At 47.7% G+C, this 287,189-nt stretch overlaps 2 protein-coding genes, 1 long non-coding RNA gene and 1 other non-coding gene across 8 annotated transcripts; 3 read left to right on the top strand and 1 right to left on the bottom strand.

Moving 5' to 3' along the window:
- Nucleotides 1-8,493: 8,493 nt before the first annotated feature.
- On the top strand, nt 8,494-18,541 carry PMVK (phosphomevalonate kinase). 2 transcript variants are annotated; one of them, XM_005898655.3, is made up of 5 exons: nt 8,496-8,859; nt 11,314-11,377; nt 13,942-14,094; nt 16,736-16,865; nt 18,016-18,541. In XM_005898655.3, the coding sequence occupies exons 1-5, from the start codon at nt 8,765-8,767 to the stop codon at nt 18,150-18,152; spliced, it is 579 nt and encodes a 192-aa protein (XP_005898717.1). In that variant the 5' UTR covers nt 8,496-8,764; the 3' UTR covers nt 18,153-18,541. The 2 variants fall into 2 exon arrangements, with proteins under 2 accessions (XP_070223373.1, XP_005898717.1); XM_070367272.1 differs by lacking the exon at nt 11,314-11,377 and having other exon boundaries at nt 8,494-8,859.
- A 31,846-nt stretch (nt 18,542-50,387) lies between these two features.
- Nucleotides 50,388-50,490, bottom strand: LOC138987313 (U6 spliceosomal RNA). Its single transcript, XR_011463803.1, has one exon. It is a non-coding gene; the product is annotated as a U6 spliceosomal RNA (small nuclear RNA).
- A 12,822-nt stretch (nt 50,491-63,312) lies between these two features.
- On the top strand, nt 63,313-71,942 carry LOC138985816 (uncharacterized). The gene is made up of 3 exons (XR_011462776.1): nt 63,313-63,652; nt 64,418-64,894; nt 71,451-71,942. It is a non-coding gene; the product is annotated as an uncharacterized lncRNA (long non-coding RNA).
- Nucleotides 71,943-73,703: 1,761 nt separating this feature from the next.
- On the top strand, nt 73,704-248,451 carry KCNN3 (potassium calcium-activated channel subfamily N member 3). 4 transcript variants are annotated; one of them, XM_070367269.1, is made up of 10 exons: nt 73,704-74,945; nt 119,333-119,428; nt 175,076-175,494; nt 215,215-215,356; nt 222,915-223,025; nt 232,247-232,374; nt 233,076-233,145; nt 239,814-240,059; nt 240,307-240,411; nt 244,387-248,451. In XM_070367269.1, exons 1-9 carry the CDS (start codon nt 74,040-74,042, stop codon nt 240,337-240,339), a joined length of 2,151 nt encoding a protein of 716 aa, XP_070223370.1. In that variant the 5' UTR covers nt 73,704-74,039; the 3' UTR covers nt 240,340-240,411; nt 244,387-248,451. The 4 variants fall into 4 exon arrangements, with proteins under 4 accessions (XP_070223370.1, XP_005898716.2, XP_070223371.1 ...); XM_005898654.3 differs by lacking the exon at nt 244,387-248,451 and having other exon boundaries at nt 239,814-240,410; XM_070367270.1 differs by lacking the exons at nt 73,704-74,945; nt 244,387-248,451 and adding an exon at nt 75,897-76,106 and having other exon boundaries at nt 239,814-240,410.
- The last annotated feature ends 38,738 nt before the right edge of the window (nt 248,452-287,189 follow it).

Below are 287,189 nucleotides of genomic sequence, written 5' to 3'. Positions count from 1 at the left end.
CAGCTAGAGAGTAGGCCCTGCTCGTAACCAGAGGAGGCCTGAGCGCTGCAACGAAGCCCCAGCGCAACAACAAAAAAGACCCCAAACAAACTACCCCCACAGAAACCAAAACAAAACTCTGTTCTCTTACTGTGTTCAATATTTAGATGTAGCCACCATCCTTGAGAACATTAGTTAAATTTTTGGAGAGTGTTTCTTTTGAAGATGGGAGGATCCTTGCTTTGCCTACATTATTATTATTTTAAATTTTAACATGTATCAGAATTTTATTCTTTTTTCCCTAAGCCAACTGTCTGTTTCATAGATTCTATGATTTTTTAAAAGCTTAAAAAAACTGGAGTATAATTGCTTCACACAATATTGCGTTAGTTTCTGCTGCACAACGAAGTGAATCAGCTACATGTATTCGTGTATCCCCTCCCTCCTGAACCTCACATGCCACCCCCATCCCACCCCTCTAGGTCATCACAGAGCAGCAACGTGAGCTCCCTGTATCACACAGCAGCTCCCCCCTAGCTATCTGTGCTGCATTCTGTAGTGTATACATTGGAAAAGGCAATGGCAACCCACTCCAGTGTTCTTGCCTGGAGAATCCCAGGGACGGGGGAGCCTGGTGGGCTGCCGTCTATGGGGTCCGCACAGACTCGGACACGACTGAAGCGACTTAGCAGCAGCAGCAGCAGTGTATACATGTCAGTTCTACTCCTGAGATTCGTCTCACCCTCCTCTCCCCTCCTTAGAATTTTATCCTTTTTAAAGGCTGAATAATATTCCACTGTAAGTATATATCACATATTCATTCATCTGTTTGGGGTTTTCTTTGGTTGTTGTTTGTTTGTTTTTTGGCTTCACCAAGCGGGGTATAGGATTTTAATTCCTTGACCGGGGATTGAACCTGGGCCCCAGCTGTGAGAGTGCCAATCCCTAACCACTGGACCACCAGGGAATTCCCTCGTTTACTCATTCATTTGTTGGTGAACATTTGAATTGTTTTCAGCTTTTGATGACTGCGACTAGTGCTGATAGGGATGTGAATTTTATATCTGTTTGAGACCTATGCTCAAATCTGTTGGATACATACCCAAAAGTGGAATTGCTCATCATATGGTCATTCTTTTACTTTTTACATAGTGCTTTGCCTATATTACGGATATGGTAAGAATATGAAGTTAAAAGTATTTACAGTCTATAGCAGATGCTCTTTGAATGCTAGAAGCATGTCTTTTTATATATTAATATACAGATTGCTCAGATTTTATCTTGGCTGTACAATATTCATTGAATTGTGCCTCAGTTTTCTCAGCCATAAAACTGAAGGCAAAATCTCTACCTTATAGTGATGGAAATAATTTGTGGACCAGCAACTGAACAGGAGACTCCAACTCTCCATTGGTCTGCTGGAGGGGATGAACTGTTCAGTGGAGGGCTGGATGACCCTCTGGGAATTCCTTAGGCGAGCAACCTCTCACCTCCAGGGACAACTTTGGCTTGCGGCATTTCTTAAAGCTAGAGAACCTACAAAGTCAGAGCTGGGTTCATCCTCACCGGGTTCTTAAAAATTTGGGGGGAGGGGGTTCACGAGAGGAGTGGGACCCTAAGTGTCAGATTCTTCAGTTGTTTGTTTTTTACTTTTTTTAGACTTTCCCTTTTTAAAATTGTATTTATTTGTTTGTTTTGGCTGTACTGGGTCTTTGTCATGGTGCTCTGGCTTTCTCTAGGTGCAGTGCCCAGGGGCTTCTCTTGTGGCACATGGGCTCAGTAGGGCATGCTTAGTTGCCCCATGGCATGGGAGATCTTAATTTCCCTGACCAGCGATCAACCCTGAGTTGCTTGCATTGCAAAGCAGATTCTTAACCCCTGGACCAACAGGGAAGGCCCTCCAGTTGTTTTTAAGTTGTTTTGCCCCTTCTCTCTGGTGTGGGATCCCAGGGTGGGGGGCAATGTCTGATAATCTTTTTGGTAAATGAGCAAATGGGCAAATCTCTTAGTTATAATGAGCCTCATTAAGTCAGGATAGTGTTGTTTACGTCACATGATTGAGGCCTGACACGTAGTAGACACTCAATTGCTGTTGTTCAGTCACTCAGTCGTGTCCATCGCTTTGTGACCCCATGGACTGCGGCATGTCAGGTTGCCCTGTCCCTCACAATTTCCTGGAGTTTGCTCAAAGCCATGTCTGTTGAGTTTATGATGGCATCCAACCATCTCATCCTCTGTTCCCTCCTTCTCCTGCTCTCAATCTTTCCCAGCATCAGGGTCTTTTCCAATGAGTCAGGTGTTTGCATCAGATGCTCACTAGATATTAATCATTAGCTGTCTGAGGGGAGAGAAGTGAGTGAATTGACAGTTATGGTGTAGCATAAGGTGCTATGCAGGGGAGCTGTGCTGTGCTTAGTTGCTCGGTCATGTCTGACTCTTTGTGACCCCATGGACTGTGGCCCACCAGGCTCCTCTGTCCATAGAGATTCTCCAGGCAAGAATACTCGAGTGGGTTGCCATGTCCTCCTCCACAGGATCTTCCCAACCCAGGGAGCGAACCCAGGTCTCCTGAGTTACAGGTGGATTCTTTACTGTCTGAGCCACAGAGCACAGGGTATATCAGGAGCATAGAAAACAGATACGTGTAAATCAGATGGGATAGGGGGTCAGGGACGGCTTATTGGAAGCGGCAAGACAAGCTAAGTGTTGAAGTACAAGTCGGAGTCTATTTCATGACAAAAAGATGGGAAGACTGTTTCAGGCAGAGGGAATAACATTTATTAATATAAGGATGCATAGGGACGTTTCCAGCTTATATCAGAGCATCCTGCAAGTGCTAATTTATATAAATTTTCTCTCTCCGATTCTGGAATGAAGGCTCTCATGCTCCATTTTTAAGCTGTCTTGAAATTGCCTGTCTCCCATGAGAATAAATGCTGTTTGAGAAAAGGCTCTGTTTGGTTTACTGTTGTGTCTCTAGCAGTTCCTGGCATGTTTTAGAACTTTAATACACGTTGAATGAATGCATAGACGTCTCTCCCAACAGCTTCACATAAACTGAGACTTCCCCTCCTTTCTTCCCCTGTTGTACTATTTTCTTACAACCCCAGGGGACTCCCCTAGTGGTCCAGTAGCTAAGACTCCATGCTCCGAACACAGTGGGTGCGAGTTCGATCTCTGCTCAGGGAACTAGATCCCACGTGCTGTAACTAAGACCGGGTGGAGCAAAATAAATAAATGAATAAGGATTAAAAAAAAAAAAATCCAAACAAAACAAAGAAGCCCACTCCATTCTGTCCTGCATCTGCTAGGCTCCATTGCCCCTGAGATTGTGGCCTCAAACACACGAGGACTGATTCACAAGTCACATCTACACTGACCACACCAGCAGAGGGGAAGGCTTGGGTCAGCTGGACAATGACCATGGGAGAACAAACTGGAACCAGAGCACGGAGCTGAAGTAAGGGTAACTCGTGGTGTTGCTGAGCCAGGACGGTATCTGGTTCCACTGTGGGACAGCCTTGCCCTGGAGGAGTAGACCTTGGTAGCCCCTGCTCAGGGCCCCCTCTGCCTGGGCAAGGTTGGAGGGGTACTGACAAGCCCAGCTCTTCCCTCTTCTAGGCTCTGCAGAGCTGTAAGAGCCACTCCCCTGCAGGAGAGTTATCCTGTTTCTGAGTGTGTTAAAACAGTGAGCAGGTGACCTTCAAACAGGCCTTCCTTCCAAGCTTTGGGTCAGTGAGGCAAACTTCTCTGTTTATTATTATTAAAAATTTTTATTTTAATTTGGCTGCAAAAGGCAATGCCAAAGAATGCTCAAACTACCGCACAATTGCACTCATCTCACATGCTAGTAAAGTAATGCTCAAAATTCTCCAAGCCAGGCTTCAGCAATACGTGAACCATGAACTTCCAGATGTTCACGCTGGTTTTAGAAAAGGCAGAGGAACCAGAGATCAAATTGCCAACATCTGCTGGATCATGGAAAAAGCAAGAGAGTTCCAGAAAAACATCTATTTCTGCTTTCTTGACTATGCCAAAGCCTTTGACTGTGTGGATCACAATCAACTGTGGAAAATTCTGAAAGAGATGGGAATACCAGACCACCTGACCTGCCTCTTCAGAAATCTGTATGCAGGTCAGGAAGCAACAGTTAGAACTGGACATGGAACAACAGACTGGTTCCAAATACGAAAAGGAGTACGTCAAGGCTATATATTGTCACCCTGCTTATTTAACTTCTGTGCAGAGTACATCATGAGAAATGCTGGGCTGGAAGAAGCACAAGCTGGAATCAAGATTGCTGGGAGAAACATCAATAACCCCAGATACGCAGATGACACCACCCTTATGACAGAAAGTGAAGAGGAACTAAAAAGCCTCTTGATGAAAGTGAAAGAGGAGAGTGAAAAAGTTGGCTTAAAGCTCAACATTCAGAAAACAAAGATCATGGCATCTGGTCCCATCACTTTATGGGAAATAGATGGGGAAACAGTGGAAACAGTGTCAGACTTTATTTTTTAGTCCCATCATTTCATGGGAAATAGATGAGGAAACAGTGGAAACAGTGTAAGACTTTATTTTTGGGGGCTCTAAAATCACTGTAGATGGTGACTGTAGCCATGAAATTAAAAGACGCTTACTCCTTGGAAGAAAACTTATGACCAACCTAGATAGCATATTTAAAAGCAGAGACATTACTTTGCCAACAAAGGTCCGTCTAGTCAAGGCTATGGTTTTTCCAGGGGTCATGTATGGATGTGAGAGTTGGACTTCGAAGAAAGCTGAGTGCCGAAGAATTGATGCTTTTGAACTGTGGTGTTGGAGAAGACTCTTGAAGAGTCCCTTGGACTGCAAGGAGATCCAACCAGTCCATTCTGAAGGAGATCAGCCCTGGGATTTCTTTGCTAAAACTGAAACTCCAGTACTTTGGCCACCTCATGCGAAGACTTTGATGCTGGGAGGGATTGGGGGCAGGAGGAGAAGGGGACGACAGAGGAGGAGATGGCTGGATGGCAACACTGACTCAATGGACATGAGTCTGAGTGAACTCCGGGAGTTGGTGATGGACAGGGAGGCCTGGCATGCTGCGATTCATGGGATCGCAAAGAGTTGGACACGACTGAGAGACTGAACTGAACTGAACTGAGGTTTTAGCTGTTGTTGTGGAGTCGCTCAGTCATGTCTGACTCTTTGCAACCCCATAGACTAATAGCCCACCAGGCTCCTCTGGGTTGGGAAGATCCCCTGGAGAAGGGAATGGCAACCCACTCCAGTCTTCTAGCCTGGAGAATTCCATGGACAGAGGGAAGTCCCAAACCTCTCTTTAAAGTGTCCACTCCTTTAGTGAGAGGTGACTCTCAGAGGTTCCTGTGTTCCTGGGTTCTGGGAGTACTCTTCTGTTTCTGAAGCACTGGCTTCCTCAGGCATCACCTTCAGAACCCTCATCAGGAGGCAGTGTCACCTAGAGTCTCTGGCTTCCAATCTCAGTCCCCAGGAACTCTGGCCACTCCCTTCTGATCTCTGCTCCTGTCAGACACTCCTACTCCTTTGCTCTTTCCTGCCTCACCCTTGGCAGCAGCCTGGCCTTTAGCCCAGCTTGTTCTACCCTAAAAATAGTGCAGTCCTGTACAGATTAGGAAAGCTTTCTACACGTATTCATGTATTCCACGTTCCCTTTGGTTGTTGAAGGAAGGAGGAGCAGATGTTACATAATGTGAAGAGTTTCATGGGCTCTGGGAGGCTAAGCACTCCTTTGGGGAGCACATGGGCAAGTGACCTTGGAGGGTAGGGTGGATGGGTGTGGGGATTTGCAGGTTGAATGGTTTCTGGTGATGACAAGGCCCAGGATGTGCCCATGAGAGCTGGTATCCTGAGGAGGAGAGGAAGAAAAAGCCTTTGGATGTCTGAGGCCAAGGCTTTGAGCTGTTGGGGTGTTGGTTGGGCTGACCAACAGTGAGGTCACCAAGAATGATGATGGGAAGCCAGTGGAAAAGAAGACAGGGAGCCAATGGCTGAGACTCAGGATGTGAGAATGATCACCAGCATTGGTGGTTGTCAACAATGAGGAGGGGAAGAGGGCAGTTCAGGCAGGTAGTATGAATCTTAGAGGAGCCACAGTTTTCTAAGAAGCAGGGGAGGAATGGCCTGGAAGCTGAAATGGAGTGGGAGGAAGGCCACAGACACCGAGTTTACGGAAGCTTAGCTCTGAGGCTGCCCCTGGGAGGGTAGTAGGGGACAGCGAGGTTCCGCCAAGGCAGGGAGCAGGAGGGAGCTACTGAGAAGAGACTGGGGCATGGGGGATATTTTCTATTCACTGGGCCTTCCAGGGAGCTTCATTCTAGGGAGGGTTGGGGAGAAGGGGCAGGGGTGTGGTTGGGTCAGGTGAGGGAAGAGACTATGGGAGAAGATCTGGTTTCTCATTGGTGACTCAGGACCGCAGGAGTATGAGTGCAGTTAATCCTTTTTAGTCTCTGCTGGCAGAGGTGGGCTTGGTGCTTTCGGTGAACTCCCAAAGAAACTTGTTGAAGGTGACCTGAGAAATCTGATCCTGCATTGGATTGTAAACTCTGAAACTGAGACTTCCCTGGTGGTCCAGAGACTAAGACTCAGCTCCCAATGCAGGGGCCCAGGTTCGATCCCTGGTCAGGGAACTATACCCCACAGGCCACAACAAAGACCCAGTGCAGCCAAATAAGTAAATAAATATTAAAAAGAAAAATGAACTCTTGGAATCACACATGGCTCAGAATAAATAACAACTCCATATTTGAAATCTTTCTTATTTACTTATTTATTTTTGGCTGCTCTGGGTCATTGCTGTGCCAAGGCTTTCAGTAGCTGCAGCAGCAAGCAGGGTGGGCTACTCTGTTGCCATGCACAGGCTCCTCACTGTGGTGGTTTCTCTGGTTGCAGAGCACAGGCTCTAGGTGTGAGTGCTTGTAGTTGCAGCACTCTGCCTCAGCAGTTGTGGAGTGCAGGCTCTAGGGCTTTTAACGGTTGTGGCACACAAGCTCAGGAGTTGTGGCTTGCAGGCACAAGAGCCTGGTTGCTGTGTGGCATGTGGAATCTTCCTGGTCCAGGGATTGAACCTATGTCCCCAGAATTGGCAGGCAGACTCTTATGCACTGCACCACCAGGGAAGTCCAACAATTCCATATTTAGATTGTTGTTCAGTCGCTCAGTTGTGTCCGACTCTTTGCGAACCCATGGACTGCAGCATACCAGGTTTCCCTGTCCTTCACCATCTCCTGGAGCTTGCTCAAACTCACGTCCATCCAACCATCTCTTCCTCTGTCGTCCTCTTCTCCTCCTGACTTCAGTCTTTCCCAGCATCAGGGTCTTTTCCAACGAGTCGGCTCTTCGCATCTGGCACTTAATAATAAATGAAGCGTATTTTGTCATATATTTTCCTCATTTCCTTCTGAATACAACCCTGTGAGATGGGAACTCAGAGTGACTTGCTGAAGGTCACATTCCTGCCAAGTGCTGGGATGCCAAAGCTGGGATTACAATTCCACTGTAGGCTTCCTTCGAAGTGCATGCAAATGTGCAGTGCTTTCAGAGTTGCTTACAAGAAAAAAAACCCTTCCCAAAGTCCATTCTTTTTGTATCTGACCACTCATCATTCTATTTTCCTTAGCTGCTTCTGTGCCATCTTTTCCATGTTCAGAGAATTAACGGTTTCTCCCAAAGGAGATTTGCACACCTCACTTCTCTTTACATGACAGCATGTAAAACAGAAGCAGTAATGGGTTGCAGGCTGTTTTGACAAATTCAGAGAGATACAGGGCAGCGAGCCATAGCTAAAGACAACTCCACTTCCTTAACTGGGGCTGGCTGGAAGCGGCTGTGGGCAGAGTCAGAGCTGGGAATTCAGGGTAGAGACAGATCACTGCCCCTTATTTTGCCCCTTGAACTCCTAGTTGAGAGCTATACTCCAGATAAAACTAGATAATCTAGTCCAGGAGTGGCTTCAAAGAGTCTTTTAAACTTATTTTATTCTAAGCTCTCTGGCTTCAGAAAACTTTTGGAGAGGAAGCCGCGGCTAGAAAACCAACGTGAGTTTTCTTTCCTAGCTTAAAGGTTCGAACTGCAGTAGCCTCACTGACTATAAAACCGATTTAACAATAAAATACAGCATGTTTGACTAAGCCCTGCCCACCATGACGTCACAAAGACACGCCCCTCGAGTCCTCGCCTTATTTCGCATCCAGAAACACCTATTTTCACTGTGGGGGGCATATATGGATTTGCTTTAGCACATGCATTAAAATGAACAGATAAACAGGGAGTACTGAAAGCTTTCGCAATATGAACAAGTTTATTCTTTTTTGGGTGTGTTTGTAGGATTATGTGGCAGGCAGTGTGAGGTTCAGTTAGGAAATTTTAAGACGTCACCACCCCGGGAAGAGAATAGTTGCGTTCAACTCCCTCCTCCCCACGTGTCACGCGTGTCAGCTAAGAAGGCGGGGCCGTGACGTCAGGTTGTGGGCGGGTTGGACGATTCCAAATGAGTTCTGGTAGGGGAGCTTCTTTAAGGGAGAAGGCTGCCCTAGGAATTAACATTCTTTCTCTCCATATTCCACTTGCGCAGGCTTTAATTTAAAACCACGGAAGCACGTGTGCTGGCTGACTGTCGTCTCCACGGCTATGAAGAAGACGGCGGCGGGGGCGGAACCCCTCCTTGTTGCCGCTCCACCGAGTGGCCGCGTCCATTCTGGGCCGGTGGTCGGATTTAAGGGGTAGGGAAAAGTTAGCTTTAGGGATCGCAAAGCGTGGTGACCCCATGGCCCCGCTGGGAGGCGTACCGGGGCTGGTGCTGCTGTTCAGCGGGAAGAGGAAATCCGGGAAGGACTTCGTGACCGAGGCGCTTCAGAGCAGGTGTCCGTGGGGTGGGGAAGGAGGAGGACCGGGAGACCCCGAATCATGTGACACGAAGGGTGTGTTGGGGTGTGATGGAGTGAGCTTTGGAGTTGGGGTCCTCAGGTTGCAGGGCAGAAGGAGCACTGGGTGGCCAGAAGTGGAGGATTGTCACCGTCAGGAAAAACAGCAGTCTACACACACCCACCTCAAAGAAGCAGGCGGGCTATAGATCTTTCAAGAAGTATTAGTAACAGTTGCTACCAAGGCGCTTTTTATACACCATTCCTAATCCTCCAGAGAGTATTTTGAGGTAATGTACAGAAGAAGAAACTGAGTCACAAAGGATTTGCCTCAGACCACACCCCAGGTGTACCTGACTCCACAGACAAATCCTTAGCTAGCACTCCACCTAGTTGATGGGATTTATTGAGCCTTTATTGTCTGCCAGATACTGTTGTTAGGTACTGTGTGGTATTTTCAGTCAGTATCTTCATTTTGCACATGCAGAAAAGGAGACTCTGAAAAGTTCAAATGACAAACCACCCAAATCTGCCAGGAACACAAAGTAATTGGTAGATCCAGGACTCAAATTCAGCTTTCATCTAGCTTGAAGGAATGAGTTCTTTTTGCTTTTCCCCATTGCTTCTTTAATACTTTTTTGTTTAAGTGTCTTTTTTTTTTTTTGGCCTCTGCTTGCATGCTTTTGAGACTTAGTTCCCCAATCAGGGATGGAATCCCAGCCCTTAGCAGTGAAAGCGTGGAGTCTTAACCCCTGGGCCACCAGGGAATTTTAGCAGGTTTTCTCCCAAAGGAAGATGTTCTGTGTAGGAGCATTTTTTTCTGGGTAAGGAGAGCACAGAAGCCAGAGAAGGTGGAGTGGGGCTTCTCTCCTGTTGAAGGCCAGTGTGTTGAGGGTGCTAGGAGGCTGCTTTTGGGAACCATGGGGAGTCTAAGAGGTTGTGGAAAATCCAAGGCAGAGTTTGCCACCTGAATCTTTCACCACTAAGTATCTGCCACCTTTTTCCAAGTTACATTTCTCCACCCAGCACATCAATCAATTTGTGGTCAGAAGCACAGACTCGGGAAATAGACTGCTGGGATTCAAATCCTGACTCACGACTTTATTCAAGTATGATCTTGTCCAAGTTTCTTATGCATTCTGTTCCTCAGTTTTGTCATCCGTGAGTTGGAGATAATAGGGTGATTGTAAGGATTAAATGAGATAATGTGCACAACTCTTAGCACCTAGTTACAGGTATGGCTTCCCAGGTGGCTCAATGATAAAGAATCCGTCTGCCAATTCAGGAGACACAGGACATGTTGGGCTTTGATCCCTGGGTCTGGAAGATCCCTGGAGTAGAAAATGGCAACCCACTCCAGTATTCTTGCTTGGAAAATGCCAAACACAGAGGAGCCTGTTGGGCTACAGTATTTGGGGTCACAAAGAATTAGACATGACTTAGCAACTGAACACACCTGCACAGGCACTGGGACTAAACATTGGCTTGTATTTTTATTTTACCAATGTGTGCGTGTGTGTGCTCAGTCGTGTCCGACTCTCCAGCACTCTGAACTGTAGCCTGACAGGCTCCTCTGTCCGTGGAATTTTCCAGACAAGAATACTGGAGTGGGTGCCATTTCCTACTCTAGGGGATCTTCCTGATCCAGTGATTGAACCCGTGTCTCCTGCTTTGACAGGCGGATTCTTTACCACTGCGCCACCTAGGGTGCATTTTACAATACTGGCTTTGTTACTAGTACTTGACTTGCAGTGGCCCTTGGGGTGAGTCTGTTTTCCTCCCTCAACCTCAGTTTCCTCACCTGAAACATGGAAATAAGAACACCCACCTCACCATGTCAGTGTTTAAGTGAATCTGTGAGCTTCTCACAGTCAGGGCAGAAGTCATGTATCTTTTTTTTTGGCCATGTGCAGGCAGGATCTTAGTTCCCTGGCCAGGAATTGAACCCCTACCCCCTGCAGTGGAAGAATGGAGTCTTAACCACTGGACCAATAATGAAGTCCCCAAAATCACATAGCTTATTCACATTTGTATCACCTGGATCCAAATATAATATCCAACAGATGGCTGGTTGAGTAAATTGAGCAAGTGAATGAATGAGTTGTTATGTGTGCAGACCAAGTCCTTTAAGACTGAGATACCCCTGGCTATGAGAGAACAAGTTCGGGAGCCCAGCAGTAACCAAATCCACCCTGAATATTCCTGGGATCTTCCCACTGTAATTATACGTTTATTTGTCTTACTTGTTAGTTTCAGGGCTTTTTCACATTTGAGTTTCATGTTAATCCTGTGGGAGACAGAACAGACATTGTTACCCCATTTTACAGATGAGGAGATCAGGGAAGTTGAGACCTGACAAGGTTATATGGGTACTGACATCTGACATGGGGCTTCACTCCTCTGGGGCCTGGAAGCCTTAGGTTAATGGGGTCCGGCTCTCCCTGTCTCACAGGCTAGGGGCTGATGTGTGTGCTATCCTCCGGCTCTCCGGTCCACTCAAGGAGCAGTACGCTCAGGTAGGTGGCAGCTCTGTGGCACCTGGTGGGTTGGAAGGAGCCAGCTCCCAAGCTTTGGTTACTGTGCTGTTGCTTGAGTCACTAGCAGGGTCCCTATGACCCTGTGCTGCAGGGTGACACACAGCTCTCTGCTTTCTATAGGTGGACCTATAGGGCGATGTTTTCCATTTAAGTTTCTTTCCCATTGGCCTTACTCACTTCAGGCCACCTTCCCTAGAGGATGTTCAGGAAAATGTGTCCAGAAAAGGCTGTAGATGTGAGTTGGCAGCTCTGATGCAGTGTTATTGGTAACAGTCTGTACCCTTGTTCAAAAAATATGACACAGATCACCTCCCTCGCCCCCTCTAAAGTTGGCCCGCCACAACCCATGGAATTCTCCCCTTAGAAATTTAATCACATGACTTGTCAAGTTATATTGTTAAGTGAAAAAAAGCAAGATGTAGAACAGTGTATAGCGAACACTGCTGTTGCTAAGTCGCTTCAGTCGTGTCCAACTCTTTGTGACCCAATGGACTGTAGCCTGCGAGGCTCCCCTGTCTATGGGATTTTCCAGGCAAGGATGCTGGAGTGGATTGCCATGCCCTCCTTCAGGGGATCTTCTAGACCTAGGAATGGAATCCACGTCTCTTATATCTCCTGCATTGGCAGACAGGTTCTTGACCACTAGTGCCACCTGGGAATACCGTAGAGAATGCTGCATTTATATAAAAATGGGGAAAATTGTAAACATATTTGCTCATATATTCAGCCATTCAACAGATACATACGGAGCGCATTCAGCACCATTCTGGACGCTTGGGTTGTGTAAGAGCCTGGGCAGGATACATAAGAGACTGGACTACTGGCTGCCTCCAGGAGGGGAGCTGTGTGGCTGGGGAACAGAGAACGGAGATGCTTCACTGTAAACAATATTTATTTTTTGAGTTTTGAACCATGTAGATTAAAAAAAAAATAGGACTGTAAAAAATAAACAGGAATCTCAGAACCTTAGATTTTAAAAAGGGAGCCTGGAAGTTGGGATCAGCTACCCACACCACGGAGAGCCTGCGCTTGGCTTTCGCTTGCATTTCTGCCCTTGACCTCTAGGTGTGTCCTTGTACTTACGGTTCCTTGGTCAGCTGGCCTGTGTCTGGGCGGCTGAGTCCACACAAAATGAATCTGTTCCCTCTGCCATTGGTCTTCTCCCACCAGCACAACAGACGCATTTGTAGGGTGGCAGCCTGGGGGGTCCTGGGGTAACAGAGTCAGTGGTTTTCAAAATCTTTTCCTCATTGGAACCTTTCCCAAATGAAATTGGATGCAGAGATTCTTTGTATCCAGTAGACAGACTGGGAGCAATTTTGAGTGAGGGGGAGGTACTCAGCCTTCCCCAGTGGGGCTTGACACTTCCAAATCCCAGGGCTCAGAGGAACAGTTTAAATACCACTGGTCTGCTTCCAGACTTCCCGAATGAGGCCCCAGTCCAGACTAACGAGCCAGGCTGGAGGGTGGGGTAGGGCCAGTGGGCAGGAATTGGCGTTTCTAAAGCCTCAGTGGGAGACTCTGATAGGCCAGCCTGCCCCTGCTGTTTTTAAGTCCAGCGCCACTTCGTGCCTTACACCCATTACAAAACAGATTCAAAATGAAACGTTAACGCATTGATGTCTTCAGTTGCAGTGGGGACTGTAAGTGACAGGCCGACCATAATGCCCCTGGCAGCTAACCTTCTCCCATGGTAGAGTTCGTGGGAAACTAGTTTATAAATGGGAGATGGCTGTTGGCCTCACCTTGGGACTAGGTGGTAGTAGTGATTTGACTGGCTGGGCCACGGCCCCCGCAGTTTGCCCATGAAGAGACTGAGTGGGGAGAGGGTCTTGCTGCATTGAATGCCAGGGGAGCTGAAACCTGAACCCTCCCATTCTGGGGCCCTCTGATGGACCCCGTTGCTTGCAGTGTCCCTGGAGAAAGGGAGGCCCGCCTGGAAGCAGCTGCCCAGGGCGTCAGAGCTGCCCCTCCTGCCTCAGGGTTCCAGGAGTGCCCGGAGCCAAACATAGGCTGACTCAGCAAAGGTGCCCGGAATTGGGAGTGAGGAAGGGGATGGGGAGAGGGGAGAGAGACAGGGAAGCCGGGTCTCCTGGGCTTTGGGATGGGGACAGACAGTGCCAGAAGGCGTAGTGGAAGGACACGGAGTGCAGTGTTTTAAGACTTCCCACTTCTGGGTGAAGGCTGAGCCTGTGTGCCCAAGGGAGGCAGACTAATTCCAGGACTAGTTTAAGCCAGAAATAATTGGGAAGGTAAAACCGTTGCAGAAGAGAAAACCACATCACACATTTAAAGGCAAGCCAAGACAGTTTCTGGATGACCTCAAGACTTTTCTTCCGTCTATCTGCCAGTGCTCGGGATTTCTCAGTTTCTAGGCTGCTTTCCCTTGCAGGCCTCTGTCCTGGCGGCAACCTCATGAGTCCTTGCAGCAGCCCTCAGGGAGGGCGGGTCAAGGTGGGGGTGGCGGGGCACCCTCTTTCTGTTTTAGGGGAGACCAGCGAGGTTGAGAGGCTGGTGGCATAAACAGAATGTGCATTGGGCAGGAGCACGGCTTGGACTTCCAGAGACTTATGGATGCCAGCACCTACAAAGAGGCCTATCGGAGCGACATGATCCGCTGGGGCGAGGAGAAGCGCCAGGCTGACCCAGGCTTCTTCTGCAGGAAGATTGTGGAGGGTGTCTGCCAGCCTGTCTGGGTGAGTGGGCTCTATGGTGGCACTGAGAAAATCTGTTTCCCCAGCCCTCCGTCCCTCCCCAGGTATGTCCGTTTCTCTCTCTCCACGGCCACCTCCCTGGCCCAAGGCCCCGCTCTCTCTCACCCAGACAACTGGAGTAGCCCCCACACTGGTCGCTGCTTTGGCTCTTGTCCCTTGTGATCCATTCATCACACAGCAGCCAGAGTGACCTTTTAAAAACACAAACCAAGTCATGTTTGGAACCCTTTGTCCTGCCGTTCTGATGGAGAATTGAAATCCTTAACATGAACTTCTGGGCCTTGATTGATCGGCTCCTGCTGCCCTTCGAGCCTCCTTGTTCCTTCAGCTGCAGCAACATGGGCTTTCTCTCTGTTCCTGAAATAAATCAACCTCCTTCTGGAATCAGGGCCTCCACCCGTGTCCTTCTACCTGCCTGGAGCGCTCTTCCTTTCTCTCTTCACCTGGTTCGGTCCAGCTCAGCGTCCGTGGCGCCTCCATCGGGAAGCCTTCCGTGATGCCCAGGTCCTAACTGGTGCTCCCTCTCAGGTGCTCCTGTAGCTCCTTACCCTTTCCCTTCCTCATTCTTTCAAGCAGCCAGTGGCACCTTCTTGTACCAGGACTGGTTCCAGGTGATGTGGGGATACATCATGTGAAAATCTGAAGTCCATACTCTCAGGATACATACATTGTGGCTGGGGGTAGAGGGAGTTAGGCCCTAAATAAATATAGAATATGTGGAGATAGCTACTAAGGGGCAAAAGAAAGCAGGCCACAGCTATGAGGAGGCCCTGGTTGCTGCTTTGTTAAGGGTATTAGGGAATGCCTCACTGACATGATAACATTTGAGCAGGACCTGCAGGAAGTAAGGGGTGACCTAGATGGAGTTTTGCAGGTGAGAGTTGAGTGGCAGGAGGTGAGGTCAAGTCATGCAGGTTCTCTGGAAGAGCCTGGAGTTTGCTCTGAGTGAGATGGGGACTCACAGGAGGGTTTTGAGCAGCGGAGAGGCATAATCTGATCATAAGTTATTTTAAAGATGATCTAAGATTTAAGAGGTACTTCCTGGCTGTTGGGAGGAGGGCAAGAGTGGAAGCAGAGAGGCCAGGCCAAGGATCTTTCCACAGGACAGCAAAGTGGCCATGGCTTGACTCGGAGTGGCAGGGGAGTGGAGAGAGGGGTAAATTCTGTACAGGTTTTGAACATAGAACCAGTAGGATTTCCTGATATGATGGCTCTAGGGTGGAAGGACAGGCGACAACTCCAGGGATTTTGTTCTGAGCAGTTGGACAGCTGGAGTTGTCATTTTCTGAGACAGGGATGATGTGGCAGAACAAGTTTGGGGAGAAAACCAGGAGTTTGGTTTCACAGTGTTAAGGTCCAGATGCAAGCTGATATGTGCTGTGATTGCCCGGTAACTAGTGAGGCTGCTGGCTTAGAGTGTCTCTCCCACTGGACTGTGAGCTCCCTGAGGGCAAGTACCAGGTCTGCCTACAACTCTACTCCAAGAGTCTAACACAGTGCCAGGCACACAGCAGGCGTTTGACAGGTGTGTGTTAGTCGCTCAGTCGTGTCTGACTCTTTGCGACCCCAAGTACTGTTGCCTGCTAGGCTCTTCTGTCTATGCGTTTCTTCAGGCAAGAATGCTGGAGTGAGTATTCTTCCCTTCGTAGTATTTGTTTAATAATTGGCTGAGTGACCATGCCCGCAGCTTGGACAAGAACATCTGGTCTCTTTATTCACTGATCATTCATTCATTGACTGTGTGCTCCTGAATGCTCCCTGTGGGTCAGGCGGTGCTATGGGCCAGGGACAGAGTAGTGAGCGAGACACAGTCCTTCCCCTCATGGAGCTACTCTACAGAGCAGAGATCAGACAATCAACCCACAGAGAGATAATGATGGTTTAATGAATACTTAGTGGTCAGAGAATAAACAGCGTATCAGAATTGAGAGGGACAGGAAGGGAGCCAGGATGGTAGGGTCAGCTTGTCCCAGAAGGTGACATTTGAGCAGAAACCTCTCTGAAGTGAGGGAGCCAGGCAGAAGGAGCAGGAAGGGCAAAGGCCCTGAGGAGGAGACCTGGTTGGGATGTTTAAGAAAGGGCAAGGTTGTCAGCTGGACGCAGCAGAATGAATGAAGGGAAGGTGACAGGAAATAGGTGTCAGATCTTAAAGGGCCTTGTGAGCTGGGGTGAGAGTTTTGGATTTTATTAAAATGATGGGAAGTCTTAGAGGGACTTAGGGCAGGGGACTGACAAGGTCATATTTCCATTTTGAAAGGTGTTGGGGGCAGGGACTGATTAAGGTATCTTTGTTTCTGGCCTGGGTTTGTTCATCTGTAAAATGACTGGCTGATCTGATTTCAGAGCCTGAGGCCTCTTCACCTCACAGCACACAGGGTGGGAAGAGCAGGGCTCAGGCTGCATTGATCAGGGAGGGATGCCTCAAGGGAGGAGTGGCTGTCCCTTCCAGCTGGTTGGGTGATCACAGGGAATGGGGCTACACTTGTCTGGGCTCTGAGGTCTGGGCTCCTGCTTACTGGGAGTGGGGCCTGGTCTCCCTCGCTCCCCTTTGGCTCCAGCGTCCGGTCCTGCTGCTTCCTGCACCGCGTCCTGTTGGTCACTGGTTTATGTTCTTTTCCTGTAGCTGGTGAGTGATACACGGAGGGTGTCTGACATCCAGTGGTTTCAGGAGGCCTATGGGGCTGTGACACAGACGGTCCGTGTGGTGGCCACGGAGGAGAGCCGGCAGCAGCGGGGCTGGGTGTTCACGCCAGGTGAGCTGCTCACAGCCTCTGCCCCAGGGCTTAGCATGCGGGCTGGCTGGCCCCCTTTGACCGGGCTACCCACCCCTACATTCCCGGTCTTCCGCTATCTCCCTGGCAGGCTGGGGAGTGTGAGCAGGGGGTTATAAAAAGGAGTCTGAGGTCTGGGCTCAGGAGTGCCTCCAGATTAATAAGTGGAGTTGAGTAGAGGATGGTGTCCTTGGGGTAAGGGTTTCCCTGTGACCTTGGCCTGGTTCCCTTACCTGGGTTGTCTTCTCTAGGCCAGTGGGCTTCTGGAGGTCTGGCTGGGACCCTCTGCTGCCCCTGGTCCTTCACCTTTGTGTTCCAGCCTGGAGGGGGCACTGACAGTGGGTCAGAGGGCAGGCCTGACAAACCTCACTCCTGTTTGATTAACACAGTGGGGGATGGGGAGAGGAAGCTCTCTAGATGGCCCTAGTGGTGCCAGCCCAGGACCTGCTCTGTGGCAGTTGAGGGACATAGCTCAGGTGTCTTCCCTGCCCCGGGTCACTGTGATGCAAGGGATCAGTGGGTCTGACTCTTCCTAAACGAGGTGAATAGCTTCCTAATGGCAACCCGCTCCAATATTCTTGCCTGGAGAATCCCATGGACAGAGAAGCCTGGTGGGCTACAGTCCATGGGGTTGCATAGAGTCACGACTGAGTGTCTAAGCACACTCATATCCTGGGCACTCACTCTGTCCTGGGCTAAGCGTTTTGAACACATTATCTCACTTTATAGTCACAGCGGACCCACCAGGTGGATGCCCTTGTTACCAGCCTCACTGAGAATGGCACATGCTGCCTCCCGAGGGGCCTGAATTGGAGATGTCGGGATAGAAACTGACACGACTGGCTTTACATAAAATGAAAACAAAATTGCCATTTGGATTGTCTGTGGTTTGAGATGGCAGTGACAAGTGAAGACGTCAGTGGGCCCCTCTGCGGGGCTCAGGTGCTGTGGGCCACTGAATCTGATGTCCTGGTGTTTCAGGGGTGTGGGAGTGCCCTCTGGGGTGAGTGGTGCTTAGCTCTGAGGGGCTGAAGAGCATTCAAGAGAGGGTGGCTCCTTGTGGGGCCCGCAGGCCTCGATGCCCTGTGTTTGTTGGGAGGGACGGGCCTGACCTTGCCATACCTCTCTGCAGGGGTGGACGACGCTGAGTCAGAGTGTGGCCTGGACAACCTCAGGACCTTCGATTGGGTCATTGAGAACCACGGGGATGAACAGCGCCTGGAGGAGCAGTTGGAGCACCTAATAGAATTTGTCCGCTCCAGACTTTAGCCGGCAGCTTCTAGGAGCAGGCCAGGGGCCGCTGGGCTGAGGGTGGGCTGACTGTGTTGGACGTGCGGTTGCTGATGCTGGCCAAGGTTGGGGAGCAGACAGAGGGCCTGGGTCAAGCTTTCTGGGGGCTGATAGGTGTCAGACAGGAAACCGCCAGGGACCTCATTTTGTCATGAAAAGGACAGCCCTGCCTCTTTACGAGGAGACTTAAAGGGCAGAGGGAAGGAGTTGGCTGTGTTTGAAGCAGAAGTATCACCATCTCCACAGGCGCCAGGCCTGTCAGCCTGGGGTGGCCGTGATTCCCTGACTGGATATTCTCAGCCCCTTGTTCTGAGCAGGAGTCTGGGGCTCCCCAGTGTGGATATAATAAACCTCTTTGGAGCACCTGCTCAGAACTGGACATCTCTCTTCCCAGATGACAGCTCAGCTTGCGTGGGGCTCCATAGTGTCTGGGTTGACCTGGTGGCTCTGGGTTCCTGCTCTGTCTCCCCCCTGGGCTGCAGCATATCCTGCAGAGGCCGACCTTGATCTGGGCCACTCGGGTAACAGGCCTGTGTATGTCTGAGGCAGGATTGGAGTCTAAGGGTCTCATCTGCTGGGATGGCCCCAAGAGAGGCTCAGTGTTCCACAGAAAGTGCCACCAGCAGGTACCCAGAAGGGCTGGGGTGTCATAGAAAGCCAGAGGCACCAGATGGCCAATGGATGGCCCTTGGTAACCATTGAGAGGCCCTGGGCAAGTCATGTAACCTCAGCTTTCCCATAGAAGTCCTTGGACTTGACCCCGCTTATTTATAGAACCTTATGTGTGTGTGTGTGTGTGTGTGTGTGTGTACCAAGTCACTTCAGGCATGTCCAACTCCTTGCGACCCCTTGGACTGTCACCTGCCAGGCTTCTCTGTCCATGGGATTCTCTAGGCAAGAATACTAGAGTGGGTTGCCGTGCCCTCCTCTAGGGGATCTTCCCACCCAGGGATCAGACCCGCATGTCTTATGTCTCCTGCATTGGCAGGCAGGTTCTTTACCACTGGTGCCACCTGGGAAGCCCATAGAGCCTTATGCTGCTGCTGCTGCTGCTAAGTCGCTTCAGTTGTGTCGGACTCTGTGCGACCCCATAGACGGCAGCCCACCAGGCTCCCCAGTCCCTGGGATTCTCCAGGCAAGAACACTGGAGTGGGTTGCCATTGCCTTCTCCAATAGAGCCTTATACAATATCTAAATTTCTTCCAGATTCTTCACAGCCACTCTGTGAAATAGTCAAGGAGGACATTTTTATTTGCATTTAGCAGATGCCAAGGACTCAAGAGAAGTAAACAACCTGTCCAGGGTAGAGGATTAGTAAATGTTGGCACTCTGGCCAGGACACAGGCCACCTGACCCCTGACCGGGGCCCTCGGCCATGTACCTTTGGGGTATGGTGCAAAACCGCAGGGCCATCCTGGCCATCCTACTGCGTAGCCTGGGCCCGCCACCTCTCTGGCACTGACTTTGTTCTCCTATAAATTCTGATGGTTCACACTGATAAGGGGACAACCAAGGAAATTCCATCGATTTCACTGTGACCCACAGTGAACTCTACACATTCCTGCCCACATCTCCTTGCTAGATCACCTCTTCCTGAGACTAGTCCCCTGGCTCCCCCACAGGCCTGAAAGCCGTGGACTCCTCTGTGTCCCCTAACCCCCGGCTGATTGGTCTCCAGGTTATGTTAATCTGCCTTGCCTGTGTCCGTTACTGAATGCCAGTCTGTGCCTGACACACAGTGAGGCCAGACAAGACTGAAATGTCAGAGTTTGGAGCAGAGAGAGGTTCACTGCAGGGCCACGCAAGGAGTCGGGTGGCTTCTGCCTTAAAAGACCCCCAACTCCCGGAAAGCTTTCAGCAAAGCTCTTTTATAGGAAAGGAGGGTGGCGTGGTTAGTTGTTGCAAGCTTCTTGGCATCAGATCCTTTGTTCTTAAGGTCAGGTCAAGGTCCGGTCACAAGGTTGCTGGAAGCCTCCACCAAAACAAATGTTATTTTCTGTTCTGACAAAGAAGGGCAAAGTCCCAAGGCTCAACTTTTGCCCTCTGAGGCCCAGGCTAAGAGGAGGAGTCCCTGGGCTGGCTGGTTACTCTGCCCCAGAGCGTTGGTCGAGTTCCCAGTCTGTGTCCTTCCACCAGTGTCCAGGCCCTGCTGAAGAGGCAGATCTCAGCGGGTGGCGCACTCAGGGGCAGGTCCCCAGAGCCTGCCCAGCCCTCATCACTGAGGGAGCCAGGCGCCCAGCACACAGCCAGCCCTTGGGCTTTTCATTTAAACTGGAGCGAATCATTTGGGTGGGATCAGTAGGGATACATGTTGTAGCAAATGCCCATCGGGTTAGTTCCCAGCTCACAGCAGCTGCCGTTCTATGAGAACAGCTCCACCCATAAAGATAGACCTGAAGTCATGATGAGCAGTGACCTTGCAACCTAAACTTGACCTCTGGCCACCTCCTAGGGGGTAGACAGCTGATCTCAGCTATATCAATTTTTGAAATGTGAATGGAGACACTGAAGCTGGTTGAAGCCGTGACCTTAATGGCAGTGTCCATGCACTCCAGTGCTGAGAGAGGCCTCTGTGGCTGGTGACCCGTGGAGACCAGCACCACCATTAGGCCGCAGAGGGGGAATGGAGGAGAGGACGCAGCTGCTGCAAGGCCTGGGCCTGGCCAGCAAGTGGCCGTGGCGAGGGCTTTGGAGCTCTGTGAGAGACAGCTCTCCGCCTGTCCCCGGGCCCCCCAGCTCACCCACCAGCTCTGAGGCTAGAGAGCCTGGATAGCCCCAGGGAGAAGGCCGAGATAGCCTCTCACCTACTCTGCCGTGAGGACCACTGCCCGGCTGACTGTTGGTGAAGTGGCACCTCTAACCACAGCACTAAGGGTCTGGAACTCATCACTGAGCACCTGCCCCGCCCCATCACATGTCTTCCCTCTGGGATTCTCACTGGAAGGTAAACTCCCTGATGGTCGGGCCGTGTAGTCCTGTCTCCTAGAGCTGTGGGTCCACAGTGGGCATCAGACAGTGGATGTGATTGGAGGCAGGGTGAGGCAGGACTGAGGGAGTCACGCTGGGTGGAATCCTGGGGGTGGTCATTTCATGCATTGGATGTTTCTTCACCTCCCAGCAGAGGCTCTGATCCCGCCCCCTACCACTCCCCCTGGGCCTGGAACCTCTGCTTCCTGCTGGTATTGAGGCTGCTGGGGTCCTTTCCAACAGAGACTCTGGCTCCTTGGGCCTCCCCTTAGCTCTGCTCTTTGTGAGGGCTTCCCTGATAGCTAACTTAGTAAAGAATCTGCCTGCAATGCAGGAGACCCTGGTTCGATTCCTGGGTAGGGAAGATCTGCTGTAGAAGGGATAGGCTACCCACTTCAGTATTCTTGGGCTTCCCTTGTGCCCCAGCTGGTAAAGAATCTGCTTGTAATACGGGAGACCTGGGTTCGATCCCTGGGTTGGGAACGTTCTCTGGAAAAGGGAAGGGCTACCCACTTCAGTATTCCATGGAGAATTCCACGGACTATACAGTTGCAAAGAGTCAGACATGACTGAGCAACTTTCATATCACTTGTGAGGTCACTTCCGCCTCAGCATTGTACCGGACTCAGAGATGACTGATTTGTTTTTCTTTCTTCCTAGCTTTAGTGAGCTGTAATTGACATATAATATTTATAAGTTTAAGGTGTACACATGATATTTTGATACATATTCTCTATTATGAAATAATTACCACAAAATTGGTGAAGAGCCGACTCACTGGGAAAGATCCCGCTGCTGGGAAAGATTGCAGGCAGGAAGAGAATGGGGCAGGGGATGAGATGGTTGGATGTCATCACTGGCTCAGTGGACATGAGTTTGAGCAAACTCCAGGAGATGGTGAAGGACAGGGAAGCCTGGCGTGCTGTAGTTCACGGGGTCACAAAGAGTCAGACATGACTGAACAACACCACCTCTGTCACCTCACATAACAGTCATTTGTTTTGGGTGATGGTGAGGACATGTAGCAACTTCCAAGTATATAATACAGTATTGCTAAGTACAGTGACTATGTGGTACGTTAGATCTCCAGAACTTGCTCATCTCGTAACTGAAAGTTTGTAACCTCTCACCAACATCTCTCCATTTCTCTAACTCCCAGCCCCTGGCAGCCAACATTTTACTCTTGTTTCTGAGTTCAGTTTTTTTTAGATCCTACATGTAAGTGAGATCATGCAGTATTTATCTTTCTTTGTCTGACTCTTTCACTTAGCATAATGCCCTCAAAGTTCATCCATGTTGCTGCCAAAGGTGGGTTTCCCTCTTTTTGTTGTTGAAAATATTCCATTCTGTGTAAACCTAGCACATTTTCTTAATGCATTCACTCATTGATGGACAGTTAGGCTGTTTCCAGGTCTTGGCTAGTGTGATTGATGCTAAACATGGGGGTGCGGATATCTCTGAAATAGTTGTTTTCTTTCCTTCAGATGTCTGCCCAGCAGTGGAATTGCCCTATGATCACTGATTGTTGTTAATTAAGTTTAAATACCAGGAAGGCAGGGATGAAGCAGAGAAGGGAACGTGGGGTTGGTGGTTCTCATACGTCCCTTGTAGGGGTGCTGACCTGGTTCCTGGCTCGGAGTGTTTGGAAGAGTCACAGGATGTGACTTGGGAAGCCAGTGAGTCTACTCCCCATCCTTCGACAGGTTGGCACTGATGCCTCTTAATGTGGGAGGACCCAGTGGCTAACTAGAGTCACTTCTACTGGACTTGAAGATTCTCTGCACTTTAAAAGAAACCCTGAAATTTCTCTAAATATCAAAATCAGTAATAACCCTGAATTTTGATGCCCTATGTTAGGATGAGAGTTTTAACTCCTTTTGTGTCAAGACATTCTCCCCACCCTCCTGTTAATTTTGTATATGGTTATGATCTCAGAATATTGCTCTTAGGTTATTTTTAATATTATATATATGTTCTTAATAATAATGATTTGTATCACTAACATTCTCTTAGAATTTTACTATTCTGCTTTTAAACTGCTAAATGGAGGTATAATTGGTATTAATTGCACATATTTAAAGTACACAGTTTGCAAGCTTTGATATTTGTATACGCCCATGATCACAACTATGATGATCATACCCAGGACTTCCCTGGTGGTCCAGTGGCTAAGACTCCGAGCTCCCAGCGCAGGGGGCTTGGGTTTGATCCCTGGTCAGGGAAGTAGATCCCATATACCACAGCTGAGAGTTCTCATGCTGCAGCTAAAGATCCCAGATGCTGTAACGAAGATCTGGGATCCTGTGTGCAACTGAAGACTGGTGCAGCCAAATAAATAAATATTAAAAAAAAAATGGACATATCCATCATCCTCAAAAACTTCACCATGTCTACCCTTCCTCTCCCAACCCTTGTTCCCAGGCAACTACTGCTTTGCTCTCTGTCTCTATAGATTAGTTGTCATTTTCAATAACTTTGTATAAATGAGCTATACACTGATAATCTTTCTTGGTCTGATGTCTTTCACTCAGCGTAAGTTTTGAGATCCATCTACATCACTGCAGGTTCATGTGGGTAGTTGGCTTCTTTTTATGCTGTTGTGTGGTATGAATATACCACCGTCGTCTGTTCATTCACCTGTTGAACATTTGGGTTCTTTCCAGTGTTTGGATATAACAAATAAAGAAGCTATGAACACTCAGGTAACATTTTTGTGTGTGGATATGTATTTTCATTTCTCTTGGATAGATACATTCTTAACTTTTTAGGAAGCCATCACATTGTTTTCCAAAGTGGTGGTAGAACATGCTCCCCAGTACTGAATGAGAATTCCAGTTGCTTCATATCCTCACCAATGCTTGGTATGGTCAGTCTTTTTAATTTTATCTATTCTAGTAGGTATATAGTAGAATCTCATTAAGATTTTATTTGCATGTCTCTAAGATTAATTTGATACAAATCCTATGTTCAATTTTGATAAAAATCTCTCAGCAAACTGGGAATAAAATGGAGCATCCTCTACCTGAAAAAGAACATCTACAAAAGCCCTATAACTAACAGCATACTTCATAGTGAAATACTAAATGCTTTCACTCTAAGACTGGGAAATGAGGCAGGGTTGTCCACTCTTATTACCTATTCAACATCATATTGAAGAGTCTAGTCTGTAATAATAAGAAGAAATAAAAGGCATCTGGATTGGGGCGGGGGAAGTGTAAAAATGTCTTTATTCACATATGACATGATCATTTATATAGAAAATTTGATGGAGTCTCCAAAAAACTACTAGAATTGATAAGTGAGTTCAAGATTTCAATATATAAGATCAATGGATAAAAATAAATTGTATTTCTATTTATAAGCAAGAATTAAAATAGGGCTTCACTGGTCCAGTGGTTAAGAATCTGTCTGCCAATTCAGGAGACAGAGATTCGATCCCTGGTTCAGGAACATTCTACACGCCTCGGGGCAGCTAAACGTATGTGCCACAGCTACTGAGCCTGAGCTCTGGAGCCTGTCTGTGCCCTCCGACAAGAGAAGCTACTGCAATGTGAAGCCCTCACGGCACAGTGAGGAGGAGCACCACATCTCTGCAACTGGAGAAAGCCCACAAAGCAGCGAAGACCCAGCGCAGCCAAAAAACAAATAAAAATAAAAAACTAAATCTTAAAAAGTTTAAATGATGCAGATTAACTATAGCATAAAAAACATGGAATAGAGGTAAATCTGATAAAAGGTAGCAAAATCTGTATACTGAAATCATTAAAGATGACCTAAAAAGCAGAGATTATACCATATTCATAGATTGTAAGAATCAAGATATTCATTTTTATTGAGACATCATTACATACAGTGAAATGTACTGGCTTTAAGTGTACAATTTGAGTTATGACAAATGTGCATATCTGTTTAATAAAAGTCATTTATAAAATAGAGATGTTTTCTTCACTCTAGGTTTCTTTTTCATCCTTCCTAGGAAGTCAACCCCTGTCCCCCCAGAAACAACTGTTGTTTTAATTTCTTTCATATTAATTAATATGGATGAATGATTTAATTCATATTAATTTCTTTCATATATTAATTTTGCCTGTTGTGGAATTTCATATAAATGGCTAACATCCAGTGTGAAAACACATTTACAACAATTATTTTCTATTTTTAAAATTAATTTTTATTGGAGTATATTTGCTTTACAATGTTGTGTTAGTTTCTGCTGTACAGCAAAGTGAGTCAGCTACATATATATCCATGTGTCCTCTCTTTTTTGGATTTCTTTCCCATTTAGTTCCTGAGCTATACGGTGGGTTCTCATTAGTTATCTATGTTGTACATGATATCAATAGTATATAAATGTTGATCCTAGTATTTATTATTTAGTGGCCATGCCATGCAGCGTGTGGGATCTTAGTTCCCTCGCCAGGGACTGAACCTGGGCTCTGGCAGTGCAAGTGGAGTCCTAACCACTGGACTGCCAGGGGAATTCCCCAACAATTTATTTTTTAGACTTAACTGGTTTACTGCACACTTTTGAGTTTTTCCATGTTACCTCAACTTCCTCATTTTTGACTTGTGTATTTTACTTCCTCTTCAGATGCCTTCAAATACTTTTTTCAAAAAGGGCACGTGGGTGGTATGATTTTCTGAGCCCCTGTGAATGTGAGAGTGACATTCTGTTGCCTCTACACGTGGACAGTGCCTTGGTTGGCTCAGGATTCATGACCTGGTTCCACTGTTAGTGTTCAATGTTGAGGAGTCTGAGGTCACCTTGAGTTTTGTTCCTTTGAAGGTAACCTCCTTTTGCTGTCTGGATGCTTTTTTTTTTTTTTTTTTTTTCCTTGGCCTTCACTTTTGAAATTCAAATTCTGGCATTCTCCAAGGCAGAACGTGGACATGTTTCAAGAGAAAAAAGTTGGTGCTCATTGTTCCCTGTAAAGCATTATGGAGAAATGAGATGGAAATTTAAACTGTCTCATATATCCAAGAGCCAGCCTGAAGGATCCCCCTCAACAGAGAAGTTGTCTCTATCAGTGTCTTTACTCTGAGTGGCTGGACTCCACAGTGGCAAATTCTTGTCCCCTGAAAGTGGATTTTGGTTTTGGAAACAGCCAAAGGAAATTTGGTGCTAAATTCTGCTGAGAGAAGTGAGGTAAGAGATATACTTTTTGGCTAGAATAAATAATGCCTATAGTTCAGTTCAGTCAGTCATATCTGACTCTTTGTGACCCCATGGACTACAGCACGCCAGGCCTCCCTGTCCATCACCAACTCCCGGAGTATACTCAAACTCATGTCCATTGAGTCGGTGATGCCATCCAACCATCTCATCCTCTGTTATCCCCTTCTCTTCCCGCCTTCAATCTTTCCCGGCATCAGGATCTTTTCAAATGAGTCAGTTCTTCACATCAGGTGGCCAAAGTATTGGAGTTTCCACTTCAGCATCAGTCCTTCCAGTGAATATTCAGGACTAATTTCCTTTAGGATGAACTGGTTGGATCTCCTTGCAGTCCAAGGGACTCTCAAGAGTCTTCTCCAACACTACAGTTCAAAAGCATCAATTCTTCAGCTCTCAGCTTTCTGTATAGTTCAACTCTTGCACCATACATGACTACTAGAAAAACCATAGCTTTGACTAGACAGACCTTTGTTGGCTCTGCTTTTTAATAAGTAAATAAATAAATAAAATATCTCTGCTTTTTACTGTGCTGTCTGGGTTGATCATAACTTTTCTTCCAAGCAGTAAACGTCTTTTAATTTCATGGCTGCAGTCAGCATCTGCAGTGATTTTGAAGCCCCCCAAAATAAAGTCTGTCACTGTTTCCACTGTTTCCCCATCTATTTGCCATGAAGTGATGGTACTAGCAGAGAAGGCAATGGCACCCCACTCCAGTACTCTTGCCTGGAAAATCCCATGGACGGAGGACCCTGGTGGGCCGCAGTCCATGGGGTCGCTAAGAGTCGGACACGACTGAGCGACTTCAATTTCACTTTTCACTTTCATGCACTGGAGAAGGAAATGGCAACCCACTCCAGTATTCTTGCCTGGAGAATCCCAGGGACGGGGAGCCTGGTGGGCTGCCGTCTATGGGGTCGCACAGAGTCGGACACGACTGAAGCGACTTAGCAGCAGCAGCAGCAGCAGATGGTACTAGATGCCATGATCTTAGTTTTTTGAATGTTGAGTTTTAAGCCAACTTTTTCACTCTTCTCTTTCACTTTCATCAAGAGGCTCTTTAGTTCTTCTTAGCTTTCTGTCATAAGGGTGGTATCATCTGCATATCTGAGGTTATTGATATTTCTCCCGGCAATCTTGATTCCAGCTTGTGCTTCCTCCAGCCCAGAGTTTCTCATGATGTACTCTGCATATAAGTTAAATAAGCAGGGTGACAGTATACAGCCTTGATGTACTCCTTTCCCTATTTGGAACCAGTCTGTTGTTCCATGTCCAGTTCCAGCTGTTGCTTCCTGATCTGCATACAGATTTCTGAAGAGGCAGGTCAGGTGGTCTGGTATTCCCATCTCTTTAAGAATTTTCCACAGTTTGTTGTGATCCACACAATTAAAGGCTTTGGCCTAGTCAATAAAGCAGAAATAGATGTTTTTCTGGAACTCTCTTGCTTTTTCAATGATCCAATGGATGTTGGCAATTTGATCTCTGGTTCCTCTGCCTTTTCTAAATCTAGTCTGAACATCTGGAAGTTTACAGTTCATGTACTGCTGAAGCCTAGCTTGGAGAATTTTGAGCATTACTTTACTAGCGTGTGAGATGAGTGTAATTGTGCGGTAGTTTGAGCATTCTTTGGCATTGCCTTTCTTTGGGATTGGAATGAAAACTGACCTTTTCTGGTCCTGTGGCCACTGCTGAGTTTTCCAAATTTGCTGGCATATTGAGTGCAGCACTTTCACAGCATCATCTTTTAGGATTTGAAATAGCTCAACTGGAATTCCATCACTTCCACTAGCTTTGTTCGTAGTAATGCTTCCTAAGGCCCACTTGACTTCACATTCCAGGATGTCTGGCTCTAGGTGAGTGATCACACCATCGTCATTATCTGGGTCATGAAGATCTTTTTTGTTCAGTTCTGTGTATTCTTGCCACCTCTTCTTAATATCTACTGCTTCTGTCAGGTCCATACCATTTGTGTCCTTTACTGTGCCCATCTTTGCATGAAATGTTCCCATGGTATCTCTAATTTTCCTGAAGAGATCTCTGCTGCTGCTGCTGTCAAGTTGCTTCAGTCGTGTCTGACTCTGTGCGACCCCATAGACGGCAGCTCACCAGGCTCCCCGGTCCCTGGGATTCTCCAGGCAAGAACACTGGAATGGGTTGCCATTTCCTTCTCCAATGCATGAAAATGAAAAGTGCAAGTGAAGTCGCTCAGTCATGTCTGACTCTTAGCGACCCCATGGGCTGCAGCCTACCAGGCTCCTCCATCCATGGGATTTTCCAGGCAAGAATACTGGAGTGGGGTGCCATTGCCTTCTCCAGAAAAGATCTCTAGTCTTTCATCTATTTCTTTGCATTGATCACTGAAGAAGGCTTTCTTATCTCTTCTTGCTATTCTTTGGAACTCTGCATTCAAATGGGTATATCTTTCCTTTTCTCCTTTGCTTTTCGCTTCTCTTCTTTTCACAGCTATTTGTAAGGCCTCTTCAGACAACCATTTTGCTTTTTTGCATTTCTTTTCCATGGGGATGGTCTTGATCCCTGTCTCCTGTACAGTGTCACAAACCTCCATCCATAGTTCTTCAGGCATTCTGTCTATCAGATCTAATCCCTTGAATCTATTTCTTACTTCCACTGTATAATCGTAAGGGATTTGATTTAGGTCATACCTGAATGGTCTAGTGGTTTTCCCTACTTTCTTCAATTTCAGTCTGAATTTGCCAATAAGGAGTTCATGATCTGAGCCACAGTCAGCTCCTGGTCTTGTTTTTGCTGACTGTATAGAGCTTCTCCATCTTTGGTTGCGAAGAATATAATCAATCTGATTTCGGTGTTGACCATCTGGTGATGTCTATGTATAGAGTCTTCTCTTGTGATGTTGGAAGAGGGTGTTTGCTATGACCAGTGCATTCTCTTGGCAAAACTCTATTGGCCTTTGCCCTGCCAATAGTAGATCAACTTTAAAACTTCCTCAAAGCCAATCCTAGAGACAAACTTAAAACAATTGTCTTATCACCCATCCCTCTGTGCCTTTGCATATGCCATTCCCTCTGCCTACAGTGCCCTTCCCTGTGGCTTGCAACTAGCATTCAGGCTCCACTCCCGGAGTGTCCTGTGGCATATGCTGTCTCACTCCTCTACACCTTGTGAGCAATTCAGGAAGTTTTTGTTTGATTTTGTTTTCTTTTGTTTTTGAATTTTTGGTGCCTGACATGTAGTAGATCTCAGTACATGTTTGTGGAAATGGAAAAGTTTTTTTTTTTTTGCCATACCATATGACATGCAGGATCTTCCTTGACCAGGGACTTGAACTTGTGCCCTCCTACATTGGAAGCGCAGAGTCTTAACCACTAGACTGCCTTAGTCCTGAAAATGTTTCATAAGTGTTAGGAAAGAATATAACCTCCCAAGCTTACTGTCTTGAATTAGCCAGCGGTCATTTGGATGGATAGAGTTATGGTGAGTGTGTTTGAAGCAACAGCACGCTGACTCCTGTTGCACTGCTTTTATTTATAAACAGTGGTGTGCTGGTAAATATTGAAAACTTGGCTCTCTGGGGGGAAAAGAAGCCCTCTTTGATGGGCTTTTACATTTCTGAGATGTAAATACTCCTGCTATAGCTGATTTCAAGCTGCTGCTGCTAAGTCGCGTCAGTCGTGTCCAGCTCTGTGCTACCCCACAGATGGTAGCCCACCAGGCTCCACTGTCCCTGGGATTCTCCAGGCAAGAATACTGGAGTGGGTTGCCATTTCCTTCTCCAATGATTTCAAGCTACTAAACACAATATTAACTGGCTACCAAAATTCCCGAATATTTAAAAATGAGCTCTTGCAAGCTCACTCCAGTACACGGTACATCATGAAAATTCTACACCGCTTTTGTTTTTTCACCATTACCCAGTTTGTTTGGGTGACTTTTTTGCTGTTTATACAGCACGTGTCTCTGTATTGTATACTTTATCTCTTGCATCAATCCAATTATTACTCTTATCCTCAGAGACTAAGAGACTTCTCCAAGGTGGCAAAGCTTTCCTGTCTATTCCTGGGTTTGGGCTTTCTGTCTGGAGCTTGCTGCCAGCACCACGAGGGGCCAGAGAGATGTGTGCTTTGCCCAGTGTTCTGTTTGCTGGTGTTGCGGTGAGCTGCTGGAAGGACCCAGGGATCTGTTCTTGGCCCAGAATATACCTGTCAGTAACCAGACTGTGATGAAAGCTGGTCTTTGTTATGTTCCCTTGTGATCTGATGAACAGGTGACATGGAGGCAAATTTATTATATTTTGGATGAACAGCCGTCACTTTCATGACCTCATTCAGGATCTGGACGGTGCCTCATTGTCTGACAGGCGAATGAAGTGATGAGCTTCCCTTTACAGTTTAGAGTGTTAGCCTGTTTCTTTTAGGTGGGTTCAGGGAGAGTCCCGCCGGAAGCTGTGTTCCTCGGGAGCCTCAGCTGAGGGCGGTGAGGGATCCCCCAGGAGGTGAGAGGCGGACCTGCTGCCTATTCCTGCTTGGCTTCCCTGGTGGCTCAGATGGTAAAGAATCTACCTGCAATGCAGGAGACCTGCGTTCGATCCCTGAGTTGGGAAGATCCCCTGGAGGAGGGCATGGCAACCCACTCCAGTATTCTTGCCTGGAGAATTCTGTGGACAGAGGAGCCCAGCGGGCTGCAGTCCATGGGGTTGCAAAGAGACAGACATGACTGAGTGAGTAACAATTTCTGACTCAAATGACGTCCAGTTTCAGGGTCTGTGAAGCGTCTGTGTTGGGGACTGTATGAGGCTTTATGAGGGTGACCATGATATGTGATGTCATAGAAAGCAAGTGTTATAATGGGTCTCAGTGATCTAGTTTCAGACCCTTGGCTTACAGATGAGGAGACAGGACCAGCAAGAGGAAGTGCTTTGCTCAAGGTCATACAGCAATCCTGGCAATGCCAGGCCCAGGCCCCGGGGCTCCTGACTCCCCACCCAGGGCTCATCCCCTACCCTTTGTGTCCCTGAGGGTGTGTGAGCCTTGTGCCCTTTATCAGAGGCTGGCAGAGAAAGCCCAGCTTGAGCTCTTGGGAGCTCGGCCTGCTTCCTGGGTTTTTCCAGACTTCCCCGAGGAGGCTGGGCCACCTGTCTACACCACCTGGCATGTTCTGTTTAGATGAATCAAGCTGTACCAGGACGAGGAGGCCACAGAGGCCGCTTCCCAGGAGGGAACACTCGTGGCGTGCGAGGGACAAGGAGGGGAGAGATGGGTGTAGGCCCGGACCTGCCTTCCTCAGAGGCTGGGGCTGGGGTTCTGAAGGCAGAGGGCCCTGCCCAGCACCATGGCTGCTTTCCACCTGGGCGTAGACAGTGTCTCCCAGGTGGAGACATTCCCAGCAATGTCCCCATGTCGTGACAACTCTGGTGAATTTCCAGGCACACCCAGTCCTGAGCCAGCAAGTACTGTTGGCACATCAGGTCTCCAGCTGCCGTGGCTGGCTGGTCCTACAAGACGGTTTGGAGGCTCCAGGACAGCTGGCCAGGGTTGGACATCCTTGTTCTAGCAGATCTGCAATGTTCCAGGAACTATGATAAATCCTGTTGAGTATTGGCCAAGCAAGCCAGGAAGGGCAGGGAGTCCAGACCCTGGCTCGGTTTGGCAGAGTCTTTCTCAACACCTGCCCTCTGAGAGGTGGGGAGGGGGAAGCAGCAGGGAGGGGAATGGCTCAGATTGTGCCCCAGGGCGGGGAGGGGCACGGGGAGGACAGTAACAGGGGCATCAGGCTTTACAGTTTACCATGTGTGTTTCTGCGTATTATTTCATTCCATTCTCGCAGTCGCTTTATTACTGTTCCCATTTTAAAATTGAAAAAATAGGGACACAGAAAGGTGAGTGACTTTGCTCAGCATGGTCTGTCATCGGGTTTGAACCCCACCTGTCATTATCCAGCTGTGGAACCTTGGGCTGGTTGGGTCACTTTCTGAGCTTTGATTCCCAGCTTTGCTACTCACTGCAGAGGTTGTGCAGGTAGCACTGTGCTTGGCTTAGCCCTTGGGAGCTCAGTTCCTGAGACTGTTTCCTTTCCCCACTCCCCGCAAACCACACAGCCCGCAGCCAGTGAGTTGGGCCTGGAATTGAGCTTCTATTCCATTTTTTAGGTAGTTTTTTTTTTTTCTCCCCTCTACCTTCCCCTTTGGTATGTGTAAGCCAAACTTTCCTTTTTTGGAAAGGGAATTCCTACTAAGAAATAAAGGAAAACACAGGACTTGCCCAGGTGGTCCAGTGGTTGAGACTCCACACTCCCAATGCAGGGGCCCAGGTTCAGCCCCTGGTTGGGGAACTAGATCCTGCATGCTGGAACTAAGAGCCTGCATGTGGCCACAAGGATGTGGCACAGACCAAAAAAAAGAAAAGAGAGAAAGAGAAAACTATCAGGCTGGCTTGCCTGGGGCTCACCACACCTACCTCTGGCCCTTTGTTCCTCTCTCCCTTCCCTCCCTCCCTCCCTTTGTTTCCTCGGCGAGTGCAGACACTGACTTGCAAGGGCCCCTGGCAGGTTCTCCAGGGCCCTTAGACCTTCCCAGAAGCTCCTCCCCCGTGCACTGGGACTGGGCCCTCAGGGTGGGCTCACTAGTGCGTGGTCTGAGCCCACCTTGAACCTGGAGGGAGTGCTCAACTTGAATCAGCCCTGGAGAAGACTCAGCTGTGCTCTTTGGTGTCTCTGGGGCCCTGAGCAGCTTCTCAGCACACCCCAGGATGCCGACCCCTTCCCACTCTGGCTCGGAAACTGTGGACGTTTTTCAATTGATAACCCACACATCTGGGAGGACCACTCTCAAGATGGTACTGGACATACAAGCAGAAGTCAGGTGCAGTTCAGGGCTTGTTCAGACCAGATTTCCCTCTGTCAATCCTTCTTCAGAGGCCTTGCTCCCATGACATCGATGGGACTAAAGCTGATCAGCTAAAAAAAAATGTCGGTTATTTTCAGCTTCCATTAAGCCAAGCTGGTACAGGCTCTCTCCTTCCTTCTTCCCTTCCTCTCTCCGTCCCTCTCTCCCTCCCTTTCTTTCACGTTTCTGATAGTCACTGATTTAATCACTGCAGCAATTCCCTCCCTCCCCACCACCCGCTGGCAAGGGTTATGGATTTTATTCAGTACACAATGTACACAGTTGTTTTGGTCCAAGGATATAGTGACCTGTGGAGGCTGTACTTGTAATTAGGTAATTATTTTATTCTGGTTTTTTTTTTTTTTTTTTGCTAAATATCTCAGGCAAGCCCTGTTCCTATGGCTTCAACCCCATCCCTTGAATGACTGTTCTATGCTCTGCTCTCCAGCCACCCTGACCTTTCCGATCCCGGTTCTTGGAATCACCAGGTCTTGCTCATTTCTGTGTCTTTGAGTGATCTATACCCTCTGCCTGGAACACCACCGCCCTTGCTGTTCTCTTGGCTCCTTCCTCCTCCGGCCTTGGTTCTTAGCTTATGTGTTGCTTTCTCCCCTCATGCTTCCTCCCTAAGGTGAGATGTCCTTGCTCTGGAATTCCATATCCCCTTCTGTCTAGCCTTACCACACTCTGTGAAGGTCTGCTTCATCTTGCTCCCTGCTGCTCTCTGAGCTCTGTGAGGGCAAATCCGGGTCCCTCTGACTTTTGTAACTCCCAGCATTCAGTGAGGTACCCATCACAGAGTAGGGGGTGGTGAAGAAAGTGAGTGTTGGTTGCTTGTGTCTGACTCTGTGTGACCCTATAGACTGTAGCCCGCCAGGCTCCTCTGTCCATGGAGATCACCAGGCAAGAATACTGGTGTGGGTAGCCATTCCCTTCTCCAGGGGATCTTTCCGATCCAGGGATCGAACCTGGGTCCCCTGCATTTCAGGGCAGATTCTTTACAGTCTGAGCTGCCAGGGAAGCCCAATATTGTCAAATAAGTGAATGAGAGAGTGAATCATGGTTGGTCAGGAGGTATTTATTATGACCATGGAAGTGACTGGACTCTTGGGCATACGGGTCCTTTAGCTCAGATGCCAGACACACAGTGGTGGTTCGGCCATGCTGACCTTTGTTTCCAGGCTGGGGAGGTGACAGCAGCCGCAGTGGCTGAGCCCCAACCTGTGTCGTCTCCCCCCTCAACTCCATCCTCCTCCTGTCCCTCCTGCCTTGGGGGTGGGGGGCCTGCCCGGTTCTCGGCAGGGTTGTATTCCCACTAGTGATCCATCCCGCCATCGAGGACTTGGCTGCCTCAGTTAACTCCCTTCTGTTGGATTTCCCAGTTTCTCCACCTTCGCTTGTCCTAAAACAGCTTCCCTTCCGTCTACTGACCCCTCAATTACCATCTCAGTTTTCTCTTCCTTTTACTCCTTCACACCCTGCAATCGGATCTCCGCTCCCGTCTCTTCTGAAACGGCTTCTATAGGTCACCCACCGTGGACACATGTCTTCAGTGCTCACTCCTGGCCTGCCTGCATCCGTGGAGATGACCACCCACTCCCTCTCTCTTGAATTCACTTTTCTTGGTTCTCCTGCCTCTCTGCTCCTGCCTTTTCTATTTCTGACTCCTCCTCTCCTCTTGTCCTAGAAATACAGGTGTTCTTCAGGCCCTCGCCTTCTGTTCTCTCTCTTCCCCCCTCCCCTTGGTGAGCTCATCTTCATGTGGATGACTCCCAAATTTTATTGCTTCGCTACACATGCCACTAGTTATACTCAAACCAGCCTTGTCATATCCAAGTCTGCTCCTTCCCTTCCGTGTTCCGTTGCTCAAACTGTAGCAGGGTGCTCTGGCTGAGACCGATCTCTCAGACTTTTGAAACCTTGATGAAAAACTCTCTGGAAAGGTCACAAGAAGTTTTGGTCTTTAGAAGCGATGACTTCAATTCTTTTTGGAGCAGGCAGTTCCTTTGTTTCAGAAAAATTGCTCAAAGCAGTCCCTTCATTATATGCGTGTAAAGTAAGCATTTACCCATTGTTCTCAGGGAGAAGTGAAGTCATGGGGTCTTTGAGTGCATTCCCAGCTGTCCAGTCATTCTGTTTGGTAATAGCAACTCTTGCATATAGTTGAGTCAGAGCTCTGCCTCTGAGACTTTCTTACTTTCAGGGGTGGTGGTTGGGGTGGGTGGTGGTTGGGGTGGGTGGTGGGGAGTTGCGGGAAGTGTTTCTTGAATCTTTGTGAATATGGGGGACCCTGAGCAGCACACTGCTGTTTGTTCTTCAGCGTTGGGTGTTCTTGTTGGGCCAGTAGTCCGTGGGCATCCAGAGCCGAGTGAAGACCAGCTGGCAGGATCCATGGTCCCCACAGCTCACCGGGAGGGGAGACTGAAGCCAGAGCAGTCTGGCCCTGGTGCATCCCACCTGGATTGGATGGGCTGCAGGGCCTCTATGTGTGTAACTGTGGTGTCACTCCCTCACAAGGCTGAAGGCAGCATGAGGGCGGGGACTCTGCATCCTTCAGGTGAGGTAATGAATGGATAAATAGTGTGTTCTGCTGTCTCTGGGGTCATAGAGCAGGAGCACCCTCTCTTGGTAGGCTGGGGTTTCTCCCAAGGGCCCATTGTCCCAGGAAGCGGATGCTCCTGGCTAAGGAAGGCAGATATCTGCCCAGCTACGGGAGAGTTATCTTTTTTCCCTCTGCAGGTGGGCCGGGAGTGCGTTATGGAGGGACTGTAGGCCCTGGGAGTGGCCCCTTCTCTGGTAGCTGGGGTTGTTTATCCTCTGTATGCTTGTCTTCCATCACCCTCAGAAAGAGTCTGAAGGCACAGCCAGTGGACCTGCCCATCAGGTTTGTGTTTGGCTGAGGGGAGAGGCCTACATAATATCACATGGCCAAATGTTTAAAAGTTATAAGGAAAACAAACTGTTTTCTTTATAAATAATAAAATACCTTCTAACCTTCTACTTTGGCAAATATAACTTTATAACAACAAAACTAGGAAATATGTAACTCAAAGTTGGCAACATAATCAAAACTGATTGAATTTAATTTTGTGCATGTCCGGGTGTTCTGTTAATGGGCCAGAGATGACTGGATAAGTAATAAAGACAAATATCATTCAGAAACTATTATATAATTTCCATAGAATTGATTTTTCTTGTCTTTATTTTAATAAAATCACTAATGATATTGATTTGGTTAAGATTTCCCGTAGTTTGTGTGCTTGTTGATAGCAATGAACTAAAGAATAAAAGTACAAAGAACACCTTCCAAAAAGTACAGACCTTGAATTGTTTCGTTAATTCAATGTAAATTGAAGCAATGTAAAAACTATAAAGTGAAAATTAATTACCATATATTTTCAAAGAAATCCCTTTTCTTCCAAAAATCATTAAAGTGCACACTACTAATTTAAATAGAAAAATAAAAAAATGTAGAGCAAATATTTTGAATAAAGCTGATGACTTAAATTTTTATTTTATAAAAATTCAGTAAAATCTTTTTTTTTCTTTGGCTACACCTTGACTTGTGGGATCTTAGTGCCCTGACCTGGAATTGAACCCAGGCCACACAGTGAAAGCTTGGAATCCTAACCACTAGGCCATCAATTGAATCTTATTACATGCTTTTATAAGCATAAAACTATTTCCAGCTCTAGTAGTCAGCATTCTTCTGGTGGCCAATGTAAAGAATCAGTACCAAGCTGTATGCATTTCCATCTAGACCTCCACATTTACAAATCGAGGAGTAATACGAATGATTTATTACTGAAAATATTTCACAAAAATCACATGCAAGAGTTGAGAATACTCTGCTCATTCCTGAATACTTTATGATTGGAACGGGAAGAGAAGCAAGAACATCAACACCCCCTTCCTGGGAAGGATGTGTTGTCACATGATCTAAAAGGAAGGATCTGGCAAGTGGATTGCTTTTTCTTTTCATCTGCTGAAGACTTCCTCAGGACTGTCTTCCTTGCCCTCTAAAGCAGGCCCATCTCCAGCACTGGCTGCGCCACGGCCACCCCTTGTCCTGACCCTTGGCTTAGGTGTCTTTGACAGGAAGCCATGGGGCCAGAGACATGAAGAACATGGGTCACAGCAGACGAGGCTGACGGTTGCACGCTGCACTGCGTGTGCCCTGAGCTATGCTTCTGAGAGAGGGAGGTGTCTGTGTGTGTGTTTATTATTAACAGCTGTATTCTAACAGTATTTACACACCATACTACTCGCCCATTTCAAATGAATAGGTCAGTGGTTTTTAGTGTGTTCACACAGTTGTGCAACCATTAGCACCAATTTCAGAGTGTCTTTTTTTTTTTCTCTATCAACTAGAAAAGAAATGCTGCACCCATGAGCTGTCGCCTCTCCTTCTCCCCTCTCCCAAGTCCCTGGCAACTACTAGTCTACTTCCTTCTGTATGAATTTGCCTATTTTGGACATTAAATATAAACAAAATCATAACATGTGCCTTTTTGTGGCTTTTTTTACTTAGCATGTTTTCAAGGCTTGTCCAAATTGAAGCATGTATCGGCACATCATTCCTTTCTGTGACTGAATGAGATTCCAGTGTTTGGAGAGACCACATTCTGTTTACCCAGTTTCCTGTTGATGGACATTTGGACTGTTTCCACTTTTTGTGGCTATTGTGAATAATGCTGCAGTGAACATCCATGTGCAAGCTTTTGTGTGGATATATGTTTCTATTCTCTTGGAGATGTACTTAAGAGGGAATGGAATTGCTGAGTCACTCGTGTTCTTTAACAATATTCTGTGTATGCGTGTGTGTTTGGGTATATGCATGTGTGTGTGTGTGTGTATGTATGCGCACGTGTGTGTGTGTGTGTGTGTGTGTGTGCACGCGCATGCAGGAGGTCCCAGGACAGGGCTCCTTGGCCTAGGTCTAAGAATGGCGCTGGCAGCCTAGTTTCTGCAGCTCAGTGGGGAATGAAAGCAAAGGCTTTTGTCACATTGGTGCTGGGCGGCTAGAAAGGCATATAGGACCAGAATCCTGGCAGTCAGTCAGTTGCAATTTGGGTAATTTACATGAAATGTGGTCGACCTTATTCTGCGGTCCTAGTGTGGTGAGGTGTTACCCCCCTGGTTTAGGGCCATTGCTCTCCTCATCACCTAGGTTAAAATCTGCAGCACAGCTTCTGTGACTCTTGTCTCATCAATAGCTCTCATGCCTGCCCTCTTCTCTGTACTCCCTCTGCCAGTGTCCTAGTTCAACTGCCTGCCATTTATTACATCTTGTTTGCCTTCAGTATTTTCTGGTCACTGGCTTCCCTAGTGGCTCAGTGGTAAAGAATCTGGCTGCCAATGCAGGCAGATGTAAACACGCGGGTTCAATCCCTGGGTCAGGAAGATCCCCTGGAGGCGGGCACAGCATTTTTGCTGGGAGAATCCCCATGGACAGAGGAGCCTGGAGGCTTGCAGTCCATAGGGTTGCACGGAGTGGGACACGACTGAAGTGGCTTAGCACGCATACATGTATGCCAGTGCAGGAGACATGGGTTTGATCCCTGGTCTGGGAAGATCCCACATGCTGCGGAGCAACTAAGCCTGTGCACGACAACTATTGAGCCTGTGCTCTAGAGTCTATGAGCTGCAGCTACTGAGCCCAGGTGCCCTAGAGCCATATAGTGAAACGACTGAGCCCGAGTGTGGCAACCACTGAAGTCTGCGTTATCTAGAGGCTGTGCTCAGCAACGAGAGACGCCACAGCAATGAGAAGCCTGTGTGCCACAACTAGAGTATCCTGAGCAGCAGTGAAGATCCAGCACAGCCAAAAATAAAAAATAAATACATTAGAAAATTTCTGGTCACAGAAATAATGTTGAATATACAAACCCAACACATTGCAGAAATATAAAATCTAAAAAGTTGCACCTCCCTGCATACAGAATCCCCTCAAAATAACTGTCACAAACAGTTTAGTATATTCTCTTCCAACATTTTTATACACATATTAACATATTTTATTTCTTTTTAAAAACAAAAATAGGATAGTATTGTGTATATAGCTCATTCTGCAACTTGTTTTTCTCCCCATTGGACTATATTAGATGTCTTTTCTAGAAAATACAGATAAATCTGCCTCATTCTTTTAAGTCTATTGTGCAGTTATACAATAGTTTATGTAACCAGTCCCCTATTTATGGACATTTGAGTTATAGCCAAGTTTCTGCCGTGACAAATAGTGCTGCAGTGCTTTTGTATACATTTCTCTTTATGCATTTGTGGGAGTTTGTCTGCAGGATAAACACCCAGAAGTGAAAATATTGGGTCAGAGAACACAGACATTTAATATTTTAAATAGATACCACCAAAGTTGCCTCCAGAAGCATTTGTTGATCAGTCACTCAGTCGTGTCCGACTCTTTGCGACCCCATGGACTGCAGCACACCAGGCTTCCCTGTCGTTCATGATCTCCCAGAGTTTGCTCAGCCTCATGTCTGTTGAGTTGGTGATGCCATCCAACCATCTCATCGTGTTGCTCCCTTCTCCACCTGCCCTCAATCTTTTCCAAATCAGGGTCTTTTCTAATGAATTGGCTTTTTCGCATCAGGTGGCCAAAGTACTGGGGCTTCAGCTTCAGCATCAGTCCTCCCAGTGAATATTCAGGGTTGATTTCCTTTAGGATTGACAGGTTTGACCTCCTTGCAGCCCAAGGGACTCTCAAAAGTCTTTTCCAGCACCACAAGTCAAAGGCATCAATTCTTTGGTGCTCAGCCTTTTTTTATTGTCCAACTCTAACATCCGTACATGACTGCTGGGAAAACCATAGCTTTCACTATATGGACCTTTGTAGGGAAAGTAATGTCTCTGCTTTTTAATACACTGTCTAGGTTTGTCATAGCTTTCTTTCCAAAGAGCTAGCGTCTTTTAATTTCATGGCTCCGGTCACCATCCACAGTGATTTTGAAGTCCAAGAAAATAAAGTCTGTCACTGTTTCCATTCTTTCCCCATCTATTTGCCATGAAGTGATGGGACCGGATGCCATGATCTTTGTTTTTTGAAGCATTGCATAGTTTACAGTGTCATTATCAGTTCATGAGAATGCTGGTCTCCCTGCCCCTGCCAGCCCTGGATATCTTTGACTGTTGCCTTTGATCAGTCTCGGCAGCATGTCTTCTTGCCTCCCCTGTGGCATCAGTTTCCTAAAGCCCCCTCTATTCCCAGCTTCCCTCCTTTTGCATGTCTATCTTCCATTACCTAGTTTTAATAATGACCTTGACAACTTAAAAAACCCCTCTAAAAAATAGAAATAGGCTGGTCCAGGACACCTTTATTCAGCCAATCAACACGTAGTCATTGCCTATTAATCAGGTGCCAGGCACTGTCTAAGCGCAGTACTGAATGAGAATGATAAGGCCTCTGCCGTTGTGGAGTTTAATTCTTGCAGTGGGGGATGGATCACAAAGGAAGAAGCAGAAAATGATCGAGCAGTTAGTCTGCATGTGAGGTCACTTCAATCTTATGGACTGTAGCCCCACCAGGCTCCCCTGTCCATGCAATTCTCCAGGCAAGAATACTGGAGTGGATAGACATTCCCTTCTTCAAGGGATCTTCCCGACCCAGGGATCGAACTCGTGTCTCTTATGTCTCTTGCATTGGCAGGTGGATTCTTTACCACTAGCACCGCCTGGGAAGCCCAACAGTCAGTTTACTTACTAGACAGTTAAGTGTTATCCTGAGAATTAATACAGGGAGACGTGATGGTTACTGGGAGGTTGGTTGAGGCTGAATGGTCAAGAAAAGAACTTCTGAGGGAAAAAACACATAACCCGAGCTCTGAAGGACAAGAGAAGATTGGGGAGGAGCATGCTAGGCAGTGGGAGCAGCATGTGCAAAGGCTGGAAAGTAGGAAGGAGCTTGGCTTCTTGGTGGGGGGCGTTGAGAGAGAACGATGGATGAGTGGGTGGAGTGTGGGTTGCTGCCACTGCCTGACAGTTTTGCTGTGGATGGGGAGGAAAGCTTGGGGCGAGCCCCTGGAAGGGGACATGAGACTGTGGGAAGATGTTTATGGACACGAGATGCTGAAGCATGCTTACGTGCTGATGGGTGGCTTTGGGAGAAGAGAAGCTCGTGATGCAGGTATGAGGCCTGGGCAGGAGCCATGTCCTTGGGGAGCGGGGGAGTGTGGGATCAAAGCACCTGGATGGACCTAGGATGTTATCCCTCCTCACAGGAGGGAAGCGGACAGGCAGTCTTGATGTGAGTAGGCCAGTGGTTTGTGGTAAGGAGAGGAGCGGGTTCCTGTCAGATCGCCCTAGGTTTTTCCCCAGGAAGTAGAAAGCAAGGTCATTGGCGTGGTGGTGGTATGAAGTGGCAGGGGTGGGAGGAGAAAGTGGGAGGTGTGAAGAGTGAGAGGAGGAGCGTGTATATCACTTTGGAGTCTGGGGAAATGTCATTCTGAGGAGGCAGACGGGGCTCACTGAGCATGCGGGTGCCCATTTGAAATGAAAACAAAATTATTTGGCTGCGCTGGGTCTTTTGTTGCAGCACGGGGAATCTTCCCGTCGCAGCACGCGAACTCTTAGTTGCCACACGGGGATGTGGAGCCTAGTTCCCTGATCGGGGATCGAACCCGGGGCCCCTGTCTTGGGAGTGTGGAGTCTTAGCCATTGGGCCACCAGGCAAGCCCCCCATCTGAGCTTGACTTACAGCTGTGCCCAGCTGTTGACTTGGAGGGAAGCCTCTGTTCTTCCAGGCCCAGCAGTCCCACTCCTAGCTTCGCTCACTCACCACCTTAGTCGGGAGCATGAGGTAGGAACCCGGGTGAATTCTGCACCTGAGAGCTGGCAGGAGGAGGCAGCGAGGAGGGAGGGCGAGCACTGGAAGAAAATGAGACAGGCCCATGTCCCCAGCTCAGGAAGTCAGTGGCCCTGGGCAGCGGCAGGAGCCCTGGCATGCCCGGAGGCTAATTTTAGAAGGCCTCCAGGTTCCATTGTTCCGGGTGAAGCTGGGCAACAGAGGCGGTGGCTTGGGGCGGTGATACCAGTGTGGGAAAGGAAGCGAGGCTTCGTGTGAGAAGGATGGAAACTCTGAGGGTGGTGTGCAGGTTTCGGCCCTTGGGGACGTTCTGCCCCGGTTCCCACGGGCCAGGTAGGAAGCCACCCCTCCCCTGACTCCTTTCTAACGTGGGTAGCTTTTCCATCGTCCTGCTGAGCACGTGGTTGGCTAGAACCCTTGGCTCCCACGCCCACTCCAGCACTGTTGACCCCGGCCAGCTCTCAGGCCGGGGGAGGGTAAATGCCAGTCCATCAGAGGAGCCCAGTGACCCTGTGCAATTGTCCCCACTGCTGATGAGGCAGCTAGGTCCACTTTATGTGGAGGGATTTGAGGCCCACATGCAACGAGTGACTGCCCAAGGTCTCACTTGGGTGGCTGCGCCCTGTCAAGATCCACCGGCTGGTGGTTTAGTCGCTGTTCTGTCCAACTCTTGCAACCCCATGGACTGTAGCCCGCCAGGCTCCTCTGTCCATGGGATTCTCCAGGCAAGAATACTGGAGTGGGTTGCCATTTCTTTCTCCAGGGGATCTTCCCGACCCAGGAATTGAACCTGGGTCTCCTGCACTGCAGGCAGGTTCTTTACTGACTGAGCTATGAGGGAAGACATGATCTACCGGGGGATTCCTAGATTTCTGGAAGGATATAACACTTGTTGCCCTGGTAAGGTTGGCTGCTGTTCGCATAGCAGACTGTAGGCACAGTGGAGATGCTTTTCTGAGAATTCGTGTAAGAAGAGAGGCAGTGCAGGGGTCCAGGAATGGGCCCCCACCAGGTGCTAGCTGCGTGACCTTGAGCAAGCTATTTAATCTCTGGGTTTTAATCCCAGGTCCTCATCTGCTATGTGGGCCCCAGAATCCCTGGCTGGTTCTCAGCTTGGATGAGATAACGTGCTGGAAAGCACTGCGCAAGAAGGAACTCTTATCAACATGAAGCTCTAAGGCCACATCAAAGGCTGGATTTTTATCTCAGCCCAAGGGGAAAAAGTTTGCTTCTCAAAAGGAGAAAGGATTCTTTGTAAGTAGGTGAGGGTTTCATGGCTAGGTGGATCTTGTTGTTAAAGTCTCATGACTGAAGGGCACACAGGGGAGAGGGATGAGGCGTGCCCAGGCTAGGAAAATTCCAGACCCCGTTGGTCTCCAAGGTCCTCTCAAGGTGGAGAGCCCTTACAGGCAGGGAAAGCCATTCAAGAAGGCCACTTGCATGATTTAGAATTCTGAAGATGACTTCATAGCTGGGTATGTTCTTTGTTGCTTAATGGGTTTTTTCCAGTTAATCCTCCTGGGTTCTTTCCATTTCCTGGGCAGAAGGAGTCAGCTTTAATATATTCCCACTGGCAATAAGCTGCGGCCTGGTGAACGGAGGTGAGAAGGTGCAGATTCGAGGGGGAGAGAGGACTTAGGGAAAGGATCTCATCTCCAGGCCTGGAGGGAAGTCAGGCTGTCCTCAAAGTGACAGATTCAGCTGATCATTCTTACTTCTCTTGTTAGCTGGCAAAAGCCTACTTAGCCTATCAATCAAAGGTTGAATGATGTCCCCTCTGGGAAGACTTCCCCAGTATTATCAGACAAAATTAATGAGCTCTCTTCTATGCTCCTTATCAATAAGGAGGCTTTTAGGTGCAAGTAAGAGGAAATTCCATTCAAATGGACTTAAATAATAAAGAGAATTTATTATCTCAGATGCCTAAGAATTTTTCATACTGTTCATACTGTTCATGGGGTTCTCAAGGCAAGAATACTGAAGTGGCTTGCCATTCCCTTCTCCAGTGGACCACATTCTGTCAAATCTCTCTACCATGACCCGCCCATCTTGGGTTGCCCCACGGGCATGGCTTAGTTTCATTGAGTTAGACAAGGCTGTGGTCCTAGTGTGATTAGATTGACTAGTTTTCTGTGAGTATGGTTTCAGTGTGTTCGCTCTCTGATGCCCTCTTGCAACACCTACTTTACAGCATTGGACCTTGCTTCTATCACCAGTCACATCCACAGCTGGGTATTCTTTTTGCTTTGGCTCCATCCAAAAGAATCCGAAATGCAGTACTTGGATGCAGTCTCAAAAACGACAGAATGATCTCTGTTCGTTTCCAAGGCAAACCATTCAATATCACAGTAATCCAAGTCTATGCCCCAACCAGTAATGCTGAAGAAGCTGAAGTTGAACGGTTCTATGAAGACCTACAAGACCTTTTAGAACTAACACCCAAAAAACATGTCCTTTTCATTATAGGGGACTGGAATGCAAAAGTAGAAAGTCAAGAAACACCTGGAGTAACAGGCAAATTTGGCCTTGGAATACGGAATGAAGCAGGGCAAAGACTAATAGAGTTTTGCCAAGAAAATGCACTGGTCATAGCAAACACCCTCTTCCAACAACACAAGAGAAGACTCTATACATGGACATCACCAGATGGTCAACACCAAAATCAGATTGATTATATTCTTTGCAGCCAAAGATGGAGAAGTTCTATACAGTCAGCAAAAACAAGACTAGGAGCTGACTGTGGCTCAGACCATGAACTCCTTATTGCCAAATTCAGACTTAAATTGAAGAAAGTAGGGAAAACCACTAGATCATTCAGGTATGACCTAAATCAAATCCCTTATGATTATACCGTGGAAATGAGAAATAGATTTAAGGGCCTAGATCTGATAAATAGAATGCCTGATGAGCTATGGAATGAGGTTTGTGACATTGTACAGGAGACAGGGATCAAGACCATTCCCATGGAAAAGAAATGCAGAAAAGCAAAATGGCTGTCTGGGGAGGCCTTACTCCCCAGCTGTGAAAAGAAGAGAAGCGAAAAGCAAAGGAGAAAAGGAAAGATATAAACATCTGAATGCAGAGTTCCAAAGAATAGCAAGAAGAGATAAGAAAGCCTTCTTCAGCAATCAATGCAAAGAAATAGAGGAAAACAACAGAATGGGAAAGACTAGGGATCTCTTCAAGAAAATCAGAGATACCAAAGGAACATTTCATGGAAAGATGAGCTCAATAAAGGACAGAAATGGTATGGACCTAACAGAAGCAGAAGATATTAAGAAGAGATGGCAAGAATACACAGAAGAACTGTACAAAAAAGATCTTCATGACCCAGATAATCACGATGGTGTGATCACTGACCTAGAGCCAGACATCCTGGAATGTGAAGTCAAGTGGGCCTCAGAAAGCATCACTACGAACAAAGCTAGTGGAGGTGATGGAATTCCAGTTGAGCTATTCCAAATCCTGAAAGATGATGCTGTGAAAGTGCTGCACTCAATATGCCAGCAAATTTGGAAAACTCAGCAGTGGCCACAGGACCAGAAAAGGTCAGTTTTCATTCCAATCCCAAAGAAAGGCAATGCCAAAGAATGCTCAAACTACCGCACAATTGCACTCATCTCACACGCTAGTAAAGTAATGCTCAAAATTCTCCAAGCCAGGCTTCAGCAATATGTGAACCGTGAACTTCCTGATGTTCAAGCTGGTTTTAGAAAAGGCAGAGGAACTAGAGATCAAATTGCCAACAACTGCTGGATCATGGAAAAAGCAAGAGAGTTCCAGAAAAACATCTATTTCTGCTTTCTTGACTATGCCAAAGCCTTTGACTGTGTGGATCACAATAAACTGTGGAAAATTCTGAAAGAGATGAGAATACCAGAACACCTGACCTGCCTCTTGAGAAATTTGTATGCAGGTCAGGAAGCAACAGTTAGAACTGGACACGGCACAACAGACTGGTTCCAAATAGGAAAAGGAGTACATCAAGGCTGTACATTGTCACCCTGTTTATTTAACTTATATGCAGAGTACATCATGAGAAACGCTGGACTGGAAGAAACACAAGCTGGAATCAAGATTGCTGGGAGAAATATCAATAACCTCAGATATGCAGATGATACCACTCTTATGGCAGAAATGAAGAGGAGCTCAAAAGCCTCTGGATGAAAGTGAAAGAAGAGAGTGAAAAAGTTGGCTTAAAGCTCAACATTCAGAAAACGAAGATCATGGCATCCGGTCCCACCACTTCATGGGAAATAGATGGGGAAACAGTGGAAACAGTGTCAGACTTTATTTTTCTGGGCTCCAAAATCACTACAGATGGTGACTGCAGCCATGAAATTAAAAGACGCTTACTCCTTGGAAGGAAAGTTATGACCAACCTAGATAGCATATTCAAAAGCAGAGACATTACTTTGCCAACAAAGGTTCGTCTAGTCAAGGCTATGGTTTTTCTTGTGGTCATGTATGGATGTGAGAGTTGGACTGTGAAGAAGGCTGAGCGCCGAAGAATTGATGCTTTTGAACTGTGGTGTTGGAGAAGCCTCTTGAGAGTCCCTTGGACTGCAAGGAGATCCAACCAGTCCATTCTGAAGGAGATTAACCCTGGGATTTCTTTGGAAGGAATGATGCTAAAGCTGAAACTCCAGTACTTTGGCCACCTCATGCAAAGAGTTGACTCATTGGAAAAGACTCTGATGCTGGGAGGGATTGGGGGCAGGAGGAGAAGGGAAAACAGAGGATGAGATGGCTGGATGGCATCACTGACTCGATGGACGTGAGTCTGAGTGAACTCCGGGAGTTGGTGATGGACAGGGAGTCCTGGTGTGCTGAGATTCATGGGGTCGCAAAGAGTCGGACACGACTGAGCGACTGATCTGATCTGATCTAAGAATTTCAGAAGTAACAGCTTCAGGCATGGTTTGATCTCCGGCTCTTTTCGTCATTCGTTCTCTAGATTCTAGCCTCTTCAGACGTGTTGGCTTTGTTTTCAGATTGACTTCTCTCAAGGAGTCCAGGTGGCTGCCACCAGCGATAAAGACTACATTCATCCTTCTTGACTTAAGGGCAGAAAGACAGAATGTGTTCTTCCCCAGCCATAGGGCAAAAGCCTTAAACCCCACTGTGGTTAGACTGACATAAAGTGGACAAGAGAATCCATGCACCGGTTAATATTATAGCTTCTCTTCCTGAGTCAGTCAGTGTGTGGTACAAACAATGAAATTATGCCACGCAGATCACCTTGGAACTGGAGTGCGAGCAATCTCATGCAAGCACGTGCCTCCTACAAAGTAGGAGTGGGGTGGTTCCCAGAGGGAGAGTTTTTAGGACAGAGATGAGGGCAATTATTGCCGGGAATGTAACCAACTAATGCCCACTATACTCCCACGGCAGTTGGCATACTGTACTAAAATCGGGTGCATTTTGTTAGGCTCTCCAATTCCCCTTAATTGTGTTGAAGTTCAGTTTATCTTTTTTTTCTTTTATAGACTGTGCTTTTACTATTGTATCTGTTGATCTATAGATTCAGTACAATCCCAATCAAAACCTCAGTCTGACCCAAGGTCACAAAGATTTTCTCCTGTGTTCTCTTCTAGAAGTTTTATAAATTTAGGTTTTATAAATTTAAGTTTTATAAATTTAAGCCTATGATCCATTTTAAGTTGATTTCTGTATGTAGTGTGAGGTATAGATTGTTAGATTTTTTTTTTTTTTTTGCCTATAGATATCCAGTCGTTCTGGCATAATTTATTGAAAAGACTATCTTTTCTCTACGGAATTGCCTTTCCACACTTGTTGAAAACCAGTAGTATGCATATGAGTGTGTGCATATGAGTGTGTCCGACTCTGTGTGACCATATGGATTGCAGCCCACTGGGCTCCTCTGTCCATAGGATTCTCCAAGCAAGAATACTGGAGTGGGTTGCGATGCCCTTCTCAAGGGGATCTTCCCCACCCAGGGATGGAACCTGAGTCTCTTAAGTCTCCTGCATTGGCAGGCAGGTTCTTTAACCACTAGCACCACTGGGGAAGCCCTGTGTACACATATGTCTAGGCCTGTGTCTGGAGTCTCTATTCTTTTCTGTTGATCTAGTTGTCTACCTTTTAAAGCAAACTCCACACTGTCTTAATTATTTTAGCTAGATAATTAGTCTTCAAACCAGGTAGTGTAAATTCTCCAACTTTGTTTTTCAAGGTTTTTTTCCAGCTCCTCAACGTCCTTTGCGTTTCCAAATACATAAACTTTAGAACAAGTTCATAAATATCTATAAAAAAGCTGCCTGGGGTTTTGATTGGGATTGCATTGAATCCCATAGACACTTTGGGAGAATTGGCATTTTAACATCCTTGAGTCTCTGATCCATGACTATGGTATATATCTCTCTACTTGTTTAGTTCTTCTCAGCCGTGTTTTGTAATTTTTAGTGCACAGATGTTGCATGTCTTTGATCAGATCTACCCCTACGTCATAGTTATAAAACTATTATTTTCTTGTCATTACTTATTTATTGCTAATAAGTAGAAATACAATTGAGTTTTGTATATTGATCTTGTATCCTGCAACTTCATTGAATTCACTTATCATTTCCAGTAGCTCTTTTAGAGAACTTCATCAAATTTTCTCCATTGATGATTATGTCATCTCTGAATAGAGACAGTGTTTTTGTTTTTTGTTTGCTTTGTTTTGTTTAGTCACTAAGTCATGTCTGACTGTTTTGAGACCCTCTGGACTGTGGCCTCAGACTCTTTTGTCCATGGGATTTTTCCCAGGAAAGAATGGTGGACTGTGTTGCCATTTCCTTCTCCAGGGGATCTGCCTGACCCAGGAATAGAACCCATATCTCCTGTGTCTCCTGCATTGCAGGTGGATTCTTTATCGCTGAGCCACCAGGGAAGCCTACAGGCAGTTTCACTTCTTTCTAATATGGATGTCTTTTATTTCTTATCTTGTTGTGCTGACTAGAAACTTCAGTACCATCATCAGAATAGGTGATGAATTTGGATGTCACTCATTCCCAGTCTTGGGCAGAAAGCCCTTAGACTTTAACCATTATGTATGCTGGTAACCATAGTTATTTTTGTAGATGCCTTTTATCAGACTGGGTAGCTTTGTTCTATTACTGGTTTGCTGAAGGTTTTTAATCAGGAATGTATGTTGGATTTCATCAAATACCTTTGCCACATCTAAAAATATCTCTTTTTCTTTTTACGTTTGTTATTAATAACATAGGGAATTATATTGATTGATTTTCAAGTGTTAGACCAACTTTGCCTTTGTTGGCTAAATCTCACTTGATTGTAGTATTCTATCCTTTATATACATATATATATATATATATATATATACATACACATATATATATATTCTTTTCATATATAGCAAAATTCAATTTGCTAAATTTTGGTGTAGAATTTTTGTATCCATGTTTGTGAGGAATTTTGGCCTTGTTTTCTTTTCTTATAATGCCTTTGTCTTATTTTGGTATCAGAGTAATTCTAGCCTCATAGAATAAGTTAGGGGTACTTCCGCCTCTTCAATTATCTGGAAGAGTTTGCGTAAAATTGGTATTATTTCTTCCTTGAATACTCGGCAGAATTCATCAGTCAAGACAAGCAGGGCTGGAGTTTTGTTGTGGGAAGATTTTAAACAAGGAAATTCCCTTAATAAATATAGGATTATTCACATTATCTATTTCTTTCTGTATGAACTTTGGTAGTTTGCGTCTTTCAAGCCATTTGTCCATTTCATTTAAGTTGTCATATTTATTGGCATAGAGTTGTTTTCAATATTTCTTCATTATCTTCTTAATACCTAAGACTATGGAGGTTTTTTACTTTCTCAGTCCTGATGTTGATGAATTTTTGTCTTTCCTCTTTTTCCTGATTGATTTGGCTAGAGATTCATCAATTTTTAAAAAAATATGTTACCAGATTATTTAAGGATATACAGAGATACACGGGGCAAAGTCTGGGAGGGTCCCGAGCACAGGAGTCTCTGTCCCTGAGGAGCTGGGGACCATTGTTTTACCACAATATGGTGTGTTCACCAACCTGCAAGGTCCCCGAACCCCGTGTGATTGGGATTTTATGGAGGCTTCCTCGTGTAGGCATGATCAATTTTAATTAACTCCATTTCCAGCCTCTCTCCCCTCTCTGGAGGATGAGGAGTAGGGCTCAAAACTTCAGGCTTCTAATCACAGCTTGGTATTTCTTGTGACCAGCTGTTATCCTGGAGTCAGAGATTCATCAATTTCATTAATGTTCTCAAAGATGCAGCTTTTGGTTTGATAGATTTTTTTCCCCTAATTTTTTAGGTTTTCTATTTCATTGATTTCCACTGATACTCCTTTCTTTCATTTGCTTAGGTTTTTAATTTTCTCTTTTTTCCTTAACTTTTTCTTTTAAAATATGGAATGCGTTCACCAGTTTGCCTGTCATCCTCACCCAGGGGCCATGCTAATCTTCCCTGTATTGTTCCTGCATTGGCAGGCGGATTCTTTTCCACTAGCGCCGCCTGGGAAGCCCTGTATGGTTCCAATTTTAGTATATGTGCTGCTAAAGCGAGCACCCCAACTTCTTAACATTAAAGCTAAAGTCATTTGTTTGTGATTCTTATTCTTAAAAAAATTTTTTTTTGGCTGTACCTTGCGGGACCTTAGTTCTCTGACCAGGGATTGAATCCGCACACCCTGCAGCGGAAGTGCAAAATCTTAACCGCTGAACGATTCTTTATTCTTTTCTAATACACTATTTGGTGCTATAACTTTTAAGTATTGTTTCATGGCAAATTATAATTTGTGTGTTTTCTTTTCATCCAAAATACTTTCTGTTGTCCCCTTTGATTTCTTCTTTGACCCATGGATTATTTGGAGGTGTGTTATTTGGTTTCCAAATGGTTGCGGATATTGCTGAGATCTTTCTGTAATTTTTTTTGCACTTTGTACTGGGGTACAGCTGATTAACAATGTTGCGATAGTTTCAGATGAACAGCCAAGGGACTCAGCCATACATATACATGTATCCATTCTCCGCCAAACCCTGCTCCCATCGAGGCTGCCACATAACATTGAGCAGAGTTCCATGTGCTATACAGTAAGTCCTTGTTGGTTATCCATTCAGCGGTGTGTACATGACCATCCCAAGCTCTCTTACTATCCCTGCTGCTGCTGCTGCTGCTGCTGCTGCTGCTAAGTCGCTTCAGTCGTGTCCGACTCTGTGCGACCCCATAGACGGCAGCCAACCAGGCTCTCCTATCCCTGGGATTCTCCAGGCAAGAACACTGGAGTGGGTTGCCATTTCCTTCTCCAATGCATGAAAGTGAAAAGTGAAAGTCAAGTTGCTCAGTCGTGTCCGACTCCTTGCGACCCCATGGACTGCAGCCTACCAGGCTCCTCCACCCATGGGATTTTCCAGGCAAGAGTACTGGAGTGGAGTGTCATTGCCTTCTCCACTTACTATCCCTACCAGCCCCCATCTCTTGCAACCAAGTTCATTTTCTAAGTCTGTGAGGGTTTTGTTTGTTTGTTTGTTTTGTAAGTAAGTTCATTTGTATCATTTCTTTTTAGATTCCACATATAAGGTATATCATATGATATTCCCCCTTCTCTGTCTGACTTCTGTTATTGATTTCTAAGTTAGTTTCATTATAGCCAGAGAATATTTTTATGTGACTTAAATTCTTTGAGACTTGCTTTAGGGCTCTGGATATAGTTTGTCTTGGTAAATGTCCTACGTGCACGTGAAAATAATGTGTTCTACTATTGTTGCCTGGAGGGTTCTGTAAATGTCAATCAGGTCAACTTGGTTGATTGTACTGTTTAAGGCATTTACATCCTAACTGATTTTTGTTTGTCCTCTTTATTTTTGTCTCTTTCCCCCTTTTTTTGTCTAGTTTTGGATTAATCAGTATTTTAAATAATTCCATTTTCTCTAATTTTTTTGCTTATTCACATAGTTACCAGTTTTGATGTTCTTCATTCCTTTGTGTGTGTGTATATATATATATATATATATATACATATATATATCTATACATGTTATCATTTTCCTTCTGTTTGATGGACTTCCTTTAACATATATAACTATAGTTCAGATCTCCTTTTGATGAAACATTTTAGGTTTTGTATGACTGAAAACGTCTTTATCTTCATTTTGAAGATTTTTCACTGGGTATAGAGTTCATAGTCTACGGTGCTTTTCTTCTTTTAAAAATATTTATCTATTCATTTTTATTCCCTTCGGCTGTGTAGGGCCTTAGCCGTGGCATGTGGGATCTGCGCTGCGTCACGTGGGGTCTCTTGTACACGGATTCTCTAGCCGTGGCACGCGGGATCTGCGCTGCGTCATGTGGGGTCTCTTGTACACGGATTCTCTAGCAGTGGCACGCAGGATCTGCGCTGCGTCACGTGGCGTCTCTTGTACACGGATTCTCTAGCTTGGCGCTCAGCCTCAGTGGTTGCAGCCCGTGGGCTCAGTTGCTCCCCGGCATGTGGGATCTTAGTTTCCCCACCAGGGACTGGACTTGCGTCCCCACTAGGGAAGTCCGATAGTGCTTTTCTTTTAATACTTTAAAGATGTTGTTTAATAGTTCTCTGGCTTGAATTACTTATGACAGGAAGTCTGCTATTACACTATCCTCTTTCTTCTGGATATAACGTCTCTGGTTGCTTTTAAGGTTTTCTGTTTAGTCCTCTCTGATATTGACATCTCTGAGCATCAACCTTTCTTTTTTTTTTTTTTTAACAAATTATTTATTTATTTTGGCTCTGCTAGGTCTTCCTTGCTGTGCCCAGGCTTTCTTTAGTGGCATTCTTTAGTGGCAGTGGGCGGGGCTGTTCTTTGCTGCAGGGCTCAGGCTTCTCATCGCGGTGGCTTCTCCTGTTGGGGAGCACAGGCTCTAGGTGCATGGGTTTCAGTAGTAGCAGCACACAAGCTCGGTGGTTGTGGTGCACTGGCTTTTCATTGCTCCGTGGCATGCGGATTTGTTCCAGACCAGGGATTGAACCCGTGTCTCCTGCACTGGCAGGCGGATTCCTATCCACTGTACCACCAGGGAAGTCTTCTGAGCATCAACCTTTCATTCCAAGTACTTGACAAATTGCTTTTGAACTGCATACCTGCTGGCCTCTCTCGAGCTCCGGGCCCATTTAACATGTGCATTTGGTTTGGCTCATAGACACCTGAATTTCAACATATCAAATAAGTGGTGTATCATCACCTTGCCCTGATCTCTTCTTCATCCTGCATTCCTTATCTTAGATAATTTGCCTTCACTGAGCTCCTCAAGACAGGAATTTGGGAATGACCCTCTTCTCCATCTTAATCTATTTTGTCACCAAAATAGATTACCAAAATTGTCACCTTGTCAATCCTATCTTCAACACCTCTCTAATTTTCCTCTTTCCCTCCTTTCTCTTCTTACTGCCTTAGCCCAGGCCCTTATCAGCTTCTTGGATTACTGCAGCAGCCTCCAAATTGATCTTCTTGCCTCCAACCTTGATACCATGCCATCCTGTCTCCATACTGGAGCCAAAGTGTACTTTTTTTTTTTTTTTTAATAAGGTCACTCTCCTGTTTAAATCCTTTGATGCTCTCCATTTCCTTATCAAACTACCTCTCTTGGTTATAAAAATCCTTCAATCTATCTCCTGCTTAATTCTTTTTTTTTTTTTTTGTCTCCTGCCATCTCTCAAAGTGTTCTTGCACTCAGGTGAATCCAAGCCATCTGGGATTATTTTCAGTTTCTACAAAACCATCCTCCAAAGCTTTATCTCTGCCTAAAGTGAGAATCTCTTCACTCTAGCCCCTGGTTGGCTCACCTCAGCCCCACCCATTTTTTAGGGATTGATCCAGGGGCCTCATCGGTGTCTACTGTCACAGCTCCTAGCTCTATACTATAATTGTCACTTAACAATTTAAAAAAGTAATTAATTAATTTGGCCACACTGGGTCTTCGTTGTGGCATGTGAGATTTTTCTTTGTGGCGCGTGGGCTTCTCTAGTTGTGGCACACAGGCTCATTAGTTGTGGTGCCTGGGGCTTAATTGTTCCACGGGACATGGGATCTTATTTCCCTGACCAGGAAATGAACTCATGTCCCCTGCACTGGAAGGCAGATTCTTAACCCTTGGACCAGCAGGAAAGTGTCTTACTGAATTTTTGTAGAATTTCTGTGCTCCAGGCCCTAGGTTACCCGGCACCCACTCTTTGGAGTTTCTGTTTTAGTGAGAGTTGGGGCAGAAGGCTCCAGCACTAAGTACATAGCCTCTGGTTGGAACTGAGCTAGTGCCAGGGAAGCTGCTGCTGCTGCTAAGTCACTTCTGTCGTGTCTGACTCTGTGCGACCCCATAGACGGCAGCCCACCAGGCTCCGCCGTCCCTGGGATTCTCCAGGCAAGAACACTGGAGTGGGTTGCCATTTCCTTCTCCAATACAAGAAAGTGAAAAGTGAAAGTGAAGTCGCTCAGTCATGTCTGACTCTTCACGACCCCATGGACTGCAGCCCACCAGGCTCCTCCGCCCATGGGATTTTCCAGGCAAGAGTACTGGAGTGGGGTGCCATTGCCTTCTCCGGCCAGGGAAGCTAGGACAGGGTATTAATGGAATGAATAACAGAGAACCAGCCTTAGCCTAGGGATCAGGGATGGCTTCCTTAAGGAAGCGATGGCTGCATGGGAACTCTAGGGATGGGGAGGGGTTGGTGGTCAGGGAAGGAAGATGGTGGGAAGGGGTGTTGGTGGTATTCTAGGCAGAGGAACATCATGGGCACCCTGAGTGGTGAGGTCACCTGGCTCTCTGTAGAGCTGGAGGAAGCCAGTGAGGTGGGTGTGTGGGAGCAGGCGGGGAGAGATGAAGGGTGATGTAAGGGAGGAGAGTGAGGTCAGCCCCTGGGCCATGCTGCTGCACTGAAGAGGACTTTGGCTTTCATCCCAAGGGCCCTGGGAAGCCATTATGGGCTTTTAAGCAGAGGAGCAGGGCTTCCCTGGTGGTTTAGCAGTAAAGAATGCATCTGTAATGCAGGAGCCGCAAGAGATGTGGGTTCGATCCCTGGGTCGAGAAGGTCCCCTGGAGGAGGGCATGGCAACCTACTCCAGTATCCTTGCCTGGAGAATTCCAGGGACAGAGGAGCCTGGTGGGCTATAGTCCATGGGGTCTCAAAGAGTCAGACACGACTGAAGCGAATCAGCGTGCATGCAAGCAGTGGAGCAATATGATCAGATTCACATTTTCAAAGGATTTCTCTGCTGCCCTGTGCAGGTTGGGTGTGAAGGTGGGGGAGGTGACAGTCGGACCAATCAGGAGGTGTTGGGGTCATGGCTTGGACTAGAGAGGTGGAGAGGAAAAGAGGAAGATGTTGTAAGGCGTTTATGAGCCTGGGTTGGCAGGATCAGAAGCAGGAACTGAGGACAGCTCCCAGCATCTGGAGGGGCGTGTGGGTGGTGGTGACGGGGCTGTCTCTGCCTGAGATGAGGAATACGGGACAAGGGGATGGTTTTGGGATTGCAAAACAGGAGCCAGTTTGGGACAAAAGGGTGAGTTCCTTAAGGATGGACTCATCTATTGTTCACCTTGAATTCTCGGTATTAGGCTTAGCAGGGGCCCGAAGACTGTACGTGGAGTGAACAGCAGAACAGCCGCTCTCAGGCCTGCTGACCTGCTTTGTCGGTTGAACGGCCAGCAGACAAGTGCTGCTCCTTGGATGACGGGGAAAGCCCTGTTATGTTCTTTCCCACCCAGCAGGTTATCTGCCCAAACAGACTGCTCCGGTGGTTACCCCAGATGAGAGCGGAGAGGCTCACGTGGGTGGGAGCGGGTGGGTGTGTGGGTGTGAGAACACGTGAGGGACACCGGGCGCCGGGGGAGCTTTGTACTCAGCATCTCATCACCATTCGTTCCCTTTGCTGCTCAGCTGGGGGTAGGGTCCGGCTGCCGCAGGGCGGCACTGCGGACCACGGACTTGGAACACTTCCCTGCTGCTAACACGTACCAGTCCCAGATTTCCCCAGAGGCTTGGGGCTCTGTTTTGCAGTCAGGGAGTATAACACACAGGAGGCTGAGATGCTGCCAAGGCATCTAAGCACAGTTCATCCACCCCCACCCCCATCTATGCACCATTCATGCATTCATTCATTTGCCCACTGTGTGCCAGGATCTGGGCTCCAGGTACATCATGGCAACCTGGCCCCAGCCCCCTGAGCTCATACACTTCACCTGCAAGCACACACCAGTGGTGCCACCATCACCACAGCCACCTTTAGGGTCAGTTAGCAGCTTCCAGAGCACATTGTCCTTGCTTCCATCTAAGCTGGCTGACATACAGCACTTCCGGAATCCATCGATGATGCTGTTATTAGAAGCTTTACCTCTAACCACACATACGTGCTTGCTGGAGGTTCAGAGCAGTGATGCTGATAATGGTCAGAAACTGACAAGCACCCCAAAATAGTGAATGACTGAGCAAACTATAGACATAAGATGGGAGAGGAAGACTAACAAAAACACCGAGTAGGTAGGATTACGGAGAAGGCAATGGCAAGCCACTCCAGTACTCTTGCCTAGAAAATCCCATGGACGGAGGAGCCTGGTAGGCTGCATTCCATGGGGTCAGTTGTGACTGAGCGACTTCACTTTCACTTTTCACTTTCATGCATTGGAGAAGGAAATGGCAACCCACTCCAGTGTTCTTGCCTGGAGAATCCCAGGGATGGGGGAGCCTGGTGGGCTGCCGTCTATGGGGTCGCACAGAGTTGGACACGACTGAAGTGACTTAGCAGCAGCAGCAGCAGGTAGGATTATACTTATTTGTAGTACGATGGAATTTAATGTGTTGGTGAGATTTCCTTTTATGAAATAAACAGAACAGAAAGTCAGATACATACTAATTACAACTACTCTAAAACCTATGTACATACACCACGATCTCAATTTTATAAGGAAAACAGTCCATCGCAGAAGACTGGGATATGCCAAACATCAACAATGCCTGATTCAGATAGAGAGTATATACATGATTTTTTTGGCTTCTTTATTGTCTTCTATTCTTTCTAAACCTTTCATGATGAGGAAGCCTTTCCTATGAAAATTCAGAAAAGAAAATAAATGAAAACACTGGAACCTTCCTGTGTCTACACATTTACATAGATTAGTGATCTACTCCCAGGGATGTAAGAAGAGCTTGAATCTTAGGTGATTCCTAGATTCTATTGTTCATGTTTGTGATAAAACTGATATTTGAGAGCTGGACTCGGTGGGTGCTAAGTGCTCTTTGGCTCCAGTGTTCTGGGATTCAGTTTGATTCCACACAAGTTGAGCAGCTCACCATCTAGTCAGGGAAGCAGACTTATTTATTTATTCATTCATTAAGTCAACAAATATTTATGGCATTTCTGCTATGTTTGTGGCATTGCCCAGTTACTGGGGAACATAAATACATAATTACAATGCCATGTGAGAAGTGCCTCAAGAGAATTCCTTTTCAGAGTGTTGGGGGGCACATAGCAGGGGATGCAGCTGACCCTTTGGGGGGTGTGAAGGGTCATGGAAGGAGGCTCATCTGAATAGGGTCTTGAGGGGTGAATAAGAGTTCTTTAGGCAGCAACTAGAGGGAAACAGAGCTTTTGCTAAGTTGACAGTTATTCCTGGAGAGGGTATGTGGGAAGATGGAATACACAGATTGTTTATAGACGCTTGTCCTCATCCCATCCACGGAAACCAGGATAAGAAGTGAGTTCAGATGTCGGAGCTCACAAAGTGAGAGTAACTCTTGTGAGTCCCGGCTGTGTCCTCTTCCACCTTTGAACTAGGAGTCAGGCGCATTCAAGGCCTCTTTGAGTAATGACCCCTTGACCCTTCAGTACAGCCTCGTTCAGGAACTGGAAACATCTGGATCCTGCTGGCTGGAAAAACACTGTGTGACCCCCGGATTTCTGTCCTCGTGCAGAAAGCAAAGCCAGCTATAAGAAGATTACCTAGGGCTGGAAATTCCAACCAGTAAACAAGAATCCTTGAAAAAGTGATCATTGGACATCTCCTGTCTGCCTAGTTCTGTGGCTTGTCTTTCTTCCCTTCTTTTCCCGGTTTCTCATCTCCTTTTCCTCCTTTCTCTCCCCTTTGTCACATCTACTTTCCTCCCTTTCTCTTTTCCATCTCTCTTTAGTCTCTTGTTCTCACTCTCTGCTTCCTGTTTCTCCGAGTGTTTTTGTCTCTCTTGCTTTGCATATTTTCTCTTTCTCTTTTCCCTTATCTCTTGCCTGTCTTCAGGTCAGGGTTTTCTGACCTGAAAGGGGTTTTCTCCATTGAAAGGGGCCCTGGCCTGCCTTTGAGGGGCTTTGGAGAGGGCAGAGTTGATGGGCTACTCTGAGTTTGTTTGGCCTTCTTAGACAAGCATCTCTCTTTAAGGAGTCTGAATTTAGAGCATGACCACATAAAGAGCCCTTTAATTCTGGCTCTCATATATCCCTACTTGAGCTGAGACATTTCCAGACAGATAATCATCAGGCTTCCTACAGGAAATTAAAGACCTTGATGCTGCGTAGCTGCTTGCCTCACCTGTGTGGCCTGTTAAGTTTCACAAAAGGCTTTGCTTCCCTGTTATGTGACAGAACACATCTCTGATAAGATTTCTTTTCCAAATCTCTCTAATGAAGGCGGTTGTGTGTGTCTTCTAGATAAGCAAGCTCACAATAAGGCCAGTGGTTTTCATTTTGGTGCAAGCTGGTGCCTCAACCCTTTTTATCGGCGTTACAGGGATGCTGAGTTGGTGCATGTCCTCAGGTCCACACTCAAGGCAAGCATCCTTTTAATGACGTACATTTGGATCTTTGGCTGGCTTGCAGATACAGTACTTGACTCACGTCTTTCATGAATTCCCACTTTGTCCACACCCTCTGGTCAGCACCTTCCTTACAGGACAACAGGTCCCAATCTAGACAGCATGGTAATCCCACTCCCATGGGATTTCTCAGTGATTGGCTTAGGTCTGAGCATGCAACCCATTTTTAACCAGTGAGAAGTGAAGGAAGACCTAGGGACTGCTGGGACAGTTTTTCTCATGATTAAAAAGAGGTCCAAGGGGCTTCCCTGCTGTTCCCCTTTCCTAGTGGTCTCTGCTAAAACTCCTGGCTCCTAATGCAGGGGGCTCAGGTTCGATCCCTGGTCAGGAAACTAGATCCTACATGCTGCAACTGAGAATTCACACGCTGCAACAAAAGTCGAAGATACTGCATGCTGCAACTGAGCCCTGAAGCAGCCAAGGAAATAAATAAATATTAAAAAAAAAAAGAGAGAGAGATCCAAGACAAGAGTGCTTCCTTTACTTGTCTTTGCGCTTTGAAGTGTAATGGTGGGACGCCTGGAGGGGCTGCAGCCATCGTGTGACCATGAGGGAGTGGCCAACATGCAGAAGACAGAGCAGAAAGTCAGAAAGAACATGTTCATGGTGACACGCACCATCAAATTAATGGCCCTTGAAACTGTCCTACCTTTGGAATTAGTGTGTGGGATACTAAATGTCCTTTTTTTTTTTTTTTGCCATGTGGCTTGTAGGACCTTAGTTCCCCAAGGAGGGACTGAATCTGGGCCATAGCAGTGAAACTGCCGAGTCCTAACCCCTCGGACAACCAGGGAACTCCCTAAATGTCTTTGTAAACTCTCTTGAGTTAGGGTTTCTTTACTGGCAACTGAAAGTATCTTAGCAAATACAGACAGGGAGGTCCAAGACGGGCCCACTGTGTCTTGTGAGGGAAGCGTGAGTTCGCTGAGAGAGGGATGGGGTGGGGAAATGAGCCTTGGGGTGAGCCTTGAGGCCCGCTGGCTCTGCGCTAGAGCACCAGCTTTGTTGCTCCTGCTTCTGACAAGTCACGGGCAAATCACTTAACCTCTCTGAGTTGTAGTTTCCTTGGCTCAGAATGAGTATTGAGTCCCACGTGGATGCTCAGTAATTGTCACTTCTCTTCCCACTAGGTATGTTTCTCTTCCAGTTATTTTTAAAGGGACCAGGAGGGGCCAGGCGCAGAGAGTTATTTCATGGCATTTCAGTGCTAGGGGGAGTTCATACAGAGACCATTCTGAGTCCTTTCCCGCAGTTGCTCCAAGTACAAATCACATCTCTAATGCCAGCAAGAACGCTGAGGGGGAGGCAAATACACCCAATTCTCAATTCTCCATGGTGATGAGGGACGTGGATAATTGAAAACAGCAGATAATCCCCGAACCTGCTTTGAGTCACTGACTTCCACCACCTCCCCCACCATCACTTTTTCGGTACAGCTGACAAACTGCCGCAAGGATGCCCGTCTCTGCTCTCCTCTGGTGCATCACTCGGCAAAGCCGCTTCAGTACAGTCAAGGCCAGGGCGATGGGAGAAGCAAGGGGACTGACACCTCCCCCGCCCTCCGCCCCAGCCAAGAACAACTCAGAAGCTGCGTGACTAAGCTCGCCTTGGAGTTGGGCTCTGTCTACACTTGGGCTAGTTTCTCCAAGCTCCTCCAGGTGGAAATGAGCCCCATAGATGCAGGTTCTTCACCTCTGATGGGCCCTGTTCAGGCCAGACAGGGCAAAACTACACGTATGCTCAGAGATCCTCCCCTTACGTCATCATTTCTTAGGGCCAAGGGTGACTTTCCCCCTCCCGAACAATGGCATGAACTAAAATGAATTAGATGCATTGAATTTAGAGCTTTTGGATTTTTCAAGAAAAATTTTGGCTGTGTTGGGTCTTAGCTGTGGCACGTGGGATCTTTCAGTGCAGCACGAGGGCTCTCTAGTTGTGGAGCACAGGCTTAACTGCCCCGAGGTCTTCCCTGGTGGCTCAGATGGTAAAGAATCCGCCTGCAATGCAGAAGACCCCGGGGTCCATCCCTGGGTCGGGAAGATCCCCTGGAGAAGGGAATACTCCCTAGAGAGGAGCCTACAGTTGCAAGGAGTTGGACACAACTGAGCGATAAAGCACACAGATGGGATATGAAACATTAAGTGTAATTGCAAAGTCACTCATTTCCCGTCTTCCACTACATGTAAGATATTCATTCCCTGACTAGGGATCGAACCCACATCTCCGGCATTGGAAGGTGGATTCCTAACCACTGGACCGCCAGGGAAGTTCCCTAGAGCTTTTGGATTCTTTAGCCAGGTGACAGAACCCTTTTATTTACCAAAGCCTCCTTTCTGTCAGTGAAACACCTTCATATGAAAAGGATGAAAAGTGAGGCAAGAAAGATGAACATTTGAGTACCTATCACATGCTATCTCTGTGCTAAGCACTTTGCATCTTTTACTTCATGGGGAGACCAGATCTTTCCAGTGAAAACTTGTCTAGCCTGAAGTAGGAGATACTGGCTGCTTGCTTGTCTCTGGTAACCTATTCTGGAAAATTCCTGCTTTGGTACCAATAACACAAAAATAAATCTTCTCCAGTCCTAGACCTGGGGTTCAGGTCTCTCAGGCTCTCTTGCAATCTTGTTCTTCTTCTCTATTCTAAAAATTTGATCGGACGAGATCTGTGGGTCTAAAAGAACTGGGCAAACTGAAATTTCTTGGTTGGGGGGCGGGTGCTAGCCTTCTTGGCTTTTATTGGGAGATGCAGAAGTGCCCCATTGGCCAGAATCAAGGTTCAGAGCACAGGAAGCAGCTATGATAAGATCTAGGGGGCCTTCAGGGCAGGCTCTCATCCCTCTTTCTCATCTTTCCCTTCTATGGCCCTTCTGGGTGGTTTAGAAGCTCTCTAATGGAAGTAACAAGAAGTAAGTAGGAAGCCACTGGCCTTTCTCACCCTCTGCGGCTCACATCTGCCAGTTCCTGGAGCCACCAGGAGGCTTAATCACTAGGTTTGCAGGAGGAAAAAGCTATTATGCTAAGAAAGACGATTAGTGCTCACCAGGCCTCCCCGGGGCTCCCACCATGGGCAACAGGGATTGCCAGAGATGGTGTTTGTCATAAAATCAGTGCTGGGAACATAGTTTCAGAGCAATCAGAGGAGGCAAGGTTTCCTAAATTGTGGGAAAAACTCCCCAGTTAGAATAATGGATTATTTTTGGCACATACTCTTTCTGAGAGGGCTTCCCCAGAGGCTCAGCAGTAAAGAATCCACCTGCAGTACAGGAGACATAGGAGACAATGGGTTTGATTCCTGGGTCAGGAAGATCCCCTGGAGGAGGAAATGGCAACCTGCTGCAGTATACTTGCCTAGAGAATCCTGTGGACAGAGGAGCCTGGTGGGCTGCAGTCCCTAGGGTCACAAAGAGTCGAACACAACGGAGGGACTGAGCAGCAGCAGCAGCAGCTTTCTGAGACGCACAGCCTCGTCTCATTTCCTTTCTGTGTGTGCCTTTCAAACACCAGATGGGAAAACAGCCAGGATGAGCGTGCCGGGCCTTTAGAGTCTGCAACTCAGTTATTTGATCTTGGGCAGGTCCCCTAGGCCTCTTGTTTCTCTTTGTTTTACAAGTTTTATTTATTTTTGGCTGCACTGGGTCTTCGTTGCTGCTCGTGGACTTTCCCTGGTTGCGGCGAGCAGGGGCCGCTCTCTAGTTGCTGTGCTCGGACCCCTCACGGCGGAGGCTTCTCTTGCAGAGCACAGGCTCTAGATCTGTGGGCTCAGTAGATGTGGTGCACGGGCTTTGTTGCCCCAAGGCATGTGGGATCTTAGTTCCTGGAGGGATCAAAACGGTGTCCCCTGCATTGCCAGGCAGATTCTTAACCACGGGGGCACCGTCTTGTTATCTGTATGATGGGGATGACAGGAACTGCCTAACAGAGGATCACCAGCTCAGTGAGAAGTGGGTTGCACAATGCCTGGGGCTTGGTGAAAGTGAAAGTATTAGTTGCTCAGTCACGTAGGACTCTTTGTGACCCCATGGATTGTAGCCCACCAGGCTCCTCTGCTCATGGAATTCTCCAGGCAAGAATACTGTAGTGGGTAGCCATTTCTTCTCTAGGGGATCTTCCTCATCCAGGTCTCCCGCATTGCAGGCAGAATCTTTACCACCTGAGCTACCAGGCTTGGTAGGTGCCCCCAAACTGTTGTTAGAATTGGTTTCTGAACTATGGCTCAGGCCTGGTATTGTGGCAATGGAAGGAGTATCCTTGTGCAGCCCACATGCCCTTTCTCCCCATCCAAACGATGGGCGGCCTGGAAATTCAGAAATAAATTGTTCTCTCTTCTCTTGACCCTCCTGAGAGTCAACCGAGCCCATTATCAGGAAGAGAAGATTTCCAAGGTGGAGGGCAGAGGCCAGGACTGAAATGACTAGGCTGGCAGCCCACCTGATCTCATGGGGGTGTCCTATATGAGGTCTCCCCCCTTCTTTGGTGTCTTTCCTTTTATTAGAAAAACCTACCAGAGGCTCTGGAGCAGAAAGCGGAGTCCAGGCTGGGTTGTGGTTCCCAGCAGTGGAGACTTTGTCACAGTACCAAGTGTCCAGCCAGCGGTGCTTGGGCCTCCGCCTGTCTGGCACTGTAGACCCTCAGCATTCTAGCTCCAGCGTCTGTGAGAAGGGTTATCTTTGAGTGACCCTTGCTCCAGGATGGGGGGTTATTTGTGGTTCTCCCGAGGTGTCGGATGGAGTTCCACTTGTCATGAAGTCAGCATTGGAGAGAGTCACTGCTGGTATGTGAGCCCAGCTGGTTGTCCTGCATCCATTTTCTGGGGTGACCTCGTGCTCTTGTTTTCAAGGTAAGTCTTGGAATTTCCATTACAGGTCTGGAGGATAAACAGCTTTTCTGTTCTGCTTCATTGTATTTAATGGCTGAAATTGAAAATGAGAGAAATAGTGTAAATGTGGGGATTTGGAAAAGTTTTTGATCCTTCCCTTAATCAATCTTTTTCAACCTTTAAAAAAATATATATGTATAGACACATATGTATGTGTATGTATGTGTGTAGATCTCTATCTGTATCGTCTTTATCTATCTCAAGGATCTTTGGGGGTAGAGATGGGGCTTCCCTGGTTCATTCACAGGCTTCTTCCAGGATATGGGAAGGGTTTTTTTTTAGTGGTGTTCAGGGCACAGCTTCTTCACTCTCCTCTTTCTCCCATTAGAGTGGTATTATTTGCATATCTGAGGTTGCTGATATTTCTCCTGGCAATCTTGATACCACTCTAATGGCAGAAAGCCAAGAGGAACTAAAGAACCTCTTGATGAGGGTGAAAGAGGAGAGTGAAAAAGCTGGCTTAAAACTCAACATTCAGAAACTAAGATCATGGCATCCAGTTCCATCACTTCATGGCAAATAGAAGGGGAAAAAGTGGAAGCAGTGACAGATTTTATTTTCTTGGGTTCCCAAATCACTGTGGACGGTGACTGCAGCCATGACATTAAAAGACACTTGCTCTTTGGGAGGAAAGCTATGACAAATATAGACAATGTATTAAAAAAAGCAGAGGCATCACTTTGCTGAAAAAGGTCCTTATAGTAAAACTATGTTTTTTTTTCCCAGTGGTCAAGTATGGATGTGAGATTTGGATCATAAAGAAGGCTAAGCACCGAAGAATTGATACTTTCAAATTGTGGTGCTGGAGAAGATTCTTGAGAATCCCTTGGAGAGCAACACCAAACCAGTCAACCCTAAAGGAAATCAGTACTGATATTCATCTAAAGGACTGAGGCTGAAGCTGAAGCTCCAATACTTTGGCCACTCAATGAGAAGAAATGACAGATTGGGAAAGACCCTAATACTGGAAAAGCTTGAAGGCAGGAGGAAAAGGGGACGACAGAGGATGATGGCTGGATAGCATCACTGACTCAGTGGACATGAATTTGAGCAAACTCTGGAAAAAAGTGAAGGACAGGGAAGCCTGGTGTGCTGCAGTCCATGGGCTCACAAAGAGTCAGACACAACTTATTGACTGAACAACAATCTTGATTCCAGCTTGTGATTCATTCACCCCAGCATTTTGCATGATGTACTCTGCATGTAAGTTAAATAAGCAAGGTGACAATATACAGCCTTGTCGTACTCCTTTCCCAATCTGGAACCAGTCAGTTGTTCCCTGTCCCCTTCTTTAAAGGTTCCTTGTGGCCACTGGGGGCGCTGGAGGATGAAACTGGCTGTCCTTCCAACCAAAAGCATGTGGCTTTTGGTTGAAAACAGAAAGGATGTTCCACTTTGAACTCTGCTGTTCAGTTGGACCTGAGTCCATAGCTGTATGTAATCTCGCTCATGGTCTTGGTGACCTGGTCTGATGTGTAGATGGGCAGCCGTGGGATGGACACGGGTAGCGGAGACAATGTTCTGATGTCATGGTGGAGAGCCCAACGCCGGAAAAGAGCACTAGTCTCAGGATGGGGACAGTAATAGCAGCGGTGGTATCCTGATCTCTCAGAGGGCATGTTCACAGAGGTGATATGCTCTGGTTCTCACGGCAGGGACAGGATTTGAGGTGACAGTGCTCCTGTCACCTGGTGGGATCCTAATGGGTGGGTGGCAGTGCAAGCTCTGTTCCCATGGTGGGGAAACTAGTATGGTGATGATGCTTTGATCTCTTGGGGAGGATAAATGAAGGGGGTTATGTGGCAGGAGGGAGTTGGGATGCCTCTGCCTACAGGGCAGCAGGGGGCCCAGGAGTTGAGCTCAGAGAAGCTCCTGGACTCATGTTTGTTCTTATGTAAGAGCAAGAAGCCTGTCAAGGTCTTTCCTGCAGACACTGCTCACGCACACAGCTGTGGAGCCTCGCCTCTCCCCCTCTTCCTTTCAGAATCCTGCTTGAGAGACGCTGGCCACAGTGATTAAGTGTCTGATTTGATGGGGATCCTGTTAAGACACTAATGCTTTTCTAATTCTGGCTAAATCGACATTGGTTTTGTCGATCTACCTACAAAGGTTGAGCTTATTGCTTCCAATTTCAAGTGATTTCCATCTTGTCACTGCGTCCTTCCCCCTTAGCCTGTCTAATCCCTGGGTTCTTCCAGCTGCCTGGTACCTCCTGCGAGGCTTCCTCCTGCCTCTGAGGCTTGGCAATTAGAAACAGACTCCAGCAGGGAGGGCGGCTACGGGATTATTATTGAGGAGGGAGAGCCTGAGCGCAGTGTCCATAGCAACCCTCCCGTTTTCACCTTTACGGGGAGAGGAGGAAGGCAAGGGAAGGCAGGGAGGCAGCGAGATGCCTGCCCTTTTGCATTATTCATATCAAAGTGCTGGGTGCAGAAGGCCTTGGCTGTTGACTTTGCCCTGCACAGGTGGTGCGGGGAGAGGGGACTTTTCCCCATCTAGTCACAGCGACTTGGAGTGGAGCTTGGGTATGGGGTGGAGTCAGTAAGAAAGCCGGCTTCCCAGGTGGCGCTAGTGGTAAAGAACCTGCTTTAACAACGCAAAAGATGCAGGTTCAAGCTCTGTGGTTCCTTCCAGCCCTCTCAGTCAGCGATTTTATGCTGGCTTCCTTAGGAAGATAATAGTGGTAATATATTCTTTTCCGATGATGAAACAGCTTGAGGAACCTGCCAAATAGGAGCTACTTCTTCAAAACGTTCACAGAGGTGAATCTTGGCACTGAATGTAGTTCCTGGGTCTCCAAGGAAGGAGGCAGAAGGTTAAGGGCGTGGTTCTGTTTGGGGATCTCCCTCCAGGCTTCCCAAGGGGCCTGGAGTGCAGTGCTATGTGTACATGCCACCAGCAGAGGTCTCCACACTCCTCACAAACCCGCCACTGGTTTCCGTGCCCCAGGTGGGTGACGGGTGAGCATAGGCTGTGGCCTCAATCTCAAAGCCAGAGCTGGGCTGGGAGCCACCACGACCTTCCTGCTTGAGCCACCACTGGTCAACTGGAGTCTGGGGAAGGGCTGATGTCATCGGTTGGCTCAGAAGCCTGGGGTCCAAGTCACTAGCCAGCCTCTGGGGACCTGTTCTCCACTCTCGACCCGAACTGTAGGAGGGCCATTCATCCAAGGCTACAGAGTGCCTGGGGCCCTGGGCTGCTCTGGTTCTTGGCCTTCTCTTTGGCAGCTCAGGTGCCAGTTCTGGGTTTGGGAAACTGTTAGAGGTAATTTTTTTTCTCCTCTGACCTTTTGGGACTGAGACCAGGAAATGGACTTAATCAGTAAATCTTAATTGAGAGCATGCGCTGTGCTAGGTACGGGGGATTCAGCAGTGGATAAAATAGACAGAAATTCCACCCGCAGGAAGCTGAATGTCTAGTCGGGGACAGCGGGGAGGATGCCATCACCTACACTGCAGTGTGGGGCTGGGAGTGGACACACCTACCCCTCCACTGACTTAGCCCTCAGTAGACTGGCCTTTGGACCTGCCCTGACTCTAGGGATGAGGCTCAGATGCTGAACCTTGGCCAAATGGGTCTCCATGGGCTCCACCCCAGCCACCAAAGTCAACCAAGGCCCTTGCACTTTCCCAGTCGACCTATGTATCACTTTACAGTTTGCAAAGTGTGTGCCCTTATCCTAGCTCCCTGTGAGCCTGGCCAGGCAGCATGGTGATGAGACGCTGGTGCCCTGTACCCTTATCTCATGCATTCTTTCCAGAGATCATATCAGCACGTTTTGTTTGACCTCTGTGCATGCCAAGTTGCTTCAGTTGTGTCTGACTCTGACTGTAGCCCGCCAGGTTCCTCTGTCCATGGGATTCTCCAGGCAAGAAGACTGGAGGGGGTTGCCATGCCCTCCTCCAGGGAATCTTCCCAACCCAGGGATCAACCCGTGTCTCTTATGTCTCCTGCATTGGCAGGCGGGTCCTTCACCACTAGCACCTCCTGGGAAGCCCCAGAGACCTTTAACTCCTCTAAAAAATGGACCCATCCAGACTGACTCATCTGGCTGGAACAGCGAGTTCTCACACCAAAGCCATGGAGAAAGGGTCAGGAGAGCATTTAAAAATGCGTCTTGATTTTCACAAGACGACTGTGGAGGGAGGCATGACTGGGTCCAGCTTTATGGGCTCAGAGTGGTGCCGTGTGGTCACCGGCAGGAAGACGGTGGCTCTAAAGCAGACAGATTGGAGTCCCAGCCTGAGGCTCCTCCGGCTCCGCCGCCTGCCTGCTCACTCTGTCTTCTCTTCCCATCCAGAACCAGCCCCGCCGGCCACACGGTTTTTGGAGCAGAATCGTCACCCTTCCTTCACCCTTCTCTGTGAAGCTGCTTTTATGAAACTTCCCCAGGTCCTTTTGGCAGAGGGGGTTTCACGGAGAACCTGGTTAGAAGTGGAGGGCGGGAGGAATTGTCCTCTGGAAGGGGACGAAGCCCGGTGGCGGTGACTGAGTGGAGAGGTGACTTGCAAGTGGATGGTCTAGTTTGGCTCAAGGCATGACCTCTTGCCTTCTTTGACAACAAGCGCAAGCCAGTTGACTTCCCTGGAACTTAACTCAGTTTCCCCATCTGTAGAACGGGGCTACTAATTGAACCCCACTGACTTATGGGGACCACACAAGCACAGAGCAGGCTTTCAGTGAACGCACCAGGGCATGAGATGTTAAGCCGTACATCTCTTTTGTAGCGAGATCCATGCAAAGCACGGAAGTTTCAATTTTTCTTCAGCAAAGCAGGATCCTGGAGGAGATGGTATATGCTGTCGTAGATGGCTAAGAGCGGCTGGTGGGTGCCCTGGAAGCAGGTAGGGTGTGCTGTGGTCTTGCCTCACTCTTTCTGCCATGGCTTGGGGGAGGCTGAGCAGGCTTGAGTTAGGAGAGCCCTTGTCCTGGGTCTGGATGTTCAGGGACTCAGAGAAAAGCACGGATGAGGGATCTACACCTACAGATGGGACCTCACAGTGGCCAGGGGTGCAGGTAAGAGGTAAGCACTGTTTCCAGGGTCACAGTGCCCTGGACTCTCACTCAGGCATCAGTTCACTCACTCACCTCCCAGTTCAACACACAGTCTGGGTGCGAGGTGCAGTGCGGTGTGGTGTTGTGTGTGTGTTTTACAATTCACACTACAGGCTCCTGTCACCGAGCTGCTTGTGGGTGTAAATTAAAAACAGGGGAGGAAAGACATGCATACAGAGGACTCCAATACAAGGCAAGGGGTGAAAAATATCCCCAGAGAGATACAAATAAAGTGCTAAGGGAATTCAGGAGAGGGAGATGGTGTCAAACTGGGGGGGAGAAGCTGAGGAGGGGGTGTCTGGGAAGGCTTTGGGTGGAGGCAGCACTGTGCTTTCCTTAAATTCCAGTGGGATTGGACACTGAGTGGGCTGGAGCGGCCTTCCAGGAAGCACGAATGGGGAGCGTGAAAGAGCATGAGTCTGGGGTCAGAAGGATCCAGGTTCAAATCCATGACTAACTTACGAACTTGAGCGAGTCACTTCAGCCTTTCTGCATTTTAGTTTATGGGGGTGAGAGTGTAAAGGCTGGAGCGATAAACCCTTCCTGGCTTACTTTCCAGGGCTGCCAGGAAGTGCAAATGGAGTACTTTATGTGAAAGCAGTTGGAAAACTATAAAGTGCTATGAAAACGCAGGGGCTGTTTTTATTTTTAAAGCATTAATTGATTCAGCAACAAAACTCCTAGGTAAGAACACAGTAATGACTGAACCTGGATGGGCTAGACAGCAGTTCAGCTCAAAGCTGTCTCTAACCCAATCATCCAGGGTCTGAGGAAGTGTGGTTGATCTTTGTACTTTCATCCCTGGAAGGTTACGGTTAGCCCTTAACCACCACAAACTTTCTCAAAAATCCCACCATTGTCTGTTGTTGTAGATCATCTGAACTCCATCCATCCACCTATTTGTCTGTTCAGCCAGCCAGCCAATTTGCCAATCTATCCATTCACCCATTCACCTATCCATCCATCCATCCATACAACAAACCTATAATGAGGACATCCATGGCCAGATACCCTGCTCAGTGTTGGGGATACAGAAAAAAATTAGACCCCTTCTCTGGGCTCAAGAACTCTACAGCTTAGTGGGAAAGACAGCCATATAAATCGTATATCATTACTCTTTCTAAACCCATTTTCAGTCAGTTCTACATTTTTTGGGGTAACAAATTCCAGAGACCACGGATTATAGGATTTTAAGGCTGAGTGATCTTTGAACTCTCTTTTATCACACTCATTTTACTGATGGGGAAATTGTGATTATTGTTTGTTGTAGAAAGCAATATGACTTCCTCTTATTTGCCTCCAAATGACTTCTCCAAGCTTTCAAGTTCAGTTCAGTTCAGTGAATCTTTATTAAACATCTATTGTGTGCCAGGCTCTGGGCAAGAGCTGCAGGTGTGGCAGTGAAGAAGATGCTGTTCCTGCCCTCAGGGATGCACAGTCTAGGGACAAAGGGACATGCAGAGAGATAATAGCTCTAGGGCTTGACAAAGACAGGGATAGAGGTGGGCACAGGCACTGAACACACAGGAGAAGGGTCCCTGCTCTGAATATGAGGAGCTTGGGAGAGGCTTCTCAGAAAGATGTCCTGTGAGCCATGTCTTGAAGGGCAAAAAGCAATGTGTTAGATGAAGATGTCCTGGAAAGGCATGCTGGGCAGAAGGCACAGCGTGGGCAAAGGCATGGAGGCTTATTGGAGGAGCTCCCCTGGAGTAGGAAATGGCATTCCACTCCGATTTTCTTGCCTACAAAATCCCGTGGACAGAGGAGCCTAGCAGACTAGAGTGCATAGGGGTGCAGAGAGTTGTACACGACTGAGTGACTGACTATAGACTGGAGGAACCATATATGGTGTTGGGACTTAAGGAGGGAAGTGGTGCAGGATGAATGTGGAGAGGAGGGCAGGGGGAAATGGCAGCACACCCGAGGTGGAGCTGCTATGGCCAAAGGCCACCTCTGCCTTACTGGGTTTGGTGAGCATGCCCTTGTTTACTTTCTCTGTCCTCTCTGGGCTAAGAAACTCCAACACATTCCCTTGGCCTTCCTCTTTACAGTCTTGGTCACTCAGTTGTGCCCAGCTCTTTGTGACCCATTGGACTGTAGACCACCAGGTTCCTCTGTCCATGGGATTTCTCAGGCAAGAATACCAGAGTGGGTTGTCATTTCCTTCTCCAGGGGATCTTCCTGACCCAGGAATGGAACCAGTGTCTCCTGCATTGCAGGTGGATTCTTTACCTGCTAAGCTGTCGGGGAAGCCCCTTTCAGTCTTAAGAGGCCTAATTCGTGTGAAGGACGAGCCTGTCCTTCAAGGTGTGGGTTTGGATGTTCAGGAAAAGTCAGCCTTGATTTGCAAGATTTGCCAATTACTATGGTGTAAACACTTCCAACAGCAAGGATTTCAAGCTATCAATGCAACATCACTGGTCATGGAGTTGGGAAGAGAAATACACTGTTGGGTTTTATAAGCCAGTACCAGCCAGCTGCAGCACAGCTTCTGGGCTGCATGTGTGGTCTGAAGAGGTAGCCTACTCCTACTGACTTGCATGATATAGGGACCCTATCACTCCCATTTTATAGACAGGGATCAGAAGGTGGTTGTCCTGCCTGTGATCACACAGCCACTGGCTGACAGAGAGGGGCAGCCTGGGCAGCCTGACTCCAGAGCCTGAGCTCTAACCATGATATTGTTCTCTTCCCATTCCAACAGGGTGGCTGTATCGAAGTGCGTGAGCTGCATCAGTGGCATTAGCCTTCAAGTTCCGGCCCATTTCCAGATGAATCTCCAGTTGACATTTGGCTCTGTATAGTCAGTTCTCCCATCTGCCAGGTGTTTCTCACCCCCATCCATGCTAGAAGGACATACTCTAACAGTCCCCATTCGATCCACATGGCACAGCCAGGGGACCTGGAAGCAGGAGGGGATCCAGAAAGGTCAACTGAGACAGAAGACAGATCATGGTGGTGGAGTGGGCACAGACATGCCTAGGCCTGGAGTCTGTCCCTAAAAACTGGTTTTTCACAGCCCAGATGCTGTGTCTAGCACTGAGAAGCAATAGTAACAGCACATCTCTGCTACTCACAACTCAGTAATGGTAATTTGTTATGAAATCATTAAGCCTAAGTATATGATCTGGAGCCTTGAACAAAACAGGTGGCTCTGTTTGGGGATGGAAGGAGGGAAACCAAGAAGACAGAGGGAAAGGAGAGGGCAGGCTGGGCATGCTGGAGGGAGGGAGGTGTGGGAGGGGTACTGGTGGGCTGGCATGGTTGTGGGAAAACACATGAGACCCCAGGCTTGTGTCTGAGCCTGTGTTACGACTTGCAGTGGCAGGGGCGGGGCAGTGTTACCATGTCATCAATAATAATAACACTTACCAAGGTATTGTCTGTAGTTGTAATTATTGAGGTTTCAGGGGTTGTGGCTTACAAGTAACGCTTGTCAATTGTTAGGGCTGATAGGGGATTGGAGAGGTGAGAACTGGCATAGGAAGGGTACTCCGGGCTCTTTTGATGGGAGCTCTGCCCCTTCCTGACCTGGCTACTTGCCGCTCACCATTCAGAACTGCTTTAAAACCTCACTGTGTGTGTGCACGTTTATGGACCACTGAGTGCACACCTATGTATATATGTGCACCTGCATATGTGTATCTGTGTGTGTGTATGTGTGCATGGCTCTCCTACTCTTCCCCCTTCCTACCAGGAAAGCAGCTAGACAGAGGCCAAGGGGTGATGGGGAACCAAGAGCCAGGTAGGACGACATCGCCTTCCTAAAACCCCAGGTGTGCCTGGGGAATCCCAGGCCTCCTCTTCACTGATCTCTAAGTCAGTTGCAGTTAGAAATGGAAATGAATTCAGCAGGGTCCCATTTCTTTGGAACTCCCTTTGCACACAGTGGGAGCTTAATAAATACTTGATGATGGTTCTGAACCTGGGAAGCCAGCAGCTGTTCCCAGCTCTGACTCTCAGAGCTCCATGGAACAGATCAGGTGGGGAGCAACCACGGGGGTCTTCAGTCTTCCTGCCAGACCCTCCCGTGACTCCAGGTCCAGCGGCAGCCATCGTCCATTTCACACATCCTGCTTTGGGGAGGCCAGTTCTTCCTCCACAACTTCTATCTGGCTCTTTCCCACTCGTTATTTGAGCCACATTTATGGAGCCACCACTTTGCACTGAGCATCACAGTAGAAAGGCATCCTGGGAGATGGTATAGGGGCTGTGGGTTCAGACTGACCTGGGTTCAGATTCTACTACTCTTAATTACAAACGGGGTAACATCTGGCAAGTTACTTATCTGTGCTTGAGTGGTTTTTTTAAACAACGATTTTCATCTGCAGAAGGAGAATAATGACATCATTTTCATAGGGTTGTTGTGAGGCTTAGAAATAACAGATGCTCCTGCACACATATTGCAGGCAGTTCAGTGTCTACCTGGGGTCAGGAGGATGTGACCTTTGCTTCTGTGACCTTGAAGTTGTTACTCAATGTCTCTGAACATCAGTTTGTGAAATGGAAACTTCCCGCCTCCTTGGTATTTGGAGGCTGTAGCTGGATAATAGGTGTGAAATAAGCTATCGTAGACCCCGACCATTAATAACTTCCTGTTTCTTGCCGCCGCATCAGGGTGCACAGTTGCCCTCCGTACGAGGACCTCTGCTCCTCTTCGCCACCACCCCGCGTGCGCATACATCCCGTATCGCCATGGGCTGACGGGTTTCTGCCATACCTGTCAGAGGAAAAGAGGGCAGCCGCTCAGCTCCCGGGTGGGGAGCCGAAACTACAGTTCCCAGCCCTCGCTGCGCCACCGCCGGGGCTGGGAACGCAGCGCGGCAGGCCCCTCCTCTGGGGAGGAGCCTATGCGGGGGGCGGAGTTAGGAGGTGGTTGGAGAGTTAAGCCAAGCCAATGAGACCAGCTGCTAATAAGTGGGCTTGGCTTACCCTATAACAGTGGCAGGAGGAGGAGAGCAAAGCTATTGAGCCAGCGAGGAGTGAAGCTGAGCCTGGCCTCACACGCTCCTAGAGGACCACCTCCTGAGACAGAGTTCTTTTTCCCCCTTCTTCTTCTTTCTCCAAGCTCCCCTCCTGCCCTCCCTCCCTGCCCAGTACCATGCATTCTTGAGTGGCAGCGTCTGGACTCCAGGCAGCCCCAGAGAACCGGAGCAAGCCAAAGAGAGAGGACTGGAGCCAAGACACTCTGGTGGGGGAGCTTGGATGCCTGGCTTTCTTTGAGGACATCTTTGGAACGAGGGTGGCTTTGGGGTGGGGGGTTGTGCTGCAGGCAATCCAGCCCGGCCCCAAGATGGACACTTCTGGGCACTTCCATGACTCTGGGGTGGGGGACCTGGATGAAGACCCCAAGTGCCCCTGTCCATCCTCCGGGGATGAGCAGCAGCAGCAGCAGCAGCAGCCGCCGCCACCACCGCCAGCACCACCAGCAGCCCCCCAGCAGCCCCCAGGACCCCCGTTGCAGCCTCAGCCTCCGCAGCTTCAGCAGCAGCAGCAGCAGCAGCAGCCACAGCATCCCCTATCTCAGCTCACCCAACTCCAGAGCCAGCCTGTCCATCCCGGCCTGCTACACTCCTCTCCCACTGCTTTCAGGGGCCCCCCTTCATCCAACTCCACCGCCATCCTCCACCCTTCCTCCAGGCAAGGCAGCCAGCTCAATCTCAATGACCACTTGCTTGGCCACTCTCCAAGTTCCACAGCCACAAGTGGGCCTGGTGGAGGCGGCAGGCACCGGCAGGCCAGCCCCCTGGTGCACCGGCGGGACAGCAACCCCTTCACGGAGATCGCCATGAGTTCCTGCAAGTACAGCGGGGGGGTCATGAAGCCCCTTAGCCGCCTCAGCGCCTCCCGGAGGAACCTCATTGAGGCTGAGCCCGAGGGCCAACCCCTCCAGCTCTTCAGCCCCAGCAACCCCCCGGAGATCATCATCTCCTCCCGGGAGGACAACCATGCCCACCAGACCTTGCTCCATCACCCCAATGCCACCCACAACCACCAGCATGCCGGTACCACCGCCAGCAGCGCCACCTTCCCCAAAGCCAACAAGCGGAAAAACCAAAACATTGGCTATAAGCTGGGACACAGGAGGGCCCTGTTTGAAAAGAGGAAGCGACTGAGTGACTATGCTCTGATTTTTGGGATGTTTGGAATTGTTGTTATGGTGATAGAGACCGAGCTCTCTTGGGGTTTGTACTCAAAGGTAGGGGCTGCAGTTTCTCTTTATACCTTTGAACAAAAGGAATATGTAGGTAGCAAAAGAGAGAGAGAGTGGGGGAGAGAGAGAGAGATTGGGGAGAGAGAGAGAGATGGTGGTGGTGGGGAGAGGCGTTTGCTCAATTATATCGAACACTTAACTTCCCATGGTTTTCCTGCTTAATCCCGGGAGAATTCATTCCTTGCTTCCCTTGGAGGGGGGACATCCCCACACACTGTGTCTAATTTGCAGACTCTGTGTTAGGGAGGATTAAAGAATCCCTTCTGAGAAATCATCTTTCCTCCTGGCTCACTCGTACTAAAGCATAACCCAGCAGCTTAACGCACCAATTAATTACACTCTGCCTTGATGTGCTTGCCAGTTCCTGTGACTTCCCTCCTCTCCTCCCCTCCCTGCTCCACTCCATTTTCCTGAGGATAAAAAAGAAATAAATGTCTGGGTGGGGGGTGGGGATTCCATGCCAGTCCCTTCTCTGTCTTCTCCCTCTCTTCCTAAGTTTCCATTTCCCTCCTCCTCCCTGAGAGACTTAGGGCAAAATAGAAAAGCACCGGTGATTTGGCGTCTCCTGTGTGTGTGTTGGGGAGGGGGGGCATGGGGTAAAAATATAGGGGGAGGAAATCAGCGGTCCTTTCCCTCAGGAAAGAGGACTCAGAATAAACCTGCTGCTGCCTCGTAAACACCCCCTGATAAAAATGGCTACAGGTGTTACCCGGGCAGAGCAGATGGGCGCCGCCTTGGCATCAGCGGCGGCGTTGGGGGGTGCCTCTCCTTGGGATGGAATGACAGGGTTTCCCGGGCGTCCCCGAGAGCCCGCGCCCCCGGCTCAGCCCCAGTTCTCCCCTCCCACCCCAACTCCTTCTTCTCGGGGATAAATAAGGATGAGTGTGTGCGCGTGTGTGAGTGCGCGCCCCGATGGAGAACGGCGGCGGCGGCGGCGGCACGGGCTTTATCGAGGGAGCTGGCCCCGCTGCTCCAGCCTCTGTCCAGTCCCCATGAGGAGGAGGGGGCTTCCCTCCCCTAGCGGGCTTGGAAATCGCGTCCTCCAAGGGAGTGGGGCTTGAGGAAGGTGGATTTCTGTCAAAGCTCTGCTTGCTGGGAGCCCTCCTGCTGCGAGCTTGAAGGCTTGGAGACCTGGGGAGTCATTGGGCAAGTGGATTTTTTTCCCCCACTCTACCTTCACCCGCAGTTTACTTGTTGGTGTGTGTGTGTGTGTGTGTGCGCGCGTGCATGCTTGCTTGTTGCTTGGATTTCTCTACTTATTTGTCATTTTGGGCAGGGGGTGGCTAGGCTGGCCAGCGGGTAGCTGGGAGGGGCTCAGCTGTTGGGGGTTTCAAATAGAGCTTGTTTCAGGCTGGGCACAGCTGCTGCGAGACTGTCACATTCCTTGTTGAAATCCAGCCACAAAAACCTGGGAGGTGCTGATCGGATTTCCCCCATTCCCAGCCTCTCGCTGTCTGAGCAGGGGATGGGCAGATCGGCCTGCTCTAGAAAGGGGTGGGGCAGACCTGTCAGATGGCCTGAAGAGCCAGAATGAAGACTTCCAGGTGGAAGGTCCTGGCTGCTCAGAGGGCATTGCCCCAGCTCTGGGCAGCTCCCGGAAGTCGCCTTCATCTCTGGAGGTCTAGGATTTGAGCCCCTCAGTGAGCTGGAGCGAGCGGGGTTTCCCCTGGAATCGCAGCTTACTTAGTCATTCCCTGTAATGAGCCTCTGAGTCTGCAGGTCTTTCTGCTTGCTGCTTTCTCCCTCTGGGCGCTCCAGGAGAGGGGGCCACTGGCCTCGGCAGGCCTGACAGCCACTCTGGGCACAACCCCGGCCCCCTCCAGGCTCCCCCTGGGGACCAGGAGCCCTTGCTGGGGGAAACTGATGCAGGCCCAAGTGCTGAGGGGTGGGGAGAAGGGGCAAGACCAGTACCCTCTCTTTTAGTGAACCCTTGAGCTCTTAGGGGAATGGCTCTTCCTTGAGACAGCTCCCAGTGTGGGATCTGTCTGTGCACATTTGTCTTGATGGGGTGGGAGGGTTGCTGCTGGAGCAGGTGGCTCCCTGCTGGAGTATTCAGGGAATGGGGCTTTCCCAGAGCCCGAGAAAGCAGACTCTGGAGCAAAGGAAAGTTGAGGGGATCCAAGGGGCTGGGCTTTGCCTAATTTGAAGTTGATGACCCTCTGGCTGATGGATGCATGGAGGGCAGCAGCAACCCAGAAAGTCTTGCTTGCCTCAGCTAATGAAGTGGCCACTTCCTGTGCACCTTGGGGTTGGTCTTGGTGTGCTGAGCAGGGCTCACTTTCACCTGCTTACCAGCCCTCCCATCCTCTATCCACCAGGCACTGAGTCATTATGGAACAAGTATTTTCTGGGTGTCTGTGTCAGGCCTTATGGGCCTAGGACGGGGTTAGGGCAGCTATTGTCTCTCCTCTCCTGGAGGCAAATAGGGTTGTTTCAAAGAAGCAGAGCAGAGTCTGAGTCCCAGCTCTGCCATCTCCAGTGTGTGATCCTGGACAATCCATGTAGCTTCTTGAGCCTGTCTCCCCAGCTGTCAAGTGGGGAGAGTGGGGTGGTCCAGGTAGGACCTATTGTTATTGTTATTGATGATAGGAGGAAAAAAGATGTCTTTTTCCTCTGTTATCTAGCTCTGGCTTTGGAATTAGTTGGGGCCTTGATAGGCTTGGAACCAAGACTTGTCAGTGGAGTGAGAAGTTGTCTTGAAGGCGAGAACTTCAGAGAATGGGCTGGATCTTCTGATTCACATACATGCATGTTAAGTCGCTTCGGTCGTGTCTGACTCTTGTGGCACTATGAACTGTAGCCCACCTACATCCTCTGTCCATGGGATTCTCCAGGCAAGAATACTGGAGTGGGTTGCAAGAATACTTGTTCTCTTCCAGGGGATCTTCCTGACTGAGGGATCAAACCCTTGTGTCTTATGTCTCCTGCATTGGCAGACAGGTTCTTTACCACTAGTGCAACCGGGGAAGCCTGGAAACCACCTATAACATGGGTCTGTTGCAGGGGAGGTGAACCTTTGTTCCCCAGCCTTGCAGAGAAAACAGATTCTGTTGTGATGAGAGGGTTTAGGTCAGAATGAAGAATCACCAGCTGGGGGAATTCAGAGACAGTCAGTGACCCTAGGGATGGATGGCTGACAGCCTCTTTTGCTGGAGAACTCTGGGTCTGGTTGGTTTGCTGACTGGTGTGGAAGCAGGAGGATGGACAGATTGGATTATTCTGTCCTGATGGTTACAGTTCCCACTCAAAGGCCCTAGGGAGAGGGACACACTTTCTTTTCCCTAAGTGATGAAGATTACTAACCTTGTGTTTGAGCTGCCGCTTTCTGTAGTTTTCTGCTCTTTTTCATGGGGCTGTGGCCTTCCTGTTTGCCTGTCTCTGTCTGCTGTTACTGGGGGAGGAATTCACCACAGAGGCCTGGCTCTCTTAGAAGAAACAGCGTGACCCCGAGCATAGTCAGTTCATGCTAAAGGGTGACAGCCCAAGGAAGTAAAAGAAGTCAGGATGGAATGGTCCTTGGCCTCCTTCTCACAAGCCACAGGTGATGATGGGAAAGGAAGATGGGCTGAGGTAACAGGAGAGCTGTTTGTGATCACACCCAGGCCATGGCTCCTGATGGTTATTCCCGAGCCAAATGAGGGTGAGGTGTTTTCTTTACACGTGGATTCACCCTTGAGGACTTAGCCCACGGCAGGGCCAGGTCTAGATATCCTGTTGAGGAAGGAGTCTTAGTATACTGCATTAGTGCTGGTCAGGGTTAAGGAATGAGGATGTGGGGATCCTTCTTGGCATGCGTTATTTTCCTCCAGAGCCAGTCTGAGCCACACCTGCTCCGGCATCATACACTGACTGCTGTGCTCTTTCAGGGAGAGCTGGGGGCTTGGTGGCTGCCCCCTCCCCACCTTGCCATCCTGCTGGTGCCTGAGCTGGTGCTTCCGTCCAGCGGGGGAGTCATCATTGGCCTTGTGTCTCAGGGACCTCCAGTGTTGGGCGGTGGGGTCAGCCCCGGGGAGGCTGGAAAATGCTGGGGCAGCAGAGTGGCTGTTTTGCACAACCTCAAACCACTTCCCCACCCCCGGCCTCACAATCCAAATTTCACCTCACAGGCAGAGCCCATCCCCTATCCTCTCGTGCCCTGCTCCCACCCTCCCCACCAGCTTCCTGCCTCTCTGCTCTTCCTCTCCCCTGGGGGCCTTGTTGCTGGGGTCACCCAGGCCACGGGTGGAGGCGTGGGTATGCTGGGCTTCCCCGGGCTGCCCTATCTACTCTCATGCGTGGCTTCCTTTCTTCAGGCCGCCTTGTGGGAGGCCAGCCTGAGAAAGGCAGGCTTCTCTGCACATCCTGGGGAGCTTGGTCCTTCCAAGAGAGTGGGGTCCTTTAGGGCCCACTGGTAGCTCTTTGGTGACCTCACAGAGGTCTGCCCCCAGCCTCCAGCTGGAATAATTGAGTGGGTTCACTGGTCCCAGCTCTTCTGTTCTCCTGCCCTCCCTGTCATGGAGGGCTTGTTTGCAGACCAGCAGCTGATGCTGGGTTCTGGGTGAATGAATGGTCTACACCTCCTGCCAGACCCAGGAGCCGCTCTGGGATAGGAGGGTGACTGTGGGGCGATGTCCAGTGTTTGGGAGCAGATGCCGCAGGGTACTCATGTCTGTGGTTTCCAGCATGTTGGGAAGGTAGGAAAAGGTCAGATTCCTCTCCCTGGAGCCTCCCTATGGGACAGGGAGCAGAAGGCAGGAGACTTTTTTTTTTTTAATTATTTATTTGGCTGCGCCGGGTCTTAGTTGCAGCATGTGGGATCCAGTTCCCCGACCAGGGATTGAACCTGTGCCCTCTCCATTGGTAGCACAGAGTCTTAGCCACTGGACCACCAGGGAAGTCCCAGGAGACTCTATAAGCGATTGGCTGGAAGCAGGCACCGGGGAGCCAGCCACCGAGGCCCGAGGCATATGTTTTACGATCACAGGTCACACCCAGTGTCTTGGCCCAAGGAGGTCAAGAGAGACTCTGGGAGTGTGAAAGCCAGCCTGTTCTCCCACCCAGGGTGGTGGTGACGCTATTTATAACCTTGGTGGACAGTCTGCAGACGAGTCAAACGTTTGCAACCCACAGAAGGGACAGCTAACTTTTATATATGCTTCTCCTTTGCATGTCATGACACTATTTATAACTGTCCCGGGGGAAAGACTTCATAACACATCCGGACTTCCTTTCCCCACAGGCAGCGCTCCCTGCTGCTCTGGCCCTGGCATCATCGCTGGGGCATTTATCGGCTGCATGGGCTCATTATAAGCCTGGTGCGTGGCCTTGTATTTCCCTTACTGAGCTTGCAGGAAGGGGGATTTGTGGGGCCAGGGTCCACAAAGATCTGCTCTAAAGCATAGAAGGTAAAGAAAAACAAAATGAAAAGAAATTGGAGTAACCTCTGTTGAAGCTGAGGCCCGGATGGAGATGTAAAATCAGAACTGAGAGCTTTGGCTTTGTTGCAGTTATTTGTAAAGCACATTTGGGGGAGAAAATGAGTATGTGAGAGGGAGAGAGAGGGAGCGAGAAGGAGAGAGAGAGAAGGGGTGGTGAGGGGCGGCTGTGTACTGATTAAATACTGCCTTCCTCAGCTCAGTGGCAGGCGGACCAGCACGTTCATTCATTCGTAGCTGTTTTTCTTCTCATTCTTTCAAAACCCCAAAGGGAGAGAGAGAAAGAAGAAAGCCTCCTAGTCTTCTTTAAATAATGAGGGTGGGGAATTCTAAGACTGCACTGTTCTTAGGAGCTTTGGGGAGGAAAATTCTCATGCCTTTTTTTCTGGTGAGGAAAGTCCGGAGGAGGCTGTTGGGTTTTGGGGTGCCCCTCCTCCCTGTCATTCTACCCCCAGGAGCTCAGCTGGGATCCGAGAGAGCAAGGATGGAAGGGGGAGCTGGGGGCAGGGACCACCCTGCTTCATCTCTGGGGCTGGCCCTGCAGGGGCCATGAGTGCTGGGTGACAGGAGCAGGGAGGCAGGGAGCATCCGTGCCACACTGGGTCACCTTCCACCGGAGAGTCCTGGAGGTAGGGGGTGGTCGCAGCCCCCTTCGTAGGTGACGTCACGGGGCCAAGCTGACGCTGCTGGTGGGTAGCAGCACTGGATTAAGAACCCAGGGCTGTTAGAGTCCCAAGTTGAGGTCTTTCTGCTTGCCTGCCTGCTGCTGGAGAAATTGCTTATCATTCTTAAGAGACAAACCAAGGTTTATGGGCCTGAGAGCTGTGATGCAAAATGTGGGAATGGGAGGTTTTACCAAGGGGCGAGAAGGGGCTTGGTAGAAGGCGGGTACCAGTGCAGGTACCCAGAGGACACAGTGTGGGCAAGGGGGCAGGGACCCACAGGGCAAGGGGGCGGGGCCCTGGAGGCAGCCTCAGTCCAGGGTGACATGTGGACAGGTCCATGGTCTTTCCTCTGCTGCCTCCTCACTCGGAGGCCTGGTAATACTGCTCTGGGGAGATGCTGGCAAAGCTGAGAGGGCAGAGGGTGTGGGGATTACAGGAAGAATAGGAGTGTATCCTGCTGAGGCCTGGACCGGGTGGGCTCCTGCTGCGGCCCTGCAGAGCTCGCCCTCCACCCTCTGAGAGTCAGCAGGACGCTGCCGAGCAGGGCTCCCTGGCCTCCGGGCCCTCCTCTGTGCCCCCCGTCGCCTTCCTTCGCTCTTCTCCAGCTCTGACTTCAGGGCTCCTCGTTGGGGTGACCCGTGCGGGCTCAGCATCTTGCGTCTCACGAGGGATTTCCATGTTCGTTCCTCAGGATCCCCTCCTCAGCCCTGGGAGTCATTACAGTCTGCAGTAGCTCACAGATGAGCAAACTGAGCTGTGGGGGGTTAAGCGGCTAACTCCTGCTGCCCGTTGAGGAGAGAGGGGTCTAGAATGAAAGCTCAGGTCCCCAGTATCCTACTCACCTCTCTGTTCCAAACCCCACCACAGACCTCTTCTGGGGATTTGAGTGAGGGAAACTTCAAGGGCTTCCCCATCCCTGCTTCTAGAACTTTCTTCTGCCTCTGTGAGTCCCAGTTTCCTACTTCTTATTTAGCTCTCGTCAGCAGCAGTTAGTGTTCAAGGAAGGCCTGTCTCTGCTTTAAAGGAGCCCTGTAGAGGTCCCTCTACCTCTTGCTTCTGGTGTGGCCTTTGTCCAGTCCTGTCACCTCTCTGGGTCTCTGATTTTCCAGCTTAAAAATGAGGGCTGAACTCGGATGCTGAGCTCCTTTCCTGCTCCAAAACTTTCCGATTCCACTGAACATACATTTGTCCCGGCATTATCACCAAGATGCCAAGCCATAGTCTTCCAGCTCCTGTCCTCAAGGGGTGCTGGGCCTGCACCCAGCTGTGATCCACCCAGGCTGGGCTGTGGTTTCTGCCAGTGGTGTTGGGAGTGCTGAGGAAAGAGGCAGTCATTCAAGATGTTGGGGGGCTCCCTGTAGGAGGTGGGATGTCCCCTGAAGGGTTAGACAGACCAAGATGGCAGGGTCGCAGACAGCGGGCCTTTCTGAGAGTGAGAACGTTGGCAGCCAGGGTAGAGGGTGCAGAGTGGGGAGGGGGAAGAGCAGGGGCAGCATGGAGTTATCCCCCATGTGCTGTCCACAGGGGCAGGTAGAGAGGAAAGGAAAATCTGGGATTTAGTATCTAGTTGATAACTATAATTGCCAGGGGCTCGAGTGCAGAATACCCGCAGCTCTTCGTAGAGGTGATACTGATTGGCAGAGGCGGCCTGGCATGGCAGTTGTGGCTGTGGGCTCTGGGCTCGCATCTAGACTCAGCAACCCCCTAGTGGTGGGTCCTCAGGGAGTTTCCTGAACCTGGGGCTGGTTTCGCAGACGTTCAGAGAGAACCATGCCTGCCTATAGCATACATGGAACCCAGGTCAGAGCTGGGCATACACTAAGCCCCGACGTCCATCAGTGGTTGCTTTTGTGAGAGCGGTGTTTAGAAGATGCTCCTGTTATCCCAGAGTCCCCACCACCCCGAGAGCCATGGGGGAGATGGGGACGTGGGGGCACATGTCACCCTCCACACAGGTGGCTGTAGAAAGGGGCTCTGGAAGGGGTGAACACATGTGGAAATGCTGCCTTCTCCTGAAGTCAAACGGCTTCACCTTGCGTCCTGTTTCTGACTGGATCCCTGTGGGTAAGTCTGTAGAAGAGGGAAGCAGGCTGTCCCCTGGAAGGTGGGGCTGCGGCTGTGGCCCGGCTTGGGCTTTTGGAGCCTTCTACCCTCATGGGACCTAGTTACTCTACACTCAGCGTCAGCAGTCTGTGGCCTGGGCACAACTCGATGGGTGTGGACCTGCAAACCGGACAGGTGGAGAGAGATCAAAAATAAGCCCAGGGAGCCAGGCCAGAGGCTGAGAGGCCTGGAGGAAGGTCAGGGGGACACACGATGACCAGGCAGAATGAGGCTGAGAGCATGGGGTGACAGGGAGAGGGCCAGCCAGGAAGCCTTCCTGGGATAGAGCTGGGCAAGAAAAGAAAGGCTTGCCTGATGTGTCTTCAAGGGAACATAGCTTTTTTTTCCTTCAACACTTGCAATGGGGTACCTTCTTGAATTCAAAAGGTCATAGGGGCTTGTGAATCAATCTCCCTAAAAAAAGTTCTCTCTACCCTTTCTGCTCTGCATGTGTGCTAAATCACTTCAGTCATGTCTGACTCTTTACGACTATGGACTGTAGCCCGCTAGGGTTCTCTGTCCATGGGATTCTCTAGGCAAGAATACTGGAGTGGGTTGCCATGCCTTCCTCCAGAGGATCTTCCCGAACCAGGGATCAAACCTGCGTCTCTTACGTCTCCTGCATTGGGAGGTGGGTTCTTTACCACTAGCGCCACCTGGGAAGCCCCCTTTCTGCTTTGGCAGGTGGTAACTCTCCCACCCAGGCGTCAAGGAGCAGAAAGAGCAGCTGGGTCGGGGAGGGATGTACCAGGGGATTGGGGCTCGCCCCACATGGAAGCCATTTTTTTTTCAATAGGCCTGGTCGCAAGGTAACCAGAGTTGTATTCTGAGCAGAGCCGTGTTAACACTAAATGAACAACATGCAAATGATGTGTGAAATAATATGCAAATTGGCATCTGTTATTTTTGAGGCAGTGTGTTGGGCATTTTTCTTAAAGGACAGGCATTGTGCTCAGTGTCAAGTGAACAGGAAACTGTCTTATGGGACGCTCCCCAAGTAGCTGAATGGGCTGGTACCTGCCCCTCAGGGTTCATGAGCACCAGACCGGTCAGCCAGCATCTTCAGGAATCATTGGTGTTTAGCTTGAGCTGATACATGGAAAAGCCCAGGAAGCTGGCGGTCTTGGCCAGGGCCCCCTGGCAGACAAGGAAGGGGAGGAGGCAGGTGATCTGGCTGATCGTGGGCAGCTGGGGAGAGACTGAACTGGGGGCTAATGCTGGCCCAGTTCCTTGCTGCTCCCAGTTCCTTGTTGGCCATAAGGTCAGTGACTCAAAGTCTCTGAGCCTCAGTTTCCCCATCTGTAAATGGAGAGAGTGGCGTTCGCCAGCCCAGTGAGAACTAAATGTGATAATGGTTGGGTCAGTGGCCAGCCCAGTGGCTGGCACACCCCGAGCTGCCAACAAATGGCAGTTCTTCCTAGCGCCTCTGCCTGAGTTGGCACCTGCCTGCATCCTCGCAAGGTTCCACCAGCAGGGATTTTTGCACAGCCTTTTCTCCCTTTTAAGAAGATTTCCGATTTTAACAAATTGGGGCTTAGCCATTTTCTTTCTCTTCTGGCTTCCATCGGGGAGGATGTTGGCTTGCTCAGCCGGTCCCCAAATAGCTCCCACAAGTGGGGATGCCCAGAGCCATGGACAGAGGTGATGTCACCTTCCTCCAGGACGAGGGCTTCAGCTGGGCCCGTTGCTGTAGGTTGAGTTACTGCCTGTGGAGGGGCTCAGAGCTGGATGGCATTGACGGGTTGACCCGGAGAGGCCTCCTCTGAGGACAGCCGCTGGCGTATCTGAGCTGGTGTGGTACCATAGCTCCCTCAAGGGCCAAGCTCCACGGACCCACCAGGTGTGCCAGCCTGCGTGCCATGGCCCCTGTACAGGCCTCCCACCTCTGTGAGGAAAGGGCAGAGACCATCTTCCTCTTTACAGGACCCCAAGGCCCAGAGAAGTCATGTAACTTGTCCGAGGCCACTCAGCATTGTGAGTGGAATCCAGGAGTTCTGCGGTTTAGTCCCACTGAACTCCTGCTGTATGGCAGGTCCTGTTCTAGTTTCCAGGAGAGCAAAGGTCTATGCCCTTAAGGATGCAAATCAGTTACAGGGGTGACTCCTCAATGAAACGTGTTGCTGTCTGCATTCTCTTTCTAGAAGGGTTCAGACTTTCAACACAGACCTGGATTCAAATCCTGGTCATGTGCTATTGAACTGTGTGACCTTGAGCAGTGGTCTCTTTATCTGGAAAGAGGGGTTATAATTCCTTTTGCTGAGGGTGGAGGTGGAGGATTCAACTTGGCACAGACCTGGCTACCGGGGGCTCTTTTGTCCACACTGCTCCATGGCCAGCTTTGCCATGTTGTTTCTTTTGAGAGTTCAGGGGCCATGGGATTGTAGAAACCCTTTAGAGTTGGGCCCATGACTCCCTACCCTTCCTGCTCTGGGCTGGACTGAGCATTCAGCTCTGTCAAGACGCTCTCCCCTGCTCCTGAGGGGCTAATGATGCTGAGCTGGGTGGGAGGACATTTTGGTACAAGACTGTGTGCCAGCGATGGAGAGATCCCTCAAGAGTGAAATGAAATTGATGTGAGTGGAGAGCAAGTCCAGGATGGAGTTTGAGTCATGAGGGTTTCCTCGAGGGTGGAGGGGACCATCTATAATGCATCTGTTCTCAGCAGCTCAGCAGAATGCCCCGCTCTTACAAAATGGAAACTTCTTTCCCCTTTCATAAAAAAGACTCCAAAGCAGCGCTCTTAGTCAGGAGTGTAAAAAGGAGCAGATGGAGGAGGAGAGGACGATGAACATACATCAGGGCCTACTCATCTGATCCTCACAACAATCCCTGTTTTACAGATGACTGACCCAAGGCCCAGAGAGGTTGGTGACTTGCTCAGGATCTTACAGCCAGGAAGTGGTGGTCTTGGAGCTCGAACCCCAAAGCAGCAAAATGCATGCCTTGTGTGGCAGACATGTTTTTGCAGATCACCTCCTGGCCTGGGGCTCCTTCAAGCCAAAAAGCCGTTCTTGTTCTGTCCTCCCTTGCCCACTGTCACTGTCTCTCCAGCCTCCTCGGAGCCTCAGTGGATGATTTGGGCTCTGGAGGAAGGGGTGGAGGGGAGGAGAGAGAAGGGGAGGATGTCAGCTTGGACACAGGGGTCTATTGAACCTTCAAGAGGCCTAGGCACATTGACAGGGAAGACTGGGCTCTGGGGCTGAGGACAGCCTCTGCGGGCTCTGGAGGGGTCAGCCGAGCAGTCAATAGTCGTGCCTTGGTGTTCTTGTAGCAGCTCTGCAGCTTCCTGGCTGTGCGACCTAGGTGACAAAGTTGACCTCTGTGAACCTCAGTCTTCAGATCTGTGAATAGGGATGATGATGTGGGCCATGAGGAGCCAATGAAATGAGACCCAGTGCCGAACTCATGGTAAAGGGCTGAGGCAATGCCAGCTGGTTTTTATCATTAATTTTCTCATTGTACAACCTGAAAACTCCAAACACAGCCTTAGTCTCCAAAACCCAGAGGACTAGATAGAGTCCCCAGCCTTGTGACCCTTCCTGGCTGGACCTTCTGGCCTGGCCTGGCCAGCAGGCATCTCCCTGGGCCCATTCCATGAACAGTCCAGTGACCCCTGCCCCCCACCCCATCTCCCCCACCGTTGGTCCCGCTCCCAGTTTATCCCAGGACCACCCCAGCCCCAGCGTCACAGGCCCTTGGTCTTTTGTGAGTAACTTGACTCATGAGGGTTGACAGGTGCCAGGCTGGCTCTGGGAGTTCAGCACTTAAGACATGGAGCTCCAGGCTAGTGGGGGAAGCAGATGGTGAGCAAGCCATGACAGGTATGGCGGGAGTTTTGTAGGAGACAAGGCCACACACATTTGAGTCCTCGATTTGACCCATAAAGCTGAGACTGAGTCTCCCATTCCTTCTGCCTGTTCCCCTTCCCTCTCTTCCCGCAGGTCCATCTCACCTCACTTCTCCCATCTTCGCTTGTATCTGGCTCCCAGTCACCCCCTGCCTTCTCTCTGTGGCAGCATAGCCTGGTGTTAGGAGAGCAGGCTTTCACATGACAGATCTGCGTTTGAACTTCCTACTGCCTGTGTGGCTTTGGGCAAGTTGATCCAGTGCTTTGATTCTCTCTCCTTGGAGGTTCAGCTTAACCCTATTTCTGGGGGCAGTTGTGAGGATTCAATGAGGCACCACTGTATGTAAAGCATGTGACATGGATTTTGGCCCTTGCTGAGCATCAGTGAAGACTGTGGGTGAAGAGAAAGGTCCTGGACTAGGAGGGAAAAAACTTAAAACTTGGTTTCTGGGCCTCTGTTTTGTCATCTGGAAAATGGGAGAAGTGAGGTTGATGATAATTTTTCATTTGGCCACTTAAGGGAGGAGGATCATGAGGACCAGATGGAATTAAGGAGTGAAGGGGAAGAAAGCTGTGATGCCCTGAGTGGAGTGGTGCTTGGCTGCTCACGGGTGTGTTTTAGGGGTGGGGGAGGTGTGCTGGGGAGGTTTTATCTGCCTACCGAGGAGTGAAAACCTGCGAAGGCATTGTGGCTAAGTGGATTTTCTCACTATCAGGAGACAGCTGAGAGACAGACCCTTCTGGCTAGCCTCCCTGCCTGCTGCCTCCTCCCTGCAGGCCAGCCCTTGGCATGAGGCCTGTTCGGCTCCTGAACCCTCCTAGCAGCAGGGATTTAATTACTATAATGTAAGTAGCCGTGGCTCAAGGCCTTCTGGCGGTGGGGAAACAGATTTGTCTTCTCACTGGGAGAATAAAAATCGATAGGAAGGAAAGGCAGTGTACCTTTCTCTGGAGTGTGGGGCTGATGGGCGGCTTTCTTGGAGGTGTGGGGAGAGCGGCCTGCACAGCAGTGGGCAGGAGACACAAGGTCCAGTTCAAGGATCTTTGCTTCTGGCTTTTGTCTTCAGTGTGTGACTCATCTGAGCTGCCTCTGTTTCCCCAGTCACATGTCAAGCACCTCCTACGTGCCTTGCACCGCCCTTTAGAAATTTCTAGCCGAGTAGGGAGCCCAGGGAGAAAAATAAATAACTTTATTCATTCAGTAAATAGTTATTGAACACTTTAATAATTGTGCCAGGGTTGTTCTAGGTACCACAGCTATAGTAGAAAGAGGCCAAGGAGATAAAAACCCTGGCCTCTGGAACTGACAATACACTATATGTTAATTATACTTTATGTTAGATGGCAATAAATGATGTGAAGAAAAAGAAAGCTGAGATGGTAGGGCTGGGCGTTCTGAACGACTTGTAATCTTAAATACATTGGACGGTCTCACTGAGAAGGTGACAATTGATGGGAGATCTTTAGAAGGTGAGGGAGAGAGCCCTGGGGGAATAGGAAAGAGCAGTTTGAAGGCACTGGGTCAGCAGTCTGCCTGACATGGTCTGAGCAGCTCTGACCAGTACTAATATAGTACAAGCCACATCTGGAGTTTCAGATTGTCCAGTCGCTATATTAGAGCATGGAAAAAGAGAAAGGTGAAATTAATGCTAATGGTATTTTCTGTTTATCCCAATGTAGTAAGAAGTGTTACCATTTCAATGTGTCATCAATGCAAAAGATGACTGAGATAGTTTAGATTCTGTTCTTCCTGCTAAGTCTCTGAAATCTGGAGTGTGGTGTATCTTACAGCACATTTCAACTGGACATGAAATTTTCACTGGAAATACCTGATCTGTATTCAGAGTTCATAAAATTTACAGTTAGAAAAGTAGACTCACAGACTCAGATTGCAGCGAATATATTTAAAAGTTTTCCAATAAATGAATAGAGTGTCATTTTTAAAATATGTTATTGAAAATGAAATACAGTAAATTCTTCTGCACTCACCACACTGCAGGCTTGCAGTGGACACGTGCCCAGTTGCTGCTGTGTTAGACAGTGTGGGTCTTGTGCAGCGAGGCTGAGCTGGGGAGTGATGGGGACGTGGAAGAAGCTTGAAGGGAGTGAGGCCAGAGAGGAGGCGGGTCTGACTGCAGGGCTTTGCAGGCCATGGTGAGGAGTTTGACTTCCACCCTGGGTTAAATGGGGGCAGATGGAGGGCTTTGAGTGGAGAAGTAACGGACTCTGACTTACATTTAATAGGGTGGCTCTGACTGCAGTGATGGGAACAGATGGCGGGGGGCAAAGGTACCCAGTTAAGCTGCAGTCACAGTCCAGATGAGGGGTGGTGGTGCTTCAGAACCAGGCGGTAGCAGTGAGATGGTGAGAAGTGGTTAACTCCTTGGCATTTTTGGAAGGAAGCCTTTCCTGATGAACTGGATGCAGGGGTATGATAGAGGGGGAGGTGGTGGAGAAAGGGAAGGTCAAGGATGAGGCCAAGATTTTGGCCCAAGACTCAACAGACACAAATTTGAGCCAACTCCAGGAGATGGTGGAGGACAGAGCAGACTTTCATGCTGCAGTCCATGGGGTCGCAAAGAGTCGGACATGACTTTTAGCAACTGAACAGCAATACATAAGGATGGAATTTCCATTAATCAGAATGGAGAAGACTGTGAGAGAAGCAGTTTGGGGGAGAAGATGGGAGGTGGGGATTGGACTTGTTAGATTTGAGATGTATCAGTTTCAATATACTGTGGCTAGCATGGGCCCTGAGGTTGTGGGAGGTCGGAGGCCTGGAGCAGGAAAGTCTTCTGCTGCACCATGACAGATGACTCCCCTCCCATTCCCAGGGGCAGTTTGTGGCACAGCTGCATTTTAAAAACATTCAAATAAATTCTCCATGCCTCCAGCACCATCAATGCTAACTTCCTGAAGGTCACTGGAAGTTGCTAGGGTCTTCTGAGTCAGAGTCGTATTTCAAGGTCACATCTCCCTGCTCCTGGCTGATCCCAGAACAGTGTGATGAATAAAAAAGAGTCATACACGGTCAAGAGCTCTCCCAGCATGCTGGGAAGGCCAATTTTATGGGAAGTTACTAAAACAATACAAGACTCTGAAGCCACGCATTCCTAATTTCCCAGCACTTTAACTCTGCAGGAATGTGGGGGAAGGGATCAACCAGGGGTGGAGAGGAATGACACTCCAGGTCTCTCAGCCAGGGAGGAGGAGGAGGGGCCTGGCCTCTGGGGACCCCCAGCCTCGCGTTCACCAGCCGTGCCGCTGAGTGCCAAGGGCTCTTAGGGACCATGCCAGTGCGGTCACACCTGTTGCGTTTCCAGCTGGGAGGAGAGTTGGGAAAGGGGGCGAGAGTGACTTGCAGGGGCTTCTCCCAATCCTTCTGGTGTCCAGCCCTGCACCTGGGCCTGGAGAGTGAGGGTCCTGGGACCTGTGGACAGAGGCCACTCCATTCTGGCAGCCTAGGCCTGCGGGGCCTGGGTCTTATGACTTGGGTCCAAATCCAGAGACTGACCGTTATTCGGTGAAACTTCAGTGACTCGATCTTTGAGTCCATTAGTGCATCTGTTGAATGGGGATGATGATGCCTGCCTGGGCAGTTTTGTGAAGTGGTGTTAATGAATGACTTTAGTGCTGAGATGTGACACTTAGTAAATATTGACACTTAGTAAATGTTGATTCTCCTCTTCCTTCCAGGGATGTAAGAATTGCCTGTGGAGGGGCCAGCTCTGTGCTTGGAATGGAGGGAGGTGGTGCAGAGGGTCGTGGTGCTGGACTGAGGATGCCCAGTTAGCACTGAGAGTGAGTGAAAGAGAAGGAAGCGCCTGTCTGAATGGGAGAGAGTGAGGACGAGGAGCGGGGCGCCTCCTCCCTCCATGAGGTTGGGACCTCACTCTGTGCCTTTGGCTCGAAGCTGCTGAGTGGGGTGGCTTTGCTCCCCAGAGGAATATTTGGCCACGTCTGCAGACGTTTTTGGTCATCATGACAAGGGGAAGGCTGTTACAGACGTCTCATGGGTAGAGGCCAGGGATGCTGGTAAACATCCTACAACACCCAGGGCAGTCCCCGCAAGAATTACCCGGCCCCAGTGTCAGGAGCAACGGGGCGGGGAACCCCTGCTGCAGATGACTCATTCGCACAGGCTTCTTGTGAGGAGGCATGAGCAAATGGATGAGACTGCTTTATCAGCTGGAGCCTGCCACTCCAGCCCCTCCCTCCCCACACCCTTTTCTCAGGGGCAGCCCTGTGTCGTGCAGGACTCTGGACTGGGACTCGGAAGACCTGAGTTCAAGGCCTGACTCGGTGGCGTGTGTCCTTCTGTTTGGTCTCTGTGTCCTTCGCCCTTGCAAGCCTCACGTATAATCAGGACGGCGGGGGGTGGAGGCGGGTGTCTCCACAACGGGGGGCTGTGGGGTGGACCCCGTGGGAGCCTGTATGGGGAAGGCGCTCCATCAGCTGGGCTGTGCTGGCAAACGAGGGCACCGGGATTGGAACCTTTCCCCATTTGCCTTTCCGTGAGTGGGCCTTGAGGAGAGGGGAGTCCAGGAGCGCCTCTCTGCCCCTACAGGGCCACGTGGCTGTTCCCGCAAGGCCCGCTCCATCTTGCTTCTTGATTTGTGTGTTCCCGAACAGGTGGAGGAATTGGGAAGATGGAATCTGCAGGGAGATGCAGGGTTATTGTCTCTGTGCCGTGTGAGTGGGAGACAGAGCCGCTTGAGTGGCAGATTCCCTGGCAGGGGAGAGTCAGCTGAGTGTGCCAGCCTGGGCATGGCTAGAATCCCTTTGGGGTGAGTGGGCCAGGATCCCCTGGTAGCCCCCTTGGAAGACTGTTCTGAGCTCAAGACTGACCGCAGGGGAAGACAGGCCCTGCTGACCGGGAGGGTCCACATTGATGAGTGGACTCTCTGAGGGTGTTCTGACAGACTTTCCCCGAGGCCCGTTCTGTGCCAAGCATAGGCCCCAGAAATGCTGGGGGACAAAGAGATGGACAGAACGTGCTTGCGGCGGGTGGCTGGATGGCCAGGCTGCCACTACTCTGAGGAGCGGCAGACTGTGACAAGGGCTCTGATGAGCTGGGGCTTTACATTGAGGGCACACCAGGAGCCCCTCACATCTGGGGGTGTCTTAGAGGAAGTGGGGGTGCACGCTTCATACGTAGGGAGGGCTTCATGAGGCAAAAGGGAAAGAGCGTTCCGAGCTGGTGTGGGCAGAGGCCCAAAGTGGGAGAGTGCCCGGTGTTCTCAGCGAGGGACAAAGGAGGTTGGTTTTCCTGGAAGTGCTGGGAAGAGAGCACTGGAGAGGGGCGTGGAAGCTGCCGATGGGGCTCACACACCAGGCCGAGCACCAGGCCGAAGAGGCTGCACTTCTCTCTGAAGACACGGGGAGCCATGGAAGGGGTCTGAGCAGAGAGGGGGCATGATCAAGCCCCAGGAGAGGATGGGTTGTTTCTAAAAGGAGGAAGCTTGAAACTGGGAGGCTGGTTAGAAGGTTATTGCAGTAGTTCTACAGAAGAGGAGGTGAGGGCTTGAACCAGGCTGAAGGCAAAGATGGGGAGGAGGCAGGGCTTTATAGAGGCCGAGGGTGTTCACAGAGTATCCTTAATGTCAGTCGCTCAGTCGTGTCCAACTCTCTGGAACCCCCCAGACTGTAGCCCCCCAGGCTCCTCTGTCCATGGGATTCTCCAGGCAAGAATGCTGGAGTGGGTTGCCATTTCTTCTCCAAGGGATCTTCCCAACCCAGGGATTGAACCCAGGTTGCCCTCCTTGCAGGCAGATTCTTACCGTCTGAGCCACCAGGGCAGCTTCGCATTTCTCCACCCTGGATGTTGTGTGTGAGGGTCACGGTACCGCTCTGCTCAAAACCAGTGCCTTCTTGGAGGATGGGAAGCCGTGAGCCTTGAAGCAGAGTGCCAGTCCCAGGGGGCAGGGTGGCACAATGCCCACACCAGCCACCCTGGCTGGGGGGGCTTTCCTTCTGGAACCCGCAGGGCTCAGCCCTGGCCTCCTGCCAAGCCCAAGGGAGATGGAACACACCCTCTTCCTGCTCGTTTTCAAAGACGGGAGGAATCACGGCAGCGGGCTGCGGCCAGCTCTGCTTGGGCTCACATCACAGCGCGGGTGCTGACAGGCTGTGCTCGTGGGCAAGCTGCCCGGTCTCCCTGAACCTCAGCCCGTGCAAGTGTGAAATGGGGGTCACGGTTCTCAGCCCCCGGGGTGTTGTGAGAGAGGATTAATAACGACGCAGGTGTAAAGTTCTTAGTACATGGCCACGATTTCAATTTACAAGACACGATGACAGACTGTGACGGGGCGGGGAGAGCAGGGCCCTGTGGCCTGTGATGGAGATGGAGTCCTGGGAAGTGGTTGACATGGTGAGTTCTGTCTTGAGGGTGTCGCCTTTGGAGGGTTGGTCCGGGGGCATCCCAAGAGGGTATCCTGCAGGAATTGTGTGATGCTGGGGGTCTTCCAACAGGAACCACCCTTACTAGTTGGCTTGGAATCAGCTTTTCAGAACCTCAGTGTCATTGTAGGTGGTCCCAGTAGGAGGCTCAGGAGCTGGGTCAGCCTGGCCTCAGTCCTCAGCGCCTCCCTCCCAGAGACTGGCTCCACCTCTGCCCAGGGTCCTGCTGGGTCTTGGCCCAGCGCAGGCTCCAGAGAGGAGGAGCCCTGCGTTTGGGATCAGTGATCTGATACCTGCCCCGGCTTTGCCCCTTCCCTGTCAGGGTGATCTGGGCAGGAGTGTGGGCTCTCAGCGTGGGGGGTCAGCATCCTCATCCATGATGTGGGGGTGATTGTGGGAGGATCCATGAACTGAGGTCTGGGGAAACCTTCCGAGGTGCCTGGCTCATTGGAGCTCTCAGCAAACATTTGGTGAACGAATGAAGGCAAGCCTGTGCAGGAGGCAGGAAGGGATGTTGAGGGGTGGCCCTGAGGAGAGGCCAGGGAGTAGGGTGGATATCGAGGGGGTGGGCTCGATCCCAGCTCAACTCCTGGCTTTGCCACTTGCTTCCGGGATGTCTTTCTCATTACTGCCATGTGTGGGTGGTAGGGACAGGAGGTTGGGCTTGGGGGCCACCCTCTGCCCACCTCACCACGTGGCGATGGATCTATAGGGATAAATGGCACCAAGGAAGCATGTAGATTACCCAGGAGCGTGCATTCCTCCTTCAGGAAGCATGGTAGGCAGTTAGGGCAAAGTTGCCCCCAAAGCGTGCTCCCCAAATGCCTTTATTTCCCCAGCTGCGGCAGTGCAGAGAGCAGGCGGCCTTCTGAAGGTGAGTGTTCTTGCTGCCCCGGCTGCAGGTCATGGATTCCTCTTCTGAAATGTGAGCCAGCTCTGTAGACACTGGCTGCAGCCACCTTAGGACAGTGGCGGACCACGGCCTGGGAGGGACTGTGGGAGAGCCATCTGCTCCTGTGCCCACGATGAGGGGGTATGCTGTGTGGAGAATGTAAAAAAATAAGAATAAATAAAACCAACTAGAAGTCATTTTATTACCACCGCGCGTGTGCTCTTAATAAGGTTGGTGATCAGCTCCTCCCCGCTAGGGCCAGAGGCTGTTCCCCGCTTCCCCCCGCCACCCCTGGGACGCCCTGCCTAGTGGTCCTCCAGAAAAGAGCCTCAGAGCTGTGAGTGGCAGGAGAGGAGCTCACGGAGCCCTGGCGAGGAAGCAGAGGTGATCTGGGGAGTAAGGCGTTTATGGTGGCAGTGGCAGCGTGGATTTGGGGCCCAGGAGACCTCGCCAGGAAGTGAGAGGAGAAGCGGGTGGGGAGATGTGGGCAGTGGAGGTGCCCACTGTGAGCTCAGGCTGGGGAGGCATTGTCCAGGCCCTTTGGTTGTGGGCACGGAGAGGATGTGTTCCATCTCCCTCGGGCCCAGCAGGAGGCCAGCGCTGAGCCCCGTGGGCTCCAGAAGGAAAGGCTCCCAGCCAGGGCGGCTGGTGCTAGCTGGTGTGGGTGCTGTGCCATCCCGCTCTGTGGGACTGGCGAGCTGCTGCCCGTCCTCCAAGGAGGGACTGGTCCTTTAACTGGGGAGGGGAGGAGTCGGAGCTGCCCTGGGGGCTGGGGGAGCTGGAGGGGTTTGGAGAAGGCAGGAGACACACTGGGATTCATGGTTCTCCACCTGGCAGAACAAGGATGTGCATGAGAGTCAAAAATGAGCACTTCTAGGGTTTAATGACCATGACTGAACAGGTTTCCTTGCAGGGTTGAGGGAGGGGCCCATGGGGAAGGATGGTGGGAGCATCTCTCCAGACTGCGGAGGCTCAGTGGATGTTCAAGGGGGGAAAGCTTGTTCCTGGGGCTGGCTGAGGCACAGGGTGTATGAGATTGAGGTCTGGCAGGGCTTGGCTGCCTTTCTCCCTGAACCCCTTCTGAGAGATCGGCAAGGCCCTGGTCTGTTTTGGAACCAGATACTTCCGGCCCCTGCTGCATCTGAAGCAGATGTGTGTTCCTCCAGATGGGCCTCTGTGGTCCTGAGTTGGTGGGGCCCCTGCAGTGAGGAGAGCAGAGACCTTTGGGACTTGGGGGTCATGAGGGTCCCTCTTTTGGATCTGCTTCCCAAAGCAGGTGCCTCTGGTTCCAGCTGGAGCCTGTTTGGAAGCCGTGAGTGGACTGACGTGTGGCTCTCTGGGGCTTGTGGGGCTGAGCAACCAAGCTAAGCCTAGCCCACAGGCATTTCCCAGAAACTCACGGCACCATCACAGTGTTGCCTGGGTGTTGAGGAGTTGGCAGGAGGTAGTGTAGGCACAGCAAACAGGTGTAATCTGGGTGTTGCCTCTGAACAGTTGGTCCCGGATGCCAGAAGGGCTGTGTTGAGGAGGATCCTGAGGTGCAGTCTGAGCTTGGTGGGAAGAGTCCGGTGATTGATTCATGATGTCTATACCGGGCAAGGAAGGATGACAAGGTGGCAAATGGTAAGGTATTTGCCCTCCCTGGTATGGTGGAAAGACAGCCTATGTTTGATTTTAGGTGAGTAACTTTTACCTCTCTGGGTCCTTCGTCTCTGAAATGGGAGTGAAATGTGGCACTTCCAACCTGACACACGTATTGTGGGGACTGAGTGAGAGAGTGGAGTGCGGGTACTGCATGAAATATAAGACAGCGACGCAGGTGCAGAGTGGGGGTTTTGTTGTTATTGAGTCACCCGGGACTCCCAAATGACCTAATAACAGTAGTGTCTGCAGTCACTGGACCAGAGCACGTCATGGTCTGTGCAAGAGCCGTGGCTGATAGGACAGGTGATCTGTACAGCACCTGGCACCCACGCCTTTCATCCCCTCTGGGTCAAAGTGTCAACAACGTGTTTGCTCATGTGTCCAGTTGGGGGTCACTCATTTCTCTCACTGATCCTCTCCCCAGCTTAAGGTTTAGAGACTGTTTTCATGTTTAGTAAGAAAAGGAGAGAAAAATATCTCTCCCCTTGACTCTCACACTCCATTAAAGATGGCAAAATTGCTTTATAAAGTCTGAAAGCCTGACAAGAGCACATACTAATAACGCAGGAATTATGCAAATCTGTGTAGTCACTTGATTTGCATAATGGAGGGGCTGGAGGAGGGGTGGGGAGGCGAGAGGGTGGGGTGAAGGCACCAGCGAGATCTGTGTGTAGCGGGGGACACCATTCTCTCCTCCTTCCCCAGAGGGTGACTGTTCCTCAGCCTTCCCCTGCTGGCCCTGCGTCTGTCGCTCTCCCGCCTGGCTGCACAGCCGTCCCTCCCCTTCGCAGGGGTGTCACCGAGGCAGGGGCACACCGCCCTGTGCTCCCCTCTCATGTGGAACTGGCTTCATTAAATCTCACAGCAGCCCCTCCGTGTACAGACAGCTTTCCCCGGGAAGTCCCCGGGTCATTATTTCTCCAAACTGTTCTGTCTCTCAGAGGTCATGGACTTCGTTAAGTGCCGTCTGGAATTGTAACCGCTGCCAAGTGCCTTTTTTTCCGGCTCTCTGGGAAGTGAGGGTGAGGAGGCGTCTGGAGAGGAGAGCTCACCTGGCCTCCTTGTTTTCTGATCATTGCTTGGAAGGGTTTGGTCCCCTGGCTGTCAAGCGGGCTCCATCTTCTGCTTTTCCCTCCGCCCGCCCCGAGCCCTTGCTAATCTTTGACTTCAGCTTTGATGAGGGCTGAGGTTGGGGCTGGGGGAACTGGAGGCCTGGCTCCTGTGGGTGCTGCCTTGGGAAGCCTGGGCAGCTGGGGCTGCCCAGACTGAAAGGGTGTAGGCACCAGCTGCGGAGGTGGAAAGGTGGGAGGGGCCGGGCTGTTGGCTTTTCCAGAAAGCACAGACACTTCCTGTTCTGGGTAAGGGGGATGTTCTGCGTGGTGGCTGCAGGGACCAGCCCTGGTTGAGGAAGGGGCAGGTGTATCTAGCTTTTGAAAAGGCTGAGCAGCCTGTGAAGGCTCCCAAAAAGGCTGGTGTTCAGCTCAGTTCAGCATACTTATTAGGTGTCTAGCTCTGTAGGCCAGGACTTGTGTTAAGTACTAGAACCATGGAGATAAAACAAGTACTTGCAGTTCTTACTGAGCAGATGAAGAAGCAGATCAACCCCTTGTTTTCGGGTCTGAGGACTTCCCAGGTCTCCCCTCACCTACTGGCTCCACGGGGCTCCCACCCTTTCCTGGCTGCGCGTGCCCTGCTCAGCATCCGCCGTCCTGTGTGATACACACACACATGTACACCCTTGCCATTTTCCCCTCTCACCTGGCCATCCTCTTGGGATGCTCTTAGGCCAGGGCTTTGTTCTGGAGAGAGTCTAAGTGGAATTGTCAGCTGAAGAAGAAGCAGAACGTGCTAATCACATTACTCCCTGAGAGGTCCCTCACACACACTCAGCCCGCTCTCTCCAGCCCCGCCTGCCCCTGGTATCTTTGCCGAGGGCTGGGGGATACTCTTGAGCAGGAGAGCAGGACATGGTAGGTAGATCTGAAAGACTTGCTGCAGGAAGTCTGGACTCCGTGTTGGATCACAGGGGTGTGAGCTGGAATCCTGACTCCGTCACCTATAAGCTATATGATAAATTTTTTTGAGTGTCAATTTACCTCATTAAGAAGATGGGGGTTTCTGAACCATTTGGTTCAGAAAGGGAATTGATATTTTTGAGTGTCAATTTCCCTTGTTAAGAAATTAGGGGCTTCTGAACCAACAACATTCTGTTCAGCAATTATTCTTCAATTAAAACATTAATTTAAAATTAAAAAAAAGAAAATGGAGGTAATAGTACCTTCATGGTTCCTAAACTTTGCTGCATTTTGGAGTCACCTGGGGATCTTTGTCGTCGTTTAGTGACTACGTCATATCTAACTCTTGCGACCCCATGGATTGTAGCCCGCCAGGCTCCTCTGTCCATGGGATTTCCCAGGCGAGAATACTGTTTCCTTCTCTAGAGGGTCTTCCTGACCCAGGGATCAAACCTGTGTCTCTGGCATCTCAGGTGGATTTTTGCCACTGACCACCAGGGAAACCCTTGGGGATCTTTAAATAATGCTATATGCTTTGCCGCTCAGTCGTGTCTGACTCTTAGTGACCCCATGGACTGTAGCTCACCATATCTGATTTCCAGCTTTTGACCTTCTGATTTTGTTGGTTTGGGGTGTCACCAACTACTGCTTTTGAAAATCAGTAGTTTCAAAAACTCCCCAGTTGATACTGGGCTGCAAAGTTGGAAACCACTCCTCGTAGAGAGGAGGATTAAAAGAGGTGATGAAAACACATGGGAAAGACTTGATAAATGGAGGTGATTATTTTTTAATTCCATCTCCTGCCTCTTACTCCATTTACCGTGGGATCTAAGGGAGAAGGAGGGTTCTCATTTCTACTCCATACTGAGTCTGCCCTGAGCGCTGGCCCTGCATGGCTGGCAGTGGCCCTTGGTTACTAGAAAAGCCCGTCCCTTCCCCCCGTCACTGTCTCTGCAGCCCTGGGGCAGACCCCTGTCTCCCCCACAGTCTCCAGGCAGTTCGTGATCAGACTAGGATGCCTGAGAGGGGATCCAGAAGGAGCTGGGGGTTGATAGTACCTGACCCGGCCTCCATGAACCTCCCTGGTGACTTAGGGGATGGAAAGGCTGGTCCCCACACAGGCCTCTGGGAGACAGAGGCCCAGGAAGCTGGCACGTGGGACACTTAAATCTGAATGTGGTGGTCTGCTGTGGGTGGGGGTGGGCTCAGGGGAGGGTGTCGGTGGGGACAGGGTCGGGGAGAGGCCTCTTCCTCGATCCCCTGACTCTGCCCCTGGGCACATTTGGAGGCTCAGCAGACCTGAGGTGGAGGCTGTGAAGGAAGACACATTTCCCTGGATTCCTCAGCTATTCTGACAGGAAGTTGTGCATCACCGGGGCTGACAGGAAGGAAATGGCTCTGCTATTTGGAGAGAAATAGAGAATTCTGACTGGGGCTGAGGAAAAAGGTGTTTGCTTGTAGAAGCCGTTTTTGTTCCAATATAGGAACTATTTTCTCCCCTCAGGCAATGGCTCCCTGTTTATTTTCCTCTAAATGACAAAGATTGAGTTTAGCTAATGAGAAGCTGAGACAGGGAAGTGAGAAGGGGTCCTGTGAAATTTCAGGAGGTGGCGAGCCTTCGCAGGACGTGCGCCCTTCTGCTTTTAATCAGCGTTTCTTACCCGGCTTCCTGCTTCGGAGCTGCAAGGCAACGAAGCATTTTGTGATCACACACACACCACTCTCTCCTCCATCCACAAACCGTACCTTGGCACACGGCTTTGATTTCTATTTCTTTTTACCACCCACAAAAAACACAGTGAGTCTTTTAATAGCACACGGCCTTTTGGATCGCTAACCAATCGGTCGCCAAATCTGTCCAAAGTGCGCTCAGAATAGACGCTTTTAATAAAAGAGATTCTCTTTAAGCCAGGGTAAACCTGTGAAATTTGTACATTTCTTTGAGAGCATCTCTACAAATTTTACAATATTGAAATTGCCACCCTGCGACCTTTTGGAAAGTACTAGATAAATTACAAGAGACAAATAGACCAGAAGAAGAAGTACAATTTCCAGCGCCTTGCCTACCAGGTTCCCAGGTGGAGTCTTAGAAATCCCTGGCTCCCTGGGCACCCTTCCCTCTGGCTTGTGGTGGCCTCTGCCTGCCCGCCTCTCTCCCTGCCCACCTGGATGTCCTTGGAGACATTTGCAGCTATTAAGGCAGCTCTGGTATGTGGCTCCCGGCACCTTGTCCCATCTGTGTTTGCCTTTGCGCTCCACCATTCAAAATGCTTCCACTGGCGACCAGAGCCCCCTGAGATGCTCTTTGGGGAGACTAGGGGCTGCTTTGAAAGGCTCAGATGTTCTCCTGGCTGGGTGTGCCCCAGCCACGTGGGAGGTGAGAACCGGGCTGCTGTTCAAGCCTGGCCACCCTCCCTGTGGAGCAGTCTCTGTGTCCGGCTCAGCCCTGGGGTCACCTGAGTGTGGACTGTCCACTCTGTGGATTTCCCTGCCCCTGGTCCCAGGTCAGGTCCCCACTGTCATCTCTCCACATTGGGCACCTTCCTTCCCTACCAGTTGGTGGTGCTCAGGAGATGTAAACCAGGTGTAGTATGCCGTTCATGCTCTGGGTAGGGACAATAGAATTTGGGAGGCAAATGGTTTATCAAGCCACATCACTTAGAGCCCCTGAGGGGTCTTCTGGGGACTCACTGCTCCTTTGGGCTCTGGGATCCATTCCACCTGCAGGGCAGGTACCCAGAGATTTGCAGCCAGGATGGGGGCGGTGCCACACAGCTGGGTCCTGCTGCCAGGGGCTGCTAATTGCATAGTCCTTGACGGCAGTGGCCGTGTGTTGACGTGCTCAGTTCATGGATAAGTGAACTCAGCAACCGGGCAGTTGCTTTGCCATTGCTCTTCAGTGACTTTTGTTCGCATCAGCTGGAAGCATCACTTGGGGCCCCTGGATCTCAGCGGCTGTGTTCCCCACAGAGATACAATCTCACATGACTTTTGGTTGTGGTGAGACCCCACCACCCTCCCACATGGGGAGAAAGGGAGATCAGAGAGAAAGCTGGGGGTTAATGAGTATTCTGAGTGCGGCTGGCCCTTCTGGAAGTTAAGTAGCTTCACAAGGAGCATAAACAAGGCGCTGTCAATGCTGCCCAGGGGTTCACTCACGCCTTAATTTGATAGTTAATTCTGCAAACATTAATGGAGCTTTTCTCACATACTGGGCACTATGCTAGGTGCTGGGGGTCGGGGAGAAACTAGAGGATGAAAAAGACTTGGTTCCCACTCACAGCGCTCACAGCCTGGTAAGCAGATACTTAGTGCACTTAGATTGTCTCCCAGAGAGGCCTGATGTCCAGCAGAGAACACAGAAGAGGCGGTGGCTCAGGAGAGTGGGGCAGTGAGTGGGAGTAGTGAGCGCGCCCTTGGGTCTGGGTTGACGAGGAATGAGACAGGCTGAGAGAGGAAGAGTCACTCCTGGTCCAGGAAGCGTGTGCAAAGGCCCAGAGATGTGAGAGTGCAGAACATTTTGAAGTGTAACTCGAGATTCAGTGTGGCTGGTGTCTCTGGTGTGATGGGACGGAGAGGTAGGCAATGATCAGATAGTCCAGGTGCCTTGCTTAAGGGGTTCATCTCTATCCTAGAGCCTGTGGGGAGCCACAGAAGGGATTTAGGCAGACGTGTGATCCAATTTGTGTGTTTTTAAAAAATGTCCTTCTTTTAAAAAAATTTTTATTATTGAAGTATAGTTGATGTATAATGTTATGTAAGTTACAGGTGTGCAATAGAGTGATTCACAATTTTTAAAGGTTATGCCTCAGTTATAGTTATTATAACTATTGGCTATATCCTCCACTTTGTACAATGTATCTTTGTAGCTTATTTTATACATAGCAGCTTGTAACTTAATCCTCTTTCCCCATACTGCCCTTCCCTTTTCCCTCTCTCCACTGGTTACCACTAGTTTGTTCTCTATATTTGTGAATCTGCTTCTTTTATGCTGTATTCACTAGTTGTACTTTTTTAGATTCCACATGTAAGTGATATTATACAGTACTTGTTTTTTTCTGTCTGACTGATTTCACTGAGCATAATATCCTCCAAGTCCATCCATATTGCTGCAGATGGTGAAGTCTCACTTTTTTATGGCTGAGTAGTTGGAGAAGGCAATGGCACCCCACTCCAGTTCTCTTGCCTGGAGAACCCCATAGACGGAGGAGCCTGGTGGGCTGCAGTCCATGGGGTCACTAGGAGTCGGACACAACTGAGTGACTTCACTTTGACTTTTCATTTTCATGCATTGCAGAAGGAAAAGGCAACCCACTCCAGTGTTCTTGCCTGGAGAATCTCAGGGACAAGGGAGCCTGGTGGGCTGCTGTCTATAGGGTCGCACAGAGTCAGACACGACTGAAGCGACTTAGCAGTAGCAGCAGCAGCAGCATTCCATTATATATTTGTACCACATGTTCTTTATCCATTCATCTGATGATGGACACTTAGGTTGCTACCATATCTTGGCTATTGTAAATAATGCTGCTGTGAACATTGGTTGCATGTGTCTTTCTGAATTAGTGTTTTTTTCAGACATACGCTCAGGAGTGGAGTTGCTGGGTCATATAGTAGTTCTATTTTTAGTTTTTTAACAAAACTTCTTCATACTGTTCTTCACAGTGGCTGTACCAATTCACTTTCCTGCCAACAGTGTACAGAGTTTCCCTTTTCTCCACATCCTCACCAACATTTGTTATTTGCAGACCTTCTGCCATTCTGACAAGTATGAGGTGAAAATCTCATTGTGGTTTTGATTTGCTTTTCCCTGATGATTAGGGATGTCGGGCATCTTTTCATGTATCTGTTGGCCATCTGCATTTCCTCTTTGGAAAACCATCTACTCAGTTCTGCCCATTTTTTGATAGAATTGTTTTTTTGATGTTAAGTTGTATGAACTGTTTCTATATGTTGTATTTTAACTCTTTATCAGTCATATCATTTGAAATATTTTCTCCCATTCAGCACAATTTGTGTTTTATATTAACTGCTGTGGAATCTATATGGTGTAGCAAAAGGAGCCCTGGAGTAGGGAGTCTAGGGAGCTAAACTCTAGTTCTCGACCTAGCAGCTGATTGACCTCAGCCAGGTCTGGCCTCAGCGTTCTGGTTTGTAAGATATTGTTGTTGTTCAGTCACTCAGTCGTGTCTGACTCTTTGTGACCCCATGGACTGCAGCACACCAGGCTTCCCTGTCCTTCACTATCTCCCAGAGCTTGCTCAAACTCGTGTCCGTTGAGTTGGTGATGCCATCCAGCCATCTCATCCTCTGTCGCCACCTTCTCCTCCTGCCCTCCATCTTTCCCAACATCAGGGTCTTTTCCAGTGAGTCAGCTCTTCACATCAAGAGAAGACGCCAAGACCTGTCTGAACCCTGACGTTCTCTGCACCCAAGACCTTGTCTCGTTTTGGTGCTCGCACCTTCTGTTCTGGGCTTGTCCATCCAGCTCTGGCCGCCTGACCCATGTCTCCTGGCTGTCCCACCATGCTCAGCAGCTGGTGGCAGCTGGAGGGAGAGGGGCGAGTTCTTCAGGAAGAACATGTCCTCCTGACCCCCAGAGCTCACTGGCCGCCTGGCCTTTTCCACCCCTGCAGGAGCAGCTTCTCTCCCCCCGCCCTAGCCCACCTGGCTCCCCATGGCTCACAGTCCTGGGCCCAGCTGGGTTTCCTCAATGAAGCAATTCATTCCCCTGGGCCTAACCATCCCCCCTCCTCCCTCCTAACCTTCCCCTCCCGCCCCCCACCTCCCGCCGCCCGTCCACCTGGCCCTAAGTGACAAGAGGCAGCTGATTCAGAGTCCCCGCCCGGAAGCCAGGACATCTGCGTGGAGAGATGTCAGTGCCTTTGGCCTGTGTAATCTTTTCCCTTTGCTCTGATGGAGGTTTTAAAAGCTTAGCAAGTCATCAACCTCAGTGGTTGTCTGGGAGCACCAGCATTCGATCTTCCTGGCTAGGGACCCCTGAGCCACTTCTGCGCTGGAAAGACAGGTTTTCCTCACAAGCATCATTTGTTCCACTACGTTTGCAGGGTTATTACTCCTGGTCCTAGAACTTCTCCAGGGTGAGGAGCTGGAAGAGCTTGGCTGGGGCTTCTGTTTTCTTAGGTCTCTGATCACAGCTGTTACATTTAAAGGTTTAAACCATGGGTTCTAAACAAATAAATATCTGTTTAGTTAGTGGAATGAGGAAATTAAAAGTGAGTCAGATTCCACCCCCCCGCCCCCCATTTCTAAGTGCTATTTACTACCTGAATGATCAGACCTGCAATGGCATCATTTTGCTTGATTCTGCTAGGGAATTTGACATGGTCTTTCATTCATTCTATTCATTCATTCACTCATTTGAGTATTTATTGAGCATCCATTACTATGTGCCAGGCCCTGTGTGAAGTAATGAGGACAGAGAGACAAATAGGACCCAGGCCCTGCCATGAAGCAGCCCAGAGTCTGGAGTGACCATTCAGTGAGAGCCTGGGGCTCCAGCACAGTGAGTTCCATGCAGACCTAGAACTCTAGCCGACAGTCTTAAACCCTGTTTCTGGAAAACAGGGAAATAGAAATAGTGCAAGAGGAAAGAAATGTGAGTGAGGAGAGTGAGATGAGGGCAGAAGAAATGGAGAGATGGAAGAAAGGAAGCAGCAGACTTTGCCATGAGAGGTGCTGCAGACAGCCCTCCAGTTCCTTGAGGCAGCTCATGGCCATGGGCAGCAAGAACCCAGCAAGGGGCAACCGCCCCCACCCCGCCCCCTCTCAGCTCAGCGCTGGCAAGCTGGGTCACAGGCAGGGATTTCCAGCTTGGGGCCTCAGTTCCCCTATCTGTAAAACGGGGCTTTGCACTGGGGTGGGGGGGTCTTAGAGATCATTGAACTAGCATGCTGTAACCAGTGCAGGGCAGAGTAGATTCCGGCAGGAGCCCAAATACACACCCTGGAAGTAGAAGGCAGTGTTTGTCTGGCTTCTCCCATCTCAACACTGAGATGCCCTTAGGTGTCTGAGGCCTGTGGGCGTCCTGCCATTCCCGTACTAGCAAGAGGTATCTTCCAGCAACTCCACCCGCTGCCTAGTGGAAGAAGGAAGGTTCTGGGTCTCCGTGTTTGGATATTTTTCTGATGTGGACATTTTTTTCTTGGCATTTCTTTTTCTTTCTGATGGTAAGGTCACTTGAATTGCTTCAGGTACAGTGTGAGTCTGCAGAGTGGGCCTGCAGCATGTGACTCGTTGGACAGGCTTCTTGGCAGGCCTGCTCCAGCTGCCTGCAGAGGCTGTCCCGAACGCCTCAGCGTGAGGCCAGGTCAGACTACTGAAGCCCAGGGGTCACATTCTGGAGGGCTCCAGTGCAGGTCACGCTCATTGATTGCTAAACAAAACAATGTTTTGGCAACACAAGGTTATTAGTAGGAGAATTGGGCTTCCTAGCTGGGTGACCTTGGGTAATTGCTTAAATACTCTGAGCCTCAGTTTTCCCATCTGTGAGATGGGAGTGACTGTCCGTATCTCCCGGAGATCCAACAGGAAACTGCAAGAACGTGCTTTGTAAATGGAGAAGCCCTAAACTGACACCCATGACACTATGATTCAATAGCAAATATATTCTGATATTCAGCCTTCTCCATGGTTGTAGCCTCTTCTGTGCTGGTAATTCAAGCCACAGAGGGTTAAGGCAGCTAGGCACATGATTGAGATTGGCCATAATTGATAGAATAGACCTGAAAGGAGTGACATATAATTGCAATTAATCCATGCACTGTGACACTGACACTGCCCTGCTGAAAACTATCTACGAATAATTGCTTTGATCTAGAAAAATGATGCCTGTCTATGAGCCTGGGAGCAGGGACCCTGGCCAAGGGTCTGCTAACAGCAGCACTGAGCCCAACCGCTGCCACTGGACAAGGTGGGTGGGGGAGCTGGGAGACATGGAAGCAGGACGGCAGGGAGGGGCCCCCAATTCTCTGAGACCCTGTGGCAGCAAGTGCTACGTATGTAATTGTGCGATTCACTAAATAGGGATGTTTTTGAGAGCAAGACATTAATAATTGCTATTCCTATCCATAACTATTCCAGACAATAGGCATAAACCGGCCTCCCCAGAGAAAACCTGCATATATATGGCCCCTGTGCGTGCAGACAGTTTCAAGCTTCGGGGAACTCTTAGGTGGCAGAGCATTTCCACAATCACGATTTGGTCTTCACAATAACTGTGGAAGGAAGAAAGGATTTTTTACTCATTTGATGGATATCAAAGATAGAATGAATGCACTTGAATATTCTCGCCTGGAAAATCCCACGGACAGAGGTGCCTTGTGGACGGACAGAGGTGCCTGGTTCCTGGGGTCGCAGAGAGTTGGACATGACTGTGAGTGAGCACAAAGATAGTGCTGGAGCTAAAGCAGTCCAGTTGGGATCTTTGGCCTGGCCTGCCCGGTGGCTGAGCGCATGCGGGTAGAGGACAGCTGGCCAGGATCAGGAAGCTCTGGGGCTGGGGATACACATGGTGCTCAGACGGAGAGACCTTGCAGCTTGGGCTTCAGAAGAGTAGAGTGACCACACCCATGGGGCGTGCAGGGCACTGATGCCAACAGGGACTTTGCTCAGGTCTTCTCCAGTCCTGAGCTCAGAATCAGAAGACTCCGCCCCTCACTAATCACACGATCTCAGATATTTGTGAGATCGCTGTGGACCCCAGTTTCCTCCTTTCTCAAATGGGGACAATAATTCCTTGTCATAAGGATTAAGTGGGACCCTGTATGAAAACGTGTGGCCTCGGAGACTGACATGCCATCGGTACTCAGTGAATCCTTGCGGAGTTAGAATCTGGAGAGAATTCCCAGCAGCAGTACCCTTTACAGCAGCAGTCCCCAACCTTTTCAGCACCAGGGACCAGTTTGACGGAAGACAGTTTCTTCCAGGGACCAGGGGTCGGGGGATGGTTTCGGGATGATTCAAGCACGTTACGTGTACTGTGCACTTGACCTCTATTATTACATCAGCTCCACCTCAGGTCACCAGGCAGTAGATCCTGGAGGTGGGGGACTCCTGCTTTAGGGCACCATCGGGATCCTTCTACCTTGAATCAGTTCTGACTTGGACCAGGTAGAGTGGATGTACTCCAGCCTTGAAATCAGGGCTGCTTCAAGCTTTTGCAGGGAGGAGGTGGATAAGAGAAGTACAGAGGGGAATTGAGAGCTTCCTGACTCCCCTAAGCTCTGACTATCTCCTGTATCCACTGTGTGGGGTGGGGGCTCATCCAGGGAAGCTTCAGGGCCTTGTGGTTCCCTGGAAGTTCTGAACACACAAGTAGCCCATGTTGGCTGGCTGCCTTGGCCATTTAGGCTCAAGGATAAGCTTGCTCGGACATGAGTAGGAGTTACGGCTCCTAGGGTGCCCTGTTGCTGGAATTGATGGCAGCTCAGAGCCAAAGGTAGGCAGGTTGGCAACAGTTTGGTGCTGGTGAGCTAGTGAGTGTGATAAAAATGCCACATCCGGCCTATTAATAGCCCGTGTTTGGTCTCCACCACTTCTATCAACATCGTCCATCACATCCAAACAATTGAAAAGCCTGTGCCAAGCGCCTAGGAGTTAACAACTCATGGCTGTGCTGAATTTCTGAAAAACAGTATTTCCACTTCTTATGCAGCTCTGAAATGCCAATTGTTCCATGCCAACTGGTTATTTTTCCAGACCATTTCCCTTTATTTATGTTTAAGCTTTTCGAGTTTTAAGCAAGAAGATAGAGAACCTGGACTAGGTGATTATTATTTCTCCTGATTTGCCCTTGAATGAGCCATAGAAGAAATAAATGTCCCTTCCCCAAACATGAGCTGAGTATGTGCAGAGGGGTGGGAGAGGAATCAGAGAGGGGTCCCACCCCTTGCAGGGGTGTGTGGCTGATGGGCAAGCAGGATGGGGATGTGGCAAAAATACCAGCCCAGCCCTCAGAAGACTTAGGGCAAGATAAGCCTTTTCTGTTACCTGGTGTGGGGCCTTGACTGGGGAGAGAGCCCCTCGCTGGACCCCCATTTCCTTGCCTATAAAGTGGGGCAGTTAGATTAGACAGCTGAGGGGGCCCCTTCCCGCTGAGTCTGTGCGTTGAGTGGAGGACTTGCTGTCTCACGTTTATTGGCAAGAGCTTGGGTGTGGAAGTGGAAGGAGGATGACGCTGTCCTTGGGCTGCTGCTCCGGGAAGCCTGGAAATGTGGCAGGGGAAACACGGGACAAGGCTGCTCCTTATCCGGGAAGCTCCAGCCTTCAGCGATGTCTGTGCAGCCTGCCAGGCGGTTGTTTTTCTCACCATATGTGATTTCTGGGCATCTTAAAAATTTCACTTGGCCCAAACATTGCCAGGCTCAGGGGTTGACTGTGCCGCGTGTGGGGATGGAAGTGGGCTTGCATCTGGGTACCAGGCTGGGAGTGGGCAGAGAATTGTGCTGCGGAAGCCTCTGATGAAGTTGGAAGGTGTCGGTGGGATCATGGTGTTGCTTCTGCTACTGCAGCAGCCTCTGGTTGCAGACAGAGGCAGGGGCTGAAGGGTGAAAAGAAGGAAGAGAACTGTCGGGGGTGATGAGGCTGAAAGATGAGGGTTGGGGTAAGTCTGTGGCTACAGGTGGTAGGAATTCTTATTTTAAAGACTACCCATCTGAAGAGGCGCTTACCCAGCTCATTGGGTAAACTGGTTGACCACAGCTCTTGCAGAGGCTCCAGGAGTCTGGTGCATGTCCTGGGGCTGGATGGGGAGAGAGAAGCCCAGGCCTGGGTCAGACCTGGCCTGGTCTGGTTTGGTTCTTGCTGGGAACCCAGTATGTACTCACAAGCTTCTGCAGAGCAAAGTGATTCCTGTTATTTTCTTGGTTTGGGGGCCACATAGGTTTTAATAAGAGGGAAAAAAAATTACTTCAAAGCAAGCCATCCAGAAAGCAGTTGTCTCCAACATTCTAGAACATTAAGAAAAGGGGTCTCCTGCCACCTGGAGGAACTGTGGGGATGATGGTCTCGGTGAGGGCGGCACTGGATACTTGCAAGGAGAAGCCCTCTCACAGTGATGGCAAACCAAGCAGGCTTCTGGTAGGGCTCTGCCACGGCTGCGGGAGTGAAGTGGTTGAAGTGGTTCTCTGTAGTGGGGGACTCCCAGCTGCCAGGATGCATGTTGGGACTAGGACAAGAGGCCTTCGGTGTGTGCTTCTCCCGAGATGAAGGCGGGGATCGGGGCCTTCAGAATGAGATGCGTAGTGACAGGTGTGCGTTCATCAAAGCTGGAGAAGGTTGTATGGGGCTTTGTGACACCATAAGAGTGATGTAATTGCTGACTGGCCAAGAGCACTCAGATTCCACAAGCAGAGGAGGATGAAAGGTAATCAGGAGCAGATTGTTTATGGGAGAAGGAAATAAAGTGGCTAGGTGAGAGGTTTGGAGGTGACTTCCAGGGTAGGAATCTAGGCTTTTGGAAGACAGATAAGTTTAGAGCTCTTATATCTTCAGAGATGGGGGAGGGTGGCAGGGATAGCTACCTTGTGAGCCTAAGCCTGGGCGTCCCCAAACCAGCTTCTAAGCTTTCCTTCAACACAGGCTGGTGTTTGATGGGGCTGAGCTGACCTCACTGGGCCTCAGTGTCCTCATGTAAAATGAAGGTGGGGACAAGTTGATTTCCAGGGGTGCCTCCAGGTCTGGTACTTGTATTTTTATTGGTATTTGCCTTGGGGAGGGGCTCGCTTATTGAGGACTTTTGCATAGGCACAGATGATACCAAGATCAGAGTGAGGCTTTACAGAGGCATTTGTTTGTTTAGCTTTATTGGGGGCTAAGAACCTGAGAAAGCTGAAGCCAGGTCTGTGAAAAAGTCAGAGCCTTTCCGACAGAATAGGCTGCCTTGATAGGACGTGAGTTCCCCATTCCTGGAGGCAATCAAGCAGAGACTGAATGACTATATGCCAGGAATCTTACAGAGATTCATGAGCTGTTTAGGAGAGTCATGAGCCATTTAACTAGATGGCTTTTACATTTCCTTTTAACTCTAAGGAATGCCATTGCTTATGCATATGATTGTTCAACAGCATTTCCTCAAGACAGTGATGGCAGCCCCAGCCTTCTGGGCTTCTTTCTTGTGCCCCTAGAGGAGCAGTTCTCATCTCCGGCCTGCACATTTGAATCACTGAAATGTTCTTGGAAATATCAGTGTCTAGGCCTCACCTGCAGAGATTTGATTTAACTGTTCTGGGGTGGAGATCAAGGTCCCTCCATGCTGTTGGTGCCTGGTGGGCACCCTTCCCCCCTGCTTTCTCCCTGATGGGAGGAGGAGACTCAATGCCACCCCCTACTCCTGGTTTCATTCTGCCTTGATATTGAACTCAAAAGTCTAACCTTTCGACATTCATTCACCCAACAAACTTTTGTAAAGTGCTTACTTCCTGTTGGAAGTCCTAATGGGTCCGTTCTTGACTACTTCAGGAGCAACCAGCCACAGACTGCCCTAAGAGAGACCTCATGATGTATATTCAATGTCCCACGCTTAGCACAGGGCCTGGCACATGGCAAGTATGTAATAAAAATTTTGATTGAATTGCATGGAATCTTTGCCAATATTGTAAGTGGAGCAGGAAGATAAATTATAAGCAGGCACGCAGTAGCGAATTCACGATAGGCCAGTTCCCCTCTGCTCAGACCTTGTAAAGGAAACCATCTCCTTAATTGGAATTATGTTTGTGGCCCTAGGGATGACCCATCTGACTTGATATTTTGGTAGTGTGGTCTTCCAAATGACCTTTTTGTCCTCTCTCGGGGCATTGCACGGCAGGAGAGCCGAGGCTGGTTTCCTCTTAATTGGTGTCCCGGTCATTGTGCTGGCTTCAGTAACCATTACCAAACCACCGTCTGCTCAGACCCGATGCCCTTGTATTAGCTGCACCGTGTCCCTCAGCCATTGGGTTTCATTTCCTTCTGGGAGTGACAGCTTAGAGGGCCGCAGAGAAATGCCCCAGGCCAACCTGACTTTATGGGTTTTATTTTGAGACCTTTGGGGTCCTTCTTTGCACAAGTGTTTTCTACCTGACCTCCCCACTGCAGGCCTGGTCTGGGCTGCACTTACAATGATGATGCAGACCCGCAGACCTGACCTCAGGTTGCTCATACTCTGTCATGGTAGTAAGTGACCGAGGTTTAATGGTGACATGACTGGGGCCTCCTCAGAGAGCCATGAGGTGGGGGATTAGTCCCCCCTGGGAAGGCTGGGCTGGAAAGCGTGATGTTCTGATGATGGGTGGGCACCCTATATGTCATAAGACTGGGTGGAGAGAGCCCAGAACCTGAGGTCTGGCTTCTGCCTGGGTTAGAATCTGATCTCCACTTCATCCTCACTTGGGGATGGTGAGCAAGCCACAGAGCCTCCCTGGGATTGTCCTGAGATCTAAAGCCATCACACCAGTGCCTGGCCATGCTAAGCACACAGCAGATGCTGGCTGTTATTTTATCTTTTTATATGTAAATAGTTAATTACAGAATGATGTTCAATTGTATGGAGATACCAGTTTGTTTATGCATCTCTGATTGATAGACATCTGAAATGTTCTCTGATTGATAGACATTTGAAATGTTCCAGTTTGGGGCCATTATGCTTTTTATTTATTTGTGTTTCGGCTGTTCTGTCGGGCATATGGGACCCTGATCAAGAATCGAACCGGTGCCCCCTGCAGTGGAAGCATGGTCTTAACCACTGGACCACCAGGGAAATCCTATGGCTGTTATTTTGATTGTTTATTAGTTGTCATGTATGTGGAAGCTCAGGATGGAAGTGTCTACCTGCTTGACACGTTTCAAAATTTTCCCCCCTTCCTTCAAATATTTAAGTTTCGACTAATACTTATTGACCTACTGTGTGTAGGACAATGCCCGAGGCACCAGGATGTAGAAGTGGACAAATGAGATTGAAAAATACTGCCCTTCTGGGGCTTCCTTCTCGGTGGTGAGCGACAGCCCCTGGGGCCTGGTAAAGGCACACGCGCACCTCCGCAGAGGGCTCAGGAAGGTGGGAAGGTGCCTGCAGCTTGGTCTCCGCTACCCAGGCTGATGCCTAGCCCTGGTGGGCATCCAGCGGGAGACGGTCTCTTGCTCTCCTCGTCTGCACAGAGAGCCTGCATGCTCAGAAGAAAGCATCTTTGGGGAGAAGGCACTCTCTGAAGCCTCCTTTGGTCTCTGGTTACTCTGTAAGCCTCAGCTCACATTCAGGATGTAAGGAGCCACTTGTACGTTTTCTCTCTCAGCATGGGCCTTCTGCCCATTTCTTCCAGGCCCTACGCACCTGCCCTTCATCTGCCAGGTTGGATTCAGGCTCAGCAGCCCGGGGGTGAATGGGGTTTTGCAAGTACCCAGCACAGGGCCTGGGCATAGTTAAGTGCTCAATAAATATTTATACTGTGAATGGATGAGTGTATGAATGTTTGCCCCACTGCAGACCACCAAAGCTGTCTTTCTGAAATGTCTGGGGGGCATCTTTGTATATTGTTGCAAACCTCAAATGCTGATGATATTGGAGGGGAATTCTGCAGCCCCTCCCTGACCCACAACTGAGACACAGCTGACTTTCCCCGCATTGACATCTGTGTAGCGAGAGAAATGGTGCTTGGCTACAAGAGAATGTGAGCTTTTCTTTCTGTGAAGAAAGAATGAGTTTTTTTCATATGCATTATTTTACTGTATTCTCCAATACTAATGAGAGTTGATCCTGTTAGATCTGGCTTGCAGAGAAGGAAACAGAGGTGCAGAGAGGTTAAGTGACTGGTCCAGTGGCCCATAGCTAGTGAGCAGCAGAGATATGACTTGAATTCTGGCTTTTTGCTTTCAAATTCCATGTTATTTAGAAAAAGACAATGGTAATTTTCTTTGTTAGCCATCTTGTTCTATTTGAGGAGAAGTTGGCATGAGTGAGTTTTGTTGCTGACTGTTTCACAGTCACAATTTTATCATGTATAGAAATGCTTGAGAAAAGGGGAAGAAAGGAAAAACTGTTGGGAGTGTCCCTGTGACCTGTGTATGTTTCACGGCCAGTGTATGGCCAGTGCCATCAGCCAGTCGTCTTCAGGGACTATTTGGTCCAAGAGTCTCATTTTACTGGGGAGTATTGAGGTCTAGAAGAGTGATGCAGCCTGTCCAAAGCCAGGCATTTATCACGGAGGTAGCTGAGACCTCCTGGGTCCTCTGATGGCAAGCCCAGGGCCCAGCTCAAGACTTCTTGGTTATGAGACACCCTGGGTTCTTGACACTTCTCTCTTCTCAGGCTTGTCAGAGACCCAAGTGCCCTCCGAGGCTCCCAGGGTCCACCTCCCATACCATCATGCATCTTTGCCTGTTTTCCTTATTCTAAAATTATACAGCCAAGGATGCAGAGTGTCTGAGTAATTCCACTCTGTGCCATGAGTGACCAAAATCAGATTCTGGTGGGATCCAGGCTGGGCAGTTACTCTGCAGATGCCAGGAAGAGCCAGGGATGTATTTAAATCAGGCAGCTTAACCCGGGATGATGAGCCTGAGCTAAGAGATGAGCATCAGAGTGAAAGGTGATGAGGGTGAATGAAAATAAGAGATCATGAGAAAGAGGCAGGATAAGAGCAGAGGAAGGAGGAAGTCAGGGGCTTGATTCTGGTAAGAAAGCACCAGGTTAAGGAAAGAAGCCGAGTCTCAGCAGAGAACATCAACCGAGAATACAGTCTTCCCGGCCAGTGGATGAGGGGCTGGATTTTAATTTGCATAGCATTAATTAGCAAGAGTGTCCAATTAGGACAACCATTATAGAGCCACAGTATTAAGCTGATGCTGAAATGTCAATCAGTTTTGGAGCCTCTCCATGAAATTGAAGGAAAAGTTGACCTTATTAAGCAGAAAAGAATTCGAAATCAATTATTTCCCAAATCGAATGCATAAAACATAGATCTTAATTCAGGAGATACAGACTTTAGATGGTATCACCTCTTCCCCTTTGAGGATTCCAGCCAGTGACAGAGATCATGAATGGGGCTCGTATGTACACATGCATACTCATTCTTGGGGGAAGGCACCTCCCCATTTTTTACCTGATATGTTTCACTTGTTTTCAGTGCCCCTCTAGGACTCTGCTTGCAAGTATGGTTTTCTGTTATTTTCAAATGTTCCAACAATAAAACACATTTAGGACTTCAAAGTCTCTGGGAAGGTCTACCATAATCATTACAATTCTGGCTTGTCTTTGGAAGTTACAAGGCAGGTGGGGAGAGCAGTTTATACGGCTGGCTCAGAAGCCAGGAACACACTCCATCACACTCCACACAGCCTCAGGGGAGGAAGGGCTGGAGCGGTTCTGAGAAGGCTCACTGCAGAAACTGGAGGCTGGAAAAGTCTGACCAGCAGGGCAGGTGGGATGTTGATGTATGGGCAGAGCACGGGACCTGAAAGCAGATTATCTGGAATAAGTCCTGCCTCCATTTTTTGGCCACATCCTTGTATAAATTAGGTGACTTCTCAAAGTCTCAGTTTCCTCCTCTGTAAAAGGGGGTTGACGATGCTCACCTTGCATGGCAGGCCCCTAGAGCAGTGCTTTACAACAGATTGTTGTCATCAGTGAGAAGTCGTAGATCTGTGAAGGGCTGGTTCTTGTCTTGGAGCAGAACAGGGACCACATGATGCGGGCATCTTGTAGGAATGTGGTTCGCCCTCCTTCCCTGCTAGGAATCCCCTCTATAGCACCCCGATGGCTGTAGCCAGCCTCTGCTAGGATGACACAAACTCAGCACCTCACATGGGAGTCTAGTTCATTTTGAAGGCACAGGGCGGGGGGTGGGGGGGAGCATGGTATATAGAAAAATCTGATGTATAGCTAAAATCTGGGCTAGTTGTATGGCCTTGGAGAAGTCACATTGTCTCTATGACCTCAGTTTAAAAAACTTATTTATTTATATTTTTGGTTATGTTAGGTCTTTGTTGCTGCGTGTGGGATTTCTCTAGTGGTAGAGAGCAGAGTCTCCTCTTTGTTGCGATCCTGGGGCTTCTCATTGCCGTGGCCTCTACAATTGCAGAGCCTGGGCTCTAGGCATGTGGGCTTCAGTAGTTGTGGTGTATAGGCTCAGTAGTTGTGGCGCATGGGCTTAGTTGCTCCACGGCATGTAGAAGCTTCTTGCACCAGGAATCCAAACTATGTCCCCTGCACTGGCAGGCAGATTCATATCCATTGCACCATCAGGGAAGTCCGTCAGTTTTCTTTTTAATCAGTAAAATGGAGACATTATGACCTCATCTGTAGGGTGAGGATGCAAAGTAATTTGTGTAGAAGGCATAGTCTGGGACCTGGTATGTAGTTGACACTTAATAAACATTAGGTCAAAATAAAAGCACTATTATTAAGCTTCAAGAAGCACTCATTAAGTACCTGTTGTACTCAGAGCATCAGAGGTAATACAGTTGAGTACCCTGACACTTAATAGAATCATACTATGTATTTTCTCATTTTTACATTAAAAATAATTGGAAATATATATATATAGTTTTGGGGTCCAGATTGATCACTTGGTATTGAATCATGAGCCTTTCCTGATGTCTTCAAATATTCTTTTTTTTTCTTCTTCTTCTTCAAATATTCTTGACAGAAGTGGCTTTGAGTGACAACATAGTGTTCCATCACTGGCTAGACTCCCATTTGCTTACCCACTCTAATATTTGGGAGCATTTAGGAATAATGGCTTTGAAAAAACTCTCATCTGTTGAGATATGACTCGTAAGCATTCTTGTGTATTAAGGATTGTTACTCTATTGTTTAAAAGTTCTGAGTTGCAGGGGAGAAGGGTTGATCGGTTGGGGTGATCACAGGGCTTGTGTATGTATGTACACACACCTGTTCGGCTCCCCACTCACTGCCATCCAAGGGCCAAAGGGACTCATAGGGCTGGGAGGGAGTGCTGTGATCAACTCAACCCAGTCCCGCAGGCCCTCAAGCCCTACAGGTGCTTGGATTTGCTTCCAGAGTTATTTCGCTTCCGTGAGAGGAATCTTCCACATGCCCAGCATAAGCTGCCAGGCCTGAGCTACTGGAAGGGGGCCTTCTAGCTCCCTGTCCACGGACTTTGATTTAGTTTTTGGCCCCTTTTTTATCTCTTTATGGCGTGCGGCAGCTAGCCAGCCCTGATGGCTGCCATCATCCGAAGAACCATGTCAGTTTCAAGCTTAGTTGGAGATCAGACAGCAAAGAAAAGATAATTCAGCATTTTAACAAATAGAAAACATTTCTAGTCCAGCTTACTTCTTTGACATATTTTTGGCTATTAAAAATGGTTGACGGTTTATTTTTTATTGACATGTGCTGGAGACTGCAAGGAAATCTGTAAAGTAGCGAGCATTCCCGCTGATCGAGTACACATTCGTCTCCCCATGGGGCTGGAGCTGGCCAACAAGGTTTCACTGGCCAAAACCAAGAAGAGGGTGGAGTTGCCTTTTACGTAAAGGCTTTGAGTTTTAGAGCAAAAGGAAGAGGCTTGAAGGAGAGGAGACAGCATCTGGCCCCTTTCCCTTTATTTCTTCCTCTAAAAATGATGGAAATAGAGTTGGATTCTGATTTCAGTTCATTTCTGCCAAAAGAAATTAATTAGAGTTTGAAATACGCAGCTGGTCCCAAATCCTTCCCTGGGGAGGCGTGATGCTCCCCAGATGTCTTCAGACCCCTTTGAGAAGAAAGTGATGGTCATTTCTGGCTCGAAAGCATTATGATCTGTTCCCAGTTGATTTCTGAAGGGGAAGTGGCCTTATCCTCAAAGTCTGAGTGTCCCTGAATTCACCACCTGCTCTTCAGCCCCGCTAGGTCTTGTGGTTCGGATGGTGTTTCAGGCACCCAATAGTGCTTTCAAAGATCGGAACCTTCCCAAGGGCTGAAACTGTGTTCTGTTTTGTCCTGGGCCCTTAATTGGAGCAGCATAGTACTCCTCGAGACATTTCTGTGCGTGTGTGCCGAGTAAATGATTCCAGGCTGCTCTTCATTAAGTGTAGAACATACAAGAGGCTAAATGAAACGTGGCTTATAATTAGACCATCATCTAGGAAGAGCAAAATGGACATCTTTCCCTGCAGCTGGATGGTCCTACATAGTATAGAAAGTTGGGTTCTGTATGTAAGCCAGTTTGGAAGCTTCTGGTAGGCAGAGGATCTCTGTAAATATCCTGTAGTGTCTACCACACTGTTGGACACCTAGGAGATGCTCAAGAAATGAGAAGAGGTTGAAATCGTCATGAAAGAAAGAAAGAATGAGCTCCTGCATGGGTTCTCCCTTGGGTTCCCAGCACTAAGTGGGCACTAACTGTATCACACAGATGAAGGGTAGATTGGCAGACACCAGGGAGAGCTGCTGTCTTTCCATCTCAGCCTGCAAAGGGGATTGAGAGCACAAACTTGGGCATCTGGGAACCCTGGGCTCAAATCCAAGCCCTCCACTGATTCCGTGGCTGCCCCATATTGGATCCCTTGCCCTCTAATGCTGGAGATCTCAGGTACCCCTCCCTCTGTCTCCGAAAGCTTGCTTTCTTGGACAGTGATGTCTCCCCCCTCTCTACTGGAGGTTGCACGTGGTGATTAATTATATCCCACCTTTGGGACCTGGAGGAGGAAATGGGGACTCACTCCAGTATTCTTGCCTGGAGAATCCCATGGACTGAGGAGCCTGGTGGGCTATATAGTCCATAGAGTTGCAAAGAATCGGACATGACTGAAGTGACTTAGCATGCACTCACGCACCTTTGAGACACCTTGCATTATTATCTTGGCATTTGGGTCTGTGTAAATGGACACTTCTCACATTTTTACTCTGTTTCCCACCGAAGAGCGGGCTGAGGACTTGCGGGCAGTGAGTCAGAGGCCTTGGCTTTGGGCCCTGGCCCGAGCCACTCACCCCTCTGAGCCTTCACCTGTGGTATCTATAAAGTTGGGTGAAAGGCCTGGGGCTGTCTTGAGAATGGTTGAGAACAAGGTATGAAACCACCTTGTAAACAGTAAGTTGCTTTGTAGACACCAGGCATTTTATGATTCTGGAGCACAGGGACTGTTTGTGGTGTGGCAGGCGTCTCTCAGGATGCATGGGGCTACAACACCGTGCTTGGAAGTACTGCCGGCTCTCTACTGCCTTTGTTCAGGGCTGTGTTCCTGCCTTCCTCCGGGACTGGGAGCCGCCTCTGCTCCCTGGCTTCCAAATGCCCAGGCGGTACCAGCCCTGCAGAGAAGGTGAGGGAAATGACGGTAGCCATCCCTCACAGGGCCGGGTACTGGGCTAGGCACCTTACATATTGTTAGTTGCTCAGTTGTGTCTGACTCTGCGACCCCATGGATTTGCAGCATGCCAGGCTTCCCTGTCTTTCACTGTCTCCTGGAGTTTGCTCGAGCTCATGTCCATTGAGTCGGTGATGCCATCCAACCATCTCATCCTCTGTCATCCCCTTCTCCTTCTGCCTTCAATCTTATAGACTGCCTTTATCTTTCACAGCAGCCCTGAGAGGTAGGTACTGCTATTATCCCCATCTGATGCCAGAAGCCACTGAGTGCAGAGATAGAGTGAGCGGCCTGAGATCACATGGCTAGTAAGTGGCTGTATCAGGGGTTGGATGCAGTGGGCTGGTCTGGAGCTCTTGCTGCTAACCATGTGGGTCCCGTAAGCGGCCCTGGGGCTGGAGGACTGCAGCAGAGGCCAAATGACCCACCCTGCCTCCCCCAGCCTCAGCTGAAGGGACCCTCAGGGCCCTTTTCCTGCCCAGGAACTTTGCTGTTCTGTGCTCGGCCCCCTTCCTTCTCCAGGAATTCCTCCATTGCCCTTGCTTCCTTCCGTGCCCTTGGCCTAAAATGGGAGAGCCACCACCAGGACATTCTCATTCATTCCCGAAAGAACTCTGCATTGTCAGGATGGAGGGGACCTTGGAATCCTCTGGTTCAGGTTTGTTAAGAGGAAAGAAAGGCCGGAGCTGGCACAGTATTGATGCCCAAACCAGATAATAGCAGCACAGAAAAGAATTATGTTCATATGACTTATGAGTATGGAGGCAAAAATTCTAAACAACACATCAGCAAACTGGATCTAGCCATGTATAACAAACATAATACATCACGCCCAAGCAGGGTTCATCCCAGGAATGCAAATACGATTTAACCCTAGAAAACAGAGGCTCAGAGGCAGCTGCGGAGACTGAGCCAGCCCAGGGCCCAGCCCAAGGTGCTTTCGGGGATCTGGCTACCTTTGTGCTGTATTCTGCTCCTGGGAGGTGCTGGTGACAGTCTTTCCTTTGCTGTCGCTGCCCCTCACCCCTTAACGTAGCCTCAGAGTGAAATGTTCTGTCCTGGATCTTTTCTAATCCTCTCTTTCCGTTTCTTCTGCAGGATTCCATGTTTTCACTGGCCCTGAAATGCCTTATCAGTCTGTCTACCATCATCCTTTTGGGTTTGATCATCGCCTATCACACACGTGAAGTCCAGGTAGGTGCCCTTGCCCACATCCCTTCATGCAGGGCCGTTCCTCTCCCCCAGGCTGAGCCCACCCCTCGCCCCCTCAGGAACTAGTTGGGGGATCTCACCAGACAGTATCCGAGACTGTGGCTCTTCTCTTTCGTTTTGGGCCCTCACGGGAGAGGTAACCGTGACACTGCTCTGGGGCTTTAGAACCATGGTGATTATCCCAGAGGCAAACATGGCTTCATGTTTTGGGGACAGTCCTGCTCAGAGTCTTCATTTTGCACTGTTTTACTGTAGGACTGACTTTGCTCTTTCTATCTCTTGCTGGATCTTTTCTGAGTGTGAGCCACTCAATCTCCCAAGTGAAGCAGACCTTCCTCCTGTGCCCTTGCATGCATGTGCCTGCGTGCGCGCACACACACACACACACACACACACACACACACACACACTGCACTAGATAATACTAGGAGTCTGATGGTGTGTTTACCACTTCCTGGACTGTGCCAGGAAGGAGTCGTTTTCTAGAAAGAATAGAATCTGCTGTGGTCGAGGAGGCCTCTGTTTCTTGCTGCCCAGGAGTCACTTGGCACCCAGAGAAATATTGGCCTGGCGTCTGGGGTGTACTCCAGTTTGGCCGCTATAAGGAGGATGGTTTGACCTGGGCTGGGAAGGGCAGGCAGGAGTGAGCAGGTTGGAGGCATCTTCTCCTGACAATGGGTCTCCTGTGTCACCTGGCCCTTGGGCTGACCTGCTGTGCTGGGGCCCTGGAGGGTTCTATGGTATCCAGATGTTTTTTCTCACTTGCATGCACATCTGAATATAACCCTGTTCTTTGGCTGGAAGAGCACAGATAGATCTACATCTGGGCAGCAGGCGAGAAATTGACAAAGACCAGAACTCAGAGTTGGGAAAGCTGGGGCTGAGACTCAGCCATGACCTCTTCTCACAGCAGGTCTCTGGCCAGCCCTGTGACCTCTCTGGACTGGAACGTGTGAACTTTTCTGTCTGGAACATGGGGCTTTTCATTCCACTGTTTACAGGTTGTTGTGAGGATGAATGGGTAGTGTGAGAGGGCTCTGTGAACTGTAAAACACTTCAAATATCGTATCTCTTGTCACCCAGCATTTCTGGGCTGAGTGGCCGCACAGGCAGAGATGGGTGAGCATCTTCTGCTCCTGGGAGGGTGGTCTGCTCTCCCATTGCGTGCCGGGGGCCACTGCAGCCAGCCTGGGGGAGGGAGCCTTGGCTGCAGGCCACCTCGGCTCCACTCTGTTGATGACCAGAGGACACTCATTGAGAAGGTGGGGACTCTTTAGTCTCCGGAGGGGTCACAGGTGCAGGGACAGAGCTTGTGCTGTGAAGGCTAAGAGTCCCAGACACCACCAAACATGTTCCTTTGTGGGGCCGACCTGGACAACATGGTGGGCTTTAACCCCAGGAAGGAGCCAGGAGTACAGGCAGGAGAAATGGGCAGGAATGGGAGACGGGACCGGGAGTCGCAGTCGGGGCTCCCAGCCAGGTTCACCCCACCCCAAACCAGCTGTGGGACCCAGGTATTTCCTTAGTTCCTCTGAGCCCCTGCACCCTCATCAGGAGGCATCGTACTACACTATATCACCTTGATGAAAGTGAAGGAGGAGAGTGAAAAAGTTGGCTTAAAGCTCAACATTCAGAATACTAAGATCATGGCATCTGTCCCATCACTTCATGGGAAATAGATGGGGAAACAGTGGAAACAGTATCAGACTTTATTTTTTTGGGCTCCAAAATCACTGCAGATGGTGATTGCAGCCATGAAATTAAAAGACGCTTACTCCTTGGAAGGAAAGTTATGACCAACCTAGATAGCATATTCAAAAGCAGAGACATTACTTTGCCAGCAAAGGTCCGTCTAGTCAAGGCTATGGTTTTTCCAGTGGTCATGTATGGATGTGAGAGTTGGACTGTGAAGAAAGCTGAGCGCCGAAGAATTGATGCTTTTGAACTGTGGTGTTGGAGAAGATTCTTGAGAGTCCCTCGGACTGAAAGGAGATCCAACCAGTCCATTCTGAAGGAGATCAGTCCTGGGTGTTCATTGAAAGGACTGATGTTGAAGCTGAAACTCTAATACTTTGCGAACTCATGCGAAGTTCGCAACTCCAACTCATGCGAAGAGTTGACTCACTGGAAAAGACTCTGATGCTGGGAGGGATTGGGGGCAGGAGGAGAAGGGGACAACAGAGGATGAGATGGCTGGATGGCATCACCGACTCGATGGACTTGGGTTTGGGTAGACTCCGGGAGTTGGTGATGGACAGGGAGGCCTGGCGTGGTGCGATTCATGGGGTCGCAAAGAATCGGACACGACTGAGCGACTGAACTGAATTGATACCACCTTGACCTGTGCAGAGGGGTCACACAGGCCAGAGAAAAAGGCAGAGTAGTGAAGCTCAGCTGTGATCCAGGCTTGGGGAAGAGGGAAAGGAGCTGGTCCAAGCCTGACGCCTGGGTCCACTCGGCTTGGCTGCTGCTATTTCTACTCCAGGCCTTGGAATTGGAAGAGCCAGGTGTCCCTTCTCTGATTCTTTTGGGGTCCTGCCCTGCTGGATCCCAGGGCTGGCAGCCTTAGCTCTCAGACCTGACCCCACCCAACTGCAGTTGTGACCTCGTTCTTTCCAGGTGGTAGGGCTGGCACCTAGCTGGGCACACTTTGTCCTTTCTCACCTCACAGCTAGTCTCTGCTTCGCCCTCATTATGGGCACCAGAGGATGCTATGTCAGTTACTTGTCTTGGCCTGACACTCACAGTTCAGAGCAACGAAGTGAAGTCAGTGAAGGCATTGAATCCTGGCTCAGACACTTCAGTCTGAATGCCCTTGGGCCAAGAACAACTTATAACAACTTCTCTGGGCCTTGGTTTCCCCATGTGAAGTGTGGAAGTCATACCATCCACCTTGCTGAACTTGTAAGAGGGTGGGTCCATTTCCTGTGACCTCTGTCCCACTGCTTCCAGCTGGGCCTCATCTCACAAGCTGTGCCCACCAGGCAGTCACTGTCAGGACCACTCGGTACTGGAAAGTGGTTGGACTTCTCTCTACCCTGCCTGCATGCTCAGCTCCCACCACCCAGTCCGTCATCCTACCTGGCCCACCAACATGTTTGTTGTCACCAGAACGTGGCTCCCTCTGTGCCTCTTACCTGTCCAGTGAAGTTCTTTCTTCTGGAAAGTTCTAATGGGACCTTCTTTGGCCAGAGGGAATCTGGAATGGTTTGGGCCCAGACAGCAGAGCCTTCATACGTACTTACCTGACCATACTGTAGTTTTCTGTGCCGGTCCTTTTCCCCAGCCTCAGGGACAATGATGTTGTGAATCTTTGTATTTCCAGGGACCCACAGTGTGTGACAGGGAGCTGGTTTTCTGCAGGGGATGTTTGGAATGAAAGGGTGCTGGATTTGAGATGTCTGATTTCCAAAGTCATTTTGACCATTTCTTAGCCCTGTGGTCTTGGGCCTCAGTTTCCACATCTGTTCATTGAAGAGCCTAAGCCCGCCACACCCCATTCTGTAATTCTCTGACTGAGGTCTGGTGCTAGCCAGCTAGGGAACCTGCTTCCTGAGAGTGAGTGGAGGGAGGGTAATCCCAGGCATGATTGCTTATCCAGAGGGGCTGCTTGGATAACCTCTTCTGTAGGGAGAGCCCAGCCGCCGCTCATCTGTTGGGAAGCCCGGCAGGGACAGGGTAGGGTGAGGTCAGGGGCTTGTGTCAACGATATGCTTGCCACTTCCTTATCCACACCAGTTGCTGGCCACTTGGCTCAATTATAGCAGGAACCGGATGGCCGTGTTTCCACCTCCCCCCAGCCCTGCCCCAGCTGCTCACACCCAGGCCCCTGGCCCCCGCCCAGCACACACAGGAGGCCAGGAGTGCTTTCTGGAATAGGATTCCTCTTTGTTATATGGACAACTTGCATTTTTGAGAAAGAAGAATTCTGAAACATTATTGGGAACCTCTCAACCAAACTCTGGCTTCAAGTCCTGCCCTGAGGCTTAGAAGCTTCTTGGAGGCGATGGAGTGTACCCCCCACCAGTGCAGGAGGCCCCCCTCTGTGGGCCGGCCTGTCCCAGGGCGTCACGGCCTCTTGGGGGAGGCTGTCCCTGACTGGGCATCGTGAGTTTTAGAAAGTCTGCCCCTCCAACTGAGAAGAAACGGGCCTCTCTGGAATGTCCACTCAGCCCGGCTCTGTTCTGGGACAGGGAAAAAAGGTCCCTAAGCTTCCCACGAGGCAGCGCCCGTCATCTGAGGATGATATCTTGGAGCCCAGAGGCTCAAAGACCCAGGCATCTGTTCTCCTTAGGCTAATGTGTCCCGAAAAGAAATGAAAAGCCAAATACTTTGGGTTTTGTGTTGTGTATCAAAACTTTGAAAACTGAACTCTCCTGTGGGGAGTCCATGTATTCCTGTGGTTTGGTGATCACCAGCACCTCCCAGATTGGCTGCCAGCCTCCTCTCCCCGCATTGCACAATCACACTTTAGGGGCCATTGACATGTCCCTGACTCGACCTGTTATAAAGCACTGAACTCCTCTCTGCCTCCCTTTCTCTCTCTTTCTTTTTTCTTTCATTTGAAGTATAGTTGATTTCCAATATTGTGTTAATTTCCGCAAAGTGATTCAGTTATATATATATATATATATTCTTTTTAAGATTCTTTTCCTTTGTGATTTATTACAGGAAATTGAATACATTTCCCTATATAGCTATATAGTAGGTCTTTATTATCTATTTTATTGTGGGTGGTGTGTATCTGTTAATTCCAAACTCCTAATTTATTCCCCCTTTGATAAGCATAAGTTTGTTTTCTATGTCTGTGAGTCTGTTTCTGCTTTGTAAATAAGTTCTTCTTCTTTTTTACTGTGCTCGGGCATGTTCAACTGTTTGTGACCCCACTGACTATAACCTGCTAGGCTCCTCTGTGCAGGGGGAGGTTTTCCAGGCAAGAACGCTGGCGTGGGTTGCCATTTCCTACTCCGTGGGATCTTCCTGACCCAGGGATGGAAGCTGTGTCTCTTGCATCTCCTGCATTGGCAGGCGGCTTCTTTACCACTAGCCTCCCGTAAGTTCGTGTCGTATTTTAGATTCGGCGTGTAAATGATATCATATTTTATTTGTCTTTCTCTTTCTGACTTATTTCATATGATAATCTCTAGGTCCATTTATGTTGCTGCAATGGCATTATTTCATTCTTTTTAATGGCGAATTAGTATTCCCTCGTGTATACACATAATACAATATCTTCTTTATCCATTCACTTGTTAACGGACACTTAGGTTGCTTCCATGTCTTGGCTATTTTAAATAGTGCCACTATGAACATTGGGGTGCACATATCTTTTTGAATTAGTTTTCATCTTTTCTGGATAGATGCCCAGGAGTAGAATTGCTGGATCATATGGCAACTCTATTTTTAGTTTTCGGAGGAACCTCCTTTCTGTTTTCCATAGTGGCTGCACCAATTTACATTCCCACCAACAGTGTGGGAGGCTTCCCTTTTCTCCACACTGTCTCCAGCATTTATTATTTGTAGACTTTTCGATGATGGCCATTCTGACTAGTGAAACACCGAATGCTTTATCGCTCCCCTGGACCCTCCCTCCTCTCCCCTTCTTATCCATCTAGCTCGTCCATTCATGCAGTGTGTACCTAACGAGGGCCTACTCTGTGCAGACCCTGAGACAGGCACCCAGTCCTCTGTGCTGGAAACCTTGAAATCACTTTTGCTTCTGCAAGGAGTTGTCACTGTGGCCCTAATTAATGTCTTTAGTGACATCCTGAAAGGCAGGATAGCAGGAGGCTGAGAACACAGATTTTTTAGTAGTTCAACGTGGGTTCTGGAAAATGATACTAACAATACCCACCACAGGGTTGTTGTACAGATCAAATTAGATAATATGTGCAAAACAGCTTAGCTTCAGTGAGGATGCGTTTGTGTGCTGACAGCAAGGAAAGGATATCCCAGGCAGAGGTCTCAAAATATACAGAGGCTCTGAGACGGGAAACTGCAGAGTACAGTCAGAATGCCTCGAGGACAACATCCTGGGCAGAGGGCGGGTCCACTCTGGAGCATGGCAGGACCAGCGGGAACTCATCTGTCTTGCTGAAGGGCTTTAGAAGTGTCCTGTGGGCAGCAGGGAGAACCATGGAAGGGGTTTAAGTTAGGGAGACAGATGATCAGATTTGCATTTTTGCTGCAGCATGGCAAATGTTGCAAGGGCCAATTTCAGAGGCAGAGAGCCTAATTGGAAGCATGTTTCCATGGTCGAAATGAGGGATGGTGACACCCTGAATCAGGGCAAGACCAGAGCTGGGACAGGAGAGACTGTGCCTAAGAGATGTCGAGCAAGTAGAATTGATCAGACTTGGTCACCTGTTAGGTTGGAGGTACTGTCTGTGGGAAATGAGGAGCCCAGCCGTTGCTTGGGTAACTCAGTGGCTGGCAGTGCCATTCATTATGGTTGAAACCACAGAAGGAGGTTGAGGTGGGAAATGACGACCAGGTTAGTTTGGACATGTCCAAGTTCAGGTTGGGGGGAGGGTGGGCATCCAGCTGCCTCCAGGATAGTGATAAAGAGGATAGGCCTGGTGGGAAGGGGGCAGTGGGATGAGAGGAGGAAGGGGACAGACCCCCAGAAGGACATCATCGAGTGAGAAGTGGGAGGAGGCAGATAGACCCACAAAGGAGAAGAAAAGAGTTAGGGAGGTCAGAGGAGACCCCAGGGGAGGGAGTCAGGAAGCCGGGACAGGGAAGGAAGTGCCAGTTCTGTCACAAGGGGCCAAGGAGTCGGACTACACTGGCCCTTTGCATTTGGCTGTGGGTAGGTCATTGTGCCCTTTATCAGCCCTGTCACTGGGAGTGGCAGTCACGGGGCGGTGGAAGGGGAACGGAGGACCAAGTCGGAGGTGAGAAAGTGGAGACTGCATACTGGTCAGTCTTCTGAGAAGTTTGGCTGTGAATCAAGGAAGGCAGAGTGGCCACTGGGGAGGACGCAGTGAGGAGGGAGAGCTGTTGGTCTGCATGTGTGACCTGGAGAGACGGCGCTGTCTGTCAGCTCTGCAGGAAGGAGCCAGTGGAGAGGGAGGAAATACCCAGCAGCCAGCTTCTGGTCTGGGTGCCCCAGGGAGGAAGTGCCCTGGCTTAGGGCCTGGGGGGGCGGGTGGAAAGTGAAGGTACGTCTACATCTGGAGATGTGGAGCCGAGCTTTGGTGTCCTCAAGGAAGCCATAGGGGCGGGAAGCTGCAGGACAGTGCCTGGCACATAGCGGGGCTCAGATAACATCTGTCAAACTAAAATGGGGAGACTGCTGTGAACCTAGCCTGGGACATAGGCAGTGGCAGATTTCCCATCATCCAGTGTGGACGGGAACTTGAGAGATCATTAATTTCAGTCTGTGATTACTGGCCATATTCAATGTGAAAAGCATCAATCAGATCACAATCTGCTGTTGGCCTCCAGAGCCTTCTAGTCCACTTCAGATCTGACAGAAACAGAATAGTGACAAGATACTTCAACCTCATGCATCTGAAACACAGGAGACCAATAAAAGGAGACTTTAAGTTATGTGTAAATGTGGATATTTTTATGAAGTAGCCGTAGAATTCTCAGCTTACAGGGAGATTACTTCAGATTGTAAGACATATGAAATTATATTCAAGAGATAGCTCATGTTACGGAAAGGCTCACATGCCCTGGCACGATGGTCCCGTAGGTTGGAGTACCCTCCCGGGCACGTGAAACCTGCTGTCACAGGGACGTGGGCCTCTGGAACACAGGAGGTGTCACTGGTTCACATGCTTTGGGCCTGTGTGTGCTCAATCACTCAGTCACGTCCGACTCTGTGACTCCACGGACTGTAGCCCACCAGGCTCCTCTGTCCATGGGATTTTCCAGGCAAGAATACTGGAGCTGATTGCTATTTCCTTCTCCAGGGGATCTTCCCGACCCAGGGATCGAACCTGAATCTCCTGTGAATCCTGTATGGTCAGGCAGATTCTTTACCGCTGAGTCACTGGGAATTCTGATGCTTTAGGGGTCCACTGCTAAATGAGTTAGTAGGAAAAAAAAAAATAAATAAATGAGTTAGTAGGAGTGTCTTCCCTTCAGGGAATGGACTGAAGGTTCAGGCTGAGTCTTGCTCTATTCCCTTACTCTCCCTTCTCCTTCTAGAAGAAACTGGGCTCAAGTCACATTCTATCTGTTAGGTGAGGACTACTGTATGTCAGACATGGAGGATCCAGAACTAATTGAGACCTGGTCCCTGCCTTTGGAAGCTGCTTGTCCTAGACCTCGATCCACTGGGACCCAGGCTGATAAGCTTTGAGGTGTGAGGTGTGTGTGTGTGAAACATTAGGTGGCCACAGAGAGCTGGGAATCTCTCACAGGGAGATGACATTTTAACCAAGCAGTGTATTCACCAGGAGCAGAGTCCTGTGCATGTTTGGGATGAAACTGGCCTGGAGCGTTTCAGGGGCATTAAAGAGGAGAGAAAGGAACGTCTGTCTGTCTTCCAGGGGAGAAGAGAGCTGCCTCACCCTGGTGGGGCTGGGATCTCTGTCCTTGCGAGCCCCTGATAGACATTTCCTAATGGTGTCTCTAGCTGGTTGACTGATGGGTTTGAATGGCCTTCACTGGGGATCGTGGATGGGCCAGTGGCCAAGGTCCTCCTTTAGAGCTGAACAGATAGATTGGGGACCCCTGAGATCCTGAAGCCCCTGGATAGCCCCTCAGCCTGCTTGGTCCGAGGACATGAGCTCCTTCAGAACCTTAGGACTTGACTGGAATGTTCTGGATAGTGGCTTCCTCTGCCGAGCTCATGTCCATTTCTTGCCCTGTGCCAACAAACACTCCCCGGACAGATGGCCGCACACGAGGGAGACTGGAAACGGGGAATGTGTCCAGAGGACGGTGCCGGGCCTCCCAACGACCTGCCTGCACCTGGATGGCTGAAAGGGAAGGAGGAAAGAGGGGCCAGTGCTGCTCAGTCCGAATACCACGAGGCCTTGTCAGACTACCCTTCAAAGACAGAAAGCTGAGAGGATGACGCATCGGCAGCCCCCTAGGTGACGACGGCGTCACCTCTCATCTTGTCTAGTGCTGCGTATTTTTTGGAGCGTTGTCAGGTATATTGTCAGACCTCTTGCCTGCCTGACTTTACCCCTTTGACTTTTAGGTTTTTACCTCCTCCAGGAAGCTTTCTGGCCGCCCCCACTCCCTGGGCAAGGTGCCCCTTCTAGAAGTTGGCTGTGTTCTGACCTGGACACTGTTTCTCACCTGTGTCTGCTCTGGCCACAGGTCCATGGAGGTGGGGACTGACTCGGACTCTCTGCTCTGTGCCACAGCCAAGAGCAGCCAGCACACGGCAGGGATTCGATAACTGGAACCAAATGAATGAACAACAAGCCCAGGGGTCAGACGGGTAGATTGATTCTTTCCTCGGTCCATAGAAGACCAAACGGAGTCTCTTTAAGACTGACAGACTGGCCTGAAGTCCCTGGCTTGTGCATCATAAGGGGTCCAGGGTCTTGGCAGGCTGCCCTCTGTGAGCTGGGCTGGCCAGGCCCACTGTGATCCTCTGCATCGCCGTCTTGTCCCTTCTTGTCCCCTCTCATCACAGGCCTTGGTCCCAGAGCCTCTTCACACTCAGATCTGCAGCTGGCCATGGATTGCCATGGTTACCACTCCAGCCTTGGCAGTCTCTGTGTGACATTTTGGTTTTATTTGCTAAATATTTGAACACTTGGCTTTAACCCTTTCTGTCCCAGAGAGGGCTTTCCTGCCATGTTGCCCTTCCTTAGGGGTGGTGGTCTCCTGCTGCCATCTCGGGGCCCTTCAGAGCCCAAGGGCGGCATGCCTAGGGAGCAGCAGGCTGTTTCTCAGCTGCCTGTGTTGACTTTCTGTTTTGGCAGTTGGAAATGTCATCCTGTGTCATGCTTCTTGACAGGGCGTCTGTTAACAGGTGTGAAAACCATTGCCCTGGGCATGTTCAGACTTGCCCCAGCCTCGAGGGCCAGTCCCAGACTTCCGGAGTCAGCTGCCTGCAGCTCCATTGACTTCCAGGCAGTCACCTCTTGCCAAGTCCTCCAGAAGCTTCCTCAGCTCCAGGACTCCAGGATGTCAGAGGTGTCCTCTTCCCTTGACCTTGGCAGGGGGACAGAAGGGAAACTGGTTTTGGAAGGAGTCACTGTTTGTAAATGGGGAGGTGGTGTCACCTCACCTCCCACTCCTCTTCCCCTGCTGGTTCAAGATGAGGTGGTGCCTGGGAGGCTGAATCCACCCAGCTGTGCGTTACCTTGGAAACCACACACCTAGCCTTGGGAAACGAGGAGGGCCGAGGCATACTTCTCAAGAAGCTTCTGCTATAATTCAGGGATACAAGAGATCATTGTCCCAACACAGACAGCTAATGAGTGACCGGAGTGGGAAAAGTAGCCCAAGTGCCTGCCCCATCCAAGGCACTTCCTCCCAACAAGCCTCTGCCCTCTTTGCACGGTGCGAGGGGCCTGGTCTGTCTGGGGTACTGATCACAGTGTGAGCTTGGGTAGGCCACTTCTCTCTCTACCTGAGTTTTGTCACCTGTAAAGTAGGCAGATTAGATCAGACGATCTCTGGGGCCTCTGATTGTATCCAGTATTCCATGTTGGAAGGATGCTCATGATAAGGAGAGAAAAATGTAGACAGAGTGGGTATGAATGTTTTTTAAAAAAATGTTTATCTTTATTTATTTATTTGGCTGCACCAGGTCTTAGCTGTGGAATGGGAGGTCTTTGGTCTTCACTGCCACACGCAAGCTCTTAATTGTGGCGTGCAGAATCTAGTTTCCCCCGCTAGGGATTGAGTCTGGGTCCCCTGCATTGGGAGCCCAGAGTCTTAGCCACTGGACCACCAGGGAACTCCCTGAATGATTTTTGATAGCAAGAACGGATGAAGTTTGCATTCAGGAGGCCCTTGTGTGGGACTGTCCAAGCAACCTGTCCCTTCTCCTAACTGCCTCCCTTTTCTGTCCGCAAAGGGAGCTGGCTATCCCCTTAGTATAGCCTTGAACTTGAAATAGCAAACAATCAAAAGGACAGTTCCTTGGCTCCAGCATACTTAAGTTTAAAGGTGACTCCTCTTAAGTCTCTTACAAATATAATCTGGTCAGACATCTTAAAGCTTTTAGGATAATTAAAGTCAGTGACCAAATTCCCTTCCTCAGCACTCAGTTCCAACCTCCTTTCCATGAATACAAACTCCCACTTCTTCAAAGTCACTGGGGAGCACATGTTCAACTTAATAGAATATTCTCTTTCCCTGTGAGTGCAGATGTGCACTGTCCATGACTTTTTCAGTTAATTCATTCTGTTTTGTATTGTTCTTTTCAAAATATTTTTGTATGTATTTGACTGTGCTGGGTCTTAGTTGCAGCATGCAGGATCCTTTAGTTGTGGCACGTGGGATCCAGTTCCCTTACCAGGGATAGAACCCTGGGCCCACTGTACTGGGAGCGTGGAGTCTTAGCCGCTGGACCATGCTGCTTTTGTACTGTGGTCGGTACTCTTTTCAGATGATGATCTCTTCATCCCTGCTCTACATTAGGGATGGGCGTCAGATCCCCTGTGCCATGTTCTGGACCCTGCAGGCTAGGGAACCCCACTGCCTGGGGATGTGTGTTTGGAAAGCACCACAGGGTCCCAGGGCTTCCTCCCGATTAGGACACGTCTTGCTTGGTTATGAGCTCCACGAGGGCCATGCTTCCTCGTAACCGTCTCAGTGGCTGTCCCTGCTGTGCTTGTAAGGGGGGCTGTATGTAGTAGGACTGCAGTGATTCTAAATCTGAGCTAAAGATAATCGACTCTCTGAGGGTTTGGGAAATTGGAAGGCATGGTAGAATTTTTACTGTTTGGAGACTTCATTGCATTATACGACCAAGAAAATGCTGATAATTCTAGTCTCTCTGTTCAGCAGGAACCTGGTAAAATGACATCTTTTTGTTTTTAAGAAAATAGATGGCAAAATCACCACGGCTCAAATTCTCCCAAACCTAATAATTGGAAAAGAGATGAAATGTGCCGAGTTTATCTTGGAATTAAAGAATTCAATACGATTCAATCCAGCAGAATTCCATTTCCTCTGAACACATCACTGGTACAAAGCTGGTGGCTGTGTAGGAGGGACCCTGGGCCCCGGTTGTAACTTTGTCACTAATTTTTTTTTAATTGTTGTAAATGGATATGTAAAACTTACCATGTTAGCCATTTCTAAGGGTACAGTTCAGTCAGTGGGAGTAAGTTCAGGTATATTGTTGCGTAGCCATCACCACCGTGCATCTTCAGAACTGACTTTGTCAGTTTTTTTTAAGATTTTTTTTTTTTTTTTTACATAGACCATTTTTAAAGTCTTTATCGAATTTGTTAAACTTTTTTTTGTGTTTTAGGTTTTGGTTTGTTGGCCATGAGGCACGTGGGATCTTAGCTCTCAGACGAGGGTTTGAACCTGTACCCGTTGCATCGGAAGGCAAAGTCTTGACCACTGGCCTACTACGGAAGTCCTGACTTTGTCACCTTTATGTAACCTTCAGGCACCCGATGGCTCATGGGTGTGTGGGCTCCCCCTCTGAGTCTGGGGGCTTTTTTCACACATGCATCTCCTACCAGCATACCCCCCTCACTGTGTCAGTCCCTGAAATTACCTTCACCCCGTCTTGACACCCTTATATCACATGCCCAGGTTCTACTTCCAAGTTTAGATTTGAAAAAAGGTTTGTAAGCCCACAAAAGACAAGAAGGCCAAGGCTCTGTTTGTTGATCTCTTATGTGCCAGAAATTGTGTCCTGTATGATCTCAGTGGATCCTCAGGTCAGTCCTGTGAAGTGAATTCTGTTATTATCCCTGCTTTACAGATAGGACAACTGAGGTCTAGGAAGGTAAGTGACATGGCCAAAGTCATGTGGCTGCTGAGAGGCAGAGCTGACTCGAGTGGACTATCTCCAGGCCCGTTAAGCTCTCGTTAGGTGAGAGCTCCATCCTCGGTCTGTCTCTCCTGCCCCTAGTTCCTGCAGGATAAGAAGGCAGCTTGAAATTTGGGCTCACCCACTGGGGACTCCTCTCCAGAAAAGGGCAAGAGCGGACATGACAAAGCCCAGGGCAGAACAACAACCCAGACGCTATTGGTTCAACCCTGCGGCAGCACCCCAGGCCCTTAGCCCCAGTTCCAGGAGGGAGCCCCAGCCTCTGCTCTGCCCTATGGTGGCCCCTCTGCCTGTTAGAAACCTTTTCCCTTGGCAGGGAAATTTGGGGGAGAATGGATACATCTATGAGGCTTCCCAGATGGCGTTAGTGGTAAATAACCTGCCTGCCAATGCAGGAGACATAAGACCTGGGTTTGATCCCTGGGATGGGAAGATCCCCTGGAGGAGGGCTTGGCAACCCACCGCAGTATTCTTGCCTGGAGAATCCCATGGACAGAGGAGCCTAGCGGGCTACAGTCCATAGGGTTGCAAAGAGCCCGACACAACTGAAGCAACTTTGCATGCACACACAGACACATGTATATGTAAGGCAAGTCCCTTCACTGTTCATCTAAAACTATACCCCAATACCAAATAAAGAGTTAAAGAAAGAAAGAAATCCCTTCCTTATGCTAATTGCCCTCTTGTCCTCCTCTTGGGTCCCAGGCCTACCCCAGGGATGAGGTCCAGCACCCTCAGGGAGCTAGGGGCTGCCAATTCTAAGTGGCTTTCCATCAAGACTGGATGATCCTTTGGTTTCCCTGCTTTCCCTCCTGATCCCTGCTTGGCTAGAGCCTTCTTTGAAGCTCTGGCTGCCTGGCTGGGTGCCCTATTGGGTCTTGCTCTTTTTTGTCCTCCTCCAACTCCCACCCTCTAAGAGACTGGCTCCTGCTTCTCTGCTAGCCGCTTGGCCCTCAGGGCTTCCTTGATGGCTCAGCTGGTAAAGAATCTGCCTTCAATGTGGGAGACCTGGGATCAGTCTCTGGGTTGGGAAGCTCTCCTGGAGAAGGGGATGGCTACTGTTCTGGCCTGGAGAATTCCATGGACTGTATACTCCATGGGGTCCGCAAAGAGTCAGACACTACTGAGTGACTTTCACTTTCACTTTCTGGCCCTCAGGACTAGTCAGCGCCTATCTGGGCTGCGCCTGGCCTTCCCTTTGGACACGACGCCTTTGGCTGCCAGTGTCCTGGGTGCATCAGGCGTCAGCAGCCTGCTCAGTTTCCCCAGCCCTCCTTCCTCCTCCTTCCAACTGTCCCTGTGGTAAGGGGTCAACAGTTTCACACTGAAGCCCCCTTGGATTGGACACAGGACTTCGCATTGTCTTCTGCTGCCTATATGAGACATTCCCTGCTTCCCTGGCAGTCATCAGAGCCCTGTCTCCATCCTGCCCACTGCTCTGCGCAGTGCCCTCCCTCTGCACCTGCCTGGGGGTGTGAGCTGCTCAGGACAGAGGACCGCCGCTCATTCCATTTCTACAGCCAAGGACAGCTAGTGCCCCGACTCGGACGGTAACCCCTTAGCCCACGTTGAATGGAATGTTTGCTAAAACCCTCTGTCCTCTACACAGAGCTGCCAAGCCAAGCTGCAGGCCTCCACCCCCTTGTCCCCAAGCTCCCACCCTTGCTTGTCTAGTTGGCTTTTGGGGACGAGAGTGGCGCCTGTCGTTTGCATCTGTGCCTTTTCCCCACGTTCATTTGGTTTAGCCCTTCACTCTAGTCTATCTGGGTCTTTTAGCATCTCGCTCAGCAGCCTGTGTTTGGGGCTCTCCTGGCTTCATGTCTTCTCACATTTGATAAGCTTGACTGTGACAGCTTCATGCAAGCCATTGATACAAATGTGGCACCAGAAATGGAATCTGGGGAAGTAAACTTCCTTTTGTTGAGTTAAAGGCAGGAGATGTAGAGAAGAAGAAATTCAAGGCTTTGCAGATCTTTCTCATTCTAAATATTTCGTGGCCTCCCCCTCGGCTGTGGCTTTATGCGCCCTCCTACCCACCTTCCCTCACGAGCCCAGCCGTGTGTGCACACCACGTCAGCGCTCACTGAGCGGTGGTCCGGTGTGGGACAGGAGTCGTGAGCTGCCCAGTGGACCCCGTCTCTGTGCTCCTCACCATCTGTGAATGAAAGGGTGAGATAGGTGTTTGGCCACTGGCAGGATTGGGTCGTCACAACGCTGTCCCAGCAGCCTGCGTCATAGGAGAGTGCTGCCCGGACTCCAACATTCCTGAAGCCACTCTCGGCTGCAGCAGCTGGACTTGGCCGTGACTGCTGACCAGTGGCTGTGTTGGCCGCAGGCACAACCAGAGATCAGAGAGCAGCCACGGTGGAGCCACCCGCCAGGTGCAGAGTGGCCGCGGCCTCTGAGCTCAACACCCCTCGGCTGCTCCGTGGGGGAGGTGGGTGAGCCCCTGACGCTGGTCCTCTGTGTGTGCCCACGCACCCTGCCTCTCGCAACCCTCAGGTCCTCTGTTTGTGTAAGCAGGGTGGGGAGCTACGCGCTCTCCAAGGCGCCTCTCGGCTCTTGCTTGTGCCTCTTGCCAGAATGTACTAGAATCCTTGTTGATTTGAGATCAGAGAGAAATGACCACTTTCGGGTGTGTGTGTGTGGAATGAGGGGGAGTAGGGGGAGGGCAGGGCCATATTTGCCTTCCTGCTGCTGTTAGAAATAGCAACCGCTCTCCGCCTCCCCTGAGGACTGGACAAAAGGTGATTAATTTATCTGACACAGAGCTATTGAAGGTCTGTTATGAGCCTGGCACCACGTGGACGGCAAGGCCCCTGCCCTAAGCAGGCGTGTGATCCAATGGGTAGATAAGCAGTCAGATACTCACCGCCTGGGGTGCCAAGCGCTGGGGGCTGAGCTGCGAGTTCGGGTGTGGGTACACCAGGGCCTTCCCCGGGGGTGGAAATGAGGCCGCTGCCTCTGGGGACTTTGAGTTGGGCCTTGAAGGCTGGGTGCAGTTTCTGCAGATGTGGGCGGGGTAAGGTGCTTGAGGGAAAGAGACCTGCTGGAGAAGATGAGGAGGTGGGTGGGGGGAAACTCAGGGCTTCTAGGAAAGGGGAGGGATACATCTGGCCATAAAGGCAGTGGTTGGAAGCGAGAACAAATGGAAAGGCTGAGGGGCTTCCCTGGAGGCTCAGGGGTGAAGGGTCCACCTGCCAGTGCAGGAGATGCGGGTTTGATCGCTGGGCCGGGAAGACCCTACATGCCTCTGAGCCCGTGTGCCACAGCTCCTGAGCCTGTCTTCTGGAGCCCGGGAGCTGCAACTACTCAGTCTGCACGCCACAACTACTGAAGCCCGAGCACGCCAGAACCAGTGCTCCGCAAAAAGAGTGGTCACCGCAATGAGAAGCCTTTGCGTTTCAGCCAGAGTGGCCACTGCTTGCTGCAACTAGAGAAAAGCCTGCACAGCAATGAAGAAAAAATAAATAAGATTATTAAGAAAAAAAAAAAAGGCTGGACCCAGAACCAGGCAAGCAAGATCAGGAGAGATGGGGCATCCTTGTCTACAGAGGCACCAGTCCTTAACTGTTTATCAGAAAGGGCTCACAGATCTGGTGGGGGGCTGGGGAAGGAAGCCAGACAATTGATCCCCAAGTTGCATCAGCAAAGCATTTTATGTAAGATTGAGAAAGCATCAGTAGTCAGCGTTAAGACCAGAGGTGGGGGTGGGGATGGGAGGACTGGTGGAGGGGGGACTAGTGGAGATTTTGGTGGAAAGCCACCCCCCCACCCCTTCTGCAAGCTTAAGCACCTGCTCTGACTTTAAAGCACACCACTGAGCTTGAGGAAACGATGAAGAGCTCCTTCCTTGGGGGATCTTTAGACATACAGATGACAGCTACCTGGTAAGCTCTTGTTCGAGATGGAGAGGAATGGAAAAATACCCCTCCAGAACCTGGGGTTCTGTGATCTCATTGACAGAACACGACCCCACCAGGAGCCAGGGCCTCTTGGGGAGCCCGGTTTGTCTTGTTCTGTCAGATCTTTTTAGATGCTTAACTGCACTGATGAGATTTACAAGAACCTCAGGATTTTACAGTTTCGCTCTTATTGTTCCCTAATCCAGCCTCTACCTAAATATACACAGCTCCCCAGCAGCCTCCCTCAGGCAGGGAGTTCTCGGCCTTCCTCTGCCTGCGGCATTGGGGAGGGGGTGTGGCGGGAACGGCCACCCTCCTGGAGTGTTGGCAGGGCGGGCTCCTGTCCCCAAGGCCCAACTTGTCACCTGCAGGAGCAGTGATATCACCTGAGGCTGATGTGGGAGCGTCTCAGTTTGTAGTGAGTTTGAAAAGTCCGAACGCCAGGGAAATGGAGGAGGAGACATGCTGCCTGAGGCTCAAAAAGGAGCCACTGACTTCAGACAGGCACCTCTCCTGCCCCTGTTGGCTTATCCTGGAAGAGCCTGTCACAGTCACCCTGCGTCTGTGCCATTTATTCCCCCTCTTCTCAGTGTCTTTTCAAACCTCTTATCAGCATCATCTAGGCCTGCCTCATTCCACCTTCTCTTCCGTCTTCTCTGCTCTCCTTTCTTGCTCGTTTCAACCTTTGCTGCCCTTTGTATCTACACGTGGGATGCCTGTCACTGTGGGCTGGCCTCATGGATGTGTGTGGCTTTCAGAATGAGTGGACGGGGCTGAATTGACAGCCGATACTGCCTGGCTCTGGAAAAAGAGAGGAGGACAATGAGGGACAGGATCTCTTCTAGCCGAGAACATTCTGATCTGGGTGTCGTTTCAGGATAAATTTAGTTCCCAGGGCTGGTGCAACATTCTAATTTGGTGGGAGTCCTTGGGCGCCCATGGTGGGGAGGGAATGGGCCTCTTCTCACGGGTCTGGTCCATTTCAGGGGGCCACGTGAAATCCAGGTTTGTGATCATTATGTAGAATTGCAATTGTGGCCATGCCACGCTAACACGAGATTGGTTCATCTGGGGTGAAATTTCTTTGAAGCGCCTTCTAGTTTGTGGTTTCTGGAGCGTCTACATTTTCATGGCTGGCCCACTTCAGGGTGTGGATACCGATCAACAGTGTGCACTGGTTGTGTTCTCATGCTCCCTGGATTAAATCAATAATGACTAAAGTATTAATTGGACCTTTATGAAAGGAAAATGAGATATGGTACAGAGTGGAGACTTCTAGAGTTGGAATCAAAAGTTTGAATCTCATGATGTTCTGATGCTAGCTCTGATGCTAATGGGTGACCTCAGGTGACGTACTGAACTGCCCCAGTACGTTTTCTCCTCTGTGGGATGAGATCATAGTGGCCACAAGGAGGGTAGTGAGCATCAGCTACAAGAATTGGGGAAAGGGCCCATGCGAGCCTGGCTCAAACAAGGGGCTTGACAGAGATTTAATTTTAGACCCTGCCTGTCAAACTCAACCCTCTGCTCTTGGCCTGGTGGTCCAGCTCTTGCCTGCTGTTGGCAACTGTTGAGGTGCTGGACACCTTTAGTCCTTTAGAGTAAGTCTCTGAGGCCCTTGCTGACCATTCCCATGATGCTTTCTTAGCTGGTGGTCAGGAAGACTCCCTGGGGGCCTCTCTTCGCCAGCCTCTCCCCTTCTCCCCTCCCTCGCCCCATTTCCTGTTGATTCTCAAGAACAGAGTCAGGAAGCAAAACACTGGTCCGTGCTGTGTTAATGGGCACTACAGGCCTCCGGGGAGCCTCTTGCTCTGTCCAAGAAAGACAGGCTGGTTCCTACCAGTGTGGGCCCAAGGTCACAGAGCCTCCTACTGACAGCCAGGGACTGAAGCCACTCAGCCATCTCAGGAGCTGGGAGTGGATCCAGGGATGATGGGTAGAGAGTGGGCAGCCCTGTGACAGGTGCATGGAATGCAGGAGGTAGCAACTCCCTGATAGGATGGTGATGGTTAAAGTGATCATGCACGCATGCAAGCATGCTCGGTCGTGTCCAACTCTTTGCAGCCCCATGGACTGTAGCCCGCCAGGCTCCTCTGTCCATGGAAGTTTCCAGGCAAGAATATTGGAGTGGCTTGCCATTTCCTACTCCAGGGGATCTTCCCCACCCAGGAATCGAACTCTTGTCTCCTGTGTCTCCTGCATTGGCAAACGGATTCTTACTACTGAGCCACCTGGGCTGCCCATAAAAGTGATCATAGCAACTAAAAATTACAAAGTGCTAAGAGTCGGGCTACAAGTTTTTCAGCATTTATCTTATTTAAATCCTCATATTCTTCCCAGTTTACTCCCATTCATCCTGTATTAGTTTCTGATTGCTGTTGTAACAAATTACCACAAACTTAGTGGCGTAAAACAGCACCAATTTATCATCTTATAGTGCTGGAGTCTAAAATGAGTCTTATTAAGCTAAAATCAAGGTGTCAGCAAATCTGCATTTCCCAGAGGCTCTGGGGAGAACTCATTTCCTGTCTTTTCCAGCTTCTAGAAGCTGTCTGCCCTTCCATCTTCAAAGCCAGCAACAACTGACCAAGGTTTTCTCACATGGCATCGCTCTAACACTGACTCTTCTGGTCTCCCTCTTTCACTTTTAAGGACCCTTCTGATGACACTGTATCCACCCGGATAATCCAGGATAATCTCCATATTTAAAGTCAAGTGATTAGCCATCCTAATCCATCTGCTTCCCTAATTCTGCTTTGCCGTGTACCGTACTCACAGGTTCTGGCGTTCAGGATGTGGACATTTGGGGGAGACACTCTGCCTGCCACAATCCCCTATTTGTAGATGAGGAAACTGAGGCTTGGCTGTTACATAACATTCCCAAAGTCATGCAGCCAGGAAGTGGCAAGGTTGGAATTTGAGTTGGAGCTGCATGATCTAAAACCTGTTTTCATTTTAAAGGGCTCCCGAGGAAAACAGAGAGAACACACATCCCCAGAATGGCCCCAAACAGTCAACCACAGTGAGGGACAGGCAGATGGAAGGAACATGCCCAGTTCAAAGCCCCCAACATGTTTTTAGCTCAGGATGGAAGAACAGACTGCTCTGTGAATAACACTGCATAAACGGAACCAGCGGTCCTCAAACTTGGCTGAGTGTTGGAATCACCCAGGGAACTTTAAAACAATACTGGTGCCTTAGTCCCACCCCCAGAGATTGGGATTTAATGCTCTGGGGAGGCACTGAGTGTAGGGGTTTTTCCAAGCTCCCCAGGTGATTCTAGAACACAACAGGGTGTGGGAATCATTGCTTTGGGCTACTTCACCATGCCCTCCATAATTATGTCAGTCTTTTGTGACCACGCCCAGGGCACACCCCTCCCACCCCAGCACTTTGCTCTGGGGCCCTTGCCCAGAATAGCCACGTCTCCCTTATTTCTTCCTGGCAGCCTCCCTTGCACCCTGGCTATGTATAAAGCTACATATTCTGTGCACAGAGGAGCTTCCGCTTGGGAACAAGGAATACTTTCCTTCTGCGTCTCTTGTATGGCTCTTGTATGGCTCTGCGTCTCCTTCTGTATGGCTGTCTGCAGAATTGAATTTTATTAATTTCCCCATTGCACATGTTATACTTCTCTAAAGGGTCCCTCCAAGAAAATACAATAAACTGTTTCTTAGGGAGTCTGCATCTGTTCAATTTGAGAGGTGGGGATTAGAGATCAGACTCTGAAACCAGGCTTCCCTGGTGGCTCAGATGGTAAAGTGCCTGTCTGCAATGCGGAAGACCTGGGTTCGATCCCTGGGTTGGGAAGATCCCCAGGAGAAGGAAATGGTAGCCCACTCCAGTACTCTTGCCTGGAAATCCCATGGACAGAGGAGCCTGGTAGGCTACAGTCCCATGGGGTTGCTTAAGAGTCAGACATGACTGAGAGACTTCACTTTCACTTTTAAACCAGACTGCCTGGGTTCAAATCCCAGCCCTGCCAGTTCCTGCTGTGAACTTGGAGTGAGTTATTCTGTCTCTCTTTGCCTCAATTTCCTCTGTTTAAAAAAATAAGGATAACAATAGTACTTATCTATACCTGGGATTGGAGTGCAAATTAATGGTTTTATCTATATAAAAGCGATTAGCAAGAAGGGGGTCGGGCACGTAGGAAGACTGTATAGGTATTTGCTAGTATTACTACCCCTGATCCTTCTGTTACTACTATTCTCTTAACCTGGCTCTGTGGGATTCAGTTACAGTCAACAAACACTGATGACCTCGTCTGTGCCAGGACAGGAAAGAAGAAGTATTCCTGACCCTCAAATAGTTCCTGGTCTTGGGAGGGAGTGAGGAGAAGGAGTCAAACAGGTGGGCAACTCGTTGTAATTCAGTGTGAAAAGTTTGAACCAAATTGCTAAGGGATGATAAAAACAGGGATGTCCCTGATATGGGGATTCAATGGGGGCCACAGATGGGAAGGTGTGTTGTGAATTCTAAGCACTGAAACATCTCCATGGGCTTTTGTCCCTACCAGCTACACTTGCAGAGTTGTGGTCTGTAACAACTTTCTGTGAACTGTTTTGTGAATAGTCAATTCAAATAAATCATGCTAGTGCTTGCTGCTGCTGCTGCTAAGTCGATTCAGTCGTGTCCGACTCCGTGCGACCCCGGAGACAGCAACCCACCAGGCTCCCCCATCCCTGGGATTCTCCAGGCAAGAACACTGGAGTGGGTTGCCATTTCCTTCTCCAATGCATGAAAGTGAAAAGTGAAAGTGAAGTCGTTCAGTCGTGTCCGACTCTTCGCGACCCCATGGACTCTGCAGCCCACCAGGCTCCTCCGTCCATGGGATTTGCCAGGCAAGAGTGCTGGAGTGAATGCATTAATATGTCCCAATTCCTGCTGAGGATGCCCCTTGACAGGAGAACCTGCCCCTGAAGGAAGGGTTACCATCCCAGGTTGCAAGTGGTGGTCCAAGGAGGGTTGTCATGCAAGGGGTTGGGGGTGGGGAGGGGGTGTGGGGGTAAGGGTGGGGAGGGCAATAGCAGAAATTAATGTGGAGTTCAGAATTGCTTGGAAAACCCTGGACTTGGACCTTAACACCCCCAAGGAGAGGGACAGCAAGTGCCCAGCTGGGAAGCTGGGTTAGTGGGGAAGGAGAGGGTAAAGTCGGGCTCTTTAGAGAGGAGCCCTCCCATCCCTTCGGAGCCAAGTGGCAGGTGGCTCCACCCACACCCTCTCCTGGCTCAGGGCCCCCTTGCTGGGTGCTGGCCCTTGTTGCTGGCAGGAGCTGCAGCACATCTGCCAGCTGTGGGAACAGCTGTGCATGGACAAGGGTCCGAGTTGTCCCCAGCATGTTCCCATCCCCGCCTGGGTGAACAAACATGCTTAGAAACAGGACTCAACACTCCTTGGGTTCGAGCTGTAAAATAGGCACTCAGAGGCCTGTCTGCCTGTTGAGGACAGTGGGGTGAATGCTTGATAGGCTTGTGAGTTTTCTGGTTTTGAAAAAAAGTCACTTGTCTTGGGCAGACAGATGTTCATGAGTATGTTTATGGGGGCTTTACCCGAGCCAATCATGATACTAGATCCTTACCAAAATGACAGGCATCAATTCGGACCCACAACTCAGGATGTTACTGTCAGAAAATTTCGACCCCACCTCTGTTGGGGCAGCCTGCTCCACACTGCCGACCTTTAACCTTTCAGCTGCAGCCCTGGTGTGACTTGTGGCAAAATGTTTGCAGTAGTCTGGGGTGCTCTCCTAATCCACCCGTGTGCCTTACAGTTGTCAGATGTGTCCCTTGTTTCTTGGCCACTGGAGTCTATAGGAATCTGTGTAGGGAAGAAGAGCCCTCGGGCTCATTGGTGGGGAGACCCAGGGGGATTTCAGAGCCACTTCCCAGGGCCTGGCCAGGGCCCAAAGCCCAGTGCAGTACAGCCAGGCAGAGGCCATGAGACAGGAGGGCTCCACCCCAGCAAGAGGCATTTCACGCCCTTGGTGAGACGGGACAGAGGGCAGAGTCGTGACTCATCTTGTGCAACATGATAAGGACCCTCACAAAGACAGGCAGTCTCTCCCTCCCATCCGGTCAGAGCGAATACTTGAAGAGGTTAGAGAATAAGGCCGTGGAAGAAGCCTCCAAGTGACCCCAGAAGACACTGGTGGGGCTGCTGGGATGGTCATGGTGCCCATGTGAACCTGAGGCAGCAGATGGGGCCGTGCAGGCCAATACAGGTTTCCTGGGGTTGAGTCTGATAACCTAGCAGTGGCTGGAGTGTTGCAACAGATGGATCCTATTTTTTTCTGTAATATTCTAAATATTTTGTTTTGCCCCATCTTCTAGGGTTATGAATGGTAGTATGCACTGGTAGTCTTCCTAAAACCTGCCTCTGAACAGATCCTCCTCTCTTCACACATTCTTACCCTTTGGTGACTTCTAGATGAATCTGAACCCCTAAACCTGGGTCTCAAGGCCCCAGTGTGGCTGGGCTCCCTGCTGCCTGGGTCCTGCCCCAGGCTGGCTGCCCGTGGTACTGAACGCGGCTCAGATCTCAGCTGCCCCCATCCCTGCATTTATGCAGACGCTGCTCCTTCCTGGCTGGAGAATGAACTCCTGGCATGGAGCAGTGTCCTGTGCTTCTCCGTGCAGGTTTGGGTGAGCACTGCCTGTTCACACGGACCAGATCAGGATACGCATCGATGGTCAGTGCCTCTCCTGCTGAGACACAAGTGGGTCTGGTATGGACCCGGCTCTGCCTCTTATTAGCTACATAGTCTTGGGCTGGAGGTTTAGCTCTCTGCCTCAATTTCCTCGTCTACAGGCAGAACCGTATTATTATCTTCCTTAAGGGGCTGCTGTGACCATCAGATGAAGTAATGCACAGAAAGTCCTTGGCAGAGTGTCTGGTACAGGGTACAAGTCCAGTGTGGTTGACTGCTATTAGTTTTGTTGCTATTTTAACTTCAGCCTTCCTGCAGGGTGAGCCTCTGGTAACAGTAGGTGCTAATAATTGGAGGATTAATGAACAAGTGAGTGAATGTTGAGCTATGTTCTTATTTTTTGAAAAATGTTATTTATTTATTAGTTTTGGCTGCGCTGGGTCTTTGTTGCTACGCACAGGCTTTCTCTAGTTGCGGTGAGCGGGGGTTACGCTCTAATTGCAGTGCGCCGGCTTCTCACTGCGGTGGCTTTTCTTGTTGCAAAGCGTGGGCTCTAGGTTCACAGGCATCAGTAGTTGCAGCGCACAGGCATGTGGGATCTTCCTGGACCAGGGATCGAACCTGTGTCCCCTGCATTGGCAGGTAGATTCTCAACCACTGGGCCACCAGGGAAGTCCCGAGCTCTGTTCTTATTCCCCTGCTCTTGGGGCTGTAGCTCCCTCCCGTTTTGGTGCCCATGTGCCCTCCCCTTGCACCCAGCCATCATGAGCATTCTCAGAGCACCCGGGTGCTGATGGAAGCAAACGGAGAACTAGAGGTCAAGTTCTTCCCACTTGGATTGCACATCCCCTTGGGGTGTCAGCTCTTCAGTCTCTTCTCAGGGACCTTTTCCAGGTCCGGCAGCTGTTGGCTTTGAGATGCCAACTCTGCAAGCAGCTGTACCTTCACCATCGTTCCTTGTCCTCCCCTTGGATTTTTTGCTCTCACTTTAGCAGGCAAGTGCACTTAAAAATAAGTGGCGAGAGCTACGTTTGTTTGAAGTGTAAGATATGCCACTCTCAGAAAGAGATTTTGTTCTTGCTGTATAAAAGATAAGAAATAGCTATCTAGTTAAGGAACTTTTGGGGCCAGTTCTTCTTTCGGGGGGTGGGAACGAGCGTCCTTTGTCCTTTTGGCATGGGCTCCCAGGAAGAATGAGTGTACCCGCTTCAGAGCTGTCAGCGCAGCCACACGGTGCTCGGCTTTTCTCATTGATCTATTTCCCTCCAGTGAATGGGTTTTACAGAAGCAGCAGAGAGATTTTCCCCTAATGATTGTGGATAGAAAAGAATAAAAAGTGACTCTGGGGGTATCTTGGGACCTTAACTGTCATTGCATGCTGATACTTCATTTCAGAATGTAAAGGGCCTTCTCCCATTTTGCCAAGATAAATGGTTCTCTTTGGTCAGGGATAGCGAGCAAAGAAGCAGGGCTTTCCAGGTAAAGTTGAAGGGCTTCCTCTGTGAGGGGTGAGGGTCTTCCCCGCCCCTTCTCCTGGTATCCCCCAGAATCTCAAATAAAGGACGCTGGAGGCTGGAATCCAGTGACCAGGTTGGGCCCAGGACAGCTCTGTGGATAGTATTTTTTGAAAAATGATTTTATTATTTATTTATTTTTGGCCGTGCTGGGTCTTTGTTGCTGCAAGGGCTTTTCTCTGGTTGTGGTTCGTGGGGTTCTCATTGCGGTGGCTTCTCTTGTCGCGGGGCACAGGCTCTAGGGCATAGGGGCTTCAGTAGTTGTGGTGTGTGGGCTCCGTAGTTGCAGTTCCCAGGCTCTAGAGCACAGGCTCAATTTTGCGGTGCACGTTCCGAGGCATGTGGGATCTTCCCAGATCAGGGATTTAACCCATGTCTCCTGGCAGGTGGATTCTTTACCACTGAGCCACCAGAGAAGCCTGAGTCTTTTTTAAAAAATTAATTAATTTGGTTGCGTCTGGTTCTTAGGCCGGGTAGTTGTGGCATGGGCTTAGTTGCCCTGAGGCACGTGGGATCTTAGTTCCCCGACCAGGAATCAAACCTGTGTCCCAGCGTTGTGAGGCGGATTCTTAACCACTAGACCACCAGGGAAGTTCCAATAGAATCTTACTCTGTTTCTTCCTCACAGGTGTCTCTTGGTGAAGCCTGGAGTCTAGGGGAGGAATAATTGCTTACAGGGCCCTTGGGAAGGGCCCTTCTCAGACTGACTGGCATTGCAGTTGGTGTCCAGGAAGGAGGCTCCAGGCTTGGTCTGCCCAGGGCTGGGTGATGTCTGCTTTCCCCATGAGTCCCGTGTCCCAGTTAGTTATAACAAGGCCAGCTCTGGAGCTCTGCCCCGGGCAGAACAGTCCGCAGCCCTGAGTGCTCATCTCCTGGGTCAGGGTTTGGGTCCGCTGAGCCAACTCTGACTTCCTTGTCTGTGTCCTGTATTAGAGCAGCAGCTCTGTAAGGACAGGGAGTTGAGCTGTGCTGCACCAACACCACAAAGGGCCCTGCGCTAGAGGGAATTCCAGTAATACCCACCTGTGGTTGAATGGATGGACAAATAAGAGAGCTGACAGCTTTTTCTCTGGCAGGGGAGATGGTCACTCATGATTCCAGGCAGTGGTATGATCTGCTCTGGGCAGGGTCAGGGGACAGGGAAGGGGAAAAGGCCCTCCTTTCATTTCGAGTGAGCTGTTTATATGGTCCGTTCTGTACAAACACAACCAATGAAGCCGTCCAAAATAGGAGGATGACAACGATGACTTTGACCCATCTAGTGAAGTCAAGGTCCCTTACATTACTCTGCAAAGCTGTTTCCCACATAGAGTTCACATGCCTAGACTGGCATTTAGCCTCTGTTTACAGATGAGGCAGCTAAAGGGCCAACATGTCAAGGAATGTGCCCAGGACTGTCCGGACTGTAAAAGCAGGACTACCATCTCCTGATCTGGGGTGCCGAGCCCTGGATACCCCAGCACTCAAACCCATTTTACGTCCTGCTGCAGAAGTAATTTCATGACCCTTCCCAGGTCCTGCATTCTGCCTGATCCATTGAGGGGTGAGGGCACCAGGCTGACTGGAAACTCCAGGTCAGGACCCACTCATTGTCCTCCACAAGTCTCCCCCTTCCCGGGGCACTTGTATGTTTCAGAGGGAACCAGTGGAGGCTCTCGTTGCCCTCAGTAGGATCCAAGCCCTTCCACCTGCCACTCTTTACAGCATTTACAGCTGAATTCCTACATGACCCTATGCAGGGATGGGGACATGACCCAGGACAGCATCACTTTATGAGCTTGGAATATGTGGGTTCCAAAAGCAGGTCAACCTGTTAATAGTCTCTAGAGACCCTGGCTGCACTGTCTGGATGGTTCACAGGGGTTGTCCTCAGAAGCCCCCAGCCAGCACACAGTAAATGCCTGACACTAATGTGTATTCACTCCTTGGGTGACCATGATCTTGAACCTTTGACCTAATCCCAGAGATTGACCTGATCTGTTTGGTGTCAGTGCTGGCTGAGACTGGAGAGCACTCACCTCTTTTCATCTCAGTTTGATCATATTCTAAGTACTGTATTGGGATGAATCGTTGTATACAGTATGCTCTGGATATGTGTATGTGATTTGTCGTTATTCAGTTGCCAAGTCATGTCCAACTCTTCGCAACCCCTTGCCAGGCTTCCCTCTCATGTGTGTGTGATTAATAGTATATTAATACAACAAATGTCAGTGTCATATAATTAAATGTTAATTTATCCCAGTAATCTCACCAGGGTATGGCGAGGTGGTGAGGCTGGATGCCTAGAGAGACCAGGATGGGAATTTTATCTCCACCTCTTCTTAGCTTTGTGACCTCAGACGAGTACATTGCCTCTCTAAGCCCCAGGCTCCTCATCTGCAAAGTGGGTACGGTATCAGTTCCTGCTCGTTGAGTTTTCGTGGGGATAAACCTGGAGAGTGCTTGTGATGTGCTTAGCGCTGCGTCTACTTCAGCCTTAGGAAATGCCCTGTAAGTGTTAGCACTTTTCAGTGCTCTTATTATTCCATCAGTGCGAACAATGCTTCCTCTAGAGGCTGCTCTTGAATTAGTGCTATCTTCTTGCCATAAATTATACTGGGGGTATATCCCGGGTAACAGTCACAGAAAAGAGGACCAAGGTTTAAACTCCACCAGGTTCTTCAGTGTGGGATACTTGGAATCAGAAAGCTTAACTTTGTTACTTTCTGCTTCCCAGGGGGTGTTACTAGCATGCTGTCCTGGTCTGTGAGTGGGGATAATGGTATCAGTTCGTCCTGTGGTGAGGACCAGAGAAGCTAGCGATGCCAAAGCCCCTGGCTTAGGGTCTGGTGCATTTCCATGCCTGGCTGCCTTCCTTCCTATGTTTTCAAACCAGGCCTGAGACTAAGAGATGAGTCTTGGTGAGTCCTCTGGGCCTGATGCTTGGCAGCAAAGGAGTGGGCTTAGGGTGGCTGTTGGCTGGTGCCAACGCTCATTTCTACCTAGGAATTGCCCCTGGGCCTCTCAGGGTCGTTTTGTGTGGCATTTGTAGAGCTGAGGGTCCAGTGATGGAGCTGGCTCTTCCCTGGTCCTTTTCAGTTCAGAGCCCATGTGGAGAATCAGAGACAGCTAGGACTGGGCATGCTGGAGAGGGCCTTAGTGAACATCTTTAGACCATCATTTCCTCATCAGACAGAGGAAGAATCTGAGGGCCTAGAGGCAAAGAGACTCACCTCTTCCTCACAGCAAGTTGCAGAGATTTGTTCTGGGTCACAGGTGGGCTCACAGCTCCATGCCTCTGAGCTTTCCAGGTGTCTGGGTCACGCTGACCACTATTCCTCGAACATCTACCATGGGCCAGGCACCATGTCCCCCAGTTAAACTCATTTACCCAAAAGTTAAAGAATGTCTACATTTTTCCAGGCATGGGGGATATCATGAGTGATAAAATGAATGAGACAGGTACAGTCCCCACCCTCATAGAACTTCCAGTCTAGTGGGCAGGAGCAGGGTCAGGCAATCACAGATGAGGCCTCAGGTGAGTGTGAATGCAGGTGAGTGCCACGCACAAAACGGGCAATGATGGAGAATGATGCAAAGGGACATTACTTATTGTTGGGGTTTCAAGAAAGACTCCTTTGAGATGATGATTTGGTGCTGTTTCTGTTGTATTTGATTTATTTGAACAGAAATATGATTTATTTCTGTTCATATCATCTCTTTTCTGTTTGCGCTACAATATTATCTCCCTAGGAAAGCGAGGCTTAGATGGATTAATGAACTTACCCAGGATGATACACCTGGTCAGTGGAGGAGCCAGAATTTGAATCCTACTCTGCCAGACTCCAGAGTCCAAGTTCTTTCCACCATCTGTGCTAGTCTCCAGGAATTAGGATAACCCTGCCCTACAAGTTCTTAGAAATATGAAGATCATCGATATGAGCATTAAACCCCTCACCCTGCCAAGGCCAGGCCCTCTCTGCCTCCTGTTCCAGGTGAAGGATGAGGTAGACTATCCGGGTGGCCTTTCCAAGGACTGGCCTCATTGAAGTGATATGACACTGTCCCTGGGCCAGCCTTTTTAGGTCACAATTTGTCCCAGGCTCTTTATGAAGTCAGGCATAGCATTCCTTGGTTCCACAGGCAAACCAGGCTGATGCACTTGTGTCCCAGCTCCCAAATGCCTTTTTCATTTCCCCGTTACTGATTGTTTCAATTCCACCAGCCTCGCTGGAAAAAAACGCTTTCATTCATCACAAAAGCAAACCACACAGTCAAAAGCCACATCCTGTCCCCTGGGCAAGGCTCTTTTCCTGCCGCATGATTGACAAGTACCCAGCAGCACTCCGCACACCTGTGATTGCTGTGCACTTCAACCACTGGGGCCGTGATGCTGGGCTGGGGGTGGTGGGGGCGCTAGGTCCTCCCCTAGTGCTCCTGGCTTCAGACAATTCTGAGCCTGCGCTTTATGGCCATAATCGGTGCTTGAATCATGACTTGTCTCCCAAACTGCAACTGGCTCAGAACAATCCATGCACCTAAATCTTTCATTCAGTTAAAAATTACATTGAGACATCTATGTCTGCATGAAAGCTTATCTGTCTATCATCTATTTAACTATTCATCCATCCATCCATGCATGGTCGGGTGTCAACTGTATGTCAGGCACTGCGCTGGGCTGATGGGAAATACAGAAATGTGTGATTTGCCAACTCTGTGGACTGTAATTCAAGGAAGACAGACTAATAACTAAGAGCTGTGCAGACTAGGGAAAGGGCAAAGGAATCAGATATGGAGTGGAGACCAGGATAAGGCTGGGCTTTCATGAGTTTATGATCTCTTTCTCTGTCTTTGCTGTTTATTGTCTGAGATAAAATGCTGTTTTAAAAAAAAGAAAAAACTTTTAATTTTGTGTTGAGGTATAACTGATTAACAATGTTGAGAGAGTCTCAGGTGAACAGCAAAGGAACTCATCAATACATATACATGTATCCATTCTCCCCCAAACTCCCCTCCCATCCAGGCTGGCACATAACTTTGAGCAAGTGTTCCACATGTTGTACAGGGTCCTTGTTGGTTATCCAGATAAAATGCCTTTTGGTTGCACTGTTCACTGTCTCCGCTCATCTCCCCACACTGGTCTCTGGTGGAGTGTTAGGGCAGCCTCCAGCTAGTACCCCTGTCTCCTTGCCCGCCCTCCCTCACCCCTCCCCACCCACATTGCTGCTGAGGAATCCTGTAGCCACGTCTGACCTTGCCCTTGTCTGAACGCCTTCAGAAGCTCCTCGCTGTCCTTTGAGTGCAGTCTAGACTCCCCAGCCTGGCATACAGGGTGCTCTGGGAGTGGCCCTGTCCTCTCTGCGGCCACGTCTGTGCCATTTCTTCCTCAGATGCTGTGCCAGTTCCCCTGGGTTGTTCTGTACCCAACTCTTCCGCATCTCTGGGCCTTTGCACATGCCACCCCTCCTCCTGAGGGCCCTTCTCTACCTTGGCTGATAGGGGAATATCTACTCGTCTCTGTAGCCTGAGCTGCCCCAGGCTGGGGGGGCCTCCCTGACCTCCCTGATAGGAGCTGCTGTGCCCCTTTCAGTGACCCTTTCTCAACCCCAGGCACACAGACCTCTCTTATTGTGCCTCTTGTGCCAACTAGTCCTCTATTTTTAAAATTATTTACTTTTGGCTGTGTCAGGTCTTAGTGACAGCACGTGGGACCTTTTTGCAACATGCAGGATTTTTCACTGCAGTCTTCTCTCTAGTTGCAGGACGAGGGCTCAGTAGTTGCCGTGCATAGACTTAGCTGCCCCACGGCACGTGGGATCTTAGTTCCTAGATCAGGGGTCGAACTGGAGTCCCCTACATTGCAAGGCGTATTCTTAACCGCTGGACCATCAGGGAAGTCCCCACCCAGTCCTCTGGTTACATGATGGTCTCTCTTAGTGAGTTCTTAAGAGTATCCGGGCCCAGCTGCTCTGAGTTCTCTAGGCCTTATACAGTGTCTGACAGAAGACATGTCTCATGAAGTGTTTGGTAAATGAGTGAATTACCTACAGTTTCCCCTGACCTGTCAGATGTGAACTGGAGAGGTCACCATCAAAGAAGCCTTCTCTTCAGGCTGCGGTCAGCAGGCAGGGACCTATCTCTGTCCCAGCAGAGGCACCTCTGCTGTCTGCTCTATTTTGTCCTCCTATGTTTAACAAATGCTTTCTTTCAGGTGGCCAGCCTACTAAGGGTGGCCGGGTTCTTTCCTCAGAAGCCAGTCAAAGGAGGACGTGGCTCTCGGACCACAGCCTAGTGCTGGAACTTCCATTTTTTGTTTGACTAATAGCTGCACGGGTAGCCTGAGACCACAAAGACTGGGACCTGGGCATTGCAGGTCCCCTGTTATCTAGGATGCCATTTTCTCACAAGACTCCATTAGCAGTATTTTAGAGAACATTCTTGGAGAAGGCAATGGCACCCCACTCCAGTACTCTTGCCTGGAAAATCCCATGGATGGAGGGGCCTGGTGGGCTGCAGTCCATAGGGTCGCCAAAAGTCGGACACGACTGAGCGACTTCACTTTCACTTTTCACTTTCATGCATTGGAGAAGGAAATGGCAACCCACTCCAGTGTTCTTGCCTGGAGAATCCCAGGGATGGCGGAGCCTGGTGGGCTGCTGTCTATGGGGTCACACAGAGTCGGACACGACTGAAGTGACTTAGCAGCAGCAGCAGCAGAGAACATTCTGGAAAAATGTGAATGACCAAAGGTGACACCTGCCTCAGTAACTTAGATATAGGCTTATGGAAATATCTAGCTGTGGAAAGTCCAGCCACGACCACTAACTGGGAAGAAATGGCCTCCTTTATTCCACAGAGTACTTGGCCTCACAGACTGGGCAGGGAACAGCTGTCTAGCAAGTCAATGAACAAGCCCGCCTGCCTCCTCAGAGCAGAGCTGGCCAGCACGTGACAGGCATGCCACTGGGATCCCATCTACACCCAGGGCAGACATGATTAATGGATCCCAGGACCCTTTCTAGATGAGCTCAAATGTCTGCCCAGAGTTCTTCTCACTGAGCACTCCAGGCAGGCATCTCCAGTCTTCGGGAGCTGGCCTGAGAAAAGAGCCTCACCCTCTCTGCACTGTGCTTCCTGCCTCCTGCTGCTCCCTAACACTTGATGGCCAGGCTCCCGTGTACGGTGCTCCTGTGACTCTGCGATTCAACCATGGACCATGTGCCTGTCCTTACTGGGCCTAACAATTGTTTCTTCTCCACAGTCCAAGTCTTTTCTCCTCTTAGAGAGTCTCTGACCTTGTCAAGAGGACCCAGTTCCTCCCCCTAAAAACTGGTCTTTCAGGAAAGGCCTGTGGAACCACTTACATGGAGGACCAAAGAGAGTCTCTTCCACCTGGTGTGAGCTCTCTTAAGGTATACTTCAGTTTTTCATCCTTCAAGTGTTTATTGAATACCTAGTATCAATAAATGGGGTAAACAATGGAGATAGAAACAAGTATGACCTCTGCCCTCAGGCAGCTTACAGTCTTATAACAGATCAGACTTTAGTAAGACAGTTGCACAAAGAAGTAAAATTGCAGCTATAGTAAGAGTTGAGTGCCTAGGACTGACTCAGTCGATGGGAGGATGAATAGGTTCTAACTTGGCAGAGAGAAGAAAAGAGCATTCCATGCGAAGGGAACAGCATTGCCCAAAGGTCCTATGCCGGGTAGAAGAAGAGCATGAACTCCTGAAAGATGACTTGAAGTGGAGACAGCAAGGGGCCTGAAATGCAAAGAGATTTGCATTTGCAAATGGTTGAAGTAGAGACAGCAAGGTGGTTGAAGTGGAGTGAAGTGCAGATGGGGGTTGTGGAGGAGGGACCCAATCCCTTGGGTCCTGCAGGCCCTGAGAAGATGACTTGTCTTCATTTCACACAATAGGAAACTGGTGGGCGGAACCACTGGCTCTGTGTCTTTAGCGCCTGGGACAGTGCCATGCACTAGTCTGAGGAATGGATAGATCCCGTCAGTGAGGGATGAAGGGATCCACGGGTGGAAGGATTGAGCATGGTGAGGGCATGAGGGATGCCCTGTGGGGTACTCACAAACCCTGGAATCCATGCATCCACGCATTACCCTCCCCCCACCTCAATGCTGATCCTGGGGGTCTGGTGTAGGCTAGGCTTTTAGCTTTTAACTTCTGGTCTTTGGCATCTCTTGACCAAGTCAGCTAAGTTACTACTCTGCCATTCTCATAGGTCACCGTAGGCATTTTGTGTTCTATTTCTGCCTTTTAACAAAACAGTTGAATAATAGTCCCTGGAAAATCCCATGGACAGAGGAGCCTGGTAGGCTGCAGTCCATGGGGTCTCACAGAGTTGGACACGACTGAAGCGACGCAGCAGCAGCAGCAGCATCCAGAATAAGTTAATATTGATTTGTTGTTTTCCTTTTTATTAAAAGTATTATTAATGATCTATTGAGAATTTGAGGCTTACAGTAATAACCATCATTAATGATAGTTCTTTTATGTGGTCTTTAACTTGCAAATAGGGTTCCCAAGCTTGGTGGCTTTCGTAGGCTGGATTGGGATCTGCCCCCTTAATCTCCCAACCATGCTCCCCATCCTCCCCCTTTGCTTTAATGTACAGAGAGGGAAATCCAGGTGCAAGCTTTTTTCATGTTAGTCTCTCTCCGAGGACATGTGCCCGAGAAACAGGGCCAGTGTTTCTGGCCCTGAGCCTTGGCCATGGGCAGGAAGAACCAGGCAGTTGCAAATTCAACACACCCCTCCCTTTGCAACTTGCCAACTTTTCGCTCACTGGTTTGCATGTCTGACACCTCACTTGGCACATGATTTATTACAGCTTTTAAATATCCCTTTCTTTCTGGATTGAACTGTCGATATCCATTTGGAATGGGAAGGCTGGCTTCTAAGTGTTTGTGGTGAGAATGTTTCTGGATGTGATGGTTTTAAGTTAGGGGCTTCCTGTTCTTAGTGCTGAACCAAGGATCATGGCCCAGGAACCACTCTTGATCTGGCTGGAAATCAAGGAGATGGGGAGGGACACCCCAGCAGCCTCCTGAGACCTGGCTAAAGGAGGGAGCACACGCAGAGAAAACCCTTTAGTCTTGCCAATACCTTTGAGGATAGAAAAACATCACACATCTACCTGGATCTCAGACAGGGGAAGATAGTTCCATCTCAACAGACTGGAAAGAGCTGCAGAATCCACACAGGACTTTCTCTCCTGGATGGATAGGTTGGATTCCATTTTGAAAGCACTTCCCTGGGGAGGGAGGGGAGGTTTTCTCTAACATAATGTCTGTCTCTCTTCTTCTGCAAGGTTTGACAGTCTCCCTAACCAAATTTCCTCTTGCTAGAGTTAAAGCCTCTTAGGGACCAGTTAAACTGGAGTAAAGGATGGCTATAACAAGCAAATTCCTTTTCCTTTTAGAGAGGACTCTGTCTCGTGGATATTACCTGAAGAAACTCATCAGTTTGTTATTACAATACCATTCTGGAATTATAACTGGGAAGGGCTGCAGAAATCCCTGTGAAAATCTTCCATGCTCTGTGTGGCGAGGGCAAGCCCTACCGGTTTCCTGTGGAACATTCTGGTCCCTATTGTTACCCTGTATTTATAGATCAGGCTCCACTAAGAGCCCATCGCCTTCTGTCGCTGGTTGAAAGGCTGTTTAATACAATCCCAACTCAAGGAGGAGGATTTTCCGTGGTTGTAGGAGCTTGGCAGAGAGAGGGACACAGAGGGAGCAGAGCACCCTGGGGTGCTGCATGAGTCACCTGACCTCTGCAAAGGGACACCCATTAGCAACATCAGGGCCTTTTGTTTCCTTTCAAGATTCCCACAATGAGTGCCACCCATTTTTACCACAACGGTGGCCAGATTTATTCTCCAGCTCATCTGCCTCCACCCACTCTCAGTTCTGAAGCCTCAATGGTTTCACCCTCCACTGATCATGACACAGGTGCCATGCGCTATTCTGGCTTGGATTTTCTTGCAATCACGTTGTTTTCTGTGTTGTCCCTCTAGCTCAGTGGAAGGATGCTTTTACGAACCAGATATCATCAGCAGGTTGGCAGGTGAGGTGATTTCTGAGGGGCTGGCAGGATGCCCCAAAGGGGTGCAGGTCAGCTCTTGGAGTTTGGTTCTTACCCCTGAATTTATGCAAACAGTAGAGAAGTTTTTTTTAAAAAATCCTCAATATCTTACCCATTCATTTGGCAGCAGAGGGATATAACAGTCAAAAAGCCTGGATACTTTAAGCCAAGGGAGCGGCATGGAGTCACTCTCGAGTTAGAGGGGGCTCAACTTATTTGTAACATTGACATCAGAGCCCCTGGATCCCTTTTGAGATTCCTTTCAAATGGGTGAGAGACCCTCAGTCTTCACCACAATGCATCTGGGTTTATGCTCATCCTATCTGCCTCCATTCATTCCCAATTCTCAGGGCTTTTACTGCTTTTGTTTTTAACCAAGCTTGGGGTAGTTGTTTAACCATCATTGTGGGGCTTCTGGAAATACCAGCTCACAGCTGGGGAGGGTAGTAGCATCATCCACTCAACCCACAGGCAGTCTTGTGTTGAGCCCATTCTGTGCACAGATATGATCCCTACCCTGCAAGGACTCTCAGCTTAGAGGAAGGATCATTAAAAAAAAAAATTAGTAAAGTACACATGGGCTTCCCAGGTGGCTCAGGGGTAAGGAATCTGCCTGCCAATGCAGAAGACTCGGGTTGACTCCCTGGGTGGGGAAGATTGCTTAGAGAAGGAAATGACAACCCACTCCAGTAGTCTTGCCTGGGAAATCCCATGGACAGAGGAGCCTGGCGGGCTATAGTTCATGGGATCGCCAAAAGTTGGACACAACTTAGCAGCTAAACAAATAAAAAAATACACATGGCTTAAAGTCTGCCATCCCACCACTTCTAAGAGAACAGTTCAGTAGTGTTTTAAGTGCATTCGCATTGGTGTGCCGCCAGCCTCCTGAGTGCTCTTCGTCTTGCAGAACGGAAACTCTGTACCCACTGAACAGGACCTCCCCCCTCCACCACTAGCCCCTGGAAACCACCATCCTACTTTTAGTCTGTATGAATTTCACTATTCTGGAATTGTACAGTATTTATCTTTTTACAACTGGCTTATTTCACTTAGCATAATGTCCTCAAATTGCATCCATGTTGTAGCATATATCAAAATTTCCTTCCTTTTCAAGGCTGAATAATATTCCACTGTATAATATGTTGCTTGTCTATAGACAGTCTTGGTTATGATGAACAATGCTGCTACGAACATGGGTGTGCAAATACTTCTGTGAGACCTTGCTTTGAAGAGCAAGCATTCTTAACCTGGAGCTCATAAACTCCCAGAGACTATCTGCAAAATTTGATGTGTAAATGCATCTTGTTCTGGGAAAGGCAACTCCATAGCTGTCATCAGGTTTACAGTGGGGTTAAGATGTCAAAAGGGTTCAATCTAGAAGGGAACAAGAGCACCCCCTGCTTCAAAAACCCCTGAGCTCACAATATACCAGATCACTTTGCCACTCACCTGAAATCACTTTACTCTACACCTGAATCACTTTACTATACGTCTGCGGAGAAGGCAATGGCACCCCACTCCAGTACTCTTGCCTGGACAATCCCATGGACGGAGGAGCCTGGTAGGCTGCAGTTCATGGGGTCGCAAAGAGTTGGACACGACTGAGCAACTTCACTTTCACTTTTCACTTTCATGCATTGGAGAAGGAAATGGCAACCCACTCCAGTGTTCTTGCCTGGAGAATCCCAGGGACAGGGGAGCCTGGTGGGCTGCCGTCTATGGGGTCGCACAGAGTCAAACACGACTGAAGTGACTTAGCGTAGCGTATCGTCTGAATTTCTTTGCTATACACATGAAACTAATACAATATTATAAACCAAATATACTTCAATAAAAATACATATTAAAAAAAGCTTTAAAAATCCCCTGTGCTCTCTAGAAGTAGGTACAAGAGTGCAGGAGCGAGTCGTCCACATCTAGCATGTGCTGTGCCATTTCCTACCTGAGCGAACCTTGGCAGCTCATTTGACTTCTTGGAGCCTAGTCTTAGAATCTGTAAAAGAGGAATAATGATAACAGCCTCCAGAAATTGTTAGATAGTTAGATGAACACAGTGCAGCAGTTACAAGCATGGAGTGATAGGCTGAGTTGTTGTTGTGGAGTCTCTACATCGTGTCAGACTCTCTGTGACCCCATGGACTGCAGCACACCAGGCTCCCCTGTCCTCCACTATCTCCCAGTGTTTGCTCAAACTCATGTCCATTGAGTCACTGATGCTATGTAACCGTCTCTTCCTCTGCTGCCCCCTTCTCCTTTTGCCTTCAGTCTTTCCCAGCATCGGGGTCTTTTCCAATGAGTTGGCTCTTTGCATCAGGTGGCCAAAGTGTTGGAGCTTCAGCTTCCGCAGCAGTCCTTCTGTTAGGTAGTTAGAATAGGAAAAAGGAGTCCAGAATGGCGGTGGCTAAAAGGCAGGGAAGGGAAAAGCCCACAGAAATAGAACAAAGGAAGGTCTGGAGACTGTGGTGAGGCCCTCAGGTAAAACAAACAGCACTCCTGGCTAGCCCAGTTTACACAGGGCAGGCCCAGGGGGAGGAGAAAAAACATATAAAAAGAGGAGCCAAAGTTGGGCTGGGGGACCTCTCTTCTCTTTGAGTGTTTTGCGTCAGCATGCCCTCAACCTCGAGTATGTATTTTCCTTTACTTTCAAAATAAAACTGAGCTGTAACATGGAGCTGTAACACTGGTCAGTCCAAGGACTGTAACACTGGTCTGTCGCTTCAAATTTTTTTGTGATGAGACAGATCCGAGGAAGTGACAACCTCCCCTGACACTTTCAGTGAATATTCAGGCTTGATTTCCTTTAGGATTGACTGGTTTGATCTCTTTTAGGACTGACTGGTTTGATCTCCTTGATAGGTTGAATAATGGTTCCCTAAAATATCCAGGCCATAGTCCCTGGAATCGGTGTTTTTTTGCCATGTATTACCTTACATGGCAAAAGGGACTTTGCAGATGTGATCAAATTTGGGATCTTAAGATGAGGCGATAACCCCAGATTTTCTTTTGGAATACTAAATATATATAAAATCACAAGTGTCTTTATAAAAGAGAGGCAGAGGGAAATTTGACTACAGAAGAGGAAGTGACAACTGAAGCCAGAGGTTGGAGACCTGGAGGGAAGAATCTGTGAGATGCAAAGAAATGGGCTCTCCCCTAGGGCCCCCAAAAGGAGCCAGCCTTGCTCAATGACCTTGACTTTCATCCACTGAGACTGATTTCAGACTTCTGGCTTCCAGAACCGGAAGAGAATAAATTTGTGTTGTTTTAAAGTCACTAACTTTGTGGTAATTTGTTACAGTGGCAATAAAAACTAGTATGTATGGACTCTGGAGCCAGACTGTGTGAGTCCCTCCAAGCTTCACCATTTCCCAGCTATGTGACCTTAGGCTGATCTCTTTGATTTCAGATGGTAGCTTGCAAAACCTTAGTTCCCTGGGAGGAAACTGAACTCCTGTCACCTGGGTAGCAACAAGGAATTCTGTCTTCTAGACCATGGGGGCTGTTGACTAGAATCTAAATCCCCAGTCCTTGTCTACCTTGAAAGGAAGAATAAGACAAGAAGAATGTATAGGGGAAAGAAAAGCCTATATTAGGAAAGCAGAGTATATACAGAAAGACCATGAGGGAACTCAAAGAGAGAGTCATCAGAGTCACCCCTTTGGGAAGTTTAAATCCTTTATAAGGGGCAGTCTTCCAGGTGTTTGTCTTCTCCTTGGCCAATGGTCTTCTGTTGACCCCATGGCTACTCTGGTTCAGGATACTCCCTAGGTGTACACACACCCCTCCATCAAGATGGGTTTCATTCCAATGGCATCTGGGAGGGACAGTGGCAAGACTTACTATGGTTTGGCATGCCCTGCCTTTTTGACCCTGTGAAATCTATTTGTGCATGTATAGTGTCTCCCTTGCCCTAAGGATGGGAAATATGTGACCTCTTGATCTCTTAACAGAGTTTAGCCCTTCTCTGTTCCTGCCATAAAAGTGTCCAGTGTCCGGTTATCCACCCTATTCCTGTTGTTGTTTCTTATATCGAAGTGCAGATCTCAAAATGTAGACAGCAGTCTGGTCATAAATATGTAGCCCGGAGCCCATCTGTCTCTTGCCTCAGGAAATGTAGACAGGGGGCTGGTAGTAAATGTCCAGCCTGGAGCCCATCTTTTTCTCGCCCCCGGAAGTGTGAACAGGAGGCCAGTTGTAAATGTCTAGCCTGGAGCCCATCTATTTCCCTCCTCAACTTAATCTCATCAGGCCTCAACTTCCTCATCTTTGCATGGGGATAATAATAGGGCTCACCACATAGGGTTGTTATGAGGCTAAAGGAAGTCAATACTGTATAGCATTGAGAACAGTGCTTGGAGCCTGGTAAGTAACGTACATGCATTTGTTAAATAAAATACCTACAAAGCCTGTAGGTGCCCCTGGCTGACAGGTCATCTGACAGTGCCGACTGACACCGGTTTGGCGGGTTTGGTGTGCTCTGCAGAGCCCATTGAAGAAAACCAGGGAGTGTGTGGTGCCTTTCGGAAAGACCATCAGCCGTTTTGGTTCACGGACAGCATGGATGCCTGCAGGGTGAACGAGAGTTCTCTGCTATAGTGACGGCCCCACCCACTGTCTTCCTTGAAGCATTAATAGTTGTTCCTCTAATAGCTGGTCAAATAAGTTGGAGAAACAGCATTTCAAGGCTGACTGGCTTTCCTTTCTTTGGAAATTCTTGAACATTTAATATTCAGATGAACCCAGTGAATCTCCATGAGGCATTTCCCAAACATGGGCCACTGGACCCCTTTTCATGGCACTTCCTACAGAACTAGGGTCTTACAGAACTCATTTCAGATCAAGTCTAGAAGCCTGGGGCTGCCATAGAAGGTGAGAGAGCGGAGGACAGACAACCTGAGATGGAGTATCAGGTCCTATTTGCCTGACCTCAGAACAATCTAGAAAATATAGGTGCTGCTGTAGCTGTACAGACATACACCAGATGTCAGAAAGTATTACAGACAGACCCACTCCTGTCACTTTCAGGGCCTGGGGCTAGCCTTGAATGGGGGCACCCATTCACCTAGCACCCCATCCCTAGCATGTCCCCTCCCCCTACTCCCTGGACTCATCAGTACCCTAAGGACTCATGTAGACGCCTTAGCACTCAGGTCCAGGCTCCATCCCACCCCGCTCTCAACTGCCCCTTGGCTACCTCTCAGGCCTCAGGCCACATCTATAAGCAGCTGTGGCCTGCCTGCCAGAGGGCAGACGGGGAAAGAGGCAGTGGGGGCCCTAGAAGCCAGCTCAGAGAGAGAATTCAGATGCCTGGACATCTGAAGTGTGGTTGACAAGGTGGGGGTAGATGGGGCACTTGGCATCTGTGGGTTCCTGTCTCCGTGGGATGCGGTGTGACCAGAGGAGGCATGAGCTATGCCCTCTCTTTGGGGTGGCCTGGAGCAGGAGCCAGCGGGAGTCTAGGTACAAGGCGACAGGTGTGGGCACCGACATGGCAGTGTCACAAGGTCTGAGCTGCAGGTAGGGCTCTTCCTCTGCTCCAGTCACCAAGCTGAGCCCCTCCATAGCCTTGTCCTTGGTGATGTCTGGTGACTTCTGAGCTCCCAGCTGGGCAGACACTTGCATCCTAATCTGTGCTGTAACCCAGGGGGCCCATCTCTGCACCTGGCACCCTGTGGGCACATCCCCAGTGACTCTGCCACGAGCAGTCACCCATGGCCCCTACCCGCCATAAGTGGAGGAAAAACAGTGTAGCTCAATTTACGCTATGAATTGTGGGCGGAGGGCCACTTCTTCTCACAGGAAGCCCGGGCCTCTGCCCACGGTGGGCGCTCAGGGCAGGCTGCTGACTAACAAGGCTTTCAAGGCCTGCAATGTTAACGTGCCTAAGAGGTGGGCCTTGAGATAAGTGCCTTTGCTAATTTTTGTACATGAGAAATATTTTTCACAGGGTGGTTTAGTCAGAAGAGCTATGGAACAGGTAATGAAATTGGCCTTGTATTAACACTGTTCAGTAGGTCTTGTTCACAGTGTCCTAGTAGGGTGGGAGGTTCCTAGGGGCCTCGAAGCTCTATGTGGAAAATTACAAAGCAGCCAAGGCTCAGGGATTGTTGTCCCTCCAAGAATGGCCATGCTTAAAACATCCCTACTAGGCTCAACTAGTGGCTTCCCCCAGGCCAGTTCTTTTTAAGAAAACACTTTATTGGGTTTTCAAAATTACCAAAGCTTGTTTTAACACAGAAGAATGTTATAATTATTAAAGGGAAAAAAGATCAATAGTTTCCCTGACTCCCACCCCCTTACCTCCTCGGAGGTGCTGGCGTTAACAATTAGGCAATTAATTAGTGGGCTTTTACCATGTTTTCGTGTGTGTCTCCATATACAAAAATATATCAATATGTATAAAAGAATAGAATATAGGGGGATTTTTGTTTTCATATGTTGGTGTTCGCTTTTTTTTTTTAAAAAGAGGAATCACATTCACCCATTATGCTGCAATTTTCTCTTTTGACTTAATATCACAAATGTTTTCTAAGTCCATACAAATAGATCTACTTCATTAAAAAAAAAAAAAAAAAAACAGCTACATAATGTTCCACAGTGTGAGTATAATAATTCATTCAGCTGTTTCTCTGTTGTGTATTCAGGCCGTTTCCAGGTTTGGTTTTTAATTATTAGTAGGTCTAATAGCAGTTCTTATTAGCAGTTTTCTTATAAATATTCTTTAGTTTCTCTATCTTGCACATATGTTGCAAAAGACTATTTTACCATGGGAGAATTATAGAAATGGTGGACAGTGAAAATGGTTTTCTTTACCATCACACTGATAAGAGCTTTGAAACCTTAACTTGTCACACTTTCAGAGTATTTGCCCCCAATCACACTTTCATTTGGACAGCCTGCATCTCCTGAGCTCTGTGCGTGGCCCGGGGGTGGCGCAGTGCCCAAGAAGACAGTCTGTCCTCAAAGAGCCATGTGTCGGTATAAGTGCAGTGTAGACAGGCAGATAGACCAGAGCATCTGTGATGCAGCTCGCCGGGAGGGCTAGAGGATTAACAGAAGACACTGTGGGCTCTGGGTTCAAATCCTGCCACTACCACTCACTTGATATTGTGGTCTTGGGGAAGTTGGCTCATCTGTAAACCAGGGAAGATAGTAGGACTTTCTTATTTATTTATGGTGGCCCTGGGTCTTTGTTGCTGTGCTCGGGCTTTCTCTGCTTGCAGTGAGCCGGGGCTACTCTCTAGTTGCGGTGCATGGACTTACTGCAGTGGCTTCTCTGATCGCAAAGCACAGGCTCTAGGCATGCTGGTTTCAGTAGATGCCCCACAGCAAGTGAAATCTTCTAGGACCAGGGATTGAAGCCATGTCTCCTGCATTGGCAGGCAGATTCTTAACCACTGGACCAGTGGGGAAGTCTCAGACTTTTCTCATGGGGCTGTAGTGAAGACAAAGAGGGTTAATGTAAAGAAAAGTACTTTGGACCAAGCCAGCAAGTCAGAAGCTCTGAGGGGCTGCAGTTGCTGTTTGCAGCAGCCTGCCTCTCTGTGGGGAGACTGGGAAAGCTCCTGTGAGGGTGGACATTTCAGTTGATTTTGGAGATGAGCTGAAGGGTATTTTTGTCTGTTGGGGAAAACAAGCACTCCCCACCCACCACTAACACCTGGTCCTGACCTGGTTCTTCTGCACCCCAGGTGGTTGAAAGATTCAGAAACCTCTTCATTTTTAGTTTCAAAAACACCCTCTGGGCCAGGGTTAGAGAGTTTAATCCCCAGTGGTAAACAAGTTTGTGTTACAATGGAGCTGGGTCTGGCAGCCCCAGTGATCATGCCGTTACCCCGAAAACATTCAGCAGGATCGATTCATGTGTCAAAACGAAATGGAAACTTATCAGAAACTTCCTGTTGAGAAAACGATTCTTCTTACCCCAGACTTAGCAGATATTCAGAAACCTTCTAACTCCCCAATCTGCTAAGGCAGGTAGAGACCCAGAAATACCCTCCAGCCTGGTCTGAGTGGGCAAGTACCTGGGGCTGGCCCCCCTCACATAGCCCAGAACCAGGATATAGTGGTTAAGATTACAGCCTTTGGAACCTGTCTTCCTGGCTCTAGAGCCTATGTATGCATGCTCTTTATTAACTGTATGCGTGCATGCTCAGTTGCTTAGGTTGTATCCAACTCTTTGCAGACCCTGTGGACTGTAGCCTGCTGGGCTCCTCGGTCCTCTTGCCGGGGGATTTCCAGGCAAGAATACTGAGTGGGTTGCCATGCTCTCCTCCAGGGGATCTTCCCCACCCAGAGAGCGAACCCACATCTCCTGTGTCTCCTACATTGCAGGCAGATTCTTTACCCACTGAACCACCCTGGGCTCCTTGGTCCTCTTGCTGGGGGATTTCCAGGCAAGAATACTGAGTGGGTTGCCATGCTCTCCTCCAGGGGATCTTCCCCACCCAGAGAGCGAACCCACATCTCCTGTGTCTCCTACATTGCAGGCAGATTCTTTACCCACTGAACCACCCTGGGCTCCTTGGTCCTCTTGCTGGGGGATTTCCAGGCAAGAATACTGAGTGGGTTGCCATGCTCTCCTCCAGGGGATCTTCCCCACCCAGAGAGTGAACCCACATCTCCTGTGTCTCCTACATTGCAGGCAGATTCTTTACCCACTGAATCACCCAGGAAGCCCCTATTAACTGTTTGGCCTTCAACAAATTAGTTAATCTCTTTTAGCCTCAATTTCCCTTTCTGTGTAATCGGAATAGTAATACCTATCCCAGAGCCCTAACAAAGACTCAGGCATGATCTGAGTGAGATCGTGCCTGTAAAACATACAGCATAGGGCCTGGTACACAATGAGGCTGCAAGATCTGATGTCTGGTATTATGGTTGTCGACGGAGATGGCCACCCTGCCTCTCTCCACCTCCCCTGAAATTGGGGCTAGCATGCCAGACCTTCTGACCATCCTTCCCAGATGCTATTTGAGAACTGGTTCTGTGATGGCATAGGGCACATGGACTGGGAGATTCCCAAGGGATGCACCTAACGCTGCCTGGGGTTGGGAAGAGGCCAGCTAAGATGTGTGGAAAAGAGAGATGCTTGATCTGGGCTTTCGAGAATGAGAAGGAAGGAGTTCTTTGGCGATCCAGTGAAGACTCTGTGCTCCCAATACCAGGGGCCTGGATTCTATCCCTGGTCAGGGAACTAGATCCCACATGCTGTAACTAACAGTTCGCATTCCACGACTGAAGACTCCACATGCTGCAACTAAAAAAAAAAAAATCCTGCACGGGTCACAGTGAAGATTGGAGATCCCACGTGTGGCAACTAAGACCCGGTGCAGCCAAATAAATATTTTTTTAAGTTATATTTTAAAAAGAATGAGAAGGAGCTCCCTAGTGAAGAGGTTGAGAAGAAGGAACAGCTTGTACAGAACTTCCAGGAACAGAAGTTTGAAGATCATGAGTAACTTGGTTTGGCTGGAATGAGATGCTGGGTTTGTGGGGGGCAACAGCTGGGACCATGTGGGGAAGGGCCCTTTTGCCAAGTACAACTGGGAGGTTGAACTTGATTCTGAATACTCTGGGGAGCCATTGAAAGACTCCAAGAAGAGAAATAACACACTTTGGTTTGCATTTTAAACCATTTGCTCTGGTAGTAGGGTGGAGGATGGATGGGGTAGGCCATGGTCAATCTAACCCAAGCATTATCTAGGGTCATATTGTCCTTACTGCTTCTAATTGAATTGGACATGAACTCCCACCCCAAACAAGGAGGGGACCAGTGTTTCTCCACAGGTCTCTGGGGATTCTTGGGAACTTTCATTTCTCTTACCAGCTCCTTTGATGCCACACTCCTGGCTTCTGCTGAATTTTTCAGTTCCATCCTGCACATAGTGACCCCTGTAGGCACTGAGTCACCTCCTGGTCGGTCCCTTCATTCCTACAGGACCCATGATCAAGGTCAGATGTCTCTTTGGGTAGGGGGGAAGGGGGAGGGTCTGATGCTGCTGGTGGCACAAACACCATGGCATTGAACTTTGCATAGTGTTGTATTGGGAAGTCTCATGACTGTTCCTGCTTCAGGGGGGAGTGGTCAGCGGCAGCTGCTGCTCAGCACGTTCTGCTCTCCCTGCTGGGCTCAGGACTGGCTGCAAGGAAATGAACACAATTGTCTTACTTCCACAGAGACCAGTGTGGACTGCTAATCACAGTGTGGGTTTCCCAAGGTGGTGCAGACCTAGCCTGTTTTCATTGTGTATTGATCCTGTGGTCAGTGAAGGTTCTTGTGAGAAATGACTATTTCAAACAGTGAGCCTGAGTTTTCTTTAGAATAAAATCAACTAAAGCCCAAACTGCTAGTCCCCAACACAGAGGGTCCTGCTTGGTGGATGGGCAGGTGAAAGGCACATGGAATGCAGGGCCCTGGGCAGTTGATTTAACCTTACCGGGTTAGTCTCTCCATCTGTAAAATGGGCATGATATTACTTCTTTACAGAAAGATCGTGAAGTTGCAATGAGGTAGTGTGTGCAAAATCACTTGACTTGTCCTGTGGTTGGGCTTTAGGGTAATTTGGACACATGAGGACACTACTGTGAACTGAATTGTGTCCCCCCAAAATGCATATGTTGAAGCCGTAACCCCCAATGTAACTATATTTGGGGAAAGGGTCTTCAGGAGGAATAACAGTAGCCTGATCATATAGGACTGTGGCCTTATAAGAAGGAGATCTCTCTCTTGCACACACTCTCTCTGCCATGTGAGAACACAATGAGAAGGAGACTGTCTACAAGCCAGGAAGAGAGCCCTCACCAGAACCCAGCTATGCTGACTACTTGGATCTCAGACTTCCGGCCCCCAGAACTATGAGAAATGGACAGTTCTGTTGCTTAAGCCATCCAGTCTGTGGCACTTTATTATGGCGGCCCAAGCTGACTGGATGAAAGAAGACTGAAACAACTCAGTGGATCTGGGGAAAATTCCATGCCTGTGCATCTATCATCTCTTGCAGTAGACCCAAAGCACCTTGATATCCAGTATCACACGTTATTCCTCATTGTAACTGGAGGCCAACTGGTCCAGCCAAAGGTTTTCCAACTGAAGTGTTCTATGGAGGGGTGTCGGCCACCACACAGAGCTAGGTGGAGGAAGAGGTGAATGAGTTGGCTTTGAATGCTCTTTCCTACCCTTTCAGCCAGAAGAGTTGTGAGTTTATCTGTTTCCCATATTGGGCTTTTATGAAAAATCTTATTAGAAAAAAGCAGCTCCACAGCTAGGAGAAGAGGGGAAACCACAAATTGGATCCAACCCTTCATGTTACAGATGAAGAATTTGAGGACCAGAGAGGGAAAGGGCCTTGCCCATGCACAGATGGTCAGTGGCAGAACACTGTATCCCCAGTGGTGCTATGGTCAGGTACCATTCTTGTTAACAATTCTTGTTATGTGAGTGAAAAACACTGGCTTTCTCAAACGCTATAATTTGGCTTTCACTGTCTAAGAAATGGGGATAAGAAAGGGCTTATAGGGGACTTCTCTGGTGGCTTAGTGGTTAAGAATCCACCTTGCATGCAGGGGATGCAAGTTCGGTCCCTGGTTGGGGAACCAAGATCCCACATGCATGCATGCTGAGTCGCTTCAGTCACATCCAAGTCTTTGTGACTGTATGGATTATAGCCTGTCAGGCTCCTCTGTCCATAGGATTCTCCAGGCAAGAATACTGGAGTGGGTTACCATGCCCTCCTCCAGGGAATCTTCCTGACCCACGTCTTCTGTGTCTCCTGCCTTGCAGGCTGATTCTTTACCACTAGACCCACCTGGGAAGCCTAAGATTCCACATGTGGTAGAGAAAGTAAGCCTGTGCGCCACAATTAGAGAGTCTGTGAAGTGAAAAGTGAAAGTCATTCAGTCGTGTCTGACTCTTTGCAACCACATGAACTGTAGCCCGCCAGGCTCCTCTGTCCATGGGATTCTCCAGGCCACAATACTGGAGTGGGTAGTTGTTCCCTTCTCCAGGGGATCTTCCCAACCCAGGGATTGAACCCAGGTATCCTGCATTGCAGGCGGATTCTTTACTGTCTGAGCCACCAGGAAAGTCCAAAAACACTAGAGTGGGTAGCCTATCCCTTTTCCAGGGGATCTTTCTGACCCAGGAATCGAACCAGGATCTCCCACATTGCAGGTGGATTCTTCAGTGCACCACAACAAAAGATCCCACGTGACACAAGATCCTGTGTGCCTCAACTAGGACCCAGTACAGCTGAATAAATAAAGATTTACAAAAGACAAGTATAATTACCAAAAAAAGAAGAAAAAGGCTCAAAAGTCCCTGTGGGGTCTCATGCCCACTGCAGGAGGCCAATGGTGAACTCTGCCAGGGACATGCAAGAGAACTCTGGCCAGGCCATAGAGTCACCAAAGGACATTACACATGAGCCAGTAAGTCACAGCAGTTTCTGAGGGAGAAGGTTTCTTCTTAGAAAGACACAGAGCTGGTGAGCATGGACCCTGACCCTCTGAGAGTCTTGGTGGTAGAATGATGGACTTTTGTGACAGGCCCCTCACTTGCTGACTTCTTTTCTACCTTCCCTTCTTTTCCTTCCTCCTTTTCTTCAGCCACTAAATTTATGTTAACCATTACTGCAAACCCAGGCGTTCATTTCATCACTGGCAATCAGTTCTTGTCCTTGGGGAAACCTAATTAGGTATTACAGGACTTTTGATGTCGTTTCCATGGAAACCTCCATAGTAATGGTGTACATGCAGAATATATGCTCCAGGGAGTTTGGAAAAAATACATATATATTATTACTGGTTTTTAAGAAAATCTTTAATTTTTTTCCTCTTGCTTTTTTCCTGCATATATATATTTTAAATCATGGAAATTTTCCCTGGAGTTTTTCTCCCACAGAGAAAACAGTAGAGAACACAAAGGGCCTTTCCCATCTTCTCTCCTTTAATTAAAAAAAACTGATAGTTGTACAAGAATGAAAGTTTTTTGGATCGGTCAGAAAATGTCTAAGCAGGATCTCCCCTAACAGCTGAGAACATTTTGAGAAAAAATATTGCTTAAATAACTTGAAAGGCTTCAAGTCTTTCAAAATAGAATGGGGAAACGAGCAAATTCAGTGAATCTATTCCAGACGTATTTACACTAAAAAAATAAAAGGCGGGTTCCCTGGTGCAGTCTCCTCTGTTAGGTTGATAGTGGGGGCTTCAGGACAGTCTCCTTGTCTCCCCGTCAAGACAGCCTGTTCCCAGCCCTGCAGCTAACACACGATGGGCTCCAGAGCTTGTACGTGAACCGACCTCTCCAGAGGTGACCAGATGGCCCTTCAGGGTTGACTCCCATGGGGAGCTAGTGAATCACATGATTGCTCTGTGAGAAACTCCAGTGAGGGAAGTGTGCAGACCTGGTCCAACTGAGGTGGGGATGCAGATGGAAGGTGAAGAGAGAGAGAGAGCTTGTTAAGCACTCTCATGCCACAGCTAAATTCAAAGGTTCTGGAGAACCCGTCAATTACTGAACTGTTTTCTTTGAAACCTCTAATTGACCACTCAAGGATGGAATATCCACAATGACCTCTTTGGTAGCTGCCAGCTGATCAATTTACCCCCCAAATTTGCCAAGAAGATTCACTGCTCCTAAGAGTCCCTGCAGTTTTTCTCTTCCACACCTGATAAATTCTGTTTTGCTTTTGTTCCTTGATTCAGTCTACCAGTTGACTTCCACACGTATGAGAAACATGTTGCATGCAAAATAACTCAAATGCTTGCAAATTAATTTTTTAAATGCTTTGAGTTTTCTTTGATATATGAAATATGTGTCCCCTATGTGGTGTAGGGGTCAGGGAAGCTGGCATGGCCCTTGATCATGATCCCCTCTTCATCCAGTTGCCCAGTTATTGAGATAGACTGGCCAGCCCTGTCTGATTAACCATGCTGGCTGGGAGGGTGGGAGTGGAAGTTCCTTCTACGGGCTGTGGCCTGAGAAGCTGAAAGGGAAATGTTAGACATGGCAGGCACATCACCCAACGTGTAACATGTGTGTTAAGTGAAGGCGTGAGTTAGATTTGTTTATGTATTGGTTTTGTTGCATGACAAAGCACACCCCATATTAATGACTTAATAATCATTTAGCTCACGTTGGTGTGGGTCAGCAGTCGGGGCAGGGCTCAGCATGGTAGTTCTTCTGCTGGTCTCACCTGGGGTGAGCTTCTGTCATGCAGCTTGTCGAGGAAAGCCTCACTCTTACGTCTGGCAGCTGTGTTGGCATAGGTTGGAGTGACAGGGAATGTGGGGCCCAGTATTACAGCAAGCCCTGCTGCACTGACCTCCTTCAAAGGTCACATTCTGTGTCGTATTCTCTAAGACCCCGCTGGCCAAAGGAAGGCAAATGGCCAGCTTCAGATTCAAGGGCTTGAGAAACGGACTGTACTTCTTGCTGGAAAGCGAAGCAAAGTCACACACGAAGAAGCAGACGAAAGGAATGGGAGGAATCAGTGGTATTGTGTTAGCACAACACCAGGTTTGTCTGATACAGGCCTTCGAAGCACTACTAAATCCCTGTCTTGCCCAAGAAGCTTTCCATGACGGTCCCTTATCGTGTCTCTTGTATGCTGGAGTTAACTGAGATCATGAGCTGATTCATGGGAATGTGTCTGATTCATATTTATATCACCACAGTTTTCTCACCTAGTTGATTCTAAAAAGAATCTTAAAAGAATTGAGGTATAACTGACAAATAAAATTGTATATATTTAAAGTGTACAATGAGATGATTTGATATAGGTATACATTGTGAAATGATTACCACAGTCAAGTTAATTAACATCTACTACCTCACATTGTTACCTTTTTTTTTTTTTTTAAAGAACACTTAAGACCTGTTCTCTTAGCAAATTTCAAGTACTAGTTGGTTCTTCCTAATTATTTTATTGGATTGAGGTGAGTTGAATTGAATTGGTTCTCCTTTCTAATTACAAGCTCCTTGAAGGCAAGTTTGGAATTGCTCTGTCACATAAAATCTCCCTCCCATAGCTCTTGGAATTACACCAACTGGCTGAAAAATCCCACAGGCTCTTAGAACCAGTTAAGTGGCAGAGGATCAAGTCTGGAGCCAGCTCTGTTCAGGATAGTATCTGGTGTAAGAGCAGCACTTGCAGATGACCCCAGGTCCTGGCACCAAAGCATTCCGTTTTCAGGCTGGCCAAACCCCAAAGGAGTGGAATCACTGTTGGAGGCTAAGCAGGCAGTAAGACTCAGCAGTTTGGAGAACGTGGCATTCCTTCCCCACTCAGGAGAAACCTGGGCAAGGTCAGGAAGGAAGAGTGTTTGTCACAGAGCTGAGTCTTCTGCTCTATGACAGCTCAGAGCAGACTTTCCCCCGCTCCCCACAGGGCCCCGTGGCACCCCATGCCAGATCCTGTCCATGTCACATCAGAACTCTTCCAGAACTTATCAGGGCGACCGTCAGACTACTTTAGAACTAGATCTGGGTGACTGAGACCTAACGAGAGGGGAGGACAGTCCTGTGCCAGAGTCACCTTCCCCTCTCTGGGCCAGCACTGCTCCAGTACTTTCTAAGGCTTGGAGATCACCTGGGACCCTTTATTCCAGATTGGACCACCCCCTGGGAATAGGAGGGTGTCCTCATGGCATAGGATAACTCGTCAGGTACTCCATTAGTCACAGGCTTAGCAATGAGTTTTCTACATGAGTTTCCTTTCTGGGTGGTTAACAAGGCCACTGTCCACCTGTCCTTTTCTTCACGTGACATAATCATTCACTCACACACCTCTTTATTCAGTAAAATTCTATTGACTGTACCAGGACCATCCTGGCCCTTGGAGAAAGTTGAGATGAGCCAGGCATGAGTCCTGTCCCCAGGGAGCTCACATGCCTCGAGACCACACACGAGGTCTGCATAGAACAAGGGCTCTGAATAGAGCACAGAAGGACTTCCCCGGTGGTCCAGTGGTGAAGAGTCTGCCTGCCAATGCAGGGGACACGGGTTCGATCCCTCGCCTGGGAAGATTTCCACACGCTGCAGAGCCACAAAACCCACGTGCCACAACTAACTGCAGCCAGCGTGCCCAGAGCCTGTGCCCTGAAACAAGAGAAGCCACCACAATAAGCCTGCACGCCACAATGAGAGTAGCCCTCACGTGCTGCAACTAGGGAAAAGCCTGTGTGACGACCCAGCACAGCCAAGAATAAATAATACATTTTAAAAAAACAGGGCACAGAATAAGGGATCTTCAGAGTGGAAGGCACTTCAGGGCTCATCCAACCTATCCACCTATTCCTCAGAGGAGGAAATCAAACCCAAGATGGAGGAGTCTAATCATCCAGGGTCACACAGCCAACAGGAATTATTCATTCACTACACAAGAATTTACCCAACACCTATTGTGCTAAGAGCTGGGCTGGCACCAGAGATTCCACAGCAAACAAGGCAGCTATGACCCCCCCATCCCTTTTTGGGTCACAATTCGGGTTACATTTTGGGATCACCCAAGGAAACTTAAGAAAATTCCCAATGCCAGAGCCTCATGCCTAGAGTTTCAGATTTACTTGGTCTAGGGTGGGCCAGAATGTGGGTCTTTTAAATAAGCTTTCCAAGTGATTCTTGCAGACAGATCAAGAAACACTGCTCTGGGCGGTGGGTGGAGAGGTGGGAAAGAGATAGATAAAAACCAAGCTGTTGTTCAATAGCTAAGTTGCATCCAACTTTTTGCGACCCCGTGCACTACAGCATTCTAGGCTCCCCTGTCCTTCACTGTCTCTTGGAGTTTGCTCAGATTCCTGTCCATTAAGTTGGTGATGCTATCTAACCATCTTATCCTCTGCTGCCCCCTTCTCCTTTTGCCCTCAATCTTTCCCAGCATGAGGGTCTTTTCTAATGAGTTGGCTCTTGGCATCAGGTGGCCCAAGTATTGGAGCTTCAGCTTCAGTCCTTCCAATGAATACTCAGGGTTCCAAGTAAAGATGAATACGTAACTGAGACTTGTGACTTGTAAGGAATGAACAGGATGCTGAGTGAGGATGTGGCAGGATAGGGTACTGTTATCTGCTTGAGTCTGAAAGGAGGGAGGCTACACTTACAGAGCTGTGGTTCCAGGGGTCAGATGGGAGCAGGAACAAGGGTGTCCTCCTATGGGACAGCAAAGGAATCTTCTGGGCTGTACTGCCCACCCTGCTGACTGACAGACCCCTGCACTGGAGCCCTGTCTAGCAGAGGCTCTTGGTCTTCAGCCTGGACTATATCCCCATGGGCCCCCATACATACTGTCTCTCAGTGCCTCACAAGGATTAATAATCCCTCACATTTTGAGAGTACAGGTATCCCTTGATATCCACAGGGGATTGGTTCCAGTAAACTCTGTGGACACCAAAATCTGAGGAGCAAGCTCAGTAAACTCTGTAGACACCAAAATCCAAGTCCCTTATATAAAATGGTATAGAACCCTCAGCCCTCTGCATCCACAATTCCTCATCTGTGGATATCGATGGCCGACTGTAGTTCGTAAAGAACGTTCTCTTGTATTATCTGTATTACTGGATCCTAATGCTAATCCCAAGAGATGGACAGGGTCAAGGTTAATAGTCTTATGACAGAGTAGTGGAAATAGGCATAGAGAAGTGAGGGGCTTGCCTACGATCACACAGCTAGTGTCTGGATGTGTGAGACTTCAGTCCAGCTCACCAGCCTCCAACTCCACTACTGCATGTTGTCCCCCTCCCCAACCTTGTGCCAGGAAACTGTAGCAGAAGCAGGTCATGTGGGAGGCAGGTGGGGACACCACCCTGGTGCCAGCCCCTTCTCATCAAGCCGGGCAGAACTGCCGACCTGCTGCCACTTGAACATGCCGTACACTCTCATTCTTCATCAGGGAATCCAAGGAACCTGCGACTCTGCCCAGAGTGAACCCCGTTACTATAGTAACCTGATGCCATTCTTTCTTATAGGGCGGATGGTTTTCATTTTGTATTTGAAGAGTTTGGCCAGGCAGTCACGTTGCCATAGCTCAGCCTGTCGGTGGCAGTTAGGAGCAGAGGGAACCCTTTGAGCAGCCTCTAGGTCCCCCTAACTGATGGTGGAAACCTGTGTCTGGAAAAACCCCAGCTCAGCTGCCCTGGGGAAGGAGGGGGAGTCTCAGCTGGTGCTGGGCTGGTCCTCTCTCCCGTTCAGAGATCATGCCTTTCCAATTACAGCTGCCTGGGCTGAGGTTGGCCCCTCAGCCCCTTGCTTCCATAGTACCTTCTGTTAATAGTTCCCCTCCATGGCCTCATCTCAGGAGCCATGCTCAGAGCTGTTTCACTGCATCTCGAATGCCCAGCCCCCAGCAGATAGAGGGCCTCCAGCGTGTGTTTGTTGAATGCATGAATGAATGACCTTTTGTAGTTTATGAAGCCCTTTTATACCCATTATCTCCTCTATTCCACATCATAGTTGTATGAGATCCCAGGGCAGGAGGCAGGGCAAACTGTGGTCCAGCAAGGTGAGAGCGCATCTTGCACAGGCTGCCTCCCCTCCGTGAGCTCTCCTGCAGCTGCACCTGCCTCTTCACAGCCGGCTGAGTAGCCCAGTGCTTGCTCCTTGTGGCAGGGAAGATGGCACAGGCAGACCCTAAAAGCAGGGCAGCCAGGAGACCCCTTACCCAAGTCATATGACTACACTGATTCACCTTGAATTTGTGTCACAGATCCCTTGATGGGCCCTTTTTACCCTCAGAGGTCCCAGGCACGGGTGTCACGGTTTTCTTTCCTGCATCCTCGGTTATTAGGATGGCCTGTCAGGGTGGCAGTGAAGGAAGAAGAGAAAAGTGCGTGGTGACTAACTTCAAAATACAGCAGTTTTTTAAAAAATCACCACCACCACCAACAAAAGACAGCAGAAGTCTCCTTTGGCCCCAGCTGTAGAGGAAACAGCAGGACAGACAGAGGAAAGGGCCTCTACATCCCTAAACAACCTGTGAAGTGGAGCAAAGAGATGGGGGTTGGTGAGGAAGTCTCAGCTCAGCCTTTGACCAGCACGCTGACCCAACCTCTCTGTTACTCCCGTCATGCTGAAGGTTAAATCAAACTTTTCCAGGTTAAATCAAACTTCTGCCTCCCAACCCTGGCCCCAACATTCATTTCTTTCTAAGGCAGCTGAATTTCTTTCTGGCCACGAATCTTTCCCACGAGGGCTGCTCCTCTGGCCAGGCTATACCAGTGCATGTGGAGCCGGGCTCGTGCTAAGCTGGGGGACCCTGCCCCTGCCCCCTACATTATGGTCCAACCCAAGCAGCCATGCAAAGAATTGCTCTGCGCGGCCCTGGAGCCGGCAATGTGTGGGGCTGTGTGACGGGCAAACCAGGACAGAGCAAGCTGGAGAGGCAAGGGCCCAGCACAGAGAGGGCATGGCATGGCATAAACACTTCCATCACTTCTCAGAACTGAGGTACATGCCTGTCCAGGAGGCCCCCATGTCCAACACAGGCCCCTGGTCTCAGGCCTCACCCTCTAAGAATCAGGACCTTCGAATGTCCAAATTGGATCTCAGAGCCTCTCATTTTGCAGCGGAGACTGGGGCCATGGAGGGGAAGGACATGAGGCCCCCTTGCATGGGGAACTCCACAGTGAGACCTCCTTGAGAATAAGCCAGGGCTTTCCTGGTGTGTGAACCAGCGCTGAGCCCAGGCTGGACACACAGCAGGCGCTCAGTGAAAGCTTGTTTCAGCTGCTTTGACCGTCTTCCCTGGTACAACAGCGAGAATCTCAGTGTTGTGGAAAGAAGGTGCGGGCTGAAAGGGAGCTTAGACATCCCTGAGCCCAACCCTCATTTCCAGAAAGAGACCCCATGGATTAATAATGCTAAAAATAGCAATAACTAATACTTACAGAGCTGGTGCTAGGCAGGATTCCCCACACTTCATATATACTAGCCCATTGCAGCTTCATGGCCACCTCTATGCAGCAGATATTACTCTCACTGTCCCCAGAGGAGGGAACTGAGGCACAGAGAGGCTCAGTAACTGGCTCGAGGTCACAGAGCTAGTTAGTGTAGGGATCAGGATCCAGATCCAGGCAGTTTGGCTCCAGGGCCCTCAGCACTAACACCCCGGCAGCGACTGAGAGCAGCGTGCCACCAGCAGACACTGTTCTCCCTGTGGGGAGAGGAGTCTGTGCTAGCCCCCATGAGTTCACTCACTGAGGAAACAGAACCTTTTCATCTCCACATCCCCCTCAGGGCTCAGCTCAGGGCCTGGCAGGGGCCCAGGGACCTGTGTTCAATATAGTGAGCTGTGCATCTTCTTAGTCATGGCAAAGCCGGTTTAGGGGCCCCTCAGAGCTGGAAGAAACCTTGGGGAGCAATTTACAGAAACAGAGGCCCAGAGATTGATGTGTCTTAGCCAGGTCTCCTGACTCCCCGTCCAGGGCTGTCTTCACCCAAGTGAGGTCTCCAAAGAGGTTCCCCGGGGTGCATCAGCTGCCCCGTCCTCCTTCACCCCCACTGTGTGCTTTCCTCCGGGCTGTGCTCACAGGCTTTCTGCTCCCACAGCTCTTCGTGATTGACAATGGTGCAGATGACTGGCGGATAGCCATGACCTATGAGCGCATCCTCTACATCAGCCTGGAGATGCTGGTGTGTGCCATCCACCCCATTCCTGGCGAGTACAAGTTCTTCTGGACGGCACGCCTGGCCTTCTCCTACACGCCCTCGCGGGCGGAGGCCGACGTGGACATCATCCTGTCCATCCCCATGTTCCTGCGCCTGTACCTGATCGCCCGCGTCATGCTACTGCATAGCAAGCTCTTCACCGACGCCTCGTCCCGAAGCATTGGGGCCCTCAACAAGATCAATTTCAACACGCGCTTCGTCATGAAGACCCTCATGACCATCTGCCCAGGCACTGTGCTGCTAGTGTTCAGCATCTCACTGTGGATCATTGCTGCCTGGACCGTCCGTGTCTGTGAAAGGTATTCCGTGGGTCTAGTTCTGCACTCACCTGGGGCCTCCCAGCACACTGCTTATGCTAGGATGAGGGCAGGGGGAGGGGCAGGGAGGCCCAGATGTATGTGGTCTGATGGAAGAAGCAGGCATGTTATCCAAACACCTCAGGAGAAAATGGGAAAGGGGAGGACCAAGTTGGGGCTGAATATGAGCTGCAGCGTTGAAACACTGGAACCAAGGTAAGCTGAGAAAAATGCATATATAATCTGCCTCATTTCTTGTTCTTTGTAAACCAATATATCTCAAAGCATCCTGGGTATATCGTTACCCCTTTTGCACGTATAACTTTATAATTTCTGTGTTAACTCTCCCTCTTGGAGTTAAAGAATGCTCGCTAGCATTTTAAAGGCTCTGAGAAGTCCTGCAGTAATGAAACTAGTTTAATTTTGTCAACTCCAGATTTTCTCAAGCATATTCACCCATAAGTCCTTTTCCTTGTACATTACTATTGATGCCTCACTACTCAAAAATTTGGTCCACAGACCCATCAGCATCACTGGGAACTTGTTAAAAAGAAGAATCTCAGGCCTCACACCAGAACTACTGAATAGAATTTTCACTTTAACAAATTCGTTTGTGATTTGTATGCTCCTTGACATTTAAGAAGTACTGCACAACCCACTCCAGTCTCTTGCCTGGAAAATCCCATGGACGGAGGAGCCTGGTAGGCTGCAGTCCATGGGGTCGCACAGAGTTGGACACGACTGAAGCGACTTAGCAGCAGCAGCAGCAGCAGCACTGATGAACTGTACTTTGGGAACCATTGTTTAGGAGGCTGGTGGCGGGGCCATGACTCAGAAGTGACTGGTAGGAGAGGAGGGGGTCGTGGCCTAATAGAGATTGGGGGCTCTAGGGCATCATGCCAGCGCCTCAGAACTGCCATCGTTGAGGCTCAAGATTCGTCCATGGCTACCCCCTTCCACAGCCATTGCCAAGCTGCCCTTTCTGGCTCCTCTCCCTTTCAAGCTGGTTCTGGACATTCATTTTTCTCTGATTTTGTATGTGGAGTCTGAACATGAAGGTTAAAAACCTGGATTCTGCCCCTATGTAGCCATGAGAGCTTGAGCAAGTCACTTCACATGTCTGAGCCTCGGTGTCCTCATTTTAAAATAAGGATCACTTGAGATAGAAGGGAAGATCTATATTCACTTGAGAGAGGTAATTTTTAGTACGCTGGGAGGGCTGGTCATGCATCCTGTGTAATTTACTCAGATCCTGTAGTCATCCTTCATTCATCATCACTTAAAATTGTATTATCGAATATTCCATGCACCAGAGAAAACACGCAAGAGCATTCTGGAGGAGAGTTGGTCTAAAAACATCTCAGGTATGCACTGAACCACATTTCCCACCTATTTTGAAAATATTCTGTATGCAGACAGTTCCTTCAGATGTTTGGTCAGCAGACACACAGTCAAACAAAGAGCCCATTCTGCTGCAGCCGGACAGGGACCCCTCCATACGGCAGGGTCAGTTTCTTAGAGCCAGTACCAAGCTGGGACACATTTCTTACATATAAAGCCCGAAGGACACACAATACCCATGTATTCAGAACCCCATCATTACTCAACAGCTGACATTATAACATCTGTTCTAAGTAGGACCATACCTCGCCAGGCTTCATGAACCTTCTCTGGTAAGCAGACACTCTTTCTACAATGGAGAAAGCATATGTTTGGGTTCCAAGCCCAAAGTCCTGTTAGTTGAGCAATATGGTGCCAGTCACTTTACCTCTCTGGGCCTCAGGTTTCTCATCTGCAAGCTGGAATTAATAATACCAACTTTTTAGGATTTGTTGTTGGAGCCAGATAACACATGTGAAATGTATACCATAATAGTGATAGTAACAATTAATAACAGAGATCTCTTGATAACTCTTGGGAATCTTGTGGCTGCTTTTTAATAATTAGAACAAGCCTACTATAGGTTGACCTATGCTCTTCTTGTTTTCCTTTGTAATTGATCAAAGCTGAGTCTTCCAGCAACAATAATAATCGAATTTACATAGCCCTTTAAGGTGTTTGAAATCTTCCATGTTCTCAAAATGATCCTGTTTGGTGTGTATCATCACCTCATTGTCTCAGATGAGCAAATGTGGAACGAAGTACCAGCAAGTGAGTTCCATTGTTTATTGAACCTGTCAGAAGTATGGGTGATGATTTTTTATTAGAAGGTAAGCCTGCTTCAAAATGTGTAGCTTGCAAAGTACTCTGTTACGCTGAATGACCCTCCATGGCCTCCACGCTGGGACTGGGTTGACCTGGCCCCATCAGCCCGTGGGCCTCTGTCTGCAGAGATGACTGACATGCCCAGCTGAAGCCCAAGGCAAAGGCACAGAGGAGCAATGAGCAAATCAAAGGTTCTCCTAAAGTTTCCCCTTCTCTGTGAAAAGGCCCTTTGACCAGGAGGCATCTGCTTAGATCTCACATGAGGTATATTAAAACACATGTTGCTGTCACCCCTGTTTCTTGGGCACTTTCCCTGTGCCAGTTCTGTGTGAACTAATTCACCGGCAGCTCCATTTGCCCTCACAGGGGGCCTGTGAGAGTGCACTGTGGCTGTCCTCATTTTAGAGTGGAGGAAACTGATGTCAAGTGACTGGCCTGAGGAGCCAGGACACACGGAGCCAGAATTTGAACTTGCTTCTGACTCTGAACTTTATATTTGTCTCACCAGCCCAGGCCAAATGCTGCACTTACAAGGAAACTGTGGCCTAAACTCTCCTGGCGACGTTCCCGCTCCGAGCGCCTTAAAGCCACTGAGACTGATGCTTACATCCCAGTCTGGCTGTTTGGCCTGCCTCCGATGTCTGTGCTCTTAACCATTTTGTCACCCTGTTCTCAGGGCCACCTTCATGTTAATTTCCAACTTATCCGAGTGTAGGTAGTGGATGCTGTGGCGGGCCACCCAGGGGTCCCCTCCCCACCCAGGCTCTCATTCCCTCAGCTGGGGTTTTTGGCCATGGCAGAATTGCTCTGGATGAAGGGAGCTGCCTTAGCCAGGGTCAGGCCTCCTGCCCAGGGCAGCAAGCATCCAGCAACTTGTCAGTGTAGGAGTTTAAAGGCCCAGCCCCTCCGTCCCCTGCTGGATAGCTCTGCAGGGCCTTCCCGGTTTCCGGACTCCTGTGGGATCATGGGATACTGGACCCTCTCCCCGTCCCCTGTCCTCCAGGCCCCACTCACCTTGATCCTGAACGCGGGCCCAGCAAACCTTCCACGTTCACATCTCAGCGGCTTTCCTAGGCATCTGACCTATGGAACTGTGAAAGCAAACACGAATAAGTATATTTTTTCCTAATCAGGCAAAGCACTGCTGTTACAAAGACCAAGCAATTTCTTTTAGAACCAAGCCCAAATGAGCATTGTCTTTCCTCAATGTCAAATAATAAGCAAGACTGGCAGAGACAGGAATTAGTCAGCCAGAGACTGGACAGAAACTGGAGGCAGGGGCTGCTGTGGAGGCCCGGAGCCTCGGCCAGGGTGGGAGGACAGTGTGGGCAAGATGGTCTCGATTGCTCTCAGCCTGATGGAATGACAATTCTGTCACCTGAGACAGCAGAGAGGGTAAAGGACTTGCCCAAGGTCACATAGCAGCGTGACAGGTTCTCGAAAAAACTCTCCTCTGCTGATACCCCGAGCGGGGCTTGTTCACATTCCAGGTGGGTTTCATCAGCCCGGATGCATCTCTAGCTGTGTACATACACTTCTGAAGTTGCTATGGAAATCCCTCCTCAGCAAGCCTCATTTGAAAAGACATTTCTCATAGCTGGGGTTGGCTTTTATGTGACAATAAAGGTTTTTCACATTTCCTCCTCCCAAGGAGGGAGAGGGAATTGGTAATTACCCAGAACAGCCTGCTATCAGGAGGGCAGTGCCTGGTTGCTGGGAGGGCAGCGTCAACAGCAGGCTTGTTTTCCCTGGACCCCGCCGAGGCATTACATCATGGGTTCTGAGCCCTGACAGTTGTGGCACTCGGCATTCTCTGGGATTCTCCTGGCCGTGTGCCTGCCTCCCACAGGCCTCCCAGAGCCCATCCGAGGAACCTCCTCATTAAGCACTGTCACACGCTGAGCAGCCTAGCTGGTGGAGAGACCGTCGGAGGCCCCAGGCCTAAAGGCCACCAGGAGGGGCAGGGGGCTTCCTTTTCAGGGGGCACACCCCAAAAGAAGTCTACCAGCTCACATATGGGTGCTTATCTTCCTAGGAGAAGCAACAGGGTCTCCCATGACACTGACAGAGTGAGCCGAGGCTTGTGATCCCTAGCCAGGCTTTGTAAATGACCTCCTAGCCTCTGGATGGAATCCCTTTGGTCTCCTCTCTCCTGAGGCCCCAGGCTGTGTCAGTATCTCAGGGCTTCCAGCCTATCCACAGGTCCTTGGTGATGATGGTGTGAATTTCCAGCTATGTCTGCACATTGGTATTTTTATGAGAAATTTAATTTTGGAGACCTGGCTGCTAGAACAGGAGAAATACCATGAATGGCCATTCTTTCTCTCATTAAAACAGAGCCACCCCTCCCATCACAAGGAAGATAAGAAGAGGCTTCCAAGCTATAGAACAATTTATAATAAATATCCATAGAGCAGAGGGAGGGTAATGCTCAGAAAAATTGCACTATCAGGGGTCCATGATTTAGATGTTGCAAACCACTGGTTTGGAGAGTGAGAAGACTAGTTAGTAAGGATAGGAAATTATCTGTCACATTGGACGAAGCCTGCTAGACCCAAAACCCTGCCCTCCAGCTGGAGAAAGGGGAAATCAGCCTCCTTTAGGGTAGAGGAGCAGCCCGGGGCCATCCTGCTGCTGGTGCCAAGTCTGGATAGATCACTCCTCATTCAAAGTTGGATTCCTGGCAATGGGCAGTGGAGTGGGGAGGAGTAAGGAGGGGAAGGAAGGTAGGGAGAAGGGAAGGGAGAAGGGAAGGGGAATCTATAGGAGGCCTTTGAAGCAAATCTGCAGCATTAAGAAAGAGGAAAATAATTCTCAAGATGCAAAAGACTGCTTATGAGGAACAAAAAGCAACATTTGAAGATTCTTGGGTATCCCTTATAGCCTGCAAGAAGGTGATCATCATAGAGAAGAGTGGGCAGACAGGAAATGAAAATTTATCGAGTTCACATAAGCCTAGAGTTCACATAAGCCTAGAGTTCACATAAGCCTAGAGTTCACAGAGAAGGACAACTGTTTTAGCAAAAAGAAAATCTACATCATGCCGCTGAGTTTTTTTTTTAATGCAGAATGTGAAGGACAAAGTTAAAGGTTCTCTCTGAATGTAGAAGACAAGAACAAAGAGATGAGAGAAGAGGGTGAACAGGACAGAATTAGAAGCTGCAGAGTCAAGGCTGAATCCTAGCACTCGAGTTATTTTGGAGGAAGAAACCATAATAAATTAGATAAAAGAATAATCAAGGACATACATGAAGAAAACTTTTCCAGAATTGGCTGGCCAGAGGGGTGGTGAGGAGGTTAAGATTAGTCAGATCAAAAACGTTCCTGTTTTCCAGCTAGAATAGGGGAAAAAATTTTTTTTCTGGAAAATTTACTGAATCGTAGGGTTAAACATAAGGAAATCAACCCTGAATATTCATTGGAGGGACTGATGCTGAAGCTGAAGTTCCAATACTTTGGCCACCTGACGCAAAGAACTGATTCAGTGGAAAAGACCCTGATGCTGGGAAAGATTGAGGGCAGGAGAAGGGGACGACAGAGGATGAGATAGTTGGGTAGCACCACCGACTCAATGGACATGAACTTGAGGAAAGTCCAGGAGATAGTGAAGGACAGGGAAGTCTGGTGTGCTGTAGTCGAGGAGGTCCCAAAGAGTCGGACGCAACTTAGCGACTGAACAACAGCAAGGTTAAGCGATCCGAGGTGTACATTGGCAACACAGAGCAGACTTTTCCTTAGGAACCCTAAATTCTAGGAGACATTGGGGCATTAGTGTCATTTACATGAGGGAACACAAGGGTCATTCTTGGAGTTTTGTGGGCTGAGACGGTTACAACCTACATTTGTGGGGAGCTTGGATATTAGTTGACCCGGGGTGAATCGTATTTAGGATCTTAACAATGGAACAGTATGAAAGAAAGACAGGAGGACATGTCTGAAGCCAGGTAAACATGTGATCCGACTGCATTTAAACATGACCGTGCAACCAAAGTCTGATGTCAAAAAAGAGTAGATTCTGGAAAGAGTAAATGTATGCAATAAAATAATTCAATCATAGTGAGAGGGTTGCTAACCCACAGATTAAAAAGGTGAGAGAAGTCTAGAAAGGATTAATAAATACATGCTAAATTCATCATCTTAAGTAGAACAGAATTTTAAAAGCCTTATCTCTCAATTTTAATAATTAGAGAAATATAGTTTAAATCATTTTTAAAGCTAAAAGTAAGCACAGGTAGAATTTTATAAGTCTAATGATGATAACAATAGTGTCAGCCAGGTATTGTTTCCCTTCATCCAGACCACAGCTCCATGAGGCATGGGGACTGTTGTTATCTTCATCCTGCATGGGAGGAAATTGAGGCACAGGGAAGTTACAGTTTTGCAATGTGCCTTGGGTCATGGAACAAGGGGTCTGCAGACCTGAGACCCCCCCAACCTCCTGTCTGAGAATCTCGCTTTTTCCTACCCGGAGAAGGTGCATTTTCCACATTCCTGGATGAGAAACACAAACATCATCAGAGACAGAAAAATAAAGGAACCAGGAAGGAAAAATTGAAAAGCAGAAAGCATGAAAAAAGATGAGAGGAAACCAAACTTAAAATGTGTCACAATCAACAGACTTGAATTTACCTCCCCAATTAGAAGACAGTGTCGCTTACTAGATAGGATTTAAAAGCAGAACTTAATGTTATGCTGTTTACAAAAGAGGTACCTTAAATAGAAAGGTCCAGAAAAATAAATGAATAGCAAAGATGTATTAGGTGAGTACAAACCAAAGGGCAATTGAGTAGAAATCTTCATTTTAAACCAAGTTGAATTCAAAGCCAAAATCATTAAATGGTCCAAAGGAACCATTTAATCTGGATAAATGCATTATACACAGTAATACTGTGAACTTTTTATGAATAGAGAATCTGAGTTTTTAATGTTTTAATTGACTGATAAATTTTGAACTTTGTAGCCTATAAACAAATAATACATTTTTAAAGCATCCATTGAACACATTTACAAAAATCGATCAACTTCTTGGCCACACATTTCAAAACATCAGAAAAAAAATTTCAGGCACATTCTCTAACTTCAAGGCCATAAAACTTCAACTAAAAGGACACTTTGGGGCAGCGGGGTTTTGAAAGCAATCTCCTCAATTACAACTTGTTCAAAGGAGAATTATTCAAAACTACCATTGAAGACTATTTTAAAAATTACAACTCTATAAATCAAAACTCAGGATGTACCCAAAGTTGTGCTCAGATGAAAAATATCCTTAAAGTTTTACACTGAGAAAAAGAAGCATGAAAATAAATTGAATTCATTAGGAGAACAAAAAGGCTCAGGAGAACGAATTAGTTTTATAACAAAGACAGGAATTAATTAATTTAAAAACAGAATTAGTAAATCTCAAAGGGATCAATGTTTAGCAAGTCTAATCAAGAAAAAAAGAAAACAAAAATATAAATTTTAAAGCAGAATACCTACTGATTCTGAGGATAATTTAACAAATAAAAGAGAATAGCTTAACTTTTTTTGAAAGCAAAGACCTTTGAGAAAGACCTTCTCCACCAGATATCATTAATAAAATGTATTATAAAACTAAGATAATTAAGTCTCTTTGGCATTGCTGAAAAATCAGTAATGACAGATCAATGAAACCTAAGGGAAACCTTAAAAATAAATCCTAGTATGTGAGAAAATATTTGAGGGAAAAAACCAATTAGGAAGCAATATATTATACCATACATGTTAATGGAAGGATTGGATGCTTAGATTAAAAATCAAATTAGAATCCCACCTCTCACCAAAATAAATTCCAGGTGGATCAAAGAGTCAGATACAAAAAGAAACCATGAACAAACTCCAGAAAACAAAGTGAATATTCAATCAATCCTGAGATGGGAGAGAATTGTTAAGCATAAAATCTTAGGAGAAAAGAAATGTGAAGGAAAACACTGGAGTATCTGATTACATTCTACATACAATTTTGGATTTCTGTTCTTCAAAAAAAATAAACTTATTTAAAAGGCAAATGTTACACTAGGAAAAATATTGGCAGCAAACATGCAAGAGGTAAATATCTCTATTGTGCAAAGCAATCCTAGTTACCAATCAGAAAAACTCATCTTCTCAGTTAAAAAAAAAAAAAAAGCTAAAAATAAAAACACAGCCACAAAGAAAGAAATACAAATAGCCAATAAAATGAAAAACACAGCCTCTCAAATCAAAGAACTGCAAATTGAAACTACAAGGAGAATTGCTTTTTCTCCTCTGGAACTGACAAAATTTTAAATAAATATAATTCAATCCTGAAGAAAGTTGTTATTGGTGGTGGTGGAGTGGGTGGGTTGTTTCTCTCATACTGATGGCAAGAAGGAAAATTAGCACTGCCTTTCTGGAAAACAATTTAGCAGTATGTCAAGGGAGCCTTTACAAGTTCATAACTTTAACCCAGGAATTCTCCTTCTAGGAAGCTATTCTAATGAAATAATCAATTTATGTCAAGGTCCTTCATATGCATTCTACAATAGTGGAGAATCAGAAACCAAGTAAGTGTCCAGGATTTAAACAGTTAAATAAATCATAGCACATCCATATGATGGGTAATCAAGCAACAATTTTTTTTTAAACCCATCCTTTGAAGACTATAATAAAGTAGGAAAAAGTCATGATGTAATATTTTTTGAAAGGATCACACAAAAGTATTATATAGGATGTTACCAATTAAAAATAGATATCTAACACGCATAGAAAATGCTTGGAAAATACATATATTGTTTTCTGTGGGATGTTACATGTGATTTTTTTGGTTACATTTTACTTGCAGTGAGAATGCATGACAATATGTGTGTGTGTGTTTTTCATGTAAAGAGGGATCATTTTGTTTTTCCTCCCTCCACAAAGCCCCTCTTCTCATCTTCCACAGACACTCACATTTTCTATCAACAGGGCTTCAAAGTAAAGTTGAATGGCTCACTCATTTTTTACATGTAATTTTCTCAGAAAAGCACAATAAAAGTTCCTTCCTAAAGGGTTCCCCTTCAGATTTAGCAGGCGCTGGCCTCAGTGGGCGTAAGCCTAGGCTGGGGTCCTCCCTCCCCCAGGCAGGCGTGACACTTAGAGCCCCTCTGTGGCCGTGGGATGATTACGGGAGGACCTAGAACCAGTGTCCAAGCAGGTGGAGTTCTGCTTGTTAGGTGTGATCCGACGCCCGGCTGGCATTAGCTCTTCAGCACCGGCTCTGGGTGGGTCAGGCTCTGGGGGCCCAGCGATGACGCGGGAGCGCCCCATCCAGTCGAGAGAAACTGCCAGCCCGCAGATGCTTCCTGTAAGGTCAAGGCCTTTGGAGCAGGCTGGTGCAGGGGGCGCGCGGTGGGCGGGGTCTCAGGGCAGGGGCGGGCTTCGGGGAGGAGCCAGAGTTCAGATTCAACCCTGCTGTGGCGCCCGCGCCCAGAGATGCAAGAATACACTTGAGGACTGGTCCTCTGTCCCAGCGCTGCCCCTCACTTCTGCTTCTTGCCGAGCCCCATTCTTATTTCACGCGCATGGTTTGCATTGATCCTTACTCACTCACAGACCACTTGCTCTTTCTCTGTTATTTCTGATTCAAAACTTCTTTCCTCTTTCTTCTTGGAAGTTTTTTTGTGCTCTTTCGTAATTTGGCATGGCAATTGTTAATTTGTGACTGGTTTATTTGTACTTTTATTTACATTAAATAACATTCACAAATTATAAGTAACGAATGACACCTCTTAGAAAGGGGAATCAAGAAATGAGGAAAATGCCCCCCCAAAATTAGCATTCTGAAGCACTAAGTTTGGGACATTGTGGGTGCAAAGTGAACTCTGTTGTACAGAGAAACCATTCTATTTTAACAGTCAAGTCAATCTCCAAATTCCTCCTCCCTCTGTTACGCTAAACACTAGGTTTCCCTAAACTCTCTCTCGCTGGGAGGTGCTGTGCTCAGTTGCTTCAGTTGTGTCTGAATCTGCGATCCTATGGGCTGTAGTCCACCCGACTCCTCTGTCCATGGGCTTCTCCAGGCAAGAATACTGGAGTGGGTTGCCATGCCCTCCTCCAAGGGATCTTCCCCACCCAGGGATTGAACCAACATCTTCTTCATCTCCTGCGTTGCAGGCGGATTCTTTACTGCTGAGCCACTGGGGAAGCCTGGTGCTAAGAGGTGGCCAGTGCCTTTTTGCCTCCAGGATTTTTGCCTTAGGGTAGATCCAGATGCGGACAGGGCTCTTTCTCCAGCTGGAAAGAATCATTCAACCTTTCTCAACCAGGATCTGAGAATTAAGCCCTACAGAAAAGACCTGGAATGACCATCTTTCCGATACCACCCGGAATGGTACACAGTTAGTTACCATCCTTGATGTATAAGAGGGAAGTTGCTTGTTTTTTATCATAGATGCCTAAGGGGACCCAGGCTTCTCTTCCCCAGGACCAAATGAAAAACGCTGCAACACTAGGAGGAGACAATGCCAAAAATCTTACAGGGGTGGGAATCCTTGGAGGGAGCCAAGGTGAGGAAAAGGGAGGGGTTCCTGTAAGCTGCGTCAGCCACATCTATTTGTGGGCTGACATTTGTCAAGACAGGAAAGCTACATTCTGTCAATTTTTCCATTTTTCAACTTTGGGGTGGTTTTGTTTGCCCCTGGCGATCCCATGGTGCCCTGCATTTCAGTGCAGGCCCCCACCAGCAAGGGATGGGACCCTCATCCCACAGACCTTCTCCATGTGTTCAGTGGCCTGGCACATGTCATGCGCACTCCTTGCCACCCTGGGCTTTCCTCCCCCCTCCACTGTGGGCATCGCTGCCGCCGCCCAGGCTAGTGTGAAACCCTGCACTCCTGCTCTCATAGCATAGCTGCTGGGGGATTTTTTTTCATAAGATATTCTCCTTCCACTTAATTAGAGTCTCCTCCATCCCCTGAGACTTGGCTCCAGCCTCCCAGAGGCTGAACTGGAAGGGAATATGGGTGAGATAGGACTTCCCTGGTGGCTCAGACGGTAAAGTGTCTATTTACAATGCAGGAGACCTGGGTTCGATCCTGGGTCGGGAAGATTCCCTGGAGAAGGAAATGGCAACCCACTCCAGTACTCTTGCTAGAAAATCCCATGGATGGAGGAGCCTGGTGTCCATGGGGTCACAAAGAGTCGGACACGACTGAGAGACTTCACTTTCTTTCTTTCTTTCTATGCTACACTCCAAGTGGCACCTCATTGAGCATCCCCAGCCCCACTCTACCTCCCACCCCACTTGGATGCCTACTTCCCGGCTCTGTGTGCTGCCCAAGAGTTTCCCTGGCAACCACCATCCCCTGGTGGCTTGGGAATAGTGGCCCTGGGAACCCACCAACCCTACCACACCTGGTTCTTTTGTTTTCCCAAGAAGTTCATGGGATCTGCCTGCCAATAAAGCCCCCAGACAGGCATGGACATGCTGAGAAGGGCCAGATGGGCTCAACACCCCCACAATAGAGGGGGCACAGAGTCTAGTGAGTAAACCTCCTTTTGAAAATGTTAAACATGTTTCAGCTGAGCCAATACATGCAGTGACACAGTGGTGACGGTGCTCAGAGGCTGGTTACAGCCTGAACTCAGGGTTAAAAGACAGTTTGGCTTCTGGTTCCACCATAAACCTTGGACACTGTACATGTACTTAATCTCTCTAGAGTCATGCTGCTTCTACTGACCATGCTCTGGGACAGGGAACTCATCACTCTAAAAGACCATTCATTCAACAAACTCATGGTTGCTGGGGCAGGGGGAAGGATGAGGGGGAAGAGATAGTTAGGGAGCTTGGGATGGACATGTACACACTGCTCTATTTACAATGGATAACCAACAAGGTCCTACTGTCTTGCAGGGAACTCTGCTCAATGTTATGTAGCAGCCTGGATGAGAGGGAGTTTGGAGGAGAATGGATACATGTATATGTATTCCACCTGAAACTATCACAACATTGTCAATTGGCTATATTCCAATAAAAAATAAAAGTTAAAAAAAAATAGTGATTCAACCCAATCTGCAGACAACTCTGACTTAGAACTATCTTCCTAATCTTTGTTCAAATTAAATTCCTTGTAGTTTCTGACCTGGGTCCTAACACTGTCTTCTGTAGCCACACAAAAATTCAAGCAACATAGGCTAGTGGTTAAACCATTGCCTTCTAGGCAGATACAGGCTTGGGGTCTTGCTCCACCTCTTAAGCACCCTGACCTTGGGCAAGCTAGCCTCAGGACATCCAGGAAATGGGATAATTCACAAAAAGCCCTTAGCACAAAGCGAAGCATTTAGCACATGCGGAGGACCCAGTGAAGCAGGCTTGTCTTCCCTCTTCCACCGTGCCTGTGTGTGTTTAGTTGCTTTGGTCGTGTCTGACTCTATATGACCCCATGGACTGTAGCCCTCCAGGATCCTCTGTCTCTAACATTCTCCAGGCAAGAATACTGGAGTGGGTTGCCTATGCCCTCCTCCAGGGGAATCTTCCCCACCCAGGGATCGAAACTGAGTCTCCTTTCTCTCTTGCATTGCAGGCAGATTCTTTACCGCTGAGCCACTGGGGAAGCCCCTTAAATATTTGAGAATTCAGGTTTCATCTTCTTCAATCTAAAGGTCTCTGATCCTTCAACACAGGACTCTGTCCCGATCAGACTCCACTCTCTTGCTTACCCTCCTCCTTGTTCATCAATGTCTCCACCAGTTGGAGGTCCCAGACTGAACACTGTGCCCCAAGGATTAGGCAACCTCTCATTTTCTCACCATTAGTTTTTAATGCAGCTTGAGAGTGGCCCATAGCAAGGGCAAGCATCTCCCAGAACAAGCAAAATGACCTGGAATTAGGGAGTGAGAGTCAGGGCATGTCTCTGTTTAGGTATAGCACTTTGGACAATCCTATCCTCTAGCCCCACAGCCTATTTTGTTAATATTCCCTGAATTCAACTGCACGGGTCCTTCCTAATCTGTGCCTGGTGACCAGCACCCCCACACCACTCGGCCCGCCACCTGACTGAGCCACAGCTGAGTTCAGGCCAGGGGCTGTTAAGCCAAGTGGGGAACCAGGTAGGACTCCTAAGTGTCAAGAGGCTCATGTCCTGTTTCCAGGACATGACTCGTTTATTCCCATCCTTCAGATCTCAGCTGAAATATAACTTCTCTGGAGAGACCTTCCAAGCAGGACCCACCTGAGTAGGTTTCCTCTCCAACCCCATTACTTTAAAAAAAATCATTGCAACCTTGTTTCTTTCAACACCTCAACAGTAAGTGCCATGTGCCGTAGATTTGTAAGTATATGCCTGGGCTCGAGTTGTTATTGGTCTCCATGGACATCCCTAGCAAGGTGCTGGGGATCTGGCCTGGGAGCCCATTTCTCTGCCTTCGTTTTCCTGCTGATAAAAGCAGTGGTTTATCAGACCCATGCAGATCTTGAAACAGAGAATGCCCAAATGTTGAGCTCACTCCCTCCACCCTCTGCTCTCTGGACCATTTCATACTGGTCTTCCCCACTCCCTTCTTTCTTCCATCAGATCTGCTTCCTAAATGACATTCTCCACCCCAGAGAATGCATCTACTTTCTCAAGAATGCATCCTCACCTCCTAAGTCTAAACATTGAGCCAAGTCTGTCCCCTGAGCTGTAAGGTTCAATTATGAATCACTTGCTGAGTAACAATAACATTAATGGTTATTGAGCCCTACAGTTCACCAGGCATTGTGTTAGCCATTAAATATACCTTAGATAGTAAAACACACATATAATCCCTCATGGGATTTATAGTCTACCAGGGAAGACTGTGTAGAACAATAACAACTCAAGACACATGTATGTACTTTCAGATCTATGGTACATACTGTTGAAGGTGTTAAGATAAACAAGGTTGCAATGATTTTTAAGTAATGGGGTTGGAGAGGAATCCTACTCAGCTGGGACCTGCTTGGAAGGTCTCTCCACAGAGAAGTTATGTTTCAGCTAAGATCTGAAGGATGGGAAGGAACGAGTTATTTACAGACCAAGGGGTTGAGCTTTTCAAGAAGAGGGAACAGCATGTACAAAGATCCTGAGCTGGCAAAGAGCATGGTTGTGGAGTGGCTGGAAGGAGAGTGATATGGATGGGCATGTGACTGTGCAAGGCCTGAGCTGCAGAGGGGACTCCAGGGGCCATGTTAAGGGGTCAAAGGCAAGTGCAGTGAGAGGCCTCTGAAAGTTTTATGTCAGAAAGTAATACGACCTCGTTCATTCTAAGACTATCACTCTGCATCTTGTGGAGAATAAATTGGAAATGGGCAAGAAAACTACTAGGAGGATGAGTTAGAAGGCCATTGCACAGACCAGGCAAAAGAAAATGGTGACTTAGAAGGGTGGTGGCGGCAGAGTGGAGTCCTTGAGTGCCTCCTGTGTGCCCGACCAAGACTGAGTGTCCCGAGTATTAAGCCTCTTTCAGAGTCATCGTTGTTGCTGTTTAGTCACTAAGTTGCATCCGACTCTTTGCAACTCCCTACTGCAGCACACAGGCTTCCCAGTCCTTCACCATCTCCCAGAGCTTGCTCAAACTCATGTCCATTGAGTCGGTGATGCCAGCCAACCATCTCATCCTCTGTCACCCCCTTCTCCTCCTGCCTTCGATCTTTCCCAGCATCAGGGTCTTTTCTAGTGAGTCAGTTCTTCACATCAGGTGGCCACAGTATTGGAGCTGCAGCTCCAGCATCAGTCTCTCCAAATTCATCCCTCTGCCCCTCATTTCCCTCTGCTTTTCTGTTTCTATCTTCTTTTTCTTAAGAACCTTTCTAGTTAGTACTAGTTTTGGGCTGCAAATCACAGGGAATCCAAACAAACAGCAGCTTGAACAAAATAGAAGTTTCTGTCTTATGCGAAAGAATACTGGGAAAGGGTCAGTAAGAAGCAGGGGTGGTGCTTCATGGCGTTAGGAACCCAGGCTGCTTCCGCCTCGTCCTGCCAGCCTTGGTATATGGCTTCTTCCTCGTAGTTCAAGAAGGCTGCCAGAGTTCTAGCTATCCCATCTACATTCTAGCCAGCAGGAGGGAGGAAGAGACAGAATAATGTGTGCTTTTTTTTCCTCTAAAGACATTTCTTAAAAGTAACACATGTCATTTCCATTCACATTCATTGGTCATTCACATGGCTAGGAAAATGTAGTCTTTATTATTGGCGGCCATTACTCATTGCTGGGCTCTTTTACCAGTGAAGAAGGGGAGAAGGACTACTGGCTGGGGCATAGCTATCTTACAGGCTCAAAACTGTTCACTATCTCTGTGCCTGCCCACCCCATTCAGCCCTTATTCAGACCTTAAGCCCCATGGTTCTTACACTGTAATGTCTCTTAGACTTAGCTCTTCCTGCTGCCTCCCGGACACAGATCCCTGTCATCTTACACTGGATTGGAGACGTAGCTTCTCTGACCTCAAATTACACTATCACTAGGTACATTCTGTTTCCCCTAAAAGTCCTGCAGTTGCTCCCTTTAGAAGCTTATGTCATATTCCTTGTTTTAGAGTTCAAGGCCTTCTATAGTTGGACTTCTCTGGTGGCTCAGACGGTAAAGTGTCTGTCTACAATGTGAGAGACCTGGGTTCGATCCCTGGGTTGGGAAGATTCCCTGGAGAAGGAAATGGCAACCCACTCCAGTACTCTTGCCTTGAAAATCCCATGGACGGAGGAGCTTGGTGCAGGCTATGCTCCATGGGGTCACAAAGAGTCGGGCACGACTGAGTGACTTCATAGTTAACCTACACTAGAACCCACTTGGTTCAATTTCAGTAACATTAGCAATGATTGTAATGCGTGGGTGCTAAGTCACTTCAGTCGTGTCTGACTCTTTGCAACCTTATGGACCTAACCCTCCAGGCTCCTCTGTCCATGGGATTCTCTAGGTAAGAATACTGAAGTGGGTTGCCATTTCCTTCTCTAGGGGATCTTCCCAACCTAGGGTAGACCCGGGTCTCTTAGGTCTCCTGCGTTGGCAGGTGGGTTTTCTACCACTAGCGCCCAGGAAGCCAATGATTATAATAACACCTTATATTTCTAAATGTAAGCTTTCATTGTCTATGAAATTGAAAGCAGTGACACCTGAAGTCAGAAAACCCTGGCTCACAGCCTAACACAGAGCACCAGCTGCGTGACCTTGGGCAAGTCACGTGTGTGTGTGTGTGTGTGTGTGTGTGTGTGTGTGTGTGCACGCGCACGCTCAGTCGTGTCTGACTCTTTGGGACCCCATGGACTGTAGCCCACCAGGCTCCTCTGTCCATGGACTTTTCCAAGCAAGAATACTGGAGTGGGTTGCCTTTTCCTACTCCAGTGGATCTACCCAACCCAGGGATCAAACTCATGTCTCTTGCATTTCCTGCATTGGCAGGCAGATTCTTTACCACTAGCACCGTCTGGGAAGCCAGGCAAGTCATTTACCCTCTATTAAATAAGACAAGTGCCTATGAGTGTATATGGCTTATGGTTCTTGGGGAACACTGGATCTTTTCCTTTGCTGAATCTCATTCTTCTGATCTGTAGGTTGGAGATATAAGCCTGTCTCACCTACTTCCTATATATAAGCATGAAATCCAAATAAGAGAAGCCACAAAAAGCTGGGGAACACAAAATCCAGGACTCATGCTCTTCTGCTTCTCCCAATGACCCAGAGAAGCAAGCAGGCAGAATAGAGTCCAGAGACCCTGTTTAGTGGATTAGAACACGGCAACTCAATGAGGCTTGGTGATTTGTCCTGTCCCCGACTCATAGGGCAGAAGTGGCCTGGGACCCCGGGATCCTGACTGCCTGCTGTCACGTACTTGGGTTATTTGTTGAATTAGGGAGTCGTCTTCTGTGGTTGTGTTGGGGCCAAAGGAGAAAAAGCAAACTGTGCAAAGTGAATTAACTTTTATTTTCAGTTGGGACTCTGAGGTCAACTTATCATTTGTTTAAGGGCATGCTATCTGCTACCTAGATGGAAATTGTGATTGGTGCTGTAGAAAAACAAACAGCAACTTTTAGTGGGAAGCCACTTCCTGTTAGCAGGTACAGGTGGAAATGGCCCATCATCTTTGAATGCCGTGATGTCAGATTTTAGGGGGTGGCGCAGGCGGGGTTGGAGACTGGCTAGACGTTTTCTGAGAAAGTACATGTCAAAATTAATAAAGTAAACAGCTGTATTGTCAAACTTACAGAGTTAAGTAAATGTGAATACAGTTAACTGGGTAGTAGCTTTGTAATTATTTTGTCAAGTTTAACATATGAAATTGCTCCCACTTAGTTACCAGCATTCTTAATTTGTTTTGTTCTTGTTTATAATTTAAACTGTGGATTTTATTTAGGGAGTAAATGTGTCTTGAGGCTTTTCATTATTGCAGAAATTAGACTATATCCTCCTGAGTTTGCCAGACTGTTGCTGCGGCCAAATTAGGCAAAGCCAGAGGGCTCGTGAGACTGAGCCAGGGTCTCGGAAGTCTAGTTAAGGATGACCTCAAGCCTGAGGAAGGAGGAGAGCCGTCATTTGTTGAGTACTGGATTCTTGCATTCGTCATCCCATTTAACCATCCCAAGAATCTTTTATGGTGTTATCTCCATTGCATTGGTGGAAAAACTGAAGCCAAGGGCAGTGGGGGTAACCTACCACCATTGAGGATTATTATTAATTGTGGATAACCCACCACCATTGAGGTTGCTTATTAATTGCCTCTCACCTAGCAGATGGTAAGTGTTTAAGAGAGTGTTTTCTAGAATGCCAGCACTTGTAGGAGGTTAGGCTTTATTATTTGCTTTTTTGGCCGTGCCATACAGAATATGAGATCTTAGTTCCCTAACCAGTGATTGAACCCACCCCCAGTGCAGTGGAAGTGCTGTGTCTTAACTACTGGACTGCCAGGGAAGTCCTGGTTAGGTATTATTATTATTTTTTTTGGTAGGCATTATTTTTGAATAAGTCAGGGACACTATCCTCTTGTACATGGCTTTTCATTCTATGCACTTTCTCCTTGTGCCCTGCACTCTGTGAGGTAGGTGGGGCAGGAGTAATTTTTCCATCTTAGAAGCGAAGAAATGGAGGCTTTGAGAGGTATGTGAGGCAAAATCTCACTGCTGGCCCAGGGATCCTGCCTGGAAAGGGAGGATCCTCTGCATGGGACACGTCCGTGCTGATGGCCCAGCATCTCCTCTGAGGTCCCCTCAGCAGCCGGGGAGCCATCCAGCCTGGGCATCCCCTAGGCTTGGCTCTCCTTGATCCACTCAGTGCTTGAGATTTCAGAGCCCAAGGTCACTTAAGCTAACAAGCGCATGACCTTGTATTTGGGTTGAGGGGATGATGATGATGCCTGTGGAGATCTTTGTTTTAGGAAATAATCATATTTCCTGGAAAGTCTGCGCAAAATCTTGCCATTGCTTGAGGGTGTTTCATAAAATCACTCATCAAAGTAGAAGCTAACAGATAAGTGTTTGCCTAAGGAATCATCATCATTATCATTACCACCATCCTCCTTATCAACAACCTCAGCTCTAATCAAGACAGATTTTACCAAAAATAAAATAAAGGAGGCCTTTTGAGGACCTGACTTGCGGAGGGCTCTCCTCCATGGCGCCTTCTCTGTCTGTCTCCCTCATTTCAGTGAGTCAGTTTTTCCTCCCCATCTGTTTGCTGTTTGGCACTTTATACAACTGTCTGGGCTCTTTCATTTTGCTTCTGCGGTTGCTCAGCTCCAACGTGTTCCCTCCTGACGCTTCCCCTTTGTTCTGGCAGGCTCCTCTCATCTGCCGGTTTCCAGCCCTATGAAGTGTCAGAGGTGGGTTGTAGTTTTCAGGCAGCATTTTGTTGCCTGGCAACATGTAACAAGCATCTTCTGTGATGGCTGCATCCTGTAAAATAGAGCCAGGGCTGGGCTGCTGGGATGGAGCAGGCTCCGGGGGCCTCTCCAGGGTAGTTGGGGAGGAGGAGAGGGGAGAAGACAGACAGGCAGGCTCAGGTGACTCTGAGTGTAACATTCTGACTCTTCTGTAACAGCGGGGGCGCCAGCTCACCCTCTCCTGTTCTGTTTCAGGAATCACAGGTGTTCAGTGGTCAGAAGTCCTGGGTAGGAGCCATCAGAGGTTCTGTTTGATTTGGTGGCCACCTGCTATGGCTGCCCGAGGGGTGGCCAGCTGTATCCGGGTGGAGGTTGCTGGATGCTTTCCACTTGAGCCAAGCTCTTAGTTCATCTTGTTCCCCATGGGATGTAAAAGGCCTCCTGTCTGTGAAGATAACTGGCTTCTATATCTGCAGTCAGCCCAGCCACACGCTCCCCAGAGACTGGGTGGAGGTTGAGTGGGGGTAGAGTGTCATCAGAGAAACACCTACCTTAGAACTGGAAAAATCCTCACGTTTTACATGAAGAAATCGAGGTCCAGAGAAGGGAAGTGACTTGTCTGGATCACACAAGTTGGAGAGCATCCAAACTCCCTGTTGAGTGGCTCTCTCCTGGGGCTGAGTGTCGGGTGAATGACAGGCTGAATGATGAGTACCTTGTGGAGGAGGAAGAGGCAGCACCGTGAGGAGAAGCCTAGTGTACTTGGGCCCTGCACGCTCCCCTCCAGCCTCCATTTCCTTACCTGGAAAGAATGATGTTTGTGGGGCTAGAGGCAGCCCCAAGTCTCAGTGACTCCCAGAGACAAAGCCTACCCAACAGGCAAAGCACCTCCTGCCCAGGTGTTTGGTAGTATGACCATGGTTGTTTTCTCCCTTCCTTAGAAAGGCCCAGAGGTTGGGAGCCCTGGGCCTCTGGTTAATGCTCCCTAGGAGAATCCCATTCTGCCAGGAAAACCCCTCAGCACAGCCACATCATGTTCCTGAGGACACCCTCAGGCCCATTTAGGAAATCTGTGTCTTTCCAAAATGGCCCCATAAGGCATCAGAGAGGTGAGCTGCAGCTGCCCACTCCTCTACCTGGCCAGCTCTCCAACCTGTGTTGGGGGTTGCAGCTGCATGGGGCTGGGGCCCCCTGCTGTCTCAATGGAGTAGATGGAGCTCCAAAGGGGGCTGCTGATGGCACATGGGATTTAATACCACCCTCTCCAGGTCCTGCAAAGAGAATAAACTCCAGGTGGGTCATCTCTCTTCTGCCTTGCTCCTTCTCTTTCTCCAGCAAGAATCTCTCAGTTCAGGAGGCAGAAAAAAGAATTTGGGATGCTCTGGGCTCTTCTTCTCCAGCTGGATCGCTTCATTCTGTTCCTGGGGCCACAGAGATGAGCAAGGAGGCTCCAGCACAGGAGCCTTTCCTTCCAGCTGCTGCTCTTGTAGACCTTGGGAGCGTGCCAGCTCTGAAGATTTAGAAGTTCCTCTAGCAAGAAAGCCCCCCATGGGGCATGGGCTGGGGTGTGCGGGTGCTTTGGGTCTCCATTCCCTTTTCCACATAAGTCCTGAGCTTCAGAACTCGACGTCTTTCTAATGTGTTCTAGGATCTTCCAGTTAATCATATGAGCCAAGGTCTGGGTGCTTTGGCTGTGGCGCTGGCAGGCCTGGACCAGCCCCTGAGAGCCTGCCCGAGACTTTGTCACTCTTCACGTGGCCAGAGCCCGCCCCCGGAAGTCCAAGGATGTGTGCCATCTGGACGCCCAAGCTTGTGGAAAGAGGTTAGAGGTTAGAGGCAGCTCCCTCCACAGCCAGGGCCCAAAGCCCCACAGCAAGGCTCCCCAGATGGGTTTGGTTGCCTCTGCCGAGTTAGAATTCTTCCCACTCACCTCCTTGGCATCCCCTCTTCTCCGTGGCAGGGGAAGCTGCCCAACTGGAGCTCCCACGGCCTGCCCTGGAATCCCCACTGCTCTGGGAAACAGTAACAAGAAAACGCCCTCCCAGGGTATTTATTCCATCCGGCTTCTCTTTGTTCTTGGTTACAGAGCAGCCCCCACCTCCCACCCACTCTAACGCTGCCCAGGTGAGACTGCAGCTCCGGGCCCTCCTCAACATTGCCTCGCCTGGGGAGCTGCCTGCCTTGAATTCTCTTGGAAGGCAGAACGGAGAGGAGAAAGAACACCCTTCTTCCCTTTGAGGCTCTAGCTGGGACCACTGCCTATGCGGCACTGCACTCCAGGGGGCGCCATTCACATTGACTGCTGTGTGAATGGCACTCCCCGCAGTTCCTGCGCTGCTGTAACAGGGCAGCCCTGGCTCTGGTTCACTCCCTCGTGAAGGTGGCTCCTTGTAATATAGATCCAGGCTCAGATACCCAAGAAAGGGCGCATCCCCAGCAATCTCTCCTATCAACCTTACTGGGCCTTCACTTCAGAGGCATGTGTGTGCTAAGTTTCTTCCGTGTCCTAAGCATCCTAGACTCTTCCATGCCAAGAGTAGTGTCCGACTCCGTGAGACCCTATGGAGTGTAGCCCACCAGACTCCTCTGTCCATGGAATTCTCCATACAAGAATTTAGAGTGGGTTGCCATGCCCTCCTCCAGGGGATCTGCCCAACCCAGGGATCGAACCTGCTTCTCGCAGGTGAGTTCTTTACCACTTAGCGCCACCTAAAGGCGTAATAGTGTCAAAGATGGGGCTGAGGAATCCGCCAGACCCAAGCTCACACTTAAATGTTTTTATTTTGTGCAAGTTCCCTCATCTGGCTGAGCCTGAGTTTCCAACTCAGGAAAACAGGCAATGACAATTGCAAACCTTGTTATTGTGAGGATTAAGTGAGATGATACACAGAAAGGTTTGGCCCACATGGTACATGGCTGTCATTTGACAAATGATGATGACTGTTACTTTTTAAAATAAGATTATATACCCAGTCCTACCCACTTCATAGAGTTAGCCCTAGAAATAAAAGATGAGAAATAGATCATCACTAAGGTCTTTGATGAAATATCTTGCAAGAATCCCAACCACTGTTATTCTTGTCTCTGTATATAAAACACTAAGATCCATGAAGCCTCTTTGCTTCCGAATGACACTCTGTGATTGATGTTGGGAAAAGGTTCAACTAGGAGAGAAAAAAACTCCCAGGTGGAAGACCATGGTCCAGGAGGGTGGAACTGAATGAAAACCAAAGACAGCAGCTGTGAGAAACCAGGGGCTCACGGAGGGGAGTGAGATGAGATCAGGTTTAAGCATCACCTCCCCGGACCGTTGTTTACCCACTGCCTCCTTCCACCGATTCTCAGAGCTTCCTCCTAGTGCCTGACCACTGGGGCTGGCTCCGGACCGTGGAAAAGGGCGAGCCCCAGGAGCAAGCACACGATTAGATCCTGCAGTGGGAGGGACAGAGAGGACCATGGGGCTAAGGGTGCGCTGCAGTGGGGGCTCGATCCAGGAAGGCTTTCCAGAGGAGGTAATTTTCTGGGCCTGAAGGTACTCCAGCCAGAGGGACCAGCACAAGCAGAGCTTAGAGGCTGGGGAGCACAGGGTAGGAGAGGAAGGAAGTAGTTGCTTGCCAGGGGATCAGTGAGGCTGCAGCTGTACTCAAGGTTAGAGTGGTGGGCAGGGGCCAGGCCAGTCTAAGGAGTTTGGATTTAATACTCTATCATAGACAACAGTAACCAACCTTACTTATTTACTTTTTTCTTTTATTCCAGTAATGCAGGAATGATGGTTTTGAGATACCCGACTTCTGCTGTGGGTGTGCCATGGGTTGTAAATCATTTCTGCCAGCCTAGCTGGAGTCCCAGCCTGTCTTTTCTGTTGGAGAAAGCAAATCAGAGTATAAGACAGCGAGAGTGATGTTATGATAGTGATAACCTTGAAACTACCTTGTAAATCCTTCTCAAATGTCAACTCTTCAACTACTGTTAGTCCTGGAGAGGTTGTTGGTGTGTCAAAGTGTATCTCCACACTGAGAATGCCTGAGGTATTCTCCATACTGAGGCTGAAGAATAGCCTACCGCCCCCCATTCTAGACTAGTGGGGAGCCACTGGTGGGTTTTGAGTAGGGGAGAGTCCTTTGTCTTGGAAAGACTTCCCTGGCTCCAATGTGTGAGGGGAGCACAGGATGACTGTGAGTCAAGGAGACTAGTTGGGAGATTGCTGCCATGATGGACATGGGACAGGATGCCACCTCTATAGCAGTGGCGGAGGTGGTGGCGGGGATGGGAGTGAGGAACAGATTTGAAAGAAGTAGAGGAGGCACTTCCCTGTTGGTGCAGTGGTTAAGACTCTGTGCTCCCAAGAGCAGGGAGCACGGGCTCCATCCCTGGTTGGGGAACTAAAATCCTGAATACTGCATGTTGTGGCCAAAAAGGAGAAAGAACTAAAGGAGCCCAAATTGACACTACAACTCACTGTATGTGGGGTGATGGTGGAAGAACTCTGCGAACACTCCAGCGTCCTGGAGTAGCCGGGCGGTGTTATTGCCCACAGATAGGAAATGCAGGAGGAAGAGGATGGATCTGGAAGGATCTGGGCACAGGGAGGGGCAGGTGATGAGCAGGGTTCAGATAAGCTGAATTAATTTACCTGCTGTCCCCTGGATATGTCCCATGTTGGAAGCTGGGTCCACGGGTTGGATGGTCAGAGGGCAGGTTTGCTTTGGTTTCAGAGGCCTAGGAGAGCTTCCTAGGTGGTGCTAGTGGTAAAGAATCCACCTGCTGGTGCAGGAGACACAGGAGATGTGGATTCGATGCCTGGGTTGGAAGATGCCCTGGAGTGGGGAATGACAACCCACTCCGGTATTTTTACCTGGGAAATTCCATGGACAGAGAAGCCCGGTGTGCTACAGTCCATGGGGTTGCACAGATGGACACGACTAAGCAACTGAGCACACACACAGACACACAGAGAGGCCTGGGGGTGGCAGCTGAAACCTCCGCTGGAAGAGCAGAGGGCAGAGGTCTCCGGGCCCTGGGAGGACATGCACATGTGGTCTTATTCTGGTGCAGTCCTCCCCACTTCGTCCCAGGAGTCTGACTCTGGGGGGGCTTCCCAGAGCAGGGACTCCGAGCTGTTTTATCTCCTGATATTGGTATCTGACCACCCAGTAGGTACAGGATATAAGCTTGCTGGATAAGCAAAACCAAGCTGAGGCGAAGAAAGACTGGTGGCCCCACAGAGACTGTCAGCTCATTGGAGGCAGGAGCCCCTCCCTTTGTGGGGAGGCTCTCCTCACAGGAGAGGGTGAGGAAGAGATTGAGCCAGGGAGAGGAGCAGAGAGGGGAGAGACAGAGGGATGTGAGGGGGCTGTTTCAAAGGAGGGAGGGGAGAAAGCGGGTGAGAGAGAAGACAGACAAATAGGCAATGGAGAGGAAGACAGAGAAGGGGGAAGAAGGGAAACAAGGGCCCAGGCAGCCGGTGGCGGTGTGGCCAGTGGAGCCAGCCTGTCCATGCTGCTCTGCTCGACAAGGCCCAGCGCTGGTGCTTGGAGAGAGCACCTTTTACTCGCCCTGCCTCTCCCTCCATGTCCTCCCATCTCCTCACCTGGCACATCCCCTCCCTCCCTGCACTCCAGCCTCACCCCTGCTCATCCTGGGGGGCTCTGTGTAAAGGTTGCGACCTCAGAGGGTGTCCCCGCTTAGCGCCGCATGCTGCCTGTCAGCATGTGTCAGGCTGCGTTCTCTAGCTTTTGTGTTGCTGGGTGTCAGCCTCCTTCACTGGACTGTAAGTGCCCTGAAGTCGGTGCCAAGGCACGTAGTAAGGGCTCACCGACAGTTGTTGACCGAATGAAGTCTCCTGGTGAGCCCCAGTGCCTGCCAGATGCTGCTCAGGCTCTTATATTTGTTATCTCACCTAACCATCAGCGTGATCCCATGGGAGATGTTTTACATTTTGTTTTATGGAAGGAAAGCCCAAGGCGTGGAGAGACGAGCTCCTTACCCAGGTCATACAGAGAACAGATGGCAGGGCTGGGGTCTGAACGCTCATCCCGTCTCCTCCACGCCACCTCCAAAGAGCGTGGAAGACACGCTTCCCATGGGAACAGTGCTTCTTCCAAGCATATTGTTTTTCTCCATTTTCATGCATTTTATTAAACATTTCCAAATCAGGAAACATGGAAATATTTTTTAATAAGAAGAAAGAAAACATTGCAAATAGAGAAACTGACTCAGAAGGCTTTGCCAGATGAACCATCTGGTTTTTAATAACCATTCAAAGAGGTTGACAGTACTCCCCTTTGCGAAGAAAATGGACTGTGGAAGGAATGGCAGCTGGCCTCCCTCAAGTGCTGCAACCATTTGCAAAGTAGGGAAGTCGAACAAAACTTCTCAGCCAAACATGGGGAGGGAGAGACCCCAGGGAAGACAAACACACCCCAAGAAAAGCTGAGCTGATGTTCTTGTTCAGACTTCCCCGTAGAGAGGCTGCACCCAGATGTATGACACCAGCCAGATGTCCCGAGTCTCCCAATTTGGCGAAAGTCTCTGAAGAAAGCTACCAGAGAGACATGCAGGCCACCACCTCTGAGACAGAAAGCCATGCCCGCTATGTTCACAAAAAAACCACAAGCCGCTTCTGTTTGGTGACACTCCACAACTTGTTTGTTGGAGTTGTCTGTTTTGGTGGTGATGGTTTTCTTCCCTTTTAAAAATAACCAGAGGCTTTGCACCCATGCTGGGAGTTCTTGGGGCTGGAAATAAAAGACTGGATTTAGATTTGCCTTGGAAAGATTCAGGGCTGTCGCCTTGAATTACCTGGTGGAGGGAAACATCCTTACTTCCCTAAATTCAAAGCCAACTCTTTAAAAAATAGGGCATCGACTACAGAAATGAGACAGATGAGCGAGTGACTTCACAGATGCTTGTGTCGTCAGACACGTGGTCCAGGAGGCTGATGATTAGCCCTGGGCCTCCAGGGCCATTTATTTCATATTATAAGATGTTTAGAAGGGAAATTGTTTTTAAGAAAAGAAAAAACTTTTTTTTTGGTTTGGTCTTGATGTGAATTCACCTGTAGCTAGAATAATGGAGTAACCCTAAAGTCACCATAATAAGCCATTTACTGAGCAGCTGACTTTGAATTTCAGTGACACTCTTTCATGTACCTCAAGCATTTCTCAAATCCTCCTAAACAAAGGCTCATAAGATACTTAAAAATGGCAGTTTTCTCCCCAAGGTTGGAATCAAATGCCCTTGCATGCTGAGGGCACTTGGTAATTAGGGCTTGATTATATTGGCAACCAACATAAAGGCGGAGGTAGGGATGGGAGTAAAACCCAGGACTCCATGAAAATGTCTTCTGTTAGGTAGAACTTCTCAAGCCCCCTGATCCAAGCCGGTACTTACTCGCCAGTCCCCTGGCAAACTGTCCTGCTGGTGGGGACTAAGCAGGGGCTCCAGTGAGCTAGGACAGGCTGGCATCCACAGACACTGTCGCCACGCCCCTCCCCATGCCCTGCTCACTGCAGCCACCCTTTCTCGAATCAGAAAACAGATAGGTTTCTGGCCCAGCTTATTTACTCACTTGCTGTGAGACGTTAGGGAGGTTGCCTAGTCTCCTGATCTTCTCATTGTTTTATTATAAAATTGGAGTAACAGCTCCTACCCCACTGACCTTGTCCTGCTGGCTTGTAATTAAAACAACATAGGATCACTAATTCATTCATTCAGCAAATATTTCTTTGTCTACTTTGTAGTAGACAAAGTAGAAAAAGTCTTTTTCTTCATGAAGCTTGCATTCTTTTTTTTTTTAAAATAAATAAATATATATATATATATATTTTTTTTTATTTATCTGGATGTGCCAGGTCTTAGTTGCAGCATGTGGAATCTAGTTCCCTTACCAGGGATCGAACCCTGGCCTCCTGCATTGGGAACACAGCGTCTTGGCTACTGGACCATAAGGGATATCCCTGAAGCTGTTATTCTAACAGGTATCGACAGTCAATTCACACAAAAATAAGCCAAATGTATATTATGTCGGGGGTGATATTCACATGGAGAAAAGTGATGCAGGAGAGGAAGGTGGGGTGTGGTGGGGTTAGGGCAGCAGTATTTGTAATAGATTAGGCAGGGAGCACCTTCCTGAGAAGTTGACTTTGAGCAAAAGCCTGCAATTAATTGAGGTGAGAGCCTTCCAGATACAAGGAATGGCAGGGATCCAAACTCTGAGATGGAGTGAAGCTGGGCTACAGAAGGAGCTGTACAGACAGCAGACGGCAGGAACAGTGGGTGAGGGGCAGCTCCTAGGACATGGGGTCAGAGGGGTCCCAGTGCCGTGGGGGAGGGTTCTTGAGACACATGCCGACTTTGGCTTTGGTCTGAGGGACACAGGTGACATGGTCTGTCATACTGTCTTGCAAGCACCATTCTAGTTGCTGTTAGTGGGCGGGGAGTGGGGGTTGTATAGGCAGAAGCAGGGACATCAGTTAGGTGACTGCTGCAGTGGTCCAGGTGAGGAGGTAGGCCTGCACCAGATGGTGGCAGCAGCGGTGGGGGGCTGGCCGTATTCTGGACGTGACTGAAGATGAGGCAGACAGGATTTGATAGTGATAAGGGATTGACACACACATCACCAGGCAGAAGGGCTGTGGTCAGCCCACAGCAGGGGGTCAAGGATGAGTGAAAGGAGAACCTGGGAGCAATGAATGACTGTTTTCCTATGGGGCGGCGTCTGCTGCCTCTTCTCCCTCCATGTCCCCTTGGGGCTGCGCTTGTCGCGGGGACAAAACTCCAGGTGGGGATGCTCCAGGTGGGAGGCTCTCCAAGAAGCAGTCACATACCTTTATGTGTATCATATGTTCCAGTGGACAAAGCCCTTCTACATTCACTCCTCGCCACAATCTTATGAGATAGTCAGGGCAGACATTATTACACCCTGATTCCCTAAAGAAGAAACAGATTCTGAGACAGTAATTTGTTCAAGGTCACAAAGCCATTAGGGCAGGAAAGGTAGCCCTTCAGCTCCAGATGCTACATTCTTTCAGCTATGGAAAGGCCAGACTTATCACACAAGAGGGCACAATAATAGCCAACATTTTTAGTGCAGCTATGTGCCAGGCACTATTCTAATGGTTTAGAAATATCAGCTCATTTAACCCTAAAGGTAGCTCTGTGCCAGTTGGTACAAGTATTGTTATTGTTGTTCAGTTGCTAAGTCATGTCTGACTCTTTGCCACCCCATGAATTACAGCAGGCCAGGCTTTCTATCCATCACTATCTCCCTGAGTTTGCTCAAACTCATGTCCATTGAGTCAGTGATGCCATCCAACCATCTCATCCTCTGTTACCCCCTTCCCCTCTTGCCCTCAGTCTTTTCCAGCATCAGGGTCTTTTCCAATGAATCAGCTCTTTGCATCAGGTGACCAAAGTATTGGAGCTTCAGCTTCAGCATCAGTCCCTCCAATGAATATTCAGGGTTGATTTCCTTTAGGATGGACTGGTTAGATCTCCTTCCTGTCCAAGGGACTCTCAAGAGTCCTCTCCAACGCCACAGTCTGAAAGCGTCAATTCTTCTATGCTCAGCCTCCCAGATAGCTCAGTTGTTAAAGATTCCACCTGCAATGCAGGAGACCCCAGTTTGATCCCTGGGTTGGGAAAATCCACTGGAGAAGGGATAGGCTACCCACTCCAGTATTCTTGGGCTTCCCTTGTGGGTCAGCTGGTAAAGAATCCACCTCCAATGCGGGAGACCTGGGTTTGATCCCTGAGTTGGGAAGATCCCCTGGAGAAGGGAAAGGCTACCCACTCCAGTATTCTGGCCTGGAGAATTTCATGGACTGTATAGACCATGGGGTCGCAAAGAGTCGGATACGACTGAGCGACTTTTCACTTTCACTTTCAGCCTTCTTTATGGTCCAACTATCACATCCATACATGACTGCTGGAAACACCATAGCTTTGACTATATGGACCTTTGTTGGCAAAGTGATGTCTCTGTATTTTAATACACTGTCTAGGTTTGTCACAGCTATGCTTTCAGGAAGCACGTGTCTTTTATCCCCTTTTATAGATAAGAAAAGTGAGGACAAGGTCATGCAGATACTACAGAGTAAAACCCAGACTCAAACATAGGTAATTCACCATGACACCTAACAATGGTCCACACCAGTCGTCTCCTACCAGAGATAGTGTGTGGGCAGCAAATGGAGGGTGCAGAAGCTGAGTGGTGTGGGGTTAGAGACAGAGGGCCCACATTGACTTGGATGGGTTTTGAGCTGCTTCTTTAAAGGTCACTTAGAAGGGATCAGTGAAGACATGGCAGGCAATACAGAAGCAGGAAAGGTATGAGGCGAGCTTGGAGCCCAGCAACATTGAAGAGGAGGCCAGAAGAAGCAGCCAAGAAGAATGGTCAGAACAGGAGGAAAGCAGAACAAGTCACTGAAGATGCCAAGAGAAGGGATGTTCTGAGAAGGGAAGTGCCAACAGGCTCCAAGGCCGCCAAAGGGTTGAGTCAGGTACATGTTGGGTTTTCACTGGAGAACTGAATAAGCACAGGGGCTTGGGGCTAGGGCCTAACTGTACAAAGGTGGGGAATACTAGAAGATGAAGACAAAGAATCTTGTCTTCAAGATTTGATTTGATTCCTGAAAATTTTCCAACAAGCAAACCAGATCCAGGATAAATGACTAGAGCCATCAAATCACTAAGATCCATGTGAAAAGAGCGAGGTCACAGCTACTGTCAAAAAGCTGAGTTCTTATGAATAGTGAGAACCAACCCAAGACCAGGGAACTTGGCAGCCACTTTCACAAAAGATTTTCTGCCAGAGAGAACAGCTGAAGTCACTTTAACATGTGTCACTGAATTACTAAAGCAACTTAACTTTCACAAGGGGACAGGAAAAGCAAGAAGCAGGCCATATTCATTCCACAAGTATTTACTAAGCACCTTTTACGTGTTATGCTCTGAGAAGGTACCTAGAAAAGGCTACAAAGAGCTAACTCCAGGGTTGGACAAAAAGGCCAATGGAACAGAGTAGAGAACCCAGAAATAGCTTCACTTTCACATATAATCTATATGACAGAGGTAGCATTCTCAGTGGAGAAAGGATGAACTGCTCATTAAGTGGATTTGGGATAGTCGGACATGACTGAATCAACTTAGCAGCAGCAGCAGCAGCATATAAAAAAATGAAGTTGTATCCCTATCTCACACCATACATAAAATCAATTCTAGCTGAACTGAAGACAAATATGAAAAGCAACATTTAGAAACATTTAAAAGAAAGTCTTAAAACTGCAGATAGGAAAGGATTTCTTTAACAAATTATACAAGTCACCAATTATAAATTTTTTTGTTTTTTGTTTTTTTTTTTACCAATTATAAATTAAAATGATAAATTCAGCTACAGTAAAATTTAAAACGTCTGTTCATCAAAAATACTATAAAGAAAAATAATACTATAAAGAAAGTAAAAAGACCTGGCATAAACTGGGAGAACATATTTGCAACATATAAACTGACAAAGTTTTTATCTAAAATATATAAAGAACTCTTATAATGAATTAGAAAAAAAGACAAAAATAAACCAATAGAAAAATGAAAAAAAGTCATGACTAGTACTTTACAGAAGAGGAAATATGAGTGACCAATAAACATATAAATCGACACTCAGATTTCATCAGGAAAATGTAAAGTAAAAGCATGATGCAATACCAATTTGCCCATTAGTTTGGCAAAAATTAAAGTCAGATGACAGTGTGTTGGTAAAGACATGGAGTTACAGGAACATGTGTCCACTACTGGTAGAAACCTAATTTTTACTGTGTTTTGGAAAAGAACATGACATTTTCAAATGACATTAAATATGTACAAACCAGTAAATCCACTCTTAAGTAAGTGTCCCAGAGAAACTCTTAAACAACCAGGAGCCGTGATTAAGAATGTTTGTAGCGGTATTGCCCATTAGAGGCAAACCCTGGAAACCACCCACGTGGCCATCGATAGGTGAATGGATAAGGGATGGTGTAGTAATATGATGGAACGCAGTACAGTAAGGAGAATACATTATAGTCACAAATATCAACATATATGTTGAGTGGCAAAAGGCAATTCAGAGAAAAGTTCATTGTATTAGTTATCTGCATGCATGAAATTGCTTCAGTCATGTCTGACTCTTTGCGACTCTGTGAATGGTTGCCTGCCAGGCTCCTCTGTCTGTGGGATTCTCTAGGCAAGAATACTGGAGTGGGTTGCCATGCCCTCCTCCAGGGGATTTTCCCGACCCCGGGATTGAACCTGCATCTCTTACGTCTCCTGCATGGGCAGGTGTGTTCTTTATCATTAGTGCCACCTGGAAGCCCCATTTGTTATCTACTGCTGTGTAACAAGTTGCCCTGTAACTTACCAGCTTAACACAGCAAACATTTTCACCCTCATAGTAGCTCCGTGTCAGGAATTCAGGGACGTCTTAAATGGGTACCTCCGGCTCAAGGTCTCTCATGAGATTATGGTAGTCTGTCGTCTCACCTCAAGGCTTGACTTAAGGGGTTTCTGTTTCCAAGCTCACTCATGTGGTTGTGGGCAGGCTGAGGTCCCCCACCACATGTGTGGCTTCTCCCAGGGGAGAGTATTCAAAAGAGATCAAAGTAGAGATCTCTGAGACAGAAGCCACAGTCTTCTCATAAGCAAACCTTAGACATGACAGCCGTATTCTGCCATGTTCTATTCCTTAGAAACAAGTTGCTAGGTCCAGCCCACACTTGAAAGGAGGGGATTACAAACGTGTGTGAATACCCCAGGAGAAGGAATGCTGCTGCAGCTACTGCAGTCGTGTCCGACTCTGTGAGACCCCATAGACGACAGCCCTTTAGGCTCCTCTGTCCCTGGGATTCTCCAGGCAAGAATATTGGAGTTACTGGGGGTCATTTTAGAGGTTGCCTATCCCACTCTTACAGTATGATTTCATTTTATGAAATTCAGAGATAAGCGAAACTAAATTATATATTGTTTAGGTAGGTATACATACCTAAGTAAAAGCAGTGAGGAGTTTGGGATTAACATATACACACTTCTATATATAAAATAGATAACAAGCAAGGATCTACTGTATAGCACAGGGAACTATACTAAATATTTTATAATAACCTATAAGGGAAAAGTAACTGAAAAAGAACATACATAATATGAATATATATGTATATGACTGAATCACTTTGCTGTACACGTGAAATGAACACAACATTGTAAATCTATACTTCAATTAAATTAAAAAAATTTAAAGGAAAACCACTGTAAAGAAAAGCAAGAACATGATAAATGTGAAATTCAGGATGTCGGTGATCTCTGGGGAGATTTGGGAGGCTGAAGGTGGTCAGAACGCACAAGCAGGGGCAATAGGACAGTGAGTTCCAGGATGCTTATTTTATTTTCAGACTTCATAACAATTTTATGTTATGTATATTTATGTTTTTTTTTCCTTAGGTTTAGTTTCATTTTGATATTATGGAAGTTACAGCTGCATACACTTAGACTCAGTTGTTCTGTGGTATTTGCTATCCACCACCCGTTTTTCCCATTTATGCTTCTCCAGGAGTAGCTACATTTACCTCCTTTTGCTAACTAATTGTAAAATTTACCTCCACGTTTCTTCATGACATGCTCATATTGCTGTTTTTCGGTGCTGCAGTTTCAGCATCATCTGTCCCCTTCCTTATCTTATCCTAAGATAAGGATTTAGCTCCCTTTCCTTCCCTCCATCTCTTCCTGTCACTCCAGTACTCTTGCCTGGAAAATCCCATGGACGGAGGAGCCTGGTAGGCTGCAGTCCATGGGGTCGCAAAGAGTCAGACACGACTAAGTGACTTCACTTTCACTTTTCACTTTCATGCATTGGAGAAGTAAATGGCAACCCACTCCAGTGTTCTTGCCTGGAGAATCCCAGGGATGGGGGAGCCTGGTGGGCTGCCGTCTATGGGGTCGCACGGAGTCGGACATGACTGAAGCGTCTTAGCAGCAGCAGCAGCAACTCTTCCTGTATCCCACCCCCATTCCCCTTTCATCATTATATCACTATGTTGGTTAGATCAGTAATCAGTGTTTACATTACTCAGCCAACGCTAATTTGACTCTATTCAGAGCTAAGCCTTGTAGTAAAGGACAACTTTTCCTTTCCTGCAGAACTTTTTTGTTTTTCCTGGTTAATTATCATGTTTGCTCATTTGCTTAGTTTGCTGTGTATTTATCACTAATTTTACTTGAGACTCTGGTGGTTGTTTACATTTCTTCTCAGTGTGTTCGGGCCCTGCAGGTTTTCTATCAATTACGTCTTCTTGGAGAAATACCTCCCAGAGTCATCTGAGCTGCTCCTGTCTGGACAGGTTGTTCTCCATGCCTGCGTGACCGTCACGCAGGGCCTCCAGGTACCGTCGCCCTGGGCCTGTCTCCTCTGCGGATCCCCACTTTTCTCCACCTCAGGGCTTCCTCCTGGGTTTACTCCTTTGTTTGGGTGATGCTTGCCCTCCTGTAGCTTCAGAAGAAAGGGGGCTGAGGACGCACGTCTTTGAAAGCCTTGGCTGGTTTGGAGATCATTTTCCTTCAGAATTTTGAAACCTTTATTCCATGGCCTTCTGGCTTCCAGTGTTTCTGTGAAAAAGTCCAAAGTCACTCTGACATCTGATTCTTTGTTTGACCTCTCTTTCTCTGGAAGCACCATAGCATCTTTCCTCTTCCCACTGGTGTTCTGAAATTTCACATAATGTGTCTTGCTGTGAGTCTATTTCCATCCACTATGCTGGGAACAGTGGGCCCTTGATCTAGAAACGTGTGTCCTTCAGCTCTGGGAAATCTTTTAATGATATCTTCAATGATTACTTCTTGCCCTCTTTTCCTTCTTTCACCTCCTCCTTTTTTTTTTTTTGCCAGTTCTCTGTTTCTGAAACAGTGTTTGAATTGGTAGACTAATTCACTAATTTTCTCCTATTTTCCTCTCTTTCTCTTTTTCTGCCTTTTGGGAGACTCCCTCTATTTATCTTCCAGCCCTGTGGGAGGACTTTCTTGGTATATGCCATCCTTGTCTCATGGTTCAATATCTCATTTATCTCTCTTAAGATATTAATTACAGGATTTGTTTCAAGAGTTCTTCTCTGTTAATTGTCTGTGATCCAGAGTCCTTTTTCTTTGTTTGTTTAATTGACTGATTTGGTCTGTGTGTTTAATATTTGAGACTTTCCTCAGATGTCTGGGGATTCCTGGTTGTCCACTTATTTTTAAAAGCAGGAAACTAAAACAGAGTTGTAGAGGGATAAGCTGTGCTGTGCTTAGACACTCAGTCATGTCTGACTCTTTGCAACCCCATGGACCATAGCCCACCAGGCTCCTCTGTCCATGGGATTCTCCAGGCAAGAATACTAGAGTGGGTTCCCATGCCCTTCTCCAGGGGCTCTTCCCAACCCAGGGATCAAAACCAGATCTCCCGCATTGCAGGCAGATTCTTTACCATCTGAGCCACTGGGGAAGCCCAAGAATACTGGAGTGGGTAGCCTATCCCTCCTCCAGGGGACCTTCCCAACCCAGGAATCGAACTGAGGTCTTCTGCATTGCAGGTGGGTTCTTCACCAGCTGAGGGAAGCCCAGACGGATATGAGGAGGAAGCAAAAATAGCATCTACCATTTTTACCCAGTCATACAATCTTCCATATCTATCATTTATTTCAAAAATATTAAAAGCAAAAAAAAACCATAGTCCACACTCTAATGATAAATTAATAACTATACTAACCCTAAAAACATGCCCACAGCTTTTCCTCTTTAGCTCTTAAGGAAAAACTTGGGATTTCTTTTCTCAAAAAAATTCTGTATCGCAAAAAATATGAGATTAGTACGTGAATTTGTGGCAAGTGTAAACCACTCTAAAATTGTGAGTAGATTTGGAAACAATTTCTCCCTCCTCTCCACTCCCACAGTCCTGAATCAGCCACCCGGCTCTCTCACTCATCACTTCCTGCTTGGTGAGTTGCCTGTGTGTTTTATCTCCATGACAATGCTCCAAGCCACGGGAAAGTAGGGTGCATGTCCGATTCATCCCGTATCTTCTATAGCCCCTGTCAGGAGGGAGATCTTCCAAGTTGGACAAACAATGAATGAATAACATCCTCAAGATCCCCTTTTCCTCTTCTCAGCACGCATAATTAACACCAGAGGATTTTAAATGGTGAATGAAAAAGAAACCCACAAGATCATAAGGAGAATTTAGAGAAAAATAAAGCAGGAAATCACACCTCAACTTTAAGAAGAGAGACAGATGACTGGTTGCTGTTATTTAATCCACTCTGAGGTCTAATCTCTTTACCTCGGAGTCCACCCACATGTGAGTAGGATGGGCCAAGGTCCTGAGGGCAGCCGAGCAGTTTGGGAACACAAGTTTAAGCAAGGAAAGAAGGACTTTGGAAACCTACATGCACAGCCAATAAGTCAATCAGCCAATTAAATCCACAAAGGACAGGCTGCAAATTAAGTCCAAACCCCATGGTTTGGCATTCAGGTTTCTCCATTGCCTCTCCCTGGACACCTGCAAACTCCCTGTCTGGGGCCTGCCTTCTTTAATCAGCCTTGCATGTAGCTGCTAGAATCATTCTCAGATACCAAGTGTCCCATATCCCTTCTTTGTCCTGGAAATGACAGATTTCTCTCATCCCTGCATCAGATAGTTCTCCAGCCCAAATACCAAGACATCTTCATCCTTCCCTTCATCTTCGTCCTTCCCTTCATCTTCGTCCTTCCCTTCATCTTTGTCCTTCCCTTCATCTACTTCTCTCCCTTACTGGGACCCTCCACCCACTGCACTTGTAAATTTCTGCCACCGTATTTTTCTGTACATTTTTTCCTCAGACTGGTAACACTTACCACTCTCAGCAATAACAGTAATTGCTGACATTTAGTGTGCACTTACTCTGGGCTGGGCACTGTGCTAATATTGCTGGTGGATTATTTTCCTTAATCCTCCTATCAGCAGATAAAGAAACTAGGTCACAGAGAGGTTAAGTCATTTGCCCACAGCCATTGAGCTACTTAAGGTAGAGCTGGGGCTTGAAGCCAGGCGAGCTAAGCTCAAGATCACAGGTTCACCTCCTGTCTAGGCACTGCCTTGAAGTCACCGTCCTCAGATCTGACCCCTTCCAGGAAACGTCTGATGAACTGAAGACCCTGACTTTGCAACATGTGTTTACGCGTTGCTGGCTTGTGGCATGGAGCCATCTTTAAGTCTTCACCCTTCTGTGCCCCTACATTCAATCTGTCACTGAGTCTTGCCACTTCAGTCTCCGAAGTGCATCCCTGGATGGAAGGAGTCCCCACCAACACCTCAGCACAGGCCCTGAGAGGCGGGGTTGTTGCAGGAAGGCAGACCCCTTCCAGGGCCTGAAACTGGGCTCTTGTCTAACACTCGGAAATGAATTATCCGAGACACATGTGCTGACAAAGCAAGAGATTTTATTGGGAAAGGGCACCCGGGTGGAGAGCAGTAGGGTAAGGGAACCCAGGAGAACTGCTCTGCCGCGTGGCTCGCAGTCTCGGGTTTTATGGTGATGGGATTAGTTTCCAGGTGGTCTTTGGCCAATCATTCTAATTCAGAGTCTTTCCTGGTGGTGCACGCATCGCTCAGCCAAGATGGATGCTAGCGAGAGGGATTCTGGGAAGTGGACGGACACGCGATGTTTCCTTTAGACCTTTCTCGAACTCTTCCGGTTGGTGGTGGCTTATTGGTTCCATATTCCTTATCAGGATCTCCTGTCATAAAACAACTCACGCAAATGGTTACTATGGTGCCTGGCCAGGGTGGGCGGTTTCAATCAGTGTGCTTCCCCTAACAGGGTCCCCACCGTTCTTCCCAGCCAAAGAGCAGCAGGCTGTGAGTGGAGGGGACTACATCAGCCCGAGGGCCTGGCAGAGCCCCAGGGCTCTGGGGAATGGGAAGGGAAGAGTGGCTGCCTGTCCAAGGCCACGTCAGACCTGGGATGGGACTGGAGCACCAGGGCAGGCCACACTCCATCTTGGGGATCAGATTTGGACGTCATCAGCCTATGCTACTCCAGGATAGCCAGGTGAGCAGACACAGGCCCAGCCCTGGGGAGATGAGGGCAACTGGGCAGAGTAGGCAGCCAGGGTGCCCTTAGGGTAGCAACAGAGTGTTACTGGGGAGCCAGCAGAGCAGGTAGGGGAGGGGAGGGAAAGCATCTTCTCAGCTGAGCTTTGGGAGGGGATGTCTGCTCTTCAGGCGCCCCCTGGAGTTCCGGGCATGCTCCCATGTGCACAGCTATGAAAGGCTAAAATCACCCTCCTCTGACTGCTGGCGGAGCCTCAAGTTGCAGCTGAATAGCCCCCTAATGATGTGCTTACCGGGGTCTGCTCAGGCCAGGCTCAGATGTGCGGTGAAGGCTGCCTCTTGCACCTCCATCCTGGCTTTGCCATTTGCTCCCCACCTGGCTACCCCACCCCAGGGCTGCATTTTTTAAACCTCCCGTTGACCACCCAACAGACCACTCATCCCAGTGGGCCATGTCATCTTGTCATTTGGCTGCTCAAGGACCTGGAATCATTTCCAAGGCCTCTAAGACCAAATCCAAGCCTCTTACCCTGGAATTCAAGGCCTTCCCAAATCAGACCCTTTGTCTCCACGGCTCCCTCATCACCTGCTCCTGGAGCCCAGGTGTCCTCATGTTGCTAAATCTTCCTTACCAATCCCCCATGCACACAGCAGTCGTCTCCACCTCTCTGGTGCTGAGGGAAGAGTGAAAAGAGCATGGGCTTTACTTTGGTTACGTCCTGTGTGTTTTGGGGCAAGTCGCTCAATGTCTCTGTGCTTCCAGTTGCTTACCTGTAAAAATACATTACAAGATGTTGTGAGAATTAAAGTGTTTGTATACAAAGTACTAGCCACAGGGTAGGTTGTACTGTGTGGCTCCAACTAATATAGTGCGAGTCAATAAATATACTAAGCAGCTTCAACCAAGTCTTTGCAACCTCATGGCCTGTAGCCTGCCAGGTCCCTCTGTCCACAGAATTTTCTAGGCAAGGATACTGAAATGGGTTGCCATGCCTTCCTCCAGAGGATCTTCCCGACCCTGGGACTGAACGTGCATCTCCTGCTTCTCCTGCATTGGGAGGCGGGTTCTTTACCACTAGCACCACCTGGGAAGCCCCATGAGTTAATAAATGAAATCCATATTACTGTGCCCTTGGCTTTCACCACTCACTCGCCCTCGACCTCCTTTCTCACCGTCAGGCTTCTCCCGGCTTTTAGGCTCCTCTCCAGATGCATCTGTATCTGCAGCCTTTCCAGCACACCTGACTTGGGGTGGGGGTAAGGGAAAGAAGAACAACATTGGCCAGTTGCCCACTGGGCGCCAGGCCGTGTGGGGGACGTGGAGAGCGCTGACAGTAGCAGCGAATACTTTCTGAGGGTGTCCTGTACTCAGCCCTGTCCCAAGCATGCATGTAAGCCTTGTTGGTAACTCAGTTCTATGGATTAAGGCTCCTAAATGACTTTCTGCTCTATCCAGCCAGGGTGGTTTGGTCCCCCTGGCCGTATCTCATTTTTCCCATCCAGTGGCCTCCAAGAGGCTGATGGTAAGAGTTTATCCAGGAGTGATGTCCGTGTCGTTCAGGCTTATCCTGTGAGAGAACATTTTGAGAAAAACACCCACCTTCATTCATCTGCCCGGCCACCCCAGGTGCCGCCAGGCCCACCTGCTGCACTCACGCTGGGTCCTAGCTTTTCACAAAGCTATTTCCTCTGCCCAGAACACCCTTCCCCTGGTCCGCCTGGAAAACTCCAGCCTCTGACCAACCCTCCTACATTGGGGTCAAGATCATTGTCTTTTCCCTCCTGCCCTCCGGGTGCCTTGTCCTTACTCTTCCTCAAATGTCCACATGCTTAAAATGGGCCCTTCCCCTGGGCTGAGAAGCCTAAGGGCAGAGCTGGTATCCTGTTCATCCTTCTATTTCAGTATTTGACACAGAGCCTGGCACACAGCGAGCCTTGGTGTTTGGGGATGAAGGGAGGGACGTGAGGGATGGGGTAGAATGAGTATCGGGCAGAGGGAATGGTGGGAATATGTTTCCAGCTAGTTTCTCCCAGGGCAGGACAGCCACGAGCCTCCGTCCAGCTCAGAAGAGGAGGCCATGCCCCCACGAAGACTCTGGAAACTTCCCTGGAAACAGGTTCAAAAGAACCCCAGCTGCCGCAGCCTCCCTCCAGACACCAGGGAGGTGCCAGTCTTTGGGCTCCATCAACCTTCTTACGGGAAATTGCTAAATGTGTTTGGTGATTTTTTTTGACATTTTCCCTGTTCAGGAGCTTGTGATTTCAGATTAATCACATCCACATACATTTAGACTGTCAGCTTGGAAGGGAAAAATCTAAATTTTATTACTGCATGATTTCATCCAAAGCCATTTTACCAAAAAGGACGTCTGCAATATGGCAATATGGTGCAAATCATGACAAAACATTTTACCGCCGGGACCAAGCTCGTGGGGAGGGGGGGGCGTTGGGGGGGATGGACAGAGAGCTGCAGGCAGGACCTGGGTGGGCAGAGCCTCAACAGCTTCCGTCTCCTGGAGAGCTCTGTGTGCCGCTGTCGCTGCTCTCTCTGCCTCAGCAAATTGTCCTTCTTTGTCCAGGTATGCCCAGAACCGGGAATGGCAGCTGCACTGACTAACTCCTGTCTTCCCCCCCCCTCCCCCGGCAGGTACCATGACCAGCAGGACGTAACTAGTAACTTTCTGGGTGCCATGTGGCTCATCTCTATCACATTCCTTTCCATTGGTTATGGGGACATGGTGCCCCACACGTACTGTGGGAAAGGTGTCTGTCTTCTCACGGGCATCATGGTGAGTATCTGCCGCCGCCCATTACCCTTCCCCACCCGTAGGATGCCGCTAGGAGCGATCCCTTTACGGCAGGTTCGGGGGACCTTCCTTGTCTGGGCGCGGGGCCAGCTGCTAGTTAACGGGCCAGCGTGTGTGTCTGTGTACGTAAAAAGACAGATGTGACATCTGTACAGCTTCTCGCTTTTTCATTTCCTTGTCTGAGATAGGAAGAGGTCCTGGTTCCCGAACAGTTCACGGTCTCCTCACAGACCCCTAGGAATGGGCTGATCGAAGCTGGCCATGGGTCTTACCCTCCACTCCCATCAGGGCCTGCAGTTAATTGTCCTCTTTCCTGTGCCCTGGGCCCCACAGACCTTGGCGCCACATCTCAAAGTGTAGCTAGAACTCACGGGGGCCAGTGCTCTGAGCCGACCATGAGAGACCTAGGTCCTAGCCTGGGTTGGCCACGGGTTTGGTCCCGGTTTGATGAGCTGGCCCTGGGCCAGCTCTTGGCTCCTGCATCCAAATGTTGGGGTGCTGAGCTCCGAGTGCCAGTTCCCTCCCCGTGCTGGCAGCCGGCTAGCCTGTGACAGCGTCCCCATCCCTCCCCAGATGCCCAGCAGCTGTGCTGCCTCCTTCCAAGGTGTACTTTTCCTGCCCCATCACCCTGCCATCCCTAGCCTGACACACACTCGTGCCCATCACATGGCCGCACAGTATGGAGTATGGGAGGGCAATGGGTAGGGAGTTTCAGACCAGAGTCTGAATGCCCATAGCTGGACCTCAGTGTGGACCCAGGCAGGGCACTTAGCCTGCTGGACCTCAGCATTCTCCAGTACGAAGTGCAGACGGGAGGCTGCTCCGCCCTCCTCCCTGGCTGCTGATGAGGGTAGACTGCAGTGCTTATGTTAACGCGCTCTGTCAGCAACAGGGAGCTGCACCCGCCTTCAGGGCTGGCAAGTCCTCAGCGTCCCTACCCCCACTGCTCCTTCACCGGTCGGTCGGGATGAGGGCTTCTTGCCCCTCTCCTTGCTTTCTGACCAGGACAGACAACCGGGCCCTTTGACTTCTTTGACCTCCTTCCCAGAGCAGAGTAAACACGCAGGGTCCTCTTTTCAAAAGAGGAAACTGAGGGTCAGAGAAGACGCAGGAATCTAAGGCTGTGTGTTGGAGCGGGGTGGGGAGGTGTGGGTGGAGATGGAGGGGTACAGGAGGCCCGAAGCTTATTCCTACATCTCATTGGTGGGTCACGGCAGCCCACCCCGAGGAGCCCTCTCTGCACCCCTGTCATCAAAAGCCTTCCAGGGCTCCCTCAGATCTCAGCCATCATCCCCATTTCTCCAGGAGGAAACAAAAGACCCTCCTTCTGGAAGGGAAATGACTCCATCCCACAGTGGGCAGGGGTTTAGCTCCTCACTAGCATGGAGGCCACCTGGGACTGACAGCAGCCAGTTGCTCAGAGCAGCGGAGGCCATGGGGTCAGAGGCCTGGGCTGTGGGGCAGGAGGGCTCTGGCGCTGCCGTGTCATGACTGGACACCGTCCTCTCCCTTTTTGACTGAAACCCAGGGCAGGCACTTATTAGTGGGTCCTGGGCAGGAGTTAATGACAGGCGGCTTAGCACCGGGCTTGGGATAAACCATGGGTAAGTGTAAGGGCTCAGAACAAATACCTCCCGTTGGTTGGTAGGAGTCTGCCTGGCACAGCTCCAGCTGTCACCAGGAAACCAGGGAATGAGTCTTCCTTCCAGAAAAGAATGAAATGCCGCCCGAAGACCAAAGCTTTCCTGTCTCAGAGATGCTCCTGGGGCGCCAGCTATGTGCCTCAGAACCAGCTCTCAGTCTGGCCTGCACGGAGCCCAGCTGCTGATAGGTGAACGGCCCTGCTGGGAGCCTCCGTTATTTTTAAATACTAGCCATTCTCCCTCTCAGCATGGCGCTATGCCCCGGCCAAGAAGCCAGAGCCTGGGAGCCATCATTTCCCTGGTTTCCTCACTCCCGCATCTCTGGGCTTCTGCTCTGGCAGAGCTGGGCGGTGGGCCAGCCAGACCCTGGCCCCTCCCTGCCTTCTCCTGGGGTGTGGTCTTCACACCTGCTTTTGCTCCAGGGGCTTCAGCAGCTGCTTGGAAGAAAGTGTTTGTTCCTTGAGCAGAAAGGTGTGATCAAAGTGGAGAGAATAAACGAGTGAGGAGGAACTGATACCCACCCCCTGTATTAAAAATACAGGACCTGCCTTTCATCTTCTCTTTCTGCATCAGCCCTGCTACACAGATACCTATCTATACACAGGGACAGGGAGCTTCCCTCCACTTGTGTTTTTACCCAAATTAAAATCAGCTGCCTCCCTCTGGGGTCAGGCACAGTGAGGAACCCTGGTGGCTTTTTTTTTTTTTTTTTTCTTACAAATGGGACTTTTCTAGCTGAGTCACTTCTTTCCAGGGTTTCACATGGCTGAGAATCCCTTCCTCCCATCCCCCAGTCTCCCAACACTTTGTACCTCTCCTGATTATTATTGCAAGTGCCTTTACCAAAAGGTAGGGCTTCCTGTTTGGTTACCATGGATACCATGCAGGCCAAGGCAAGGCCTAGTGGGAAGGGAAAGGAAGAATTTGTATGTGCAGGCTGTAAATAGTCTTAATCATTGTTTTCTCTTGGCAATCCCAGTAACGGTGTAATTATCAACCATTAAGCAGGGTATATAATTGTCTGAACAACTTGACATTGTTGGCACAGGCCTGGTGTGTTTGAGAGATTTCACCCACTAAGCGGATATATCAAAGTCCAGCATCTTTCCATAAAGAATTTTATGATGACAGTTACAAGGCAGAGAGAAAGCTGACAATATTTAGTACCCAGAATGGGCCTCGGAAGGCTTTCTGGTTCTGCAGGCATCTGAAAGACTTTTGGGACCCCAAGACTGATTAGTAGGAATCCCATTTCAGTATACAATTTCTAAAGCTGGACTCATTAGGAAAGACCCTGATGCAGGGAAAGATTGAAGGCAAGAGGAGAAGGGGACAACAGAGGATGAGGTGATTAGATGGCATCACTGACTCAATGGATGCGAGTTTGAGCAATCTCTGAGTGATGGTGCAGGACCCGGAAACCTGGCATGCTGCAGTTCATGGGGCTGCAAAGCATTGGACACGACTGAGCGACTGAACCACAGCAGAGCTGGACCGACTCTGTGGACCCTTCAGGAGTTAGGGACAAATGGACAAAAGATTCCAGGATATGTGCTGGGCTGAGCTTTTCCCCTAAGATTTCATGCAAGAGGCTTCTTTGAACTGCAAAAGGAAAGGGATGATGAAGTAAAAGGTGGCACAAATTGAGTCATTTGGGGAGGAGGTAAAGAAGAGGGCTCAGCAAGACATCTGCTTAATGTCAGTTTTAGAAGATGAGCTTCTCCCTGAAACACCTTGGTTTCAAACCAATTGATGTTATTTTAGTTGTTACATGGAATCTGTTGCAGAAACAGAATCCAACTGTAAATCCTCCAGGCTTCCCTCCTCCATTTGTCACTTTCATTTATGTTTTATTTTATTTTATGCTTCTTTAGTTAAGAACACCTCATACTCTTCCCCTTGGGATACTTATTTTTCGAGAGTCTAAGGTTTTCCAGCTGGAAAATGTTTCTTGGAAACAAGAAGTAGGAGGACCAGTGTGAAGGAGACTGGGCCTCTGATTTGGGTCCAAATCCATGGATGAGTTAGGCGTGTTGACCCCAGGCCAGCCACTCCTTTCTCTGTTCACTCCTGCGCTCCCGCTCACTATGTACCTTGGAAAGTACGACCTCATTAGAGGACCCTGTCCCCTCCCACCACTCTCCCATGGAAATAGTGCTGGATAGAGAAGATCCAGGGAATCCAGTTGGTGTCGACTGGGACTCAGGACTTGGCACATCTGAAGGCAAAAATCTGAGTCATGGATCTGCTCCACAGTCTGATCCAGTGCAGCTGCTTACCCTCTTCAGTCCCACTCTGTCCTCTCCTCGAATTCCCCCTCTGCCCACCAGTGATTTCTGAGGTTCTGTGTGAGGACAGCTGGGGCAGCAGGAGTGCTCACATGCCCAAACCAGCCAAGGCCTTGGCACTCTGTCTCTTAAAACCAACCCACATCCTGCCACATCACATGAGCCTTCTTAAACTGTAAACGTGGCCCTACCGGGGTGATAAACTCACCTAAGTAAAAAGGCCCGTTGTCCCCAAAAAAGCAGAAGTAATCATTGGAAGTGAAGTGAAGTGAAAGTGAAAGTCACCGCTCAGTCGTATCCGACCCTTTGTGACCCCATGGACTATATAGTCTATGGAATTCTCTAGGCCAGAATACTGGAGTGGGTAGCCTTTCCCTTCTCCAGGGGATCTTCCCAACCCAGGGATCGAACCCAGGTCTCCCGCATTGCAGGTGGATTCTTTACTAGCTGAGCCACAAGGGAAGCCCGAGAATACTAGAGTGAGCTATCAGGGAAGCCCGAAGTAATCATTATACCACTTAAAAGTGAAGACAGCAGGAGGTGGGAGGGGATCCTGCTGACTTTATTTCCTTCATTTCCTCTAAGGAGCCAAAGTTGGCCATTAACTTCTGACCCAAGTCTGAGGCTCCTTGTTCTTCCTGCCTTCCACCCAATTCCCATGAGCCCATCCCTCTTCCCTATTCCCTTCTATTTTCCTTCCTATTTTCACTTCTTCCTTTCCTCTTCTGCTCTCTGTCCCATGCTGTTGAGGAGGCGGCACAACTTGTTGCCTATCTCAGTCTCTGCTCCAACTCTCTCTCTCTCTACATCTTCCCTCTTCCCTTCCTTCCTTCCTTCTTCCTTCTCTCTCTGCCTTCCTCCCTCCCTCTCTTTCTTTCTCTCTCACACACACAGGAGAGGACCAGTCTGGATTTCAGCACCTCGCACCCCACTTTCTGAAGGTTGCTGGTGTCTGACCCCATCTTTGCAAGGTTGCCTGTTAATGGGAATGACCAGATTATGTTTCATTATTGGCTACTTCCCTAACCCATCCAGATGATGGATTTTTCTAAAAGAAAAGTGAAGTTGAAAGTATCCACTGCTATCTATTCGAGTTAGAATTACGGGTTAAGAACAAAGCATCCTTCTGGGAAATATCCACAAGGAAGTCTTGACCTCTTTAAGTTGAAGGAAACTGAGAAATGTCATCTAGTCCAACCTCCTGCCTCCATGCAGAAATGTGTCTTAATCATATAAGATATGTGGTTCCTTAATTAGAACACTCTAGTCGGACAGGACTGAGCGACTTCACTTTCACTTTTCGCTTTCATGCATTGGAGAAGGAAATGGCAACCCACTCCAGTGTTCTTGCCTGGAGAATCCCAGGAACGGGGGAGCCTGGTGGGCTGCCGTCTATGGGGTCTCACAGAGTCGGACACGACTGAAGCGACTTAGCAGCAGCAGCAGCTTCTCTTTAGAACCCCTCTGCATTTAGCAGGCTCGGTTGTAAGCCATGGCAGGAACCATGGAGCAATCCATCTAGCACCTGAAACTTTGGGATTGTGGGTGGTTGATTGCTTTAATGAATTTCCCCAAGTGGCATGACCAGCAAGGAGACTCCTTCAGGCTAATTCTGCCCCCAGCTCTCAGGGATGATTTAAGTAGAGTTTCCCTGGACCCAGGGAGATGAGGGAGCCTGGAGTCAGGGAAGAACCCTCTACATCTGATGTTCTGTTTTTAACACTATGATATATCCCGCTTTTTGGGCGTTTAGCCCAAAGTACTTTTGGAACTCCATACAAAAGAGTGGGATTATATACTCGGTCTGGTTGAGGGGAAATGGATCACACATCTTCCCTCTAGAAGAGCTTTTTAAGCTATTTTTTGCCTTTAGAGGCCTGGCTCAATTGATGACACCTACAGACCAGGCTGTCCAACTGCCCATACCTATCCTTTGAAAACTGGGCACAGAGTCTCCTGCAAGTCACAGATGCCAAGAAAACAGGGCTGTCCCTGAACAAGAAAGGAAAATGAGGTCAGAAAAAGGAAGGTTCATACAGACTCGGTTCTTTTCAGTTTGTTGTTCTAGAAATGGGTCGCTGACCAAACGTACCGAGAAATAGGAGATTGTTTTCATGAGAACCCTTCTAAAAAAGCTAGGGAAAAACATTGCCAACTTCAGCTTTGCCAAAACCTCACACCAGCTAGCCTTTGCCGATCTGTGGCAAAGGAAAAAAAGTGACTATGAGGGAGAGAGTAGGGGACTGATCTGTTATATGCATGTTGCCCAACTCTGATACAGATGATAGTACCTTTGAAAACAGTCTTTATGACTTCCTACACTTTCTGCTAGACTGCATGAGTCCCAAAGTTCTTGATGGATTCCTTGAATCCTGGGACCTCAATTGCTAAACTGAGCTCTGTGGCACCTATAATTACTGTTTGGCATCCGGAACATCAGACTGCTGACTTTCCTGAACTCATCATCTTTCCATGAGTAGAGGTCAGGGCAGTGCAGGGCCCCATGTGCAGGAGAGAGGCAATGGTCCCCAAGAGGCATGCGCTGTCTTCCAAGAATCAGGCGAAGGCAGGGCTATCACTGCTGCCTGCAGGAGAAGCAGGGCAGGAGCGGTTCTCTCTTGCCGTCCCTGGCACCCCCCACCCTGTCCCCCAACTCAAGATGCACAGCAAAGAGGACTTCAAAGTCCTTCAGGAGAATATTAGGAGGAGTCCCTTTCTGCTCATTTCTCAGACAGTCAAGCATGTGGCCAGAGGATTAGGAGAGAGAAACTCAGTCTTCAGGAAACTGCCTCTTTTATTCACCCTCCCTGGGCTCCCCTGGAATAGACCTTCCAGAGCAGAGTAGGAACACTGCTCTGGAAAATACTGAGCGCCTTCTGCGCATTCCTTTAAAATCCCGGGTTGAGGCAGATATATTGTTGTCATCTTTAAAATCTCTGCAAGATGGTGAATTCTGGAGCCTCCTGGTGAAAGCAAGAAGGAACTGATATCTTGTGCTGAGTCATAGGCTAGAACTCCTGTGAAAAGACCCAACTGAGGAGCAAGTGCAGTCATTGAGCATATAGACTCTATCCAACTGGGGTTGCCCTGGAAAGCAGTCTCGGGGGGAGGGGAGATGCTTTGCCTCTTCATTAGATCATTTTCAGGAAAACTGTCCACCACCAGCAGATGATCCATCCAGACTGTATGGCTGGTTGTCTTTCCTCCTGCCCTCCCCAGCCCACCCTGCTCTAGACTGGCAGTGGGGCTGGGGTATGGGTGAGGAAGAGGGCGCACATGTGCTGGATTTTCTGTCTTCCCTGCTTAGCCTGGCAGGTGACCGAGCGATTGTCCGGTATTTTATATGACCCCAAGCCTCAGTCCCATCGAGTACCCTGATCCATGAGGAAGTGGCCAGCTCTAGGAAGGCTCGTGTCCCAGAGGTCAACACCTTCGTGGGTGTGGGGATCAGGGTCCTGCTGGGTTTTGTGACTTGGCCTTGACTAGCCAGAGCTCAGGCCTCCACCCCACTCCCAGAACCCCTCGGTGGGCCCGGGGCACATGGAGTCTTTCGCATGAGCCCTGCTTCATTAACGATGTGCTCTCTCCCCGGTCCTCTTGCCCCCACAGGGTGCCGGCTGCACTGCCCTGGTGGTGGCCGTGGTGGCCCGGAAGCTGGAACTCACCAAAGCGGAGAAACACGTTCACAACTTCATGATGGACACTCAGCTCACCAAACGGGTAAAACACCACTGCCCGTGTCTTAAAGGGGGACCTAAGACCCACCTGGGAGCTGGTCAGAAAGTAGCCACAACAGGGTAGGGCTGCACCGTTCGGTGGAGGTTGAGGGAGCCCCAGACACATGCAAACGGCGGGTGCAGAGTGGCCGTATGCCTCAGCGCTGCAGGCTCCTGTCTTCTTAAATCACCGTGCATGGTTCAGGCAACCAAATAATTTCCCTGATAATTAAATCTATAGCCTACAATGATGTAACCTACTCTCTTGCCTAATGGTACCAAGTAAATCACCCAGCATGAGATGTTTTGGTTTCTGCTTAAATATTTTCATGATTCTCATTAGCAAGGGCAGTAGAAAGTCTTTAAAATGATATTGGAAATGTATCTAAATTCAACCCCTAAAAAAAAATCATTACAGACAATCACTCCTAAATAATGTTCATCAAAATATCATCATCCAATTTTTCCCTTTTGGGTTTTCCAAATAGTGTTTCTCCCTTGTGCCCTTAGGGAAGTGGGTAAGGAGGGTTAAAAACTGATTAAGCAGGAATGGGGGAGATCATTTAGCTGCTAAAAATCTGACATCCCACTGAATTGTCAGAAAAGAGAAGGCCCCTTTAGAAGAGACAGAAGCAAGCCCTCCAGGATAAGAGCAGGCCAAATGAGCAAGGCAGGAGCTGTTTATTTAATGACAGCTTTTATGGAAAATTCTTTAGAGCCTGCAGGCTGAACGAAGGTCAGGAATATGATTTCCTGCAAAAACTCTCCTCTTTCCGAAGTGAGAGAGAAGCAAAAACCTGCGCTGGGGTCTTGGCCACCCTAGCAAGTCTTTTTCATATAGGATTAAAGTGGGGCTGGGAGACCCATGAGCAGCCAGATTTTGATTGGGGTTTTTGAAAGCTGGAGAAAATATTCAGTGATGAATGTTGTGGCACAGTGAAAATGTGTTCGAAATAGAGACAAAGGCAGGAAGGGAGGGGAAAAAAAAGTGAGGGAGAGTGACAGAGGGTGAGCGTGCTCGGGAGGGAGGCAGTGTGGGAGGGGGGAGTTGCCAAGGCTTCTCCAGTTTCTCAGCAGAAGTCTTTATGGTGTTTGATTGTTTGGTCTTTGATTACATGTATTGGATTCTTTAACAAGCCTTTTTAAAGATGTTAAGAAGAAAACGTACAGGCAGATATTCTTCTGTGGTTGACATACAGATGGTTATGTATGCACATTATGGCACTGAGCTGTCCGTGGTACAAAAGAAAACACGATTTGTAGCATCAAGATGGCAGCATTGAGGGCTGTACCCGTGGTAGGCCAGCAGGGTTCCATCCAGGGCCCTGCAACCCAGCTGCTTTCCTTCAGCCCCCTACTATGCATGTAGAAGTCGGGCTAGGAATTGGGCAAATTATCAAAGTTACTGGGGAAAAAAATAATTGCTCAGTTGTGTCTGACTTTTTGCTACCCCAGGGACTGTGACCTGCCAGACTCCTCTGTCCATGGGGATTCTCCAGGCAAGCATACTGGAGTGGGTAGCTATTCCCTTCTCCAGGGGATCTTCCCGACCCAGGGATCGAACCCAGGTCTTCTGCACTGCAGGCAGATTCTTTACCGTCTGAGCCGCAAATATACTTCCCTCTATTCTCCTGGAACAATGTAGTACAGGAGTCAAGGATAAGGGTATTTGGCCCCCAAAACCTTCTCAGAAGCTGTTTCTTAGAGCACAGACATTAACAGCCTCTCTGTTTATTCTATTTGCTTTTGAAACCAAGGATATACTTTGTATTTCATGTTATTCCTTTGTCCTCTTCATTTTTCACTGTTTGAATCAGACACTAGAGGAAAATAAAGTTGAAGAAAGCCAGCTCCCTCCTATGACAAGAAAATAAACAATTTTTCTGCACCATGATTGTAGAAGATGAGGTTGTAGTAGCTAATTTCAGTCTTTCTTTCAAACATAGTCTCTAAAATCCTCTTCAAATCTACTTACTTTTTAAAAACTAGGACTGAAAACCTAATCAACAAATATTTATTGCCCATCCACGAGTACAAGGTACCTTTTTAATCGAATAACATCTCACTTGTCTGAGAACACTTAAATCTGTTGAAATGTTCCTTTAATGTCTAATATCTCTTTCCCAGAGAAACAACCAACACGAAAGGGATGGTTCTCACACAGAGAGGATTCTCAAAGCTGGCAAGACTGGAAAGGTTCTTTTATATAACCTTGATTGAAAGGACACTGGCTGTGAGCTTGGCCTGCTCTGGCTTCAGCTCCCCTTCACCTGATCTCAGAGAAGCCCACCTTCCTTCCCCTGGTGATGCCTCTCTCATCCATCCTCCGTCTTCTCCAAATGGCCCACTGTGTCCAGACGGAGTGGCTCATGGGTCAAACAGATGCTAAGCTTAGTCTACTCATAAGATCTCAGTGAATTCACAGAGAAAGATCCAATCGTGGGAGGAGCTCATTGGGGCATAATTGCAAACCTCCCAGGAGTGGACAATTAGCAGATTTAACTGATAAAAGCCATCTCTTACAAGTACACGCAGCCTTAATTCTTCAAACATCTAAGCAAAAAACGAAAAAGAGGAATTCTAACCTATTAATCATTAAAATATTCAAATTGTTCTAGTCTTTATTGGTAATAAAGGCTTCAGCCCAGCCTTTTTACCATTAGAGTCACACTATTTTTATTCATTTATTTCCCAGGGAGGCAGGGGCAGGTGGGGTGGTGGTCTGGTAGCACAGGGTCCAAACTCATTTTCTGGTTTTCGGAGTCACATGGCTTTCCTTCTCTCGCTTGTATAACTTGTCAACCCTGGCCGCAACATCATTTCTGTATTTAATGCAGTCGGATCTTCCCACATGGACTTTGCAGTGTTACTGCCATTGTTAATCTCGAATTACAATTTACTGCTAACTTCTGGGCTACTAGATAATATATATGTAAATTACACACAGAGAGACTATAAAGAAGATCCTAGATCCTCATCTTTTCTCCCACGCAACACTGCACATCCCCGTGTCTCTGTTTTATGCAATGAAACACATCCATTGCAGCTGGACACCACACCCTGTGTTCTGAGGACACCGAGATGAATAGGAGATAGTCCCTGCCCTCAGACTTACTGCCTGTCCTCTGAGAGCACCTCTCCTTTCTAAAGAGCAAGGTAGCTGCCCATGTACACACTTGGCTTAAGAGGTACCAGGAGATGTTCTGTTTGCCACGCCCACTCTCCACATCAAATCTGCAGACACCTCCATGGTGTGGTGGCACCAGCTGAGGACTGTTATCTCTTCATTCTTTCCATGAAGGGTTCCTGCCTCAAATACTTCATCCAAGTACGTTTCCCCCTGAAGTCAATGGGTAAGACAAAAACCAAACCTGTATCTTCCTAACACTAGTGTCTTCTCCTGACTTCCCTATTAATGACATCATCATTCTTCCAGTCTCCAGGTCTGAAATTTTAGCAGCATCTCTGACTCCTCTCTGCTCTGGTACCCACAGGGGTCCAAACAGCTTCGGAATCTGATTCCACCTGGCTAAATCAGCCTCTCCAGGTCCTCTGGGCACCATACTTCAAGCCACCATCTCAGCCTTGTGCCATTTCAGTTGCTTGCTACCTTCTCATCTCACCTGGATCTCCCTTGCCCAAGTCATCCTGTACTTTATCCTGGTGACTCTTCTTAGATGCTGAGACTTAGCTCTGCACATGCCACCAACCTGCTCAAAAACCTTTCTTAGCCCCCCAGAACCTACTGATCAGTGCTAAAGGAAACTTTTCTTTAATTACAAGCATGTGTCAAAGTTTTATCACAATCCTGCTGGGTAAAAAAAAATTTTTCCAGCAGGCTAATTCAAAGGTTTACTCAGAGAAGGGGTCTTTTATCGGAAGAAACAATTGTAGTCATTATTATACTGGGTACAGAAAATCTGGCAAAGGACACTAGATTCCTGGCTGACAGCCGGTAGGACCCACAAGTGGATTCCCAGAACAGGTCTTAATCTTTTAAGAATTAGTCAGATAATCAATTGAGCAGTTATCAGGAATGCTAATTGTCCCCAGAAGGGAATTATAAATTATATCACCCACTAAAGTTCTGTCTCAGACAGATTGGGTACAGTTTTTCTTTAACAATAGTCATAGGAACATTGAGTTTTTGAGCTGGAAGGTTCTCAGGGATGAGCCTCTCAGGCCCAGAGATAGGCGAGGGGGCCCCCCAGCCATATGCCGTGAGCTGGGTCCCAGCCAGGGCTGCTGTTTGTTCTCAGGCTGGTAGGCAGCTCTCCAGCCATAACCCAGTGGGTTTCCCAGAACAGTTAGTTCCTTGGAATTCAGAATAGTGGTGAGGGTCCCAGGTCTGCTGGAAGAAAAAGCCAGTTTACCTCCAAACAAGCTGAGCATCACATTAATAGCATTATGGAACTAGCCTGCTGAATCCACAGATTCAGGACCGTGTTGCTCTGGGGAGAGACCAGACTCCAGCTTTGAACATGGAAGCACAGTCCTGCCTGCTCCCAGCCCCAGTGTCCTGCCAGCCACAGGAGCCCCCATTTCTTAGTGTTCCGTGAGGGCTTCTGGGCGAGGCAGACAGAGGAGCCTGAAAAGGGAATGTGGAGTAAGATGGGGAGGAAGGAGAGTGAGTGTAAGCAGGGAAAGGAAAGAGATGGCAGCCGCAGGAAGCCAGCAGGCAGTGTGGGGTGGGGTGGAGAGTCAGGGTGGCGGATGCAGAAGAGGGGATGTCCGGGCATAATGGACAACTTCAGTGGAGCATCTGAAGACAGGCCTGACCTGAGGGCTCTCAGACTGGGATGTTACCATCCATTCAGATTTATTCATCTACGTTCAACCTCTAGAACCTCTTGAAGTTGTCCAAGTCACAGCTTCTTGCCAGGCCTGATCTGCCCTCCTGCCTTCCTCCTTTCCCGCTTATCCATCTGCCAGGTGCAAACACCCTCTCCCTGGGATGGAGTGCTGGCAGCCTTGTGGGCATGCTAATATTTCTTCTCTGAGGGCCCCACCAATAGGGCTCCTGGAATTACTCTCCCAGGACTCCCTGTGGCTGCTGGAAGCATGGGGAGGCAGGCAAGAAGGGTGCTTCTCCTCCCGCCTCACACGTTCCTCCTGTAACAACCAGCCCCTCTCCCACATAACACAGAGGAGCAGATTACCCTGCAGAGAGGTGGCCAGAGCAAGTTATGGACATGTATAATACAGCCAAGAGCTCAAGGAACAGACATATGTGTTCTGTGTTTTCTTTCACTGGAGGTGGAGGAAGAAGCTGACATTTGTTGCAGGGGAAGAGCATCAGTAAGGCACCAGGTACGAAGGTGCCGGGCAGCCAGGCTCTGTGCTAAGTGTTTGAAGTGCATTCTCGTTGAATCAACCCTGCAATCCCGTTTCACAGGTCAGAACTTACATCACTCTGTAGCACCCTTCTGTGCTGCAGCTACAGGGCATGCTGGCCCCACAGGATTAGAAGCTCCCTGAGGGCAGAAAGGCTATTGGTTTGTGCCTCCCAGGATTCTTACTTCCTAGAACAGTGTGAGCCCCGTCTTTGGGGTGTGGTAAATGCTTTGGGAAGGAATGAATAAGAAAATTGAGTCTCAGAGAGCTTTCCCAACTGGTCCGAAGTGAAGGTGATCGTTTATTCATCCCCTTGTGAGGTTTTTCTGAGGGCCAGTGGAGCAACATAAACATAAAGTGTTGAGCACAGAGCCGGGCACATAGTAAGCACTCAGTGGATGTTAGCTGTCGGTGCTATATGCAGGATCTTAGTTGGACGACTTTCTTGCCCAGGCCCATGAATCTTTGAGCCCTCCCTGCAGTATATAAGTCACTGAGCCTTTTCTCTGGCCACCATCAGAGTGAAAACACACAGTTTTGGGGAGAGAATGAATGGACCCACAGAAACAATTAGCTCACGTACTACGGATTTGGGGGATGGAATAGCCAGTCTTCATGCACAAACAACCCTCTTCTAACTATTCCTGAGTCCATCAGATCATGGCCAAGCTTACCCAGACCTTCCCAGTTCCCTGACCCACCCAGTCTCACCCCCAGAGTATCTTTGGGCCCTGATGCCCCTGCCCATCAGGAGCGCTCAGTAGGTACCCAAACCCCCATCATGAAACAGTGCTTGGGAACCCTGGGAAGCTCAGGGAATCCCAGGAGGTGCACACGACCTCTGCCGCTTCCGACCTCAGTGATGCCCAAAGCAATCAGCCAGGGGAATTGGAGGGAGAACCTGGTCACAATAGCATTTACTGTCGACTCGGGAAAGCACAGTGCAGTTAAAAGCCTATTTCTTTTTCTCTTGCAGATATTGATCTACTTAGCTTTGTGCCAGGCTGTTTGCTGACAATTAATTCAGAGTCAGCACCAAGGCTCGCATTTAACATCGCTTTCCCGAATACGCGGGGGCCTCCTGTTCAAACCCATAAAGACGCTGTGACTGCTTCGCTCAGCTACCCAGGCTGTGCTGTGGGTTTAGTACCTTATATTTGGGCTGAAGTTAAGTGCAGGACCTGGACTCCCTGTGCTGTCATATGCTAAGTGAGGGCCGGGATGATTAAAAACAAATCTAATGTCCTTTCCAGTTCCTTGATCCTGGAAAACAGGAAATAATTTTGTTTGCGTAGAGATGACATCTCGTCAGGTCTTTCTTCAGACCACGTGAAAACCTAATGGTCTTTTTGGACCTGGCTCTTGTTTTGACTCTGCCATTAGCTAGCTGTGGGATTCTGATCCTCACATCCTATCTATCTCTGGAACTGCCATTTCCTCATATTCTCAGTGGGAATTTGGGCCAGATGATGATAACTAACATCTTTCCGGTACTTTACAGTTTCTATAACACTTAAATTCACATTGACTCAGTTTGCCATTTATAACTTTATGGTCTTCGTCTGTGCCTCCGTTTCTTCATCTGTAAAATGGGGATAATATGAGTACCTGCCTGAGAGGGTTGTTGTGAGATTAAATGCATTTGCACGTAAGTGCCCAGTAAATGTTCACTCTTAGCACCATCAGCACCATGGTAATTGCCTCCTAGGGGCCTCAAAACAAACCTTAAGGTAAGGATTTACTTTTCCCATCTTATGGATAATTAAGCACTTACTCCTAAACTGGCAGAACAAGGATTTACCTGCAGGTTTTCCACTTTCCAGTACTGCTGCCCCACCATCACAGAGACCGATGTCAGGGGCTCATCCACGCTGATGTTCCGTGCCTTTATTAGTGTTCCAGGGATGAGACTTGAATAAGTGGGGCTCTGCCAGTCACCCTGAATGCTGGGGCAGGCTTTTCCCTCCTATTCTTCTGGGAGGCTCTCCTAGGATGCTACATGCCTCGGAAAACTGAAGAAACCACCTGTCAAGTTGCCCTCTCCCTACAGATGGGCGGCGAGAGGAGGCCCTCCACAAAGAGGCCCTCCCTTCTATGCTTCCTCTTTTGCCAGGAGGCTGACGTCCACTCTAGCCCCTGAAGAGAACCCCCGTGATGACCCCCACCTCTTCTTCCCCCCTCCTCACCTGGACACTCACCGTTTCCAGCTTCCACTCACCACCACCTGCTTCCTCTCAGGCAAGAAAGTGCCAGAGGTGGGCAATTAAGTCATTTAAAACCATTTTCATGGGAGATTTTTACTGAGCAGAAAAGCAGTATTTATGTCACTTAGACATTTCTGAGAAGACCTAGCTGTTCTTTTAGAACATCACTTCAGCGCCAATGAAAAATATAATCCAGCCTTCGTAATAAATTTTTTAAACACACACACAAAAGTTATCAGCCTACAAAACAATGTTTCCTAAGCCTTCCCACACGTCTCAGTATTTTAACAACGTCCCATCTGTTGATGTCAGTCTGAAGAAGCAGGCCTGTACTCTCCAATTTTATTAAAATCTTTTCTGGCTAGTAACCTGATTTCTACTAGGCTGGCCTACTTACTTCCAGGCCCTGGGCCTGTGGGCCTGTGCCAGTGTGCATGGCTGATGGAAATGGGAACAGTTCATCAAAAATCTGTTTAGCGTGTGCTTAATAAGAAATGTTTCCTCTTGCTCTTGTTACTAATTGCTGAAGATGTCTGTGTTTGGATTAAAACTTTGTCCCCTGCCATCTGGATGCCATTGATATGTCTCAGTTCCATCGTGAGCTGGATGATATCAGTGGTTTCCATGTCAACAGATGACAGCGTCATATGTGGAAATGTGTGATTGCAGTACAGAGAAGGAGCCAGCCTGCGGAAGGAAGCAGCTCTGGTTTCACACCAAAATATCTTCACTGATTTGCAGACCCTTCTTGGAAATGATGTCAGTTTTATGCCAATTATATGTAAAGTTGCAGTGTAACTGATTTGGGCCATTTGGGAAAGGAAACAATGGACTTGTTGATACCTAGAGCTCCATTTGGTGGGAAAGATTTCCTCAAAGAGGCCTTGTAAAATCTGCAGCTGAAGTGAAATCAGTCAGACAGAAAAAGACAAACACCGTATGATATCACTTACACGTGGAATCTGAAAAAGACAACAAACTAGTGAATATAACAAAAAAAACGCAGACTCACAGATAAAGAGAACAAATTAGTGGTTCCCAGTGGGGAGGCAGGGGGGTGACGTAGCAGCCGGGGAGTGGGAGATGCAAACTCCTGAGTGTAAGATAGGCTCAGGGACATATAGGACAGCGTGGGGAGTGGAGCTGATGTTCTGTAATAACTGCAAGTGGAAAGTAACCTTTACATTTTTAAAAATAAATTTTAGTTACATTTTAAACGATTTTTAAAGAAATACAATCTCTAGCTGATAGGAAATCTGTTTACTCTCAGAATCCAAGAGATGTGCCGTGTGCACTAAATAAAAATCCCGTGTAGAGCATGGGACTCTGCATCCAAGGGCAGCAGTGGTACATATTTATCTATTCAAAGTGTACCCCAGGCCTCCAGGCCTCGGTAAGGCAGCCTATCTAAATATAGCAACAGCAGAGGAGAGGCAGTCCCAAAATAATTAAGAGAAAAAGGCACTCCTTAACTTCAGCCTCCAGTCTACTGTATCCAATACAGGATTAATGAGAGATGAATTTTCATCATCCTTTCTGAGAGTTCATGCTTTGATTAAGGAAAAAGATCATTGCAGACTCATTTCCTTGCCAAATCGACTCTCTCGGCAGACCGCCCCCCCAACACGTGTCATGTGAAGCTAGGAACACTCACCTGATAGTCACCTGCTTATTTGCTTTTCCTTAGATCAAGAATGCTGCAGCCAATGTCCTTCGGGAAACGTGGCTAATCTACAAACACACAAAGCTGCTAAAGAAGATTGACCACGCCAAAGTCAGGAAGCACCAGAGGAAGTTCCTGCAGGCTATCCACCAGTGAGTGTGCCCGGGCGGCCAGGCCGCCAGCTGACCAACGGAGGAGCGGCGGGCCCCATGCCCCGCCGGCGTCCGCTCACACGCTTAGAGGAGCGGGAGAGAGCTATTCTGTTCCACTTAACAAGCACAGGGGGTGGTGAACTGGATCCAGATCAGTCTGTTTATTCATTTATTGCACCCGGCCCTGCCAGACATTGGACAGGCTGCCATGGAAGGTAAAAGCTAGATAAGAGCCTCAGGGAGCTCTCACAGTGTACATATGCACACATACATCACATTACAACTGGAAGCAGAGCAAATTGTGATCAGTGCTTTCTATAAGCTAAGTACTTTAAAAAGTATAGTGGAGTTTTAAAAGTAGAGGATGAAAACGTTTAGTCTGACCTGGAAGTTTCGGGAAACCCTGAAAGGCTGAGCATAAGACCTTCAAGGTGGAAGGCACAGCCTTGATAAAGGCATGGAAGCTGGGACATGATCTGAGAGTGGTGGGCAAGCTATAGTGACTAGAGGCAAGCATCCATGGAGATGAGTTTGCTTCCTTGGGGACCTGCCAAGCCCTTGATTCTGGTCAGTTGTCACCCATGTTTAAGGTCCTGGGCTGGGTTCCAAAACCAGATGAATTGACATGGATGTGGAATCAGCTGGTGGGGTGAACCCAGCATGCACTTAAAGAGTATGGCTCTTACGACTGTTTCCCACAGACTGAGGAGCGTCAAGATGGAGCAGAGGAAGCTGAGTGACCAAGCCAACACCCTGGTGGACCTTTCCAAGGTGAGTGGAAGAATCCAAAGACCTCATAAAGGGTTCTCAGACGCTGGCCTTTCATCTGCTCAGGTGTGGCTGTGAGGAAGTGGCCATGGCTAAACTGGACAGACCAGGAAAGTTAAGGCCACTTCCTCCTTCCTTAAAAAATAATCTAGGTTCAAGTTCTTGACATTTGCAAGCTACTAGTGTGTGTTATCGGAGAAGGCAATGGCAAGCCACTCCAGTACTCTTGCCTAGAAAATCCCATGGATGGAGGAGCCTGGTAGGCTGCAGTCTATGGGGTCGCTACAAGTTGGACGCGACTTCACTTTCACTTTTCACTTTCACACAATGGAGAAGGCAATGACAACCCACTCCAGTGTTCTTGCCTGGAGAATCCCAGGGACGGCAGAGCCTGGTGGGCTGCCGTCTATGGGGTCGCACAGAGTCGGACACGACTGAAGCGACTTAGCAGCAGCAGCAGCAGTGTGTGTTACTGACTTTGAAAACCTGGCGTGTGTTCCTTCAGTTCTATAGCTTAGGTCAGGCTTTGCTGGGAATTGATGGACTGTGCTAAGAGTTGACTCATTGGAAAAGACTCTGATGCTGGGAGGGATTGGGGGCAGGAGGAGAAGGGGACGACAGAGGATGAGATGGCTGGATGGCATCACCGACTCGATGGACGTGAGTTTGAACTCCGGGAGTTGGTGATGGACAGGGAGGCCTGGCGTGCTGCGATTCATGGGGTTGCAAAGAGTCAGACACGACTGAGCGACTGATCTGAACTGTAGTCCGTTCAGTGCGTTGCTTGATTAGCTGTACACTGAGTCTGCACAGGGTGAAGCTCACTGATAAGACCAAATGGTGATGATGGCGATGCTGCTGGTCTAGGTCACACCTAGAAGGATCCTTCTGATTTGTGGTTATAATCGTAAGCTCATTTTCCTGCATCCTTCAGTCCTCACAGCTCAAGCTTTTCTGGCCCCCAGTCAGGAGCGGGGGGAGGTGCATTTCTTTCTACCTCATGAAGATGCCAAAGAAGAGAGCCCTCCTTTCAGAGCCCTACAGTCGTTCTGCATTTCTGGCCCTGAATTGCCACAAATACTGTAAAGAAACTCGCTCCTTTTGCGAATCTCTGGACTGAAAGAATCGGAGGCTGCACCGCTGGCAGAGCTGAGTGTAGGCGCCACTGAAGAAAGGACCTCCCCTCCTCAGCTCCTCCTCCTCATTGCCTCTTGATAGAAATTGTATGTCAAGCGTATAGCCCAGGGCCAGGCTGGCAGAACATTCCAGCAGATGTCAATTATCATCACGGAACACGTTCCTTGAGTAAGCAAGAGAAACTCCCTCAGGCAAATTAAACCCCCTTTGAAAAGAGGGTGTAATCAGAGAAATTGCCGGTTCCTGGGCCACGTGCAGTGCCTTGTTCAATGAAGGGATCAGGCCAGAGAAAGGATCTCCCAAGCTTGGGAGGACTTTAATCAGGGAATGTGTGGCTGGCATGGGTTGGGAGAAGCCCACAGGCCTGTTTGTCTTTGCAGGGGGTGCTGAGGTAGACTGAGGTTTCCTGTGAGCCTGGAGGAGGCAAGAATGTGAATGGAATGCCCGAATGCAGAAGGGAACCCCTCACCAGGGTCTAGCGTGCGTTGCTCAACACTCTTGGCTCTTAGTGTCAGAAACCCTTTGGAAGTAGATTTAAAAATGTAGGTGTTTAAGAATACAAGGAAGTCTCATTCCAGGCAGAACCTCAGGGCAGGCATGTGGTTAGACTTCAGGAAAGAACTAACCAGAAGTGGACCTCACCCCAGGAAATAGGTGCCCACCCTCTCTTCTCTCTCGTGTTCAAGTGCCTGCATCAGTTCTCTCTTTCTTCCTCTCCCCCATTTCCTGACAACTTTCTATGCCCCTTGTCTCCCTGGCAGGCCCCTATCCAGAGAGTCCATGTTCTAGTTCTAGCCACAGGCAAAGACAAATTGACTGGCCTCCTATTGGTCTTAATTCTAAATTCTCAGAAGGGATGAGATTGCTGGCCAATCTGGGTCACATGTTCACCCTCAGACCAATCACCTGAGGCCAGGAGGAGGGTCAGGTAAGGCAAACATGGCTGGGGAACCCATGCTGGGGGATGCAGGAATGGTCACCAAGCCCCAAGATATTTCTTTAACAAGTAGCCGTATTTCTGCCTCTGTCACCTGGTAGGACACTCTGTGGCTAGAGTTCTCCTGGAAATAGTGGACACCCTGGACTTTCAAGCCTGCATTTCTTCATTGTCAGTCACTGCCTATCACAGAGATGGGGCTCCTGCAGAGCAGACTGGGTGAAGCAAACTCCATTAATTGGAAAGAGGCTCACAGAAACTGGGTGGGAAAACTAAACCATCGATAACTGGAAAGAAAGGCTGTGGAGGAAAGGGTTAAGGGAAGGTGTCTGCTGGGCTGCAGGGGTGGTGTGAACTCTGCCACGCTTCATCTTTCCTCCCAGGAGGCTCAGCCAAGGTCCTGGCAGCAGCCTAGCATCTTTCACACTGGTCCACATTCCCCCCTGGCATCTTGTCGCCAAGCAACAAAACAGGGGAGACAATAATAACACGGTGTTCTCTCCTTTCCTCTCTGCGCTTTGTCCGCCCAGCTCACCACTTCCCACCCCTGTCCTGTGGTCCTCTTGAGATTCAGAAAAGAGCATGTGGCCTCCAAATATCACTTGCTCTACGGAAGAGCTCTCTTGTAAGGTGGCAGAGTTGGGGGGCCGGGGAGGGGTGTGTGTGCTGGGGCTCTTTATACCTAGCTTCAGTGTCTTCCATTGAGATGTAAAACTCCTTCCCCACATCTGAGGCTCAACTGATCAGATAAGGTGATATCTGTGAAAATGCTCCAAAAACTATAATGGTTCTGCACCCGGTAGTTCTGATTAGAAATCTAGATGAGGAAACCAAGATCCCAAGGAACAAAGAGACCATCCCAAGTTCGGTCTGTTGGCGAGCTGCCATGCTGGGGCTGGGACCCAGGGGCCCAGACTCAGTCCAGAGCTCGCCAGGGTGCCCCTGCAGGCAAATCCATTCGTGGTTTTGTACATTCCGGGAAGAACATGCACCTTGAGGAGCTTCTGTGAATGTTAATTAATAAAGGAAGCACTGCCACCCCTAAACACCCTCTCCTCCGAGAGGGCCACAGTAGAGTCCTGCCCTGGAGAAGTCACAGCTGCCTCATTCCTTCTGGGGCTGCAGCCAGTTTCCTGGTGGGAAGGTATCGCGTGTGCGTGCTTAGTTGCTCAGTCATGTCCGACTCTGTGCAACTCCATGGACTGTAGCCTGCCAGGCTCTTCTGTTCATGAGGTCTCCCATGCAAGAATACTGGAAGGGGTTGCCATTTCCTCCTCCAGGGGATCTTCCCGACCCAGGGCTTGAGCCCACGTCTCCTGCACCTCCTGCATTGGCAGGTGGGTTCTTTACCATGTGCCACCAGGGAAACTCTGGGAAGGTATCACTACACTCTCAATGCCCCTTCTCCTATCTCCCCTCTGGCTTCTCACATTTTGCCACCTCTAACTCTTTTTTCATTCGCCTCACTTCCTATTCCCTTGGCCCCTGCCTGCACCCATGGTTTCTGCATCTTCCTGGAGTAACTTGAAATTTCAGGTGAAATAGGATCAGAGTGTCACTGGCAAATGACCAGAGCCACAGTACCTGCAGGTGAGGCTTGGAGGGTACAAAGCAACAGCAAACCCAGCTCTGCCCTTGCAGCCACTGCTGCCGCTGCTAAGTCGCTTCAGTCGTGTCCGACTCTGTGAGACCCCATAGACGGCAGCCCACCAGGCTCCCCCGTCCCTGGGATTCTCCAGGCAAGAACACTGGAGTGGGTTGCCATTTCCTTCTCCAATGCATGAAAGTGAAAAGTGAAAGTGAAGTCGCTCAGTCGTGTCCGACTCTTAGCGACCCCATGGATTGCAGCCCACCAGGCTCCTCCGTCCACGGGATTTTCCAGGCAAGAGTACTGGAGTGGGTGCCATTGCCTTCTCTATGCAGCCACAGAAACACCCAACAATGTGTTCCTGAAGTCTCCCAAGAATCTTGCTCCCAAGTCTAATGCCACTTGTTAATTTCCAAGGAGAAATGTGACTGTCATGTTGATAAAGTCCCTACAGACCAACCCAGGAAGCCAAATTATAACCAAAAAGTTGCCTGATAAGAGTAGAGTCAGAACCATGATGGTAGTGAATGGAACAAAAGTGGTTTCATTTCAATTGAATGAATTGCATTTGCAGGATCATTAGATGTGCAGTGGGCAGGACTTTGTACTGGTGAGAGGGGGGCCAGGAGAGGACGGTGCCCGGGTTTCAGGTGGGAACAGCGTGAGTGAACGGCCTCTCCTAGGGGTAAGGAGCACTGGCAGAGAACAGAGGTAGAACGGAAGATGGCGCACTTGGAGTGAGTTGCATTTGTTTAGTATTCCGCTGACCTGGTTTATACTTCAGGCCCAGAAGACGAGTTTATTACTCTCAAGTTGTATTTTATTTGCAGTTCCCTGGAGGTACTCCATGTCTGCTCTCCTGCTCTCACAACCTCGTTCAGGGTTCATTCACAAAAACTTCCTGAGCACCTGCTCTCCAGAGGTGGGCCCTGGGCTGGGCCCCCACGGGACTCTTCTCTCCTTTCCTTCAGCCACTCAGGTCTCAGCAGGAAACACTGGGAAATCTTCTAGTTATATGGAAATAAGTTGTGGTACAAGAGGTCTTCTCCCATCAGTTAAACTTTTACATTGGCTGAAGAATGGAAGGGCAGAGGTTTCCCCCTGAGACAGCACTTCATTCATTCACTAGTTCTACCAACAGCTTTTGGTGCTGACCATGTGCAACAGATCCCCTTGCTAGGCACATCTATGAATATTTATTCTTCAAAAAATGTTAGCTGAGCATCTCTTATGTGCCAGATACTATTTTAAGTCCTTGGGACACGTCAGTGAACACAATAGGCAAAGGTCCCCGCCCTGGAGGGGATTTCATTCTAGTGGGAGAGGGCAGACAATATGCAAAAGAAACAGCAGATAGTTAGTGTATTAGAAGACAACATCAAAGAAAGGAAAGCATTGAGCAGGGTTAGCGGGTCAGGAGTGGAGTGGGGACAAGGTGCCTTATTAACAGGGGCGTGGGGGAGGGGAGGGGATTTTTTTTTTAATTGGAGTCTACTTGCTTTACAATGTTGTGTTAATTTCTGTTGTATAGCAACGTGAATCAGTCATATGCATACATATATCCCCTCCCTTTAGAGCCTCCCCCCTGCCCCCATCCCACCCCTCTGCTGCTGCTGCGTTGCTTCAGTCGTGTCCGACCCTGTGCGACCCCATAGACGGCAGCCCACCAGGCTTCCCCATCCCTGGGATTCTCCAGGCAAGAACACTGGAGTGGGTTGCCATTTCCTTCTCCAATGCATGAAAGTGGAAAGTGAAAGTGAAGCCGCTCAATCGTGTCCGACTCTCAACGACCCCATGGACTGCAGCCTACCAGGCTCCTCCGTCCATGGGATTTTCCAGGCAAGAGTACTGGAGTGGGGTGCCATTGCCTTCTCCATCCCACCCCTCTAGGTTATCACAAAGCACCGCTATGAGCTCTGTATGCTATACAGAGCTTCCCACTAGTATCTGCTTTAAACATGGAAGTATATATATGTCAGTGCTACTCTCTCAATTTGTCCCACCCTTTCCTCCTGTGGGGAGGTGATTTTTAAGGGAGGTTTAGAGGAGGTGAGGCTGTCGGCCATGGGATGTGTATGGGGTGAGTACTGGTGATGGGCGGGTCCCAGGACACTGGGAGATGGCACGAGAGCAGGATGTTTACTGGGGGGCAGTGTCAGGACCATACCTGTCAGAGAGAGAGGCGGGTAGAACGTGGCAGAAAGAAAGTCTGAGCCATGATACGATAGACAAAGTCTTCGACTGGCCCACGGCAGTTCCCAAGGTGGACTGGCCCTTCAGAGGTGTCCCAAATTGAGGCAATGTCTGTTCTTGACCAGGCAGGAGAGGCGCTATAATCTCTGCAAGGCGGCTCCCTTTCACTGCAACTCAGGCCAGAGTGAGTTTCTTCAGATAATCGTACATTCTGGCGGCGGTGTTGAAAGTGAGCAGGGGGCGGAGCAATGACTTCATTACTATGTGTAGTTATTATTAACTTCTATTTTGTAAGGAAACCAAGGTTCAGAGTGTTTAAGGGACCTGAGGGAGGGTGCACTGTTAGTGAGCAGCATACATGTACTTGAACCCTGGCCTACCGATGATGAGTCTGTTGCATTGTCCACTCCCTGCCTCAGAGCCCTCTCTTTTTAATCAGTAGGTGTCATTGCTGTATTAGCTGAGAGGTTGGATGCAGTTAGAAACGGAGGACACATTAGGGACTTGTTCTATTTCAGAAGTGCTGCTGCTTTTCCATCCTACCTATTTTCTAATATATTTTTAAAGGTAATATGCATTCTTTTTGTAATAAAACAATAACAACATAAAAATCACTGTGCCAGGAGCCTCCATGTCTTTAAGAAAGTAAACGGCTTCTCCATCCTTGGCCAGAGCAGACACAGCCGATGTGGAAGCTGGTCCCTGGAGAGTGGTCTTTCCATTGTCATCTGGCAGAGCATCTCATTTTTCTCATCACAGATTCCCTGTGATGACCTGTTGTCTTCCCACCTCTCACCTCTCCATCTCCCCAAACAGATGCAGAATGTCATGTATGACTTGATCACAGAACTCAATGATCGGAGCGAAGACCTGGAGAAACAGATTGGCAGCCTGGAGTCTAAGCTGGAGCACCTCACCGCCAGCTTCAATTCCCTGCCCCTGCTCATCGCCGACACTTTGCGCCAGCAGCAGCAGCAGCTCCTGTCTGCCCTCATGGAGGCCCGGGGCGTCAGCGTGGCGGTGGGCACCACCCACACCCCACTCTCCGACAGCCCGATCGGGGTCAGCTCCACCTCCTTCCCGACCCCATACACAAGTTCAAGCAGTTGCTAAATAAAACTCCCCACTCCAGAAGCATTACCCATAGGTCTTAAGATGCAAATCAACTCTCTCCTGGTCACTTTGCCATCAAGGAACATTTCAGACCAGGGATCGTAAAGAAGAGACACCGAGCTAATTAACTAACTCATGTTCATTCAGCGTGCTTGGTTTGATATGCCTTGAAACCAGAAATCTAATCTCTGTTTAGGTGCCTCTACTTGGGAGCAGGAAGAGGAGATGACAGGAAGCGACGCCTCTGGCAGGGCCCTTGCTGCAGAGTTGGTGGAGAACAGAAATCCACGTTCAATCTCAGGTCTTCACGTGGGGAGGGGTGGGGGGTCAGATGCACTGAAGTAGCCAACAGTGAAGCCAGCCTGGAGGTGGGTCCCGCTGGGGGGAGGGTGTGGTATCAGGCTTGGGAGTTGGGTTCCTCACCCCTGGGGTCCTCCAGCCCACTGCTTTCCTTTCCTTTTGTCTAAGGAAGCCCCCAGAGGACAAAAGTAAGAGAGAGCTGTCCACAGCTTGCCAAAATAGATGTTCTTTCCTCCCATCCCTTACACAGTCATAAAATTTAGACTGAAAGAAAATTTGATGAATAAAAAGCCAGACTCTCCATTCAATATTAATACTCATATAAACCCATGTATTTGCAAGCGTGTGCATGCACACACACACACACACACACACACATCCCACATTCAACCCAGGTCTTCTCTTGTTTGCACTTGACCCAAGTAAAGAGGGACCTGGTACCTTACTCTGCACACAATAGGCACTCTCTAAATGCACGTTGAGTTGGTCTGAATCTGGATGTGGGTGCTGTCAGTTCAGTGGGTTTGCCAGCGTTGCCACATTCTGAGCCTCACTGAAGACGCAGGTCCCTTCAAATACAAAACAGGGCACACCATGCTTGCTTTGAGACGAATGACAAGCCAAAATTGGCATTCTGGAGAGATAAGCAGCCTTCTAAAAATAACAGCTTCTGCAGAGTTTTTATCTCGTATCCAAACAAGCAGTGTTCCACGGGAGTGCATGATCAGGTGTGTGGATATGAGGGCAGGGGAAGAGGATCTGTGCACGCATGCACACACATGTGTGAATAGGTGCAACTCCAGGACACCTTCATGAATAGAAGTATTGTCTGGGGGTTTGTTCAGTGATGTTTATCCAGTAACAGTTTTCCAGCCCCCGATGTTAAGAGCACAAAGGTGTCAAGGGCCTCACATGAGAGCTTGGAGGAGAAGTGAGGATGAGTGACCCAGGTGGTCCCTTCTATGTGACCTAAAACCACACCAAAGTGGAAGGTTCTGAAGATAAAGGGAGCCCTTAGGGAACACTGTGGGTAAGATAAGGTGCCATAGATTTGTCAGTAGCCTATTCCTATTGTGCCACGTTTATCTCGGTGCAAAAATTATTGTAATACTTCTCCAACTTCAAGAGGCTCCAGAAACATCCAGATCCAGTGTATGACAGGCATTGTGAGGACAGGGCATCCGGATGCAAGATATTTTTCTCATACCATCATGTAACTATACATAATGCTTGTGATGTGAAAACCATCCAACTAGTCATCACATTTCTCATTCCAAGGTCTCTGACTTCTGCTTGTGGGGACTTAAATGATACTGTAGGGAACATTTCATCTGTTTAGGGTAAAATGAAGGATGTCATCTGTGGTGTGGATGATGGTCCTGTGGGGCATCCCAGGACAGCATCACCTTTCTGAGAGCAGAGTCTAGCTGTGTACAGCTCTGGGCCTGGTCTTCTAAGGACAAGAGAATAATCAGACAGCAAAAGGTAGACAACCTAGGAAGGCCACTCTTTCAAGAAGACCTGGTCTCTTGTTAAATTTCTTCTTTTATCTTTTTGTATTGCTATTGCTCTTCCCTCGATGGCCTCACTTTTATCTCAATAACTCCTTTGAGCATTTTCCTTGGTGGTTCTGTATACCATAGATGCCACACTTACTGCTGGCTTTTCTTTTTACTTGTTATTTTTACCTATCGATTATCTAAAAGATCCGTATCCTTTTTTATGTCCCAAGAATGGTGCTCCTGTTTTCAGTGACAGCTGAAAGTGTAAACAGACAGATAAGCAGAAGAAATAACCATGTGTTTTCTTTGTGGCATTAGTTCATTTCACAGGTCAACCTGAGCGTGCCAATTGCGATCATCTAAACTGCAGCCCTCAACTCTTAATTCCTACTCACTCTTCCCATTCCCCAGGTAGCCCCATGATGTGTGTGTGTGTGTGTGCACACGTGCACATGTAGGGATTTAATTTGAATTTCAAACAAATGGCATGCAAGATTCCACCGCTACGCCTCCTGCCAAAAAGTATGTGCAGACTGTCACTGACCCATTGTTGTCCGTGGGTGGCTCTTCTTTAACCCATCACTAATGCTGTTCACTTGGGTAAATCCTAATGACCAAGCTAGCAACACTAGCAAAGAGAGTGTCTGGAGATACTTTCAGCAACAGCAGTCACTGGTATCCTAGAAACACACAGGTGTTTGTAGTGTGACTAGACCTATTGGTAGTGCAATAGCTAAGTAAGGTTTTTCTCCTTGGGAAAAGAGTATTTACTCTTCAAAAAAAGAAAATGATCTAATTCGCATTTTGACCCTCCAGTGGTAAATGGGACGCTGCTCCTCTGCACTATTTCAGCTTTAGGTGGGGAAGTTACCTATTCTCCTGCAAGTACAATCAACCTTTGATGACTTAGGTATTGATTATCCAGGATGTCACCCACCCGTTTCCTTCCTACAGCCCTTCTTTTGGCTAAGTCCACTGAGCCTCAGCATCACAGTCAGATGGGAAAGGGGGCCGGCTGGGTTTTCGTGTTACACCTTCTTGTCCTGTAATTTCAAGTTTGGTGGTAGAGGAGATTTAATTACCTACTCAAGAGTTGGCTATATGAAAAAAAAAACAATTAATTATGGTAACCTCACTCCAGTACTGAACTGATTGAGTTCTTCCCCCTTCTGGAAGTCAGACCCAGTGGCCAACCCCTCCTATAATCTTTCTGTTAACTCAATGTCAGATCAAAGTATACTCTGATATTCCCTAAAATATCTAGACACTTGAATTAAAAATATAGAGCCACCCTCTCATTGCTTAAGCCATATTATAGCTTCATGTACTGTAAAGGCAGGGATGTATATGATTACTTAAGACCACTAATCTCAGTGGGATTTCAGGACAGAACATCAGTTGGTAAGTTATACCAGACTAGGGGCTCACCCCTCCTTAGATTGAAGTCCAAATAAAAATCTGCATCATTGGATCAAAGGCCACATATGTGTGATCATCATCAATAAATGATCATAAAGTGTGTATGAACTGCTCTTGCCATCCTCATAATATGTAACTTCATGACATCATATCTCTAGAAAGGTATAATACAATGCAAAAGAGCAAGAGGGGTAAGGCCTTGAATCACCACTAACTTCTGACCTCAGCAAGTACCAGTGGTGTAACAATAATCTCGTAAGTGAGAAGGTATAGAAAATGTATTCACAAGTAAATTCTAAAGTGTGGAGCAAGTGCAAACTGTTGTTGTATATTAAAGGCTGGGAAGAAACAATATTGAAGAAATAATGATTTTAATACATTTAGGGCTTTCCCCTTTGATATTTTATAATTTCTTATAAATAAATCATGATGGAAGAGAATAAATCTAGAGACACAGAATCAGAATAAATAAAAATCTAACACTGGATCCACATCTTTGGCCAATGAATATAACCACCTCAGACCTCAATTTCTCTATACTTAAAATGAAGACAACAATTAATATTCTTAAGTGTGAAGTATTCAATAGATTTTAAAATGGAATCACTATTGTCAACAACACCAGCCCAAACCAACTCTGTCTAGTCCACACTTTGGTGTTGCCTCAGAATGTACTCAGTAGTTACCAAAAAGTAATTCTTACATATTGACCTATGTGAAATTAGCAGGGAGAGAAGCATGGGATTAGCACATAGTCCCAAGACCTCTCTCCTCCTTCAGAGTGCACCTCATCAAACAATGCACCCCAAATTAAGAATCAGTGTTTCATTCCAGAACCCATGATGTTGCTACCATCACAGTACCAAATTGAGATGCTATGAAGTCATTGCACTACCAGTAGGTTACTGCTCTTTTAAAGTTACTGCTTTTAAATCGTAAAATATATCCCCTGTTCTGCAGTCATCCCACTTCCCTAGATGTTGCTTAGAAGCAGATGAAGGCTCGGACGTCATCATTTTGCTGCCCCTATTGACTCTGCACGCATTCAATTTCAGTACCTTAGACAGCTACCTGATGGCTTCCTGGTAGGCGGGAGCAGCCTCTTCCCTTCCCATCCTTCCGCTGCAGTCGGTCGGCTTAATGACACCCTGGACAGCATCCCTTCCTTCTCTACTGCCGCCAAAGTAAACGTTGTGGGAACGGGATCACTGATACCACTCAGAAAGGAATGTTACAGGGATAGCAATATTAAGTGTCTGCCTCTGGTAGTAGAATATAGGTGAGTTGCTCTTCATCCTGAAAGCTTGTGCCAAGCTGCATGAATAGAAATTAACACTAAACTCCTGTCAGACAAGTAATATGTAGATTTTTCCTAAAATAGACTGAAGCTTATTAAAAAGTTCTCAGTGGAATGGTATAGAAATATATACAGATAGATAAAGAAAAAAAAATAACTGTGATCTTTTTCCTTACGCCATTACTGGAAATGCCCAAATATGAACTGGAGTTCCCTCTGAACAAAACCATTATCAAATCGTCAACGTATGACCTCCAAATCTAGGTGCCGAGTGCCCTGCCACAGTTGTTTACACACCTGAGGAACGTGTTCTGGAAGCTGTACTCTTGGGCTTGGACCATGTGTTGAAACAAAACAGACGTTGTGACCAACCAAGCTGATGGAGGAAAAGCACAAAATCCAATACCAACCTATAGTTCAGATCCCAAAGAGATGCTGAATTTATAGCCAAAAAATTTTTTTTGACAAATCAAATGTCAATCTGATCGGAACAGCCAACATCAAAGTTCACAGAAGAAGGACAGGGAATAAACAACATTCTCTAGCTGTATCATATTGTCTCAGTTTTTGAACCTCAGCCAGGACTGATCTACCTTCATCAGACACACTTTTTAATGGCGCAACAACTCAGTATTGGTCCCAGACTCTCCATTCTGCACTGACCAGAAGAGAACAACAAGAGGGAGCAGCAGGATGTCAATGGAGGAAATATATCCATGGCGAACTCAGAGACTGATGTGTTTATATTCAGAATCAGATGAGCTTCAATATGAATTTGCATCTTGCCTCTGTACTGCTTGCTATTTTTTAATGATAGGAGAAAGTATAACAGTTTATTTTAAATATGAAATATATTGCTATATTATAAAATATATTGTAACTTTCAATTAACATTTTGTATCAAATTAGTCTTTAGCAGGTACAGTGTCAACCTGCCCTCCCAACGACTGTTTCTGGGTACACATCACTGTTGGTGACTGCCTGACACCCAGACCAAGAGTCCTCAGCCTCCTGAACTGCCATATTCTAATTCTCTGAGACCTAATAGAGATAAAAGAACGTTATACCCCACTTAGAAGACTAATTCTACCCTAAATTCTTTCAAGCCATTTCAGAAGAGATTTTAAAAGCCATCACTCCTTTAGTAGCTGTGCAAAGCCAGTTTAATTAAAGGGCAGGCTCTTTCTATCTAAATGCAAAGGCCCTGTTACATAAATGATTTATCTCAAACTCAGCCAATCCGTTTTTCCTTTGGCAATGGCAGAATGGGGCATAAGGAAGGGTCTTGTTCTCCTGTGATACAAAAGAGTCAGAATCCTAGGCATTGTAAGTTTCTCTGTGTCAGAGTATAACTGGGATTGGAATTCCATTTCCCTGGGGGCCCAGTGAGAGCCCAGCGGGCAGTTATGCTTTTCCGAGTTGGCTCCTTGAGGGAGCCAGGTTTCCACACATTTAACCACAACATGGAGGACAGCTCGTAAGGGAATGAAGGGAGGAGGCAGGACATGCAAAGAGCTGGGCTTCCTTTTCTGCTAGTTTAGCTGGGAGGAAAGAAAGAGTTTCCATCAAGATGTTTTTCTTTATTGGCAAAACTGTGACAAATTTTCTACTTCAGCAACTACGATATCGATGTCCTTCCTTCTCTGATAGAGCAGTTGAGACACATGTGTAAACTTTCTCACTTCCCTCCTTTGGCCATGGGACTATTTGTAGATGAAAACAGGATGCATTTGGTCATGGAATGAAGGTTTCCTGGAATCAGTGGCCTCCTCCCGAGGAGGACCCTTGCTTGTTGTCACATTGGTAAAATATTGCACAGGTGCACACCAAGTAGCATCAGGATAGATTCTTCAACCGAGCGTATCTCTTCCCTTCACAATCTCTGAAAATTCACACAGATGTACTGAGAGTGCAAAACAGTAGGTTTTCTCCTGGGAGAAAGGCTGGAATCCTCTCACACTTCCATTTTATTTGAGCTTAAATATAGGTAAGGCTGGGGCCTCCGTGATGTTATTCATGCCATCCGGAAGAGGAATATCTAAATGCCCAGCTTCAATCTGCTCATGTGGCTGAGAGCTAACTTGGAGACACTTTTTATTCCGTTTTTATTCATTGAGCCTTTTATTTTGTATTGGAGTAGAGCCGATTAACAATGTGGTGATAGTTTCAGATGGACAGCAAAGGGCCTCGGCCATACATATACATGTATCCCTTCTCCCCCAAACTCGCTCCCATCCAGTTTCCCACATAACATTGAGCGGAGTTCCCTGTGCTATACAGTTTATCCTTGTTAGTTATCCATGTGAAATACAGCCGTGTGTACCTGAGCACACATTGTATTTTTATTGAGCTGAATTCTCTCAGTCTCTATACTGGTCCTCAGTTACATGTTTGGCTGAGCTCCATTAAAGCCATCAGAACTCCTGGGCACCTGTTTTTAGCAAGTTACTCACTTGGTAATGGAAATTAGTTTATTCTCAATTTTATAATTGACTGATGATTGTACTGGTGGTAATTTATTTGTCTCATAATACTTTTCTGCTACTAAATAGAACTGTCTCTTTTGGCTTTTCCTTCTAGCTGTTCTCAGACGAAGACTTCTACGTTTATAGAGAGTGTTCTGATTTTTCTACTCAAAGTTATTATTCCATCTAGAATTAAGAAAACCAATACAAATTCCTGATTTGGGGAAAATGGGACCTTTGGACAGTAATTCAGGCATATAGCTATGTGCTGACAGTTGTTAAGTCAAAGTGTGGTCCACAGATCGGCAGCATTAGCATCACTTGGGAACTTGTTAGCAATGCAGAATCTCGGGCCCCATCCCAGACCTACTTAATCATATTAGGCATTTTAACAAGGTCCCCATGTGGTGTACATATTAATTGTAAGCACTGTCCTGACCACACAGCAATGGTAAATAACATTATTACTATTCAGAAAATCAAACTATTTCTTCCTTGACCCTCATGTATAGAATTCTTTGATGAAGTAAAGGTCCCATATGATGATAAAAACAAATGCACCTTAAAATTCCTCTTGAGGTCAGATAGCTCAAGTGGTATATACAAAGAAGCAGTCTTTTCCCAGTCTTATTTTAAAAATACTCGCTTCCTAGCCTTGAGCCATCTCAAAGCACTTAGCAAAAGCTGGCAGGGCCATCAGAATATCAGGTGGTTCCTCGGGTCAGGTCCCCGGGAAGGCCACCTGGCTCCCTGCTCAGCATAATGCAGAAATAGCTGCATCTGTGTTCCTCCCTTGAGAAACTCAGCATCCCATCAGTGGGAACTCTCCTCCCTAGGGGAAACTAGCAAGAGAAGTTAGTTTAACCATCTAGAAACATTCCTAATCTCTCTTTAAACCAAGTCTCTTATTCGTTACACCAACCAGACACTCTGAGGTAAGCAAGGAAAGGTGTGAACTGTGATATTGGCGCCATGAATTGATATGTACCCAGAAACAGTTATGTTCTGAATTAATGGCTTTAACCTGTTCATTGTAAAAAGTGCCTTGGACTTCAATCTAAAGAGGTCAGTATAAATATATGTGTGTGTGTGTGACATATGTAGGCAAATATTTACATATTTATACATACATAGGTGCACACACATATACCCTGCACATTCATATATAACATATACATACATATATAAGTGCTTCGTAAGATATCATATTGCTATTTGCAGCTCCATTTCTTTTGTCTCGTCCTATGCTTATTTGTTCAGTGAGACCTTTACATAGAGAGGTTCTATCCAGGACATTGATGTATTTTTTTGTTTGTTTTTTACTTTTTATTAAAAAGGTAAAGGATATAAAAAGTCAAGTGCCTGAAGGTTTTGAATGGAACTGTGGTCAACTTTCTCAGGTCGCCAAAAAGGAAACTGAATTTGCTTGCGGGAACCATTTTTCTGTTTCAGTGGCTTTGTTCTCCCTCTGCAGGACTGCCTAAGTAAAAGTGGTTACAGTGATTTTGTAATTTCATTATAATCCATTTTAACAGCAAACCTTTTGTTCACTGTAGTGCCAAGTTCTCTTCACACAGCAGCATCAGAAGGCTCTGATCCTTATGAGCTAGGCATGGTTTTGTTGTCATCTGAAAGACTAAATTGTAGGAGATGGGGTTCAAATACTGCTTGGGTTTCCCAGGTACCTCAGAGGTAAAAATTCTGCCTGCCAACCAAGGCATGGGCTCGATCCCTGGGTCAGGAAGAGCTCCTAGAGAAGGAAATGGTAACCCACTCCAGTATTCTTGCCTGGGAAGTCCCATCGACAGAGGAGCCTGGCGGGCTACAGTCCATGGGTCACAAAAAAGAGTTGGACATGACTTAGAGACTAGCCAAACAAATATTGCTTCTGTTTAGTAGCACTCACAGAAGGACAAGTAGAAATTTCTCTCCCTGAACCAGGTGAGACTCTAAGATGGCCAGCCAAGGGACCCCAGTGAATGTTCTAGAGCTCCTGCTCCCTGCCTTTCTATAATAACACAATCATCTCTATTGATCAGCCTGTCTACCAAAGGTCATCTCGTTCTATGGTGGACAGCTTTTAAGGGACCCGCCTCTCTGGTTAGAAGCTCTCCAGAGTCCCAGGCAGAGTCCCAGGCAGAGTCCCATGGTTCCCATGGCTCTGTTCATGAGCTCAAGGAAACACTTTACTTCTTCACATCAGCTAAGTCTTCTCTCCATTTCCCTGCCCAAGTGGCAATGCCCTCATGACAGCCAGGGCCAGGCCAGAGAGGCAATGCCCACTCACGGTGTCAATCAGAAGAGACACTTTGAAATAGCAGAGGGGCCCAGAAGGACAACCAGTCTCTCCAGCTGTCCCACTACTACGGCCTCATTTGTGGAACGGTCATTAAGAAGGCTTGGCAGGACTTCCCTGGTGGCTCAGTGGTAAAGAATCCGCCTTGTAGTGTGGGGGACGTGGGTTTTATCCCTGGAAGATTCCACTTGCATGTGCTGCAACTCAGACCCGATGCATGCAGTCAAGTTAATTAATTTTTTTAAAAGGCTTGGCAAACCAAGTTCCCCAAATTGAAACCCCCATACCATACTGTTCTCCCCATGAACTCTCCTGTAGTTCTAGATAAAAAAGAAGAAGAAAAAGAAAAACGCAATTTAGGTACTTTCAAAACCAGTATCTAATATTTGAGGGTTTTTTCTCAGTTAAAATATTTTCAAAAAAATCTAGCTATATTTCTGTAGCCATTCATTACTTAAAGCTCTTTCCAAAATCCCTTATTGAAGGAATGCATATACCAACCCAGTGATTACAAAACAACAATACTTCATACTTAAAAACAATAATAACTTTCATCCAAGGACCTCAAATGTCAATAATTCAGTTATCACCCTGTGAGGTAGATGACAAATATTATTCCCATTCTTCAGATGGGAAAATTGAGCTAGAGAAAAGCAAGCAGCAAATAACTTATCAAAGTCAGGAGTTAAGCTGAAAATACAACCTAAGACTTTTCAGCACATTTGGGAAAGAACGGAAATTAATGGCTCAAATTCTATTGCTGGCCACCGTTGTGAAGAAGACCAAGAATATATGTCAACCACATGCCTAGACCCAGGCTTGGAATGTAAATGGTGGGTGGGTTTGGAGGTCTGGGTGGGAGACGATATCTCTTTCTTTGTGCAAAGTGTGAGAGTTGTGCCCCTGAGGGTGAGCTGAGTCTATGGCCTTTGCCACTTCCTCTTGAACTGAAGCTGGAGAGAAGGGGCATTATAAAAATGTTCTGGTAAATGCTGATACGATGGCATTAAATAAAAACAAGAAGGGAACTGACTCAAACAGAAAACCAAAAATGCAAGCGGCTGATTTCCTTTAATTTTATCTTCTTCCTTCCCTATGTCTGCAGTTGTGAAAACAGAAGTTTTTAAAGGAGAAAATCTTAATTTAGGTTGGAAACAGAGCCCCCTGGAAAAAGTTGCCCCTTTTCTTTAATCAAGGTCAGCATTGCCTTAGTGTTGATGGCGGTGCCTGACTCAAGAGATTGGCCCTGCCAAGAAGCGAACATGAGTTTAGTATCTAACCCAGTTTTAACAACGTGGGGGAGAAAGTGAGAACTGTGCCAGAGGTAAGTGACTGTTATCAATGAGGATGCATAGACACATTGATGTGTGATCAAGTACGCTTGCAGCTATGTTCAAATAAAGGATCAGGCAGTTACACAGTACGGTGAGTCCATTTATCTGAGCAGAGGTTCTCAGTCTTGGTTTCACACTAGAAGCACCTCAGAAGCTTTTGAAAACATTCAAGCCAGTGCCCCTGAGACCTGAGATTCAGAAGGCAGAGTCTGGGGTGGTGCCCGGGGAATTTCCCTGAAGCCCCCAGGGGGTCTAAAGGGCTCTCAGAGTTGAAGGCTGATCCAGAGCTTGCTGAAATGAGACCCCCACAGGTGTCCAGCCTGGCCAGTGGCCCCCCGGGGATCACTGCAAGGAGCCCATTGGGGAGGGGGCAGAAAGGGCGAGATTTGTATTAAGATGGGAATTTGCTTGAAGCTCCATTCCTTTCAGCCTGCCCTCGTTTCTTTCCAGTTCTGGACCCATGAACCTGTGCTAATTTGCATTCAACTCAACACATATTGGCAAACAATGCTGCCAGGTTATTATTCGCTCAGTATTTCTCTGCCTGGCTGCTGCAGCCTTCTTCTTTCTCCTGACACACAGTCTGTCTGGGGCATATCTTTCTTTGGCCTTAGGTCTCTACGAGAATTCGGGGAGGGCCATCCCAACATTTTTCATTAGGCAAAAAAGATTAAACTTGAAAATAACACGTTGCCCTTGCTAGCAGATGTCTCACTAAACCTAACACAAAAACAGGGTAACCTGCTGTGTGACATTCATGGATCCTTTCCTAACTATATTTAACCATTAAATAAAATGACTCTTATCTTAAAGAAAACTTGACCCGTTATTACATTATGTATAGCTATGAAAACTGGGGGAAAGGGACCTTAGAACCCCAAAGTGGGCCCAGTTCTCAGAACGGGGCAATCCTGCTAAATACGGGGCCCTCTGAGTAAGACTGCCCCCTGCAGGTAAGACAGAAATACAGCAACCAAGGGAATAGAAAAACTACACAGGCATCCGGGAAATTTGTGTCCTCTCCCTTACCTGACACGGAGGAAATGGAGGGGCAAGAGAAGTGATTGGCTCAAAATCAGAGAACTTCTGCCTAATTGGGCAGAAACTGAACTGGAACGCTGCCACCCCATGTTGAGAATGCCTTCTGTGCCGGTGTGGAAAGCTGAGGCCTGCCCAGAGCCTCACCACATTCTTCCCAGATTCAGCCTCCTAGTCAGTTATCAATTTTGCAAATGTTAGCTAAAAATAAAATGCCCTGCTTCCCCCTACACATACATGTTCACATACACACACATACACACACACCATATTATCAGTCTCTCATTGAAAACAAAGATATGCATACTGTGACTGGCTAAATTAATTCATCATGTATTTCATATTCCAGAGACGTTGATCATTTTCAATGTTATCTGCCTTTAGTTTAGAGAATTTCGAGCTAATACTTGCAAATCTACAAGAACCCCCACTGGTTAGGAGACATTAAGTTAGATTATTAAAATGATGCAATTTTATATCCAGAATCACAGTGGATTATGCTAATGGTGGTCAAGGTTATTAATCTTTATTCCAGTCACTGCTGCAAATAGTACATGAATATTAGCCAAAATTAGCTTAATCCTTTTTTTTTGTAGTGTGAATTTGAAATTTACACTGTTTTTTTCCGGGGACAAGTCACACTTAATAGCATCTCTTAAACTGCAGTCCTGTCCCCTAGAAAACCAAAGGTGGAAAACATGAATGCGATACGTTACTGCTGCCTACAGGCCATTTCCTCTCTGCTTAGGTAAAGCTTCTTTCCAAATCTGTTCCACCTCCTACTTTGCAACACTGGGGTATCACTTAAAAGCCATCAAGTATTTCTCAAGAAAGAATACATACAGCAGTGGGGCACCCACACCCCAGTCACTCATCAAGGGAAATGTCAGGTCTTCTGTAAGAGCCTGTACACCGTGATTCAATTGCCCTTTCTTCTAACACCCTCCTCACCTCCCACCTCTTGGAATGAGAAGGTAGATACATAGCTCTGCCTGAGCACCAGAAATTAGGAATCCTAACAGATTTATACTTAAGATTTCCTAGGGAATTTTTTCCCTCAGGATGACAATGCAATGTTTACTTGACTCAGAAACTCGGGAACCTAAGATCCTGTTTGGTTTTGGTTCAGATGAGAAAATAATCATCTAGTATTGCCTGAACATCCACAAGAGGGGCTGACATCTCCAGTTCTCTTTGAGAAAAGCGTGAAAGAAAGCTACGGAGGACAGTATTCATTACCTCCAGGACATCCATTCCCTCCAATTCTCCAGCCCATGGTACTGGATTTTAATTTGGTGAATACACCCTTCCCTATCTCCACGATGCATTTGGGTAGAAGTAATTCTTTTTCCAGACCCATGGAAGACCAAGGCAGGCTAGGGCAATCAGAGGAACTCATCACCCTCCCCAAAGGATGGGCACATGGCCCAAATTAAGCCAACATGAGCAAATGACTCTCAGAGTGAGGGCTTAAGCAGAAGCTATCAGGAAAAACAAACAAACAAACAGTCTTCCCTAGGAAGGTGTGGTGTACAGATTTCGTCAGGAACTGATGCCCCCTTTTGTTTCATGAGGGAAGAGGGTGGGGTTGTCGGAAACCAACACATGGAACATGAAGCCAAAACCACAGAAAGCAGAGAGGAGAGGAAGAGAGAAATGGGGGCCTTGGAGCCACTGACTCTTCTAATTACCTGAGCTGGTAACTTTGCTTTATGATGAAGTTTTCAGGTTTATGATGAAGTTTGAGGGATTTTCAGCCACATTCAGCATAAAAAAAAAAAAAAGAGTCCTTGTGGAGAAGAACCAATCTTCAGTGCACGTCTGATTCCCCAGAGGAATAACCAGAATGAGAATTAAATGGAAATGCTTATTCAGTAATTCTGACATTTAAAAAGTTTAAAACACAAAAACTAAACAGGGTAACAAGAACATTGGAAATGCCAAAATTGACTCTAGAGTGTGTCTTGACCACCAGGGTCTAAGGGTGGGAAGAAGGAGAGAGACAGAATGAGATCCTGTTACACGAATCAGCCAGGTATTCACAGACAGCAGAGACTAAAGCAGACTGACTCTTCAGTCAGGTAGGGGAGAGGAGAGCAGTAAACGTGATCTGGGGTATCCCTTGGAAGGAAGGTAAGTATCGATAACTTCAGAGTTAGACAATTAAAATTATAATCAATTATATAGTTGAAACGGAGTCTGTAACTTCCAAATTAGTAGAGGTTGAAAAGCTGAGGGGGAAAAATCAATTCAAAAGGAGGAAAAACACAGAAACAATGGAACAAGTTGAAATTACAAGGGGCTTCCCCGGTGGTCCGGAGGCTAAGACTGCACTCCCAGTACAGGGAGCCCCGGTTCAATCCCTGGTCGGAGAACTAGCTCCCACCAGCTGCAAATAAGAGCTTGCATGTTGCAACTAAGAGGTCCTGCCTGCCACAACAAAGATCGAAGATCCCACAACTAAGACCTGGCTCCGCCAAATGGATAAATAAATACTTTTAAAAGGACAAAACAAAATGGAATGAATACATCCAACTATTTCCATAATCACGACGAAATAACAGACTAAATGCTCTAGGCAACAGAAAAGGATTGTCAGACCCAATGTTTTTAATTACCCAGATATCAATAAATGCTATTTATAAGGGATGCATCGAAAACATAAAGACAAATTGAACATACAAATTTTAAGAGCTACACCAAGTATGTTCTAACCAAAACAAAGTGGTGTAACTATATAAATATCATGGGGAAATATAATTTAATGTAAAAAGCATTGAGTTCACCAAGAAACTATAACAATTCTGAATTTATATATTTAGTCATTGGCCCCAAAATACATAAAGCAAACATTTATGGAACTAGAGCAAAACACCGACAAGCCCACAATTATAGAGAGAAAATTTAACACATCTCTCTGAGTAAGGGTAGATCAAACATGCAAAAAAACTCTGAAAGAATATTGAAAATGTGAATGACTTAATAATCATAAAATTACACCTTTTCCTAGTACATGGAACATTAATGAAAATCAACCATTTAATGAGCCATAAACACATTTTAAGGGACTGGTACCAAACAAACAGGGGCTTTCCTACTGGCTCAGCAGTAAAGAATCTGCCTTTAATGCAGGAGATACGGGTTCAATCCCTGAATCGGGAAGATCCCCCAGAGGAGGGCATGGCACCTCACTCCTGGTGAGTCCCATGGAGAGAGGAGCCTGGCAGACTGCAATCCGTAGGGTGGCAAAGACTTGAACACGACTGAGGTGGCTGAACACGCACACGTGCACCATACAAACATTCTCTGAGTACAATGTAATATATACTAAAAATCGGTAAAAATAAATAAATAAATAAATAACCAAAAGAATGTCCTTTGGAAAGTAAGAAGCATACTTATGAATAATTCATGAGTCAAAAAATAAATCATAATAGAAATTTTCAAATATGTAAAACAGAACTGTAATGAAAATACATTTCAAAATTAGTTGAGTGCCATTTTATTAAAGGCAGAATGAGCAAATAGAGACAGGAGCGGAAATTAAGTAGAAAATAAATATATATTAGATAAGACTTTTAAGAATTCAAAAGTTGATCCTGTGAAAAAACAATTAAAATTGATAAACCTCTAGCAAGATTGAACAAAAAGAGTCAGAGAAGGAAGGGAGGAGCAGGAGAGAGAGAAAAAGCAAAGCAGTCTTAGGAATGATGCTATAATCACTGAAAAGATAATAGGAGGCTATTTGGAAATAAATGGAAAAATAGATTTCTGTAAAAAAAATCTACTTACCAAACTTGACTCAAAAAAATAGTTAAAAAATAGAATCATAAAATCATTAAAAGTAAGTAAATGGTTCCATTTTTCCCACAAAGAAAATGCCCAGCCTGGATGATTTTAGTAGCAAATTCTATCTAATATTCAAGGAGCAAAATAATTCCAATCTTAATACACTTTTCCCAAAGCATAACAAAAAAAAAAGGGCTGTTTCCCAATTCATTTTATGAGGCTAGCACAGCATTGATATCAGAACCATAAGGACAGTACAGGAATGGAAAACTATAGACCAGTTTTATTTATGACTTTAGATGCAAACATCCTGAACATGTACTGGTGGCTCAGAGGTAAAGTATCTGCCTGCAATGCGGGAGTCCAGGGTTTGATCCCTGAGTCGGGAAGGTCCCCTGGAGAAGGAAATGGCAACCCACTCCAGGATCTTGCCTGGAGAATCCCATGGACGGAGGAGCCAGGTAGGCTACATAGTCCATGGGGTCGCAAAGAGTCGGACACGACTGAGCAACTTAACTAACTAGCTTTTAGATGCAAACATCCTGAACATACTATTATCAAACTAAATCTAGAAATAAATGGGGGAAAATACATCATAATTAAATTGTTTGTCCCCAAAATGTTTAATATTAGAAAAATAATGAAATTTGCCATATTAGTGGATCAAAGGATAAAGATCATTTAATTATAATAGGTTTTAAAAGAAATTAATTAGGGACTTTCCTGGTGGTCCAGTGGCCAAGACTCTACCCTTCCGACGCAGAGGGGTCCCAGGTTTGATCCTTGGTCAGGGAGCTAGATCCCACCTGCTGCAACTAAGACTTCACATGCCACAGCTAAGAGTTCGTGTTGCTTATTGTTGTTTTATTCACTAAGTTGTGTCCTACTTTTCTGAGACCCCATGGACTGTAGCCTACCAGGCTTCTCTGTCCATGAGATTTCCTGGGCAGGAATACTAGAGTGAGTTGCCAGGTCCTTCTCCAGGGGATCTTTCTGAACCTGCATCTCCTGCATATGGCAGACAGATTCTTTACCACTGAGGCACCAGGGAAGCCCTAAGGATTTGCATGCCACAACTAAAAAGATCCTGCATGCTGCTGCTAAAAGATCCCAAGGCCCCGGGCGCAGCCAAGTAAATAAATAAACATTTTAAAATAAATAGTACCTTTAAAAGAAATTAATTAATATCAACATTGGTTAATTAAAAACAAAACACTGAGAAAATTAGGCATGAGTTTGAGCAAACTCCGGGAGATAGTGAAGGACAGGGGAGCCTGGTGTGCTGTACTCCGTTGGGTCACAAAGAGTCAGACATCATTTAGCAACTGAACAGCAGCAATCACTCCATGATTCATGCCTTTGTATACCCTTCACCTCTTGAGTGTGGGTGGGACTTGTGACTTACTTGTAGCCAATAGAAGATGGCAAAGGTGATAAGATGTCCCTCCTGTGATTATGTCCACCCCATCCTAATGGACGGAGAGGTTCTCCTGCTGACTTTGAAGAGGCAGACAGACATGTTGTCAACTGCCCTTGGAAAGGCTTCTGTGGCAAGGAGCAAGTGGCCTGTCAGACCTGAGGGCAGCCAACAGCGGGTAAAAAGCCAGAACCCTCAGTCATGTAAAGGAATGAATTGTGTCAACAGTCTGAATGAGCTTTGAAAAACGATCCTGCCCTAGTTGAGCCTCCAGATGAGACTGCAGGCTAGCCAGCAGGATGATTTACCCTGTGAGACTCTGTACAAATGACCCAGCTAAGCTGGGTACCCTTGGCCCATGGAAACTGAGATAATAGATATGTGTTGTTTTGAACAAATTGTTGTACAGCAATAGAAAACTAATACAAAGGGAACTTTCTTAACCCAATAAATGATATCTACAAATGATCTCTTCCTAAAGCACACACCACACTTAATGGTGAAATCAAGATGCCTGTTATTACCACTTCTGCAGTGAAATTCCTAGCAGTGCAATATCTGTAGAAAAGAGGGAAAGGAGCAGAAAGTAAAAAAATTTTGTCATTATTTGCAGCTGATATGATTGTCTGCTTGTCTGCCCCCCAAATATCTGAAGATAAACTATTACAGATAAATTAACAAATCATTAGAGATAAGTTCATCAGACAGCATGGTTGCTGGATATAAATTCAATCAATAAAAATCAAGGTATCTTATTGATACCCTATCAATAAGAAGCTAGGAAATGAAATTTTACAAAAGCAACCATTTATAATAGCATCCAAAAATATTAAAAATCTAACAATAAACCAACAATATATATTAGAGTTTTAGAGAGACAATTATGAAACGTTATTAAAGGACAATTAAAAAAAAACTAAATGGGAAAATATTCAAGTTCAGGATTGTAAATATGTTTATTCTCCCCCAAATTAATCTACAGGTTTTTGGGTGTGTGTGAAACATGACAAATTGAATGTTAAATTGATACAGAAACAAAGAGGTCCTGATATCTCTGAAGGAGAGCAGGTAGGAGGATTTGCCATATATCAAGAATGTTTGTCATAAAGCTCTCTTAATTAAGGTAATGTGGCCTTTCTGTAGGGAGAGAAAGACAAACAACGAAACACAACGGAGAGCTGAAAACATACATACATTTTTGGAAATCTGCTCTATTATCGAGATGGCCTTGTAAATCAGTTGGAAAAAATGGACTATTCATGGAACAGCACTGAAACAATGACTATCTAAATTCATACACAAAAATTAATTCTGTTGAAATAAAAACATAAAGAAAAATGTGACACTTTCAGAAGACAGTAGATATCACTCCTTAAGCAAGACTCCAAAAGCTCAAACCAAGAGAAAATGACTGACAAATTTGAGTATATTAAGGCTTTCTATCCCATATTTTTTTTAAAGTGAGAAGGGAGTTACAACCTGTATGACAAAGTCACATAAACCAAAGTGGCAGGGGTGGCAGGGGGAGGAAGAAGAAAGAAACAGGAATTTCACAGAAAAAGGAGCCACAAATGTCCATAAACATATTGAAAATGTGGTCAGCTTCCAGTGATCAAGGAGATGCAAACAAAACCAGAAGTTACTATCATACCTACTAGAGTGAAATTGAACATCAATTCCAAAGGTTCTAAGTGTGTGAGGCAACAGGAACTGTCACCCACCACTGGTGGGAGTATAAATTGGTGTAACCACTTTGGAAAACAATTTGTCATTGCTTAGATTGGTTGAGAATCTGCATATCCAATGACCCAGTATTATTTGCAAAACAAACAAGCAAATGAAATGCCACTGGCATCAACCTCAAACAAGAATAGAATGAGCAGAAACATTATGGAGAGTCAGTCATGTGAGGGAATATTATGCAGCAGTGAAAATGAAATCAGTGACCTACAACCAGGTAACACCAGCAAAAATGACTCCTGGTCACATAATATTAAGAGGGAAAGCAGCCCAGGAAGAATACACATTGCATGTGCCCGTGATACGACAGTCAAAACCAAGCAGAACTAAATGATATCCTTCTTAAAGACACAGACATTGGTGTGTCATGGGGAAGAAAGGAGGATGGGGGATGGGACTGAAGAGGGGTGTCAGGGAATTCTACGCTTCTAAATAATATTTCAACCCAGGTAGTTAAGATACAGACGTTCATTTTATTATTCTTCTTTCACCTGTACAAAATGTATTCTTTTGTATACCTGTTATGCCTCATAGTTTTTCAGAGTTGTTAATAAAGCAGCACCCAACATATGTCAGCTTTTTCCTCCGATCTAGTACAGCTGGCTGGCATTATAGGCAGTAGTACCACCTAAGGTGGGCTTCCCAGGCGGCGCTACTGGTTAAGAACATGTTTGCCAATTCAGGAGACATAAGGGATGTGGGTTTGATCCTTGGATGGGAAGATCCCCTGGAGGAGGGCATGGCAACCCATTCCAGTATATTTGACTGAAGAATCCCATGGACAGAGGGTTAGTCCATAGGATTGACTGCAAAGAGTCGGACACAACTGAAGCAACTCGGCATGCATGCATGCACCATCTAAGGTAAGTAGAAGGAATGACCCAACATTCAGGAAAGCAAGACAAAGCTTAAGGTACACCCTGGAAGCCTCAAATGTGGTTTCAGACTTCAGGAAACAAAAGAGATGCCCATAAATGACATCCCTGCTTCTTCAGTTACCAACAGAACTTTTATCCAGAGAACTTTGACCTTGAGCATGTGACAGACACTCCTAAACACTAAGGAGGAAGGAGAAAGCGGTCCTTACAGGTTTTCCAAGAGGAAGAGAAGCCCTGCCAAAGGATGTCTTATTTGGTCAAGAACAGCTTAAGTACCCAACAGCTGGATTTAGAGTCAGCTAGCCTGGGTTTCTTATGCTGACTTTGGTGCTTATAGCTGGTGACCTTCTGTGAGATGGAAGAGCTCCAAGCTTCAGTTTCCTCATCTGTAAAATGGGCACAGTAATAGTACTCCTGCAGAAGAGCTGCTATGAAAATTAAATGCGGTAACCTATGTGAGGTCACCTCCCACACCACACAGGGCTAGCCCAGTCTCCTGCTGCTTGTGTGGAGTCGCTGATTTTCAAGCTTGATGTTTTACCCAGAGGGAGCTGACTTACACAACCATTGCTTCTATCCATCTAACGATGGTGCTTTCTATCCTCCCCCATGCCTAGATTCAACCGACTCTATCAGCATAAAATAAAGAGGGCTGGAAATCCCGACAGAGTGTCCCAGGGGCGGCAAATCAAGGATGCAGCTCACACGACTCTTATTACACCCAGGAGTCTAAAGCACATTATGCGCTGTGATTAAAAAGAGGCTTGACTGCCTCCGCCGCGCAATCTTGTCAATCCTCCCAATCATCAAGAAATCGTAAGGACTGACAAATATCTCCTCCCAATCTCATTTCACAGAGGTCTGTAATTCTTAAGGGCATGCAGAGGGAGGCATGGATCATTCGGGAAACCCAGGGGCCATGGGAGGCAGCAGCTTCGAGTTCCTGCGGAGGAGGATGCCCCCGGAACCTCTTCCTGCTGCATCTCATTCCCCTTGTCCCCACGCCCGTTCCTGCCCCGACTCCCCTGCCCCGTTCCCGCCGCAGCTGAGTGCCCTTCTGCCTCCCTTTTGCCACCTTCCACTTGGTAAGGCGCAGCGATCGATTCAAACCCTTATCCAGCCTCCATGTCCTCTGCTGTGAAAATACTCTCTCTTCCTCCTTTTACTTCCAAATGAGGTAAGTCAGTGAAATAATAGCCACTTCACAGTGCATTCAATTTTCAACAATCTACTCTCTTGTCTCACCAAAAGCGCTAAGATGCTTCTAGCTAAATTAATTATAAATTGTGATCTTCCTTTTCCTGCTTATGTTTATTTTCCTTCAATATGTCAAAATTCTTGGAATCAAAAAGGCGAGCTTTTAAATAAAGACCATGTGGAGAGCAAATTAGGTTCTACCCTGCATGGAAATTCTTCAGTCTCTCCCTGTCTGTGAGATCAAGTCTACATCCTTTTCTAATCCTTGGCCCACTGTGACCCCAAGCCACCTTCCAGCCTCCTTCCCTCTCTCCCTGTCTTGTCCTTTCCCCATCCTCCCTTCCTCCCTCCTCCTTCTGTTCTCCTCACACTCATGCACACACAGCTGGATTTCATAAACCTGAGTTTCACATACTTGTGTTCCCTAAGGGTTTACACGTGCTCTCCTCCTGCTGGCGAGCCCTTACCTCCATTTTGCCAAGAAAATTCTACCGCATGCTTCAAGATTTGCTTCGCTAAAGCCCTCTCCATCTCCCTCTCTCTAAGGATAACAGCCCTCATTTGTCTAAACACCTATTGGTTTTCAACCTGCACATCAAGATCACCTGGAGAGCTCTCTAAAAATACATATTCCTGGACCTCATCCCAGACCTTCTAAGTCAGATTCTCCCTGGTTGGAACAAAGCATTTCAAAGCCTCACAGGTGATGCTAACGCACGGCCATGGCTGAGAAGCTGCGCTGTGTAACAGCTGAGATCCTGGGCTCTGGAGCCAAATGATGTAAAGCCTGGCTCTGCTACTAACTGGCTGCCTGACCTTGAGCAAGTCACTCAGCTTCTCTGCTGCTGCTGCTGCTGCTAAGTCGCTTCAGTTGTGTCCGATTCTGTGCAGCCCCATAGACGGCAGCCCACCAGGCTCTCCGGTCGCTGGGATTCTCCAGGCAAGAACACCGGAGTGGGTTGCCATTTCCTTCTCCAATGCATGAAAGTGAAAAGTGAAAGTGAAGTCGCTCAGTCATGTCTGACTCTTCGCGACCCCATGGACTGCAGCCTACCAGGCTCCTCCATCCATGGGATTTTCCAAGCAAGAGTACTGGAGTGGGGTGCCATTGCCTTCTCCGCTCAGCTTCTCTATGTTCCATAAAATAGGCACAACAGTAATAATGGTGTCTACTTCACAGAGTTGTGAGTTTTTAGTGAGCTAATACAGGACAACCACCTGGCACCGAGTCAGTGTTTAATCGGTGTTAACTATTATTGTGTGTTTCTGGCACACACTTCGTGTAATCTTCACAATGGTCCTGAAGGATAGTAATGATTAATCACAGTTTACAATGTGGGATCTGCAGCTTAGAGCAAAAAAGAAACCTAGGGTTCATAGCCAGATCTAGGATCTAGGACCAAGCCTGCCCTTGGATCCTAGGTCAGTTCCCATGAACCACGTGGCACTTTATATGTGTGGAGAGCAAGTCACATTGAAATGGCCTTACCATTTGGATGGGCCACTTAACATTGGCTGTTAAACACCGTGCAGCTGGGATCCATGTCTTGGGCATCTGTGTATCCCCAACACCTAGCACAATAAATGCCATCTAGTCGGCCCTCCGTAAATATTGGCTGAAATGTGAATTAATAAAGAAGAAAAGAAAGCAGGGAGGGAGAGAATCCGTCAAGAACAGTGGTCCGAGTCTCTGAGCAGCTCCCCAGGCTGGCAGTGGGCCACACACCACCCTTGGGAGAATGTCTTCACAAAGATTATCTCCTTCACAAGGAATCCGGTGGAAAGGATAGTAGTCTCCCTATTTTACAGATAAGAAAATGGAGGCAAAGAGGAGTAATGAATCATGAATCTCTTGATTTCTTACCTTTTGTTTACTGTCTTCTCTGTATTTTAATGTAGTAAATCATTTCCAAATCATCTATGAAAACAGTACATAACTCAACAAGCTTTGTTATTGATGAATTTACCCAAGTTTACTTCCTTGAGAGAAGGGGTAGAAGTCTGAAATTCTTATTTGTTGATGTTCTTTAATTAACAGTAACATTTGTGATGCATTTGCCATGGGGTCTACCTCTGGGAAAGCTTGAAGAATATATGTGTGTTTTTTTTAAAGCACACGTGTCAAATGGAGGAGGCACATGGGTGAACTGTGGGTCCTCCACTCACCCAGGGGGTCCCAGAGGAGTAATTGGTCAAGGGAGCAGCAGCAGAAACCGAATTTAACAAAGAAGTTAAAGTCATGTGGAAGCCATTTGGCCTGAGCTCCCTCTCGCCAGGAGAGCAGCAGTAGCCTTCGCCTGGATCTGGAAACAGAGCCTGGGATACCTGCCCCAACCAGCAGAGCTGGAGCAAGGTGATGTGCCCCAGGGACCTGTGTTGGAACTTGGTAGCAAAGAATGACGGAGCAGGAGTCAAGACCACAGCCCCCACCATCAGCGCCTGTGAAAGCCATGGTTCCCAATCCCCAGAAGGTGTGCTCAGTTGCTTCAGTCATGTCCACCTCTTTACGACCCCATGGCCTGTAGCCCACCAGGCTCCTCTGTCCATGGGATTTCCCAGGCAAGAATACGGAGTGGGTTGCCATTTCCTTCTCTAGGGGATCTTTCCGACCTAGGGATCGAACCCAAGTCTCCTGCATTGGCAGGTAGATTCTTTACCACTAGTGCCACCTGGGAAGCCCTCCCAATCTTCAGACCATCAGGTAGTATTTCTGCTTCGTCTGGGATAAGCTTCTCGGTTTACAGTCTTTCGTTTATAGCATTCTGTTCCTCAGAAGCCTTACGTTCCACCTGTGGGCTCACACTCCCTGAGAAGTTCAGTGCGTCAGGGTGAAGGGGCTGAAGGTCAGCCCTGGACCTATGACCCCCCGGCGGGCTGCAGTGGCTGGGGCAGGCTGGGAGGATAGGTGATTCTCCTCGGGACACACAGGCTGTCTCAGTCCCGCTGTTCCCAGCGCCCTGCCAGCTGACCCCGCTGCTCAGGGAGCCACTCGGTGCCCCAGACAGAGGCACCTCTCTTTCCCAGGTGCCTGGTTCTGATGTTTTTGGGGGAAGGCGATAGAAGGAAACATTGAGGAACCCTCAGGTCTGGAGCAGGCTCTGAAAGTTCCTATCACACAGATTCTAGTAACCAAGTTTCCCCTTAGAAATGGGGACTCCAGGCAGCAGGTGAGATTCACCCGGGACTGGAGGGGGTCAGCATGGCAGGATTGCACCACCCAGCTTGCCCACCTCTGCCCCTCCATGGCCTATTCCTAAGGCCTTTGGTGCAGCATTTTAAAGGCCAGGTTGAACAAGGCTGTTCAGTTTGAACCAGACAAGTGAGACCTGACTGTCGAGGAGAAGCAGGAGCCAAGAAGGAGCCTGGCCAATGGAAGAGACCATTTTGTTTGGCCAGACTGGCAGCTGGGGTCATCTCTCACTTTCCATCCTCCTCCTCCATGTCCCACTCCTTCTCCACAAACATTTAGAATAAACTCCACCCCTGCCTCTGAGAGATCAGGTTTAATTTTTTTCTATAAAATTGGGGGGAGTGTGTTGGAGGCAAGCTATGTCTGAGTAATAAATACAGAACAGATTCTCAATACATCATACACTGACACATCAGGGACACAGCAATGGCTGGAACCTGTAGCCGAGTCATTAATTTGCTGATTCAATTCTGGAAAAAGCCCACCAGCTTTGACTTCCTCATTAATTTCCATAGACAAACTGCATCTTCTATCTCCATGAGTGAGCTAATGGATTTGATAATTACTTACTTCTGCCTTATTTTCCCATCCTAGTCTAGTCTCAAAGTTGGGAGTTTGGTGATTAAAATATCTCTAACATCAATATTTTGTTTCCAAAGACATTTCAATTTTAAATGAATAGTGCAAAACTTCCGGGACCTTCATGCACAAATGCACCTGTTTATTTCAGTTTGGCAGTTTTCCTGATTACTTTTCTACCAGAGGAATTGCAAAGATTGTTACTGCTAAACTCTTAAAAATTAAAAGTATTACACTGGTAATGGTATTGTTTCATATTTTTTGGAGCCTTATTATTCTGAGAAGGGCTTCCCTGTTAGCTCAGCTGGTGAGGAATCCACCTGCAACACAGGAGACCTGGGTTCAATCCCTGGGTTGGGAAGATCCCCTGGAGGAGGGCATGGCAGCCCACTCCAGTATTCTTGCCTGAAGAATCCTCATGGACAGAGAAGCCTGGCGGGCTACAGTCCATGGTGTCACAGAGTCAAACATGACTGAGCGACTAAGCACAGCACAGCACATGATTCTGAGAAGCCCCCAAAGTACAGATTCATTCCCTTTCTCTTATAGATGGTTCCGTGAGGAGAGCAAGGGTTTGGAGTTAGAATGGCCAGGGTTCATATCCCAGGCCTCCACTTTCTAGGACGTATCAGTTATTTCAACTTTTGGACCTCAGTTTTCTCATCTGCAAAATGGAGAGAGCGTGTGAAACAGCTGCTGAGGATCAAGTGTGATTGTTTAAAGCAATGATTTCCTGGGCCACTGGTATCAACACGACCTGGGAGTTTGTTAAAATGCAAATTCTCCGGCCCCATCCCAGACCTACTGAACCAGAAACTCTGGGAGTAAGGTCCAGCAATCTGTGTTTTAACCAGTCCTCCAGGTGATTCTGATGCCTGCACAGGAAAGAGAGCCCCTGGTTTAAAGCACAAAGCATACAGCAGGCACCCAAGAGTTCCTTTTTCCTTTTTCCTCTTTAAATAGCAACAGTTCTTTGCATCTAATGACTGTATGTGAAATGAGCTAGTGATTTCAGCCTACCCGCTCAGTTTTAACTAACACAAACCCTAGACCTAAATAGTCCTTCGAGGATGGATGCCCACAGTCCAATAATATCCTGTAATTCACCTCAAAGAGGTCATCTTCCAGAAAGCCCACTGGGGAGAGGCTGGGCAGATAACATTGTGCATTATTTTGTGGAGAGTTTCTTCATAGGAGCAGACCCGAAGACTGTTTTCATTTCAAAAAGAAACCAGGTACTTTCAAATTCCCAGACAGCCAGGCCACTGGTGGGGCTGGAGCCTTGACTAAATGCTGCCATCCTGTGGGCAGAAGCAAGACACAGTATATGACCACCTGGCCATCCCACCAGCACTGGCTGGGCATCTGTAACATACCAGGCCTGGACATGGGTCCAGACAGTACAAAGGGGTAGACACTGAGGCCCCTGCCCTGAGGAGATTGCAAAAGACTAGTGAATAAGATGAGAGTGTAGACAGATAAGTAGGTAGCCGGCGCAGGAGCCCATAGGAGGGAGACACTCACACATAAGTGCCTGGAAAGACTTATTTAAATACACAATCTGTTCCCTAAGGGCAGCAGAGAATTTGCAGAACTATTAATAAATTTTCACAGAACAACAAATATACGAGTTTTTTAATGAGAAACTAAAAATTAAGAGTGACTTAAAAAATTGCTATTCAAAGGCTCCATTTCTAATTATAGTCTCCTAATGGAGAAAACATGGAACGGCTTCATTTCTCCTGATACAGCAGACGCTCAGTGAGAGCTCCCATTGATAAACTGGTACTCTCGTTTGTATCTGTTCACACTGCATGATTTAAAACTCTGGGAGGATATTTCATTTTAGCACAAAATACCATCTTTTGAGCAAATGCAATTAAATTCTATATATACCTAATTCAGTCTTTCAGATAAGTAAAAAGTACTATCTACCAAAACAAGAAATTGTCAAAAAGATTTGGAAGGCAGCTTGAAAGCACTCCCAATGGACAAATCCAGAAAAATTAGGGCATCAAAATAAATAATGAAGTGACAAATTACAACCTAGTGAATAAAATAGGAAATATGACCCTGGACTGCTGTACATAAATGAATAAATATAAAATTTGATGAAGAATAGGATATTTACATAGTTTTATAGTGTCACCCTAGTTTTATAATATCACCCTATAGAATGTAAATTGGTACACAGTACAAGAAAATAGTATGGAGGTTCATCAGAAAATTAAAAATAGAACTATCATATGATCCAGCAGTCCTTCCCACTTTTGGGTACATATCCAAACGAAACAAAAGCAGCGTCTTAAAGAGATGTCTGTACTCCCATGCTCATTGTAGCATTATTCACAGTAGCCAAGATGTGGAAACCACCAGTTTCTGTTGACAGATGAATAGATAGAGAAAACGTGAATAATATACATATTATTCACAATTATATATATGTATAGAAAATGTGAATATATATATATATATATATATAGGCTTCCCTGATGGCTCAGTGAATCCACGTGCCAGTGCAGAAGATGTGGGTTCGATCCCTGGGTGGGAAGATCTCCTGGAGAGGGAAATGGCAACCCAGTCCAGTATTCTTGCCTGGAGAATCCCATGGACAGAGGAGCCTGGTGGGCTACAGTCCCAGGGGTTGCAAGAGACAGGATTTAGCAACAAAACAGCAACAAATACTGTTCTCCATCATGGCTGCACCAATTTACATTCCCGCAAAAGAGTCAGGCATGACTTAGTGACTAAACAACCACACGTATATATGCACACACACGATGGAATATTACTCAGCCTTTTTTTTTTTTTTTTCAGAGAAAGAAAGGAATCTTGTTATATATCAGTATGGGTCATGGATGAACCTGAAAAGCATCATGCTAAGTAAAAAAGGCCAGACACAAAAAGACAAATACCGCACGATCTGATTTATATATAGAATCTAAAATAGCAGATCTCTTAGAAGCAGAGAGTAAACTGATGTTTGCATGGGGCTAAGGGGTATGGGCGGAGAAGGCAATGGCACCCCACTCCAGTACTCTTGCCTGGAAAATCCCATGGATGGAGGAGCCTGGTGGGCTGCAGTCCATGGGGTCGTGAAGAGTCGGACACGACTCAGCGACTTCCCTTTCACTTTTCACTTTCATGCATTGGAGAAGGAAATGGCAACCCACTCCAGTGTTCTTGCCTGGAGAATCCCAGGGACGGGGGAGCCTGGTGGGCTGCCGTCTATGGGGTCGCACAGAGTCGGACACGACTGAAGTGACTTAGCAGCAAGGGGCATGGGGAAGTGAGATATTGGTTCAAAGGGTACAAAGTTTTAGTTATTCACAATAAAGAAGTTCTGGAGATCGGAAGTTAAGATACTGACTATAGTTAATAACACTGTTCTAACTGCTATCTCCATCAGCCTTATCCTGTGTGGCTTGTGAAGAAGAGGATCCTTCTTACCAGCAACCCATGTTTCATGTAAACTCCTAGAAGAAATGAATCTTGTCTTATTAAACTCTTAAAAATAATAATAATAATACTATTCTATTTACAGTCCTTGAAATTTGTTGACAAGTAGATTTTTTAAAGCCTGCAAATATATAGTTTATTTTGTTTTTTTCTTCCAGTTTTACTGAGACATAACTGGCATACAGCACTATACCTGTTTAAGGTGTACAGCATGATGACTGGACTTACATGCAACATGAAATGATTATCACAATCAGTTTAGTAAACATCCATTGTCTCATAAAGGCACAAACTTAAACATTTTTTTCTTTGTGATGAGAACTCTTACGATTTGATCTCAACAATTTTCATATATAGCACACATCAGTGTTAATTACATTTATCATAGTATACATTACATCCCTAGTATTTATTTATCTTATAACTGGAAGTTTGTACCTTTTGACTACCTTCATCCAATTCCATCCATTTCCCCCCGCCCCCCTGCCTCTGGTCACCACAAATCTGATCTCTTTTTCTATGAATTTGTTTCTTTGCTTTGTTTTTGAAGTGTAATTGACCTATAATATGTTAGTCCTTGTTACATGATTCAGTATTTCTATACATTTCAAAATGGGCTTTACTGCAAATCTAGTTATATCACCACGCAAGGATACAGGTATTGACGCTACTCCCCACACTGTGTATTTCATACCCAGGACGCATTTATTTTGCAACTGGATGTTTCTACCTTATAATTTCCCTCACCTATTTCCTTCCTATTTCTACCCCTCCCCTTGGGCAACCCCCTGTTTTCCTCTGTGTCTGTTTCTGTTTTATGTTTGTTCATTTGTTTTGTTTTTCAGATTTCACATATAAGTGAAATGATACAGTATTTATCCTTTTCTGTTTGATTTATTTCCCTTGGCATAATAGACCCTCTAGGTCTATCCATGTTGTCACAAATGGCAAGATTTCATTATTTTTGTGCCTGAGTAATATTCCATTGTCTCTATATGCCATATCTTCTTTATCCATTCATCTGTTTGGGGGCATTAAGTTTCCCTCCATATCTTGGCTATTAAAAATGATGCTGCAACAAAAAGAGAGGTGCAGAAAAATTTCTAATCATAGTATTTTCATTTTCTTCAGATAAATACCCAGGAGTGGAATTGCTGGATCATATGGTAGTTTTATTTTTAATTTTTTGAGGCATCTCTTTCCTGTTTTCCACAGTGGCAGTCCAATTTTTGTACTGAGGTATAGTTTATTTACAACATCATATGTTTTATGTGTATAGCATAATGATTCACAATTTTTAAAGGTCATATTCCATTTATAGTATTAGAAGATATTGGCTGTATTCTCTCCACTGTGCAATGTATCCTTGTAGCTTAATTATTCCATATATAGTAGTTTGTACCTCTTAATCCTCTCTCCCTGTGCTGCCCCTTCCCCTTCCCTCTCCAACCGCAACTGCTAGTTTGTTCTCTATATCTGTGAGTCTATTTCCACCATTTGCTACATTCACTAGATCGTTTAACTTTTTAGGTTCCACATATACAGCATATGTCTTTCTCTGACTTATTTCACTAAGTATAACACACTCCCAGTCCATCTATGTTGTGCAAATGGCAAAATTTCATTGTTTTATAATAAGTAGTATTCCATTGTATATGTATACAATATTCCATTGTATATTCCATATACATTGTATGTGGAATAAGTAGTGTTAGATATGTATATATAAAGTAATATATCCGTTGTATATGATATCTTCTTTATCCATTCATCTGCTTATGGATACTTACATTGCTTCTATTTCCTGGCTATTGCAGATAATGCTGCTATGAAAACTGGGGTGCATGTATCTTTTCAAATTAGTGTTTTCACTTTCTTCAAGTGTATACCCAGGAGTGGAACTGCTGGATCATACAGTAGTTCTAAGTGGCTGCCGTATTTACATCCCCACCAGCAACGCAAAAGAACTTCCATTTCACCACACCCTTGCCAATACTTCTTGCTTGTTGTCTTTTTGATAATAGACATTCTGACATGTGTAAGGTGATATCTCATTATGGTTTTGATGTAGTTTTAAATGAGTTTTTTTTTACTTTTCTTTCTGATATTTCGTTGTTAGTGTAAAGAAATAAAACATATTTCTGTATATTAATCTGATATCCTGCTAGCTTGCTCAATTCATTTGAATCATCCTTGTGAATGGTTCAAAACTCAACATTCAAAAAACTAAGACCATAGCATCTTGTCCCATCACTTCATGGCAAATACATGGGGAAAAAAATGGAAACAGTGACAGACCTTATTTTCTTGGGCTCCAAAATCACTGTGGATGGTGACTGCAGATGTGAAACTAAAAGACACTTGCTTCTTGGAAGAAAAGCTATGACAAACCTAGGACAGCATATTAAAAAGCAGAGTCATCTCTTTGCTGACAAAGGTCCATATAGTCAAAGCTCTGGTTTTTCTAGTAGTCTTGTACAGATGTGAGAGTTGAACCATAAAGAAGGCTGAGCGCTGAAGAATTGATGCTTTTGAACTGTGGTGTTGGAGAAGACTCTTGAGAGTCCCTTGGATTGCAAGGAGATCAAACCAGTCAATCCCAAAGGAAATCAGTCCTGAATATTCATTGGAAGGACTGATGCTGAAGCTGAAGCTTCAACACTTTGGCCACCTGATGCAAAGAGCCAAATGACTGGAAAAGACCCAATTTAATCGGAAAAGACCCTGACGCTGGCAAAGATTGAAGGCAGGAGGAGAAGGGGACAACTCGATAGACGTGAGTTCGAGCAAGCTCCAGAAGTTGGTGGTGGATAGGGAAGCCTGGCAGGCTGCAGTCCATGGGGTCACAGTGAGTCAGATAGGACTGAATGACTGAGCAACAACATCCTTGTGACCCTGGAATGAATCCAATTTGATCATGGTGTATTATCATTTTTATGTGTTGAATTCAGCTTGCTAATGTTTTGTTGAGGATTTTTTACCTATATTCATCAAAGATATTGGCCTATTTTTTTTGGTATTTTTTGGTAGTGTCTTTGTCTAGTTTTGGTATCAGGGTGATGGTGGCTTCTTAAAATTACTTTAGGAGTGTTTAGGAGTGAGGCTAAAATTCTTGTAATCTTCAAGAGTGTCAAGGTCATGAAAATTAAGGAAAGCCTGGGGAACTGTTCCAAACTGAACGAAAGTCAGGAGACTTAAGAACCAAATATAAGATGTTCTGAACTGGATTCTTCTGCTACAAAGGTTATTATAGGGACAATCGGCAAGCCTGGGCTCTGAGGGTTATATGGTTGTTATATATCTGTTAAATTTCTGATTTTGATGACTGTGTTGTGGTTATCAAGGAAAATGTCCTTATTTGTAGAACAAATACTAAATACAGAGACTAAAATATTGGAAGGTAATGGGACATTGCATAAGTTCACAACTTACTCTCCAGTGATTTGAAGGGAAGGGGCAGTTCTTTGCATTATACTTGTAACTTTTCTGTAAGTTTGTGATTTTAAAACTATATGGAAGACTGCTTTTTTTTTTTTTTTTTTTTTTAAGAATATCAGTTCTGGAGTCTGAGTCCATAGGTGTAGTTGCAGGATCTTGAACAAATTACTGAATTTCCCTGTGCCTTCATTTCCACGTCTGTACAGCAGTAGAATCATAATACATACCTTGTGGAGCTGTAGGGATTAAATGAAAGCAATAGATGTTACAGATTAATAGGGTAACAATTTAAAATAGGAATCATTTAATATGTCATCCAAACTGGGATTCTTTTCAGAGTAAAAGGGTGTCAACTGCTGATTCCTCAAAGAGATCAGCTAAATCACCTGCTTCTCAGCAAAGTTAGGTTTCTTACTTAATGCAGCAAGGGAGACCATTACCTTAGTAGTGTCTCCTAAGGAGGCGGTTGGGGTTCAGCAGGTTTGAAGAGTTGGGCCTAAATGGGGTCTTTCAATACAGGGGCCTGAGAGGATGACTGGAACTGACCAAAACCCTGATCTCATAGTTTAGAATTGGTGGATACAGGGAGGAGAGGGTTTCAAGGGAACATGGAGAAGTATACAGGTATTTCACAAGCCAACTGAGTGATCTACTGCTGAGTGAGAAGGGGACTATTACTCTGATGAGGACTAGCTGAGTAGTCTATGTTCAAATAAGTAGATTTTTCTAGATGTGCCTGAGATAAGCAACAATGATATTTACAGATTCCTAAGCTGGAGTTTCCTGAAGTTCAAGTATTGTTAATGAAGTGTTTGTTCCTAACCCTATTAAACTACGTGTAGATGGTTTCCATTCTCAGGGACGCTAACTAGACATGACTTAGGAACAACAGGCATAAACCAGGATATCTGGTTACCCTACCTACCACTAGACCAATACCAAACCCATATAACATAGGAATTATTATCCCCACTTGGCAGATGAGGAAATTGAGGCTTGTGGCCATTGGGAAAGACAGATTGTTGAGCCTTGACAGATGAAGGAAAGCTTCCCAGAGGACGTTAGAGTCAAGCTTAGTTCTGAATAATTAGCAGGAGCTCATTAGGTGACACAAGGAAGAGAGGGAGAGGGTGCTGATTGGGGGGCAGGAGGAAGTGGACCCAGCCGAAGGAGCCGGGGCCGCATGGGGAACTACCAACACCAAGCCCTGGAATGCCTTGCTATGGAGTTTGGGCTCTATTCTAGGGATGATAAGCCATTGGAGAGTGGTAAGCAGGAGTGGCATGCTTCCATGAGCACTTTAGGAAGTTAAACTTAATTGCAGTCGTAGAAAGATGGATTGGAAAGGAGCAACAGTTATGAGGTTGCTTCAGTAATTCAGGAGAAGAATAAGGAGGACTTGAAATAAATTTGAATTAGTGAGAGCGGGGGAGAAGTGGGCAGATGAAAGAGAAGGACTTTCTCTTTCATCTGCCCAACCAGAACCAACAGGACTTAGTGTTTTGGGTAGCAGGAGGGGGCCAAGAAGAGGGAGAAGAGGAATTGCAACTGACATTATAATGAATCATCCTATCCGGGAACATGTTTCATCCTGTTTTTTAAATTGTCACTCAGTAATTTTTTTTTAATTTTATTTAATTTTTAAACTTTACATAATTGTATTAGTTTTGCCAAATATCAAAATGAATCCACCACAGGTATACATGTGTTCCCCATCCTGAACCCTCCTCCCTCCTCCCTCCCCATACCATCCCTCTGGGTCGTCCCAGTGCACTAGCCCCAAGCATCCAGTATCGTGCATCGAACCTGGACTGGCATCTCGTAATGTTTTATAATTTTCTTCATAGAGAGATTACATTTGTTTATTCCTATATATAACTAGTCACTGCTGCTAAGTCACTTCAGTCATGTCCAACTCTGTGCGACCCCATAGATGGCTGCCCACCAGGCTCCCCCGTCCCTGGGATTCTCCAGGCAAGAACACTGGAGTGGGTTGCCATTTCCTTCTCCAATGCATGAAAGTGAAAAGGGAAAGTGAAGTCGCTCAGTCGTGTCCGACTCTTAGTGACCCCATGGACTGCAGCCTGCCAGGCTCCTCAGTCCATGGGATTTTCCAGGCAAGAATACTGGAGTGGAGTGCCATTGCCTTCTCCGATATATAACTAGTACTGATTTGCTATTACAAATGGCATTTTAAAGCCCCAGTTCTCCTTCTTGAGCTTATGAGCCAGAAGGCAACTGTTAACAAAATGACCTGTTTTATCATTCGGCCAAATGCCCAGCCACTTTGGGATGCCCACATTTAAAGGAAGAATTATACCATCCTGGGTGGCAGCCAAGTGGCCAAATAGCAAATGGAGCAGCTTCCCGGTTCCTGTCCTCAGAGAGGACAGGGCCACAGTTCCAACCCTGCAGCAGGTGTCAGAGCTATAGTCACCCGCAGGGGGAGCCCTGATCACAACTCCAAGGTGGGTGAGAAAATCTGCCAAAACCTGGCAAAGAGCAGAGCCCTGAGCAATTCTCTCCAGGAAGCAGTGTGCCACTGGCTGAAATGTAGTTTATCATTACTGGCAGGCAAAGAGGAAGGCCTTTGGCTTATACAAGGTTCCAAATCCATAAAGGAAACACGTCACCCTTGCCTATCTGAAACTGCATATTTTCACATTTCACCAGTTGCGTTTTTATTTATTATTTACCCAGGAATGGAGAAGGCAGTGGCACCCCACTCCAGTACTCTTGCCTGGAAAATCCCATGGACAGAGGAGCCTGGTAGGCTGCAGTCCATGGGGTCACTAAGAGTCGGACACGACTGAGCAACTTCACTTTCACTTTTCACCTTCACGTATTGGAGAAGGAAATGGCAACCCACTCCAGTGTTCTTGCCTGGAGAATCCCAGGGACGGGGGAGCCTGGTGGGCAGCCGTCTATGGGGTCGCACAGAGTTGGACACGACTGAAGCAACGTAGCAGCAGCAGCAGCAGGAACTAAGTAAAGAAATAAATCTACTGAATTTGCATAGAAGTGATTGGGTATACAAACAAATGGTATTTTGGTAATTGGATGTATAAGTTCTAACAAATGAAGAAATTTTTCAGAAATATTTCAGAATACTATGTGGGTGATAAAGCAACATTTTGATATCGCCCTTTTTCATTTCCAAAGCTCTTTTCTATCCATTGTATCATTTGATCCTTACAACAATCGTAGGAAATAAGCAAGAAGACTATTACTTTCCTGAATTTATAGATGCAGAAACTGAGGCACTAGTGATTTCAGGACTTGCCCAAGGAGGGTTGTCATGCTGGCACCCAGCAGAGTGGGGACTCAAAGACCGGATTTTAGGCCACCACTACAACGACCTTTGGGCTTCCCTGGTAGCTCAGTGGTAAGGAATCCTCCTGCAATGAACGTATCACAGATGTGGGTTCAGTCCCTGGGTAGGGAAGATCCCCTGGAGGAGGAGGGCATGGCAGCCCACTCCAGTATTCTTGCCAGGAGAATCCCAGGGACAGAGGAGCCTGGCGGGCTGCAGTTCACTAGGTCACAAAGAGTCGGACACGACTGAAGCAACTAAGCACAACACAGCACACGCTGCCATTTACCTTTGCCTGTCATGTAGAAATGTATCCTCAGCTATTCCAGGGCCCTGGCCAGCTTGAAAATTCAACATAAATATTTATTGGGGTAGAAAACAAGAAATAAACCAAAGAAAGACATAACTATAAATTTATGCTAACCCACTCCAGTATTCTCGCCTGGAGAATCCCCAAGAACAGAGGAGCCTGGCAGGCTATAGTCCATGGGATCACAGAGAGTTGGATATGGCTGAGCACAGCAGTTACAGCTTATAGTTACATGGGAAAGCTTATGGTGAAAGAGATTCTCTGGATAGCTAACCTGCCACAGGGATACGAGCATGCACAAATTTATCCTCACCTGGTATTGTCGATCAATAGCATTCACTAAGCAGGGACCCTGAGCTGGCCTCTCCAAGGCCATGGACAGCTGCCCAGGTTGAGGTTGACCGTTTCTAAATTGATGCAACTTGAACAGGTCACACTTCCACTGCAGACCATTCTTCATTCTTGGGCTGGGAAGACAGTTATATTGTCTTCCTATATATGCTTTTATTAAATATGCCATTAGACAAGATGGGTTCTTCCACATGATAACCATATTACTTCCAGTAGAATATAGACTAAATGGTTCTTCCTGAAGTAAAATACACTGGAGGATATTTGGTGCCAGTATCCAAATTAGCTTAAATCTTCTTTCCAAAATATTCTGAAGATTCTCTAAGAAGAATTGTGGGTTTTTTAAGCCATTGGAACATTAAAAGAAATTTAACACAATAACAACTGGCTTTAATCTACACTGACTAAGAACAGAGAGCATGAGGGAATCATTTGAATGATGTATTGGAACCATTTGGATTAAGTGAGTTCACTTCAGATCTATAATAGGCAATAACCATCATTATTTCTCCTGTTTTTGGTATTTTTATTTTTCTTGAAAAGTGGAGATTTCTTTACACAAAAGAATATTGTGCTTATCGATCAATCTCATCTGTATTAATTTCCTCCCTAATAATTTTTTATATAATTTTATTTCTTTTACTTTCTGTTTGGCTGTGCTGGGTCTGTGCTGCTCTTTGGGCTTTTCTCTAGTGGCAGAGAGTGGGGGCTACTCTGTAGCTGTGGTGCGGGGCCCTCTCATTGCGGTGGCTTCTCTTGTGAAGCATAGGCTCAAGGGTGCGTGGGCTTCCGTAGCTACGTCACACAGGCTCCTTAGCTGTGGCTCCCGGGCTCTGGAGCACAGGCTCAATAGTTATGGCACACAGACTTAGTTTCTCTGCTCCAACTTCCCAGATCAGGGATCAAACCTGTGTCTCCTGCATTAGCAGGCGGATTCTTTACCACTGAGCCACCATGGAAGCCTCACGTCCCCTAATAATTTAAACAATGACCCTAGAGGTAGGCTTAGGACTTATATTTTACAAGATATTTGTTTTAACTAGTGGTTACCTGTGAAGAGGGAGTTGGGGGCAAGATAGAGATAGGGAATTAAGAGATACAAACTAGCTTACTGAGTTGGCCAAAAAGTTTGTTCAGGCTTTTCCATAACAGCTTACAGGAAAATTTGAACAAACATTTTGGCCAATTCAATACATAAAATAAATAAGCTACAAGGACATATTATATAGCACAGGGAATATAACCAATATTTTATAGCTACTATAAATGGAATATAACCTTTAAAAATTGTCATCAGTATATTGTACACCTATGACATAAAATATTGAACATCAACTATATTTCAATTTAAAAAATGCAGAAAACCCCATGACATTTCTGCATAAAATATTTGCATTCAAAATTATTCACGTGTACATATTATAGTGAAAGTGAAAGTTGCTCAGTCGTGTCTGATTCTTTGCTACCCCATGGACTATACAGTCCATGGAATTCTCCAGACCAGAATACAGGAGTGGGTAGTCATTCCTTTCTCCAGGGGATCTTCCCAACCCAGGGATCAAGCCCAGGTCTCCTGCATTGCAGGCGGATTCTTTACCAGCTTAGCCACCAGGGAAGCCCATACATATTATATACAGATATAAAATATAATTTGTTTTGCTTTTTAAAAAATTAAAGGGATATGTTTGGTTAATTAGTTGACTGGTTAGACATCAAGAAGTAGCTTTTAGTTTTTGAGACAATTGACTAAGTTATTCTAGATATTTAAACTTTGAAAGTGCTGCACTCAATATGCCAGCAAATTTGGAAAATTCAGCAGTGGCCACAGGACTGGAAAATGTCAGTATTCATTCCAATCCCAAAGAAAGGCAATGCCAAAGAATGCTCAAACTACCGCACAATTGCACTCATCTCACACGCTAATAAACTAATGCTTAAAATTCTCCAAGCCAGGCTTCAGCAATATGTGAACCGTGAACTTCCTGATGTTCAAGCTGGTTTTAGAAAGGCAGAGGAACCAGAGATCAAATTGCCAACATCCTCTGGATCATGGAAAAAGCAAGAGAGTTCCAGAAAAACATCTATTTCTGCTTTATTGACTATGCCAAAGCCTTTGACTGTGTGGATCACAATCAACTGTGGAAAATTCTCAAAGAGATGGGAATACCAGACCACCTGACCTGCCTCTTGAGAAATTTGTATGCAGGTCAGGAAGCAACAGTTAGAACTGGACATGGAACAACAGACTGGTTCCAAATAGGAAAAGGAGTTCGTCAAGGCTGTATATTGTCACCCTGTTTATTTAACTTCTATGCAGAGTACATCATGAGAAATGCTGGACTGGAAGAAACACAAGCTGGAATCAAGATTGCCGGGAGAAATATCGATAACCTCAGATATGCAGATGACACCACCCTTATGGCAGAAAGTGAAGAGGAACTCAAAAGCCTCTTGATGAAAGTGAAAGAGGAGAGTGAAAAAGTTGGCTTAAAGCTCAACATTCAGAAAACGAAGATCGTGGCATCCGGTCCCATCACTTCATGGGAAATAGATGGGGAAACAGTGGAAACAGTGTCAGACTTTATTTTTCTGGGCTCCAAAATCACTGCAGATGATGACTGCAGCCATGAAATTAAAAGACGCTTACTCCTTGGAACGAAAGTTATGACCAACCTAGATAGCGTATTCAAAAGCAGAGACATTACTTTGCCAAGAAAGGTCCATCTAGTCAAGGCTATGGTTTTTCCTGTGGTCATGTATGGATGTGAGAGTTGGACTGTGAAGAAGGCTGAGTGCCGAAGAAGTGATGCTTTGGAACTGTGGTGTTGGAGAAGACTCTTGAGAGTCCCTTGGACTGCAAGGAGATCCAACCAGTCCATTCTGAAGGAGATTAGCCCTGGGATTTCTTTGGAGGGAATGATGCTAAAGCGGAAACTCCAGTACTTTGGCCACCTCATGCGAAGAGTTGACTCATTGGAAAAGACTCTGATGCTGGGAGGGATTGGGGGCAGGAGGAGAAGGGGACGACAGAGGATGAGATGGCTGGATGGCATCACTGACTCGATGGACGTGAGTCTGGGTGAACTCCCGGAGTTAGTGATGGACAGGGAGGCCTGGCGTGCTGCAATTCATGGGGTTGCAAAGAGTCGGACACGACTGAGCGACTGAACTGAACTGAAACTTATATTCATTACGAAACCTCAAGTCAAACTATAAAGCACAAAACACAATACTTCAACCTTTAAATGTTTTCAAAACATGTTTTGTTTAACTTTAAAGGGCCTTTAAGAAATGATCTATTGTCATCATTTCTTCCATTTTCATTTAAATTTTGCTTTGTTTCTATTAAATTCAAACAAAGGTCAGCATAATACTTCTATTAGGTAAGGCTCCCTTGGATACAGGGATGATGAAAAGATGAAAGGGAATTTGCTGATATCAAAAATTGAGATAACCAAGGGTTTACCTGAATTCCAGTCAATTTAGACATGCATGGATCAAAGATGTCCTCAGGGAGCCACTCTCTTCATCTTTCAGTTTTATTTATCCCTCCTTGGCTATGAAGCCAGATATCCACTCCCCAAATGACAGTGAGACGGCCTCTGGAAGGCCTCATATCACACAATCCTAGTTTAACAACCTGGAAAAAGAAGCCATCGTTATTTCCCCCATACCCCGCTGCAAAAGCTTAGAAAGATCGATTGTTCTCCTGCTTGGTTGAGTTGCATGCCCAACTATGTACTGCTCTAGAAGGCAGAAGAGTGGAGAAGGGTTAAGAACCACACCTAGAGAGGGAAGATAGGCCCAAACGGGTTGTATCAGATGGATTCCTCACAAGAAAGGAGTTCTTTCTGTACAAGAAGAGAGCCAGGAGAGACCTGAGACAGACCACAAGAGACATTCAGTTCCATACTTTATCTCTGGATGGTAGGAATAGAGGAAAATTAATTTTTTATGTTTTTATGTATATGTCAGATTTTCATCTAAGACTATGTACTATTTTTCATAAACAGGGAAAATGCAATGAATATAGTTTATATTTCTAAAAGTCCTATCAGTACAGTTCAGTCGCTCAGTCGTGTCCGACTCTTTGCAATCCCATGAACCGCAGCATGCTATGCCTCCCTGTCCATTATCAACTCCTGGAGCCCACCCAAACCCATGTCCATTGAGTTGGTGATGCCATCCAACCATCTCATCCTCTGTCGTCCCCTTCTCCTCCTGCCCTCAATCTTTCCCAGCATCAGGGTCTTTTCAAATGAGTCAGCTCTTCTCATCAGGTGGCCAAAGTATTGGAGTTTCAGCTTCAGCATCAGTCCTTCCAATGAATATTCAGGACTGATCTCCTTTAGGATAGACTGGTTGGATCTCCTTGCAGTCCAAGGGACTCTCAAGAGTCTTCTCCAACACCACAGTTCAAAAGCATCAATTCTTTGGTGCTCAGCTTTCTTTATAGTCCAACTCTCACATCCATACATGACCACTGGAAAAACCATAGCCTTGACTAGACGGACCTTTCTTGGCAAAGTAATGTCTCTGCTTTTGAATATGCTATCTGGGTTGGTCATAACTTTCCTTCCAAGGAGTAAACATCTTTTAATTTCATGGCTGCAATCACCGTCTGCAGTGATTTTGGAGCCCAGAAAAATAAAGTCAGCCACTGTTTCCACTGTTTCCCCATCTATTTGCCATGAAGTGATATGTGAAAGGATGGATTGTTAAATGAAAAAAGTTAAATTGTTGGACAGTATCTATAGTATGATCCCATTTATGGTAAAACACTTCTAAAGTACATAAGAAATGACTGTAGTATTTACCCTAGAGGGTTGTCAGGAACAGGTTATGGAAGTTTTTTGCTTTTTATTCTAGGACATTTATCAGATCAGATCAGATCAGTTGCTCAGTCATGTCCGACTCTTTGCAACCCCATGAATCGCAGCACCCCAGGCCTCCCTGTCCATCACCAACTCCCGGAGTTCACTCAGACTCACGTCCATCGAGTCAGTGATGCCATCCAGCCATCTCATCCTCTGTCGTCCCCTTCTCCTCCTGCCCCCAATCCCTCCCAGCATCAGAGTCTTTTCCAATGAGTCAACTCTTCGCATGAGGTGGCCAAAGTACTGGAGTTTCCGCTTTAGCATCATTCCCTCCAAAGAAATCCCAGGGCTAATCTCCTTCAGAATGGACTGGTTGGATCTCCTTGCAGTCCAAGGGACTCTCAAGAGTCTTCTCCAACACCGCCATTCAAAAGCATCAATTCTTCGGCGCTCAGCCTTCTTCACAGTCCAAGTCTCACATCCATACATGACCACAGGAAAAACCATAGCCTTGACTAGATGGACCTTTCTTGGCAAAGTAATGTCTCTGCTTTTGAATACGCTATCTAGGTTGGTCATAACTTTCCTTCCAAGGAGTAAGCGTCTTTTAATTTCATGGCTGCAGTCACCATCTGCAGTGATTTTGGAGCCCAGAAAAATAAAGTCTGACACTGTTTCCACTGTTTCCCCATCTGTTTCCCATGAAGTGATGGGACCGGATGCCATGATCTTCGTTTTCTGAATGTTGAGCTTTAAGCCAACTTTTTCAGTCTCCAATTTTACTTTCATCAAGAGGCTTTTGAGTTCCTCTTCACTTTCTGCCATAAGGGTGATGTCATCTGCATATCTGAGGTTATTGATATTTCTCCCGGCAATCTTGATTCCAACTTGTGTATCTCCCAGTCCAGCGTTTCTCATGATGTACTCTGCATAGAAGTTAAATAATCAGGGTGACAATATACAGCCTTGACGAACTCCTTTTCCTATTTGGAACCAGTCTGTTGTTCCATGTCCAGTTCTAACTGTTGCTTCCTGACCTGCATACAAATTTCTCAAGAGGCAGGTCAGGTGGTCTGGTATTCCCATCTCTTTCAGAGTTTTCCACAGTTGATTGTGATCCACACAGTCAAAGGCTTTGGCATAGTCAATAAAGCAGAAATAGATGTTTTTCTGGAGCTCTCTTGCTTTTTCCATGATCCAGTGGATGCTGGCAATTTGATCTCTGGTTCCTCTGCCTTTTCTAAAACCAGCTTGAACATCAGGAAGTTCACGGTTCACATATTGCTGAAGCCTGGCTTGGAGAATTTTGAGCATTACTTTACTAGCGTGTGAGATGAGTGCAATTGTGCGGTAGTTTGAGCATTCTTTGGCATTGCCTTTCTTTGGGATTGGAATGAAAACTGCCCTTTTCCAGTCCTGTGGCCACTGCTGAGTTTTCCAAATTTGCTGGCATATTGAGTGCAGCACTTTCACAGCATCATCTTTCAGGATTTGGAATAGCTCAATTGGCATTCCTTTACCTCCACCTGCTTTGTTCGTAGTGATGCTTTCTAAGGACATTTATACTGTTGCATTTTTTCATCATGCACGTGTATGTCTTTTATAATAAATTACAAACTGTGGATAACAGATACTTTGTGTGCACAGGTGCATGCATGGGCGTATGCTCAGTGGCTTCAGTCCTGTCCCACTCTTTGAGATCCTATGGACTGTAACAATAAATATAGGATGGTGTATTAGTTATCTATTGCTCTGTAACTGTCCCACAAACTTAGTGGCTAAAAACAAAATATATTTACTATGTCACAGTTTCTGTGAGTTAGGAATTCAGGCATGACTTTACTGGGTCCTCTGCTTCACAGACTTACACAAGCCACACTCAGAGGGTCAGCTTACAGCTGCCATCTCAGCTGAAGACTCAACTGAGAAGGATCTGCTTGCAAGTTCACTCACATACATGGTGGTTGTCAGGGACAGTTCCTCATGAGTTTTTGCGCTGAGGCCACCCTCAGTTCCTTGCCATGTAAGTCTCTCTGGAGAATATCCCACAACATCAGAGTGAGGAAGTCAAGGGAAAGATAGTACCAGCAAAAGACAATATTAGCAAAACAAAAGCCACGGACCTGCTACCTCATTACTTTGCTCTATTCTATTTGCTTGTTAGGAGCAAGGCATGGAGAAGGAAATGGCAGCCCCCTCCAGTACTCTTGCCTGGAAAGTCCCATAGATGGAAGAGCCTGATAGGCTACAGTCCATGGGGTCGCAAGGAGTTGGACACAACTGAGCGACTTTCTTTCTTTCTTTCTTTCTTAGCAAGGCACTCGGTCCAACCCACACTGGAGGGGAGAAGATTATACAAGGGCACGCATACCAGAGGTAGGGAGTATTGGAGCCAGGCCAGATGCTTCCTGTGACCATTGGAATAGCCTGAATGGCTTCATGCAGGAGGAACTGGAAAGGCGCAATTTAAAAGAGGGAGAAATTCAGCAGACAGAGAGAAAAGTGGAGGGAAATATGGAAAGGAAGCACAGAAATAAAGAAGATATACAGAAGAAAAGTGGGAAAGTGTTTTCAGGGAAAGGACTAGACCATAGACCATATTGTTGAAAAAAGTGAACTTTTCTTGGGAGTAATGAGGCTGGAAGAGTAAATTAGGAACTAAATGCCTAACTAAGGAACTTTAAGTTTTTCCTCTGCAGTGACTAACCAGGCTATTCATCAGTATCCTCACCAAAAACTTCTCTTCTGGCTATGTCATGTTATTAATGATTTAACTGATAGCTCAGGGGTGGGGATCATGACTTTAAGGAAAAGTATCACATCACAGTACATAATTCACAAAGTAGATAATGTGCTTATAAAAAATGGAAAGTTGGTTACGTATTTATTCTAATCTCATCATATTGCTTTGATTTTATGTTGTAGTAAATGTCAGCAGTCGCATAAGGAGCCTGAAGGTTTCGGAAATACTTCTACAGGGAATGATACTGATTACTATGCTTTCAATTAAATATTTAATATATATTTGTATTCAGTAGCAGTGTTGAGAGTGGAACAAGCAACAATTTTGAAGCCAGAAAGAGAATTTTAATACCGTTTGAATCTACTTTTTGAATGTTTCAAAGAAAAGGATGTAATAAAAATGTGCTGAATAGGTCAGGTAAGCACAAGGACACTGAGAGGGTCATTAAATATGGTACCATGGAAATGGCTGATAGCTTCAGCAAAAGTAGTTTCAGCAAAGTGGTAGGAATGGAAGCTTCAGCAAGCACTGGAGAATTAACGGGGCTCCCATTCTGGCAATATGAAAGAAAAGTTACTATTCAAAGCACCGCAAAACAAACAAAAAAACACTCCTGCTTTAAAAACAATTCCTAAAAATACTAAATAAAATATTTTTTTAAATCTCCTTTTATATATATATATGTGTGTGTGTGTGTGTGTGTGTGTGTGTGTGTGTGTAGCTGAGCAGGCAAGAAAGTAAGGGAATCCTCAGAGGCTAAAATAAATCAAAAGCATAAAACCAGAGGGTGAGTGAGCACCAAATCCAGCCCCCTTCCTAGGAGCATCTCATGACCCCCAATAACCTAGAACTGTAGTTTCATCAACCATGCTATGAAACAGAAAGCCAAGTTTAGTGCCCTTGCAAGTTGGAAATTTGGTTTTAAAAGCTTGCATAAAGCCAGTACTGTCAAAGGGCTATACTCTCTGAAAAGTTTGCTTCATAAAGGGAGAGGGATATAGCTCTTGAGTGGAGTAAGGTAAAATTTCCCCCAAATAATTCATAAGCAGCAAGTTGGCCCTCACAAAGATTTAGTAACCAAATTCATGCTACTGCTTGATCAAAAAACTCCAGGCCAAAAATTCAGTTCAGAGTGGTCCCAAGTTTTGGAGTGTCCCTGACATAGTAAGCAGAAAGAAAAAGTGTTTCTAAGGGAAATACCCTTAATGTAGGCCTCAAATACTGCTCACAATACAGTCTCAACAAACAGAAGAGCACAATAAAAATTACAGAATATACAAGAAAACAAGACATCATATGAGAAAATCAGAAGAAAAACCTGCAGCAAAATCAGACCCACAAAGATGTGGGTATTGAAATGATCATATAAACAAAAACAAATATATTGGTAGATTTTTAAAAAAAAAGACTTAGACACATGGGTAAGGAACAAGACTGTAAAAATGACCTTGCTATGAAAAAGTGCCAAACTGAACTTCTAGAAATAAAAAATCGGTGACATTCTAAAAGAAGGGAAATTAGTCAGAAATGTGGAGAGAATAAAAATAATGAGCTAAATGTCCAACTTAAGAAATTAGAAAAAGAACAACAGACAAAAAGAGGAAAATATCAGGAACAAAATAATAAGTAGAGAAATAATGAAATTGAAAACAGGATCAACAAAGCCAAGGTTGATTGAAAATTGATAAACTTGAGGGAAACTGGTTTAGTCTAAGACAGAGAGACAGAAAAAGAGGCACAAAGCAATACTGCCTTTTATGCATAACATTGGAAGTCACACCACAGCATTAATTCTGCCAAATTTTATTCATTAGAAGCAAGTCACTACAGCAACCCATATTCCCCTTTTGTGAGAAGAGGTTTAAACATGCAGACATGTTTTAAAACCACTACTTGTTATATTACAGTTTCTACATGGAACAGTAACACCAAAAAGAAAAAAGTGAATAAAATGTATACAGACTAGAAGGGAAGAGTCAAATCTGGTATTCACAGGACATATTATCTACATGAAAAATACATAGAATAAACAAATCAGTAGAATTTAAAAAGCTGAACATAAAATAAATATGAAAAATTAGTTGCATAGTTCAGATCAGATCAGATCAGTCGCTCAGTCGTGTCCGACTCTTTGCAACCCCATGAATCGCAGCACGCCAGGCCTCCCTGTCCATCACCAACTCCCGGAGTTCACTCAGACTCACGTCCATTGAGTCAGTGATGCCATCCAGCCATCTCATCCTCTGTCGTCCCCTTCTCCTCCTGCCCCCAATCCCTCCCAGCATCAGAGTCTTTTCCAATGAGTCAACTCTTCGCATGAGGTGGCCAAAGTACTGGAGTTTCCGCTTTAGCATCATTCCCTCCAAAGAAATCCCAGGGCTAATCTCCTTCAGAATGGACTGGTTGGATCTCCTTGCAGTCCAAGGGACTCTCAAGAGTCTTCTCCAACACCACAGTTCAAAAGCATCAATTCTTCGGCGCTCAGCCTTCTTCACAGTCCAACTCTCACATCCATACATGACCATAGGAAAAACCACAGCCTTGACTAGACGGACCTTTCTTGGCAAAGTAATGTCTCTGCTTTTGAATACGCTATCTAGGTTGGTCATAACTTTCCTTCCAAGGAGTAAGCGTCTTTTAATTTCATGGCTGCAGTCACCATCTGCAGTGATTTTGGAGCCCAGAAAAATAAAGTCAGCCACTGTTTCCACTGTTTCCCCATCTATTTCTCATGAAGTGATGGGACCAGATGCCATGATCTTCGTTTTCTGAATGTTGAGCTTTAAGCCAACTTTTTCACTCTCCACTTTTACTTTCATCAAGAGGCTTTTGAGTTCCTCTTCACTTTCTGCCATAAGGGTGGTGTCATCTGCATATCTGAGGTTATTGATATTTCTCCCGGCAATCTTGATTCCAGCTTGTGTTTCTTTCAGTCCAGCATTTCTCATGATGTACTCTGCCATAGAAGTTAAATAAACAGGGTGACAATATACAGCCTTGACGAACTCCTTTTCCTATTTGGAATCAGTCTGTTGTTCCATGTCCAGTTCTAACTGTTGCTTCCTGAACTGCATACAAATTTCTCAAGAGGCAGGTCAGGTGGTCTGGTATTCCCTTCTCTTTCAGAGTTTTCCACAGTTGATTGTGATGCACACAGTCAAAGGCTTTGGCATAGTCAATAAAGCAGAAATAGATGTTTTTCTGGAACTCTCTTGCTTTTTCCATGATCCAGTGGATGTTGGCAATTTGATCTCTGGTTCCTCTGCCTTTTCTAAAACCAGCTTGAACATCAGGAAGTTCACGGTTCACATATTGCTGAAGCCTGGCTTGTAGAATTTTGAGCATTACTTTACTAGCGTGTGAGATGAGTGCAATTGTGCGGTAGTAACTGATTAGAAAATGGACTTTTAGGAAGAGAGCATTAAAAACTGCAGTAATTGGAAAAAAAAAAAAAGATACAGTGAAACCTACTCACCAAGTATCTCCTGATAATGCCTGATAATATCAGTAATCCAATCCTGAAAACCAGGTATTCTGCACAAAAAATCTAATCAGGGCTCGTTCCTCATTATTTTAAAAGGAAAAAAATTATAATGTATTAAATTTCAAACCAAACTCTCTAATCAATTTCCTAAAACTAAACACAGTAGAACACCTGTAAGTAACAGATGATAATAATAGGATAATGCTAAAACTCTCAATAATATAATTGTTACAAACAGCTGTTCTGCATGCAGTAGAATGGCTTTTTTTTAAAACCAATATCCCTATATGCACCTCCTTTGTTGACACTGGGTTTACGTCTCAAAACATCTGATTCTGATATTCTACCAACAATTCTGATATTCTACCAACAATCCTGTATTTGCAATGTAACTTGAGAATTGCCCTGCATGTTGTTTTGTAAAAACAATTGATATGAGTTGGGAAGACAAAAAATACATTTTTACTGTACAACCACAGGCCAAAAATACTGTATTTGTAATTTAATTTCTGAAACACATTCATTGTAGCTATCTTAAACTCTGTGTATGATAACTCTAATATCTGGATTTCCTGTCGACCTCTTTTTATTATTTATCTTGTGTCTGAATTTTGGGAAAGTCTTTTCTTTTTTTCCACCCTATTTTTCATTAAATGTAGACGTACTGTATGAAAATGTTTGAAGTACTGGACAATATTATCTTCTCCCAGGCAAGATGGCTTA

Source organism: Bos mutus, chromosome 3 (assembly GCF_027580195.1).
Source record: "Bos mutus isolate GX-2022 chromosome 3, NWIPB_WYAK_1.1, whole genome shotgun sequence".
Taxonomy (NCBI): Eukaryota; Metazoa; Chordata; class Mammalia; order Artiodactyla; family Bovidae; genus Bos; species Bos mutus.
The sequence above is the reverse complement of the archived record's forward strand: the minus strand, read 5'-3'. Positions and strand labels throughout refer to the sequence as shown.

What these genes read in the sequence shown, in the direction of transcription:
- PMVK (XM_005898655.3), top strand. Translation starts at nt 8,765, where the DNA reads ATGGCCCCGCTGGGAGGCGTACCGGGGCTGGTGCTGCTGTTCAGCGGG. An exon ending in TCAAGGAGCAGTACGCTCAG is followed by an intron (nt 11,378 to 13,941) that starts GTAGGTGGCAGC and finishes TGCATTGGGCAG; the next exon opens with GAGCACGGCTTGGACTTCCA. An exon ending in GTGTCTGCCAGCCTGTCTGG is followed by an intron (nt 14,095 to 16,735) that starts GTGAGTGGGCTC and finishes CTTTTCCTGTAG; the next exon opens with CTGGTGAGTGATACACGGAG.
- KCNN3 (XM_005898654.3), top strand. Translation starts at nt 74,040, where the DNA reads ATGGACACTTCTGGGCACTTCCATGACTCTGGGGTGGGGGACCTGGAT. An exon ending in CTTGGGGTTTGTACTCAAAG is followed by an intron (nt 74,946 to 119,332) that starts GTAGGGGCTGCA and finishes TTTCTTCTGCAG; the next exon opens with GATTCCATGTTTTCACTGGC. An exon ending in ACACTCAGCTCACCAAACGG is followed by an intron (nt 223,026 to 232,246) that starts GTAAAACACCAC and finishes GCTTTTCCTTAG; the next exon opens with ATCAAGAATGCTGCAGCCAA.